This window comes from Squalius cephalus (genome assembly GCF_949319135.1).
Source record: "Squalius cephalus genome assembly, chromosome: 7".
In the NCBI taxonomy this organism is placed as follows: domain Eukaryota; kingdom Metazoa; phylum Chordata; class Actinopteri; order Cypriniformes; family Leuciscidae; genus Squalius; species Squalius cephalus.
In genome coordinates, this window is record NC_137128.1 from 23055588 (window position 1) to 23305487 (window position 249900).

At 38.3% G+C, this 249900-nt stretch overlaps 10 protein-coding genes and 2 long non-coding RNA genes across 33 annotated transcripts; 4 read left to right on the forward strand and 8 right to left on the reverse strand.

The window, feature by feature from the left end:
* The first annotated feature begins 5238 nt into the window (after positions 1-5238).
* LOC307161169 lies at positions 5239-16068 on the forward strand. Of its 2 annotated transcripts, XR_013821694.1 has the most exons (4): positions 5239-5344; positions 10539-10651; positions 14144-14196; positions 15938-16068. It is a non-coding gene; the product is annotated as an uncharacterized lncRNA (long non-coding RNA). The 2 variants fall into 2 exon arrangements; XR_013821695.1 differs by lacking the exon at positions 5239-5344 and having other exon boundaries at positions 10474-10651.
* A 267-nt stretch (positions 16069-16335) lies between these two features.
* Positions 16336-20526, reverse strand: tmem275a (transmembrane protein 275a). 2 transcript variants are annotated; one of them, XM_079875740.1, is made up of 2 exons: positions 20030-20526; positions 16336-17131 (listed from the first exon to the last, which is right to left on the reverse strand). In XM_079875740.1, the coding sequence occupies exon 2, from the start codon at positions 16999-17001 to the stop codon at positions 16357-16359; it is 645 nt and encodes a 214-aa protein (XP_079731866.1). In that variant the 5' UTR covers positions 17002-17131; positions 20030-20526; the 3' UTR covers positions 16336-16356. The 2 variants fall into 2 exon arrangements, with proteins under 2 accessions (XP_079731866.1, XP_079731867.1); XM_079875741.1 differs by lacking the exon at positions 20030-20526 and adding an exon at positions 17706-17766.
* Positions 20527-21615: 1089 nt separating this feature from the next.
* Positions 21616-38310, reverse strand: kncn (kinocilin). The gene is made up of 5 exons (XM_079875742.1): positions 38125-38310; positions 34273-34341; positions 33103-33180; positions 25018-25117; positions 21616-23405 (listed from the first exon to the last, which is right to left on the reverse strand). Exons 1-5 carry the CDS (start codon positions 38270-38272, stop codon positions 23333-23335), a joined length of 468 nt encoding a protein of 155 aa, XP_079731868.1. The 5' UTR covers positions 38273-38310; the 3' UTR covers positions 21616-23332.
* Positions 38311-44046: 5736 nt separating this feature from the next.
* Positions 44047-46747, reverse strand: LOC307161170. Its single transcript, XR_013821696.1, has 3 exons — positions 46718-46747; positions 44725-44876; positions 44047-44197 (listed from the first exon to the last, which is right to left on the reverse strand). It is a non-coding gene; the product is annotated as an uncharacterized lncRNA (long non-coding RNA).
* On the forward strand, positions 46512-60612 carry elovl1a (ELOVL fatty acid elongase 1a). Of its 2 annotated transcripts, none has more exons than XM_079875732.1 (8): positions 46512-46766; positions 56914-57005; positions 57210-57400; positions 57895-57975; positions 58475-58531; positions 58661-58766; positions 59383-59522; positions 59867-60612. In XM_079875732.1, exons 2-8 carry the CDS (start codon positions 56945-56947, stop codon positions 60176-60178), a joined length of 948 nt encoding a protein of 315 aa, XP_079731858.1. In that variant the 5' UTR covers positions 46512-46766; positions 56914-56944; the 3' UTR covers positions 60179-60612. The 2 variants fall into 2 exon arrangements, with proteins under 2 accessions (XP_079731858.1, XP_079731859.1); XM_079875733.1 differs by lacking the exon at positions 46512-46766 and adding an exon at positions 55009-55333.
* Positions 60613-62359: 1747 nt separating this feature from the next.
* On the reverse strand, positions 62360-71529 carry cdc20 (cell division cycle 20 homolog). Its single transcript, XM_079875726.1, has 11 exons — positions 71254-71529; positions 69068-69279; positions 66886-67025; positions 66676-66772; positions 65291-65416; positions 65013-65209; positions 63943-64037; positions 63643-63868; positions 63422-63547; positions 63216-63333; positions 62360-63094 (listed from the first exon to the last, which is right to left on the reverse strand). Exons 2-11 carry the CDS (start codon positions 69255-69257, stop codon positions 62934-62936), a joined length of 1476 nt encoding a protein of 491 aa, XP_079731852.1. The 5' UTR covers positions 69258-69279; positions 71254-71529; the 3' UTR covers positions 62360-62933.
* A 629-nt stretch (positions 71530-72158) lies between these two features.
* On the forward strand, positions 72159-93291 carry cc2d1b (coiled-coil and C2 domain containing 1B). 3 transcript variants are annotated; one of them, XM_079875721.1, is made up of 27 exons: positions 72159-72176; positions 72604-72716; positions 72928-73015; positions 73284-73425; positions 74863-74963; positions 75060-75173; positions 76626-76763; positions 76864-77167; positions 78243-78373; positions 78967-79045; positions 79169-79222; positions 79691-79833; positions 80045-80117; positions 81359-81486; positions 81576-81705; positions 83188-83360; positions 84194-84319; positions 85253-85311; positions 85402-85518; positions 85710-85783; positions 86033-86091; positions 86170-86221; positions 86891-86990; positions 87223-87313; positions 87493-87615; positions 89495-89533; positions 89618-93291. In XM_079875721.1, exons 3-26 carry the CDS (start codon positions 72953-72955, stop codon positions 89504-89506), a joined length of 2586 nt encoding a protein of 861 aa, XP_079731847.1. In that variant the 5' UTR covers positions 72159-72176; positions 72604-72716; positions 72928-72952; the 3' UTR covers positions 89507-89533; positions 89618-93291. The 3 variants fall into 3 exon arrangements, with proteins under 3 accessions (XP_079731847.1, XP_079731848.1, XP_079731846.1); XM_079875722.1 differs by lacking the exon at positions 72159-72176 and adding an exon at positions 72282-72384 and having other exon boundaries at positions 79169-79226; positions 79698-79833; XM_079875720.1 differs by lacking the exon at positions 72159-72176 and adding an exon at positions 72282-72384.
* Positions 91493-117810, reverse strand: zfyve9a (zinc finger, FYVE domain containing 9a). Of its 3 annotated transcripts, none has more exons than XM_079875710.1 (19): positions 117429-117810; positions 111414-111513; positions 109521-109628; positions 107085-108559; positions 105815-105914; positions 105281-105457; positions 104007-104170; positions 103737-103845; positions 103370-103492; positions 102923-103078; positions 100389-100613; positions 99733-99815; positions 99520-99624; positions 98917-99067; positions 98535-98615; positions 97667-97829; positions 96992-97097; positions 96563-96739; positions 91493-95326 (listed from the first exon to the last, which is right to left on the reverse strand). In XM_079875710.1, the coding sequence occupies exons 3-19, from the start codon at positions 109588-109590 to the stop codon at positions 95165-95167; spliced, it is 3627 nt and encodes a 1208-aa protein (XP_079731836.1). In that variant the 5' UTR covers positions 109591-109628; positions 111414-111513; positions 117429-117810; the 3' UTR covers positions 91493-95164. The 3 variants fall into 3 exon arrangements, with proteins under 3 accessions (XP_079731836.1, XP_079731834.1, XP_079731835.1); XM_079875708.1 differs by having other exon boundaries at positions 103716-103845; XM_079875709.1 differs by lacking the exon at positions 117429-117810 and adding an exon at positions 117179-117196 and having other exon boundaries at positions 103716-103845.
* A 1995-nt stretch (positions 117811-119805) lies between these two features.
* On the reverse strand, positions 119806-129666 carry thpo (thrombopoietin). 4 transcript variants are annotated; one of them, XM_079875735.1, is made up of 6 exons: positions 129426-129659; positions 125916-126046; positions 125217-125303; positions 124938-125102; positions 121959-122052; positions 119812-121858 (listed from the first exon to the last, which is right to left on the reverse strand). In XM_079875735.1, the coding sequence occupies exons 1-6, from the start codon at positions 129556-129558 to the stop codon at positions 121770-121772; spliced, it is 699 nt and encodes a 232-aa protein (XP_079731861.1). In that variant the 5' UTR covers positions 129559-129659; the 3' UTR covers positions 119812-121769. The 4 variants fall into 4 exon arrangements, with proteins under 4 accessions (XP_079731863.1, XP_079731861.1, XP_079731862.1 ...); XM_079875737.1 differs by having other exon boundaries at positions 119806-122052; positions 129426-129666; XM_079875736.1 differs by having other exon boundaries at positions 119812-122055.
* A 2468-nt stretch (positions 129667-132134) lies between these two features.
* On the forward strand, positions 132135-177484 carry clcn2a (chloride channel, voltage-sensitive 2a). 8 transcript variants are annotated; one of them, XM_079875716.1, is made up of 25 exons: positions 132137-132604; positions 149947-150100; positions 159319-159450; positions 161534-161662; positions 161770-161903; positions 161999-162074; positions 164270-164301; positions 164695-164773; positions 164908-165033; positions 165126-165210; positions 165489-165590; positions 165847-165931; positions 166109-166267; positions 166633-166702; positions 167371-167481; positions 167806-168016; positions 168113-168246; positions 169757-169935; positions 171248-171356; positions 171478-171521; positions 171938-172003; positions 172691-172729; positions 173711-173815; positions 174895-174981; positions 175061-177484. In XM_079875716.1, exons 2-25 carry the CDS (start codon positions 149947-149949, stop codon positions 175511-175513), a joined length of 2901 nt encoding a protein of 966 aa, XP_079731842.1. In that variant the 5' UTR covers positions 132137-132604; the 3' UTR covers positions 175514-177484. The 8 variants fall into 8 exon arrangements, with proteins under 8 accessions (XP_079731845.1, XP_079731842.1, XP_079731840.1 ...); XM_079875714.1 differs by lacking the exon at positions 132137-132604 and adding an exon at positions 135129-135457 and having other exon boundaries at positions 169757-169923; XM_079875713.1 differs by lacking the exon at positions 132137-132604 and adding an exon at positions 135130-135457 and having other exon boundaries at positions 161999-162076; positions 164278-164301.
* Positions 177485-180100: 2616 nt separating this feature from the next.
* On the reverse strand, positions 180101-189914 carry fam131aa (family with sequence similarity 131 member Aa). 2 transcript variants are annotated; one of them, XR_013821908.1, is made up of 6 exons: positions 189717-189904; positions 185529-185616; positions 185240-185425; positions 183465-183599; positions 181098-182572; positions 180101-180538 (listed from the first exon to the last, which is right to left on the reverse strand). XR_013821908.1 is itself a non-coding variant. In XM_079877594.1 (5 exons), exons 1-5 carry the CDS (start codon positions 189768-189770, stop codon positions 182091-182093), a joined length of 945 nt encoding a protein of 314 aa, XP_079733720.1. In that variant the 5' UTR covers positions 189771-189914; the 3' UTR covers positions 180101-182090. The 2 variants fall into 2 exon arrangements, 1 of the variants encoding a protein (XP_079733720.1); XM_079877594.1 differs by having other exon boundaries at positions 180101-182572; positions 189717-189914.
* Positions 189915-197099: 7185 nt separating this feature from the next.
* On the reverse strand, positions 197100-227811 carry eif4g1a (eukaryotic translation initiation factor 4 gamma, 1a). 4 transcript variants are annotated; one of them, XM_079875704.1, is made up of 33 exons: positions 227355-227811; positions 220761-220831; positions 219417-219535; positions 219238-219321; positions 219027-219059; positions 218323-218343; positions 216690-216863; positions 216508-216607; positions 211861-212012; positions 211694-211786; positions 211544-211616; positions 210076-210858; positions 209903-209991; positions 209596-209782; positions 208404-208537; positions 208188-208310; positions 207688-208092; positions 206474-206620; positions 206153-206389; positions 204319-204423; positions 203918-204187; positions 203661-203778; positions 202430-202541; positions 202038-202324; positions 201806-201930; positions 201415-201587; positions 200876-201001; positions 200701-200782; positions 200500-200598; positions 200117-200251; positions 199905-199986; positions 199667-199807; positions 197100-198207 (listed from the first exon to the last, which is right to left on the reverse strand). In XM_079875704.1, the coding sequence occupies exons 3-33, from the start codon at positions 219489-219491 to the stop codon at positions 198026-198028; spliced, it is 4947 nt and encodes a 1648-aa protein (XP_079731830.1). In that variant the 5' UTR covers positions 219492-219535; positions 220761-220831; positions 227355-227811; the 3' UTR covers positions 197100-198025. The 4 variants fall into 4 exon arrangements, with proteins under 4 accessions (XP_079731830.1, XP_079731831.1, XP_079731832.1 ...); XM_079875705.1 differs by lacking the exon at positions 218323-218343; XM_079875706.1 differs by lacking the exons at positions 218323-218343; positions 219027-219059.
* Positions 227812-249900: the final 22089 nt, after the last annotated feature.

Sequence of the window (249900 nt, forward strand, 5' to 3'; positions counted from 1 at the left end):
GCATTTGTGAAGCCACAACACGCACAACCTTGAGGCGGATGGGCTACAACAGCAGAAGACCCCACCGGGTACCACTCATCTCCACTACAAATAGGAAAAAGAGGCTACAATTTGCATGAGCTCACCAAAATTGGACAGTTGAAGACTGGAAAAATGTTGCCTGGTCTGATGAGTCTCGATTTCTGTTGAGACATTCAGATGGTAGAGTCAGAATTTGGCGTAAACAGAATGAGAACATGGATCCATCATGCCTTGTTACCACTGTGCAGGCTGGTGGTGGTGGTGTAATGGTTTGGGGGATGTTTTCTTGGCACACTTTAGACCCCTTAGTGCCAATTGGGCATCGTTTAAATGCCACGGCCTACCTGAGCATTGTTTCTGACCATGTCCATCCCTTTATGACCACCATGTACCCATCCTCTGATGGCTACTTCCAGCAGGATAATGCACCATGTCACAAACCTCGAATCATTTCAAATTGGTTTCTTAAACATGACAATGAGTTCACAGTCACCAGATCTCAACCCAATAGAGCATCTTTGGGATGTGGTGGAACGGGAGCTTCATGCCCTGGATGTGCATCCCACAAATCTCCATCAACTGCAAGATGCTATCCTATCAATATGGGCCAACATTTCTAAAGAATGCTTTCAGCACCTTGTTGAATCAATGCCACGTATAATTAAGGCAGTTCTGAAGGCGAAAGGGGGTCAAACACAGTATTAGTATGGTGTTCCTAATAATCCTTTAGGTGAGTGTATGCTTATATAACATATAAGTGTAATCTAGCATTTCTTTTTAAGATGAGTGGATTGAGCTATTATGAGTTTTAATTTCACAATATATATTCTAAAAATAAAAATTCCTTTGTGAGACTAAAAATATCTTTGTTAAACATAAATCTTTCATCTCTGGGTGCTTATTAAGTGAGCGATTGTGCGCTTCAGAGAGTTTCTTTGTTAATGATGGATTCTGACATCAGCCTCACACTGTTTGAATCACATGGCAGGGAAGATGTTTGGCACAGGGACACTGACACATCACCAGACACAACCACATTTGCAGAGGCTTTGCTTCTTTCACAATCAAACAAGCACTTGCTCTGATGCTCTGTAATACCAATGAGTAAAAAATGGTTGATTCTTACACTGTGGCCTCTGTATTGACTATACAAAATATCTCACCCAAATTATGACTTGATGGCATAACAATCTGCCTTTTATTTTGTAGGATCAATGATAAGATACTAGATAAAGGGCAATAACATGGCAGTACACCATCATTATTTTTCAGGGTTACAAATTATGTTTCTCATACACCAATCTGCTGACTGATATATAATGAGATCGGTGGTTCTTAACCTTTTTGACTTGAAGGTCCCCTGTGTTCCAGGCCCGGTGCCACGAGGCACGAGGGGGCAAAATATCTGATTTGTGCCCCCTCAGATCAGATAGGTGCCCTCCTACTGTAATCCTACTAGGCACAGTATTTCACAAATCCCAAAACCGAATTTACAAAATAACAAATCCAACTCCAATTTGTACCTTTAATGAGCCCTGCAACACATTTAAGCGTGAGCAGATTTGCGTTTCACAACTTTTCTCTCTTTTCTCAGTCCAACAGGAAGTCCAACTAAGCAGATCGGTGAACAGATTAGGAAGTCCTAGCGAGGGCTGAAAGAGACAGGACCAAGTGGGCCGTAACAGCCCAGGCCATCACTGAGGAAACATTATATGAAGGGCTATTGTGCGAGCTAAACACTGCTGCTTTATGGAACTGAACCTGTAAACTCTCAGTGGACTCTGTTGTTTTGTTGTATAAGAGACTGTTCTGTGAGTGCTAGAAATCTCACAGGAAATACTGAACCAGACCCCTGTATTATGTAGGCAGGGCTGACTCGGTCAACAAATCCAAAGTATTGTGTTTTGCGGCAGTGTAAACCTGGAGTTTTAGTTATCCATAGAAAGTAATTGAAAAGGGAGAACACTCCTGTCTGACCCGACGTTCAGTAACCACAATTCAAGTGTATGTCTGGGTACATTGTATTATGATCTGGACAAAAGTCTATTCATTAAATGTCAAACCTAAGTAGAGCTAGTGAACAACTGTTATGCAGCAGACTGGTTGAGTTACAATAAATTTCTCTTGCACACATCTCTCAACCATATTCACTAAGAGAAAGATAGGTTTCCATGGCAGTATGTCGGTGTAGGTGAGCTTTACAGAATGTGGTGCCAAGGATGTTCTGTCCATGTAATGATTCCAAATATATTGTTTCTCTGTGCCGTTGTCGTTATAGCTGTACTGAACTCTACTATATCTTTATCATTATCTGTTACCGTTCTTGGTGTGAAAGGGCTTTTTCCAGTGGGAGAGGGCCACTCTGGTGTCAATTTTTTGTGCTTTGAGCTTTAAATCAAAGTTTTAATGTCAGAGCTGATTGATTTGATCCATCGTTTTAAACTTTTTATTGAATAATTCTTGAAATCCCGATGGGGACTTCCAAACACTTCTACAGTCAAGTCCAGTGAGAAAATGTCCGGTCACTGCTCCATCATCATCATGAGCTTTATCCATTCCTGGAGCTTGTAGCAAACCCAGGCTTTCTTACTTTCACTCTCATACCCAAAAGTCAACCTCTGCCACGGGTTACATCTTTACAGTCGTCTAATTTTTGAAGGGGTCATTGAGTTGATCTTAATTTTGTAAATATTATGTGTTTACACTTTAAAAAAGATCTGTAGTACAATGCCTAGGTCTACATTAAACTGGGACATACTCTGTTGCTTAGCAACTGTAAGGTTATCCTTGTGGCAGTTTTGCTGGCTGTCTCTTGCTGTTATGAGCTACACACTGAGAGTTTCAGAAACACATTCTGTTCTGATTTCATTTCTGTAGACAGACTCCATTCACAGAACACGCACATGCCATCAAAAACAACAACAATGAAAACGAATGCAGTAATAGTGTCCAGTTTTGGTCAGCATAGTGTGTGAGGAATGCCAGCTGCACAAGACAATCATTATTGCGGAACATACAAAGAATTTTCATGTTATTCCAACTAAAATAGAACATAATCATCATGTAACATGCGCAACACATCACAAGTCACATTTGTAACATTTGTGTATTACACAGACATAAGACAACAGTTCATTGCATCGAAATTACAGTAAAAACAGTAATGTTATGAAATTTTAAAATAACTATTTTCTATTTTAATATTTTTAAAATGTAATTTTTTCCTGAGCTGAATTTTTGTATTAGTTCAGCTTCATTACTCCAGTCTTCAGTGTCACATGATCCTTCAGAAATCATTCTAATATGATGATTTGCAGCTAAAGAAACATTTCTTATTATTATCAATGTTGTGCTGCTATCAATTATCAACTGTCACAAACAGCTGTGCTTAAATATTTTTTGGAAACCGTGATACATTTTTTTATTCTTTAATGAATAGAAAGCTCAAAAGAACAGCATTTATTTATAAATCACTATTTCATTCTGTTTGGTAAAACAGTTTAGTTGACTTGAAGTTGTTTCATGCCTCAGTGAAACTTTGTGCATTGAATTATCTGAATGAAGCATTTTTTTTACATGTCAGCATCACTCCTGTGTCCGAGTCACAAGAAGGCGTCAATAGTGCAACTCTCAACAACTGTACACATAAATCACAGCTCTTAAAAGCAGGGCCTTCTCTCTTTTTGTGAAGGCCGGAAAAGGCCGAACCATCCCCAACTTGTGGTCTTGTTAAAAGATGCTTAGCTAAGAATTATGTGCCAAGTGAAAAGGGGGTGTTTGCACTGCCTGTTTCCCCCAAGTGCATTCTCTTGAACAATCTGCTGTCAGGGGGGATCCAGATCGGAACCAATGATTGGTGGACCAGAGTGGCTATTGCGGCATGGGGTGATGAAGGGGGGACGTAATGAGAAAGCTGTCCCCGGAGGTCCCTGTCCACATAAAGGCATGATTATTCCCCCTCTTGGCAAGGGCAGCTGATGGCAGGACTGGTCAGACACTGGACTCAGTATTCTTCGGTCTCATTAGACGAGCTCCTCCCGGTCACAGCATCGAGCTTGTTTGTTTTTTTGGGGAGCACTGTGGGAAAGTCATTAAAGTGTAAAGCATCCCCTTTTATTTCTCTCTGAGGGATCCTTTTAGAAAAGAGAGAGCGAGATGATGAGATCCTGCTGGTAATGAGCGGAGAACTGACCACACCAGCAAACCGACACAGTTCTCCATCAATGTGGCATCCATTCAGCCCATCTCCTGGGAAGAATAGACACACTACACTGTTTGATCTGTGCTCCTCGTCTGCTCTCAAACACCAGCTTTCACTGATATTTTATTACAGCACTGCTTCCTTCCAACAGAGCCCATCAAATCATCATTTATTTAAGTGGCTCCCCTACACACCTGTTGTATAATCAATCTTGATGAGCTAATGGAGGCTTGCCACCAGCTATTTAGCCAGTTTACTGCTCAGCAATTGAGAATGAAGTGCTTCAAACAGGTGAATCAGGGACCTTGACCTGCGCTCGTGCAAAGAAAGACGTCCCATCCGTTGTGGAGGAACATTAGACATCACATCGCAACATTTATTTCCATCAAGAGGTGCATCAATTTTTGGTCAATATCTTGTATTGACAATGTAAGAGTCAAGCACTCTGTAAAGTCTCCTCCAGCACATCCCAGACTTTCAATGAATTTAAGGCCTGGACTCAGAGGTGCCGATTCATGTGTGAAAATGATTCTTCATGCTCCCTCCTAACCATTCTTTCACAATTTGAGCCTGATGAATCTTGACATTGGCATTGGACATGATGTGTATTCCTACATGGTTGTTTAAGAAATGAAAACTACACACCCCATCAATTAGGGTTAGAATAACTGCTGCCAAACATATAACATAACAATCACTGCAGTAATGATCCAATCATAGAGTTTTAAGCATTTGCCTATTTAAATACAAACAGCAACAGCAACTTTTTTGGGCCATAATAGGCTAGACAATATACATAGGCTACCTTTAATAATATCTTAATATTATTTCATCATAATATACACATCTAAATGTGTTGGGATTTTGATTGCTGATTCAGATGACTGCATATTTCAGTCTAATAATAATAATGAAAAAGTATTTATGAGAAGAAAAGAGGCATCGTTTTAAAATACAGCTGTGAACCAGTTTGAAGCAGTTTGATTCATCACATCAGATCTGTGCTGTGGTGGAGGCCTCTACTGGTGAGCAGTGGTAGCGCAACTTGTTTACCAATCCCATCCATCATGATGCCATGCGGGTGAATCTCCTGCAGAATGGAGCGCCAGTTCTTCGCGTTTGGTGAGCTAAATATTAAGCAAAATGATCAATAATTCAATCCATGCTGTCATCCTGTTTCTAGTAAAGTCTTGTAAGTTAATATTAGATCACTGAACCAAGTATAGGCCTACAAAAGAAAGTACACAAGCATGTTAAGCAAATATGGACTTTATAAGATTCAAATAATTTAACTTGGCAATATGCCAAGTGTACTTTGTTCTTACCAAATCTATTTTGGGCTGCACGTTCTATTGATCTATTTGAATATGTATAGTCAAAGGGTCACAGTTAGATCAATCTCATGCATGCATGAAAGAGCCATTACCTCATCATATAGACAAAAATAAAACGTCATTGATCAGTTTCTCTTTGTAAAGGAAAGCCCATGTAAGATATTAATGGCCAGAGCAACACAGAATCTCTGCCAAGCATCTCGTCTCATAGTAAAGTACTTCTGTTTAAAAGCAGCAAGAGTGCAGTCAGTCACATCAATGGTATTTCTCAGGATGTGTTTTGATGATTCGCATTGAGGGGTCTGAAAAGAAGCTTACGCAACAGCAGTGGATCATTTGTATAACTTGTGCTTACTATAGGCTGGAGGGAGGTCAGAGTTGTAGGCTACTCTTTGTCTAGGGTCATTGGTATTCCTAATGGCTTTGATGAGCAAAAAAAAAAAAAAATTCCTTATTAAACAGTTTATATGAAACTCTCACACATTTTGTTTTTGTGCCAGGGTGCCCTTTAATTCCCATCACAGTGTTTCCCTGCAACAGAAGCCTGTGCACTGACATTCTTGGAAAATTCTGTGCAAATTAACCACACCTTAAATTACAGCATTGATGTTGCAATCTAAACAAACATCACCAATAAAAAAATGTTACGTTGTAAATATTATCTATATCAATTTTAAAGAAATTATTATTACTTCTTCTGCATAGCAGGGTTATTATCATTAGTTAAAACCATTTAAACCATTTTTGTTAATCGAAATAAAGCTGAAATAAAATAAAACAAAAATATCAGATGAAAAACTTAAAGTAAACAAAAATGAGAATTTTTTCCTCGGCTGCTAACTGAAATTACTAACTGAAAATACAAAACTAAAACTGAAACTAAAATAAATGAAACTAAATAGTAATATTAAACCCAAAACTAATCAAATGTGAAAGGACATAACAGAATTACTAAAAAAATAAACTATAATTAAAATAAAACAGAAAACCCTAGTTTAAAATATTACAAAAAACTATAATAATATTTAAATAATATTCAAAATAACACTGCTGCATAGGGACAGTCAAATAAAAATGTAAAGTCGAAAGAAAAAAATGATAACAATTACATGTTAAAAAAACTAGAAGGAAAATGCACTTAATAAATGTTAAAATATTGGAAGATCTATATTTTCAGTCCAAATTGCATAGCTTTGGTGTTGCAAAAAATGTGTCAGTTTCGTGTTGTGACCCAAATTTGCACATAAAGAACATGGACACATGATTTGCATAATATTTTTAATACAGTGCATATACACCTCTATCCAGACAGGAGAGATAATATATTGATATGTATGCACATTATGAATATTATCATATCCAATTTTACATCAGCAAGATGCCAGATGAACAAAGCAAAGACATACTTGTCTTCAAATAATGGTAAACTGATAAACAGCAGTGAGGCCATTCTCATGCGAGAGCTCCAGTCTCCACTGGTCTTTCCCAGTATACTCCGTATTAAAGAGCTGGGTTAGTTACATAACCGCTGTCTGCTTGCATTGAACTCTTGCGGCTCGTCTTTCCTTAATCTCTTCTGCTTGATTATTCTCTCTCTTTCTAAGCCCCTCCCTGACGCACTCAAGCTGGGGACACAGACGAGGTTTCTTACACACACACACACACACACACACACACTCTCTCCCGAGAAAAACCGCCACGGTCCAGTTCTGAGCGGATCGGGAAAGCTGAGGAACCCCGTCTGTCCCTCAGGGGAGCACAAGGGATTTCAGACAAGAGAATCACGCCATACTGTCACACAAACAGAGTCACACGCATCTGCAGACAGTGCAACTCTCCTACTCTACTTCGTTTGGTAGGTTTAGTCAAATCTGGGTTAAAAGAAGAGGTTAGTGAATAAAATATCTCATAGGTGTTGAGACTGTTCATTAGTGACACCTTATGCATATATTCCTGACTAAGCATAACAACTCTTTAGTCATTACTATTGCTGTTTTTGGGCCTATTCAAATTACAAACAAGTCTCTAACAAACAGTGTACATGACACTTACATTTGCATGTGGTTGCATGAAAGGGCCATCCAAGACTGGGTGCCAGTTATCATATTAGGCAATTGTGTATGAAAACGTGCTTCTGCAAGAATGCATATGCAGTGGTAATTAGTAACAGACTGTCCAAACATATTTTGACTCATTCATTCAATCCACTGCTCATTAGCATTCTGCACCTTCACTTCCCAGGCTGCCGCATCCCAAAAACCACACTAAAATTTGCCAGTTCTTCTGAGAGAATATTCACTTGGAAATACACAAGGCTGGAGCAGAAAAATAAGATTTCGAATCAAGTTTGTGCTTTTTGTTATGTTTAGGTCACATTAAACTGACTTGAAAACGTATCTTCATAAGCCTCTTATGTATATGTATAAATGTTATCGTATCTTCATATGCCTCTTATGCATATAGTGTGTGAATTTCCACAGACCCTCAATCTTAAAATAAGAGAATCATCATGGAAACAAATAATATGATTAAATAAATATGATTGAAATTTTTGAAAGCATTGAAATTATGATAAGATAATCTAATTAGTAATAGCCCATTTGTTGTATTAATATATGTTAATATGTGAATATATTTACATTTTATACAAACAACAGATTAAAAAAATAAAGAAATTATCATAAAATGAAAGAAAAAAAAACAAGGCTGAAAAAAACCCCATATATGAACACCATATCAACCATTTCTCAAAACAGTGTTATCTTAATATTATTTAAATACTGTTACATTTATAGATATTTTGAATCAGATTGAATTGTATATATCTTTTGTTTTATTTCTATTTAGTTTTTTAAAGTTACATTTTTTTAATTTTAATTAACAAAAACTTTTTAAATAGATTTAGTTAACAATAACAACACTATCTCAAAAGCAATATAATAGCATAAAAATATGGTTTTGCTCTTTCAATATATCGCTGGTTCAAATAAATTAATGAATTAATGAAAAAAATCATAGTCATCATTCAACACTGTTGTGATTGTTGTTTTTACTCACTTTTATGCATTTCAGTTGCTTATTCATTGTAGATCAGGAGGGCGACCTTCACTGTGACCTCTGCATTCCACATTACAACTACATTACATCGCTGCATTTCACCAGCACGGTTTGCCATCCTCACAGACTGTAAATCATTATACAGTCATGCTGGGTCATGTATGATGGGCAGGATTAGCATATGACTAATCATATTTACGCTTGTTGTAATAAAACAACACCTCCAACATGTTGCAAACATCTGGAACGACACATGAACACATTCTCAGAAGAGCTCATGCTGAGTAGTGTCAGCTATCCTTGTTCTTGTTTAAAGGAACATGAAGACAAATCTCAAAACAGGCTGTATTTTAGAGGTGCCGTCAGTCCAACTGACCCCGAGTGACTCTGTTGAGTAACTAAGAATGGTTTCCGAGGACAGCTGAATTAAGAGACAGTGCTGCTGATAAACACGTTTATTAAATCCAGCCAGAAGCTAGAGCATGGCCAGATAAACTCTTACACTAAAGTACTTCAAGAGAACTTTGCTCTTTGATCAAATCATCTTGACATTGAAACAGCTGTGGGTATGATAATGCGAGCAGTTTATTGCATCACAAAATGTAATTAAATGGTTCAGGTAAAAAGAGATAGCATTGTGAATGTGTTATGTGAATGTGTAATCACTAAATGAACCTAATGACATCTCTAGTATAAAGAGTACACTTCTGAAATATCAAAAGAGATAAAGGAATGTCTTGTCTTGTTTTCTCTGCTATTGTTCTACGACAAATTATTGTAAAATGTATGTTACAAATACAAATTTTATTATACAGGTAAAGTACAGATCAAGACAGGTTTGTCGTTATTAGCAGCAGATCAGCAGCTTTATTTTACATACTTAATTTATTTACCATGTTTAAGATGGCATGTGATTCAGATACATTAATGCATATGCAAAAATGTAATACACATGGTATTTGCACTTCTCCCAATGGAGAGAAAAGCTTAATATGGTTTAATGTGGTAATGAAGCAAATTTACTGTCAAATTTACTGTCATTCAGACTTATTGTGTTTTTCATACTTATTAGAACAATACATGCATCAGAGATTAGGAACTCGCTTTATTTGATCTATTCTAACAGACACAACTCAAAGGAACTGGTCGAGATATTGTGTAGTTTCAGATGAAGCTAAAATATTCTAGTGTTATAATAAATTTGTGACTAGTACCCTCTGGTGGAAAAAGGTTTCACTACTGAAACAAACGGAGAATGTTTTTGAACCAAAAAAGCTGAGCTTAGAGATGCCTAAGGAGTGTGGAAGTGCCAACTAAATATATATATTTTTTATATTAAATCTTTTTTTTTTTAATAATTTAGTAGGTAAGTATTTTTTAATAACCAGATTGTCATGAACCATATTTAAAGTCCTGAAATCAAAATTGACCCTATTTAATTAGTTAGCGCATATTACTAGTCTTATGGTGAAAAATTAATCCGTTCAAGTTAATACACAGAAAAAAAATTGTTTGCCGTCGTAATCTTTAATCAAAGTCTGAAAAGTTACTTCCGGTCTGGAATGGCGTTCCTTCTCTGATGATGTAGGTTTGACAGCTTGGGTTGGGAAACGCTTAACCACTCCCCTCAAACCGTTAGTCTGAGCAGAGATGGAGAGGAGGAGCGCTAGAGTAAACCCTGCTCTCTGTTCAATATTCCTTTTCACTGGGAAATACCTCACAACATTGGAGAAAAGTCGTTTGCAACTTCCGGTTCACGCGGACTTTAATTCTTTTTAAATTTAGTTGATGCTTCTGACCTGTAGTTTCATGAAAGACCGACTGAGGGCGCTGTCTGCCAGTAAAATCCGTTGGAGAACACAGTCACGTTTTATAAATTGACAATTAAGCACACACACATAACAAATTTTCTTTTTCTTTCTCAGCATTTCGGGCTGGATTGATTGGAACATTGCATTTATATGAGCTGAAGCGAATTTCCACAATACGGACAGCTTCACGAGCAACCATAAGAGTGTAGCCTAATGTTATCAGCATGGTAGGTGTATTAACTCTGCATCTCAAGTGTTGTCTTCAAAAAATTTACACAAATTGAAAACAGGTTGACGTGGTTTGGACGAACATAGCAGTGGATGAAACAAAAATGTTTTAAACTTGTAACAACATTTGATTAGGCCTATATAGCCTAGTTGTTCATATTATAGGCTAGTTGACTTGTCTGTTTTGCAGTGTGGTTGTATTGTGTTCCCCTTAGCAAAAATTTAGCTTGGAGCACAAAAGTTAGGCTACGTTAATTTAAGAGGGGGTTGAATGAGGTGTTTGAAACCATAACACACATTGGACGTTTTTATTTACCGAGATATAGCCATTGCTACAACTTCGCAGTGTCACAAACAACTAGCCACAGTCTCCTTTATATAGGCCTACTGCAGGGGTGCCCAAACTCGGTCCTGGAGGGCCACTGTCCTGCAGAGTTTAGCTCCAACTTGCTGCTGTGACTATTCTTTATTCGTTTTTTTTTTTCACAACCGCTACATCGCCTTGTCTCGTTGTTAAACTAGTGCATATTTACAAATATGAATAATCATTTGAAGCGTATTATTAGCCTATACACAGCAAAAATAGCTGGTGAATGTTTGCCATTGAATGGAAGGTTAAGTATCATTTTGGCTTTAATAAGATTTTACCAACAGGAAAGAATAAACCTGGTGTCCTCCATGGTTTCTGTTCTTTCCAAACAACACAGCACTTACATGCGAAGAACTTGTAATCACAACTTCAGAAGTAGGGAGTAGGAAATTTCCGTTAGCACGTGAAGGCAGCATAAGCTAATAATTCCCAAACTTCCTTACAAACAAGCGCATAATCAGTTCAACTCTTACAGTTATGTGACGCGGTTTTGGTCTTAAATTGTAGTTTTTTTTTTTTTTTTTTTTTTTTTTTACAATTTCGATTTTTTTTTTTTTTTTTTTTCTCCAGGGTAGGGTAAGACACCCCTGATATACTGGGATATTCAGCTGCAGGCAAGTGGTACTCTTTAAAGTCGGCATGAAGCGGAAGTTACAATAGTGTTTTCTTCCCTATTGTGACATACATCCAAGTGAAACAGCTTCTCAAACAAGAAAAAATGTAGGGCAGGACTTGATTTTGTTCATCAGGAATTGATTGGATTGTTGGATAGTTGTGGTTTGCTATTGCTGCACTGTAAAAAGTGAAAATGTGCAGTTGTTGCTTTGAGGTATTTCTACCCTGATTCTACCTAAATTCTAATTTTGTGGTTGTAACCTAATTCAATCAGGTTTATGCAGGCTAACATAAAACAAGGGTATGCTGTTTTAACTCAGTTGAGTTACATTGACCCCAATATACAATTTCCAATAAAGCTCAGGATGGACACATGCACGCTACGACTGCACCACACCTATAGAGGGCAGTATAGTCATAATTTGTGTCAGCTATACAGGAGATGCTCTGAAGGACAAAGAAGAAGAAAAGGTTTGTATTTGTCCACTTCTTACTGATTGGCAATTTTTGCTTCAATGAGAAATTGAATGATTTGGGGTTATTATACACATTATGTTGCATCAAAGTTCAAATCACAATTGACAGTGCTACTCCTAAGCACAATGGTAGCCACACAATTCAATAACAGAAACTCCTAAATGCCCAACAAAACTGAACATTAAACATTAACATAAACTAACATAAAATAACACTTACTTGTTTCCTAAATTTACTCTCCTAATGCAGTCCCTTGCAAAGCATGCTGGGAAGTACAGATCCACTGCCCAGGGCTGCATTTCTTAAAAGCATCGTGAGCTGTTGTTGATCGTAGAGACCATTGGTGGCAAACACTCTACAATCTACTAGGCTTACAATTATATACATTGTGCATAATGATGTGTATTTGTAATCAAGGTGGAAAACAAGTTATTTTAGATGTTACCACATGAAGTACATTTTCTGAGTTGAACTGACAACACATTTTTGTGTGATCTCATGTCCCCTTGCACCAGTGAACCCATCATCATGCTGAATTTTACATCATTTTAGAAAGAAAATAATGATGTGCACAGATAAATTATTAATAATGATTACATTACACAATGTGTTTATTTGTGCTATATAAATAATTGAATGAAATGATGAATGCAGTATTCCATAAAAAAGCAAGAATTGTGAATTTCTTGGGGGCTTTAAAGATGGTTAGTAAATCTATCGTGTGAACCTCTTATAAAGCCAACGCTCAACAATTTGTAACTATTTTATGTTTTGTTGAATTGATGGCTAATTCATATGAATTTGTACGATCTTATTTTTGTACGTTTTTGTACAATTTGCTTACACCCCACTGACAGTTACATTTAGGGGTGGACCTTCTTGCTTACTTTTTTCTTTATTAGGGGTTCAAGCATGAAATGCTGAAACCCTATTGTAATTGTAAGGATTCGTAAAACGCATCGTGCAGGCCAAACCGTAAGGCCTAGAGACGTGAAACCTGGCCAGATGGTAGGCCTCAATTTGGGGACAACCTATCAGAGTATGACCCCGATTGGCCCATAGGTGGCGCTACAGCAACCAAAAGTACAAAATCGCTCATAACTCTTAGGCCGTTTGACCTAGACTCAAGTTTTTGCGAATTAGTCCCTGGTTTTTCGCCCGATCGGAACCAGACCAGTCTAGGACAATTCTCTGGACTCTCTAGATCAATAATTATCGAAAAAAAGTTGAACTTTTGCATTTGGGTGCCTGCAACAGGGCCAGTTAGAAAAGGGGCGTGGCAAAATACACTCAAAAGCCTATAAATCCCAAATGAAAACTCAGAACTTCACCAAAATTGATGAGCATGTGTTGCATGTCATCATTAACAAGCATGCACAATTTTATGGAGATCGGACCATAGGTGGCGCTATAACTGTCAAAAAGCTTTGAAAACCATATATTTCCTATGGTAAATTGCCTGTATTGGCTGTAAATTCACTTTACCATCTATGATATCAGTGGTTAAAAGTTTGCTAAATAAAATTTTATGTCTTTTGATGCTTGTGTGCTTAAAGGCCTTAAATGCTTGAACCCCGATAAATGCTGCTTGCAGCTTTAATTTTTTTTTAAATTTGTATAAATCACATTGTACGAAATCACACTAAACCTTGTGAAATTCTTTTTATATTCATGATTTTTTTAGATTCTAGTGGCTGAATTTGGTTTTGAGACTAGAAAGTGAACATCCGAGTTAATAACAGTTTCAGCTATGAGCTTGCTTCTTCACATACTATTTTCTTAACAGGTAAGCATATGTGAAAAGTAATTGAACCTCTTGTTTGAGAGAGCTATCCATATAGCATGTCAGTCCAGTGAAGTAAATGGGATCAGCCTCGCAACCATTGTAGCCACACGTTACATCAAATGCAGTTTTATATTGCTTGAAATGACAAAATGTCAAACAGCATTTAAGAATCTTGCTTTTAATGTATATTCTGGCATGCCAATAGTGTTTTTTCATTATCTAATGTAACACTTTTTTTCACAGATATACTCAAAAGAACAAAGAGAAGGGTTCAGAAAAGACAGGAGTCAAAACAGGTGTGGACACAATTCTAATTGAATTATGCATGTGGGAGTTAAACAGTGTATAATTATGATGTGTACAACTTACAAAACACACAATTCAATTTTTCAGTGCCAACAATACTTAAAACATTTTACTCAACGTGGCCTTTTGCCAAATTAATAACAATAACGCAAATCGCCATTATCAAAACCTTTCAACCCGCATCTCATTGCACTTCCCTCCATTTAAATACCTGTTTGAAAACACACATGGTAGAAAGTAATGAACACCACATCTCTATAAACACAGCAATACCACATAAACAAATGTTCTCATTTGACATTTGAGTAGCCCTCGCTGGTTTGATCCTGAGATCACTGTCATTATTAAGGCAGCATTCAATTCATTCAGACTATAGCAGATGTGTAGATGGCAAATAGCAGCTTACAGACAAAGGTGGACGTACAGTAGTTTGTAGGGTCTGATATTATATAAGCATGCCAATGTTTCCACGGCTCCCTATCCAACTTCTTGTTTCCCTAAAACTACACGGAAAGCTCACAATCCTGTGACAAACAAGCGGATCAATGAGTTTAATGTTTCTCTTGAATTCATTGAGGATTTTTGATGCACTTTTTGTAAGCATGCAGTACATGTTGCACTTTCTTCAACACTCATCACCCATATGACTTATAATAAATATACAGCACTATATTACACAGCTGAAAGTACATGAACGGATGCAAATGAAAAGAAACACCAGTACAGAATTATTACATTAAAAATCAGCCCTTTTATCTGGTTGGAACTGATGAATATGACAACGAGAGAAAATCTAAAACCGTAGCTACTTTTAAAAACTTCATTAGATCGTATTCATTTTTTTAAAATTATAACTGGATAATGTCCTTTGCTTTTTCGGCGACCGAAAGCTGCTTTTAGCTGAACTCTCTGGTAGAATCAACATGAGGGAAATTATTTCGCTGTTTGGTTTGAACCATCAGTGTGGGTCAGTGATGGAGGGCATGTTTGAGAACAATTCTGGCTCTTGCTTTCAAATGGCAAAGGAAAACCAGGGGGCACAGAGACATTTTGTGGAGGTATACTGTGAGCAGATGTAGGCAGTATATTCAGATGTTACTGTGCTGTTGACGTTAGACAGGTATTGACAACAGAAGAGGGATACTAGGAGGAGAAAACAGCCTTTGGCAATCATAAGGGAAAGAAATATCGTTTTACTTGGCAGCATTATAAACCACAGTGTAAAATAAAGACTGAAGGCTTGCGGCTAGTTTCTTTTTCACAGAAAAATGGGCTGTTGGCTCATTAAATAATGTCACATCTCTCATGAACAAACAAATTGCAACAACAGAACGAGTACAAGCTGAATAACGTGGATACGCTTATAATTTTAATTTCTATAAAAGTGTTTATTCCGTCTGTCATTGAAGTCGAACTACCTGTCCAATTTGAACTCGAACTATGGCACTGCTTAGCAACCTCGTTTTCTCGTTTCACAAGAAAAAAACATCAGTACTTCCGCACAGTGTCGCGGTTTTTTTTAAGCATCCGATAAAGACAAAATCCAAAGTGTTCGGCCACAGAGTGTCATCGAAAAAAGACTGTTTACCCTTGAATGTATTTTAATGTTTAAAATGACAAAGACAAAATATTTAAGAGAAAATATACAACATCCAAAAACTCTGTTTTTTGGTCTGTGCACTGACATATGACAATGCGCAGTCTAATGTCTTTCTCCGTTCTGTTTCTTAGGCTCGTCTCCAAAGCCATCTTTACACAACAGCTGATTCTGTCTCTTCTGAGCGCAGTAACTGTGAATGCTCTGAGTAACAGTGGCACAGTATGAATATGTGAAGCACGCCACAGTGATTCACCTTTCAAGGCTCTCTCTCTTTGGATACGAGAGCATAAGAGAACACAAAAAGCTCTTCATATGCTTCTCACATACCTCTGTCATTTTTATTAGGGAACACATGGCTTGGGCCTCACGGACTCCAAAAAGCAACCTGCTGGATTTATGCGAACGTTTCAATTGTTATTGCACCTCGTGGCGCGAGCCAGCTGTGCTAATCAAATGAATTCTTCACACACAGTGCTTGTCTTCTCTTCTGAAAACTATTTACATAACGTAATACCAGCCCTTCTTCAGAGAGCGACTTAAATTGGTAGCTTTAAGTGGCGGTGCAGTCTGAGGGCAAAGTGAGCCGGACCGCCCCTCCACCCCCTGTAGAAGCAGAAAAGGCTGCTGAGCTGGGTCCGTTGGCCTCCATAGTGAAGAGCTTGCAGGCTCGTGGAGGGACGTATTCCGGGGCGGGGACGGTGGCATTGGCGGCAGTGGCGGGAGCCTCTCTTTCGGGGCTGGAGGCGTGAGAGGAGCAGGGGGAGTTGGTGGGGCTGAGCTGCACAGCTGTGGTGTCCTGCATTGTGTGCTCGCTGGTCTCGATCTCAAATGCTGCCCCTCCACCTAATCCCCCTCCGCCCCGACCCATAAAGCCCAGACCGCCACCTGCTTTGGACCGACGAGAGCTCTGAGGCGGAGGCAAGCGGCTGCAGATGCAACAAGCCCCAAAGAAGGAGAACGCCACCAGCAAGAGTATCGGTCCGATGATGATTGGGGGATTGCTAGAGGGTACAAGCGTGCTGAAGGCGAAGGCGCCCACTAAGGTGATGTTGATGCCCGCCAACATAATACACAATCCGCATGCACAGCAAAGGGCAGGAGAAGGTAGACCCTGAGGGCGGGATTTCCGCTTCTTGCGGGTCTGTGTTTCCTTTTTGGGCACTGATGTGCCAGAACTCTGTTCACTGCAAACCATATTGGCGAGGGTCACAGTTACAGCGTTGCTGCCACAACCCCACTCACAACCGCCAAGTCCTTATCAGCAAATTGTAGGAAAAGAGCATTGCTTCTTAATGGCTGCCTGCTTCATACGGCTGGGAAGCTACCTGTAGTGAAGAAACAGAATGAGTGGCATAATTTATTATAAACTGCAAGTGTTGTCAGAACTTTAATGTAACAAGCATTATGAGATGCCATTTATTGAGCTATTAGAATCTGTTTTTTATTGTTGAATGTAATTAAATTACTGGGAATAACACATGTGGTTCAATGGAAGGCCACATGATGACTTAAACTTCATCAAAGTTGACTTCTCCAGCAATTGTGGTCAATAATAATAAAGATAGAGCACATAAAGACAAACTACATTTGATGCCAAAATTTGTAACTTATCCCTAAAATCAAAGGGAAATAGATAGGTTAATAAGACTAATGTAGAAACACCTAACCCTGGTTGTAAGACTAAATTTGACATAAACTGTACATTTGACCCTCAAATCTGATTGGTTGAATGGAATATTGTTCCAGGATCAACAAAGATGTTGATCCAGGAACATGTACTTGGCGAAATCAGTTTCTGTGGTAACTGGTAAGTTTAATGTAAATTATAAAGTAATTCAGAATTTTGAAATTAAAGGGATAGTTCACCCAAAAATGAAAATTAGCCCATGATTTACTCACCCTGAAGTCATCCTAGGTGTATATGGCATTCTTCTTTCAGATGAATACAATCTGAGTTGTATTTAAAAAAAGTCCTGACTCTTCCAAGCTTGATAATGGGAGTGAATGGCTGTATGACTTTGGAAGTCCACCAAAGCGCATTTATTCATGATTAAAGTGCTCCATGGCTCTGGGGGGCTAATAAAGGCCTTCTGAAGCGAAGCGATGCGTTCGTGTAAGAAAAACATCCATATTCAAAACTTTATCGACTAAAATAACTAGCTTCCGGCAGACGGCCTACGCATCGATTTACACCAAACCCTTGAACCCTTGATAACCTTGATGAACGCTCATTATAACTCCGCTCATATAACTTCTGAAAGAAGAATGCCATATTCACCTAGGATGGCTTCAGGGTGAGTAAATGATGGGCTAATTTTCATTTTTGGGTGAACTATCCCTTTAAAGGGTTAGTTCAGCCAAAAATTCAATTATGTCATTAATTTCTCACCCTCATGTTGTTCCAGACCTGTAAGACTTTCATTCATCTTCGGAACACAAATGAAGATATTTTTAATTAAATCTAAGCCAGTTCTGTCCCTCCATTGACAGTTCACACAACTACCATTGATCCATTTAAATTGAGCGGTTTAGTCCAAATTTCTGAAGAGACACGATCGCTTTATATGATGAACAGATCAAATTTAGCCTTTTATTCACATATAAACTTAAGCAAACATAAACAGAAGCTCAACCGAACTTGTTTGATGCGCGAGAACAAACCTCACTGGTTCTTGCGGAAGCACAAACTGGCTGCGTAACACGAGAATTAACCTCATTGGTTCCTGCAGAAGCTCAAATGTGCTGCGTAACACGAGAATGAACCTCATTGGTTCTTGCGGAAGCTCAAACGTGCTCCGTAACACGAGCAGAAGCTCAAACTTGCACTGTAACATGAGAATGAACCTCATTGGTCCCTGCAGAAGCTCAAACGTGCTCCATAACACGAGAACAAACCTGATTGGTTCTTGCAGAAGCTCAAACTTGCTGCGTAACACAAGAATGAATCTCATTGGTTCTTGCAGAAGCTCAAACTAGTTCTGTAACACGAGAATGAACCTCATTGGTCCCTGCAGAAGCTCAAACGTGCTCCGTAACACGAGAACGAACCTCATTGGTTCTTGCAGAAGCTCAAACGTGCTGCGTAACACAAGAATGAACCTCATTGGTTCTTGCAGAAGCTCAAACTTGCTGCGTAACACAAGAATGAACCTCATTGGTTCTTGCGGAAGCTCAAACGTGCTCTGTAATACGAGAATGAACCTCATTGGTTCTTGCAGAAGCTCAAACGGGCTCTGTAATACGAGAATGAACCTCATTGGTTCTTGCAGAAGCTCAAACTTGCTGCGTAACATGAGAATGAACCTCATTGGTTCTTGCGGAAGCTCAAACGTGCTCCGTAACACGAGAATGAACCTCATTGTTTCTCACACATCAAGTGAACATGCATGAGCTTACGTTTACCACAACTGATGTGTGAGTTGATTAATGTTTATGTAAATAAAAGCTTAAATTAAATCTGTTTATCATATAATGTGATCTTGTCTCTTCAGAAAATTTTGACTAAACCGCTCTATTCATATTTAGTTTTACAATCTCTTTATGAACTTTTTGAAACATCAAAGTGTCAGTTGCGTAGCTGTCAGTGGAGTGACAGAAAGCTCTGACTGTATTAAAAAATATCTTCATTTGTGTTCCAAAGATGAACAAAAGACTTAGAGGTTTGGATGACACGAGGGTGAGTGAATGATGACAGAATTTTTGGGTGAACTAAGTTTTTGTAAAATTTTTGTTACAATATCTTAAACTAACTTACAGATAACTAATTAACAGGTTTTACTGTAATATTTTCCATTTACTTTATAATTTGACATTTTTGACACTGAGTGGTTCATTACTCAAGTCATGACACTGAAAAAAAATAATAATATTCACAGTCCCATTTTCCCTTATATGCAGCTGTACTGGAGCTTTTCACAACACCAAGGTCACATTTTACTTTCTGAAGGCTTAGGAAGCTACTCATTTCACACAATACCCGTTTAAATTACATTGTTTCATTAACTGTGTGATGAATCTGTTAAATGCGTAGGTACTAATAGGAGCGCAATGAGCAACCTCAATGCTGGTTTTACCCTACCGGATGTGATAAGCGCATGAGACGATTAAATGTGGTGAAAGACATCGTTAAAACAAATACACGCGAGCTTTTCATGCTTTATGAAGACTAGGCAGTGATTTAGAAATAGTATCAGCGTCTCTTCTTGAACAAGAAAATGTCTTACCGCTTAGTCGACGTCCAGAAGAATTATACAGGCTTGATGATGAATTTCTATGGGTAGGATATACGTGCGAAGCCTGTCGTTTAATTCCCGAAGTCGAAAACGCCGTCCTAAAAAATACGGCGTCTTTCACGCGGGTTCCGCTACCCAACTCATATTAAGATCAATACTCCTGTCACTCAATGCACGTCAGCCGCGCTCCATGCGCTGCATTCGAGTCTCGGCAGATTCTGACTGACAAGATTTCTCTCACTAAACGAATACAAAATGAAAAGATAATCATTCAGAGTTGTAATATTTTCCATTCATGTTGGCAGTAACAGGTTGCACAGGAGCCCATGTTGATCAGTGCATCAGTGGTGTGACTGAATGAGCGGGTGGGCATGTGTGCATGTGTTCAATGAGTGTTTAGGGGGGGAGGAACCCTCTCATCATCATCATCAGCTATATGTGCTCAGCTCCTACATCGCTTATGATAGTAGGCCAAACGAATCCGACACACAGAAATTGCTGGCCAAAATACCATAGGCCTACTACTTAAAGTAATGGAATAAAACAAAATAACAAAAAAAACATTTTTACATTGTTTGAAGGAGAACCCCCACATGCACCCGCAGCAGTTTAAGTAGCCCATTTCTGCGGGAAAACCGCAACACTGAAACTGAAACCATTAGGTGATGGTTTTAATGGTTAACACTTGATGGTTTGTAATGGTATTTTAAGAGGAAACCATTAGAAATTCTGTGATGGTTTCTATTGTTTGTTTGTTTTTCAGCAGGGTCTCCCCTTACAAAAAAAAATATAATTTACAGTGTAATAATTTCCAGCAAAATACAATATTAGGCCTAATTTATTGTTATTTCTGTAAAATAATAATAAATTCATGTGGGATGGTTACCGTGATATAAATATGATGTGAAGGTCAGCCTTACTTTGTAAAAGGAGCCTTATAGGACCAATCATATACACACACTGTGAACATGAGACTTATAATTGATGCCTGAATTGTCATCATACTTTGTCTGCAGCTATGGTTACCATGGTAAATTTGTGTAAGGTCGTCTATACAAAATACCTCATTATGAAACCCCATTATCCTTTAGTGTGCTTTGGATAGTTGTGTTGTCCATGAGGTCACTATATCACCATGAGCACTGTAATGGTCACACAGTTCATTTCTCATTTTATCAGTACAATTTATGGTGAATGACTTTCTGTAGTTATCATTTACTGCCTTTTGAATAAGCTGCGCTGTTTCTTCAGATCGTCATGAAGTTATTTTTTCCTAGTCGTCTGAAACTTCTCTCTAGTGCTGTTGTGTGAGACACCCGGTACAATGGTGTATAATTCAGTCATTAGCGTACGTCAGAGCTCTTAGCAACAGCAGGCAGTGTCCCTCTTCGTTGTCGCCATGCAAGGACAGATACTGCATATTCAGCCTTAGAGTGTCACTGATGGTCTGCGTGGGATGCACAATGATTCTGTGCCGCGCACGTTACATGTTCACACAGTACGTGAGCGTCTGAGTCACTTCTAGTGCTGCAAAAGAACTACAGTTAAGCTAAAAGTAATTCAGGGAGAAGGCAGATCAGGAAAACTGGTGTTTATAAGTGTGTGTTGACATGACACTATAACAGTTGGAATTGAAACAGTTTAATTGAATTTTATGTAATAATTGAGTTTTTTTACATTTTAATCACTGGGTCTCCACCAGAAAAGCATTTCAGTTTGTGCAATCCCAGATAGCACACATACATCTCCAAGATGTCTGTTAAAGAGCGCTTCATCTGGAAAGTGAGCACTTAACTGCATCCATACTGACTCTTAAAAAACTCTTCTTTTATGCTTTCGCTACTTTTTAATTCCATTCTAGCTTGTGCTGTTCTAGATGAAAGGATGTTTCAAACTTTGTATTGCTATCAATTTTCCTGTCATTGCCTCCTTAAGATGAATCACTTTTTGTATTCCTCATTTGTATTCGATTTGGATAAAGCATCTGCAAAACTAATAAATGTAAATGTCAAATATCTGATAAGCATCTTTTAAAAAGTTCTATATGCATTCTAAATCATTAACATCTTACAGACGCTTTCTAAATGTCTATTTAACATGTGACAGGAAACATTTTACAGATGTTTTTCAGTTGAGCAAATGCTCAAAAAATTGCATCTCCCAGATGAAAACATGCATATCAAAACAGTTGTCTCTGAGATGTATGTGTGCAATGAGGAACTCAGAACTCAATTCAAAACTAATAGAAAACTACAAATATTTAATCTTCAGTCATCCACTCATCATGTGGGTCCAAACCTGAATGACAGTCATTCTTCTGTGGAACACAAAAGAAGATATTTTGAGAAGTGTTTCAGTGCTCTTTGTTCCATACTATGCAAGTCAATGGGATCAATCTTGTTTTTTGGTTTCCAGTGTTCTTTAAAATATTTGTGTTCTGTTGAGGAAAGAAAGTAATACATTTTTGGAACGTCATGGGGGTCCATAAATGATGACAGAAGATGTTCTTGTAACCAGTCCTACTCAACCCGCTGTAAGCGGGATTCGAACCGCTTCGAAATCAGGCATGGGAGGCAGGCATGCTAACAAGGACGCAAAAGACCTCAGCCTCAAGTGTCAGTCGCTAGTGCGGTTCTTGAGACCAGGGGAGTGAGGTTTACTTACACAGCTCTTGCTTTCTTCTGTTACACTTACCCCTTTAAACCTCACTCCCATCCGGGTCACCGCACCAAATGTAACTGGTCCTACTCGACCCACTCCGAGTTGGATTCAAACCAGCATCTTGGGGATGGGAGACTGGCGCGCTAACAAGGATGGCAAAGACCGCTGCCTCTAGCATCAGTCGCTAGCGTGCCTCTTGAGGCAAGGGGATTGAGGTTTACACACACAGTGTAGCTTGCCTTCCTTTCATGCTAAAAACCCATCGACTTTCATTGTATGCACAAAACCAGATTAAACATTCTTCAAAATATCTTTTTTAATGTTCCACTGAATAAAGAAAGTCATACAGATTTGGAACGACATGAGGGTGAGAAAATGATGACAGTTGTTACATTTCTTAGGTAATCTATCACTTTAAGCAAATGGTTGTTCTTGACTTTATTGGTATTCATTTTGTCATTTTCAGCTTGCTCATTGATTTTTCCAAAGATTATTTTAGCATTCGAGCAGACATCTTGTTTGAATGAGTGAAATCAGATAGGAGATAGTAATGAGATTTATGCAGAGATCAGCCTTGCTTATTGTGAAATGAAAACTGTTTGCTGTTTAATGAGTCTCCGTCGGATCCAGCCATTATGAAGGGTCTTGATCAGATGGCGACTTAAACTTTCGCCTGCCCAAGATATCTGGAACATCTGCAGAAGGCCTAGGAGAAAAAAATACAACACTCAAAATGTCTAAATGTACACTGTAAAAAAATAAAATAAAAAATGTGCTGCCATAAATTAAGTACAATCAACTTGGTTATTTAAGTAATTTCAACTTTTTTTTAAATTTTACATTACATTAAACTGACTTAAAAAAGTGAGTTGAATCTTGTATAACTTATAGGCCCGGTTTCACAGACAGGGCTTAGACTAAGCCAGGATTAGACCATAGATCAATTAGGACATTTAAGTAATTTTTATAAACATGCTTAGAAAAAAAACATTACCGATGTGCATTTTAAAACTAAAAAGGCACTGATATATTTTTAAGATCAGTCAGTGCAAGTTTATTTCAGTGGAAACAGCTCAGACTTACATTTTAGTCTAGGACTAGTCTTAAGCCCTGTCTGTGAAACCAGGGGATAAAAAGTTGAAAATGGATTAACTTATTTTGATGAGTTAAAGCAATGTAAAAAAAACACATTGATCATTTCATTTTTTACAGTGTATGTGCGTGTTAATACAGCATAAGCTTGTATGCGTATTTTTCTAAGTTGAAGAGGCAGCGCCAAGTATGGGTCCTCATGAAACATAAATGTCATTATGAGTGAATGCAGTAGTGTAAGTCACCATGACAACCACATCCACAGGAACTTTTTGTTGTTGTTGTTTTGAGACCAATAAGCTCATAATGGGAAGTGGTTGACACCTTCCTTTTTCCATTTTTTAAGAGGGTGTATTCGATCAGAAAAGACTTTCGGGTTGTACAACTTCGAAGCCAACTCATGCAGGTGAAAGATTTGCAGAAAATAGGCCAATCTCGCTACTCTGTAGTGGTTCTTATATGACCGTAAAATCATGTCACAAAGAGGGTCAATCAAAATAATGTCCTGGAAGTGATTGGCTCCTGGCATAGAATATAATGTGTGAGCTCAATAGGGAGCAAAAAGCCTCTCTCAAAGCAAGCGCAATTCCCAATCACTCCGTTCCTCCAGTGAGCCACAAAGATGCATGCTGTTTGGCACCACTGCCTGCTAGAAGAATCAAATTACTCTCTGGCCCTAGAGAAAGACTGCCATATTGAGAGAGGGAATTCACTGTGTCGCAAATGTAATGAGGGGAGTATGCACTCGCGTGTGTGTGAGTTTAATTTGTATCTGGTATACCTCACTAATGTAAAGTTATGAATATGTGAGTGACAAAATGATTTACGCAGGTAAAAAGCTGTATAGATGAAATTGCTTTTTTAGGGGCCGTTTGCACGACACTGTTTTTAACTAAAAACGGGAAACTTTTTCAACTTGAAAATGGGTTTCAAAGTCCCCATGTAAACAACAAAAAAGCGATGTTGTCATACGCATGTGTATTGTGTTCAGTCTATAGGCGCAGAGTGTTTCTTTACAAAGTGATATCGCCAACTACTGGCCTGACATGCATAATACAGCTTTTTTAGTCGTTTTCGTGGATCTATCTGAACAGGATCGTTTTGACAACATTGCCATCTGTACGAGCAAAAAAGTGTACAATCTTTAGTACATCGTACCCTTAAGCTCTTGTGCTGCTCTTAAACACCAGTGTTGTTTTAGAGGAGGCTGTAAACGCTTGTCTCACCCATCATCCTGTGAGCCCTCGGCTGCTGTAGAAGTTGTTGTCTCCACAAATGTCCCCATCCGGCTCTTCGATCGTTCTATATTAAGCTGGCTTTGAGTCCCTAAGAATGAGACAGAAAAAGCAGGCATGTGGTTTTTCCATATTTACACAGATTTCAGTATTTTCCGACCTGAAGTATGACCTACGTCAATTGCGTATACCCACGCCAATCATCTTCCCAAATTTATGAGAAACATAAATCATGTGTTGTCAACAAAAGAGAAGCTTCAAGTTCCCCCAGCGGTTTTCCCTATAGTTTAACATTTAAAGCAAAATACAGCCATAAATATTAGTATTTTAATTTTACTGTTGTTCTGTAAAATAATAATATAAATATTAATTAAATTATGTTTTATACTGTACAATAGCATTATTGCAATAGTGTAGTATTATTGCTATTTATACAAAAAGGAATATGGCTTTTCCTATCACTGCTAAGCTGATGACACACAACTCTACCCCTCATTCCAGCCTGATGATCCGACGGTTGCTGCTTGCTTCTCAGCCTGCCTGACAGACATTTCTGGCTGGATGAAGGACCACCACCTTCAACTAAAGCTTGCGAAGACTTTTGCCTACAGACCAACCACTGGCTCTGCTCCCTCCTACTGAAACTCATTACTTCAGACCTATGTGCCATCCAGAAACTTGTGCTCTGCAAGTGAACGCCGTCTTGTGGTGCCATCTCAAAGAGGCACAAAATCTCTTTCTCTGACCTTTTTCTGTTCTGGTCCCTGGTGGTGGAATGACCTGCCCAACTCAACCAGGGCTGCTGAGTCCGTTTTTAAGAAACGACTGAAGACGCATCTTTTTCAGCAACACTTGATCCATTAATACTAACACTTTATCTTCTATTCTATATCTATTATCTTTATAAAAAAAAAATTTGATTCAATTGAAATAGAAAGTTAGATTCATTTGGGAAGGGTCATAGCACTATTGTTGTCCTATTGTTAGTTTAACTGCTTCTATTGTTCTCATTTGTAAGTTGCTTTGGATAAAAGCATCTGCTAAATGAATAAATGTAATGTAAATGTATTTGTATTTGCAATTAATTGAATTTTTATAATTTAATTATTAATAAAACAAAATAGTTTAGAAATAATAATAATGACATTTATTATTATTTTTGTTGTTATTATTATCATTGTCAGGGTCAGGTTGAGTTTCATTATGTTTTTGTTCATGTGCCTGTGTTAAGTTTCCTCCAGCTGTGCCTCAGCCCTCCACCCTGATCCTCCACCTTGGTCCTCACTCCCTCCGGCATCATCTCTGCCTCGATCCCTCAAGCCGACAGTGTTACCTCTGACTGCCTGGCCTACGATGTCACCCTGGGTTGTCGTCCTGACAATTTGGCTGGGGTTTTCAGGTTTTCTGGCTCCACCTCAGTCAGACAGCCCACAGACTCTGGTCCAGGAAACCAGTCAGGGCTCCACCTTGGCTTCTTCCTCCATCTCTGCCATGGTGTTCCCCTCAGCAAGCTTCTCCAGCCCCTCATCCACCTCCAAGACCCCTCACTCCCTCCACTTTTGGACTGTCATTTACGGCGCAGGGACCCGTTTGGTGGGAGGGGTGAGTAATGTCAGGGTCACGCTGAGTTTCATTGTGTTTTCGTTCATGTGCCTGTGTTTCCTTTGTTACCATTGTTACTGGTTAGTCTCACCTGACTATGTGCGTACTTAGACTTCCTATGTTGTTCAGTTCACTGTCGTTTATCGTCATAGTTTAATGATTTGTGTGAATTTGTACAACCCCATTTCCAGAAAGGTTTGGATGATTTGTAAAATGCAATAAAATCAAGAATCTGTGATCTGTTCATTCTCTTTAACCATAATTGAACTGTCAAAAGTGCAAAGAAAAGATTTCCAATGTGACCACCCATCCCATCCAACCCACCCATCCAATGTTCCACTGACCAACTTAATTGTGTTTTGTAAATATTAACACATTTTAATTTTGATGGCTGCAACACACTCCAGAAATTTGGGACAGAGCCATGTTTACCACTGTGTCTCATCACCTTTCCTATACACTTTTTAATCAATAGGAATAGAGGATACTAATTGTTGCAGGTTTGCACGTGGAATTTTTGCCCAATCTTGCCTGATACAAGACAGTCTGTGGTCATCGTTGTCTGATTCTGAGTCTGATGGAAAACTTTTCTTTGTCCTTTTGTCAGTTAAATAAAGGTCCATGGGAATCAACAAATCGCAGATTCTTGATTTTATTGCATTTTACACTACTGTCCCAACCTCTTTGAAGATTCTCCTGAGTACTAAAGGTTTCGTGGATTAAAGAATTTATATTGACATTCTGAGTCATTTGTGTTTGGATTGCACATAAATGTGACTATTATCATTATTATTATTAGTGGTAGTATTAGTTTTAGCATTAGTAATAATGTATAATCATATTGAATGGGGAAAAACAGTTTTATTGTTTTTTTGTTTTGTTTTTTGTCTGGCTGATCACATGCCTGAGAAAGACAGAGACCACAGTATGAGACTGCTGTTCATTTGCTCAACTCATCCCTGTTGCCTGTTTACATGATTCAGTGCATTACTGCTGTGTGCTCTGAGGGCATAATACAGGCCATGAAAATTTACTGCATAATCATTCTTTTTATAGCCTTTTGCTGCCAAGCCACATGCACGCAGTTTTAAAGAATACCTCAAATTCATATAAAGCCTTCATATAAAAACCAAGAAAATCAACTGCAGGAAATGAGGCATCATATCAAATTAGAATTTTTTTTCCAGATTATCAATCTATTCATCTGAGCACAAATCTCATAATGACTGTGCATTATGTATGGAGTAGAAACAGATGTGCGGACTGACGCAGGAAATGGCCAATAACAAGGACACACAGTAACTGCATGAGGGACCCTGGGCTGCTTGGATCGACACGTGTCAATGTAATTTCCACAGCAGGGAAAAGAGTGAGCTTTCTGATTAAATGAACATGGTTTTCTGGTTGCCCATCTCATGACTGCTGTCAGTTCATAACTTAAAGTGCCTAAAACACTGTTACAAAAGTTTCAAAGTACTGTTAAATAATGTTGCTCGTTCACTAATTCCTTCAGAGATCACAAGCGCTGTCGAATTATGGACCCTTTTCACAGACTGATGATGATACGTTTCCACAGTTATCAATGTTGAACATCTAAAGTTTTTCATATTTAAATTTTTAAAAAATGTACACATTTATAACGCTATATACACTCACCTAAAGGATTATTAGGAACACCTGTTCAATTTCTCATTAATGCAATTATCTAATCAACCAATCACATGGCAGTTGCTTCAATGCATTTAGGGGTGTGGTCCTGGTCAAGACAATCTCCTGAACTCCAAACTGAATGTCAGTATGGGAAAGAAAGGTGATTTAAGCAATTTTGAGCGTGGCATGGTTGTTGGTGCCAGACGGGCCGGTCTGAGTATTTCACAATCTGCTCAGTTACTGGGGTTTTCACGCACAACCATTTCTAGGGTTTACAAAGAATGGTGTGAAAAGGGAAAAACATCCAGTATGCGGCAGTCCTGTGGGCGAAAATGCCTTGTTGATGCTAGAGGTCAGAGGAGAATGGGCCGACTGATTCAAGCTGATAGAAGAGCAACTTTGACTGAAATAACCACTCGTTACAACCGAGGTATGCAGCAAAGCATTTGTGAAGCCACAACACGCACAACCTTGAGGCGGATGGGCTACAACAGCAGAAGACCCCACCGGGTACCACTCATCTCCACTACAAATCGGAAAAAGAGGCTACAATTTGCACGAGCTCACCAAAATTGGACAGTTGAAGACTGGAAAAATGTTGCTTGGTCTGATGAGTCTCGATTTCTGTTGAGACATTCAGATGATAGAGTCAGAATTTGGCGTAAACAGAATGAGAACATGGATCCATCATGCCTTGTTACCACTGTGCAGGCTGGTGGTGGTGGTGTAATGGTGTGGGGGGATGTTTTCTTGGCACACTTTAGGCCCCTTAGTGCCAATTGGGCATCGTTTAAATGCCACGGCCTACCTGAGCATTGTTTCTGACCATGTCCATCCCTTTATGACCACCATGTACCCATCCTCTGATGGCTACTTCCAGCAGGATAATGCACCATGTCACAAAGCTCGAATCATTTCAAATTGGTTTCTTGAACATGACAATGAGTTCACTGTACTAAAATGGCCCCCACAGTCACCAGATCTCAACCCAATAGAGCATCTTTGGGATGTGGTGGAACGGGAGCTTCGTGCCCTGGATGTGCATCCCACAAATCTCCATCAACTGCAAGATGCTATCCTATCAATATGGGCCAACATTTCTAAAGAATGCTTTCAGCACCTTGTTGAATCAATGCCACGTAGAATTAAGGCAGTTCTGAAGGTCAAAGGGGATCAAACATAGTATTAGTATGGTGTTCCTAATAATCCTTTAGGTGAGTGTATATATATATATTGTTATATAACCTTGATTAACAAAATTAATTAATGCTGCTGCGAGGGTGTTTCTAAAACAACGGCTGAGGTAGAGAAATTTACATATTTTTATTTTCTGAGCAACGTAATCAATCTCTCTATATTTTCCCCTCATTTGGAAAGTCGTGGAAACTGTATAACGGATATTTTATTTTGCTTTTGGAGCAAATGGAAAAACAAAAATGTATGCTATTGTCTCTCGTTCACCGCTATAGAAGTTTACCCATGATGACTTCCACTTCTGAGAATCCCAAAAATGAGAAAAGGGTCCATTGGTAACGGCACACACAACTAATATTAATGTGGGTACAAAACACACCTGTAATTTATAAAACCAATGGAAGGCAAAACTGTCCACAACAACTTTAAAAGCCCCCCTAGCTCTAGTTTTATTTCCAAAACTATGGGTCTATATCTTCATCTATGGATACTCTTTTTATTCGTTCGGGATTTTACTTTTTTTTTAACCACAATTTTTACCCGATAAAATATTTTAGAGCTTAATATAAATATATATTCATAAATATATCAAATATATCAAAATGCCCATGAGATTTTTGGAAATGTATTCATTTACATTACTTTTCCAGCTCTATAAATCATTAGGCTTTCTCATATCCAGGTTTTCCAAGACCGTGGGAGCCCAGGAAAGATATGTTTGAGGGAGTATATATTGATATTTAGTTGTTTTAGATCATTTTAATGTTGTTCTTATTTTAAAGCCTTTTGTCACGAATCGCTGGTTTACAGAAACAAAACAACGTATTTATTAGAAGATATTTTAAAGCTAAACAGGAGAAAATGTAAACCACATTATATGAAATGAGAAATGACAAAGGAATGAAAAAAACTGGGAGTACTTATACACAAGCTTAACAAGGAAACACAGTTGAAGAGAATCAGTAATCAAGGTGACAAACAAGGAAAACTTATAACTAAGGAAACTACTGCATAGGAAACACATGAACCTGAACAAAAACATCATGAAACGTAACATAACTCTGACACATTTTAAGTAATCTTAAAGGAGTGCTGAAGCCCCCTGTTTGAGAACCAGTGGAATAAGTTGACTAAAAGTACAATCCTGGACCTATGCAGGCCCGCACAGGTAATTCGCTATGAATTATATAATAAAAACAATTACTGTAAGTATATATTTTGATGGACAGTATTATGTAAAAAATAAAATAAAAAATATCATTTGTAATCATGACTGTTTAAGTTGTCAAAGATGAAACTTGTAAAAGATGAAACTTGTAATCAGAGACTTCAAGAAGTTCAAATATAGGTGATTCAAATGCAATTTTCAGTAAAGTTGAAGCGGCAATTTGATTGTGTTGATTTGATTATTTCAGTAACTTCATTAACTTGACCTGTATTGTCGGCCTCATGCAGGTGATGTCATGTACAGACTGATAAAAGGAAGAAGTAGGATTGGCATATCACAGGAAGCTGCTCGGAAATAGTTACCTGTTAAATCATCATTAATTTCCATTGAGCAGGAGGAGTGATTAGGCACAATCTTTTGAAACTGCCGTGGATGAACGATACTGAGGCTGCACCTAGAATCATAAAGGCCAGGATCCACCACTTTGGCTTTCATTGGTATACTGACAATATATTGTTCGCCCTTTACAAATTTATAGTTACATAAACAGTATTTGCAACTCCAGGACCTGAAATGTGGTATATAAAAATATAAATACAGCCTATTACTGTCATGGAGGTAGTCGCAAGATGCAGGTATTCCAAGATTAAAACTTAAAAAAGAACTGACAAAGGAATGAACAAAACAGGGAGTACTTATACACAGAGAACTTAACTAGATACAGGTGGGATTAACAGCAAACTAGGTGACAAACAGGGGGAATTTAGTAAAATGAGAACTGAACTGAAAAGAAACACATGAACAAAAACATGAAACATAACAACTCTGGCATTTACAGGAATGTTCCAAGTTAAATTTAAATTAAGATGTAAAAGCATCTTTGGCATCGCCTACTGTTGATTACCATATAAAACTCTTTTGACTTGAATTTTAGTTTGTAAAATCAAATCAAAAACATGTCGACTGAAATGCACCTAAAACCTAGGGTTGTGCATATAAGTGAATTAAGTAGGCTAATTATCAATATGACACATGCTGTCAAAGCTTGTGTTTCATTTCATGTGAACTGCTCACATTCGTAACACTGTATTTTTGACGATCCACTTTAGACATTCTACTAACTAGAAGTAACTTTGCAACATGTCAACTAGCAGTCAGTATAGAGTATTAGTAATGTCTGCTTAATATCTGATAACACTTTATTCTGATGGTCCCCAAACAGACATTCTACTGAGTATAAGTAATTTCGTAACCCCCGGTTCACAGACAAGGCTTAAATGGCTACTTAAACGTCCTAAGTGAACTAAGGCCTAATCCTGGCTTAATCTAAGCTCAGTCTGTGAAACCGGGCTTAAGTATGTCAACTTTTTCTACTAACCCCAAGCCTAACCTTACAGTCTACTAAAACTCTAATGAGAGTTAGTTGACATGTTGTTGCATATTAATGAGAGTTAAGCCGCGTTTCCACTGCAGGAACTTTCCCCAAGAACTAGGGACTTTGAGGTGGGACTCGGTGTGTTTCGGCCGCAGGGACTAGGGACTAAATGGAGTTCCGGATAAAAAATTCCCCCTCAGAAAGTCTCTGCTCACGAGATAGTACTTTTTCAGGAACTTTCGGAGGCGGGACTTGGGCGCTGAACATGCTGATTGGTTGAGTTCACGCAGCATTTTGATTGGTTGTCTCTACGCAGCATTTTATTTCAACCACCTTTTTTTTTTTTCCTGGGACAAATTGTTCCGGGTAATTTCGGTGGAAACGAGGCTTTAGTTGACAGTTGCTTATAGTTAGTAGAATGTCTAAAGTGGACTATCAAAATAAAGTGTAACCAAGACATTTGATTTAGCAAAAATAGGTTTACTTGTATGCTTTTAATTAGTGGCAAAGGTGTCTTTACATTTGCGTGTTATACTGATACTTTAAATTTAAGCATTTGGCAACACTTTTATCCAAACGGACTTACATTGCATTCAAACTACATGCTTTTTAGTTCATGCATTGCCTGGAAATCGAACCCATAACCATGCCAACACTGCGTTTAATATATTCTGTTTTATGGCAGTGGTTGTTTTTCCATTAGGGTATACTGACATTGCTGTTATCAGCTAATTTCAACAAGAGTTGCAGCAATTATCAAACAAAACGGTTAGGATGTAAAAATGTGTTTTAATTGGAATTAGAGTTTTAGCTATTACTCATTAAATCCATAATACCATTTCACATGAATAACCTACTGGCAAGGCTCTATATTAGCTTGGAACAGAGCTCAGGACTTTGTCACGGCCTCCTGCCTCAGATCCGGCAGGCCAGAGAGAGTGTAAATGAGAAGCAGTGGACAGCTCTACACTGACCCTGAGAAAATATAGTAACTCTAAATAGTCTTCAATTGTCAGACTGGAAGCAGAGAGATATGTCTGAACGGGTTTGTGTGTGCGTATCCACATGACATGGAACAGCCACTTACCCTCTCGTGTGAGTGTAGCCACAGGCTGTTCAGGGACTGGATTTGAATTTGTAGCCACTGGGTGCACTCTGAAGTTGCCTGAGAAAATTAGATTAGCCTGATTAGCCTAAATGTGTTGCAACATGGTCTCTCATCACAAAAGCAAACAAATCTCATGTTACACAACATAATCTTAATCAAGATCGCCACTTTTGTGAAATTCTTTATAGCTTTTAATTATAATTGATAGGCATCACGGTTGTGCACCATTCAGAATTGAATTTGGAAGAATTTTTAAGTATGGTAGCAAAAAGAATGCATTTGAATTTAAAGTCGGCGTGAAACGGATGTTGCAATGTTTTTTCTTCCCTATTATGATGTATATATGAGTAAAAAAAAATGTAGGGCAGGACTTGATTTTGTCCATTAGGAATTAATTGGATGGTTGTAGTTTTGCTATTGCTGTTGAGTGACAGCTTGTCCCGCCCTCGCATCAGCAAACACATCATCAGAGAAGAGAAGTGATGTCCTTGAAGGAGGGAGGGGAAGTTATTTTGATTAAAGATTATGGGGGCATATGATAGAATGTGCACAGATAAATTATTTATAATAAATACTGGAATATTCCATAAAAAAATAATTCAGTTGACTTAACTTTAAAAGTGAAGAAACCCGTTGCCTTACAAATTTTAAGTAAATAATCTTCATATAATTTAAACTTGACAATTCCAGATAACTAAGTTTATTCACTTAATTTTAAGGCAATGGGTTTCCTCACGTTTTTTAAGTCAGCTAATCACTTTTTACAGTGTAGAAATGGAATTTTAGGTTACAAATGTTTAAAAAGTTTTATCAGCCTTACAGACAGACAAATATAAATACATATATATACATTCACACCATTCAAAAGTTTGGGGTCAGTATTTTTTAAATAGTAATTAGTACCTGTATTATTATTAGAATAGAAAATAGAAATATATTTATATTAAATTGTAATAATATTTCACAATATTACTGTTTTTACTGTATTATTTAAGTTATATATTCACTATAACCAATTGACAAATTGACCTCATTTGTAAAAATGAATTACCTGCAGAATTTTTCTAAATAGCATTCTTAAAATCAGAATTTAGCACAGCTGTTTAAAGTGTTATGGGTGCTATAAAATATAATATCATGTAGTCTCACCTATATTGGGCAGTATGTGATGAAAGTTGAACCATGCTCTTATGAACGGGTAGATGGCAATGAGGAGACCTGCAGAACACACACAGAGAACAACAGATATGGACTGAATCGCTCACTCCGTGTTGTCATCGTCCTACATGTCCTGCTGACAAGACCTGCATGTTCCCACTTTGTTTTTGTTTTTTCGTCTTAATTGTCTTAACCAACCAGACAGCGTAGACATGCAAACCAGCACAGTACCATGGAACATTATATGGTCTTTTCAGAGTATAGCTCTAATATTACAGGATTTCTCTCTGTTCAATGGCTTCCTGAGCTAGAGCTGCACACTAAAGACGTCCCCCCATGCATATTGCATTACACTGCAAATTGATGAACCGAAATTTACACATTATTATAGGCAAGCAGAAAGAAACGAAGCACTTGTGAGTGGTGAATTGCCATAAAAAGGGTCCTGCTAATGTTTTATGCTAAGTTTATTCTAAGTCTCAAAAGTCATTTACTCTAATTTGACATGCCTTCCCTAAAACATCTTGTATCCTTGTGGCTATAATGAAATTGTGCAGTTGAGTTCTTTCTCTCCTGTCAGTCTCCATGTGTTTTCGAGAGGTCTGAGGCTGATTGCGAGACAGACTGCAGGGACTGTGCTGGATTTTGATTATGCAACTACTATTCAAGCTGTGAATCAATTCCTGTTTGAAAAGGATGAGGCACCTCTGCTGGCTTTGTGTTTTGGCCAATTTCTGTTATGAGAGGCCACTGGCAGGTATGATTGCGGCATGCTGAGGGGCTTCTTTACCACGTGTCTTACTTGCGTTTCCTCTCTCCTACAATTTTTCCTTTTTGTTCTTCTTTGTCATTTTTGTTCTCTAATCTCCTCCAGTCTTTGTCTCATAACTCACCCCAGACTTATGAATCAATCACGGTGGTTGATGCAGAGTGTGGCGCTGCAATTGATCTGTCCCGTTTGACAGGAGAGATGTTCACGCACCAATAAAGACCTCAGAGCCCATGTGTGCATCCATGCCAGCAATGAGACGGCTTCAAGAATAGGACTTTAGTCTGAGTAGATTTGACACGAATGAAGGAGGCTGCGATTCTACTGTTTAAAGGTTGTTGCTGACACGTTGGAATATTCAAACCATCAGCAAGATTGCAAGTGTGATGCTTTTATACAAGTTCAATTTAATAGTTACATTTAATAACTGAATACTGAACATGGTAATACTTTTCAATAAGGTACTAGTTAACATTAACTACCAATGAGCAATACATTTGTTAAAGTATTTATTAATCTTTGTTAATTTTAGTTCATGTTAGCTCAGGTCCATTTGTTTCTGTTTCCTGTGACCTAGTTTTCTAGTGTGTGTCATCCTCATTCAACCCCACTCCCTGTGTTCCCAGACTCCATCTCCCACCTCCTCTTCCCAGATCAGCCATTTCCTCAGCCCCACCTCCCCTGGTTCCCTTCAGGCCCTCTGCATCTCCTACACTTTTTTTGTGAGAAACTGCCTCAGAGCTTCAGTCCTCCAGCTCCGCCCAGTAGGGATGTTTCCCTGGCTATGCTTCCAGCCTATGAGCCTGTTACTCCACCTCAGCCTGTCAGCTCCACCTTGGCTCTTCCTTCCCTCGGCTCCACCATAAACCTTCGTCCTGATGGCTCCACCGTACTCCCTCGTCCCACCGGCTGCGCCTTGGTCAGACATCTTCCTGCCTGCAACTTCGGCACCATCTGGCTCCGTCTTCCCCACGGCTCTGCAACAGTCCTCAGGCTCCCTGGTTCCATCTCGGTTGTCCCCAGGGTGTCGTCTCCCAAGTCTCCACCATGGCTCCTCGCTCCCTCAACTCCACCCTGGGTCTTCATCCTGCTGGACTCTGGGCCACCATCTGGCTCCTCCTGTTCCTGCCTCCTACCACTTTCCACTCCCCCATGGACTGGTTTGTTTGCCCCAGACTTTTTTTTGTCCTTCTCCTCTTCCACGTCCTCCTCCAGAGCCCTTGCCCTCCCTCCTCAGTTGGACCATTGTCAGGAGTATACTTTGTGTTTGTTTGTTTGTTTCCTGTGACTAAGGGGCTGTTTACACTACACCGTTTCCAACTAAAAACATAAAACTTTTTATGCATTTTGGCCATTCGTTTAAATGACAACAGTATTTTGGGTGCCTGAAAACGCAAAGTTTTTAAAACGGGTTTCGAATTGCAAGCCTTTGAAAACGGTCTCCGTGTAAACAACAAAAACATGAATCTCTGAAGAATCTATGACGTCATGCACATGCGTATTACGTGTTCAGTCTATAGTGTTTCATCGCCATCTAATGGCCTGGCAGCAGAATACAGGGTTTTTAGTCATTTTCGTGGATCCGTGTGAATGGGGATCGTTTTGACAATGGTGTCGTCTGTACGCAGAAAACTCAAAGGAAAAACTTCTCCGTTATATATAAGTATATGGTTGTTGTGTAAACGTACCCTTAGTTTTCTAGTCTGCAATCGTCATTCAGTTCACCTGATGTTAATCAATTAGCTCATTAGTTCCCTCATTAGTTCTGGTATTTATCCAAATATGGACAAACCCAACCATTGGTTTAAATTTTTAAATAAAAATGTTAAACCCAATGGTTGGGTTTGTCCATATTTGACCAAAACATGGGTTGAAACAACCCAGCATTTTTTACAGTGATATAAATACTAATATTAAAAAAACAATGCCACATTCACATTCAATTAAATATGGCATCTACTCTGACTAAGGTTCATAGCTGCCAGTCAGCCTGATCATCTGACTTGACGGTTTAATGTTCCCTCAAGGGCCTATACAGGTAATGCTGACTTTTCTCCAGCAGTAAACAATAGATCAAAGGCTGCTGCTGTGTTGTGCAGCTCTATTGTGACAGGGTCCTGTGTAGATTACATACCCACCATCGTAAGCAGATGGCTTGGATTACAGACCTGGATCAAATGATGGATGAGGCTTTTTTTTTGTTTTTTTTTTACAAACCTCAACAGTGAGTGACTGCAGGAGGATAATACATTATACCTCTATAGTGCATTGAAAACATGCAGCCATTTACAACATCCCTCTTAATATAGGTTTATTTATTGTTGACAAATGGCAACAGATAATGGTGTGAGAAGGAAGTGTGCTGATATGGAGCAGAGATTAGATGTAGTGTTAAAAATGCATGATATGCAAAAGAGCCATGCACTGTGGAATAGTCAGTGAAGCAGCAGAGAACTAGCAGCAAAGCCCTAAAGATTCATGCAGCAAATTCAAAGGATAGTTCACCCAAAAAAGAAAATTATGTAACTCACTCTCATTTCATTCTAAACTTGTAAAATGTCAAAGCTGCTTTTTTTCCACACAGTGAAAGTGAATGTGAACCAGGGATTGTCAAGCATTAAAAAGGATGAAAAATTGCTTTTTAGAGCTAGACAAAAATTACTCCATATATCTCCAATGTTATTTTGAATCTTAATTTAAGCCATTATTAACAAACAAATCTATCTTGATAGCCATGTTCACCATTTACTCCCAATGAGTGGAAAAGAGTAGCTTGGACATTCTGACAAATATCTTCTTTTTGTGTTCAAAAGAAGAAAAAAAGTCACACATATTTGGAACGACATGAGGGTGAATAAAAGTTTCATTTTATGTTGAACAATGAACAGATTTATATTTGAGTGAATTTACCGTGCATTAAAGACAATTCAAGTTGAATGTACAGTATTCAGTGATTGAATCAATCATTGGAAAATCCATATCAGATCATCGCTAATCTAAATATTAGGGTGATGTATCCCCCTTAGATATCTATGGTGGATTTGGCCAGTCAGACAGAGAGAATTACTACTTACCAAGCCCCCCTGCCCCGAGGAAAATTCCCCCTACCGCATCTGCATCACAGTCCTTTGACACGCCAATGATGATACAACCTGCAACAATACTGAGCAGGGCCGAGCCCACCCGCAGGCCATGGTACTCCCCAATACTGACCGCGTTCATTCAGCAGGTGGAACCCCCCCACCTGCCCCGTCTGGCTGTCCCACACGCGCTTACAGAGGCAGATCACTGTATGGAAGTTTCACTGTTTGTGAAATGGGTTAACAGAGACTCTACTTTCTCCTCAAGGCTCTTCATACATCATACATCTTTAAACACTGGGCTCTGGTTACCTTGCCGGATTCATGCTTGGTCCCTTCAAACTAATTTATGTCTGATTGAAGGCGACTAATCATTTGAGTGGGAAAGCCAAGCCAGGCCTAACAGACTCATGATACTTGAGTGTTTACACTGAATGGACAAAAGGGCCATGCATTTGTAAGCAAATGAACTCAGTTAAATGTGTTGAACAATATAGTGTGCTTGATCCTTAAAAATCCAATGTTGCTTCTATGCATAATCGGGTGCGAGGTGTATTATTAACAACATGACCCAGAACATCTCATCTCCGCTGCTAATTCTTACCTAATAAACGTGCACAAAGAAAACTGTAGGCAAACACTTTTTAGTCACCCATTTAGAAATACATGTTTTCCCTCACTTTTAACTAATCCAAAGTGTCAAAGATGTGTGATTTTAAAATACTCATCTGCATAAAAGACTAAATTACCTGATGTTCCCGAACTCCAGCAGAGGATGTTTTCAAGTGCTGCCTACGTAGGAGTCAGAGTGTCACTGCTGGGGACAAAAGATATAATAAAACTAAAAACACATTACATAACATGGGTTGAGGTCACTGACAGACACTGTGCAACCAAAATGCTTTATGAATGAAGCTAGTTCTTTTATTTAGCATATATGCTATGTATGTAGAATCATCAGTCAAAACGTCAAATCATGCCAAGTCATATTTATGTATATAGTGCTTTATATAATACGTAGATTGTTTTCAAAGCTGCTTCACACTAATAAGAGTGTTAATGTTACAATCAATTATGAAACAAATTCAGTTTCAGCGGTAAAGCAACTACAAAAGATCCCGGCAAACAAGAATGTTTTGAATGTTCTCTGAACATTCCATGAATGATGTATAGATAAAGTTTTTAAGCTAATGTTTTGAGAACATTATTAAAGACCAGATAACTCGGAACGGACGTTCTATTAACGTTGTAGGGGAACGTTTGTTCATAACTTTGAGAGAACTTTGCCAGAATTTTGACCTGCTGCTTTGCTCTGCTAATTTAGAAGAGTTTCTGTTATGTTGGGGGTTTTTGGGGGGTTACCATCATGGTGACGAGTGGATCATGAGCTTGGTTTGAGAACAGATGTTAAATGTTCTATATTGTCGTGCTCATTCAGCTATTGTTATGCTATGCTAATGCCATCAAAGCATTGTGTTACCAATTAGCAAGTTAGAATTTCCTGAAATAGCTAGTTAAAGTTAGCCAAGTTTTCTCTACTAAAAATATTTAAGTTGAGATTACATGATAATTTTATATTAAATGAATGAATTGGCTTACTCAAATATTTACTCAAATAAGAGCAATTACAATATGCAAGTTCTGCTTACTTAAATTTTGAATTTCTCAACTTAAAATGTTGTATGTCACTGATTACCTTAAATAATCAAATAAAAGTTTTGCCAACTTATTCGGATTTCCAGTGTGTCATTATTCTGCTCAATTTAGTTCAATAACTATCAATCTGGCAAAGTCCATCAATTATGACACAAGTTCAGTTTAGCTATAAGCAGCTCTACAGAAGACAATAGTGAAATTATTAGCTCAAGTCAGTTCAGTGTTCATTCAGTTCAGTTAAATAACTATATCGCTGTTACAAAGTTTGTGCATTGTCCAGCTCAATTCAGTATAAATTTGTTCTCATTCGATGACCGTGCAGTTAAATCGATAATATTACTGAATATTAATTGTTACTTGCCATTCCTTTGTAATTAATTGTGAAATTTACTAGCAATTGTTTCTACACCAATTATTTTCAGTGTATAAAATGTTAACGCTGACTGTTCCTCTTTGTAAACAACTGTGTCATTTGGCTAATTCAAATTCAGCAGGGACATTAGCGGTGTTTGCTTTAGTACAGTTTTTTTTCAATCTCTTCCATATTAGGAATGGAAAGGTCATCTTCATTCGGTCTCTTTAAGGTAGATGCGCTTAAGACTGATGATCAAATCCACTAATGTGTTTGTGAAGCCGTGCTGTGGCACATTTTCACAGAGGTTCCTGTACTGTAGCAGGCAGATGAGCTCGCCCATTTTGACTGATTTGACTTGGAGCTGGAAGGGAATGTGTAATGAGTCTTCCGCCGTCAGGACCCAAGACCATCCACAAAGGCCCCGAGTTGCCATAGGGATGGCATATCCATGGCAACAGAAGGAGCCGGGGGTGAGCGGGATTAACACCAGAGAGTTGGGTAACAAATGACGTTAACGGGTGAAGAAGAAGAAGTGACACATTTCCTGTTTGTGTGCTGGGCCCTTCAATACGGCATAGTGTCTTTAAGCATAAAATTCAATTTAAAAAAGATATGCTCACTGGACAAAATAACACAGAGAGGAACTTATGTAACAAAAATTAAATTAAGTTAGGTAACTGATATGAATAACATCAATAGTGCTCTTTTTTTTGTCAGTTCTACAGGTGGTAATTCATCCCGAGACATAAACATCTCAAGTAGCATTAGAGAAGGTGCAAATACAATAGGCTAATTCAGTTACACCATTGAGAGCAAAATTAAATCAGAGCCATAGCTCAACAAATCAGATAAAAACATCTTTTAAAATAAAATAAAATAAATATTACAGCAGCATTGTAAACATCATGGCAGACGTCAATGCATAAAATTGACAGAATAAAGAAAAGTGATTCTGTTCTGTGCTGCTCTGGGCATTTCAGTGTGTGTGTGTGTGTGTGTGTGTGTGTGTGTGTGTGTGTGTGTGTGTGTGTGTGTGTGTGTGTGGTCATGGTAAACCCTACGTTACAGGGACAAAATGAAAGATGGCAATATCTGAAATCCCCATGGGAGGACATTTGTTTGAAAACAACTTATAAATCATATATATATATATATATATATATATATATATATATATATATATATATATATATATATATATATATATATATATATACAGTGAGGAAAATAAGTATTTGAACACCCTGCTATTTTGCAAGTTCTCCCACTTGGAAATCATGGAGGGGTCTGAAATTGTCATCGTGGGTGCATGTCCACTGTGAGTGACATAATCTAAAAAAAAAAAATCCAGAAATCACAATATGTGATTTTTTAACTATTTATTTGTATGATACAGCTGCAAATAAGTATTTGAACACCTGTCTATCAGCTAGAATTCGGACCCTCAAAGACCTGTTAGTCTGCCTTTAAAATGTCCACCTCCACTCCATTTATTATCCTAAATTAGATGCACCTGTTTGAGGTCGTTAGCTGCATAAAGACATCTGTCCACCCCATACAATCAGTACGAATCCAACTACTAACATGGCCAAGACCAAAGAGCTGTCCAAAGACACTAGAGACAAAATTGTACACCTCCACAAGGCTGGAAAGGGCTACGGGGAAATTGCCAAGCAGCTTGGTGAAAAAAGGTCCACTGTTGGAGCAATCATTAGAAAATGGAAGAAGCTAAACATGACTGTCAATCTCCCTCGGACTGGGGCGCCATGCAAGATCTCACCTCGTGGGGTCTCAATGATCCTAAGAAAGGTGAGAAATCAGCCCAGAACTACACGGGAGGAGCTGGTCAATGACCTGAAAAGAGCTGGGACCACCGTTTCCAAGGTTACTGTTGGTAATACACTAAGACGTCATGGTTTGAAATCATGCATGGCACGGAAGGTTCCCCTGCTTCAACCAGCACATGTCAAGGCCCGTCTTAAGTTTGCCAATGACCATTTGAATGATCCAGAGGAGTCATGGGAGAAAGTCATGTGGTCAGATGAGACCAAAATAGAACTTTTTGGTCATAATTCCACTAAACGTGTTTGGAGGAAGAAGAATGATGAGTACCATCCCAAGAACACCATCCCTACTGTGAAGCATGGGGGTGGTAGCATCATGCTTTGGGGGTGTTTTTCTGGGACAGGGTGACTGCACTGTATTAAGGAGAGGATGCCATTATTGCGAGATTTTGGGGAACAACCTCCTTCCCTCAGTTAGAGCATTGAAGATGGGTCGAGGCTGGGTCTTCCAACATGACAATGACCCGAAGCACACAGCCAGGATAACCAAGGAGTGGCTCTGTAAGAAGCATATCAAGGTTCTGGCGTGGCCTAGCCAGTCTCCAGACCTAAACCCAATAGAGAATCTTTGGAGGGAGCTCAAACTCCGTGTTTCTCAGCGACAGCCCAGAGACCTGACTGATCTAGAGAAGATCTGTGTGGAGGAGTGTGCCAAAATCCCTCCTGCAGTGTGTGCAAACCTGGTGAAAAACTACAGGAAACGTTTGACCTCTGTAATTGCAAACAAAGGCTACTGTACCAAATATTAACATTGATTTTCTCAGGTGTTCAAATACTTATTTGCAGCTGTATCATACAAATAAATAGTTAAAAAATCATACATTGTGATTTCTGGATTTTTTTTTTTTAAATTATGTCTCTCACAGTGGACATGCACCTACGATGACAATTTCAGACCCCTCCATGATTTCTAAGTGGGAGAACTTGCAAAATAGCAGGGTGTTCAAATACTTATTTTCCTCACTGTATATATATATATATATATATATATATTTATTACATGGCTTGGCTGAATTCCAATGTAGAATGCGGTCTGTTATTGCGGTCTCCGCTTCGCGTCGGGGTCCTGTTCAGCCTGTCGGGGTTGTTATTCGCTATAACGACCGCCTCTCTATACATTATCCCTTACATATATATATATATATATATATATATATATATATATATATATATATATATATATATATCTTTTTTTTTTATGGAAAATGTTTTGTGTCTGTAAGGCTAATAAAACCTTTAAATCCTGACTTTTTTTACATTTCTAAACTAAAATGTACTTTTCTAGCAAAACAACAAATTCACAGTTAAATGAATTGTGGTTTGTTTGAATTGCACTTTCTTAAATTCAAATGCATCCTACTCGCTACCGGTATTGTATTTAGTGTGTATATAGTGTATAATATAGTATAGTATATACATTGCATACTTGGTAATTAAATATCCATATTAATACTGATATGAAAGGTGGAAAGTTATCTATTCATTGTGAAAAGTAAAATGAAGCTGCTATAAATTACAAGTATGAACTGATTTGGTTTGTTTATGTGATCATAATTTTTTTGTTGCTAAATTGTAGTCTTAGTTTGGAGTATTGCTGCAGATAGAGATAATTGTTAAATAATTCAGTAATTCAATTCAGCACACATTACCATTTCATTATTTCACACGACGTGTGTCAATAATGAGTAAAGCAAAGCTGAATATAACAGTACACCTACATTTACCGGTTCAAAGTGTAAATTTGTGAACAAATAAAATACCAAGCGCAATTTTGGGCAAACAAAATGTATATTTGTATACGGAATTTTAACATAAAACTGTAGCCATACTGCACTATAACACTATTAGTGTGATGAACAATTCCATCAAAATGCGGTATGTGTAGTATGTACTCTCAGAAAAAAAGGTACAAAAGCTGTCACTAGGATGGAACCCATTAAAAAGGTTTTAATATTTACATTTAGGTACTAATATGTACACTTTTGGTACAAAGGTGTACCTTTTGAAAGGGTACAGCCCTAGTGACAGCTTTTGTAACCTTGTCTGATAGTGTACCTTTAATCAAGTTTTTCTTCTAGCTTCCTGACCCTGCATGTAAACCGTCTTGTTTTCATTCTGTTCAGACGTGGAGTTGTGCCCTTCTGCTCTACCCCCAACATCTTCATCCTCGACTCCAGCAATCCCCTCACATCATCCTTCTTGTCAGTCAGACCTGCATGAAGGAGTCCGCTATCACATATCTGGGCGTTTTGACGCAAATAGTCAAAGACTCCTCCACAGAAACATGTTCCTCAGTCTGACTCATTTCAAGGAAGTTATCTGCCTCAAAGAGATTTCTTATGATGACAAATTCTCCAAATTGCAAACAATTTTGTAATTACTAAAAGCAAACATTTTTTAATTGCCATTCCCAATTGAATATGATCTTATTCATGAAATATTTCATACCAGGCAGAATCATTAACGGCCCACATCTGTAAACAATATTACTGTCATGGAAGAAACGAGCATTGAAGGCTCTCAATGAGAGCGTGTAGATGATGATGCTCTGCGTTGAATGAACACTGCAGAAACAATTCCTATGCTCTGCTAACTGAGGAGGATGAGGTGGGTTAAATGAACAGTGTGGGCCGCCATCACTGAAGAGCTTACGGCCCCCGACAATAATTAGCCCGTTGGACCTGAGGCACGTAAATGTGACATCTATTTAAGTCTGTGCTATTGATGAGCCACTCTGACCTGCCGAGGAAGAGGATGGCCTTTGTTCCCTCTTGGGTGAGAAGTCCACTGAGGCAAAGCCACCAGCTGTGAACTCAATTACCAGAGAGGTGAGCTACCGGCTCTGTATCCATATCACAGGTCTGCAAGGCTGTTTCTCTGGGAGGCAGAAACTGCAAGAGACAATGAGATTGTGTGAAGCCTAGCAACAAACATTTTGAGAGATAGAACAGATCTGAATAGTCAGCGTCATTAACAAAATAAGGCCCTAAGTCTGAATCATTGACAGTTGGTACTTGCATTTATTGTTATGGTTAAAAAAACCCAAGTTATACCGCAAATTAACAAACCACAATAAGTAGAGGTAATGGCCAACTATATGATAAAAGTAGTAATTAACTGAAAGGCTGATTTGTTCAAAGGACAAGGATATTTTTCATGTCAGGCCAGGGTAGGTTATCACCAGTTTTGGGGGTAACGCATTACAAGTAATGCAAGCTATGTAATCAGAAGTAACTATTAAAGTAACACATTACTTATAAATTTACTACAAAATATCTGAGTTACTTTTCAAATAATTGGAATTTGTATTGACTGACAGGTCTCCTGTCTGCAGAAATCAGGAGTAAGTGCAGAGGAGTTGTGTGCGCTGTGTGAATATGATGTGGTTATCATAATTATAGACTAAATGTGAGCATTTACTCATCTTACTTGCACAAAAACAGATTCAGTATTAATCAAAATGAATAAAAATAGTGAAATGCAAACTCAGAATATTACACACACCTGCAATAATTATGCTAAATTACCGTACACAAATTTAATCTCACTTTATAAACCAAATCTTTGCTACTGACCTTCAATGATCCAATCATAAAACTAAACTTTAGATAAACATTACATTTGTTTATTTTCTTTCTTTTCCTGTGTCCTATTCTTCTGCAATTCAGAACAGCAGCACAGCTGAAAGGTTTGTTTGAGCTGCGCCCTCTACTGTACAGATGTGTATTTTGCATTTCCTTTTACATTTGCACTTTTGGTGTGGAAGGATCTTTAGATTTGCCAAAAATATAACTTTTTTTTTCATTAAAAAACAAACAAGCAAGCCCAGCCCAGGTTAGAAAAAGTAGCGCAAAAAAACAAACAAAAAAAAAAAAAAAAAAAACCTTACCCCTTCCCTTTCCATACAAAGTAACTAATATAATGCAATTTGTTACTTTTTTAGGAAGTAAAACAACATTGTAAGGCATTACTTTTAGAAGTAACTGCCCCCCAAACTGGTTATCACATGTTTTAGCATTTTAACACTAACTATAACTGCACTACCATTCAAAAGTTTGGGATCAGTAACACTTCTATTCAACAAGGACACATTAAATTGAACAAAAGTGACAGTAAAGACATTTAAAATGTTTCAAAGGGTTTCTATTTCAAATGAATGCTGTTCTATTGAACATTAATTCTATTCATCAAAGAATACTGAAAAAAAGGTATCACGGTTTCCATAAAAAATATTAAGCAGCACAACTGTTTTCAACATTGATGATAATAAGAAATGTTTCTTATCAAATCAAAATATTGGAATGATTTCTGAAGGATCATGAGACACTGAACAATAAAAAGTACTGATGCTCAAAATTCATACATAACTGTGTTTATATTATCCTATTTAGGCTTTTAATTGTATAGATTTTAACTACTTATAATTTAATAATACTTTTTAAGGCACTATGTTGTGTAGACTGTGGAAAGTTTCACTTGTAAATGTCCCTGTAGTACAGCGACGCCTACTGGGTGTCACTAACAACACAATACGGGAGTAGCAGCAGTTACGCAGAGATAATTTAGCTCATCAAAGTCATGTACATTGATTTTAATAACGCTTATCCGTATAAATCATGTTGAATGGCTCTCATCAGAAACAACTCTTTAAAGGTGTCCTGATACAAACTTATTGACATAATAAATTAAAATAAATGTCTCAGAAAATAATGGATACAAAAACAATCCAGACCTTCCGGACACCCAGACCGCTTCCTGCGTCATGACGCATGATTGATCAGGTGGGAATTTCGTGTATCTTTTCTACATGTAAACTTTTTCGTAATTTATTCTGTAAGGTGACATTTGTGGCTTTTACAATACTGTAACAGCAATGTAGTATATCACAAATTGGTTAAATATTCTCCCATGTAACTCGGTGAACTGTGGTGACCTGTGCATGAACGTGTAACCCACGATGCACTTTCCACAAAATGTTTTTCAGTCTATGAATTAATTTAAAATTCAAGAAAATTCGTGTTATTTTCCTCTCTCTGAATTTAGAATAGTCTTCTTACTATTCACTTCTTACTAAAATCACAGATAAAAGGCTAATTAACATTACCATGTGACACTTGTAACATGTAGTTTATTGAGTGGATTTTTGAGTGTGGCATTGCTGATGGATTTGGATTGAGTTTTAGGTGATGGAGGTGTAAAATTGTGCTTTGTTACGGACTTGAAGAGCTGCATCTTTAAAGTTCATTGAGTGTTCAGTTGCTTTTCAGACTTCAGGGTTTCTCAGATTCAGCAATTGTTAGTAGGCTATGTCTTTTCCAGTGGTGAAAATAAATTTGCCGTCGAAACTCACACATGTAGGCTATGATTAATGTTCTCCCTTCTGGAAAATCCAGCTTAAGCTGGCCTTTGTGTTCTAGAACGTTCTAGCTGGTCTAAGTAGCATCCCATGTCCTAAACTTGACCACTTAAAGATGCTGGTCTGTTGCAGCTCCAAGATGGTCTGTCAACTAGTATTTTAGTCAATATGCTCCAACAAGTATTTACTCAATATTTGTCAACACATGCATCTTTATTTGAAAAGGTCCAAACTTTTAAACCGGTTAAGGCATATTATTCTCTGTAAGCTACCAACCTTTCAACCTTCTCTAATATTAAGTGATTTGAATGGGTAACAACTGGACTGCAAAATAAATGTTTTGGTTCTGGTAACAGTACCACTGCCTTTCAGATTCATAAGAAAGGATAAGCAAGTTTAACTTCAATGCTTTAAAGTCACCATTTTGTTCTTATAAATGATTTATCTGTGCACATCATTTTTTTGAATACACGTTTATTAATCAAATAACTCTTCTCTGATGATGTGTTTACTGGCATGAGGGCAGGACAACCTGTCACTCACATGAGATCAACTAATTGCAAACCATAACCATCCAATCAATTCCTGATGGACAAAATCAGGTTTTGCCCTACATTTATTTGATTTTTTTCGAGAAGCTGTTTCACTCAGATTATGGAAGCTTGTTTCTGCCACTGAATAAAACATTTATTCAGTTACAAGGTAATTGCGACTTTTTATCTCTCAATTCTGACTTTTGTTTTCAGAGTTGCGTGATATAAGCTCAATTGCAAGTTACAGTCAGTATTGGGAGATATAAACTGTAATTTCTGACTTTCTTTTCTCGCTATTCTGACTTTATTCTGAGTTTATATTTATACTGAGTTTATACTCGCAATTCTGACAATTTTTAAGCTAATATCTCACAATTCTGAACAAATACGTCAAAATCGTGAGATATTAGCTTAAAAATTGTCAGAATTGCGAGTTTATGTCTCACAATTCTGACTTTATAACTCACAATTGCGAGGAAATATAACGTAATTCTGACTTTTTTTCTCAGAATTGCGAGTTTACATCTCCCAATTCTGAATTTATAACTTGCAATTGTGCTCATACCACACAATTCTGAAAAAAGTCAGAATTGAGAGATGTAAACTCGCAATTGCCTTTTTTAATGATTTATTCTGTGACGTAAACAAGCTTCCATGCTCGGAAATATGTCACAATAGGGAAAACAACTTCCGTTTCATGCTGACTTTAGCGATGCTTTAAGTGGTGGATATTTTTAGAAGACATTCTGTGAAGACAGAAGGCATTCCGTGTGTCCTATTGCATACCATCCAGCCTGAGTAGCATCCGTGATCAAGTAGGTGACATAATCGCTTTGGGTGGCTGATGACGTTGCATAAATTAGTGAGTGAGGTGTGGATCTCTCTGTTCTCTGTGGTTGAAGTCGTCAGACATCCTCTTTGCTCTTCTGACCAAGTTCATTATTCATTCATGGTGTTGTATTACTGAAGTTTCAGTTGGTGATGTTTTTAATGGTGGCTGTGTTTTTGTTGACATGGTTACTCCAATTTCTGTTGTTCACCCAGTGATTTACAAGATTTCAGATCAAGTGAGGTGTTGCAAAATCGAGGTTGTGCAATAGAATCTGTGAATTGCACAAGCGTCCTTTAGATGGCATCAATTCATTTGGCATAAATTAAAATTCCATAGAAATACCTAAATAATTAGATTAAACAAAAAATGCATAAACATATGTATAACTTTGACCTGCTATTCTTTATTTTAAATCTAATTTAAACAGCATGATTGCAGCTTTATGATTTTAAGAGACTGCATGGAATAAAAAAGATGATTTAGAAAAAGAAACCATGACCATTTACATAACTTACATATACACTACTGTTACGTTTTTAAAGAAATTAATACTTTTATTCAGCAAGGACACATTCAATTGATCAAAAGGGACAGTAAAGACATTTATAATATTACAGGGGATTTCTATTTCAAATAAATGTTGTTCATTTCTATTTCATGTTGTCTTACTATTCATCAAAGTATCCTGAAAAAAATTATCATGGTTTCCACAAAAATAAGCCTATTAAAATAAATTCTGAAGGTAATAAAATAAAATATTTTTGATTAAATAAATGCAGCCTTAATAAGCTTAATAAAAATGATGATGTGCATCAAAAACATAACCCTAAACCTAACCCCAAACTTTTGAATTATAGTGTATATTTATATTACCCCCCCCCCCCCCCAAAAACTCTAAAATCTTTGTTGATAGAAAAAAAGTCCATTGAAACGTAATGTGTCAAATACACAAATAAATACAAATTTAAATAGATAAAATAATTAAAATCTTAGTGTATAGAAGGAGTCTTAGTTCTCAATTTTTAACAAATATTTAAAGATAAATCTAATGTGTGATATCATGCCCTATTATTTACAATCCAACTTTTACTTTTAGTGGTTTATGAGCTCCTTAAATTTGCCCGAAAGAGAAAACTTGAAAGAAACAGTCCAGTTTCACTACTTTTAATAGTGGTTATTCCCTCTATACAATTATGGATGTCTTATTTTGAGCCAGTGTGAGACTGATACCGAAGGATACTGAATGGAATCCCTCATCATTTCTATTCAGAATCTGCTGATGTGTCTGTATTAGCACATGAATGCAGATCAGCACGCTCCTGTTTCTGAAAGTCTCTCGCCAGCATCATAGCAGTTCTTATGGATAGCTTCCATTCAGGTCTAGTCATCGGTTTGATTCCTGAAAACACACCCATTTAATGTAATTCGAAATTACATTAATTCACTTTTCAGTCACAAGGGCTGGAACGAGAAGCAAAGGTTTATTCAGTAGAGTAATGAGAGAAATGAGAGACGGCTGATTCTTTAAATTGAATCATGTATGACCAATTGTGCTCTCAGACTCTCCCAGGTCATTAGTGTATTAGGTTCCTTGTTCAGTTTGACTTACAATTTGAGTTTAGCTGTGGTTTATTGTGGTGATGTCCATTATTTTCTTGGTTTAGGTGTGTTGAGGACAGTTCTTCTAACACGCATGATTGGCTAAACGAAAGAGAACTTCTAAATATTTACCTATTCTGAGTATCTATATGATTGTAGTCATTTATCAATACATCTAACTGCATAATTATGCGTTATTAAACATTTGGTGTCTACCTGAGTCAAAGCTAAAACCAGCACTGCTGTGGCTGATGACACAGTTGATCAAATGTCAAATATGAAGAGTTCAGATGCAAAAGCCTCTAAGTGCCATCTGAAATCTTCTTCTAGAATGATCATTTTTATCAAGCTCGTATATTTAAGTTCAGTAATTTCACCTAAATGGCAATGAAAATTACCTATTAAATGTCATTTAAGTGAAATTACTGAAATTAAATATACAAGCTTGATAAAAATGATCATTCTAGAAGAAAATTTCAGATGGCACTTAGAGACTTTTGCATCTGAACTCTTCATATATATATATATATATATATATATATATACTGCCGTTCAAAAGTTTGGGGTCAGTAAGAATTTTAATGTTTTTAAAAGAAGTATCTTCTGCTCACCAAGGCTGCATTTATTTGATTAAAAAAAAAAAGAAGTAATAAAGTAATATTGTGAAATATTATTCCAATTTAAAACAGCTATTTTCTATGTGAATATACAGTAAAGTGTAATTTATTCCTGTGATCAAAGCTGAATTTACAGCATCATTACTCCAGTATTCAGTGTCACATGATCCTTCACAAATCATTCTAATATGATGATTTGATGCTCAAGAAACATTCATTATTATTATCAATGTTGAAAACAGTTGTGTACAATTTTTTTTCAAAATTCTTTGATGAATAGAAAGTTCAAAAGAACAGCATTTATCTGAAATCTAAAGCTTCTGTAACATTAAACACTACCGTTCAAAAGTTTGGGGTCAGTAAGAATTAAAATTTTATTTTTGGGGGAAAGAAATAAAAATAAATCAATACTTTTATTCATCAAGGATGAGTTAAACTGATCAAAAGTTACAGTAAAGACATTTATAATGTTAGAAAATATTCTATTTTAAATAAATGCTGTTCTTTTGAACTTTCTATTCATTTTTTTTTATAGTTTTGAAAATTTGTACACAACTGTTTTCAACATTGATAATAATAATGAATGTTTCTTGATCATCAAATCATATTAGAATGATTTCTGAAGGATCATGTGACACTGAAGACTGGAGTAATGATGCTGAAAATTCAGCTTTGATCACAGGAATAAATTACAGTTTAATATATATTAAAATAGAAAACAGTCATTTTAAATTGTCATAATATTTCACAATATTACTTTTTTTATTGTTTTTTATCAAATAAATGCAGCCTTGGTGAGCAGAAGAGACTTCTTTTAAAAACATTAACAATCTTACTGACCCCAAACTTTTGAACGGTAGTTTGTATATATTACAAACAGACTTCCAGCATTTCTTTTCTTTTATTCCATAGCTGGTGTGTGCAGTTTATTTAGCTTGCTTAAAATAATTTTCTCTTGTTTAGTACATTTTTTTTGATTGCGGTCTTTTTCTGATTCCATTGTTTCCTTGGATTTGCTTCTCAGTTCCATGCAATTTTAAGCTTTTCTTGATTCATTCCATGTTTTACAGGCAACCTCTATCATGCTAATTCAGATCAGCACAGTTGGTTTTAAATTAATCTGGTTTATTTTAGTTCAGGACTCCATAGTCCAGGTGTAACTAATCCGTACTTAATCTGTGTTACAGAAAGCCATTTTTTAAGACACGATTAACTATTCTTGATTAAGGCCTACTCCTGGCTTAATTTAAACCCTGTCCGGGAAACCGCCCCTTGGTGTCTACCTGTGTCAAAGCTAAAACCAGCACTGCTGTGGCTGATGACACAATTGATCAAATGTCCAATGAGATGTCCTGGTTCATAGAAGTTGCTTTAGTGTCTGCAGTTGAAGCATAAATAGTACTGGAAATGGAAACGATGGGGAAAAATAGGTCAGAGGTCACCATGCCAAAAAGACACGTTTATCTCGGTCAGTCAAGTGTTTGGTGAAAGTACAGTGAAGGGAATGTATACATATGATCCTCAGGTGTGAGGTGTTAAGAATAAGGTGATGATAGCCATCTGGAATGTAACACGAATTCCTGGGAGTGTGACTTATAATCGTCACACAAAGAAAATCACACCTCGACTTCTCGGTAGGCATATAAATCAAAAAGTTTATTGAGCATCAAATCAGCAAATTAGATTGATTTCTGAAGGATCATGTGAAAAGACTTGATGCTGAAAATTCAGCTTTGCCATCACAGGAATAAATTACATTTTAAAATTAGGGCTGTCAAATGATTAATCGCGATTAATCGCATCCAAAATAAAAGTTTGTTTTTACATAATATATGTGTGTGTACGGTGTATAATTATTTTCTATATATAAATACACACACATGCATGTATATATTTAAGAAATATTTGCATGTATATACTGTGTATATATATTTATATTATATATAATTTATATTATATATAAATATTTTAAATAACACATTTTTCTTAAATATATATGCATGTGTGTGTATTTATAGAAAATAATTATACTCCATACACACACATATATTATGTAAACAAACTTTTATTTTGGATGCGATTAATCGCGATTAATCGTTTGACAGCCCTATTTAAAATATATTATAATAGAAATGGTTATTTTAAATTGTAATAATATTCCACAGTATTACTCTTTTACTATTTTTTTTTTTTTTTTTATCATATAATTGCAACCTTGATGAGCAGCAAAACATTCAAAAATTCTTACCGACCCCAAGCTTTTAAATGGCAGTGCTGCATATATTACTTGAATTATGTAGTGTTGTATGTTGGATTACATAAATAGGTATAGAACACCAATCTCGGTTAAGTAATATCATAAAATATAAGATTATCAGGGGATGCCACCCCTGTCAGAAATCCGCCCCTTCAAGTTCTGTGGTTTTTAATATGGCTGAATCAAACTGGCTGCTATCTGCTTTTCTGTGGCGTCACCTGGTAGCAACAGTGGTCGAATGTTCTCGCAAGTACAATACTTGCGCATTTTGAGCTTGGCTGGCTCAATATGAACATATTATTCAGTCATTTAAGACATTTCTCCTTATTGGTTTAAAGGGCTCTTTAAAATGGAGTCAAGAACCCTAAGGTTCTATATAGAACCCCATTGAACCTTTTTTTCTAAGTGTATGTTTTGATATAAAAGAGAGGAATGGAGTTCTGGACAGGACTCTGTACATTATTTCCCAGATATGTGTGAAGGTTTATAATTGGATGCTTATCTGTGATTGTCTTTACTTATCTCTTGATTGGCTGATTTGATTGGTTGTTCAAACAACTGGTCATAACAATATCAGAGCTTTGCTTTCACTGTTGAAAGGGATATTTTAGTCATAAATGATGAATGATAAGATTACCCAGGTTAGAATGTGTATGTATGTAGACGTGAAATGCGATTGATTAAATGTAATTTTTTTAGCGGTTGTGGCATGACAGTCTGTTATCAAACTGCTTTTTGTGTCAGAGAAAATGGCTCGAGCGCAGAGACTCCCCACTCATGTCAGGATTTTTGTCATTCTTCACCTCCTCCCGGACTGCTACAAGAATGTGTCAGTTTGAGGATCCCACACCCTGTCCTCAACGTCTGAGGAACGGGTCAGACCAGTGCTACGGGAATCCATTGAAACTGACTGGTAGTGTCCCTGTGTAGAACAAGTGCCACATGGACTATGGTGTCTCGGAGCTGGAGGGTTCACTGACTCATAGACATATAGACATGTATCTGATGTGTTTGTCATTGTTGCGGTTATGATTTAAAACCTTATGGTACAACACATCTAGCTAGAGATTGAAATAGAGGCCCAGATTAGCCATTAGCATAACACCTTAACACGTGAAATTAAACTGAGTCAATTACACTAAATATCTTGGTTTTCTTAGAAAAGGGTCGCTACAATGTAACTTTTCCACATGATATTATGTGGCAAAAAAAAAAAAAAAAAAAAAAAATCTGCTTCAGTGTTGTTATTGTTAACTAAAACTAAAGCTATTAAAATATATTTTATGTTAATAGAAATAAAGCTGGAATAATATAAAATGTAAAAATTAGATGAAAAACTTACAAAACTGCAAAATTAGTTGAAGTACTAAATTTACTAAAACTAAATTTGAAATAAAAATGACTAAAACTGAAACTAAAAATATACAAATATTTAAATATAATAAATATTTATAAAAACTACAATATATAAATAATACGAAATAACACTAATCTGTACACTTATTCTACACACATTATGATTTATTTTATTTATTTAGTATACCTGTCATTTATTTAGTATACTATACATATATTTGGTATATAATTTTTTTTCATATGTTGCCTATATATTTCCATTTCTCTCTGGCTTTGGATATAGGCCCATATTTGTGACCCAGGGGAAACAAAAGACTTTTCATTGTTGAGCAGTCTCTGCTCAATTCTCGCCTACTTCCACTGCATAATAAAAACCTAACCAGTATTAGAGCCAATCACTGACCAGTTTCTCTCTAGAGAGAGCCAATCGTTGAGTTTTGAGGTGGGTTTCAGAGGGCGGTTCCTGTCAGTTGAATGCAGGCTACAGTCCCGAAACCAGGCGGGTGTTGTCTCTTTTGAATGAGCTGCTGCTCAGGTTTATATTAGGCACTGGGAGTGACTCCTCTGAGCGTGGCCTGTCTCTGCCTTGGCAAAACTCCCACGGGCCTGTCACTTATTCTATCACTGGGGAAAACGGCTGTGATTGAGGGCCACTGAAGGTTCAGAGACTGTTTACTTGGGTCTGTCATCCATTTATTTGCCCCTGTGGGGCAGTATTCTTTTTTTTTATATATATTTATTTATTTATTTATTTATTTATTTTTGGCTGGGTTGACTGTATCAACAGAAAGACAACAGGTAAGCTTAAAACATACTTTTGTATTTTTCGTAGGCTGTATTATGAACGGGAATCCCTCACTGTCTCATATCAAATTGTTTCTTGGGATAGTTTGTATATTTTCTCCTTATTTCGGTGACTGAGAAGTGTGATGAGACACTTGATCTGGTCAGCTTAGACCATCTTTGCATCTCTCAGGATTTAGTTTTTGTGTGTGTGCCTTTTGTTTATGATTGTGTTTTCTGTGTAGTATTGACTGTTTGTGACTCATTTTCGTGATGTTGTCATTAGCAGTTTCTGTCTAGTGAGTTAATCTGATTCTGACAGGATAGATATCTGTTTCTCCACCTCACCAGTTTGACTGGCTTTGCACTATTCATTGGAGTTCAGGTTGTACAGATGACATCAGCTTCGTTGATTCTAAGAGCGAAAGGACAGTAAAAGTTTTAATAGATTTTTTGATTACAACAATTGTGTGTCTCCCTCCTCTTGTGTTCCTATGATGGTTCTGTTCTCTTCTGATGAAACAGGTGGTGATGCATTAGATGTGTAGGCAGATGAGCAGTGAAGGGTCTGTTTAGTGTGATTTGTCATCCTATCCTATTGTTTCACAGACAAGGCTTAAGCTAGTCCCAGACTAAAATGCATGTTTGAGCTGTTTTAACTGAAAGCAACTTGAACTTTTGTTTTTAGGGCACGTTTATAAAAGCTACTTAAATGTCATAATTGAACTAAGGCCTAATCCTTGCTTTATCTAAGCCCTGCCTGCGAAACCAGGCCTAAGTCTTAGTAGTCCTGTTCGGTTTGTCTGGTCGGATCCCATGTGGGTTTTGAGCAGTAGAAACACACTAAATAGTCTGTTCATTCAATCTTCTCTGTGTTACTCAACATTGACATACAGAGCTAAAAAGGTGGTGGCTTTATGTTGTTTCCCAACATTTTTTGCATGGGCAACAGATGTGAAATACTTTTGGAAAGTTGATGTGCTACTAAACTATTTTAAATGACATTTTTCAAATTCTTATGCAATTATGCACGCAGAACTTCATATAGACTTTGTGGAATATTTGCAGGAAGTACCATATTTGGACATAGTACTACATGTTGTATGTGTGGCCTCTTATATTTGTACAATAAAAAAGTGTACCTATTGTTATGTATTATTATTTTATTAATTTAAAAAATAAAAAAAACATGACAGGATGACCATTTTGAATAAACTAGTGAAGGCAAAATGTTGACCACTGATCAGTCAGAGGACCAATTTCACTTATACATTCAAATCAAGATTTTGGGTTAAAATTTGAAATTTACAAAAAAAAAAAAACAATCTCAGCCAACTGCACATATTGTAGTACACTCAATAGTATAGCTGGTAATAATAATAGTTTGGCTTTGGTAATGTCATGAACCACTCAGGTTGGGCTTTGCATCCTGTTCACATGGCCAGCTGTTTCTTGTTTGCTTTTGCTGGGCTGCCATTGTTGACTCTGACTCCACTGTCCTCCTGATAATGGCATATTCGTCTGACCAGCCTTTTACTAGCTGGATTGTCATTGTTTGCTTGCCTAGTTTTAACACATTTACTTATGTCCTCCAGTTTATTGGTTGTCTGAAGAAATAAAGACAAGATGTTTGAAGAGGTGTTTTCGAGCGTCTTGAGTTTCTACGACTATCTTCTGAAAAGAACTGGTAAGAGCTCATTGCATTGTGCTTTTTAGATGAGCAAAAACCACCAATATCACTGGCTTATGTGTTATGCTATTAAAAACTATTAAAGCTTTCAAATTTGTTGCAAACAGCACTACAGTTTTGGCCACTAGTAGAATCTACTTTAGAAAGATGTAACACATGCTTGTTTCATGTGGCTGATCGGTTGATGTGTAATTTTCTCAGATGCCAGAGTGCGTGATTATCCGCTGATGCAGAGTCCCATTCAGATGACGGTCATCTTGCTGGGATACGTCTTCTTCGTTTTATATGTGGGACCACGATACATGGCCAATCGCAAACCTTTCAGCCTCAAAACAACTATGATTGTCTATAACTTCTCTATGGTGGCCTTCAACTCCTACATTGTTTATGAGGTAGGAAACCTTTTCATTTTTTCGTGTTTGGGAGAGTAACTAAACTTATTCATGTACCTGAACTGATGTCTAGAGAAAGATATTGTCGATTCAAAAGTGAAAATTTGCTCACCGTACAATAGCATTTCTTCTGTAGATCACAAAAGGACGTGTTTAGCAGAATCTTCAAGTTACTCTTTTTCATATAATGAAAGTGAATGGTGACCATAGCTGACAAGCTCCAAAAATGACAAATGGACACCATAAAAGTATCATAAAAGCAGACTTGACAACATTATGGTGCATTTTTATGATACTTTAAAATACCATTTTATCTATGGGCATCATTCACTTTCATTATATGAAAAAGAGCAGCGTGAGCATTCTTATAAACGTCTTGTGTTCCACAGAAGAAAGTAAATCAGATGTTTGGAACGACATGAGGGTGAGTAAATTATGATTGAAGGGAAAAGATGAACAAACCATAATTTTTTCGATCTGCCTGACGCTTACAGTTCTTGATGTCTGGCTGGGGAACAACGTACACATGGAGATGTGACCTCTGTGACACCTCCAACAGTCCTCAAGCTCTCAGAGTAAGTTTGTTTCATTCAAACATGTTCTTATGTTATTGAAAGGAATTAATACTTTTGTTCAGACGGAATGCATTCAATTGATCAAAAATTCTATTTCCAATAACTGCTTGTTCTTAAACTTTCTCTTCATCAAAGAATCCTAAATAAAAAGCCTCACATTTTCCACAAAAATAGTAAGCAGCACAACTGTTTTCAACTGTAATAAGGAATATTGTTTCTTGAGCATCAAATCAGCATATAAGAATGATTTCTGAAGGATCATGTGACACTGAAGACTGGAGTAATGATGCTGAAAATTCAGCTTTAACATCCCAATATGATCAAATAGAAAACAGTAATTTAAATGGTAATAATATTTTGCAATATTACTAGTTATGGTGTTTTTGATCAAATAAATGCAGACTTGGTGAACATTTAAAAATATTTGAAATATTTTACAAACTCGAAACCTTTGAATGGTAATGCGTATTGCTAATTGTGTTTCTCCTTATATCCCCAGATGGTTCGAGGAGCTTGGTTATTCTATTTCTCCAAATATGTTGAACTTCTAGATACGGTAAGAATAATTTGTCTTCATGCCTTAAATTTGTGTTTTAATGCTGTTTTTGGAATAGGAGATGCAAAGGCATCTGGCACAATATACAGTAGCTTCCAAGAGTTAACGAGAACTGTGTCTGTGATCCAGGTGTTTTTTGTGTTGAGAAAGAAGCACAGTCAGGTGACGTTCCTCCATATCTTCCATCATTCCATCTTGCCCTGGACCTGGTGGTGGGGCATCACTCTTACTCCTGGTGAGTCTATCAACACTGTAGTCACTGACCAGCAAGCAATAGCCATCTTTTCACTATCTAGGTTAACTATAGACCCGATATAGTAACCTTGAACTTGGTTTCATGTCGTTTTTGCCAAAATAACATGCAGGATGTATGATATTCCATCATGTAAGCAAAGTCAACCGTGATTACAAGGTGTTTGGTTTCATGTCTTGAACGTGTTTTATGCGTAGTCTGTGCGTCTATACTTGGGCTATGGTTAGACGTCTGTTAAATTTTCACTGACAACTCAAATTTTGCCTTGTTTCACCCTAGACGTCAGGGCTGTGTTTGGACGGCTATTAGACGTCTTTTAAATGCAAAATTGCTTGTTGGGTGGTTTAATAGATCAGTAGTTATTAACTGGTTTTGCTTCAAGAACCAGATTGTGCCTTTGGCCATGAAGTTGCGACCCAAATAAGATTTAATTTCCGAAGCCTGTGAAATTAGGTGGCATTTTTTGTTCCTATAAAAGACTTCTTTTTTTCCTGCATGTGGGCAAAGTATAAACAAGGGGATAAGGTTAGGGTGTATTAACTGGTGTAAAGATGTCTAATTTCAATTACTTCCATTTATTTTCATGTGAAAATGGCAGTCGGTGGAATGGGTTCTTTCCATGCTTTGGTGAACGCTTGTGTCCACGTCATCATGTACACCTACTACGGTCTAGCTGCTGCTGGCCCGCGCTTCCAGAAGTATCTGTGGTGGAAAAAGTACATGACAGCTATCCAACTGGTTAGTAGAAACTCATTTAAACTCTTAATCTTATGTGATTTAATGTGAAATGCATTTGCATCAATGTGTAACCAAAATGGCACGCATACATTGAGATTGAAGTAAAAATGATCATTTATACTTTTCTTACAATTGTCATTACATTCTATTTACATTCCATTCCTTTCCATCAATACGGAAGACAGTAACTCCACTCCATTTATCGTGCACACTGATCTTTGAAACTCTGCAGACCGTTTACATTCACAAACAGCTATGTTAAAGATAATATCCCAAAAAGCATAATAGGGGCACTTTAAAATGATGGAGCTATAATTCAATTTCTTTCCATGTATTTTCCACAGATTCAATTTGTACTGGTGACTGTCCATATCTCTCAGTATTACTTCATGGAAAAGTGTGAATTCCAAGTTCCCCTCTTCATTCATCTCATCTTGATCTACGGCATGTTTTTCTTCATCCTCTTCTCAAACTTCTGGATCCAGGCCTACGTAAAGGGCAAGCGACTACCTGTTTCTATTGAGGACAAACCCACACAGAATGGCATTACCACTGTGATTGAGCCTGTGGTAGTGGCCAATGGCAAACACTTAGAAAACGGCAATGTGCACTACACTAACGGATTTGCCCACAATGGTAAAGTGAAGGAGGTCTAAGTGGGCCATTCAAAACATCAGAGACATGATTGTTAGATTATTTTTGTCAATTGTTAATTTTTTATGATTGCACGGGAGATGAAGCGGCACATTGGATCTGGCGGTGGGTCCCCCTTTCTTTGTATTTATGGATGTTGGAGGCTGGGGAGCACTATACATGAAGAGAATTCGTCCACTGAAGTTGACTTCGTTGACGTCGCTCTGAAACCCGACAGCATGTCCTGTGGTTTAATCCGGTTGACCTTGGCTTTTTTTCCTGGCATATGAGTCTCCCTGTTGTTTGCACACTGTACAGTTCTCACAAACTCAAACTTGACTGTAAATAAATATTTCCTCAGTTTATTGGAAATGTATGAGCTGTCCATTTTTCTAGAGTTTGTTCGTAACTTATCATTTAATAAACACTTTTTTATAATAAATTGTATTTTTTTTATGCTCCATTTGTGAAGTTGATTTTTATTCAAAAATGAAATGAAACAAAATTGTTTACATGGTGTGTATATATTATAGACACTCCATGCAACTTGCATCCTTAAAAAAAAATCACACAAAGCCTTAAAATTATACCCTTTTTTTGTCCAGAAAACTTAGATCATTTCAGTTTTATAATATTTTATATACATTTTTTAATGCAAATATTTTTTTTGAGATTTTTTTATTTTGTTTACTTTTTTTCAAGTTCTAGATTTGTATCAATAAATAATATAATTTAAGGACATTCTTTCAACTTTGATTCAAAATAACTCTCAGGTTATAACCAGCTTAAATCAGCTCATAATATCTCACATTTGGGTCATATGAGTGTCTCTGCCGACCTCTTGTGGAAAACAAATAATATAACATGTTATTTCATGACTCTTGCCACTAGATGGTCTTATAGCTCTATATGGAGTAAATGAACAGAAATCTTCTCTTGGGTCCTGAAGTCAGTTCCTGAATGTATCTCTTCAGTATGCATTCAGATTCACATGTAGACATTATAAAATATTTTTTTGTTAATTTTTTTTATTTTATTTGGTTTTTCTATGTACTTAAGCATTCATTCCTAAGGGAGAGAAGGATTTGTTCCTTTTTGTATTACATCCACATAAACTCCTCGAATCCATTCTTTTTTCCCCCTTCTTTTTGTATATCACTCAATCGTGTATCACTCAATTTCTAAAAATAAAATAAAAAAATGAGTTTCGGGTCAAAATTACCCGAAGGAAGGATGAGAGTTGAAAGATCTTAAGTTCCCATAACAGAACCTCAAAGCATAAGACAGCTGTAAATCGCATGTAAAGGCCAACTCACACTGCACTGACAGGCGGACCATCACCAGATTACAGTAGGCCTACGTCACTTCTCAGACATTCCACGACCCGACAAGAAGTGGACAAAGTACACAACTTCTTTACTTGAGTGAAAGTACAGATACTACTGGTCAAATATTACTCCGTTACTTCAGTAAAAGTACATTACTTGTTTTTAAAAGTACTTAAGTGTAAAAAGTAAATGTCAATGCATTGTTTTATTGTTGTATGTAATACTTACAGTCTCTTAGGCTCTGAATGTATTCCTGCCTGCCCACCCTCATATCAATATCAAATTTATTTCTAGAACACAGCTCCAATAGTGGGGTTGAATGTGAGATTGAATAAATCCACTCAACGTCCACAATGATTTCGGACACCCAAATGGCTGTTCCCTCAAATAGTACCCTATTTAAAGTTTATTGGCTTTTAGTATGTTACCTTAGCCTACTGTTATCTATAAACTAGTGTGCTCCAAAACAATGGAAAAAATAAAATCACATTTAGAAGACCAAACCCAAAATTGAAAATGAAAATCAGGTTGTCAGAATCCAATGCCAGATTGACAATCTCCAACGCTGGACAGACGTTATATTGTGGACCACTATCTTAAATCGTTCTTACGTCAACCCGATATCTACGATATTGGAGTAGAGTACAATATTTGTCTTTAAAAATGTAGTGAAGTTAAAGTAAAAAGTTTCCAGAAAAAAAAAAAAAAACAAAAAAAAAAAACAAGTACAGATTCTTAAAACGTGTACTTAAGTATAGTACTCAAGTAAATGTACTGTTACCGTCCACCTCTGTCAATCTGCAAAAACAAGCTAAGACAGTAGTAACACTGATCCAAAACCAGTGTCCATTGCAGTCCGTCAGTGTAGTGTAAATTGGTCTCAACAGCAAATGTCAGTTTTGTTTAATTCCACCATTCTGCCAACATGGCAATACATTATTCACTTAATAGTGCTTTAAAACCATGCATTCAAATACAAAAATGTAACTACTAATTGAACACATGCAGTAGAGAGCACCTGTAAGGCAAAAAGCAGCATGTCAAAAGGGGAAAGAAATTCTTACAAAACTTTATTTGAAAATTTACATTTCTGTACATACTTTAGTGATTACTTTTAGAGTTAAATATGCACAAACTTGAGTAGGAAATATAAGTCACAAATCGTTATTCAAGGGTTTAACTTTCAAAGGAGGTGGTCTTCTGGGAATCTCATTTGTTCTAATTTTTAATTTAAAAACACATTGTGCCTCTGAAAACACAAGAATAAGGGAGTGTCTACCAAAACTTAGTGTAGAGCTTTTGGCAGGCATGACAGAACGTAACATTGGCTTGTTTGGCTTTCAAAGGGCTGGGCAATTCTATTCACAAAGGAAGTTTCTAATAAACAAACCGCTTCAGATCTTTAAACTTCCCATTTGTTGGATCCATTTAATAAATAAAAAAAACTACATTATCGAATGCGTTGTTGAATGATGCTGTTGGTGGGCTTGGGTTTCTTGATGGCATCCCTTTCAAAACCCTTCCAAAGTCGAATGGTTTCATCAGCAGCAACAGAAGCCACAGTTGAACCATCTGGACTCATAGCCAAGTTGAGGACTCGGTCTTCATGTCCTGAGATGAATAATTGGGAAGGACAGGAATTTAAATGTAAATTCACAATTTAGTGTGGTTGTAATGTTTAACTGAATGAAGGGTGACCACACAAATTTACAAAGTACAAACTCAAACTTGCCTTCAAGCTCTGCAACTTTAGTGAGTGAGGGGTATCTCCAGATGATAACCTTGTCGTGAGCAAAACCGTGGCCTGACACCAACTCTTTGTAGTTCGGTGCAAAAACAAGAGATGATACCTGGAGGGAAGCGAAAATGTAGTAATCGTATCACTCAAGATAACATTACCTGTACTATAACATGCAGGGATACAGTGGGTGAGCCTACCTGTGAACAAGTATCAAATGCACTGATGCAAGAGCCACTGTTGGCATTCCAGATGCGAATATGACGGTCACTGGTGCCCCCTCCTGACGCAAGGATGCTGGGCTGCCAAGGGCACCATGCCAAAGCCTTAAGGGTGCAAAAGGGACATAGATCTCAACTACAACCTCAGTGGAAAAATCAGAGAAGGAATAGAGGTTCACGTCCTTCTAAATTCAAGTTACCTTGACCGCTCCCTGGTGTTCACTTAGAGCATGGATGGCTTGATATTCCGAACCGGTCGTCATTGGCCAGATGTACACCATATTGTCATTGCCACCGCTAGCCAAATATTTCCCATCTGGAGACCAGGAAAGGCCACAGACTTCCTGAGTGTGCCCACCGAAGGTGAAGATGTGGTGGTCTGCTACTCGAACATCATGCTGATGAATCAAACCAGATCTGGAGCCACTGTGGGGAACAAACAAAGTGTTAAACCCCTCAAATGCATATAATCTGCAGAGTGCAAGGAGATGCGGTCTTACCTAGACAAAACATGATCATTCCAACTCAAGCAACCAACCCTTGCCGAATGGCCATCCATGCTGCGGAGACGCTTTTGGCACTGAACATCCCATAACTGCAAGAAATTGTATGATCCTTTGAGAAATTCAGCAAACAAGATGGCAATACCTTGATTTATGCACAATGATATAATAACATCATGAGAAAATGAACACCGACATGCAATCATCAAGGATCACAGTATAACAGTGTTCTCAACCAAAGGTCCAATGCTCACTAGGGGGCCTAAGAAAACTTCAAAATTGTATGTAACGGACTTAAAAACAGTGACTAACTTAAACTAGTCTTAGCAGTTTATGCAACCTGCCCCAGGCCTCAACTTAATACAAGAAAACAAATTAACTTGAAATTATGTAAGATGACATTGACTTCACTCCTGCACTCAACTGTCATTAAGAACCAAAATGCAAATATATTATATTTAAGGTCATTTTGACCTGGTAAAGTCAGGCATTTTTATAATGAATTTTTCTTAGTTATCTAAAGCTCTTAGGCCCCGATCACACCTAACGCATTTATTGCAGTGAGAGGTGCCTTTTTTCAATTGGTTTCCTATGGCAGTGAGCTTTCTGCACGCCTCGCGTTTTACCACCTGTTGCGCCTCGCGTTTTTGCAGTAAAAAAAAAAAAAAAAAAAGGCAACTTCGAGTGGAAAAAGCACCCGACGTCATCACCGTTTTTTTAAGAGTGCTCGCGATTAGACTGACAGGACCACTAACTCGGTGGTTGCTTAGCAACATAAACGTAGCGCACTGCCAGTTCGGTGTGATCAGGGCCGATTGGCAGTGCTGTGTGCCTCGCATTTTCGAACCTGAAAAGCACGTTCGGTGTGATCGGGGCCTTAGGGGTGTTTTTTTTAAATGAAAGAGTGAATAAATATCCCCATAAGTCACAAATATCTAGAAAAGTAATGTAATAAAGGTAATAAATTGGTAATGGTAATAAAGTACATTCAGGGGGACTTGAAGTCAAAAAGGCTGAGAACCATAGTATAATTATTCAACCACAGTATGAGAAAACAAGTCAATTACCTCGACTTTACAATCACTGGTCCCAACAGCCAAGAAATTGCCATCTTTGCTCCATGAGACAGAACAGATGTATTCATTATCATCCTCCATTTTCTTCAATAAAACAATGCTCCCCATGCCAGCATCCCACAAATACACTTGGTTGGCAAGGCCAACTGCCAAAACGTTCTGCCTTCCCCAATCCATCAGGTTCAGATCTGAACATAAATTGCAACATTAGTCTCACATAAATGTCTTCAAATTAGACTACATTATGTAATGCAAATCTGTCAGCTCACAGAAGTCGTTTTTGATATCAGGGGCATCTAGAATTCGCTCTGGAACGGAGGCAATGTACCGGCTCTTCTTGATCGAGACCGGTGTGGGAACCTGACTGTAGAGAACCTTCAGGTTGTTCTGATAACCTGTGGGAGATGTTTAGTTCATTTGAGATACCCATTTGTGGAAGGATGTTACCAGGCAAATTAAACTTAAGGGATGGTTCACCCAAAAATGAAAATTGTCATTACCAACTCACCCTCAAGTTGTTCCAAACCCAAGAGTTTATTTTCTTCTGTGTTGATAAGATGATATATTAAAGAATGTTGGTAACCAGACACCCATTGACTTCCCCAATAGAAAAAAAAAAAAAAAAAAAAAAACACTATGGAAGACAATGGGTGCCGTCAACTGTCTGGTTAACAACATTCTTTAAAGGAGAACTCCGGTCAATTTTAACATTGAGCTAATTTTTTTGTACATTTGGAGTGCTGTCAATACAGAGAACAACGACAAAAATCGGTGTTGCTTACACCGTGTTATCCTCTTTTTAAAATTTGCACCCTGTTGACTTCAATGGGGCAAGTTTTAAACCTGCTTTTAGCCTCTTAACATCCTTGATGTGCACAGGTCATGTGAGTGATTCCTTCGGAGTGAACGCGGGTCAATCTGACTGCAGTAGATGTGAAAGATATGAATAAAAATAATTCAGCCAGCGCTCATACCTGTATTTACATCCTGTTTTCGGTCAAAGTCCATAGTAATCGATTGTTGAGTTCACGCGCATTGGTTTAGTACCTATGATCATGTGCGTGAACTCGACAATTGATTACTATGGACTTCGACCGAAAACAGGATGTAAATACAGGCATGTGTGCTGGCTGAATAAACATCATTTTTATTCATATCTTTCACATCTTCTGCAGTCAGATTCACCCGTGTTAACTCTAAAGGAATCACTCACATGGCTGGGCACTTGTAATGACACATCAAGGATGTTAAGAGGCTAAAAGCAGGTTTAAAACTTGCCCCATTGAAGTACACAGGGTGCAAATTTTAAAAAGAGGATAGCACGGTGTAGGCAACACCGATTTTTGTCGTTGTTCTCTGTACTGACCAAATTTACAAAAAAATGAGCTCAATGTTAAAATTGACCGGAGTTCTCCTTTAAAATATCATCTCGTTAGAAAGAAAAAAAAAATGAGCTCAATGTTAAAATTGATCGGAGTTCTCCTTTAAAATATCATCTCGTTAGGAAAAAAAAAAAAAAAAAACCTTACACAGGTTTGGAACAACTTGAGTGTGATTAAATGACAATTTTCATTTTTGCCCAAACTATCCCTTTAAACCATTAAGCCAAAAACAATTCAATTTAATATTACTACTAAAAAAACAAAAACCATACCCTCAGGGGCGTTCAGTGGCTTTCCTCCTAAATGCAAGATCTTTGCTTCCTCAATATCATATCCATTTAGTGTCACAGACCAAGCTTTCTGATTTGGCTGCAAGGACATTAATTGACAGTCAGAAAACATCTAGAATCTGATGCATTTATAATAATGTTTTATTATAATAATTTATAATTACAACACTTTAGGAATTATTAGGAACTTACTGCTGTAGAGGAGTCTTCCACAGGCTCGTTTTCTTTGGAAATAAGAAAACTTGCTACATCCAACTGTTTGTTATTTCTTGTTGGGATGAATCGATCTCCTCCTGCCTTAGAGGGGGTGTTTTGGGTCTTGCCGTTCTTTCCTTTTAAGAGACATTGAATATTTAACACTGAAGACACTCCAACTAACTACAATGACCAGTGGCGGCTCAACAGGGGAGGCACAGCCTACCCAAAATTGTGAGTTGAATATGGGAGAAGGACGATTTAATGTTGATAAAATTCCCAGTTATTCATGTCATGTCTCAGAATGTGTACTTCTTGTTTGTAACTTCACCACTGGAAGTGTAACCACTGCAGGCCTCTTCCCCAAATGTGTTGAATCTGTGAAACGCGAGTCTGAGAGGATAAAGGGGGAGGCAAATCCATAGCCAGAGACTTGTGCCTCCATTAGTTAAAAAAAAAAAAAAAACCCTACCACAAGAGTATTTTACTTTTAGCGATTAGAAGTGTTGAGAAAAGAAACAGGGCAGAGGAGGTTAGCCTCCCTTGGTATATCAATCATCGACAAGGCGTAAATTACGTGGTAATAGTTTGAACTGCTACCGCTGAACTATCATTCGAACAACAGCTACAAATTAAAAATGAAGGAAGACCCCATGCCTAAGTAACGGCTGAACGTGCTCTTAACATGGACATTTAAAAGGACAGAAGGATGGATTTTTGCTTGAAGTGATGGTCTAGGACAAAAGTAATGCAGCAATATATTATTGTCCTCCATGCAATACAATAATAGATTCACTGACACCCAATATTGATATTTTAATTAATAAAATAAGGCGCTCTAAATGGATTTCCCTGCTCCCAGCGTCGCTACTTCATGGCTCCTCGAGGTGGTGCTCAACACATGAATGAGGGAACATGAACATAAGTTAACTAGCATAAGAAAAATATATGTATTTTTTTTTAAAGCAGGGCTCAGTAGTTTCGGGATTTCTTCGCTGTATTCTCGCTTTTTGCTCGCAGGTTTCTCTCTAGAGCTCCCCCCACAGCTTCGGAATAGATATTTGACAACACTGTTGTAAAAACTCGTTGGCAATTCTCAGACACCAGAGGCTAGTAGATCAACGACATCAAAGCAGATGGGACATTCTTTAAAACGTTTTCTTCATTCGGGTTCGAACAGCGTGAGGGAGCGCAATAATGACAGCATTTTAGCAGATTTCTTTTGGCCGTAAAGCAATTGTTTACATCACGAGACCTGATATCACGCGATACTTCCTGACGCGGCGGCCGGCGGCCCGCCGGCTCAAAGTTGCAAGTGCGGATTTTCCTCTCACGGGCACCAGGGGGGTGCGAAACGACCACCATTAAACCCGAATTAAGTAATATAACCATTCCAATGACTCCGAAGCTGTTCAGTTAAGGTAAAAAAGTTACTTAGTTCACCTTTAAACCAGGATGGCGTAGAACAGTGTGAGTAAAATAGATTCAGCAATGTTTAGGTCCAAAGTCTGAAAAAACCTGCACTTAACCTTTTCATGGGCATTTTGTTTTCATAGTTAGATCGATATCTTTATGCATCATTATTGGATGGTCTAGCAATATATTGATTTAATCGCAAAATTGGTGTATCGGGATATTATTGGTATCATGAGGTACCCTGCGATTCCCACCCCTAGGACAAGGTAAGTGAACGTATATTTATATTGTCTTGCTGTATACGTGTCGTTTTCTACAAATATTCTACAAGTATTCTGGTACAATAAGGTTCATTAGTTAACATGAACTAATAATGAACTGCACATATACAGCATTTATTAATCTTTGTTAAATGTTAATTTCAACATTTACTAACATTATTTATTAAATTCTTGTTAACATTAGTTAATGCACTATGAACAGCTGTATTTATTAATTAGCTAACGTTAACAAAGATTAACAAATACAGTAACAAGTGGATTGCTCATGGTTAGTTCATGTTAGTTAATACATTAAACAATGTTAACTAATCAACCTTAATGTAAAGTGTTACCAGTATTCTATAAGTGCCCAAAAAAGCCATTTTAAAGCAGTTAAATTCCTTGGGAGTGGATTCGACTGCTAAAATTGTGTGCCTCCTCCATTTTAAAACCCACCAGCCACCACTGACACTGACCAGAAACTGGACACATATGACTCTTACCTGGTGTTTTACTGGGGGTTTTGGAAAGGCTCACTGATCGGTTGACACTCTTGTTTGGTGAGAGGGATTTTGTGTTGGTGGAGCTGGATGTGCTGGCTTTCCTCTGCCACCTCGCCATCGGAGCGTTTGTGATAGGCATGTCCAGCCGGAGGACATTGTGGATGTCAGTCTCAAACCCAAACTGGGACATTACTGCTACAGAGATGGTCACTCTGTAGGAGAAAATAGACACGATACATACACATCAAAATAAGCAAACATAAATTTTTATAGGCTTTCCATAAGCTTTGACATAAGAATAACAACATCACATGTAGGGGTGTAACCAGATCCTCTGGTCACGATTCGATACATATCATGATACAATATTATTAGTCCAGTCATTTTATGAAAAAAGGTTGAACAAATATTGCAACAGAAGCAAACTCAACTGATTTTGTATCCTCAATATGTCCCGAGTAAGGAAAAAAAAGTCCCGAAGAATCCCATTAGGGGAAAGTTTTGAAAAAGACCCAAATATAGCCTATTCATACGCCTATTCATTCTTATTCTTACGTGAATAGGGCAAAAATTTTAACCTTTAGATATCACCATGAAAATTACTGAATTGATTACTTACATCAAGACAAACAAAAATTGTATTACAAGTTTTTTGAAATTGTTAACATGGACAAACGGTGCATAATCTAATTACGTATGTGCTAATTTGCATAAATGCCACAACAGATCTAAACATTGGGTATAGCCAGGTGAAAATGTCTTGTTGAATCTTGTTGACGTATAACAGTAAAATACTTAATATTAAGGTCTGAATGGAACCCATTTAGGCTACCCATGAGCATGAATACATAGAGGCAGGAAGTAGTACTTTAGAAACCAGCCTTTATTAATTATTATTGCAGAGATGGGGTTTGGGGCTGGGTCCGTGGGACTGTCTCTGGGGATTCACTTTTTTTTTTTACTTACCTTTTGTCTTCTGCATTCTCCTTACCATTGTCTCCTGTTCTTGCCTCAGACTCGTCACCCAGAAACAGTCCCACGGACCCAGACCCAAACTCTTAAAAATGAATAAAGGCTGGTTTCTAGAGTACTTCTTCCTGCCTCTATGTATTAATGCTCATGGGTAGCCTAAATGGGCTCCATTCAGACCTTAATATTAAGTATTTTACTGTTATACGTCAACAAGATCCAACAAGACATTTTCACCTGGCTATACCCAATGTTTAGACCTGGTGTGTTATTTGTGCAAATTAGCACATACGTAATTAGATTATGCACCGTTTGTCCATGTTAACAAACAATTTTTAAAAACTTGTAATACATTTTTGGTTTGTATTGATGTAAGTAATCAACTCAGTAATTTTCATGGTGATATCTAAAGGTTAAAAATTTTACCCTATTCACGTAAGAAAAAGAATGAATAGGCGTATGAATAGGCTATTTGGGTCTTTTTCGAAACTTTCCCCTAATGGGATTCTTCGGGACTTTTTTCCCCTTACTCAGGACATACTGAGGATACAAAAATCAGTTGAGTTTGATTCTGTTGCAATTTGTTCATGGTTGACCCCCATTTTGGCTTAAAATGACTGGACTATATTGCAATACGCCAAGACATATGATAACATTTTACCAATTTATTTATTTTTTACCGTTGATTAAAATGCTAAATTTGAAAATACATTGTGAGTGTAAATAAATGCCTTGGAGCTTGTAACCCAAATGCACAGGACAATAGTGAAACCAGAAAAAAAATATTCATGATTCTGAAGCTGAAAATACAGAATTATTTTAGACGAATATGCTTGCACCCTGTCAGTAACTAGATACATTTAAAATAAAGTATCACTTTTTACTGGTAACATAAGACATTAGGAATTATCAGGACCCACAGATCCCCCCACTGCATTATTATACATTAGTCAACTAACGTTATATAAAAGTTAGTTTAATGTAACTTACTGACACTAAATCTCTGAAAACGTGATTTTTTATTTTTTTTCCTCACATTAGTTTTTATTTTTGGTGAACTAACGTTACTACACATTGTTGCAATTGTATATAGCAATATATTATGAAACGATACATTGTCACACCCCTTGTAAATAGATATAAACGCAACAGATACAAAGCACCGCAGTAATGTCCATAACGAGCCTAATCATAAAAATATTTATACTTAATCTTACCACAAATCCAGCAACTTCGTTCCTCCGATGCACAACAAAATTGTCAATACAATTTAGCCGCTATTGTCTACTTGCAACTTTTGTTATTTCTTCGTCCTTCCACAAGCAGAGTCAAGACTTATCTGAGGTTGCGCAGGTGAAGACAGCTAACGGATGAACGCCAGTTTAAATGTCTTAAACGCGTGTCGTGATTGGACAATTCAAAAAACAAAGGTTTTCGCTGTTACCAAGGCAGCCAGGCAGAATGCTGCGCGCTGATTGGTGAATGGTATCATTGAATACTTCCTGACAGTATTACATATTAAGAGTCCTTTAGGATCGTTTCAGGTTATGTCGTTAATCTGTTTTGTCGCTCACTGCTGGTTTTACGAATTTGTATTTTGAGGAAAAAAATAAGGTATGACAGAATAATGTTTCTGAAACATGCATTCTGATTGAGTTGTTAACTGGAATGATATTCACTTTATTCTGTGCTGCTCACATCATATATACAAGGAATTTTAATTGGTAAGACTTTAATGTGCTCACAGAAATACAACAGATACACAGCTTGGCAGAATTACAAGAGAACAACATATTTAGAAAATAATAAGAACACATTACAAGTCATAATTACACATCGAAATGTGCAATAAATCAAGTAATATAAAAACAATGAACTAATATTGCACACATAGATTTGTAAAAGGAAACGTGTTTGAATGTGTAAATATATGTGAATTTATGTTTTGCACAATGTCCTGGCCTGGTATTCAGTGGAAATATTGAGATGGCATGAGAGGAATAATGATTCGCCATTCTCTTTCATTGCATCTTTTTCAATATAGTGAATCCTCCTGTTTCTTGACTGAGGCTGTCATTAGCGGAACATCTGAAGTCATACGTACATGTTAGAAATATTGAAACGATGACTTTTATTTTAGGTGAGATCATCCTTTTATTTTGAATAAGAGTGTCACTTAGAGGTTAGAACTTTTATTTTGAAAATGCTAAAAACCGATGTGGTCTGCCACTGTTGGGCGTGGCCTGTCTTCATGTTTTCGTTGCATTGGTTGCTGCAGTGGCAAAACAAATCCAATTTTACATGTACATCTATGTGCCGCGCGGCGTTTTCATTAGAAATTCACTGAGGTAAATAAATTGACGTTTATTTATTTTTTTACAGTCAGACGGTTATCATTTAATACGCCAGTATCATGATTTAGCGAATGGGATATTAATACATGTTTTTTTTCTGTTGACTTGAAGTATATGTAGCCTAGTTTTCTGTCTGTGGTGAGTTTGTGTTGTTTTGATGCTGTCACTAATTCCGCATGATGTTTTTGTTGTTTGCGTCACATAAACTGTCAGGTTTGTGAATCGCCTCGTACGGTCTGTAGGAAGGAAGGAGGAAGCGGAGTGGGTTTGCCGTTTGCGAGGAAAAGAAAGTAAACTCCTCCACATTTCTTTTCTGGATCATCGGGGTGAGTCAGCACAGCCCACGTGTTACCAAAACATGTGACTGTCGTTTGCTTTGATAAACTTCCTCTGAAGCTGCTGTCAGTCAACGATAAATCAACCTTCACGCTGTTATTTCGTACTCACATGAAAACTTAGTTCCAGACTAAAACCCTTTCTGACCCTCTCTATCACATTCTGACCTCAAGCATTCAGGTGTTTTTCTGTCCTGTAAAGGGTGGAGGAGTGGGAGAAGCTCGGGATGTTTGCCCGGAAAAACAAGCGAGCAGCGCCTAAAGGCCAAGGAGCAGCTGCAGCCAAACAGGTCAGTGTTCAGATGCTTTGCATATGATTGTCAGCTGTGAATGGTGTGAGGTAAAACATCTTAAAGAGACAGTTCACTTAAAAAAAGAAACCTGTCATTAATACTAAACTATACTAAATGACGACAAGTTTCATTTTTGGACCTTACCTGGTTGTTTACATTGGAAAGGGGCTGTGAGTTAGTTACCCTCAAATGAACTGTCCATCTCATGATCGTAATAGTGGGACTATTTGGGTGATGTGACATGTAAGCTTTTGTTTCTTTGTAGATGGGACTGTTGCTTGATTTCAAGCCTGATGATATGATGGGTATGGAGGAAAATCTGGATGATCCAGCATTAGAAGCTGAATTTGCTGCCATTGTTGGGAAGAAACCCAATGCGGCTGCCAAGGGGAAAAAGGCTGGCAAAGGTGGGCATCATGATTCCTGTTTCTTCATTCGAAATTCATATCATGACATGAATACAGACTGTATCTGTTGCAGCCAAACTGTAAAAGGTAGAATTTGAAATATTATCACCTAATGGATTCTATAATGTACTCTTAATACATGTTGTGGTAGTGCCAAGGTCTGTATTACCTGGAGAGAGATGTACATTAGCATTCCCATTCATCTCAGTGGCTGTTGCTCGGCTGATGCAGAATCCCCCAGAATGACATAATGACAGGAAAATTACATAATGACAAAGCTGATTGGCTGATGTTTACACACATTCCTGGACAAAAATGGCCTTAAACACCAAAAGTGCTAAGCTTTGGAAAAGCAAATGCTCTAATTAAAAGGTTAGTTCACCCAAAAATTAAAATTCTGTCATCATTTACCCTCATGTCGTTCCAAACCCGTAAGACTTTCGTTCATCTTCGAGAAAAAAAAAAAAAAAAGATATTTTTAATGAAATATCAGAGATTTCTGTCCCTCTATTGACAGCAATGCAACTACCACTTTGACGCTTCAAAAAGTTCATAAAGAGATTGTAAAACTAATCCATTTGAATTGAGCGATATAGTCACATTTTTTTTAAGAAGAGACACGATCGTTTTATATAATGAACAGATATACGGCGAATTCCAAACGGCTTTTTTGCTCCCTTGAAGGGCACTTTGGGAAGGGCCATCTGTAGGAGCCATCTGTAGGAGCGCTCCAAACGTAAGTGAACAACTGAATCACTTCACAAAGGCCATGTTCTGCCCTTCGGAGTGAGTAGGGTATAGGGATGTTCACTTCCGATTGGAACGTACCATTTATAAGTCTTTAGTGAAAAAAAACAGAAGCTCAACCGAACCTGCTTGACACATGAGAACAAACCTCATTGGTTCTTGCTGAAGCTTAAACGTGTTGCGTATTGTGCGTAACACACAAGAATCCAACCTCATTGGTTCTCGCACATCAAGCGAACATGCTTGAGGTTCCGTTTATCATAACTGATGTGTGATTTGATGAATGTTTGTAAGTTGTTGTTTTTTTCTAATCTAAAGTTGGGGAAGACTATTCCATGCTAAGTTACTTTATCTACAGTATATGTGCAATTCTTGCTAATTTCCTGACCAGTGATTTAGGATTTATTAAAATGGTGTATGTATATATACTGTAAATAACATTTGTGAACTGTACATGCCATGGCAAATTTTAGATGACCTTCCATTTTGGAAAGATGCTTTTTGCAGCCAAATGGTATAATTACAACATCTACTAGCAGGGACTAATTGTTTTATGGTAACCAGCCTTGACCCACCGGATAACGCTTCTGTTGGCTGCCTTAATTGTCTGACTGGATGTTAGGAGCCTGAAGGTCCTGGAAATGTTTTGTGAACGTTTAAATGAATCTAACTTGAATTTTTATGTTCAAGCTCCATTACCAATGGAGGATATTGAAAAAATGGCGGAGGCCTGCATGAAAGACATTGAAGATGATGACGATGACAGTCTGGAGGAGGATGAAGACCTCTTGGTAAATGAAACCTGTGATTTTTTCGCAGTTTCTAAGGTATCCCTCTCAGCACCTTCTGAATGTGTAACAATGAGTGTCTGTTGTGTCTCTCGCTAGGCCGAGCTGCAGGAAGTGGTTGATGAGGAGGAAACGGAAGACTCAGGTGCCGCAACCCCAACCTCCCCTGTTAGTGCGGAAACTCCTCCAGCAGAAACAACACCAGCAGCCCAGGTATCATCTCAGATTTATTTAGGAAGCTGTAATCATATTATCTTTGTACAGTTGTAATATCAAAGTTAGATTTAATCGTTTTTTTAAAGATACGTGTAGTTATTTTTGTGTGACATAAGTATGGTAATGGTAACCCATACTCAAAATTTGTGCTCTGCATTTAATTAATTAACCAACACACTTTAGGAGTAGTGAGTAGTGAACACACACACATTCAAACCGTGGAATCACACACCTGGAGCAGTGGGCAGCCATTTTTGCTGTGGCGCCCGGGGAGCGATTGGGGGTCAGGTGCCTTGCTCAAGGGCACCTCAGTCATTTCATTTCCTGCCGGTAATGAGAATCAAACCCGCAACCTTCAGTTTATCAGTCTGACACTCTAACCATTAGGCCACGACTGCTCCCTAATTTTTTTATCATGTTGGTAATTCTATACACTACCGTTCAAAAGTTTGGGGTCAAATTTTTTTTTTTGGTTAAAAAATGTATTTAACAAGGGTGCATTAAATTGATCAAAATTGACAGCAGTCCAGTTTTGAAGTTATTTACAATGTTACAAAAGATTTCTTTTTAAAATAAAATTAAAAACATCCTGACAAAAATAAATAAAACTGTTTTAAACATTGATAACAATGAGAAATATTTTGCCATCACAGTAAATATATTACATTTTAACATCTATTAAAACAGAAAAGTTACTGTATTTCAGTTATTAGTACAATTACATTAGTTATTGTAATATTTTACAATATTACTGTTTTTACTGTAGTTTTGATCAAATAAATGCAGCCTTGGTGAGCATAAGAGACTTCTGTAAAAAAAACATTAAACAAATATTTTCAATCCCAATTTTTTTAATGGTAATGTTTATGCAGTTATGCTATATTTATCAGCAATCATTTAAACTTTGGATGTAGAAAACTACATATTTTCATAACCAACTAGTAGGTGAAGAGTCTAAATGACTAGTTGGTCCTATGGAAGCCCTGTATAATATGGGTCTACCAAAGATAAGATGCATTGCATATTAATAGAAATATTAATTTCTCACAGAATCTTAGTTACAGCTTAGTTAAAGTCTCTCCAGTTGTGATGTGTAGATTTATTAATATCAATTTTATTTATTATTTAAACATCTCAATCAATATAAGCTGTGTTTTTAAAGGGTACAAGGTTTTTTTGAGGCTTTTTCACAACTTTTAATAATGACTTAAATGAGCTCATTGTTTCTGCCTTAAATTAATACATTGTTAGCTAACTGCGTGATTTGTATATGTACTTGGACACAGTCAGCTCTGATAACAGATCACTCTAAATTGTAAATGTAGACACATGCATTTTCTGTTAAGCTGCTTTTGAAATGTTATGTATTGTGAAAAGCGCTATACAAATAAATGTGAATTGAAGTGAATTGTAATATGCCACTACATATACTTTTTTTTTTTCTCACAGGACACTAAGGTTTCTTCAGTTCCTGGGAGCATTGAACACACCTTAGAGGAGAGAATAAACCTGTATAGGATGGCTGTTACCAATGCCAAATCTGCAGGGGAAACGTCTAAAGCTCGGAGATATGAGAGAGGCCTCAAGGTCAGCGTGGATATAGTGTCACTGCTAAAACAAACAAGCAAACTTTGGATACAAGAAAATAACTTTTCATGATAATTGACGCTCTCATATTCTTGTTTAGACACTACAGACTATGCTGGCATCAGTGCGAAAAGGGGGGAAAATAGACGAAACTGAGATTCCCCCTCCAGTTGCGTGTGGAGCATCTGATGGTCCCAGTCGGCCCCCTGTCCCTGCAGTGTCACCTGATCAGCACGGGGAGAGTGACAGCGCTGTAGAGATCTCTCCCGTCTCCTCGGAAGCCGCCCCTGTTGTCATGGATCCAGCATTAAACAGTAGAGACGAGTCTTCCGGTGTAACGTCTCCAGCTTCACCGTCATCTCCAGAAGGGGAACACGCAGGAACTGGCACTCAATTGCACTTAGGTCAGTCAAGTGCTTTTGTCATAACGCAAAAGGAGAACATACACAACCGTTTAAAAGTTTGGGGCCATTTAGATGCTTTTCTTTCCTTAAAGGAATTAATACTTTAGAAAGGACACATTACATTTATCAAAAGTTACAGTAAATACATTTATAATATGACAAAAGTTTCTATTTTAAATAAATGCTGTTCTTCAGAAAATTCTGAAAAAAGATTCTTGAGCACCAAATCAGCATATTAGAATGATTTCTAAAGGATCATGTGACCCTGAAGACTGGAGTAATGTTGCTGAAAATTCAGCATTGCCATCACAAAATATATGAACATGGAAAACAGTTATTTTAAATATATTCACAATATTACTGGTTTTACTGTATTTTTGATCAAATAGATGTAGCCTTGGTGAGCATTAGAGACTTTTTTTGAAAATTCTTACTGACCCTAAACGTTTGAATGTTAGTGTAAAATCTTCAGAAATTCACATAAAATGTTCAGTTACATAACTTAAATTGTTATGCTGATATTATAATTTGTAAAGAAACCTGTCTATTCAAATTGAAAATATTACAAAATAGGAGCATTTTCACTATTGGACTTGCATTTTTGGATGCGATTTTATCGTTTTATAAACGATCGTTTTATCGTTATGAGATCATACCAATTTTTTACCTTTTGATCAGTATTTTAATACAGACTTGTTCCCTACTTTTTTATTAATATTTAGCAATTATGTGTATTTACTAGTGGAGCTTATATTAGGCTTTTCTGGTTAATAAATGATTCCCTGCTGTCCAGTGTCCAACAACCCTACAAAAATTTGTTTATATTGATCATATCATTTGATTTGAATTTGTCAATTTCATTCACGGTAGTAGTCATAGTTCAATGTACAAATAAAAATGCAAAAAATAGAAAAAAGGTCATTGTTTTTGTTCATAGGGTCATCATGGCTGGACGTGGAAAGTAAACTGTTGAAAATAAGGGTTTTCCCCCTGACTTACTAATTTAACTTAAAGTTTGACATTCTGCATAGCTGTTCTTGTAAAGAGCGCATTGTGGTTTTCTCTGCTCCTAAAGCAATCTCTACAGTCGGACAGCCCACTAAAGGCGTTCTGCTGGAGCGACAGAAAGAGTACAGGATGGCAGCTCTCAAGGCAAAACAAGCAGGAGAGATCGACCAAGCCAAAATGCATATGAAGGCCAGTAAGGTAAGATGTGGTTTCTATTCAAATCTATACAGCCATGTATTGCTAGGTCTGTGCTGTTAATTTCAAATAGTGGCATATTTGTCAAAATTCAGCCTCCTCTCTCAGGGCTTGTCCTTAGTGTTCTTGTATTTTTGTTAATTGTACATTGTTGGAATTAGTTAATTAGTTTTACACAGTTGATATATGAAGAGATTTGCAAATGTAGTTGTTTCTTTGTCATGGAAACTCTTTTGGTTTAATGTTTTGCACACTCCTGTAACAGACGTTGCTTTATACATGTATCACACCCTGTTAATGTGTCTTTTTCCGTTTGCCTTCTGCTCTAATATGGAAATTTTGACTTAAACTTTCCAAAGACTTTGTAACTCAAAGACTTTACTGTTGTCAAGTACTGTTTCAATTCGTGGCATCAACCACTTCAACTATGTTGTCATGCAAGTTTGGATATTCTTCTTAACCAAGTGTCTTGTTCCCGTAAACCGTGATTTCTAATAACTCGCTTGTAACAAAAATGTGCTAAGTTATTTGGGGTATTCAAGACTTGTAGGAAGTAGACAAAGAAAAGCTCTATGTTGTTTGCTTGTTTGGCTCAGGGATTCGATGCAGCAATTGAGGCTTTGGAGAAAGGCCAGCCGGTGGATGTGAGCTCCCTTCCGCCCCCTCTTTCTCAAGGTAAGAACTGAATTGTCATCAGTCAAGAGAATGATACTATATAAGCCATGACGTGTCACATATTTGTTATAAATTTCCAAGGCATGTAGCATTATAGAGTAAAGGCTTAATTCTTTTCCACAGCATCCACTCAAGCCACACCTCAGACTGCAGTTAAAATCTCACCTTCAGCTCCTGGTTAGTACACCAAGACAAGTATTTTCAGAGACGGAGCATATTTATTTTTGTCTATGTTTTTGGATCGACAACCGCATTTACTTACAGGTGTCAGTCTCACTTGTCAACTTGTAGTAGCATCTCAAATATGAACGTGCAACGGGAGTCAAGCCAGAATTTTCTAACCAGTAACCATAGCGATCGTGACCAAAGTAATATCAAAGATGATAACGCCCATAAAACTGAGAAGTCTCATCACTTTTGACACTACAAAAGTCCAATCAAGCGGCGGCTTCATCGATTCACAATGAGAATGCAGTTGTGGATTTATGGGAGTTTGGTTCTAGAATGCGGTTGTCACTCCTGTAAATAACTGAACTGTGTGTGAACTTAACAGTATTAATGACTTACTAGTAGTTTGATTATCGTCAAACCTAAATTACTGTATTTGCTTTCTCCACGTCTCATTTTGAGTTTTTGTTATACCAGCAAATAGCGTTTCTGGCCCGGCTCAGCCCAAGACTGTTCTTGAAGCTCTGGAACAGAGGATGGCCAAGTACAAAGAGGCCTTCACACAAGCTAAGGCCAGCGGGGACGAGCGCAAAGCCCGCATGCATGACCGCATTGCAAAAGTTAGTAAAACTGTCAAAATGATGGTATATTGTCACCACTGAATGTCCTCAAAACGTTCAGTTTCTCTTGCGTTGTTTCCTTTTTAGAGTTTATCTGATTGTGTAAATCCATTCAAGTTCATGTTAACATGCCACACCACATTTATTCATAGCGAGGTGTTTGCGCAGACTTGTTGATTTCAGAGTATGTTCTTGTTTCTGTGACCCACAGCAATACCAGGCTGCCATACGTGCCCATAAAGCAGGTCGACCTGTCAGTTATGACGAACTTCCAGCCCCTCCAGGTCAGTTGAGTAGTCTGACTCTTTTGTAGTAAAAAAGACCTTAGACCTTAGATATCTTAGACATTTTGCTTACGTAGTTTTGTGTATATGTACACTACCGTTCAAAAGTTTTGGGTCAGAAAGAATGTTCAATGTTTTTGAAAGTCAATTTTGAAAAACTGTTTTCAATTTTAATATATCTTAAAATGTAACTTATTCCTGTGATGGCAGAGCTGAATTTCAGCATCATTACTCCAGTCGTCAGTGTCACATGATCCTTCAAAAATCATTATGATGATTAGCAGCTCAAGAAATATTACTTATTAATGTTAAAACAGTTGTGTTGCTTTAATATTTATTATATTCTCTGGTGAATATAAAGTTCAAAAGATCAGCATTTTTTAAAGGGGTGGTAAAATGCCCTTTTCACATGATGTAATCTCTGATGTTCCCAGAGTGTGTGTGTGAAGTTTTAGCTCAAAATACCCCACAGATATTTTTATATAGCATGTTAAAGTTGTCACTTTTTGAAGGTGAGCAAAAACGCCTCGTTTTGTGCCTGACACAGGGGGCGGAGCTACAACAGCTTGTGTCCTTTTACTTCACACAGACATGCACTGGAAATTTCAAAAACTTTTAGCCTTTTATGTTCAAAAGTCAGAAAGATGGAGAGAGTCAAGAAGTGACAACATGTAGACAACATTTCTGAATGGTTAGTTGGTGAATTTATGTAGCTTATGTGTAGTTATCTTCTAGTCATTGATTAGCATATTCTATCTAGATAATCTATAAATCGTGTTCCGGGGGCGGGGTTTATGTGAATTTTAGGGTTCGTGATGTCACTAACCCGGGAGGAAGCTCATGTAGTCCCTACCAGCCGTTTGTTGTAGTCCTTAAAAAGCGATTTCTTTAAAAGCAAATATCTCCATTTGCTTTGAACTTTGAGCGTTGTAACTTTGCAGATGTTGTTTATGCTCAAACAGCAACATTACACACTAACTAAAGTTAGAAAAGTGAAATCATTTTCAACCACCCCTTTAAGTTGGAATCTTTAATGCCAGACATTTAATTCATACAGTTGAATTCATACATTTATGAATGTCATTTAGTCATACATGCATAATTCATACATTTAGTTATGTTAACACATACAGGCTTGAAGAAAGTATGTTTCTTTAAAAAAAAAAAAAAAAAAAAAATCTTGAATGATATGCATGCTGAGAAAACTGAGGAAACATATTAAATTAAAGCGTTCCCTATAGGCTTTCCTCCAATCCCAGGCCAGAAGGCCGCTTCTCCAGACCAGGGATTGGCTGCTGTCCTGGAAACTGCCAATAAGCTGACATCTAATGAAGCTGATGATGGTGAAGAGGAAGATGAAGAGGAGAGGGTACTTTCCTAAATTCTGTAGCAATTCTTACAAGTTCCCTTTTTTCTTTCTTTTTTAAAGAAGTGACCATAATGTTATTTGATTTCTAGGTTAAGGCTCCAAAAGCAGTAGACCAGAAGAAGCCCACTCTTGCCGTACAGCCTACAGTACAGGAGCCCAAGAGGACGCCTTCACCTTCCCCAGACAGAACATCCAAAAGAGGAAGTGTGCCTGACACCGGTAGAGTTGTGATTTAAGATGGCCTGTTAATTGTGATGCTGTTGTATTCATAACTGATTAATGTGAGAAGTGTATGCAAAATCCCTGTCAAACGTATAGAGGTTACACGTTTACTTCATGATTTGACTCGATTACAATTCAGAGGGTAGCGATTATAAAGACGTAACTGACAATGTTTACATTGAAGCACAAAACGCCTCTAAAGAGAACTGAATTCTTGATCGCATGCTGTCTGAGAGGCGTCTTTCTGTGCGTTGCGCTTCGGGTGCGTGTCAGCCAGTGCGAGTAACGCAGATCTTTTCCGTGGCTTATTGCGCTCATATCGCAGTGTTACCTCTGTTCTACAGCAAGCACGTCCTGCACTTTATTTTCTCATTCATGTATATTCTTTTCGTAAAAACCGAAACATCAGATGCAAATGCTTTGCTGCCTAAGGACACATTCAACTTTTCTTTATTGATATATATAGGTGCTGGTCATAAAATTAGAATATCATCAAAAAGTTGATTTATTTCCAGAATTCAACTTAACAGGTGAAACTAATATATTATATAGACTCGTTACATGCAAAGTGAGATATTTCAAGCCTTTATTTGTTATAATTTTGATGATTATGGCTTATAGCTTATGAAACCCACGAAATCAAAATCCCAGAAAATTAGAATATTACATGAAATCACACAGTAATTACACAGTGATACCATGGTCATTGAACCAGGTTTTGGTTCTTTTGGCAGTGTGGGCAGGTGCAAATCCTGCTGGAAAATGAAGGAAGCATGAAGTGCTCTGGAAATGTCCTGGTAGACGGCTGAGTTGACTCTGGATTTAATAAAGCACAGTGGACCAAAGTCCTCTTTTCTGATGAGAGCAAATTTTGCATCTCATTTGGAAACCAAGGTCCCAGAGTCTGGAGGAAGAATGGAGAGGCACACAATCCAAGATGCTTGAAGTCCAGTGTGAAGTTTCCACAGTCTGTGTTGGTTTGGGGAGCCATGTCATCGGCTGGTGTTGGTCCACTGTGCTGTCCACTCAACACAGCCGTCTACCAGGACATTTCCAGAGCACTTCATGCTTCCTTCAGCAGACAAGCTTTATGGAGATGCTGACTTCATTTTCCAGCAGGATTTGCACCTGCCCACACTGCCAAAAGAACCAAAACCTGGTTCAATGACCATGGTATCACTGTGTAATTACTGTGTGATTTCATGTAATATTCTAATTTTCTGGGATTTTGATTTCGTGGGTTTCATAAGCTGTAAGCCATAATCATCAAAATTATAACAAATAAAGGCTTGAAATATCTCACTTTGCATGTAATGAGTCTATATAATATATTAGTTTCACCTGTTAACTTGAATTCTTGAAATAAATCAACTTTTTGATGATATTCTAATTTTATGACCAGCACCTATATATATATATATATAAAAATAAATAATCTATCTCTAAAAACGGGTTTAAATCTGGTTATTGTCTCCTCAGCTCAGCAGCAGCTGGAGTTTCTGGAGGGCCTCAGAAAGCAGTACATGAAAGCAGCGCTGCAGGCAAAGCAGAAGAACGACCTAGAGCAGGCCAAGACCCTCCTGCGCACAGCAAAGGGTTTGGACCCCATGATAGAAGCCGCCCGCAGTGGCAAGACTGTGGATGTAAGCAAGGTAACCACACTGTGTCCCTGTTTTTATAACAAATTCTTTAAATTGCCCCTATTGTGCTTTTTAAAGTTGCTGGTTTTTTCTCCTTCAATAAGTTTACATGCATCCAAGGTCAAAAAACACCTTTTTCCCTTTTTTTTCAATTTATAATAAATTGCAGCGTCACCTCTTTTCTCACTGTGTCTGAAACGGTTTGATAAAGAATTCAGTCTTCCTCAACCCCTTCTTTCCCAGAGTCTACTCTACTCTGATTGGTCAGATGGCCCAGTCTGTTGTGATTGGTCTACTGCTTACAGCGCGTGTCAGAAACCAAAGTCTGACATTTCAGCTCCTGGTCTTCCTCAGCACTTATATACACAGTGACAGTGAACAGTAACAATGGCTTCAGTTTTACCGTAATCGGTTTCAAGTCTTCTTCCTTCGGAAGTGGACTTGCTTTTGCAGCGCAGAAGACAGTGTCTTCTCAACATGTCGACAACATGAACTAAACTCTTCCAGGTCTCAGCTACAACTACAGTGTTTGAGGGCAAGTCGAAGTAGACTTTTGCAGGTAGCCATTATGCATGAAAACCATTATGCAAATTTGTTACAAACCTACTTCGTACAGGAAGTAAGACCGGAATTACTGACAACTCCGGTCAGAATCGGTTCTTTCTTTTGGGGGTCAATAACTCCATTTATCGTGCACACTTATCTTTGAAACTTTGCAGACCTTTTACATTCACAAACCGCTATATTACACACTACATGAAAGGTAATATCTGAAAAAGCATAGTAGGGGCACTTTAACAAATCAATAATGAAGTAATGATTAATAATCAGCTTTTATGCTTCAGTTGCCTTCACCGCCTGGAGATGAGGACGAGGACTTTATTCTAGTCCATCACAGTGATGTTCAGATCTCAGAGAAGGCTGAGGAGGTCTACACTCAACTCACCAAACTACTCAAAGAGCAACATGAGGTAACAGGAAGGTGGTGAAATTATTAAGTAACATAGAGAATGGATCTGTGCCAAAACCTAGTGAGCTGCCTTACTGTCTACTGCCTACATAGGCAACTACCTTTGAACTGGTTCTGAAATGAAAGTGAATGAATTTGAACATGTTGTATGTGCACGCCAATAGCTTCTCTTCTGATTGCAAAAGTTTGATATTAATTTGCCTTTCAACAGATTGATACTCTAATAAACATAAAAATACATAGTGGGTAAAACAGTCGAGTTATAATCAATAAAAGTATATTTATAGTCAATATTTCACAAATATCACTCACAAGAAACATGCTACACTTGATTCCAACATAATTTACTATTAGCATGTTGCTATGCAAACAACAATATATTAAACAAAAATAAACATCAGGTACAATATATTATTCAATATAAGTATATTTATAGTCCATATTTCACAGGTGACATTGTGCTCGCATGCTATACAGTTGATTTTAATAGAGTTTGATATTAGCAAGTTAACAACTATACTCGTAATAATCATAAAAATACATATTGGGTAAAACAGTCAATATATATATTCAGTTTAAGTATTTTTAAAGTAAATTTTCCACATCGTGCTCACAAGAAGCGCATGCTATTTTGTTGATTTTAGTAGAGTTTGATGTTAGCATGTTGCTAAGATAAAAACTATACTCTAATTTAGATAAAAATACATATTGGGTGTAATAGTAAAAAAATAAGTGTTTATAATCAATATCTTGCTTCGTCTAATGATTTTTTCCAGTGAGCTTGTAACAGAGCATTCTGGGATAGCATTTCAATTGGGAGCACACCTGTGATTCCCTTAAAATGTTGTCTGAGTAGGTTGCTCACTAGGTTTTGGGACAGGACCTTTAAGAGAATGTGGATATGTGAGTAGGACATGTTTCCTTTCTTCTTCAGAAATGTGTGACATACTCCAAGCAGTTCACACACATGGGGAATGTTGCAGAAACAACCAAGTATGTATCGCATCAATGCCCCAATTTCAGTAAATCAAATTCAAGCGATTTCAACTAGCGTTTCATTTATTCCCATTTTCCCTCTTTTAGATTTGAGAAGATGGGTGAACAGTGTAAAAAGAGCCTGGAGATTCTTAAACTGGCGCAGAACAGGGGGCTTCAGCCTCCTAAACATCACTTTGAGGAGAGAACATATCGCACTGTCAGGTCTGACACTCTTTCTGCAGATCTCACATTAATAAAAAAATAAAAGCCCTATACAGTTTTTTGATCTGAGGATCTTCTACAGGAAGCACCTCTGTTCACTACTGTTCAACACTACCATCAGGGGAAATGTATGAAGTTTCATCAAATATCATTTGTTTTCTTTTTCTTTTTCTTGACTTCTTTTCTTCTAGGATCTTTCCGGAGCTCAGTAGCACAGACATGGTTGTGGTCATTGTCAGAGGGATGAACCTTCCTGCTCCCTCTGGTAAGCTTTAAACATCTAGTCTTGAAAAATGAAACTAAACAAATGTATATTTATGCATATATTTTATCCAAAGTGACTGAGAGTGCATTTAAGGCATACGTTTTTTAGTATGAGTGTCGCCTGGGAACTTTCGGGTTGAGGAACAGGAACTTAAATAAAATTTCAAACAAATAATGCAATCTTTAATAACCTCATACTAGTAAGGAAGTATCTTGCTTTTAAAGTCTTCCCCTCTGCTTCTTTTGAAAGGTGTTGCAACAAATGACTTGGATGCCTACGTTAAGTTTGATTTCCCGTACCCCAGTACAGTGAGTATTAGTTCTCTAGGCTTCATTTTACCTTGTCATCCATTTGAGTTTATTTATGACTGTCTCTGTTCACTTTAGGATCAACCTCAGAAATATAAAACATCAGTCATCAAAAATACCAACAACCCAGGTAAAATGTTTAACTATTCATTTTTGTATCATTAAATAATTGGTATTATACAGTACCGTTTAAAAGTTACATTTTTTTTATATAATTATCTTAAGCTCACCAAGGCTGCATTAATTTAATTAGTTAAAACAGTAATATTGTTAAATATTATTACAATTAAAAAACCTTTCCATTTTAATTCCATATTTTTTTATTATCAATGTTAAGCTGTGCTGCTTATTTTGGTCAAAACCATGATAAAAATTACTGTCACTTTTGATCAGTTTAATGCATCCTTGCTGAATAAAAGTTATACAAGTATTTTTAAAAACTTACTGACCATAAGTTAACCATAACATAATCCATTAATATATATATATATATATAAGTTAATGGTTTATTATGCAATAATGACAATCTAACTATATTATCCTGCTTTATACGCAGATACTAAAACAAACTAACAAGTAAATAAACATGAATATATAAAAATTGAGATTTTATTATATGAGGAGACCACAGAGTGATAGGAGAGTGCAGGAAATCAGTTGGCTGGGAGTATACAGTTATACAGTTGTTTAGTGATCATTATACAAAAATGTTTGACCGCAGATCACCAAAATGAAGTATTATAGAAAGCCATGTAATTAATATTTGCTGCTGAAGTTGAATTATTTGTTGTCTTTGCAGAGTATAACCAGAGCTTCAAAATGAACATCAACCGTAACCACCGTGGCTTCAGGAGAGTGGTACAGTCTAAAGGCCTGAAGCTGGAAGTGCTGCACAAAGGGTGAGTGTTCCTCAGACAACAATTATCTCCAAATAATCCTAAATTTAGGATATTTACTAAAATTATAGTACTTAGTTTCTTTAAGTTTCACTTGTATTGGAGGGACCCACAGGTCTAGAGAAACATCTGACCTGTGCTGGCCTGATTGAACTCTGTGACTGCTGTGGTGCATGCTGGGTCAGTGTGAGTAGGTGGAGCTGAGCTTCACACTGACCTCTTTGTCTTGTGACAGTGGCTTCCTGAGGAGCGACAAGCCGGTAGGAACAGCCCACCTCAAACTGGAGAAACTGGAAGCTGAAAGTGAAGTGAGGGAAATAGTGGAGGTGAGCGGGGCTGTTTTTGAATAGCGTGTGCGTAGGAGCTGGAGACGAGAGTGCACACACCAGATGTGATGGCAAACGTGTGTTTAACAGATGAACTTGAACTAAAATGGGACATTCACTCACCATGAACACCCATCACCATGTTTACATTTGTGCATTGGCCTCATTTGTGTGTGCAGCTTATGGATGGGCGAAAGGCCACAGGCGGTCGTCTGGAGGTGAAGGTGCGTCTCAGAGAGCCACTGGGTGGGCAGGACCTTCAGACAGTCACAGAGAGATGGGTGGTGTTAGAGGAGCCACAGGTTAGTGCTACTGTCTGCTTAATGACTCATTTTTTCCTGTTCTCTTGCTATTAAAAATGGTTAGCGTCACACTTGCCAAAAATGTTAACATTAAAGGGGACCTATTATGCAAAATTCACTTTTATAGGAGTTTGAACACAGATGTGTGTCCACAGTATCTGTAAACAATCAGCCTATAATGCTAGAAATCCACCCACTCCAACAACAACAAAAGTTGTTTCTGAAAGATTTTTTAGATTAACACGACGGTAAATGCTAATCGATGAGTTGAATCAACTTAACTCCACAACAACTACATACATGTATCTACTAACCATTCAGAAACGCCCAGTTGCATTCTAAAAGTTGTAACTTCTTCTAGAGTCTCTCCATCAGTGTCCGACTCTGGTTCGACTATGTATATATATTTGAATATCTAAGGCTAAGCTACTGACAATTTCTGGCATTTTAGCTGTGTGAGATTCTCAAGTTTTGTTGTTGCCGGAGTATCTAAAGCATGAGCTGTAATGGCTTTGCCCTCTTCTGGAAAGGGGGCGGGGAGCAGCAGCTCATTTGCATTTAAAGGGACACACAAAAACGCTTGTGTTTTTGCTCACACCCAAATACGGGACAAATTTGACAAGCTATAATAAATGATCTGTGGGGTATTTTAAGCTGAAACTTCACAGACACATTCTGGGGACACCAGAGACTTATATTACATCTTGTGAAAAGGGGCATAAAAGGTCCGCTTTAAGATATGAGGTCAAGTTAATGACACAAAGGAAGAGATATATGAATATATATCTGTGTTATATGAAAATATTAGTGGAAAAAATAAAAACACTTGTCAGATTACACATAATAACTTTTTTTTTCTGGTGAAACAAAGTGTGTTTAATTGGACCACCTTATGAAAATAGGAAGAAAATAGGACAGAAATATATTGCTATTGCATATTAACATTATTACTTCTATTACTACTACTTATAGTAATTATTAAGAATATTATTATTATTATCACCAACAACAACAATAATATAATAATAGTAATTTAATAATTTATATATTACTATTATATAAAATTCCTGTTGGCCAAAAAGTGAACCAAGTGGACCAAAAACTTTTTAATATTAATTAATGAAAATTAATAAAAAATATTATTATTGTTCAGTGTGAATAAATGCTTGTTCTGTATGTATTAATCTTATACAAACTACAGTATGTTTCCATCCTCCTAATTCTATGTGAATTTTGGGATATCGAATAAAAAAACGCTAGGATACATAATTTCAAAAAATGTGCAAAAAGATCTGATAAGAAGTGCATAATCTAAGATGGAAATGCATTTACCAAATAAATCCTGGACACACAACAAAAAGCTTGCATGATTTTGCCTAAAAAACAGAGGATGTGATTGGATAGCTGGCCTAACCAGTGGACCAATTTCTTTGCACGGCATCTCAGATGTTGGTTTAGTCATTCTGAAATGCCATCAAAATGGTTGGGCATAATTAGCTCCCAGAAGTGTCTCACACGAGGACATTCCCAAACACCAGGCATCCGCCTCCAAGCGCAAGATAACACGACAGCTTTTATCGCGTTCCGTCTGCACGCTTTAAGGCTCAAGCCGTTTGTGATGTATTGAAAAAAGAGCCACAGTGACTTTCCTAATTGCCACAGTTTCTGAGTTTTCTTGAGGTCATGGGATGGAAACTGCTTTATTTGCAAATGTTTTATGCGATAAAGCAATTTTAAGCATGTTAAATTTGCAACTTTGGATGGAAACAGCTACTGTAAGTTACATAAAATAGTTAAATCTGTATGACAACTAATAGTCTGACAGTACTCCATGATTCTGAGTTATTTGGTTTTGACTGTCATCTGTTGTCTGTGTTAGGTACTGCTGTAACTGACACTGTGATTTCCTCTTCACTAAGTAAGAAAGTTTGCTCTGCTTCTAATGACAGATACATTCTCACATTCGTGCTCCACCTCACCTCACAGTGGATTTTTCTTTCAGGTCTCGGCGGGTTTATCAGAGCAGATGAAGGTATGGACGGTGAAAGCTCAACAGTGCTGCTAGCCTTGGGTACAAACCAAGCGATTGAGATCACGAGGAACTTTTCTCAAGCCGTTCACACAGACATGGTAACTGAAAGAGACCGTTAGCTTGTTTTGTTTTTTTATGAGGGTAAAGAGGTTGGACTGGGATGTAACAGTTGGGGTGGTTATTAAAAACACAGGAGATATTATTAAAAGGAGCGGGAAAATTTGCACAGACTTACGTGAGATTGATATGCCTTTTAAATGGGCCTTTTGAGATAGATTGCTCACCCCAACTGGTACATTTAGCCATTGAAGCTGAAGCCAACGAGAGCTAACTCTTCTTTCTTTTTTTTACTGCTCTGGGATGCACTTATGCACTAATGCCAAAGTAATCACTGCTGCTGCAGTAAGATGAATGACTTAATCTGTTCTCCCTTAAACCAGAACCTGTTCCTGTCGTATCTCCAATACTAATGTATGACTGCTATGCAAATGAGTTCTATGCGACCAGCTATGCAAAAAGGTTTGAGTTTGAATCCCAAACATTCTGTCAGACATTTCAAAACTTGTTTACACCCTATGTGAATACACAGCATTGTTTATACAGATAGGTCGTGCTAAAGTACTGCTGTTAAATATCATATTCCTTATGAATACCATTAAAGCCATAAACCAGCTATTACTAGATGAACCAGATGTAAATTATTCATCAGATGTTCTGAATAGTCTATTTTTTAATGTCTGCTTCAGTGGGTAAACGAGTGAGTGGTACCATGTTTGGAAATTGTTGATATATATTTCTTTTTCAGTAAATTTATGCTTAAACAAGCTTTTTTTCAGCACTTTGCTGATAATCACTCAGACTAGAACTGGTGCTGTAAGATTTGAGTACACACCCTCTGATCAGAAGAGCCAGTTTATTTAGCAATAAGTTAAGTTAGTAAAAGTTGATAAGTTAGCAAAGGTAGATTTTCGAGCGATTCTGCATTGTTTTATTTAAATATATATATATATAAAATGACCCTTACATAATTTATGAGAAAAATCGTTTAGTTACTCCTCTTCTTGCCATTTACGGTCTTGCTCTTTACTAGTCGCTCCTAGTAGGCACTTGATCCACGTTTAGTCAATGTTTACATTGTGGTCTAGTGCGCACTTAAAGGGACAGTTCACCCAAAATTAAATGATGATGTCGATGATGATGATGATAAAATGATGTCATTTACTCACCCTCAAGTTGTTCCAAACCTAAATGAATTTCTTTTTTTTCTGCTGAACACAAAATATATTTTAAAGATTGTCTATAACCAAACAGTTGATGACCCCATAGTATTTTTTTTTTTTTTATTGGGGCCCATCAAATGTTTGGTTACTCATACTCTTCAAAATATATTCTTTCGTGTTCAGCAGAAGAAAAATTCTACAGGTTTAGAACTTTAGGGTGAGTAAATGACAGAATTAAAATTTTTGGGTGAACTATCCCTATAAATTGTTATATTCAGACAGACACGATATCTTTTGATTTCACTTGCCAAAGCGATGATCTCAGAAACAGCTTAGCTTTGTAACATTTAGTTACAAGTTCAAAAATACCTCAGTTTTGGCCCATTTATATTGCGGTGTGTTGAACTGACTGACATTTGGCTATTAAGTGTGGACAATATGCGATCTAGAGCCATCAGACTAGTTCTTACTGTCCATTCATTTCAGTTACAGATGTTCCCATCTCATGTGAATTGTGTGGTTTAGCACATTTTCCAGTCTCAGACCGAGCTGGTTTAAATTGCACTGTCAGTGTCTATTCTTCATCAAGTGGTTATTTCATCCATCGCTAGGTTTATCTTCAAAAAAAAAAAAACCGGACTCAATCGTCTGGTCATGTTACACATGCCATAATGTTTCACTTTAGTCATGCTGTTCTCAATGCATCTTTCTACTCTTTCCCTGCAGAATCTGCCATGTAATGTATTTTCATTTCACACCAAGTTTGTGAATCTGTTAATGTTTTGTTATTAAACAAGAGAAACAAAGATCTGTAGCTCCTGATATTTCTTGATTGAAATGGATCATTTTATTTTACTTTTAATGGAAACTATTAATATAAAAAATTAGTTTTCAGTTTCATGTACAACGATGACGTTTTTGTATATTCAACAGGTTTGATAAAGAATGCTTTTATTGACATTTGTAGTGTACAATAAAGAAAGGTGGTATATTTTTCCTTTTCTTTTTTGGCTTTTCATACATTGCGAATTTATTTCCATTCCCCCCCCCCCATGTCAGTTTTTAACAGCGATTAATCACAGATCAAACCAATAGTATGTAAAACTGAGCATATCGTCCTTTGAAATGCTGTCAAAATGCAAAGATCTTCAGAGAATTACAAGTTCTCGTTTGTTTCAGCATGCATGCTGTTACTCTTTGGGCCGGCCAAAAAAAAAAAAAAAAACGGAAAACGGCTATGGTTAACAAAATATATAAATGTCAAAATATACAATACTACACATCTAGCAAAACAATGGCAAAGGTGGATACAGGTAGTAACAAAAGGCTGTTTTGAACAGTGTTTATGGAAAAACAATACAGACTTCATGTGATGCCATTTATTTTTCATGAACAGTCTGCTTCCAAAGCTGTCGGCACTCTTCACCAAAAGCCAGAAGCACATGCTTTGTCTCAACTGTTGACCTGCTAATAAAGGGCTGTGCTGTGGATCTTCATATCAGCTGCTGTCCTCATTCATGCGTGGGCCATCTGATGTAATCAACCATATCTGAGTGTCGTTATGCAAAACCATCCCACCTTTACTTTGAAGATGAACTACAGTTTGATTGTCATGTCAAAATACTACTTCAGCTGAAGTCTAGTTAGCTAAAGAGGGCTTGTTAAAACACTCTGAGGTCACAATGTCTACATCAGTTTAGATATGATTGACAATCTAGTTGACCTTTGGAATGTCTTGATGGACGTATCATGAAATTTTAAGGCAAAAGCCCTTTTCTTTTAAAATGTCATCCACAGTGATTTCCCAAATTCCAAGCGCTCCTTATATTGGTAGTTTTCCATTTTGGAAAAAATCCATAATTAGCTAGCTAACCGTTGTAGTAATCAATTTTCTCCATGTGAGTGAAAAATCAATACAAAAAGTTCATTAAAATAATAACTCCTGCTTATAAAGTAAAGGATTCTTCTATCTAATACCACATTACATCAGTCAAAAAAAATACGACAGGCTGAATTAGGGAATCTCCTGTTTATCTAAAGCAGGACTCCAGACTGACAAACGTGACTGGGAAGCTATTGGCTCCTAAAATGAAATTACTGAACCGATAAACAAACCGCTCGATAAAAATGGTTGTTTTGAAGCGCTTCAAGTTCATAATTGAGAACTGACTTGCAGTTAAGTAAAACCTTTGCTAACTCTGCAACAGCTCTGAATGATTCACTGATAGAATCTGATTAAACATGCTAACTCTCGATAAACTCGTTCTCAAGAATCATTTGTGCGCGAATCACGGATCGTGCTTAGCAAACTGACGTGCCCTCTAAAGTTGTAATTAACTAACGGCACCTCACAAAATTATATATAACGAAACAAAGCCCTAAAGGGACATGATGATGTGAAAAAACTTGAAATGGCAGGAAAAATTTTTTTTTTTTGTGCGTTCTCTTGCAAAAGTACTGCGCTCCCCAAGAAACTTTGCATTCGTGCGCAAAGTGCTTGCATTCTCTCGCAAAAAGTATTGTGTTCACCCGAAAATCTTTGCATTCACTCGCATCACAAAAGCATTGAAATATAGTTTATAGTATACAAAAGTTTTGAGAGCATTCTTGGGGGGAACAAAAAAGTTTTGCAAGAGAATGCATAAACATTTAAAGATCATTTTTTTCCTCCAACACATTTACGTTTAGGGGCTCCGTACGAAACTGAGATGCACAAAAACACTCATAAGAGTAGCAAATTTGTATTTTGTCACATTTGCGATTATCCTAGAATCAGTCTGGAGCCCTGCTTAAAGCACATTGATAATGGTCTATAGAAGGACATAAAACATGATTAAAAAGTGCGGTCACATTTACAGTTTCGCAAGCAAAATCCAGCCATTTCTATAGGATTTCCACGCAATCAGAATTTTGCGTGAGGGCGAAAGATTTCCCCACACGTTACTCACAGATTCAAGATAGTCAGACGGATTTGCCATGTTGACTAACAGCAAGTTGCTTGGTTTGAAAGTGACTTTTACGCGAGCTGTGCTTCATATAATACTACAATATTAAAAATAGACCTTATTTGCTTGCGAAATCCCTCTAATGTGACCAGACCTTAACACAGTGAAAAACTAACAGAGTTAATGGCCCCAACCCAACTAACAGCTGAATTAAGGGCTTCCAAACCACATACCAAAATCCAAACTTTCCTCATTAATGAATATAGCATTCATCTCTGAATAATACTTAAATATCAGTACTCTCCTTCTATTTCCTAATGATGGCTTTATATCCCGTGCACTGCATTGCTATTCCTTACACAATCCTTTATATAATAACATGTTAAAAACATTGGTGGAACACTAAATGAACATGGGCCACTAAAAAGGGTGAGAGAAGAGATGGGACAGGATGCTAAATGCAGCGGCCCAGAAAAATGGTTACATTTCATCCTCGATCACGGTCCAAACCAATGCAAAATAAAAGCTTTATTGGTCTGAGACCTTCAGTCACATCAAAACCTACCATTATGTGGAACTTGAAGTTGTAGTTGAATTCCTGAAGGCCGCTTGAAATTATTGTTCGATCGTATTGTCTCATAATAATAATAAAGTCAGTGACAGAGGTCCTTTCTTGATACTTGTAACAGCAACTTAATCGTCAACATTCCTAATACTGTTCCACAATCTTTCCGCTACCATGCCAAGCAGTCCGTCTCTGAGGAAGCTACATTGTTTTAGCTTTGGAGCAGTTTTATCTTACCAAAAAAAACAAAAACAAGGTCCATATTCATGAAATAAAGCATCTGGTGATTCATAAAGCTTAGAGGCGAAACCGAAGCTCATTCTTCGTTTCTTATTGAGGCCCAGGCACTGTGCACCAGAAACAATTTCATAGAACAAACGTTCCCTCTACAGTTCCTCTCTTGGACAACATCAACATCTGAACAGTCTCCATTAGGGCTGAGTGTGTAGAGCGCCCTCTTGTGTTTCAGGAGCTTAGTGTTGCTACAACGGTTCTGAAGAGATCGAATTCAGGGTCGCCACCCCTTTTGACTCAACAGGGCCAATGGTTTCCACAGTGGAGTTGAGAGGTGAGGAGAAAGGAAAGAGAGCACCACGTTCAGCGGGGCTGGGCAAAGGGCGTCCCAGTGGAGATGGTGCATAGGTGGTATGGAGGACGTGTTCCTACACAGCTTTCAGGCTCTTTGAAGTGCAAATGAGAGAGAGAGAGAGAAAGAGAGAGCGAGCGAGTGATGAGGGACTCGAGCTGGTGGGAGGCATGAGTCTGAGACTGGACGGATTCCTTCCTTTTAAGAGATGATCTCCAGGATGTAGAAGATGAGCTCCATCACCACAGGCCCCTCACTTAGCTGGCAGGCCCCACTGTGGATCACTGGGATGAGGGCGCTGTCTAGATCGCTCAGGTACTGGGGGAGCAGCGGCTGACCGTTACTGCCTGCTAGGTAGCCCACCTGTAAGACATTTCAGAGTAAGCCTGGAGGAGTCATCTTAACTTGACTGAGGCTACCTTTACATTAGTCTTTTGATGAAATCTGAGAGATTTCTGTCCCTCCATTGACAGCTACGCAACTACCATTTTGACGCTTCTAAAAGTTCATAAAGAGATTGTAAAACTAATCCATATGAATTGGTTTAGTCGAAATATTCTGAAGAGACACGATCACTTTATACGATGAACGTATGGAATTTAAGTTATTCACATTTAAACATTGATCAGCAAACAAAAACAGAAGCTTAACCGAACCTGCTTGATGCCTGAGAGCAAACCTCTTTCTGAAGCTCAAACGTGCTGCGTAACACGAGAATGAACCTCATTGGTTCTCGCACATCAAGCGAACATGCTTGAGCTTCTGTTTATCACAACTGATGTGTGCGTTAATGAATGTTTATATGTGAAAAAAGCCTAAATTAAATCTGTTCATCATATAAAGTGATCGTGTCTCTTCAGAAAATTTGGACTAAACCTCTCAAATCATATGGATTCGTTTTACGACCTCTTTATGAACTTTTTGAAGCGTCAAAGTGGTAGTTGCGTAGCTGTGAACAAGCATCTTACGAGTTTGGAACGACATGAAGGTGAGTAATTAATGACATAATTTACATTTTTGGGCGAACTATCACTTGAAATCCTAATAAAAAGTTTTTCTGAGATAATATCAAGAGACCAGACATAATAAAGTTATTATTTATTCACACTATTTTTCTGGTCCAATCATTTTATTAGCAAAATATTCCACCACTTCTGTCCAGGTCACACTCAAAAGCCATTTCATGTATGGTCTAAAACGCAAGTGCTCTCATGCTTTTTTGCAAGACTAAATTTTCTGTGATCTTTGCAGGAATGTAATATGAAGATTGTACAAAGTAACATTTATCTTTAGCAACACTGTGTAATAGCACATATATGTACAATATGCGTCACATGCTTCATCATTTTCAAATACCTCAGCTTTTACAGTCCACACACTATAACACGAAAACAATTTTTTTTTTTTTTTTATGTATCCACTTTGGAGAGTGTCTTAAAATTTTGCAGGACAAAACATGGTCTAAGTGTGGACAGAAGGCCAAAACAGAGAGAAAAAGATAAAAATGTATACAAATTAATATACCTCTAATTAATATACCTCTAATATACAAATTAATATAGCCAGAAAGCAACAATTAAATGGAGCTATCATTGTAACCTGATCAGAGTCCAATGTAACCCTCAGGCCCAGTTTGGCCATCCCATCCTCTTTGAGAAGTTTGAGGTGAGGGCACAGGGCCATGCAGAAAGCCCTTGCCACATTCTCTGTGAGTCTGCTGTGGTCTGCAGGATCGCTCAGGCCATTGGTCTGGTCCTCGCTCCGTAGGAAGAACACCTAAGCAAACAGCACAAATAATGTACAGTTATATCATTTGACAAAAAAAATAATTTTTGTCCATACTATGAGTTACTAGAGTCCAAAACAACATTGGAGCCCACTGACTTTCATTGTATGGTCAAAAATGATTTTTCAAAATATATCTTATTTTGTGTTTCAACAAAGAAAGCCTTACAAATTTGAAATGTCATTACAAAAGAATTCATAACATTAAATGAAGATAAATAATGACAAATGCTGAATAAATACCTCTGTCCAACGGATGACTTTCCCATTGGCTTTATACTCTGAGCCATGGAAGATCTTAATGCTGGTGACAGACTCCATGGATTTCCCATCAATGGGACTGATCACTCTTATAACAAGAAAAGTACATAGGTGGGATGAGAATGATTTTTGGGATTAAATATTTTCCTTTGTAAACAGGTTTTTTGATGGGATATCCACAAAAGCAGCTAATGCTATACACACACACACACACACACACACACACACACACACACACACACACACACACACGTACACTGATGAGCCAAAACATTATGACCAGTCACAGGGAAAGCGAATATTGTTAATCATCTACTGAAAAAGCCACATATCAAGGTCTGGGTAGATTAGATTAGATTAGAATCAATGTGTTGGATGCAGGAGAAATGGGCAGGAATAATGAACAAAGGCCAAATTGTTATGGCAAAGCAACTGGGTCAGTTGCTCCCGGTTAGCAGTGGTGAGAATTTACCAACAGTAGTCTGAGGAGGGACAAACCACAAACCGGCGACAGGTATTGGGACACATGACCATTACACAAACACATCGCATTCTAATTACATAGACATTAATATGGATTTTGTCCCCTCTTTGCAGATATGGAATGATATCAGTGAACTTGTCAAGTGAACGAGCCAGTTTTAGTTGTCTGCTCACCCCTTGTTGACGTTGTGGTCATCATCAACCCACTGGATATGGACGTGCTCCTGGTTCTCGTCTTGATCAGCTTTCCCACAGGCAATACTGAAATCTTTCATCTCTCTCAGGGCTTGCCGTAAGGCCTCCATCGTTTCAGCTGTTATCTGCACCATCACGCCATCTGGGGCACAAGCATTCAGCGTTACTACAGTGAGCACACAAATCTGCACTTTAAATTAGAATCAGGTGGTACAAAAAGTACAATTCAGCCTGACTCTGTTGACCGTCACTGTTAACCCCTTACACCCTGAAGGCATTTTTAATGATTTCACGTAATTTCAAGTGGCATAGTTAAAAGTAATGGTTTATAACTCTACAAAAAAACAAGGTATCATCAAGTACATGGTCTCATTTGATAGAAATCCTTTCAAATTTTGAAGAAAATTGATTTTGGCATGTTCTCCTGCAAATGTTCTTATGTTACAACACTGCTGAGAAAACTCCAGACAAAGTGATGCATTTATTTGATTTATTTTGTCATTCATGCTTGACATGATGATTATTAGATAGTATATATATGACAGGTCGTAAAATCAAGTTTGGCCAAATTTTGTGATGATATCTCAAAGCAATCAAAAGTTATGGGATTGGTTCCAGCATGGTAGCCTTTTTATCAAAAGTCCAAAAACCTCTCCAAACAAGTGATCTGAGTATTTTACTGCTAAGTAGAAAGCACTTTAAATTAGAATCAAGTGGTACAAAAAGTACAATGCAGCCTGACTGGGACTGGGTCAAAAACGTTAAAAGGGAGATTATGTCTAGTTTAGACATTGTCCAGGGGGATCAGATGTCCTACATTTACAGAAAGAGGCTGCAAATGTTGTACCTTCCACAATGCTGGTCTTAGCCAAGTAGCCCGATGAAGCTTTTAAAGCCCCGCTGAACACAAAGAAGGAGGCACCAGTCACTAAAAGAGGGATAAAAGGAAATAATCCATTAAAAACATACTTTCCTCATGCAATATTACTCATTCACTTTTAAAAGAAACAGAACTCTTTTTCAAAGTACTTTCATTAATCAACATATCATGATTAATTCGATGTCATCTTTTAAAAAAATAATCCATTACATTGCCGTACACTACCGTTCAAAAATATTATTTAGTAGTATTTTTTATTTTTGAAAGAAGTCTCTTATGCTCACAAAGGCTGCATTTATTTAAAATCTTTGGGTGTGGCTTTTTGCAAATGCAGGTAATCGTGCCGCACCTTTGCGAGGCTGGTGATGAATACTGATGGCCTGCGTCTGGTAGTTACCATCATCGTTCTGAACACAGACAAGATGGGAATCCGCCCGCTCGTTGAAGCATGCGCCCATTGCCAGCACATGCTCGTTGGACTTATTCATTGCCTTCATGAGCTGAGAAAAGAGAAAGCCGAAAGATAACTTGTCATGACTTTCCAAAGTTATGCATAATCCGAAAACTTAATTACGTTTTTAAGGGTTTATAAGTCCTAGATGAGTGAATGACAGCTTTTAAAGAAAGCAGAGAGTAAGACACAAGGCAACCAAGGCTTTAAATAATCCCTGCTATGTCAAAGGTCTGCCACTACAAGTTCTGCTCCGTAAAACGCTTTTCAAACACAAGCTAAATACCAAAAGTCTCCAACTTTTGGTATTTAGGTCACGGAGGACACAGAAGACAAGCTGTTGTCAATGCTTCAATTGTTTCATGGGACATTTGTCATGAATCTGCTACGCTCGCTGTTACTCATGCTGTTCCACATAAATTCCAAATACATTTTTCCATGAACTCTATTGGAAATTTGTTGCCATACAACAACCAAAAAGAAGTTTCTTTCTTTGTTCACCTCATTGTAACGGTTGCTCGGTATCTTGAGGCACGTCTTCCTCACTTCCATGTCCACCACCAGCCCCTTGACCACCGGCAATGTGTACTGGTAATTTCTGAAGTCCTGTAGATGTGGGAAAATTCAAACGCCATCAGATGACTTGACATGGGTTCATATTGACAGTAAGGCATGTGCTAAATGCAGAAGAAGAAGTTAAATAAGAATACTTACTGCCAGCAAGTTCATGATGGTATGACCAGTTTCTCCAAAAAGAGGTTTTCTAAAGCGAACACTAAACAGTGGGCAGGGGTAGACTGCAACACAAGTGCACGATAAGAACACGCCAGGCTACCACAACAAGTCACGCTATTCAAATCAGCAGCTCACAATAAGCTCCTTCACACTCCAAATGACTCAGAGGCCCCTTTTATGTAATTATGCAATTACTTTAATGTTAAATCGGGGGCCTGTGTGCTTACCAAGTCCTCACACACCCCGGTTAAACATGAGACTAGAACCGTACATGGTGCTTCTAAATGTGAGAATGCTTGCATGTCATGGATGAGGAATCATGAGTTGAGAAACACAATGATAATATATTCCATCTCCACAGGAGGCAGTGCTTACGAATTATTGCAGAGAAAACTCTGCGTGAGAAGAGAGCACAGAAAAAGACATTTTCTGCATTGTGGTTTCCTAAACAGCTCTTATACAGGCATCAGAAAGGGGCCTTGCATTCTCACGATTCTGTAAGTGTACACGTCTCCATGTCAAGAGGTCAAAGATACAATAAAAACGTCAGGAACAATCCGGATCTTTCAACGTCCGATAAGGCTAAACCATTAAACAAGGTTCAACTCAAATTCAACATCAAACCACAAACTCACATCGGTATTCCGCCCCTAGTCGGAGCATGAGTCGGATGGGAAAGACCTTGGCCCAGGGGGTCTCCCACTTCTGCACCAGGATGCCAAAGAGGTAGGGCGGGTTAGGCAACGGCAGGTCCTGCAGTGTCTGGAAGCTGGGGCTGATGTAAAGGAAGCCGCCGTGCTCCTTGCTGCCCAGGAAGCTCTGAGTGAAGAAGGAGTGGCCCAGGTGACTTAACACATTTCCTGCACAGAAGGAAGTGTGGGATTAGATCAGGCTCAACCACTTTATTTTCATGCTTAAGCAATTTCTACTTAGAAAAAAGGCAAAAATAAAACGTTTAGATCGCTAAACACGTTTGCAGAAATGTAAATACCATAAACAATAACACTAATGCTGGGTAATATTATATTTTACAGTGTCTTTGTTACAGGTGTTACATTTAGTTAGTTACTATAGTAATATAAATCATCCATAATTGTAATTAACCCAAAACCAAACCCTCATCCTAACCTTAACCATATAGTAAGTACATGAGGTTCATTATTATTACTCGGTACTTAAATGTATAATTACACCGTAACACGGACACCTTAAAACAGGGGTGCACAGTTCATCTCCAACCCTAATCAAACACACCTGACTTTAATTTTCAAGTGATCCTGAAGACCTTAATTGGTTGCTTCAGGTGTGTTTGATTAGGGTTGGAGATGAACTGTGCAGGACAGTCGATCGACAGGAGCAGGATTGGGCACCCCTGCCTTAAAATAAAGTGTAACCCAATGTTGTTAAAAAATTCATAAATTTAATATGTTCGAGCTGTTGTAGTCTAATGTTATTATATCAAAAAGTAGAAATAAAATATAATTAAAAATCAGTTTTGTATATATCATTTATCAGACAATAATATCTACCCAGAGAGCAGTGCAAAGAAAATGGGGAGAAAAACAAAACAAAAATACATTCAAGATGGTGGGCAAACTGTAATGAAATGTCAATTATTAATATATTTTATTCAATAAAAGAATAGTTGCACCTAATTACAAATAGGCAGTCAATATTTTTATGCTTATTAGTGTATCATGAACAATGTCATTAGCTTAGCAACATGTGCTAATCTAGTACTACATTTGTGTGGCATTCAGAACTGCTGCCTGTGTTAAGGTCTAGTCACATTAGAAAAACTTCTGAGAAATTTCGCAGGCAAAAATGCTCCATTGTCAATCGTGCAGCGATGTATGAAGCACAGCTCACACAAACATGTTTCAATTAGTCAAAGCTGCAAATTCACATGACCAATTTGAGCCTGATGCGGAATCAGTTTGGGAAACGAAATTTCTGATTGCATGGATTCCTGTTTAAAATGAAACCACGAAACCATGAAAATTTGCAGAACAATGGCATATAAGACTTCACATTTATGAAGCTTACTAGGTTTTAGAACAGTACTACTGACTACAGCTCATAATGTTTCACTTCAAAAGGACAAAAAAAGCTCACAAGACTTTCTCAAATTAGCCATTATAGGGGCTTTCGCACCGGAGGAACCTTTTCATAGTTCCTAGAACTATTGGTGGAAGTACCCGTTTTCTGGCATGTTCGCACCGCAGGAACTAAGAACATTTTTAGTTCTAGGAACTCCTTTTGGAGGAACTAATTTAGCTCCTACTTCAGAGTAGGGTCTAAACTAGCACTATAGGAACTACCAGTGACGTTAGTGTACGCTGATTGGCCGAACACACGCGAAACGACAAGCACCCGCCATTTTTAAAGCTGAGTAAACACACAGATTATAGCCTATATATTTACTCCACAAACTAACTCTGTGACCATGGAAAAAAGTGATAGATGGACCTCTTTGATGAACTAGATGAACCTTTATGCTGAGGAGAACATCCAATGCTACTTTGAAGGGACCAAGAGAAACATGAATATGCATTTCTGCTCAGCTAGCAACACTGGACATCAACCACACGGCATACGCTGACACCTTTTCATATACTGGCTACTTTCTATGTATAACAGTTATATCTAATAACGTTTTAGACAGGACTGTTAAGACAGATCGTTAAACTAATGAACATGGAGAATGCGAGCACTGTGTGGCTCTGGCTGGCATTCTCAGCGCCGTCAAAATAAAGGTGGCTAGTTCCTAGAATTACCCTGTGCGAAAGCCCCTTATGTACGTAAGCTGATGGACACTGAATCTGGCCAGTCAGATAACATTCTTTCACTGAACACGTCTGAATTGGTCACCACACTTCTGGCACACATCCTACATTAGGCTAACAAGGAATGCTTTCAGAGTAAGAAGACAAGGGAACTGTTTTGAGGCTGAACCTATTGACCTGAAGTATGACTGGGTGACAAGGATTGTGTCTGGAAAACAATTTCTGCTGAAGTGGATCCTCAATGCCATTGGGGCCAGCAGCCTAATTTTACCTTTAAGGGCCTCCTGGCAGAAAGGTCTAATTTTATCTATGTAGGCCGCGCTCTCATTTTGTCTGGATCAGTTTACCAGTACGGGCCCCCTGGTGGAGGCGTATCAGTTTACCTGCGAGAGCCTCCCGATACAGCTGGATGAAGTGGTTGAAGACGTCCTTGGGAATGGTTTTCTCATCAGGGAGGCACTGCAGAAGCAATACAACCTCTGCCTGGCCCACGGCATGCATACCCTTTGTTGTCATATACCAGCACTTCCTATTTACATCTTCACACAAAGATGGCACAAATGACTGTTATGGCTCATGGGAATCGACTTCTATTTCAAAAACATGCTGTTCTTTTGAACTTTCCTAAAAAAATTAACAAAAATATATCACGGTTTCCAAAAAAACATTAAGCAGGACAAGCGTTTTCAACATTGCTAATAATGAGAAATGTCTACTGGGCCAAACATGCCCATAGTTGATGAAACACACATGACTGAGAATCCCCCCCTCCCCATTTTAATACTAAATCTAAACCATAGTAAATATCTAGCGAGGAATAGCTCACTTACAATTGACCAGTTTGACCATGGCCAGTAGGTTGGCATTGAGGACAAACACAAGGGGATCAGGGCCGCCCTCCTCAAGCTGCTGCATCAGCACAATCTCAGCAGGTCTTTCCTCCACAGCATAGTCTGCAGACAAGGCAAACAATATCATTACTGTAACTAGCAACAGACTGATCCATGACAGACACTTTCCTCTCATGGTACAACCCAGATGAGGAACCAACCCAATGAAAGCCCTCCCTTAGCATGAGTGGTGGAGACAGAAGCAGAAACACAGATACATGCACACGGACATGCACAAACAAGCACCAATAGTGGAGACAACTGAATGGTGAGGATGGGCAAGCACCTGTGATGTGGCCTCCCGTACCTCCTTTAATGCCTGTGGAGATGAGGATGGGAGGAAGTCCGTCCTCTGGGATCAGACTGAGAGAGCTGCCCACAGGGCTGGCGGTCGGGGCTCCAGTGGCACGGGCCGTCTACAGCAGCGGAAAAAACACAAATTTATGACTGCAACATAACATGACTGTCTCAGGATAAGCACAATGATCGGAAATGAGCCTATGCCTGAAGAAAACTCCATATTAGAGATGCATTGAAACAGTTTATCGAACTTGAATGGAACAAAGTAAATTGTCACCTCAGAAGCATTGGCTCCTGAGGATTTGTTTGAGTATTGGGGCGCTGCCACAGGCTGTGAGGGGTTGGGGTTTGCCGGCGGCCCTTTAGAAGAGTCTGTAGCTTCCCCGTTGGGTAGAATACCGTCAGCAAACCAAACCCTTCTTTGCTCTCGAGGAAGAGAACCTGGAAGTACATGCACACGGTGAGGCTTAAGAACAGCTAACTCTGGACTTTAAATGATAAACAGCCTGAAAAGCAGTGTTCAAATCCAGAGTAGAGTTAAAGGGAAGTGTCACATATAAGAACAAACAAAAAATGGTCAAATTATTGCTCTGACATAATGTGATTTTTTTAAATCCAATTTTCAATAAATTATCTGAAATTGATTTGCTGTGACGGAAGGTTCTATGCACCTGTAAAGTGCTCAAGATAGTATGTTATCTCTGTGTTAATGGGAGAGTTCACATAAAAATTTAAATTCTGTCCTCATTTACTCACACTCATGTTGTTTCAAATCTGTTCTGTGAAACACAAAAGAAGATATTTGAAGAATATTGGTAACTAGGAGTGTCGCATTATACTGGTATTAACGATAACCATGATATTTTAAAAAAAAAATTAATTGCTAGGTGGCAATAGTGCACAATAAAACAAAAAAAGGAAGACAAGCACGCAATGTGAATTATTGTTACGCAAGATTATTGTTATTGTGAAATCCTTTGGCCACTATTTTCATGTAGTAAAAACCTGATATCGTGACAGCCCTAAAGAGTTTGGTGACCATTGCCTTCCATTGTATAGACACAAAATTCAGAGAGAGACATTTCTTAAAATATTTTCTTTTAAGTTCAACAAAATAAAGAAATTTATGCAGATTTGGGACAACATGAGGGTGAGTCAATGATGACAGAAGTTTAGGAAATGACAGCAGCACGATAAGGTTGGGGCAGTGATTCCTAATCCTGGTCCTGGAGTACCCAAACACTGCACATTTTAGATGTCTCCCTAATCAAACACACCTGATTCAACTCATCAGCTCCAAGACCTCAAATATGTGTGTTAGATAAGAGGGACATCAAAAATGTGCAGTGTTGGAGGCACTCCAGGAGCAGGGTTGGAAACCACTGGGTTAGTATAAGTGAAGCTCCCACCAAACAGACCTAGAATGAAGTTTAGGGGTTGGGGACCCCCAAAGAGCCCTGACACAATTTGAACACTGCTGAAAAGTTTTTAAAAAATCCGCAATCCACAAATTAACAACGTTTTACCTTGCCAATATCCTACAGACTTTACCTTCAGACCCTGGTTGTTTAAGGACACCAACAGGCACCATGACAGTTGGTGGTGGGGTGCTGAGTGCTCCTGATGCCTGGGCTTGCTGCAGAGGAGGAATTGTGGAGCAGTACTCAGCTGGGTTGTTGGGATTTGGGCTCTGGTTGCAACCACCTCCCATGTTCTCCCATGCTTGAGCTAATGAGTGAGTTCAAAGAATCTGGTTATACACATAGTAAAACCCTAATTTCAAGTGTTAACTGGTTAATTTCTGCATAAAGCTACTTGGAAACAATGTTATTCTGTTCTTTATAATCCTTAAAGACTCAGAAAATATCAAAACCCCTCTCCGACCTACGTAAAACAAAGGCTTCAATTGAACTCTGAAAAATTGACCATAAAGATTATGTATTAATGAAAACTACAGTACATTAGTACCATTTTTTTTAAAGGGTATAATTTAACCAGAACTCAAAATAGGAAAATTTGAGGTCAAAAACTCCCAGTCTATAGAGGGAAATTTATAACTTTTCCTACGAGTTTCATATCACTCACCATTCATGATTGCACGGTGGCAGGTAACACAAACCCTGGCTTCTTTCCTGTCCATGTACATCAGTCTGCTTTTCAGACTACAACAAGCAGCACAGAACACCTGGCCAGACACACATCACAAAAACATTTGCTTTGATAAAAAACAATCCATACTGAAAATGATACATAATAAATGAGACATAATAAAACAATGGAAAGAAACCATATGAACCAGACCAGCCATGACTCATGAACCAGTTCTCAGGATGAGGACATGGTCTAGAACACATCTCAGTTCTGTCAGATTAAACCATTTTGCACCACAGCTACATTTCATTTTCACTGAATTCTTTTCAGTTGTTCTTTCCAGCCCATATCTGTGAAAATGTCATCAACGATGCAGCAGTTTATCACCAAGGGAAATTAAGACATTATTCCAGCAGTCTTGCAGTTATTTATGAGTGCTGCATAGACAAACATTTCTCCCTGAAGGAATTTGACAGCTTCACAGGTTTAGAGCTGCCCGACAATTACCCATTCTTCCTTGAAATTCTGCTCTCTCATTGTAAGCCAGTATCCCTCTAGATGACTCAGAACAGCTTGATTCTGATCAAAGATGTCACACTTACCGACTACTTTTCCTGAAATCTCAAACTCTTCTTTCGAGGGTCTGTCGCATTTACTGATTAAGAATGGAAGAGGGGTGTGACAAATAAAACAAATGAAGCTTATAAATAAAAATTGCCTCAAACTCTAGTGGATGCCAGCCTTAGATTATTATGGCTATCAAAACATTATGTTAAATAGTTACAACATCATGAGACAAAGTAAAAACAGATTGGTCTGCAGGAGGTGAGACAAACTTGTATTCTCTGCCTGAGCTTCCAACTTGTTAGAAGCCAATATTAAATTGATTTTTAATTTCTGAAGAATGCTGCTTGCCCATGCAAAACTCACCTCCACAATGCAAGGATGTTGTGTCCTGTTGTCAGCGCTGTGCAATGCGGTTATTAAAGTGTAATGAGAGGTTTTTAAACATGTTGCTATGTGGTTGCTAGGGAATTTTTATTAGCAACCAAAAATTTAAACTGAAAAAGATCCAAGTTAAAAGAGCCAAAGTTTAACATAAACCTGATTGCTTAGAAAAGTAACATCACACCCATTCTCAAAAACCAGCATGATTTAATATACCACAAACAAGTTACAGCCTGTTAGTTAAATACTTGGATTAAGGATTTAAATAAAGTTAAAAAAAAAATACACCACTCAAGTAATGAACAAAAAGCTTTACCTTGCCACATGCCCGACAGTGATGTCTTCTTTTAGTGAAAGTGAACTTGACCTCGCACTTCATGCAAATGGGTGCTTGGGAGTCAGGAACCCAAACAGGAGCCACTTCCCCCAAGGAGCTAAAGGGTTTCTTAGAGAAGGCTCCCTGTTGGCCTGCCTGGAGATCATTGTCTGGACTCTCAGATGGGATGAGTAAGCCAGAAGAGCCATCTCCATGCTCTCCATTCATTCGAACAACCCCAGACTCGGTTACTCCACTCGACGTCTCAAGGCCTCCTGTCATACTCTGCGGCTCCAGGTTCTTGTTCTTGCCAGTAGAGCCAAATTCATTCTTAACTTGACTCGAGAGAGGCTGGGGAATCTGCAGCTTCAGACTGACAGGCTGTTTTGGGCGGGCACCACCGTAGGGAACGCTGACAGGTTGCAGCCGGCTGTTGTTGAGTTTGCCTGTTCTGCCAGATTCCAGTCCTCGAACTGGATCACAACACTCTTGTTTGCTCTCCTCCATTTCTTTTTCCTCCGTCACAGAGTCCTCCTTTGAAGGGACCGCTGGCTGGCTGTGTGCATCTCCATCAAAGTCTGCAATCAGACCATTGGACAGGGACTTCTCCGCCCCTGATGATTCAGAGTCTCTGTGAATCTCTTTGTGGTCATTCTCTATTGTTTTCACTCTCTCTTCCTGATTTAACACCAAAGTATCTTTCCCTGTACTTTCATTCTCAACCAGTCCACCATTCTGAAAAGCACCCTCATGATTCTCCTTCTCAAAATCCAGTTCTCCGCCACCATTCACCGAACTGTGCAATACTGCTTCCCCTTTCTGGGGATGACTTCCTTCTGGAAATACCAGATTACAGTCCCTCATTCTGACCTCAAGGACAGGTGAACCAGCTTCAGGTTTGATTGCCTCCATCTTAACACCATTCTTTAAAACAGGTGGTCTATTCCCAAGTTCATCAAGACCAGCACCACTTCCCTCATCGGTACCATTCTGCTCCGTCTTAAGCTCACAGGGACCAGTATCGTTAACACTTTGCTGATCTGTAACAGCTTGACTTGTCTCATCATCATTGGCCAGAAGGACGTCAGACCAGCCACTATGATCAGGACTAGCTGGAAAGCCGTTTTCCAGCACCATGCTGTTGGAGGCCGGCAAGTCTGCCAACTGCCCGTCAGTGCTCACCAGCTTGCCAATGTTGGGCTGGGGCAGAGGGGGACTATGAACATCTGCCGGCCGTTCTTCGCTCCTGCCCTCTGGCTGTTGCCCCAGCCCCTGTTTCCCCTCCAACCTGGTGACCTCAGCCAAAGAGGGGCCATCTGACATCTGGGCATCCAGAAGCGGCTTGAAGCCGATAGGGCTGTCCCTTGGGCTGAGGTCAGAGTGGGTCAGTGCTGGATTCAGGGAAAGGAGGTGTGATGGCGGAGCCAGAATCTGAGTCCACTTGGCATCAGAGAGAGTCGGCGTGTCCGTTTCATCTAAAAGGATGAAAAAAGAGCTCATTAGCTTCCTTTTTGAGAAGATTGAAACAAACAGATAAATTGAGAAATTAGGTCAGGCTAGATTGGAAAATGTTGAGGAAGTGGGCCAATCTGGTCATTGCCTTGGGATCCATCTGTCAAACTGACACATCAATGCTTTGGAATGTGGGCAGGCATTCCCTCTCTCTTACATACATCAAAGCGTGATCAAGCAGACACATACTCGCATTGCTCTCCTTCACTATTCAGCTTTGTTCTGGGGCCGTTTAATAGTTTAAAGTCTCCTTTCACCCCATTAATCTGTCAAGATTAGTGTCGGAGAGGGGATATACATTCATTCCACCGTTCAATGGCTTCACTGAGAGGGTGGCTCTGTGTGAGCCAAGTTTGTGTGGCTTTTAATGTTCTTTGTGACATACAGGACAAAGCAATCAATAAATTCCAATGTCAATTTTATTTGGCTGTGCACCAGGAGCTGTTGTTTCATGTTCCAGAACAGTGATCAAAATAATACTAATTGCAATTTCCTGCTATAACTCAAAACGCACATACAAGCTTAACCTTGTAAATTACATGTGCTTGACTGTGTGACACCAATTAAACAGTGTTCAGGAAAATCAGGGAGAGGCAGAAGTCCTGAGGGGAAATGCTAATTCAGTTGACCCCATTTACACCACAGACTGCTGCCACCAGCACAGTTACCTGCTTGTGCTAGCCATGCTGTGAGCAGCTCGACAGTGCCAAACATTTGTTCTATTTATATAAGCACCTGTGTTACTCTGCGTTCAGTTCACTGTGCTCTAATTCACCTGACGAAGTGGGTTATCTGAAGATAATGTAAACGTGCCGAGATGGAGAATTTCTTTTGTCCTGTTGTACGGCCTCAGAACATCTCAGAACGACTGTCAGAGCTCCTGCTTTATTCTTTCAAAGTTTTGTAAGTTAGCAGTTCTCTTACCTTCATTCTGTTCAAACTCATCCAGCACCTTGTCCAGGTTAAAGGCCTCAGCCTGGAAGTAATTCTCCATGGGTCAAGAAACTCCACCCTGCCAAGTGATGTGTGAACCTGAAAGGGAAGTTGCCTTTTTTGTAAGCACATAAATATAATATTTTCCACATGCACAGGAACACAGAATGCTAACAAATTAAAACCTTTTAAAAGTACAGTGAACTGTGAAAGTCTTCCAGAGTCTGGTTGTAGATCTGATTCATTAAAAAGTGATATTTTGTGATGCTCTATAAAATGTCATGAAAATGTCAATGATTCACAATATATAGGCACCATATAATTGAAAGGCTGAGGTAGATGATTTTATGTAACTGATGATTAATGTTTGGATTGGTGGTTGATACTGATAGGGGTGTGACGAGATCTTGTGCCACGAGATCTCGCAAGAATAAAATGTGACGATTTCTCATCGAGTGAAAAGCTGTCTCGTGATATCGCCTGGACGGGGTGTGAGGGTGAAATTAGCATAGAATATGCCACCATTCACATTTCATGCTTCCACTGTCGTTTTGCTGATTTTATAAATATAAAAACCATTGTAAACTATTATAAATGTCTACTCTGCTCATCCAGCACGAGTCACACAGTGCAGCAGGAATCACAGTTCACTGATTGCGTGACGATGGCGGATGATCCGATGCGCAGCAGAGCCTAAGCGTCTGATAAATGTCTTATCTTGTACAGAATTTGCGCTCAGCATTGCCGCTCCCTATACACAGAGTACGTGCGATCGCGAATTTGAAAGTGAAAGTAAAACATAAGCTCCCTGATGCGCACAAAATAGCCCGTCTCCCAATATCAAACCTATCTCTGGACTGTGTAGTTGTGGCTCTGGTGTCTGTTTTGGCCTCTGTTTGCTCTTCGAATACTGAGAGAGTACTTTGATTATGGTTGCACTTGTACTTATTGATTGCACTTAATAAGACTAAGACAAAACTGTTATTTATACTGTTTTTATTTCTATGTTAAATTTGTGGAAAGGAATTCAATTAGGAGGTGAAGAGGCAAGGGATTCCGACCCCAACCCTTCAGTGGTCACTTACACAACCTCAATCAGAAGTTCTGGAAGCTCATTGTTCATGTACAGTAAGGTCTGAAGAGACTCGTGTCAAACCATACAGGAGAGAAGCCAGTTTGTTTTCTCCTTCGGTTGAGTTTGTGGCAAAACCTTTTACAGTGCTTGTATATTGTTGTCTTTCAATGCATTTGATAATTCATACTCAAAGTAGAACTGATATGACATTCATTACAAGATTATTAGTTAAAACATTTCAAAATGCACCTGCAGACTATTTTTCCAGTCATGACTTGTCATTGAGGATTTCTATACAATATAGTGCAAAAATCTTGTCTCGTCTCGTTCTCGTGAACCCAATCTCATGTCTCATCTCGTGAGATAAGTGTCTCGTCACACCCCTAGTGGTTGATGTATTTTTTTCGCTATTTATTGGCTGATATTAAATATTTACTTAAATTTAAAATTAAATCTTCACCTATTTTAACACTTGGATTACCTTTGCCATCATCTTTTACTAACTTAGGGATAGCAACAGATCATGGCAAGTATTTACCCTTTAAAGATCACTCTCTCTTAAGAGATATTTTTTCCCCTCATTTAATTTAGCAGGCACTTTTGCCCAAAGCTACTTAGAAATGAGGAATACAACAAGCGATTCATCATAGAGTACAAGACCGAGTTAGTTGCTGTGCACATGAAATGATAGCAGAGTGGCGTGGGTGTATGAAAATAAGTTCATAAACTATAGCCTAAATGTAACTTCGAAACAATCAGTAAACTCAGATCACATTCAAGAAACGTACAAGAATAATAATAATTCGCACCTGCCCAGAGGTCCTCTTCAGTAACTGCAGGTCAATCTGCACAAAGGCTCCTGATAGAGCCTTTGTCTCATCCAGTCTCACACACATTGGACAGCCAAACCTGCAACAGAACAGAATGATAAGATTTCACTAATGACATAAAAACTCTACTGGTTTGAATTCTCCCTGTCGTGTCTGATTCAGCCATTTGCTAAATGGATGCCTTATGTTGATACCCTTAACCAGTTAACCTAATATTGTTAAAATTAGAGCATTTCAACTTCCAGTATAATTTGCTGAGCTTTGAAGATGGACAAAATCAGGAGCACAAAGTTGTGGCTGCCTCCGTTACATTGCAGTGGATAGGCCGTCTCTGTCATAGTGGGTAACGGTGAAGGCCGGTCTCACATTAGAATGAGTGTGCCGAGGATTACGACAGAGAAAAGATATTCCACCAAGCAGAGGACTCTGAAAGTAGCAGACTAGACACATTTTACACTTAGTTAAAGATGCATGCTTTGCCACACTGTCAGCACAAAGCTAAGATGACACGGAGGAGGGGAATAAGAAACACCAGTCACGCAAACTGCTTAAGTGAGGTTGGGGAACAAGACCCCTGATTATGCATTTGCTCTCTTTTCTGCTGTGTTAGAATTGCATATGATATTGCTTTAGACCAGAAAACATTACTAAATAAAATGGTAATAAAGAGGAAAGTAACTATAAAAGAAAGAAGTGTTGTCACAGTACCAAAATTTCAGTATTCGGTACCAATACCAGTGAAAATAGTAATGATGCTGAAAATTCAGTTTTACCAACACAGAAATAAATTGCATTTTAAAATGTATTCAAATAGAAAACAGTTATTTTAAATTGTAAAAATATTTCACAATATTACCGTTTTTGCTGTATTTTGGATCAAATAAATGAAGACTTGGTGAGCAGAAGAGTCTTCTTTTAAAACGTTAAAAAAATCTTACCGTTCTAAAAATTTTGGCCACCACTGTACAAACGTAGCCTACACGATATAATGCAATATTTTAAAGCCAGCCAAACAAACTCTTTGCATCAGGAGTAAAATCCCCAAAGCATCTACAACCGACTATATGGGTTGTGCTTGTACAAATGCAAGTCTTTAATTACAATCTGCAACCGTTGCTATAGATAACTGGCAGTGCAGAAACAAACCCTTTAGAAAACAAAGTTTCCATTAAACCGCACTGTGACTCCACCCCTGCTGAAATACAAAGAGCTTTGTTTTCACACTCACAGCTAATTGTCAAAGTTCAAGGAGCACTGCATAATCCACTATAGACTGAATGTATAGTGCACACAGTTAAACTTTGCATGTTTGAATTGCTTTTTAAAGCAACTATAAACATAAAAATGTATTTGGAGACAAGCTGGTTGCGACCAAGAAACCAGGGGCCATGCCTGATCAAGATTTACTTACTTGGTAGATTCTCTAAATAATACATGCACAGTCAGAGTCATCTAAGGTGTTGTATTTTTCACCTGTAAACTGAGTAATATGATATTAAACCCAGACATTTAAAGCAATTTGCAATCCTTTTGGAATTACCAAATATGGAATAACATTTAAGCAACATGTGGCTCCACTGATATAACTTTTTCATTTATACATTTAGTACATTTAGTATGCATTTAGTTTTTGAAAACAGAAATAGGTTCACATCAGAAATAAAGTGTTGTTACATAACTAAGCCGTTAGGAGAGAGATCCAACATATCCCACACTTTCTTACACAGTTTTGTAGGTCTTGCTCTTCATGCAGGCCTCGACATTAAGCCTTGTCATGTGCTTATCCTTCAGACAAGTAAATCAGTCATTCATTTGTCCGAAAACAAAAGTTACTTGCCCCTGGGGGGAAGAATTTTGGTGGTGTAAACAAATTATTCTGAAGCAATATTTTCATCAGTGTTCTATCAGCTTTACTTAAATCTGCGTATGTTTGACATTTACCCCTGGGCGTTATTTTCCTTTATAAAGGCCCATTTTTTAACCTTATTAAATGTATGTGCCATCTTTCATGTCAAATTCTTGCATTTGATCAATAAATTAAATTATAATAATAAGACACTATAGGGCTGTTACCAATCAAATGAAATAATCTACACTGCAAAATTACAACTGCAATAAATAATGTCATGTTTTAAATACATTTTTGAATAATCATAAGAAATGTTGGAAAAAATGCAATGAAACTTTTAAATATGAAACTAAACCACCAGTAGGTGGCGGCAAGTCATTTAATGAATTAGTCATTGAGTCATTCATTCAACCAATTCGTTCAAAATGCTAAATCCTTCAGTAACAAAACACCGCTGAGTGTTGCTTTGAGAATGCGCAATAGGCTAGTTCTGCTGTTTGTGATCTTTGTTTGGTGAAATAGAACAAAAATAGTCAACATTGTGTCTGAAATGTAAGTAACTAATATATATAAAATCATAGTAACATTTGCAATCATGATAATATTCTGCAAAATAGCTCCCTTGGTCGTGTTATACTCAACATATCGAAGTACTATTATAACCAGTAGATGATGACAGAGGATCACTTTATTAGCCATTTCAACTATATGGAAAAAGTAGGAAGTCACAAAGTCTCCTGAAAAACATAATTTGAACTATCCTTCAAATTGTGACTGAATTACAAAGAAAACAAGCAAAGACGCTTCTTTTATAATCACTGAAGCTGTCAGTCAGTTCAGTATGATAGCCTACTATAAGAGAATAATGGTACATTTAATAATAGTATAATATTTAAATTCTCCCTATAAAATGTAGTTTTTTGCACATTACTGTCGTTAATAAAGGTTAATTTTATCTGCATTCTCAATTCAAGCTCAGAGCTATTTAAATTACGTTTAGGCTAAGCTATCGTATTGTGCAATTGTATTTATTTATAGTAAAACAAAAAAATGTAGGCTACTGTTTTTCATAAGAAATAGACCTATAGCTTTACATTTTATCATGGTAGTGAGGTGCAATGTGTGTGTGTGGTTTTACCTGTGGTTATCCTGATATAAATAGCCTACATGATACTATAGACGGCCAATAGGCCTATATCACGAAAAAATTGAAGACCGGAAGTACGTCTTTTAGTAGGGATACGGCTCTTCCGGTTAGTTCTTTACAATGGCGGAGTCCGATAGATACAGCTGGACCAAATCTCTCCGCAACCTGCCTGAAGTCACATATGACGATGTGGTTCGGATGGTAAATGAAAACTCTCAAGTGGAAAAGCGTGAAAGCTGAGTTATGGCTGTCTACGTCCTGACGCAGAGCAACCCGGTGCACTACAACAACAGCTGCGGGCCGTTCGCCAGTTAGGTAAACGTTTCTATGGTAACAGCGAGTTGGGCCAATCAGCAGACGTTGCTGCTACGCTTAGGATTGTGGGTAGTGTAGTTTTTTTTCATAAGATCGCGGATAAAGCATGTTTTTCCTAAAACAAGGTTGATTTCATACGAACTTATAGCTTCTACAGGAGCAAAAACCTTCGTTTCACAACCTCATAGCTCCTGGTCAGTCTACTTCGGATGGTTTAGACATTATGGCTGATAATCTAAATCCTTATGGAGAAATACCGTTGACCGGAAGTTCTGAATCCCTACTCCGCGCTCCGGAAGCAGGAAGTGTGACATAGGCCTATGGTCAATTTTAATGAAAGTGGAATCAAAATCTGTAAAATTCAAACGATACTCAAACCTACTCGCGAGTGCCCCCTTTTGTGGTCAATGTGTGCACTGAAGCGAGCTCCGCAGCAGACTTCTACCAGACAGTCAAAGCAGCATTGCGTCGCAAAACTGCAGACTCATAGGAAGACCGAGATTGTTTAGGGTGCTATTTGGGAGTTGGGCCTAAAAGGTATTTTACTTGCTACAAAAGTATGAACCATCAATCAGAGGGCAAAAGGCACATAGAATATTGTTTTCAACAGGTTTTTCAGCAAAGTTTGGATCATGTTAATAATTTAGAGGCCTTAAAAATTCACATCACGATACTGAAGTAGCCTGGGTTTCCCCATGCTGCCTTGCACGCAGCGCGGACACCATGGACCAGATTTTCCCCTCAAAAAGGGAACCAATCACAGAACGGGGAGGGAGCAGCAAGACGATGATGACGTCTATGAGACACACCGAAGCAGTTTATTTATATCTATGGATCCAACATGGCATCAGACGCGAAGTTGCCTTTCGATGCAGCCTTAGATAGTGTTCTAAGTAGTTTAGAACGCAAGTTTATTTAGTCTTCTTCCTCGTCGAATTTCTGTCGCTCTACATACGTCATCTGGTATAATTGAAACGATTGGCTATGAGCTACGTACAGGCGCATTTGATAGACATTCGTAGCGCCCAATAAACGGCTCTGGGCATTCGTAAACCACGCCTCAAATACGAGAAAATGAACATGTGGTTCCCAGACCACGTCTCGATGAGACGAGGTCTGACGTTAAGCCAGGCTAATACTGAAGGCTTCTTGGGTTTAAACATGCAATATTACCACATTACACATCAGCACTCCCTGTATTCCCAGTAAAATCTATTTTGTGTCATGTGACTAGTTCAGTTTGGACTTGATCACTTTTTTGCAAGACTCTGGAATGTTGAGATATCTCACTGTAGTTTTTACTCACTTTCTTCCTGTTATTGTTCATTGTGCAAAGCATTTTTCTGCAGCACACTGTGCCGCTAAGACTGTTGACGTGAAGCTCAGTTTCATTGCTTCCACACTCCAGGCATGGTTTCGCTGTCACTTTCACCCATGCTTTGCTTATCAGTCATCCTGAACATAAAAGCTGCATGAAGTAAGGAAAATACAGCGATGCTCCAAAAGCTAGGGAAAACTAGAGCTCACAGCTGCCAGTGTCTCTCACAATTTGAACATCACAGTAGAGGTTTCTACTTTCTACTACAGGATTTTACTTTCATCTAGCTCTTAAAGAAGAAGAATGAAACAGCATTGGAACTAGCCTTTGTTCCCACGTCAGTGTCATATTTATAAGAAAGGGCATTAGAAGTAGCTCAGATGTCTAGGACAGCAGGGCCAACTACAGGACTATCTGTTGCTGAAGGAAGCAGGAGTCTGTCAACCTGTCACTGGATTTCAAAAGCTTCCACTGCATAATTTCCTCTCTTCCCAAGTGCATCTCAAAACAAGTGTTTAAGTCACACATTAGAAAGCTGAATGAGTAACTTTAACTTCTGCATTGCAAGTGTTGATTCACTGTGCAAAGCAAGAACCAAACCCTTAATGACTAACGTTATATACTCCCGCCCTACCACGAAAAAAAGTCAAATCTCCACATAAACGATTTTTAGTATGGGTTCTTGACAGTTGGCCATGCTAAACTATATTCCCAAAGCATCCCAAAACAGACACAAGCTCTCTATAAAACCTGTGGTTGATTACTACGAATAGTTAACACTTTATAAAAACTTTGAACTGCTTATCACTCAGTTAAGTGTCATATAATCTATATTAGAGAGGGTTAGAAGTGTTGATTCGTGTATTCGTTTTTGCAATACCACCTCAGTAGTTAAGCAGTATGTATAACTTATGTTAATGTTAATTGTTATAAAGTGTTACCTCATCAATAATTACTCGAAAGCTCCTCGCTACCGTAATATGATATTATTAAACCAAACAACAGTCGCATGTAGCCTATAACAGAGTACTGAAGTTCATTCTGCAGTCTCTAAAGACTCTATTATCTTTAGCTAACTAACATTAGCCTGTCAAATAATGCATGCGTTTACTTACCTGCTTACCAGCTATTTTTGCACGCTTCACAAGCAGTCAGAGGCTTTAAATGTGAACACAAGATAAAAATGCGCGAGTCTAAATTAATCTTTGGCACGAAACACGCGTTAAAGAGTCAGTTTACATCTCGCACATGATCCGTCTTCAATCTCCTAAGTAGTATTAAATGCTGCATTCGTTGGGTTTCTACAGTAAACACACCACAGATGTCATAAGCGAATAACAGTTTGTGGGTTAATCGTTTACTCACCGGTGGAATCCCCATCATCATCATCATCGTTATCATCATCTTCACGCACGATTCAGCCATGTAACTCCACGGGTACAATCCAACACACTTCGCGTCATATAAAGCCAGCGAAAACGTCTTTGACATCTGCAGGAAATCTCCAGGAACAGCTAGGCCATTTTCCTGTGCTCCACAGAAGTGTAGGAAGAAGTAGTTTGCGCGACAGCTCTCGTATATCCCTCCCCCAAAGGTTTAGTGGAGAAGGTTACTACGAACTGCAGCAAGGGTGTGACATTTTGGCTCAAGCTACGCTGAAGTGGCGTGAGATTCCCACGCTAGCAACTTACAGTTGAGCCAAGATGGCGTCTGTTTCGTAACCTTGTGTGCTAAGCGTTTCACAGCGGGTGACACCACCATGCCTCTGGATTCAGACTAGAGGGAACATTACCGCGGGGCGGCACCCGAGTCCGCGTGACGTCGTTACAACGCAACAATGTATCATATTTAGGGATCAAATTCTTCTTATGTAGGTACTGTATGCATTTTGTGAAACTGGGCAGTGTGCGTATTTAAGGACACATTTGTTTGATTGATTTTAGATTTCACTTTCATACATTTTAATCATACATTTAACTGAATCAGTAGTTGCTGCAAATGTGTCTTTGTAGTTAAAATTCCTGAATTAATATCTGAACATTTCTCCGTCATTTGCAGCTGTACGGTTTATTTTATTTTATTGTCCCACTTTGTTTTTATATTAGTATTTTAAGCTTCAAGAGCTGATTGAGTTGGTAATTTAAAATCCTGAAAATCCTGGAGAAAAATAAATAAATAAATTTCACTTGCTGCCATTTTGCTACTGGCATGCCACCAGTTTGTCAATATTCAAACATGTGGGCTCAAGCATTTAGTTCTCAAATAAAAACCTATTTAAAAAAAATAAAAAAATAAAAAAGTCTTAAAATAGGCATATAGAAAGGATAGTAGGCTACAAAGTGGTCTGAAATGCAGGGTTTATCAACAGCGTTATTTCCTTTATACAAAAGTGAAACAAGGCCTAATGCAAATATTAAACGTGACAGCAATGTCAAAAGAAAAACATTGTAGCCTATCTCTGTGGTGAAGAAAAACATCCCTACCCTTAGAGAATCCTACTGGAATGTGGAAGACTTGACTCAATGATATTATAATAGGCTATAATAATAATAATAATAATTAGATTCATTGATTGGACGCTCCAGAAAGGTTACCAAGCAACGTCAACTTAAAACAATTAATATTCATGAGTTATAAACATTCGTTTCATTTCCCCTGGTTTCACTCGCTGATTAAAGTGCGACACCAAGTGTTCATTGCGATAAGCTGCATGCTGCATACGATTTTCTCAGTCAAATGTATATTAAGCATATATTTATCCCTTTGTTAGCCTACTATCTATCATTTTTAAACCCATTAAACTCGTTTCAATGCCGTTTCCTTATGGAGTATGTGTGCAATGTAGTCACTTGGTGGCACTATAACCTATCAGACTGTTATATGGGATTGCCCTGCTCCTGCTGCAACAGCATTATAAATCCAGAATCTGAAAAGCCAGTACACAATCTTCTGGACAATTACCAGAATTTCAATGACCACTGAACTAAAATGTAATATAACTTCAGTATTAAACAAATAACTTGGTCCCACCCAAAAACAGCAATTAAAATGCTATTAATCTACATATTAATTCAGTTCCTTTTAAACTAATAAAAATGAATGCAAGCAAACAAAGTTCGCCATAGAAGCAGGCTTTCATGTTCGACACTGATTAAAGTGTTGGAGGTAAATGCCTATATATACTTGATGAAAAAGCCTTAGAGATGTAGCCCCAGCTGCTAGTGGGACAGAAGAAGAGGATGAGCAGAAGGAAAAGCAGCATGAACACAACACTGACAGATGCAGAGATGGCATTAATCAGATACGTCACTACATTAAAATCAGCACATAGATTTACAGTAACATTACCTTAGTAAAGCAAAATTTTGCTGGCCCTAAGACAGATTAAACCTTTTATATGTAGTTACGTAATTGGACGTAATTATACATTATATGGATATAATTGTATATGGATTACACATATCCTGATTACTTGCATAGTTAAAGTATTTATCTGACAAAATTATTTTGCACCAAAAAAGGCAGACTATCTACATATAGGTTTTATTATACCATGCAAAAACCAGACAGATCCAGAAAAAGCATTCATTGACTACATCATAATCAGTTATTATCATCATTTTGCTGGTTCTCTCTTAATTTTTATTATCAGTATTATTAATTCTTTCTATGACAGCCTGGACAAAAATGCATTCACACAGTCGCATTATCACAAATAAAACAATTGACTCCAAGCACAACTAAGCAATATTCTTACAAAATCTTTATTTATTTTTTTATTTTTTTATAATAATAATGTGTTTATTAAAGGTGAAAATTGCGATTTTTCTTGACCAGACATAACTTTTGGCCACTGCTGTAGATCATGAAATGCAATAAACATTACATTACACCAGGGTTTCCCAGTTTGTAAAAAAAAAAAAAAAAAAGACCTGGTGGTTTGTGAGTTAATGAAAACTTGTAACTAATGAAATCATACAAATTTGAAATTCAAATGAATAAATAATTTAAAATAAAAAACAGTCCAAATAAAAACATGTGAACAGTAAAAATAGAGATACATAATTTGTTTACCTACATGTCAATGTGACCATTAACTGGCATCAGAGAACCGTGAACATGCAAATGTGTTATTAAATTATTGAAATATCAACTTCAAATATCAGGGGGACTTCAACTGAAAAATGTAGGTCAAAGGGGGCTTGGCTGACAGAAAAGGACCTGCGTTGCATGAACAAACTTTAATAAACATGAAATCAGCAATGACATTACATGACCAAAGTCTTCCAGGTTTGAAATATTTTGTTCAGACTTCCAGATTAGTGAAGATCACTGGTTATGATGAAGACATTCAAAGCTATACATTGGCAGTGTTTAATAACTTACATGATTATTCGTCCCATACATGGTGTAATTGATTGCTTTTCTCCACAAGAATTCAGTCTGATTTAAAAAGGCTCAAAGACAACACATGATTCTTTTAGCATTTTTATATTCGTATTCAAGGTTCCTATAACAATCTGTCAGCTATATCGTATGGCACAATCAATCACAAGCTTTCCCTGATGTTCCCTCAACAGCTCATTTTATGTCTGAGACTGGAATTTTTTACATAAATTACTCATTAGGGACTCCACTTTAAACTTCTCTTGCACATCATTCGCTTTCTCATAGAATCATTGTCATCTCTAGAAGCATCTGAACCTGACCAGGGCTGCTAAATGCACATTCAACAAAATTAGCAAAAGCAGAACTTGATCCCATAATGCTACAAAAAACAAAGGCAAAGAGATTTGTTTTTCCAATCTTTTGTGTGCTGCTACTGTCCAGATGTTGAGAGGGGAAAAAACAACTGTTTTCTATTTTAATATGTAATATATTCCTGTGGTGTTAAAGCTGAATTTTGAGCATCATTACTCCAGTCTTCAGTGTCACATGATCCTTCAGAAATCATTCTAATATGCCTATTTGATAAAAACAGTTGTGCTGCTTAATATTTTTGTATAAACATGTGGTACATTTTTCAGGATTCTTTGATGAATAGTTCAAGTTCAAAAGAACAGCATTTATTTGTAATAGAAATATTTTGCAGCATTCTAATATAATATCTTTATAAAGACTTTAGATTAAATCCACTTTAGTTAACATTGCCTGCATACGTTATATAATATATAATACGTAGATATGTTCATTTAACAACTATTACATTTCAAGAGAGAAGGACATTACATATTAAAAAAAGAATATATTTAGTGCTTTAAATATGACATATTTTCACATTGTTCACTGTGTTTATTTACACTGTTTTGAGTAAATGCATCAGTGTTTCAACTGAATAAAATATTGAAATAATGGTTTGTTTGTTCACTATTTTTATACCAAATATGTTATATGCACAAATATCCCATAATTATAACTTGGAGTGTATAGATTAAGTGACCTTTCTTGTGTGTGAACTGCATTGTGTCACACATGCACTTCTTATTGACTTCAGGTTGTCTTCCATGTGCCATCACACCCTGTAGAGTCAGTTCAACTTTCATGCAGCCTATAAAATAAATAAATATAATCTGTGGTATAAAACAAAATTTAGGACTCACCAGTTTTCACTTCAGAACAGTTTGTCTGTTTTAAAAGTTCTAGTGGTTGAGCGTCAACAGGTGAGTCAGTTCAGCTATGATCCAGTAGATGGCAGAGTCTTGTAGTTTAGACGTCATGTAAATCTGTGGTCTCGGCAAAGTGCATGGCGCCCCATTGTCTTGAAGGTGGACCATTGTTAAATTGATTGGGCCTGTCTGGTCCAATTACACAAGGTTGAAAAGAGGCAGAGTTTAGACGTTAGTTTTTCAGTCTAGCACCCGTCTTCCATCTCTGAAATGAGCCACTCCAGCTTGCCTGTGAGAAGAAGCCCAAAGTTCTTCAACACCAAACCCAAATCCGTAGAGCGCTGACCCTGGCATCCCTCTACCTGGGGCCCTACTTGCTCTCCCTGCTGGATGAGACGAAGATGGACAGAAAAAGAAAATAGCGTTCAAGCTAAAAATAGTCATAGTATGTGTACAAGGGAAGAAAAGAAATGACTTTTACTGTGTGATAGAAATGAATGAGCTATACTTTGAAAGATGGTGGGTCATCATTGAGATCAATGAAAACACCCACTTTGATTCTCATAATTATGTTTTGCAAAAACATCAGAAATCAGCAAAACTGCATAGTCCCCACGGTATGTGCTTAGGAGTGGCGGTATGTATATTTTAATAGCAGGGCATGGCTGTAATGCACTTCAGAGAGCACCATGTTCCCATCCTTCTCACGGGTCAAGTATGTGTTGCTATCTCCCCTTCTTTCCTGGGGAAGGAAGGCAGAGATCACCCAGAGTCAAAGTCACCAAGATGACGTGACGGATCAACAAAGATTCCGGGAAGGCAGGATATTTTCCTTGAGAACTACATAGTCCCAGCCACATTCAAATATGGGAAAACTTCCGGTCACGTCTTTTTTAAAGGTTTTTTTTTTTTAAACAAAATGAAAGTACATCTAACAAATGTTGTAAAATTAGATTATTATTGCTATTATTAAATTATTAATTTTGAATCAGTGTCAGTCAAGTTTTAAAATGTAATATATTTTGACATTTTCACTATCATTTAACCAATATTACTGTTCTATGTTTACTGTATACAGTGCCCTCCAGAATTATTGAACCCCCTGGTAAATATGATCAAAATTGGCTGTAAAAAATAAATCTGCATCGATTATCCTTGTGATCTTTCATTCAAAAAATGTGCAAAATTCTAACCTTTCATTGAAGTAAAAGAATTGAAAGTGGGGGGAAAATCACATTATGAAATAAATGTTTTTCTCCAAAACACATTGGCCAAAATTATTGAAACCCGTTCATTAAATACTTTTTGCAATCTCCTTTTGCCAAGATACCAGCTCTGAGTCTTCTCCTATAATGCCTGATGAGTTTGGAGAATAACTGACAAGAGATCAGAGACCATTCCTCCATACAGAATCTCTCCAGATCCTTCAGATTCACAAGTTCATGTTGGTGCTTCTTCTCTTCAGTTCACTCCACTCATCAGGTCAGGGGACTGGGACGGTCATGGCAGAAGCTTCATTTTGTGCTCCACAACAAATTTTTGTTTTGATTTTGATGTTTGTTTTGGATCGTTGTCCTGATGGAAGATCCAACCACGGCCCATTATAAGATTTCTAGCAGAAGGCGTCAGGTTTTGATTTTTTATCTGTTGATATTTGATAGAATCCACAATGCCATGAATCTGAACAAGAAGTCCAGGACCTCCAGCAGAAAAATATGCCCACAACATTAAAGATCCAATGGTATATTAAATTGTACACATGGGGTACTTTTTATCCTTGTGTTCACCAAACCCATCTAGTGTGTTTGCTGCCAAAAAGCTCTGTTTTAGTCTCATCTGACCACAGAACCCTGTGTTGTTTGAAGATCCAGTCGTGTCTGACAATTAAATTTGCTGGAATTTGTTTTTGGAGGAGCGAGGAGGTTTTTTTTTAAACCCTCCCAAACAACATGTGGGGATGTAGGGGTTGTTTGATAATTTTTTTTTTAGGCTTTCTGACCCAAGACTCAACTAATCTCTGCAATTCTCCATCTGTGATCCTTGGAGAGTCTTTGGCCACTCAAACTTTCATCCTCACCGTCCATTAAGACAGTATAGACACACGTCCTTTTCCTGGCAGATTCATAACATCTTTAGTTGGTTATAACTTCTTAATTATTGCCCTGATGGTCAAAATGGGGATTTTCAATTCTTTAGCTATTGTCTTACAGCCACTTTCTAGTTTGTGATGCTCAACAATCTTTTGCTGCGCATCAGAACTGTATTCTGTGGTTTTACTCATTGTGATGGATGATTAAGGGGATTTGGCCTTTGTGTTTCCTCATATTTAAACTCCTGTGAAACAAGAAGTCATAGCTGGACAGTTTCATGTTCCTAGTCACCCTGGTGTACTAAAAAAGGTAAATATTAATGGGAATATACTTCAGAGATATTTTACTCGTAAAAAATTCTAGGGGTTTCAATAATTGTGGCCAACATGTTTTGGAGAAAAACATTTATTTCATAATGTGATTTCCCCCCACTTTCAATTCTTTTACTTCAATGAAAGGTTAGAATTTTGCACATTTTTTGAATGAAAGATCACAAGGATAATCGATGCAGATTTATTTTTTACAGCCAATTTTGATCATATTTACCAGGGGGTTCAATAATTGTGGAGGGCACTGTATATATATATATATATAACTGTATATATATATATATATATATATATTGTCAGAGTTATTGTCTTTATTAGATTGTAGAATATTTATCTTTATTTCACTTTCAATTAAATTATGTGATTTACTATATATTTTGCTGAACTTCTGTAATATTATAGCTGAACATTATATTACTAATTAATATTACTATATGAAATAATACTATATATATATATATATATATATATTACAAAAGTTTAGCATGCAGGCAAAAAAAGTAATTCACAATTAAAAAAATAGCAAATAATAGCAAAATATTATATAAAATATATTATATTATATATATATATATATATATATATGCTATTATTTAATATGTGAATTACTTTTTTTTGCTTGCATGCTGAACTTTTGTAATATTTAAATAAAAAACACATAATGATATACAGTAGGCTATATTTTTATATTTATTTATTTTTTGTAGGGTCAGATGTTGTAGTCTTGTAGTCAAAATCCCATGTGAGTGAGTTCCTCATGAGGCACACAATCTGTCTGCATGCCATTCGTCTCTGTGCCAATATCTATCTGAGCTGCAGCACAAGGTTGAACTGCAGGTCTATCCTCACCTCAATGCGGAGTAGTTTGACTACAAGCAGGTAGTTGTTGATATTGTGTTCCAAGCGCTCCAGCAGAGTGAGTCTACAGCCAGGTTGGCTGAGTGTCCTGGCAGACTGCATATCCTGCGCTAGAGTCTCCAAAGACAGCAGGATCTCAGCCCTCCACTCAAGCACCTGGAACACACACATGCAGGTGTCTCAAAGAGTGTGTGAGCGAGAGCAGCATGAGTGGGTTGATGCTGTATTGGAGGGAGTGTGTGGGAGTGGGAGCTGCATTGAACGACTCACTGATTTTCTCTCCCAGGTTGCTTTGTGAATGCCGACGCATGGTAATTGAATAGAAAAGGGTAGAGCATCTACAGCACTGCAGCTTTTCTGTAAAGGGAGTGAAAATCACAGCCTATAAAATGTCTCACCGGTGGATAGACAAGCAGAGATGTAGACGCTGAGCAGTCAGAGTGGCAAACTGTCAAACAAACAGAGTCAATAAGATAAGATAACGGATGACGCCAAGACAGAGGATGACAGCAGAGAATCATGCAAATAGGTAAACTGACAGATACCAGTCAAGTGAAGTGTAGCAAGCAAACATCTAATAAGGCTGAGCTATTAAAGCTAAAAGATATATGAATGGTAATTTGGTATTGATTCCAGCAGTTCTCTACCAACATAAAAAAACACAAATAAATGGTGGTGGCTTGAGGAATTCAATTGAATTTATATAACCTGATTCAATTGAAGGTTATTTGGGTAAAATTTGATTTTAGCGCACAACTCATTTTGGATTGGAAAGTCAGTCCAAGTCCGTTCACCAATGAATATCTTCTCACTCCTTGTGCCTAAATTTGAATGGTTCCACTGTCCTTGTAACATTATCTCTTACCTATGAGTTACTATGGTGTAAGATTGTCAACAGATAAACATCCTAAGAAACACAAATTGAAGTGAAAGAACGATTTAAATATGGAGTACATGCCACAGTCTTACCATTTCCTCTTGGAAGTCCGTCACCTTGTTCAACATTCTTCTGGCATCGCTGTCACACACAAAGTCAATTGGTCTAGTGTGAACGTGAGACAGTTCAGAGGCAACCATGCTGAAGACCACTACCAGAACTCCTACAAGACAACCAATCCAATGAGAAAGCATCTGTTTGTATTATGTAACTCTTGGGACTATAACATTGAATTACATTAGTACATCCATTAAGTCACAAATTTGCAATATTCAATGTTACTTTACATTAATAAACATTATTACATTATAAATGTCTTAAATCAGAAGGTAATAGTAACATGAAACAACTCTCTGGAATACTCAATTCTGATCAAATAGTTTTTATAACAACAGTGCATGCCAACTTTTTTACCGGCCTTGGATTTGTAAGTATTTTTGCCTATAAGGATTTTTAAGATTTATTAAGCCATGAGCCAAAGCAACCCTCAACAAGTTGAATCATAACATTACAAACTTTGATTAAAGCAAAAAAGTTATTGAGAATCAGACAAAAAGACAAAAAGGGTAAAAATGTGTTCTTAACGGCTTTAATGAGGAAAAGAACTACAATCTCATGAAGCATTGCAAATAAAATAGAATTAAAAAAATCAACAATAGAACTATTGTTTTAAAGAAGTTGATTTTATAGGCTAGCTTATATAGAAAATATGCAGAATACGCATACTAATAATTAAGTAGTTTGAGAGCATAGGGAAACAAACAATCATACTAATCTTACCATATATTTCTATAACCGGAATTATAAGAGTAGTATGGCAATATGGTTCTGAATTAATCTACGTTGCAGAGCTTTAGCGGTTCTGTTGGCGGAATTTCCTTGTTCAATTATCTAATTGGTCAAGATTTTTATTCAGAAACATGGGTAATGTATTTTTCACTAGGAATTTTGTTGTTAAACAGAATTATTTAAAAATAAAAATTAAGTATGCGGGCTGATAGCCTCAACAAAAGCATATAGCATAAATTAACAACCTCATAGCTTAGTAAGCCCTTTAAAGGCCCCCTAAAATCAAAATTGTAGTTTTTTAGCTTTTAGTATGAATTTGTATGTATTTGTATGAATATGTTAGGCTTACGGTTATGAATAAGCTGGTGTGTTCCAAACCAATGACAAAATTTGCATTTAGGAGATATAAGCATTCAAAACGTACAGTCCCTCACTTCTGCTAAAATGGGTCACGGATTGTTATGACGTCATCACATCTTCTGTCCAATCAAATGCTCTCTAGGATGTAAAGTGTCCCGCCCCTATGCTATAAACACCACCTGGCCAAAGCGACCATCGTTGATAAATAATTGTTAAATGACATGAACTTCACTCCAGTAGGCTACAGTAGGTGGCGGTATGCAATCTAAAAGTTGTTTGCAATCCGCCATTAAATAAGAGAAGAAGAAGAAGAAAACCATATTATCAGATAGTAAGTGTGAGCTTAGTCATCAAGTGTCATGCCATTTAAATGAATGGAACTTTTTTTTATGTAAGCAAACGTCAAGAATAATTTGTAACCTTTGTCCAATTTCGATCTCGTCACAGCTCCCTGAAAACTATCAACAAAACGGATAACATCTGCTTTTCTTACTTTTGTCAGATATATTAATGACAGAGAAAACAAGCTGTTCACAGTCCATTTTGAGAATGAATAGCGATAGTAGCGGGCGGCGGCGCGACCGGAAGTATCACTACCCTACTTCCGGTCTCGGTCGCCATTTTGTGAAATAGGCCTATCACGCCGAGGTTGCTGTCTTCTCACTGCAAGATAGAATAGTCAATTGGCGCCATTTTGCGATTCAATACGGCCGACAAGAAAAAAAGTCCTCGAGGGAGAGGACATTATTTATTTTATGTATGGGATAATAAACCCTTAAACAGATTGCTATGAAGCCTGAAAAAAAAAGAGTCGAAAACGAAAACATCGGAGATGGTAAGAGATGAATGACAGAACATAAAATAGAGAAGTTACGCTGTAGCTAAATATGCTACAATAAATAAAGTGTTCATCTTGTTGCAACATTTTCTCTATAATGGACTATTTTAGTGCAGCTTTTAAGATAATCTACAAATAAGATAAATCAAATTGGCTATTTTATGACCATGTATATTTGCCTAGCCATGCAAGATAATTCAAACAGCTGGTCATTTAAGTAAAATAACGCCCATTTGTATGCACATTGTCCTTTACACACACACACACACACACACACACACACACACACACACACACACACACACACACACACACACACACACACACACACACACACACACGCATATATATATATATATATATATATATATATATACATGCGTGTGTGTGTGTGTGTGTGTGTGTATATATATATATATATATATATATATGTATATATATATATATACAGCTCACCAAGGCTGCATTTATTTGATAAAAAACAATAAAAAATAAAAAATAGACTGTTTTCTATTTTAATATATTTTATACTGTAATTTATTCCTGTGTTGTCAAAGCTGTATTTTCAGCAACATTACTCCAGTCTTCAGTGTCACATGATCCTTCAGAAATCATTCTAATATGATGATTTGATGCTCAAGAAACATTCATTATTATTATCAATGTTGAAAACAGTTCACAAAACAGTGTACAATTTTTTTTCAAAATTCCTTGATGAATAGAAAGTTCAAAAGAACAGCATTTATTTAAAATAGAATATTTTCTAACATTATAAATGTCTTTACTGTAACTTTTGATCAGTTTAACTCATCCTTGATGAATAAAAGTATTGATTTATTTTATTTATTTCCCCCAAAAATAAAATTAAAATTCTTACTGACCCCAAACTTGTGAACGGTAGTGTTTAATGTTACAGAAGCTTTAGATTTCAGATAAATGCTGTTCTTTTGAACTTTCTATTCATCATAGCATCATAAAATAAAAATGTAAATAACTGTTTTCAACATTGATAATAATCATAAATGTTTCTTGAGCATCAAATCATCATATTAGAATGATTTCTGAAGGATCATGTGACACTGAAGACTGGAGTAATGAAGCTGTAAATTCAGCTTTGATCACAGGAATAAATTACACTTTACTGTATATTCACATAGAAAACAGCTGTTTTAAATTGGAATAATATTTCACAATATTACTGTTTTTGTTTGTAATTTTAATCAAATAAATGCAGCCTTGGTGAGCAGAAGATACTTCTTTTAAAAACATTAAAAATCTTACTGACCCCAAACTTTTGAACGGTAGTGTATATAGCCTACTGCACATGAACTGCCAATCAGTTAGGCTAGCTATATAAAGTTTTTATTAATGACTTTACTCAAAACTAAATAAAATAAAATTACTCAAAACTAAATTAAAAAAAAGATCAGCATTTTCAAAATAACTTCGAAAAGGTTAGTAGGCTACATGTTTTACAGAGAGAGTGACTTTAGAAGTGTTAGCACAGCACTGCATTGATCAGTCCGGTACAATGAAGACATTCATGCAAACTTACTACTTAAATCCATGCCCTGCGACCACATCTTCAGTCGCGTTGCTTTCCATTGGAGAGTGTCTTTTCTGAAGAAGTAATGCAAAAACGTCCACCGAGATATGTGTGTCTCCACTACCTTCCCAATCATGTGCATCGCCCCCACACTTTCTGACTTTTTCTAAATATTCCTTTCCCGGCTGGGACGCTTTTTATCTTGTCTTTGAACATGCCCTGATGTCCTTTCAGTGAGTCACAGTACACTGAAGCCAAGATAAAAGTGAGGCTAACCCTGAGTTTGTAGGGGATACTTATGCAATTCTAAATAAATAAACAAGTAACAAGGGTTTTAGAGAGAGAGAGAAAAGGTAGGCTGAACAAACATAAAGAGCCCACATATTTTAGTTCAGGTTAATATTTTATTATGTGATCAACCAACCTGCTTTTAGTGGATTGCCATATTCAGTAGACATACTTTTGTATGTATTCTTCCGATTAGTTATTCTCTTTTTTTATTGAAGATCACAGGGGATACATGTATCACAAAAAGACAGGATAAGAAACTACTTATTTATTCTTACATATGCAGACTTCATATTTTACTCAATATATTTGTATTTATTCTTCATTTCTTGTTCTATCAAATATTTCTATTTTATTGAATGTAAAATCCATTGTACTTGTGCATATGGCAGGAAAGTAGTCTACTTCCTGTATGAACATAAGCCATATACGCCGGCCATACATTCAAAAATTCAACCCACAAAACTGAAAATTAAGTATAAGTCTGCCTTTTTGTAAGTAAAATTTTGTAAGCTACCAAAGTCACAACCCATATTGATATACCACATTTAATGTGCTACTGATATCAGGTAATACAATAAAAATATACTAATCAAGAGTATTTTATGTAATCAATTACAGTTTTTCCTCAATTCTCAAATTAAACTTTTTTTTCTCAAAACAATAAGTTCAGATCTCTGAACAAATTAGTTTCTTGTTCACATCAGATTTAAAGTTCTCATTGATTTGAGCAACTGAGAATTTTCAGTTTACAATGTAACAATGTTTTTTTTTTTGCAAAAACTACAGTATTGACTGTATTGACACATATTTTTGTGTGTACTACAGTATTGACTTTTCCCAGTCAATTTTTACCTACTGTCTGAATCTGTATTTAAAATCCTCAGTGTGATATACAGACAAAACGGACATTCTTGTATAGTATAGAAATCAGTTGGTGTCAACAAAAAAAGTAGGCTATAGAAAAAACATGAAATTTATATAGCAAATATTTCCATGCTAAAAATACATTTTATTGACACAATAAGGTTTTGAAGCATGGATTCAATGTTTCGGGTGAGTACCGGGTAACTACATTTTGCAGACATGCAAGAGTTCTAATGTCCCAGCAAACAGTTGAGACATTTACACTTACAGTTGAATGAATGTTAAGACCGTTTCGAAAAATGTGCCCCAAAGCGATTGAGAAAAACTGTATATAAAATATTGATATGTAGTCAGTCTCCCTATTTGGATGGTAACAGCCTATAATGATACAAATATGTTTAAGGATCTCTGTATTTTTAATTGTCCAGGGCTAAAAGAAAGCAGGTGTGTGTATGAATCAGCAGAGCTGAATGAGTGTGCTCAGACGGCCTACTTTCACGACCAGCCTGCTGGTGTCTCTGTCCCTTTGCGAGTTATCATAAATATTTGTTTTATTCAGCTCCAAACCTCCAACATAGCCTATCTCTTTGCCAGATTAAACACATACACACACACACACACACACACACACACACACACACACACACACACACACACACACACACACACACACACACACACACACACACACACACACACACACACAACACTTAAGACAAGCTTCAGCTGTAATTTCAATTCACATTTTTCAGTCTAGGCACATCACCTGTTTGCCTGATGTTCAAATGCATGCACAGTGCCGAAAAATAAAGCAGGTATATCTTCCTAGCAACACACCTGTTGTCTTTGGATTTGGCAAATTGTTGTAAACATGAGGAGATCATTCACTCTTTCTTCGCTGCAAATGAGAACGCTGAGCCAGAATGGAGATAGTTATGTATAAATAGGCTATGGGAGAGTGTTTGTTCTGAACATTACCACACACTGAAATTAAAGGATCTCACCACTCTCTCTCTCTTTCTCAGTGGCGAAACAGTCTTACGCTCAGTCACCCTGCAGCAGCCCACAAGTCACAGCTGTGAAAAATCAGGATAGGGCTAAAAGCCCTGGAGTTGCTGTGATCACGACAAGCTCTGAACAGCATCGGTAATGATTACAACACCACACATAGGCCTATATGTGGAAAATGTCTGACAGACAGACAGATAGATAGATAGATAGATAGATAGATAGATAGATAGATAGATAGATAGACAGACAGACAGACAGACAGACAGACAGACAGACAGACAGACAGACAGATAGATAGATAGATAGATAGATAGATAGATAGATAGATAGATAGATAGATAGATAGATAGATAGATAGATAGATAGATAGATAGATAGATGGATAGATAGATAGATAAGTTAGTGAATGATCAAAAGTATTTACTCAAAAACGATACATTCTGTCAATCAGCACAATATGAAGATGCGCCATCAAATGCCATTAATGACGGGAAATAGGAACAGAAGTGGAGTCAAACCCGCTATAACTAAACCAGTGACGGAACCCGCATTGCATCACAGAATCAATTCCTGGCCAGTGCACGCGCCCCAGGCTCTGCCGGCTTAATTACTCCTTTACCTTTCAGCGCGTGCAGTGCACACTAATCCGAACCGTTTAAGTGATGCATTAACACCGTCAAGCATGTGTTAAGGAAAGCGCTCGCCTTTCTTTTTTTTTTTCTTTTTTTTTGTTGAAGTTTAGCTTCCAGTCTGAGGCGAATTCAAAGACGAGCGAGAGGCATCAGCAACAGGGCACTGCCAATTCACCGGTGTGGACAATTATACAGAAAGTATCTCGATCATCAATCGAGCAATCGGTAGCGAACATCACTGACGTCATTACTGGATATTGATTGCGTTGCTATAATTGTGTGGGGATTTCTTAACATTTTTGCGTCATTAATGGAGCGGCGTAGGTGACGTTTGGACTGTTGCGTTCGAGAGGAGCTCTTACTCAAGACTAAAAGCCGGCGCGGAAAAATGTAAGTAGCCGCCACAGACGAAATAGCAACCTGTTAAGGTGTCCAATATTGCTGCTGTTAAAGCGCGTCAGAAGTCACACAACTGCCATCAAAACAATCCGTTTAAAGCTTTTGCGTGTCATTCTTATTCCGAAGGGCATTTAATCGACTTGGTTATCTTGTGGGGCTCAAGGGCACAGTGTTATTCGTGCAGGGAGTTGAATAGCCTACGTCTGATTTTCTTGTCTAGATCCTCTAACGAGGACAAATAGGCTCAATGTAAGATGATGTCCTAATATCTCTTTCAAGAAACCCTGTGGATTCAGTCGTTTATGCTTCTAGATCCAATGTCCCTTCAAGGTCCTTTCTTATGTTGGAGGAATCTGAAGAGCAAAGGGAAAAAAATGTAATTGATATTGCATCCACATAATTCAAAACAGAAATCAATACCATCACCTCTGCATTCATCTTAAAGGACAAATTCACTTCACAGTTTAGAAGTGGGCAAAATCACATAACTTGGAGAGAAACTTTATCTTCTTAACTTGTTTGATTTGGCATCATTTAGAGTTGATAAATCAATCAGTCATTTTGATTAAAAAATGCTGCAAATGTATATGGTAAAAATGGCAGCTGTGTTTAGTAGAACATTACCATAAAAATACTCTTGATGATATTACAAGCATTAGGCTACATGATGGCATTTTGGTGACCATATTTCACAATTCTTAAATGTGTGTCATTAAATGTTATAATGTTATTATACCACCCTATTTGAGCTGTTAAAATCGTTTTGTTACAGTTATTAGTCAAAATGTACTATCAATTTATAGCATTTCTCCATTCTTTTTTTTCTGTTCAAATTACAAAAAACAAACACAGTGTGTTTTTTTATTTCCATGCTGAATGTTTTCACACTCATAGAACTTTGAATGAGCTTAAACCACTTTGTTGCAGGCCAGTATTGAGCAGAAGACAGCCACATGCTATTGAGTTGAATGCGCACCGGGTCTTATTCCCTGTCTGGGATGGTAATGTACATGCATGTAATCTAACATTGACCCTTGTTTCACACCCCCACTACGGATCGATGTCTCATTTTCTCTCCCAGACCCGTATTCAAATAGTCAATGAGGAAGATGTTCTTTTTAACTCTACTGAGCTTCCACAATTCATTAAAGGAACATTACTGAAAGTTTTGTGGAAGATGCATCGAATTGGGTCAGTGTGTTAGCGCTGAGGGCGTTGGAACACCCAATTCAAAGAAATGTGCAGTGGGTGAGGATGCTCACCTGTCCAAATCATCTTTGTATGATGTTTGTAGCCAATTGAAGATGGTTTGCACAACGCAGTCTGATGTACAGGTATAAAGAAAGAAATAACGTCTCATGTTTATTTACTTGAAAAAGATATTATGGTCATCCAAAAATTGATTTCCAAACCTTTCTTTCTTCTGTGGAACACATAGCCTACACAATATATATATATATATATATATATATAAGAACGATGTGGTTCAAACAACATTGACTTTCATTTATTGATATGAAAAAAAAAAACTTTTTTTTCTCAAAATATCTTCTTTTATGTTCCACAGAAGAGAGAATGTCATACAGGCTTAAAAAGGACATGAGGGTGAGTAAATTATTACAGAATTTTTATTTTTGGGTGAACTGTCCCTTTAAAAAGAAATAGCTTATATCTGTGAAGAACTGTTAAGCAGTGACTGCCAGATATGACCGTGTTTGCAATCATCTTTTTGATGACCGGTGCACAAACAAAGACATGTTGTTTCTATCAGCAGAGACAGGGTTGTGTTATGTACGAGTATGTATGCATGGAAGAGAGAGAAAGAGCTTGAACACATACACAAAAACACTGCAGTGTTGCAAGAAAACTGTCAGAATTCACAGTGATGCATTCATATTTCATCCCAGCCTGTGCTCCTGCTGTTCCCTGAGCTGGCAGCGGACCTGTTACTGAGCCCAAAAGCAGCCTACCAGTTTCTATCTCTGTAGGGAAATCTGTTTAACAACCCATTGGTTTCTTTCCCTCTCTCCAAGGAATTCTGTCTTTCATCCCGTGAAGACTTTGAGCTGCTTGTGGGCCGAGCTTGAAATGCAGCCTATGCATCTATATTTAGTATTTACTGTAAGCACAAGTAATGTTAATGAGCAGTGTAATGAACTGCCCACCGGCTCTCCACTGGTTTTTAAAGAGAGGATGTTCTGTGTTATTACAGATCAGTTCATTTCTCCTTATAGGCAAAAGGAAGGGTAACAGGTGCATCACAGTTTTTCAACTGAATCCATTTAGTAGGCTATTTTCTTTCATTGAAATAACAAATTTTAGTATGAACTTTCTATGAACTGAAAACAGGCTACCTCTCTCTCTGCCTTACAGGATTGCATGGTTCGTTTAAAACTTAGTCATAAAGCCATAAAATAGCCTGGTATACGTAATCTACGCGTTAAGTGCTTGAGTTCACGGTAGTGCAAAATAGCGATTAGTCACACAGCGGGAGAAAATACATCTATTGATTTTTGACAGTCGAGTCAACACAGGTATGGAGTGTAGTAACCCCTGTCTTCCCACACAAAGTGGGGTTTCAGCGCGTTATGGCATTTATTGCTGCGCGCGCACGGGCACATGGAAGAGTTCATTCGACAGCTGGATGAGCTGCTGGGCTGTTTTCTGCGGAGAAAGACCTGTTACTCGGTTCATACAGCTTGTTGAATAGCGTCCCAGTGATGCGGAGGTGATCTTGTGGCGTTTGGGAATACCGTTTCGCCTTTAAATTAAATTCCCGCTATAGCCTACGTTATGGCGCGAGACCGAGCCCAACAGCGCGTGCTTCAGTACCAGCAAACTCTGGTGAGTATTGCTGGTCAACGTGATTGTTTTTATTATCGCGAAACGACCTGTTTTATCCTCAGAGGTTCGTACAAGTATGATTGAGTAAATGTAAAACTGTGGATTTATTTAAGTTCTGAATGAAATTTCCCTTTGAATTGCTTAAGTAGAGGATAATACATATAGGCTAAGTTGGAGAGAATGTAATTGTAGGCCAGGAGTGTAAAAGACGGTTGATATTTAATTTGTGTGTTGCTCGACATTTGTATCAAACGTATATGTTTCCAGCTAATTAAGTGAACTCTATATTGATATAGGTGGTAGCCTAATGCTGTGGAGTCCATAATAACATTTTAAGCAACTAATGGCATCATTTGCATTGAGTTCTAACAGATTTCAAGTTTAAGGGCATCATCAAAGTCCTCCCTTCATTTAGCTTCATCCCCTTAGTGCCCCTCCTACTCCTGCTCTTGCACTTGTGGACTAAATGTAGATCCACTCTGCATATTAATTGACTCATGCACCAGTTCCCCCCCCCCCCCCCCCCCCCCCCCCCATCTCTGTCACATGATGATTGACAGCTGTACCCCGGAGCACTTGACAGGGATGTCTCTATATTCAGGCAGATGTGAAGAGGAGGAGAACTGTAGAAGGACATGTTCAAACGGTTGGTATGGGGTAGTCTTCTCATTCTGCACCAAAATCCCCTGCTTCACCCCTCCCACTAACATCCATCTATCTGAGTAAGTTTTTTTGCACTGTTATGACAAATGTGTTTGCATAATGATGGTAGGCGTGAAGTGGCCGCACTCGGATCCATGTGTTGCATTCGTGTCTTGTCTTTTTGAGTTCAGGCTATTTCTGAGCAGCCTTTCTCCCTGCAGGGCCAGACGATGTGTTCCACAGCGTCTATGTGTGTGATGAATGAAACTGGGACATTTTTTTTCTGGCCCTGCTTTCCTTATCGGCGAGAGGATCAATACAGCGCTATACAAAATGGTGGCTGGAGACTCACGGTTTCATTGCCTCTCTCAACACCTTTCCTTTTTGACCAGGGGTTGGACCTCGTTCTGATTGATGTCTTTATCATTGACTGTCCTCACATTCACAATGTGCTTTCCTGCATTGCCAGACACTTGGCCAAAGGAGGATTAGTCTGTGATGTGTGTTTTTCCATTCCATGTTTGTTTTTCTTTCAGTATATGCACAAGCTCACTCTGTATTTTATTCTTTATTGTCTAAATGCTCAAATGTGGCAGATACTGTCAGTTTTAAGAAATCTTGCACAGTGATTCATGTTTCCACTGAAACTCATGATTGCACTGGCGATATTAACTCCTCAAAAGGCTTTTGAAATGGTCTTGCAGGTAAGGGCATCACAAGTGCAGTAAGTCTGCTCTTAGTGGCCTTTTGTATCTTGCAGCTCTCGATTGCACATACCCACACTATTTGTGATTTTCTTCCCCTCAGCGCAAAAAATCTATTTCTCTCAAAACCTTCTCATCTGCACTGGCAGTACCTTTGAAAGATTTTGCTGTATTGTTTAGATAGAAGAAGGGAATGAACCATACAGCTCACATTTCTGCTTCCTCACGAGAGCCAGGGTCAAATGTGCTTTCCCCAAGCTCTCAGCAAAAATAGCATGCCTGGGGAAACTTTCTTCCTGGCTTTAGCACACATCACTCCTCTGTGTCACTGGCACTTCTGCATGGACTGGTGGAGAGTCTCTGCTATCACCCTCTCTGATCATTGGCAGCATTCAATCCATCAAAAATCCGTTCAGCATTTCTGGCTGAAATGCTGCAGCCCTAGCAGAGCTGATATGAGATGAGAGCTGAATAAGAGCTGAGTAAAGATTACAGACAGGTGTCAGTCTGGAGGCAAGCAGTGGCAGAAACCAGGTGCACCTTATTTCCATTTAAAAATCATAAGAGTGACTGTTTACTTGGCTGAGAGGATGGAAAAGTGATAGTACTGCTGAAAGATTGGTTGAGTAAAATAGGGATTGAGTGTTCTGGTGAAACTGGTTGAGTCATAGAAGACATTAGTCAGGACTACAAGAGCAGTGGCAGTTAAAGGAATAGTGCACCCAAAAATGACAAATGCATTTTGTCATTATTTACTCGTCGTCATGTCATTCCATTTTTTTTCTTGAGATGTTGTTTTTTTTTTTTTCATAAAAAGAAAGTGGTTGGTGACTGCCAAATGACAAAATGGCACATACAAATGTGTTAAATATGTTTTGTTACACTTACATTCAAAAGTTTGCAGTCTGTAAGATTTTACTTTAAATACATCCTTTTATTCTGCAAGGATGCATTAAATTGGTGAAAAGCGGTAGTGAAGACATTTATAATGTTACAAAAGTTTCAAATAAACGCTAATAAAATTTTAATAAAATAATTAATTAAAGAATAGCCTACTGAAAAAATGTATCATGATTTCCTATATGAATATGCTATCATATGGCTTCAGAACACATGGAGTATAATGCAAAAGCCACATGGAGTATATTATGGATAATGTACATCCAGCTGCTCTGCTTTATTCTGAGATAACAACCGGCTGGATGTACATTATCTTGCTTATTACATGGCTACTTGCCACATAAGTAAATAATTAGACACGAAATATTGATCTGAGTCAAATTATTTTATTATGTCTTTAAGCTTCCACTGAGCAGTTGTTAGTGCAGCAAGTTCAAACTAGACGGACATTTAAGGGATACGGTACAGTCAGACCACTTATTACACAGCATTTCACCGCATAAATAATTATGGGGATAAGAGATGCTGATTTGAGATGAAACTTTTAAAATCGTACCTGTTTGTTATCTTATAATTCAATGTACAAAACAATAGTCACAAAATGGCATCAGTTGTGTTTGAATGAAATGAGAGAGCGAGTCCACGATACTGGATGACATAGTTAAAAATCTGTACACAAAATATTGATTTGATGGAGTTTTTATAGTTTAATATCTCACCAAACGCAAAACTTCCACGAAGAAAAAACGCTCCTAGCAACTGCTGACTTAAGTAACCCATATGAGCCTGTTACCTGTTTTCAGTGGTTGTTATCGAGGAATAACATACTGCTGGATGGCGCGATTGACCAATCAGAATCAAGTATTCCACAGCCATGTAATAATTTGAACCCTTTCACAGGTAAGTTGAAAAATAATATTCTAGCTGCACCCCCCAACCCCGCCCCCCGAGAGAGTTTTTTAAGGCAAACGTTGTTTTAGAACGTATCACCTTATTATTATAAGCCTTTTTAATTATTATGTTAGCTGATCTATAATGTGCAAAGGGCGTCGCCATGTTAGTTTGCACCGCAATTCAGAGATTCGTATCTGTCGGATTTACAACACATCAATTCATCCATCCCAGCAAGCAATAGCTGTCATTTCACCGACTAGGTTAACTATAGACCCGAAATAGTCCGGCTATGAGTAACCCACTTCTAGCCAAAATAACCTTGAATTTGGTTGCATGTCATTTTTTCATTTCTTTGACATGTTCTATGCATAGTCTGTGCATCTATTCATGGGCTATTGTTTGACGTCTATTCAATTTTCACTGACAACCCAAATTTTGCCTTGTTTTAGCCTAGACGTCAGGGCTGTGTTTGGACGGCTATTAGACGTCTTTTAAAGCAAAATTGCTTGTTAGGATGTCTCCTGAAATACATGAATTTAGGTGGCCTGTGAAGTGGGAGAAGAATAGAGTAAGTTTTATAGTTCCCTAATACCTACAAAATGTGTATCTGACATGAATAAAACACATTGTCAATTTATATAGTCTGTATGATGCACTGAACATTCTAATCACACCGGTGTGATTGTACGCGTCAAAGGGTTTAAGCTTGAAAATTCTGCCTAACATCTCCTTTTGTGTTTCATGGAATGAAATGAGTTGGTATGATAAGGATATAAGACAAGTAAAGGATGATTTTAATTTTTGTGTGAACTGTCTCTTAAAACTCTGCCTCAGATTGAGTAGAGAAGGTGTTGTGACCCATGGTTTTGACCTTTCAGGGTGTGTTTCAAGATAGCTTGCCAGTTTCCTCAACCAGGGGAGGAGGATTTCGGCCACCGATGAGATCAAAGAGTGTAGATGTGCTGAGGACACAAGTCCTACAGTGTGACATCAGCCTCACCACACATAACCAGCATGGTGCTCGCAGTCACAGACATGTGATTATGCTTTTAGCACCGCTAGAGGATCTTTACAGTGTACTAAAGCAGGAAGATGGTAGTGACCTCACACTTTACCCACAAACCATGGCAAGAGAGAGATGTATGGGGCGGGATGTCTTTAATAGCCAGTGGTACTGCCTGCGGTTTAGTCATGCATGCATGTAAATTGATCTGCAGTGTTCATACGCTCTTAGATGAATGATTTGCTGAAGAGATATGCTATTCATCACTCTCCAAGATGATTTGACTAGCCCATTTATGATTTTTTTCTACAAATGAAGCGATGAATAACCTTAAGCAGGCAAGGCACCAGCTCTAATGACAGCCATACCTACTTGATTGCAAAATGGATTAAAGAAGGCAGTTTAATCCCACATCAGCTTTTAGTCGCATGCTCGCCATCCAAGCATCTGAAACACCATTTGGCCCTGAACCACTATAATTTAATAGAACACCTCAAGTAAAGATATTACACATTTCTTTAATATTCTTCATTCTGGCTCAATGTCAAACCGTCCCACACCAGGTTGGGTGGAGTCATTAGTCTAATGGGATCAATGCCTTAATGCTTTTTTTTTTTCTTGCAAGGGATGTTTTGGGGAAACAGGAAAAGTTATGGTTGCTGACAGAGGTTGGTTTCGTGAATCTGTTAAATGCTAATCCAATACATCCTTTGCCTTACTTTTTCCATTATATAAATTAAAGAAGGTCTGACATGGCGGATCTAAAACTTATCTTGATGTTGATAAGGGAAGGAATTTGCACAAAAAGGCATGATATCATCCTATCAAGAATGTCGGCAAAAATATATTTTAAAGCCAATAGGTAAGATGTTGTTTATGATCTTGAGAGAAGTTTCTGCCTTGTTTTCACCACAAAATAAAACTAGAGCGGCGTATACACTACCTTTCAAAAATTTGGGGTCAGTAAGATGTTTAGTCTTTCAGCAAGGACACATTAAACTGATCAAAAGTGACAGTACATTATTTGTAATTTTGCTAAAGATTGTTGCTTCAGGTAGGCTGTTGTTTGAACTTTCCAAAGAATTCTGAAATATATTATGCAGACAGATTTTTTTCAACATGGATACACTGGCAGAGCTTTGTCTAAGCTTGGCCACCCCTTTGGCCACCCCTCTCACAACTGCTGTTTCTGTCTCTTTTTTTATTTACAAAAATTGCGTTTATTAAAACACTAAACCGTCTCTTTAAGACCACAAAAAACGTGAGACTTTTCAGACGCACACTCCAACTTCACCTCAGCGCCAGGCGCAAGTCAAACGAGTGCGGAAATATGCAAGTGCCGAATGAGCTTCAGCAGAACATCAGACAGTATGCACATAGTAAATATAGATTCAATCTTTCTCAACTGGTGGTTTGCAAGACCGTTTTGAGTAAGTCGAGTAGTGTGCAGTCAACAACAAACATAATTCTCTTTTTTTCTGATGCTACTTTTATTTTAGAAAATGTGTGTGAAAGCTTGTGACACTTCTGTCAGATGCTGAGAAAAGGGCGTTGTCCTCATTCAGTTGGCTATCTTCGGTAAGATGAGATGTTGTCAGGCCAAATGTCAGTAAAACTAACTAACTTTTCTGTCATACGGCTGACAACCGTTGTACTGTGCTTGCGGTATGCACATCACGCGCAAATGCGGCGTGCTGTAGCCCTAGTTCTGTCGTCAATTAACTCATGTAAGAATCAAAAAGGCGATTAAGCTGTCAAAACTGCATGCATGTATTTGTTATATATGCGTCACATGTGTCTGGATTAAAATATTCTGCTATGTGAGATCACAATTTAAGGCACAAACTGATATGTAATGTTTTAATATCCAAATAAATGTGAGCACTGTGCATTTGTACTAGAAGATAGGCATTAATTTTGCGTTAATTTGTAAAGGACAAACAAAAATGGATAATTTTTAAATCCATAAAATAACTAATTTTACATTCTGGCAACATCACATTAAAGCTACACTGTGTGATTTTTACCCCCATCTAGCGGTGAAATTGTATATGACTACCCAGTGAATATTAGTTTCTGTTCCTCTCAATTCCGAGGGCGTTTTAACTCCTACGGTGGCCGTATTATTCCAAGATTAACATGGCTTCAAGTTATCGACTTCGTCCATGACAATAATAAACAATACGTCTAAAATGAATAAAACTACAGGACAGATGTCAGGAGGTAAACGTCACCCTTGGAATCGGCTATCCCAGCATAATCAGATTAGGCTAACGTTACAATGTGTACAAAGTAAAAGCAATTAAAAATAACTAAAATTTACAGTGTCCTTTTTTTTATATAGCTTAAAAAATTGCGCCTTTAAAACTATTCATCACCTGTGATCCGTCGCAGCACAGATTTATGTTACAAGGTAAACAATACTTTTTCACCATTGACGCGAGGATGAAGTTATACTAGAGGTCGTTCTGGCGTTATGCACAACCATGCTATGGTTAGACAAGCAACTATAAAACTTCGAATTTACACAAATGAATTACAACAGGCTGAATTACCTGTCGAGAAGAAAGCAGGCAACCTCGGCGTCCGTTTTAAAATCTTTTCTCCTCATGAGCTCTTTCCATCTGGGAAAAGTTACTCCAATATTGACTATGGTCTTGCTGATTTGTCTGTCGCGTTGACGTTTTAATTCTCTCTTTCAAATGTGAGTACACACACACACCACACTATCTTTCAAATCTGCCGGCACTCGCGAGCTCGCGAGTAATCTCCCCCTCGCATTCGTCTCTGTGTCACTGAGTGAAAAACGCAAAAGGCGAAGCTTGAATTTACAGGCATGTCCCTCTTTGGCTAATGTAGTTTCAAGATGGAGGGGCAACATGGCGACCGGCATTCTAACCCCTCACCCGTATGTACTTTCAATGGTAGATTATAAACTTAAGAGAATACTTTATTACTTGAAAGAAGTAAATATACATTAATGAGCACATATATTTTTGAAAGAACTAAGTGTTTTTTGCTAAGAATCAACTAAAAAAGTTACACAGTGTAGCTTTAAGAAAAACATAACATTTTACATTATGTGCTGTTGACTTCCGCCTTGTTCACATTCTTGCACATGGCGATTCAAAAGATAACTTTTGTTTTCCTTTTGAATTTAGGTATGATAGAACTGTTGCAATTATTTATTTTGACAACTAATATTGAAAGTTAAACATATATTTAGAGTTCATTGATTATATAAAACGCATTGAAGGTTGAATAATCTTTGGACTACAGTATTTATCTGCATGTTATCTCATCCATGAAGATGCAACAATGTAAAACAAGCTATTGGAGATTTTGAGAACCAGAACCAAGCTAACTGAGCAAGTTGAACTTTAGCTATAGTGTGTGCCCTTATTACTATTTAATTAATTTTAATATGAGGTGGTGGGTAATATTAAAAAAATATATAAAATTCACTCAGTATTCCATGATTCCTAATTCACTATCTCAATTACAATTAAGTACAAATTAACTTTATTCAGTTGTGTAGGCACTAAAACAGTCCAATACATTATAGTCAAATTATTTTTTATGATAAAATAATTAAGATTTCTGTGCCACCCTAGACTGGTTGCTGGCCCTTGCCTGCCACCCCTATGAAAATCCTGTCCTGGCTCCGCCACTGCATGGATAATAATAAGAAATGTTTCTTGAGCAGCACCAAATCAGGATATTAGAATGATTTCTGAAGGATCATGTGACACTGAAGACTGGAAATTCAGCTTTCCCATCATAGGAATAAATTACATTTTTAAGAAAAAGATTTTTACAGTGTATGCATGCTTTTAATTCTTTATGTGCTTGTTATTGGTTTCCCATGTTCATTGTACATTTAGCTAAGCTGAAGACACTTTCTAGGATTTCTATGTTTTTTTTTTTTTTGCAGTCTTAAAGGGATAGTTCACCCAAAAATGAAAATTAACCTATGATTTACTCACCCTCAAGCCATCCTATGTGTATATGACATTCTTCTTTCAGACGAATACAATCGGAGTTATATTAAAAAATGTCCTGGCTCTTCCAAGCTTTATAATGGGAGTCAATGGGTATATTTTTTTGGAAGTCCATCAAAGCGCTAGCCTGACTACGTCAGACTTCTTACTTCCGCTCAATTTCATTTCGCTTCTGTACTCAGTCTGAGACAGCGTAATAGCTTTCCGTTTTCCTCTGGCCAGAAAACAGCCGGCCAATCAACGAACAGAGGGCGGGCTGAGAGCCGTGACGTAGACACTGATTGTACCGTGGATGCGTAGATTTACTTCACATAATCTGCAAAAGTCGTTCACAGCCATGTTCACTCCGGTATTTCGCTCGATGGTTTTGTTTTCGCATACATGTGTTTACAGTGGAAGTTAGATGTGGCTGAGCATGCGCATAACACATGCCATAACCAAATGTTATGTGATTGGCTTACGGGTAACCAATGATTTTAAACTTTAGACAAGCGCCCCCGCGAGAAAGAAAACGCTTTTCAATTATGCCATGCCAGACTCTGTCTACGAAGCAAAGCGAAGTAGCAGAGTTTGGTATTACCAGGCTATCAAAGCGCATCTATCCCTAAAACTATCCCTTTAATGTGACATGCTCAGTCATAGCCTTTGCGATTAATCTTCTCTGGATGAGTTCTGGTAATGTCAAAATATGTGGGCCACATTTCTCTGGTTTGACTTCCTTTATGACACCCATCTAGTAACGAACCAATTGGAGTATAGCAATTGATGGCGTTATCTGCGCGCGTGTGTGTGTACCACTATATACTTAAAGAGACAGAGAGAAGAATAGAGATGTTTGGTTGAAAATATTTATTTACATGAAAGGGTTAACACAAATATATTTTTGCCTTCAAGTTATCTTCTATCAAAATTATCTTGTGTCTGCTTTGAAAACACCATCATATTTAGCCTAGCCACAGACTCCAGACACTTGAAAGAAAAAAGATCTTGCTTTGGCTTGAGCAGCCCATTTCAATTTTGCATGTCAATAAGGATGTCAGAATGTGATAGGGACTGTAAAACGCCCAGTCATGCCTGTCAATCATGACCAAAGTCTAAGCTAAGATGCACATTGTACAGTTGACATAAAAAAAGATCGCACAGTCTACTGTGGACATCGTGGAAGATCTCTTGGGGTCATATTGCACAGTCTGACAAGCAGCAATCAAAATGGACAGCAAATATTTCACAGTATACAGCAATATTTAATTGCGGTGGCTATTACATCCCACTCAGCCTGTAGTGGAGTGGTGCACCTGCCTTAGCGACACAGGACAGGGCACTTGATGCTCTTAGACGGCTGGCGAAAGGCTCTGAGGCAGAACTGGTAAAAGGTTCCATTTACACTCCAAAACCCTTCAGAGAGATCTTTGCCAGAGGCCACTCATATCCACTGAAATATTCCTTGAGCTTGTGTGCCTGTGAGTCTATTTGATTAGCATACTTGCTAGCTGTGTACCAATAAATGTAGGCCTACAGGTCAATGACATATAAGAGTGTACTTGATAAAGAGGACAAATTAAAATACGTTAGAAACTCACTTTTTGTATTCATGTAGGTTTCATATGGTATTAAAAACACATTTATACCATTTTCAAGAAAATAAATTATGTTATTAAAGGGCACTATTATGACCTTTTTGGGTCTACTAAAGGTTTTCATGCTTGAATGTTCAAAAAACACCTTATTTTTCACATATTTAACACTATTGCAGCACCCCTCTTCCTAGTCTGTCAGTAACACTATTTAGTTTCAGTCTCTATGAAGCCCCTTCTTCTGAAAAATGCATTGTGCTCTGATTGGTTGGCTGGACCAGTGTTTTGTGATTGGTCAACGACTTCAAGCGTGTTTTGGAAATGTCAGGTCCCTTATAATCGTGAGTTTTAACACACTACTAACACATCTCAACCAGGCCTCACCCTCTTTTTTGTGTATGACTTATTTATTTAAAATTATTTAAATTAAAAATGTATTTAGTGCTTACTGATAAAGAGAATAAGTCCCTTTGGAATGGACTTTGTGCTTTGTAACATTGCAGACCTTTTTCATGATCAAACAGCAACATTATACACTAATTAAAGTAGAAAATGTAAAAAAGCATAATAGGACCTATGCATTGTGCTGTAACCATCAAGTATATAGCATATTTTATATATATTTTTTTAAAGTTTGAAAAATATTTTTAAAGCCAATTTTTTATTTTTATTTTATAAATATCATTAATTATCAAGCCGAAAGTATACTTCCTGTACACTAGTTCTACTCTGGCTCACCAACAGACCCTGTGGCGTCATTTTTTGTCATCAACACAGTGCACATAAAAACATGTTGTCAAATTATGTTTGAAATGATTATTGCCACTTCCATCGACATTAGTGTGTATTTTACAAACTATAAATGTTGTTATGCTAGTACTTCTGTGTATTTAAATGTCTGAAATCTAAAATAAATATTGTGTGATAAACACTACACAGTCGTGATATATGAGAAACGCTCAGTGTCTCTGGCTCAGCTTCAGTCAAAGCGGGAAAGCAGATTTGAATTTAGCAGTTCATCACGTGATGCACAGAATGTTCTTCTAATCACACTGGTGTTTGTACACAAGAGCTTCACGTCTTACAACAGTTACTGAACTGGGGATTTTGCATGTGAAAGCAGCACTGTCAGACCTGACTTCTTGTACCAGTTGTGTGAAAGAATAGAAAAAAAACGTGCCCCGTTTGCCCAGTAACTTCTGCAGAGCCCTTCCTGGTCATAATGCCGCAGGTCTGTTTGACTGCTAGGATACTGAAGGGAAACACTTTAAAGGCTTATTGTATCGAGTAAGTGTGCTCTGAAGTGTTGACGGGGTTGAGCATGATGTGATGAGGCAGCATCTGTTGGGTAAACCTTGTTTTTCACAGCTTGTCGCCTAAACCCTTTTCCTATTTTCTAGGAGAGGTCAGGAGCTCACCTGTGATAGGAGCGTCGCACTTCGGACGTGCCATTTGATTGGTCGCAGCAGGTCATTGAATGTGACAGCTTGTGTTGCTAAGGTTAAATGTCACTGTTTGGAAATGGTGGGAGAGTTTAATTGGGCCAGACTAATATATCAAGCTGTCCAGGATGGACGGGTGCCAAGCTGATGAAGACGATGACTTGGTGCGATTAGGCGACGGCTTCAGGTGGGTAGATGTTTAGAATGAGTGACAAAGGGGTGCAAAGGTTGTGTGAAACGAGGCAGACGGAGCAGAGGAGGAAGAGGAGGGTATGGATCAATCTGTGCATGGGCTGCTTTGCTTTCTCTCTATGAGCTGCACCTGCTCATGCGAGCGAAGAGAGAGTCTGCTGGAATCGTGATGCTCATCTCAATGTGCCGCTGGCGGCAGAGCTCCTCAGATCAGAGTGCCGTGTGTTTATAGAACAGAGAGAGAGGGAGAAACAGGAGGATGGAGTGGGAGAGAGGGATTGTGGCGCTACACAACGGACCTGCCAATATTCCCGTCTCTCCATCTTTAGCACCGTGGGCATGTGCCTGTGTGGGAGCAGCTGACTGTAAGAACGAGGGATGGGAGAAGAAAGGAATTGGGAAAGGCAGAGGACAATGGGTGGGAAGGGCTCAAAATACCCCCTTACGTCACCCACACAATATCGGAGGACAAAATCATGTCAGGATGATACAATATGAATTCAGCTGAAGGATACAAAATTGTTGAAAGCATTATTGTAAGTTTGCAGTGGTTTGGCTGAAAGGACAGACTCCCCAATTTCTGGTGAAAATTGATTTACACTTTAATTAGATCTCTAGTCAGGGTCCAAGATGAACCCAATGCAAGCTAAAATTGGGTTTGGCAAGTAAATAAAACGGTTAATAAAAAATCAAGTCTCTGAACATCACTGATGTGTGATATGCGTTATTCAAACCATAGTGATTCAAATCAAACAATTCTAACAATTTTAAAATATTTTACAGATGGTAAAAATTCACTCGTCATTGGCAGTTTTAGTTTTTCAAGAACAACCTGTGTGTGATCTTCATCTGTTATAATTCATGTTCCTTGTTATTTATATACGTAGAATCTCAGACAGAAATCATAATGCAATGATCTATGGCTAAAAACTTAAATTACAGGTACTTCTGTAGATCAGTAACAACCCTTTTGTAAATTAGTATCTGAATATTTTTGCAATGCCCTCAATATGTCTCCCATGGTGTCCCTGAAAGCCCTGTATATTGAACAGAACTTATAACTTTAAAGCTATTATCCAGACTGATAGATTGTGGATTTTGGAGAAGCAACACAAAACAACAAACATCATCTTTATCAAATAACAAGCAATAATTTGTGTTTAGAGGCGAAGAACAGTTTCACTTCCCATTTAAATCACATTCTCCTCGATATCACCTGAGAAAAATTGTGCTGGGCAGTCCGAGGATTAAAGTATAGATTTCGGTAAAAAGAAATTAAAGTCATTCACAGAACAAACCATACTGTTTTAAAGTATTTGATTTGCTCAGGCGAATTGTCACAGTTTGACATTACCACATATCACAGCTCAATGCAGCAAAATGTGAAAGTAGTTTAAATTCTGATGGTGTATTGTTCCTATATCTCTGTGAAACAGCCAACCAGCACTGTTTCTGACACTGTTAGCTTTAATGTGTAAAGCCCCAGGAGATTAGAAATACACATCCTATTCAGCTGCTTAGAAAAAGCTTATATTTCATCTATTCTTCTTTTTCTACTTAAAAATTACAGACACAGTGTAGCAGTTAGTTTGTATAAGAGATATTTACATGCATTTGACTTTTTTCACATTTTTATTACACCATTGAACTCAATCTTTTTTTATTTGTAAGCACAAATATTTAGATTTATATTATACTTAAATTAACAGAAAATCATGTAACTCAAAAATAAGGAGAGTGAGCTTGCTGAAATCTGTCAAAATTATAAACATTCCAATCAAATTGTCAAGCAAAAAAAAAAAAAAAAAAAAAAAAAAATTCAGGACATTGCAAATAAAAGCCCCAAACACTAAATGCACCTTTTGTCTTACATTAGGGAATTAATTTCTCATCCCTGAAGCACTGCAAATAACATTATTGACTATTAGTATGTCTATAATTAGGAATGTCACACGTGCCGAAATAACCGTTGAGCATATACGAGCAACACACAGTAGTGGTGTTTCATTCCTAAACGAATCAGTGTTTTTGAACTAAGTGGTTAAGTAAACGATTCAATGACCCACTAACACAACTTGTTTGTTCTTCAATATATCCAGTTCCACAAGTAATGTAAATTAACCATTACTTTGGAATATAATGGTTACTTTTCTGAAATGAAGCAGCCTCAATAATGAATGTGGCTGACAAATGAAACCTCTGGAGGACGCAGCCTTTGAAATGAGACTGTTAGTGTCTTTAAAAAAAATCCTACTTGCATGACAAAATGTAAAATGCAGAAAAAGTCACAACAAAATGTGTCTGGAATGTGCTAACTTTTAGTCTAATTTCTGATTTGATATTTGAATAAATAAGCTTTTAGTGCCTTGCCTTTAACGGGTAATTATCATTAATCTAACCAGTGCAACAAGCCAGAAATTGCACATTAACTTAACTGGAATCTGTGTGTCTGCATCTGAGGTATGAGGTACGTGAATCAAAATAAAACGCACCTGGGTGTGTTTGGGAACATATCGTTCCCAAACACTAAAGAAAGCATATCGGCATCAGGGCACGGTACTTTCAAAGCAGAACTGCGCCTAGGTCCGTATAAAATAGCAGTCGGGGCAAGTAAAATAGCAAGTACGTAGGACATTTCCAAAGCATTGAACATACCTTGAAGAAAAGTAAACTGTATTTTTTTTAATGTGTAACAGCTGTGAATCTGTTAAGGAAACCACTAAATGCTCACAGTAACTATAGAAGAGTTATAGCCCTCCATGAAAGATTGAAGAACATGTGCATGAGACAACAACAACATGAACAATTCATAACTCTTGTAGTCTTGTAAGTCAGGTGGACTTTTCCCCTAAAGGAATATGAAGTGAATCAACAGTCACAAGGATGTTTCTATGGCCCAATTAGGCCAAATGTGGATGCTTAAGTTTAAATCTCACAAATAGCACCATTTCATTGAAGCAGGGATGTTTCAGGGATGGTGCTCAGGGACAGGAAACTGACAGACTACCTCAATTTATTTAAAGGGTTTTTGAACAGCCTGTTAAGTCTGACATTATTTCAGTGAAGCACTTCTCGGCTTGGTTTCCCTTCATTTCCTTCCCAGGTAACATCTTCATTCACTCCTGTCTCACTTTCAGATGTATGGACGCTATACACAGGAGTTGGGGGCCTATGCCAAAGAAGAGGCAGCTCGTCTGCGTGAGGATGGAGCGCTGCGAAGGACCACCAGTGTGCGCGGCCAGGCTCCAGAACTGCTGGAGTATGAGAAGAATCCATGTGCCAAGTGTCAAGGTGGGTGTGTTGTATACATACGTGTGTGCCAACGGCTCGCTGGCTTTTCTGCTAACGTCATAGCTTGCTATTTGCAGTGGTGGCTACAGAGCAAAGCTAGGAAAGCAGAGCCAGCAAATTCACAATGATGAAGGGCAGCAGGGATTGAAAGAGGAGAAGGGTCACAAAGGGCAGCAGGCGAAAGAGTTAGTTAGAATGTGCTGGAATTGGGGATTAGGTGAGGCCATTGCCGGAGATAAATTTGAGGGAATGGACTGAAGATCAGAGCTTTACTCTGGCTGCTGTGATGCATCTACACTCTTGTTCAGGCCCTCATGGGATCGGGATCAGCGGCAGAAGAACTTTGCATGAAGATTCACATTTTTCCTGCAGAATTGGAACAGCCATATTTTCCTCTCCTTATAACACAGTGGTTCTCAACCTTCTTGACTCCAAGGCCAATATTCAGAGGCTCTCCTATCTAAGCTGATATATACCTCTAGTACTTCTGTAACCCAAAAGTATGATGGCAGTTTTATGTTTTACATCTTCATTTTTTAGTGTTTTTAGCATTTTAATTATGATTATGGTATTATGATTAAGGCCACTTTCACACAGCAGCAGAATACGGTTGTCAGGCCTGTACTTGAGTCCTTAATGAAGTTGCATTCACACACAGCTCAGTTATTTATGGAATGACAACCGCATTCTATTACCTGTAAATTTTCCAATATTTCCATTTTCCAAAATCCAATCACTGTTCTCCACCGGAGCTGTTCTCATCAGTTTTGTGTTCTACACGCGACTCAAATGCTCCGCTCTCCACCCAGATATAAACACCGCAGTCGGTTGATGAAGATTTGACGAATGAACTCGATTAGACTCTTGTCGTGTCAAAAGTGATGAGACTTTTCAGTTTTATGGATGCTGCCATAAAAGCAGCAGTTTAATATCTTTGATATTACTTTGGTCACGATCGCTTTGGTTACTGTTAAGAGAATTCGGGCTTGACTCCCATTGCACGTTCATACATACAGCATTCGAGACAATACTGTAAGTTGCTGTGTGAACAGGACATTTTGAGACTCACACACCTATAAGTAAATGCGGTTGTCATTCCAAAAAAACTGATAGTGTGAATGTAGCCTAAATTTGAATCATTTTAAGACTTATTGGGGCTCCTCTGGAAGTTTTCCAGGTGCCCTAGTTGGCCCTAGTCCCCCGATTGAGAACCACTGATCTAGCATATCCCAGCATCATTGATCATATGTTACAGCATTATGTTGTGCTTTGGATGCTGGTGTCAGTGTGAGAATTACTCAATGATTTTTAATGGGTCGGCATTTTTATGGAACTTCTGACAGTACATTTCTGGTTTTCCGGCTTTGTTGAAGTTTGTCGTGCTAAACCAAATTTTGGCACCTGCAGTTGCTAAATGGAAACTTAAACACATTTTAAAGTTACCATTAAAACGGAAGTTGCGACCATCTCGTGGCGTATATCTAAGTGAAACGGCTTCTCGAACAAGAAAAATTTTTGGTTTGTCTGACTTGCTTGTCTGTGTGTGGGGGTGATGAATATGGATATGGTTGTTTATGTTTGTTAACTTTTGTTGTTATAAAAACTAATAAAAATAATATTGAGAAGAAAAAATGTTGGCCAGGATTTGATTTTGTCCATCAGGAATTGACTGGATTGTTGTCGTTTGCTATTGCTGTGATCTCATGTGAGTGACAGGTTGCTAGAAGAGAGGGGTTATTCGGAGTTCGTTGCGAAGGGGCAGTAGCAACCTTTTCTATGTTTCACCCATTTCACTTGAAACGGGCCTCGCAACAGAAGGGGCTTGCGCTCGAAAAAGATCCCCGCCATCACGCCACGCACACACCATGCTTAGAAATTATCGAGGCTTGGGGCAAAAATGCCAACAAAATTAACAAAAAAAATGCTCCCAAATTTAAAGCTATATATGGCAAACATTTCCCTGTATGAGTTCTTGTTTTTAATATTTATAACAGAAAATAAAGTGCTGTTATTTCCGAACATCAGCACTATTGCAAACAAGATAGCCTATTGATTTGATACAACATTTACATTTTTCCCCATTATTTCATATTTCCCCATAATTTTTATATCTCGCGCCTGCAGCTGTTGAAATCATACCCGTGTTCAACCAAGCTGCAAGCTGCATGTCCGCACTTGCCCAGATGTCAATTGAACACAACGTTATGCGATCGCTGGATAATAAGGATAGAGATTTTTGCAGCAATCTGTCCTCAGAAAGCTAAACATCAAAATCAGAGGTTAAAAAATACTGGAGTGTAAAATATTTCCTCTTTTTTTTTTTAATACATGCGCCGATAAATTATTTATAATAAACGCAATATTCCATAAAAACAGTAAGAATTGTAAAATTTTATTGAATTTTGTGTTAAAAATTGTTATGTTTTGTCAATATAGTACAGACAGCGATCGAGCAGCTGTTGCTATGGTTACACCCCTCCGACAAACACGACTTCTGTTTGTGCTCTGATTAATCTAACTTTTGTGGTTAATGAAACAGCATTTGAATTTTTCTTTTATATGTAAAAGGAATACATACTTGAGATCCACCAACCTTTTGTGTGGGTTTAGGGAGGCAGAACCCACGATTGGCAACACAATTCAAACTGCTGCTGTTCCAACAAGCCTTATACCAGCTTAACCAACAAGACTTCCTCAGTCAACCAGAATTACTTTCCAGTTAACATGCTGGTCAACCAGCTTCATCAGTTTTTCCTAGTGAACAGTATAGCTAGATCAGCACTAGTCTCAGCCTTAGACGTCACACCCACGGACCGTTGGCTGAACGTCTGATGCATATGGCACACTTAACTGGAAACACTTTAGGAGTTTCGAAGTCGTCATCTGATTGGCTGAATTCTACAGGATGACCAGGAGACCTGTGTCTCGCCATTTTTTAATGGTTCCATTGTTGCAGTAAAGTTGCACAACGTTCTTGAATGAATAATTTATTAGATGCATGCCGGTCTGTCATCGTAGGGGCATCGACTTTACATTTTCACGCTCCTAAACATGACGCAGAACAAAACGAACTGTGATTGGTTGAACTGTGATTGAAAGTTGCGATGTCCAGACCTTCTGCTGTCAGTCTGAAGATCTGGCTACGCAAGACTAGATCAGCACCTACCTAAAAAAAGCATAGATTTGATCATATTCAGATCCATATTTAAATCGATTCCACATTTTTTTCCCATCAGTATGAAAAAAAAGTGAAAATATAATGTGAAAGGTCCATCTGGCTCTGCTCATGTATTTGAAGCAGTTCAGTGAGACAGGATATGGTCATGTTTGATGCCTGCAGATGTGGTGGTTTACCTCCTGCTTTCTAGATTGCCGTCTACTGGTGATTAATTGTCACTGGTTTGTGTAGCTGCCGTTGTTTATCGGCCATCACCTGAATCTTAAAAGCTTCTTGATGGTCTTCACATTTATGGCAGAGATATTTCCCCCAATCATTTTTCAAGCATTGACACTGAACGTTAGCTGTTGTCTAGCCTGTAAACTACAACTTGCAGCATTTATCAGCCTGTTCAATTCCCTCTGCACCTCAATGCAGTGCTCGCCATTCACCAGCAGGGAGCATAATCAGTCTGCGCTGTTTAGGGGTGATAGATGAGACACATAGACGTGCAGTGTATCTGTAATGAGTCACTGTCTTTGTGTGTGCCTGTGCATCTGTATCTAGAAATACATCACTGTTCACCAAAGGATGTCTTAAATGGACCGTTACATTTGAGTTTAGGGGAAAAATATATTCGCCCAGTGACAATTTATTTTTCCATTTAATGGTACGATAAGATTATTGGCTGGAAAAAAGCGAGCTTTGAACAAAAGCAGTGGCCGTTCATAGAAATTCTGTGATAAACTATTAAAAGAAGTTGGAATAGGCAATCCTCATTAAATAGGCAACAGTGTCTCACAGTCCAATGTTTTTAGTGCTAATGAGGTATCTCATTGGTTTCTTGTCATATAAATAGACTGCTCTTTTGGCCTTGTGTAATCTCCAAAGACACACAGCATCTGTCTCTATATCATCCTTCCCGCCTCCCTGTTGAGTGTGAAAAGCATGAGAAATCTATCAGCACAGCGTGCAGCGGAGGTCTTCTGATCCTCCTTGACTGAGTTTGAGGGGTTTGGAGGCTTGTCAGCTCACTACCTACACACCGGTCTACAGAGCTGGCATCATATGTCTCTCTCTCTCTCTCTCTCTCTCTCTCTCTCTCTCTCTCTCTCTGTGTGTGTCTCTGTCTCATTTCTGTTTTATTCCTCCATCTAGTACCGTTCCAAAACCTAACGAGCTGCCACGCACATTCTGCCTGCATAGGCTGCGGTTTTCTAAAGCTGCATCATACCAACCATCATGAAACCTCATAAGTGACTGATCTGAAATGCTCTGCATATGTAGCGCTGGCTCTCTGCATTGAACTTGACTTCCTACTCCATAAGAGTTTGCTGTTAGCTTGTTGCTAAGCTAACCACATGATACTCTAATAAGCATTATAGAGATGCACCGATCGACCGGCCAGCATTATCGGCCCGGAACGGTGTTGTGCCGAATACTGAGCCCGCCAAATTATTACCCCCCTAGTATTGGTAGGTTTAGGATTAGTTGTGGGGGAGGGGTTAGGATTAGGGGTGGGGGTAGGATTAGGCAATCAGGTACTGACTTCAACAAGGGGGGTAATAATTTGGCAGGGAGTCGAAATTCGGCACAACACCGGTAACTGGCTGGTCAGTCTCACGTCTTTCAGATTCCGAGCTGGTCCGTTTTGTTGCCAGCGGCACAGGCAATAATGTCAGCTGTGCGTTCTCGCTCAAAGTGACACACACCCACCTCTCTCGTCTCATTTGCTTTGATTAAATAGTGCTTGTATTGCGCATCATTTTACTAATTCCCACAGGTTTTGCACTTACACCAAAAGCGTGTGCACCACTGATCTATATAAGTGGTGCGCACAAGCGACCTCTCAGTCCTTAAGCAGCTTGTGAATCGCAAGTACCAAAATGAGTGGCTTAAACTGTCAAATACACACTAAATTATGTCAAAATGCCCGCCTTGGTGAGTATTCAGGTAAATAAAGTCAGTTTTAGAACCTAATTATTTAAGAAAGATAACACAAGTTGTGTAGCAGTATATTGGATCCATGCATATAAACACTTAAAGTGACAGCAGCCTAATATTCCTGCTGCTGTCTGTCATTTTAAAGGGTTAGTTCACCCAAAAATGAAATTTCTGTCAATTACTCACCCTCATGTCGTTCCAAACCCGTATGAAGAAATTGTTGAATAAAGCTGTTATTTTTGTTTGTTTGGAAGATAATTATAATATCTTCATTTGTGTTTTCGAAGATGAACAAAGGTCTTACGGGTTTGGAACGACATGAGGGTGAGTAATTAATGACAGAAATTTCATTTTTGGGTGAACTAACCCTTTAATACAAGAAGAAAAGACAAAGAAAATCACTCTCTGCTCTTGACTGAATTACTTTGGTAACAAATTGTAAGCATTAATCTGTATTTATTTTTACAATGAAGACTATCCAGTTGTTATTTTACATTTGATTACTTTAATTTCTGTAGTATTTCTGAATATGCTTAGCCTGGCAAGCCAGACCTTCATCAAGATGTTGGGTCTGGCAACTCACCATAGACACGGCTCAATCCGAGGGGCGGGATAAACGGCTGTCTTTCAAATTCACTCTGCACGCAATAGGACAGCGCTTCAACCAACCAGAGCGTTTTCCCAACAGCGGAGCTAACGTTAGTTATAGATTCAACTTTTGAATCTGGCTTTTGAAAACTACTAACATATCCTCCAGTCCTCCAGAGTCGCGGCCAAAGCCGATTTGAAAGACTGTTCGCCAGCAGCCGCCATTCTTTGTTTTCAAGTAGCAGGGAACCGTCGCAACTCTGCCGTCATTATGTTAAGCCCGCCCCGCCTACTCTATACACGATGTGATTGGCCTGACCCAATTTAGGTTTTTACAGCTCCGAAAGTCAACGGAGAGTTGCTAGACTACCCTGGCTGCAAAATACATTTTTGCTGCCGCTAGGGTGCGTCTAGATTTCTAGGCTAGAATATACTATATACCCACCTGAAAAACTTAAAGCCGTGTTTATTTCATATCTCCCTTTATTCTATGGCATTCATTTGTGCTGCTGTTTGAAATTTGTTTATTTGTTCTTATTTTATTACTGTCTTATTTTATTATTGTCTTTTTACTTGTTTTTTATGAAAACATTTTGCATTGAAAAAAAGTAGATTTTTGTTTGTATATGCTGTCAATTATAGTTCTTTAAAGGTAAATGGTATGGCAAAAAATTGGTATCTGCAGGTCACACTTACAAAAAAATGTGAAATCGAAATCAGCCAAGAAAATTGCAATCGGTGCATCTCTATTAAAATACATAGCACACAGAAATAGATAATACATTTTTATTCACACTAAATGATTTTTTTCAACACTTTTACGTATTGAGAAAGGTAGATACAGTGTATTATTTCACTCACCTTGTCCACCATGTTGGAATTTTCTTTTTCTTTTTTTTTGCACTGAGCTTGTCACAGTGCTTTTTGTCATTTGTCTTTTCTGTGAAGGATAAATACGATGTTTTGTCCAAAAGAAGAAGGGATGTTGACTGGGAGCATAGATGCCTTCTCTTTTGTCAGGATTGTGATATTATGATATTTTAAAAATGCTGTGTAGGTAGTGTTGTTATGCCCACTTATCATAAAATACTTTTAAAATAAATTTACTTGTGGTTGTGTTTTCTGGGCCTATTTACAGAATACAATCACATATTTGGGTTTGCTAGTGTTTGACCTGCATATCAATAGGGTATGACGGGTCACTAATAGCAGTTGTCAAATTTCTCCACCTGCAGTCTACAAAAAAATTCACTTTCCTCCAGTGTTTCTGTCTGTCCCAGCTCTTTGTAAATGCAAAAGAGAGAAATGTATTGATTGATTTAGGTGGTCAGTTTTTCTTTTATAAAAGCAGGGTTTGGCACAGTGATGATATTTTTCAAATTGCCTGGTTAGATTTTTAATTTCCCTGACAACTTTTTCAGCGGCCTCCTCCGCACATAAAAAGACACACAGTTTTTAGTAATGCACATATGTGGCAGAAATAATATTTATATTTTTCATTGAATGTGGTTTCTCTTAAAGACAGCTCTATAAAACAACACTTTATAAACACACTTTTGCTTGAAAATGATGGCATACAGTGCTAAATAGTTTGTCATTTTTATGCCTTTATGCTACAATAAATCACATAATGAAATCAGCTTATTTTGAGTTGGCGTATTTTTGGGCTTGTTTTGTCTTGTGAGATCTGGCATCAGAGTCTATATGCCCATACCGAATAGAGTATATAAACACATATACTGCTCTCCCTGGTGTAATTAGACTTTATTTGTGAATTTTAAGATGACAGAGGGGGGTAGATTTGCGACAAGCTGTCAGCATCCTGCAGTTTGTTCTTTCTGCAACTTTAGAGTGAAGTCCTACCTCCATAGCTGACATGATCCGTCTTTTTCAGTGCTAATTATTTTGGATCTGTGGATGAAAACAGAGAACTGGCAGCAGTCCACCAGCTCGCCCTCGTGGGAAATTGTGAGTACTGCTCGGAGACTCAGTGTAGAAAATCCCGCACAAGTTGTCATATCAGGCAGAGTGAGGGCAGATACTATTGCCTCTCACCAAACCTCCTACACCTTTCTACTCGCTCTGGGAATATAAATAGATCTTGGAAATATAATACATTGGTATATTATGCATTCATTCCACATAAGGATGTCACTTCCACTGCTGGTCTGTGACTCACTTGTCAAAGACACTAAAACCTGTGTGGGGAAGCATGGGCTCTGCATATTTATACGGTTATTCCTCAAACTCCAATTAAGTGTCAAAATATGCTGCATCTCAGCACTTCTGTCTGGCGCAGTTTGGAGATAAGCACTGCAGGTTTGCATGTCCAAAATGCATCTTGAAGTGCGATAAATTTGGTTCGGCTTATTGCTTTCTCGGTTGTGGATTGTTAAGGGGTTTATTTTGAGAGCAAAGACATCTGTTGTGCCACTTCAGAGGACAAATCAGCCTACGTGCCAACTCCCGCACAGAGGAACCGGGCGAAGAGCCACTTAGCAGGTACTGAGGCTGGCGTGGCAGCGACTCTGTCACGTTCACAGAGGCGTCCCATCACCTGCCGTGACCCTTCCCTTTCCGCTGTCTTTCAGATGCGTCTTATCTTCACACACACAAGCCATTTCCTGTCTGGGTCTCCGCAACCCTGTCCACCTATGCAACAGCGCAATTGTTCACACTCTCATGAGTCTGGAAATTTGGGAATTCAGGAAAACAAGCTCTTTTATGAGCAATTGTTCACTTCATTAAAGCATACTGTGCACCTACTGCTGGGTTCAGGTAATTTCTCTGGGTTGTTCATACATCTCTATGTTGTGAACACAGACTGACCTATAAAGAAAAGGAAAAACGGTGGATGTTATAGGTGCTTAATGGATTAGATCACTCCAAAAATAGACAATTCTGTCTACATTTACTCAATCTCACGAAACCAAAGAATGTTTCTGCTTGCTCTTGCAATTACCATAAATGCATCATAAAAGTAGCCCATATGTGACCCTGGATGACAAAACCAGTCAAATCTGAAAGCTAAATAAATAAGCTTTCCATTGATTTATGGTCATATATCATATCATATCATATCATATCCTATTGATTTTTGGCATAAAAGAAAAATCGATAATTTTGACCCATACAATGTATTGTTGGCTATTGCCACAAATATACCCGTGCGACTTATGACTGGTTTTGTGATCCAGGGTCACATATACAGGCTGGTGGGCGCAAAGCACGAAACCCACAGCACACTTTCATGTTTCAAGCCTTTTTTCTACTGTATTTTTGTCAAATAAATGCAGCCTTGGTGAGCATTTTTTAAACAAAAAATCTTACAACTTTTGAACGATAGTGTATACAGTATAGCATATAAACTGTTTTTTATGTTTCATTACTTAGACAAGATCAAACAGCATACTATTATAAATGTACCTTTTGTGCTCCTCAAAAGAAAGTCTGGAATGACACAAAAATGAGTAAATGATGACAGAATTGTCATTTTCGGGTGAACTATCCCTTTAATGTCTGTCTGCAGTCTGTACGTCACGGTGTAAGAAGTTCCTGATTTCCCGTGTGGGTGAAGACTGGATCTTCCTCATCCTCCTGGGGCTTCTCATGGCATTGGTCAGCTGGGCTATGGACTACACTATTGCCTTCTGCCAGCAAGGTGAGAGAGAGAAAAGAATGAAAAGAAAGTAAATGACAATTTTCTGCTTGACAGGGTTCCATGAAAGTACAGATGGTGTCATTTAATCAGTCAAGTATTGTTTTTTTTCAGTGAGGTATTGTCATCATGTGCATTCTGGGATGGAAGGTGCATTAATGCCTGAATGAATTGGTGCCAACTCACTGACCTCTTTTTGCAAAAGAATGAGTTTAGTTACAAGGACTGGGGTGTGGCAGTTCAGTCAATTAACAAAAAGGCACATATCAAGGTCGACTTTTTTTATGTTGCAGCATTAGCTAAAGGTGCATGAAGTGAAGGGTCAAGAAATATACAAATATGACAACTAGTACTTTTGACAGATGTTTAAAATGATTTACACTTACATGAAATGAAGACCCCAGTGATGGCCTATTTTATTTTATATAGGGTCTGTTTCTCCTCTGAGTCTACACTTTGGTGTTGTGGAGGAAGAGAACATTGAGGGTGCATAACAAGCACACTTCCAACTCATAAATTGACGAATGGCAAACAACGACCATTGCAAATCTGCTAGAGCACTAGTACACATCAAGTGCGCCGTACAAGACAGGGCCATATAGTAGGTCGCCCACCTTATGGTGGTTCCCTCATGGGTGTTAATTATGGGGGGAAAACACTAGAGGGATTGCTGAGATCATATTCAACTGAAAAAAGATCTCAGTGATCACTCAATTAATGCGCACTTTTGATTCCATCCCTTTTGTTGGGAAAACCAGGTTGCTGCTGGAAGAGGTGTTAGTGAGGCCAGCAGGGGGTGCTCACCCTGTGGTCTGTGTGTGTCTTAACGCACCAGTATAGTGATGGAGACACTATACTGTCAAAAAGCACCGTACTTTGGATGAGGCGTTAAACCGAGATCCTGACTCTCTGTGTTCATTAAAAATTCCAGAATGTCCTTAAAAAAAAAAGAGAGATGTAACCCCAGCATTCTTGCTAAATTTGCCTATTGGCTTCTGTCCATCATCATGGCTATCTAATCATACCCATAATATATAAACTGATTGGCGTCATCACTCTCTCCTCTCCACCTATAAGCTGGCATGTGGTGGGCGTTCTGTCGCAATATGGCTGCCGTATCATCATCCAGGTGGTGGTTGAGGAGATTCCCCCTTCCATGTAAAGTGATTTAAGTGCTGAGAAAAACGCTGTATAATTTTAATGTATTATTATTATTATTATTATTATTATTTTAATTATTTCGTTTTTGTGCATTTCTTCAATTAAAATAAAATAACCTTTGCTTTTTCATCCACACCAGTAGGTGTCGGTATAAATTCCAAGACATCTGTCGAATCGGGCAGGAAAATGAATTGAAATAATTTAACAACAAAATAACAGAGCACATGTAAATGTAGATAGATGTATAGTCTATATCGATATAGTCTATATGTATAATCTTTATAGTCTATTATCAAAGTTGATGCGGTCAACTTTCGGTCAACGTACAAAACTCTCAAATGCTATCCTTATATTGTAATCATTATGAGCACAAGCTTGTGAAATTCTTTTAATGGGGAAAGATCATTACTATCGTTACCTCAAATCCACACGTAGAAATTTGATCGTGGAATACATCAAAATACACTGTGTTTGAAAAAAGGACTATTTTGTCCTCTGTTTTTACTGCAGTGCATTTAACGCAAAGTTTTTAGCCTGCCAAGAAATGAAAATGACAACGAATAAGAGAACGAACAAAACAACACTGAAACTCACCCTTGATTGGCTGAATGTTACAACACCAGAGAACGTGGCCGGGAATGGTGGCATGTGTCAGAATCACCTTTAAATAGAAGCCCCTGCTACGCCCCTGCTATGTGCTGTACCATCTAGTGTACGAATTTTAGACCGTTGAGTGCATGTTGAGTGTATGAAGTGTCCAATATTCCACACTTTTTGGTTAACTAAGTGCATTATCCAGGTCGTTTTGTAATTTTCTATGTGAACACCCTATTTGTACTAAGAATAGTCCATAAGTATGCAATTTTTGGACCCACCTTATGCGTCTACAGAGATGTAATTATGTGGTGTGTGTCGGTGTCTGCAGCACAGAAGTGGATGTATGGTGGTCTGCACAGTAACATTCTGCTGCAATACCTGGCCTGGGTCACCTATCCAGTAGTTCTCATCACCTTCTCTGCCGGCTTCACACAGATACTGGCGCCACAGGCAGTGGGTGAGATACGCACACACTGACCCATGCTCACGTAATCAACTTAAGCCAAATGGCCTTTACGTGTTCCCAGATCTCTTTGTAACCCCTTTCCTCTTTTCTTCCTCTAGGCTCTGGGATCCCAGAGATGAAGACCATCCTCCGAGGTGTTGTGCTGAAAGAGTACCTCACTTTCAAAACCTTCGTTGCCAAAGTGATTGGCTTAACTTGTGCCCTTGGAAGTGGCATGCCTCTGGGCAAAGAGGTGCATGAGAGGGGATACTTGATCCTAGATAAGCCTTCTAATGCTTAAATACTGTGATCACATCTGTTATTTCTATCTCCTCTTGCATCCTCTAGGGACCATTTGTTCATGTTGCCAGTCTGTGTGCTGCTCTGTTGAGCAAATTCATGGCCTTGTTTGGAGGAATCTACATGGTGAGAGGCTTTTTAGTGATGCTGTCTCGTGTCAATAACTTTCTGACATTTCAAATTTTGGTAACACTTTATAATAACCTGCATTAAGAACGTTAACAAACATTATTACAACATATTATGCTTTAGATAAAATCATTTATAATCAAATAATTGGAAATTTCATATACAGTGGTCAACACACAACACTTTTGTACACCGTCACATTCAAAAATGTATGAATTTCATTGCATTAGATAACAAAGTTTGAAGCTGATATTTTCAGACTTCCCCTTTGATAAAATGACTTTACTTTAACTATTGATCTATAAACATCATATAATGATTGTTAAAGACCTCTTAATGAAATGTCCTATTAATAATGACCTATTAATGAGAGATATTATAAAGCGTTACCAATGACTTGTGTTTGTATTATCACTTTACATGTCACTGCACTTGAAACGTCATGGCCTTGTTCTTCTAGTCTCATCTGCGTGTATCATACAAACAAGCAGCTGAGGGTTCTCTAGGGTTTTTTTGCTAGGCTGTGATTAGTCAGAGTGCATAAGGTATCGGTTCTCTTGGGAATTGCAACCACAATAAATGGAACTGTTTGCAAATCGTGCTAAAAATGAGTCAAACGGCCTTTGTGCGATTCCATATCAACGCTCTGGACTTTGCCCACAAAGAAAACTGAGAAATCACAGCATGCTGGGGAATGGATCAATAACATGTTGTTAGCGCAGAGTGAACCTGACAGAAAATCGGAGGCCATAAACATTCTGACATATTTAACTGTTCCTCTGTAATTTAATGCGCTTTAATTGGGCAAATGTCAATGGCGTGTTTACACAGTCAGTCAGGCAGGGGGTTCTGGGGTAACGGGCCGTGCCGATAATTATTTGTCTGACACTTTATACCTGTGGGTGTCACTTTTGATAGTGGGATATGAATGATGAGCTCCAATTAGGGCCTGGGTAAAAGAAAAAAAGTCTAGTACCAATATAAAGGGGATCTTTTTTCTAGATAGAAAGATAGATAAGATAGATAATGTCACGGCCAGCTCATTTTTGACCATCACACGCACAAACAAACTGTTTGGATTATAAGGTTGTTTATTTATACAGAAACGATTTATTATAAAAGTAACATAAAGTCTAGGGGTTTAAACAATAAAGGGAAAAATAATCCATTTGTGTGACACATATCGGTGAGTATTAAACAAAAGGAAAAGAAGCAAGTTACTTCTCTGGAAAAGCTCAGTACTTCTTTCTCCAGAGGAAGTACTGTTGAGAAGGACACCACAAACTTTTATACCCTGCATCCCAATGTCCATACTATCCATCCTAAATAGTATGTGAGATTCGAATAAATGTGTCCCAAAGCAGTATGTTGAAAAGAGTATGCCAGAAGTTCCCGGATGTTCTATTTACAGTAGGTTTTCGAAGTGTGGATCCGTGCACACTCTAAAGGCTAATATTGCCCACAACCCATTGCGCTTTGGAGGAGGAACTACAAACACGAGTAAAAAGTGGTAAATAAACTACAAAACATGGCGGATATGCGTGAAATGTGGAGGATTTTAACTGTGACAAGATGATCGACAGGCCAATTTACTGTGACAGGACGCGACAGAGAGCAACCATTAAAGACGCATATGACGTGGTATGTCCCAAAGCTTGTGTACTCTTTTGAAACACACTCAAAAGTATCTACTTTTTCTTCACAAAAAGAGTACATAGGCTACTTTTTGAGCGTTGTATAAGTAGGTGAATTGAGAAACAGCAAGACTTTCCACCCACAAATCAATCAATTAATGAAGTCTCTCGCCAATCACATTTCAACACCATACTGCCCCCAGGAGGCAGAGTGTGGAAGATAGATAGATAGATAGATAGATAGATAGATAGATAGATAGATAGATAGATAGATAGATAGATAGATAGATAGATAGATAGATAGATAGATAGATAGATAGATAGATAGATAGATAGATAGATAGATAGATAGATAGATAGATAGATAGATAGATAGATAGATAGGTCAAACATAGTCAACACACTATAGTTCTCATTACAATAAATGTGAATAAATTTCAATTATTTTTTATAGATACAGACATGAAACAAGTAAACAACACTGTAAGTACTTAAAGTATTGATAGCCTTTGAACGAGTTCAGATATTCACATGTATATGTGTTATTTTGATTTACTGCTGAAGGAAGAGCCCTTTGAGGGAAACAAGGTAAGATGCAAGGTATTATTATGTTTGGGTGTGTCCATGTGATCAGATTGATTAAAAGTGTTAAAATAACTGAAAAAGCCAGTTTTATTTTCTTCTCCCATTTTGTGAATTTTTATTTCTCAAGTTTACCATTTTTCCATTGCAATCTAGAGTCCACTGGACTTCATCCTCCCTGGCCGTAGCAAAAACCGTTCCCAAAGATAGCGTATAGTGAATGAAAGAGCAGTGTTTGTCCATTTTTTAATTGTGCTCATAGCAATACCTTGTTCCGCATGTCGTTGCCATGTATCCGTCAGTGTAATTACCCTGTTTCTTGGCTGCCTGCAAAATGCCACCGCGACAGTCGTTTGAAACAGGATTTGCATGTATTCGGTTTTCTCGTTAATCTGACAGAATGAGCTGAGAAACACAGAGATGCTGTCAGCCGCCTGTGCCGTGGGGGTGGGCTGTTGCTTTGCGGCCCCTATTGGAGGTAAGTCCAGACACATTGTGATCATAGCTGGCCACTGGAGATAACGCCATATCACATCCACGACAGTAACGTTTCCCTGTATACCTCCAGCTTTGAGCAAAGTTGTTTGTTGACGATCTGCTGTGTTGTGGCAGGAGTGCTGTTTAGTATTGAGGTCACATCTACGTTCTTTGCCGTGAGGAACTACTGGAGAGGATTCTTCGCTGCAACCTTCAGTGCCTTTATCTTCAGGGTGCTGGCAGTGTGGAATAACGATGAGGGTGAGGGAGGAACCCGTTATGATAGCCAACACTGTCAGATGATTCATTCGCCATACATTTCTAACTGTCAATCTCTCTTCGCCATATTGCAGAGACGATCACAGCTCTCTTTAAAACACGCTTTCGTCTGGACTTTCCCTTTGACCTACAAGAGCTTCCAGCCTTTGCTGTGCTCGGGTTTGTGTCTCACCTTTACCAAAAACGAATTATTTGAATTATGGAAGTAAGATTTTATGCAAACTACCTTCCTTGTCAAGGAACATTTGTGTTAAAATGCCTAAGCTCATTAGCACTGTTTATATGCAAAGCTTATGCTTTCGAACACTTGTGTGTTCAGTTCACATGTCTAATCTTTAAATCCAACTAGTTTGTGATTCTTAGTTCTTGGCTGTAAAATAGAAATGTGCAATGGTCATAGTTTTGCTTAATGTTTCAGTTGTTCATGTTTTTCTCAGAATTGCCAGTGGTTTTGGAGGGGCGTTGTTTGTGTACCTGAACAGGATCATAGTGGAGTCTATGAGAAAACAGAAAACCATCAACAAGTTTCTGCTAAAAAAGTTAGTTTTTAGTGCTTCTTTTACAATGTTAACAGCAATTCTTATTCTACCATGTATTTTAGTTAGGAACTAGCTCAGAATTTGTTTATTTCATTGTTAAAGAAGTTAAATATATTTTCTGTTTTCAATGCTGGATTAATAATGAAACTTTTTCAAATTATTAATTAAATGATTAATGTTATATTAAATAGAAAAATGTTTATTTATTATATTCAAATTTTTTCTCTTTTTCTCTCTCATGTTTGGCTTCCCATAGAAGACTAGTGTATCCGGCAGTGGTCACTCTTCTGATCTCTACACTCACCTTTCCTCCAGGGTTTGGACAGTTCATGGCAGGCCAGGTCTGATGTTTCAGATGTATTGTGTGTCTCATCAAAATGGTTTCCTTCTCTATACCTTTCTTTTTTCCTATACAACCAAACTTTTTCAGTCTTTCACGTGTGCTTCATGCTGAGATTAATTTGTTCCGGATCAGTAATCATGCATTCAGTAACAAACTGCATTGCCTCCTCATTTAGCTTACTCAACATGAGTCTCTAGTGGCACTGTTTGACAACCTGACCTGGTACAAGCAAGGTGTTGCAGAGGAGTTTGCGTACTCAAGTCACGTACCTCAGGCCTGGAAGCACCCACAAGTCAGTGTGTTCATCACACTCCTCCTTTTCATTGTCATGAAGGTGGGTCTCACCATGTTTTGTAAATTATAAAGACCATGAATGTTAACAGCAATGGGCAATATGTGAATGTAACATGTTATTATACAGCTGTTATTTGATTGGCTTCATTCTCGTTGCAAAAATAAATCAAATATCTGGTCATATTGAAATGTCAGTTACTCAATATACTTCTTGTTATTGAACTGTCTTGTATAAAAAAGTTTCTGTCATGTTGTTGTGCTGAAAATCATCACAGGCTGCAAGTAAATCACAGCCGTTCTGATTTTCAGCACAGCATCACAATTGCGTGTGTGATGGTGCTTAATTATTAAAGGGTGTCTTTGTTCATGTGTGTGACCTTGTGGCTCTTGAATGTTTCTCTTCAGTTCTGGATGTCAGCTGTGGCCACAACAATGCCTGTGCCTTGTGGGGCTTTCATGCCGGTTTTCCTCATTGGTATGTGATTTATAGTGTGCGTGTGTTGTTTTTAAAAGTCAACACTGTGGGAAACGGTTTTTGTTTGTTTGTTTGTTTGTTTGTTTTCATTTCAAGCTATTTTTGTGGTCTACCAGTCAAAAGTTTGATTTAATTATAGTTTTTGAAATGAGACTCTTTTATGCTCACCAAGCTTGCATTTATTTAATCGAAAATACAATAAAGCAATAACATTTAACTGTTTATTTTAATATATTTTAAAATGCAATTTATTTCTGTGAAGTCAAAGCTGAATTTTCAGCATCTTTACATCTTTCAGAAATCATTCTAATATGCTATTCTAACATAAGAGACTTATTTCAAAATTCTTAATTATTCCAAACTTTTGTCCGGCAGTGTATGAGCGAGCACGTTTGAACGTTATTTTGCTCTTGTGTTCATACCAGCCATCATATTTTAGTTTGTCCTTAATGGTTGTTTTCCTTTTCCCGCAATCATGTTCTCCATTTCCATCCCTCATCACTGTCTGAGTCACTAAAGCCTGTGTGTGTAAACTCGTGAAATCACTGCAGCTTTATTCTGGAATCAATGTGTGTGGCCTCATGTAAGTATACGTCAACCAGGTGTTACAAATTTGACGTTTTTTTTTTGTCATCAAAACAAAAATGTGAATTCTGTGTATCACACAGGGGCTGCATTCGGTCGACTGGTCGGCGAGAGTATGGCCGCTGTCTTCCCCGAAGGGATACACGCCGACAACACTGTATATCCCATAGTTCCCGGCGGATACGCAGTTGTTGGTGAGAGTAACCATTGTGCATGCCTTCTCGTGGATGTCCATTTGTTTTCTTTCAAAAGCCATCAGTTTCAACCCGTCGTGGCTATATCTTATTCACACACGTAATTGAACCTGCAGGGTGTTGTATGCAAGAGTCATACATTTTTCATTAACCCACACAAACCAACAGCCAAATTAGATATTGCCTTTGGAAATGGCTTCAGCGGTAGCGCTGCATTGTGCAGCGAAGCAGAAAGCTTGTCAGGAGCACAATAGGAAATCAGATGGCTTGAGGCGGGTGACTGCTACTGTAATTTGATGCTGGACGAAATGGTGATTCCCACAGGGGCGGCGGCTCTTTCTGGCGCAGTCACTCACACCGTGTCCACCGCTGTCATTGTGTTCGAGCTGACCGGTCAAATCTCGCACATCCTGCCCGTGATGATCGCCGTGATATTGGCCAATGCCGTGGCTCAGAGTCTACAGCCTTCCCTCTATGATTCCATCATCCGGATCCAGAAACTTCCCTACCTGCCAGAGCTGGGCTGGGGACAGGAGTGAGCGCTATTACGTTCCTTCCCCAAATTATCACTCTCATATTATTCCCCTGGCTTTTTGAATGCTCACTCCCATCTTGTTTTTTTTGCCTGTAGAAAATATAATATCCGCGTGGAGGACATAATGGTGAGAGACGTGCGGTATATCACGCTCTCCTCCTCTTACCGGGACCTGCAGGAAGCTCTCGTAACAGGCCAGCTTAAAACCCTGGCCCTGGTGGAGTCCAAAGGTGAGACATGCATAAAATACCTAAATATTTTCGGCCTGTTAGTCCACCTTCTGCACATCCTTCTTACCACTATCACAATCTCACATTGGGAATTTTTAGACAGACTTTTAGGCAGTCTTTATCCCAAAGTGCCTTTTTTCCCCATTTCTCTCAAAATGGAAGAGCAATTCTGCTGAAATGTCTCTGCAATATCTGTCTTTGATTGCTGAATCATTTTTGCCAAGAAATGAGGTTTTCATCAAAATGGGTTTTCAATGGCTGATACCAATATCCAGAGAGCGAAGCTAGGAGTAGGCCTTAATCTAGAATAGTTAATCATGGCTTAAAAAATGTCTTTCTCAAACACAGATTAAGGAAAGATTACTAACACTTGGACTATGAAGTTTTGAACTGAAAAATAAAAAAGATTCATTTAAAACCAACTGTGCTAATCTGAATTAGCATGACCAAGGTTGCCTAGAAAACATGGAACGAACCAAGAAAAGCTTAAAATTGTATGGAACTGAGAAGCAAATCCAAGGGAAACAATGACAACAGAAAAAAAAAATACTCTTTTAAAGCAAATAGCAAAGAAAAATTGAACACATCTACGAAGCCCCTAAAGGGTCTTGGTAATGGAAAATTGTCAATGCTTTTGCATTCTCTCGCAAATGCTTTGCGTTCCCCCGATAAACTTTTGAAACTTTCCGAGCAGGATTCGAACCAGGGTCTCCAGCATGGAAGACAGACTCGCTAACAAGGCCGCTAGTCTCCAGCGTCAGTCACTAGTGCAACTCTTGAGGCCAGGGAAGTGAAGTTTACACACACAACTCTTACTAGCTTGCCTCAAAAAAAAAAAAAAAAAGATGCACTGTTTTAAACATTTATAATAATACTGGAGTATGATTTGAGATTATCCAAAGAGCACATTGAGCCACAATAGAAGAGCATCTGATCATCTGGGCAAAGAGTCACATGATCATTTGATTAGTTTCACGTTTTTCAATATCGTAAAAAATGATGTGTATTTTAAGGTTTACGTTTAGATTTTCAATGTGTAAAATTATATATATATATATATATAATATTAACCCAGAATTCTGGGTTAGTATATTGGTCTACAACTAGAAGTGTACAGTTGTAGATGCCTGGGAAGAAAATGGGCCTCTGGATGAATATGAAAAAATGGTTTATTAGATGTTTGCATGAAGCTTAAGAAAAATACAAATAAATAAGTGTTTAAAAATTAAGCTGTAAATACTTTTTGATGTTTGATTTCAGTACAGTTTCCTTTCCAGAAGTTTCCTTTCCATTTTCTTGAAGTTCCCAAATGAAAGCTCACAGTTGGAAATGTTATCCCACAATTCCACCTCATTCCCTGTGACAGACACATTCTTTACCTTCTCCATCTCCTTTCCCACCTTTTGCTATCCCCCATTCCTCCAGCTATCCCGCTGTGTCTCTCTCACTTCTCTCTTTCTCTCTTTCCCTCTCTACTGTCTCCCTTGCCCGTGTCCCCACCTGGCTCCAGAGTCCATGATCCTGCTGGGTTCTATAGAGCGCTCCCAGCTACAGTCGCTGCTCTCGCTGCAGCTCGGCCGAACTCGCAGGCTGGACTACTTGAGAGAACGTGCTCAGGACAATGGCACCCATGTGCCCACCTTCCCCCAAGACTCTCCCCCCAAGACTGGGCATGCCGTACGTTTCCTGGTATGAACCTCAGAGAGATAATGCTAGTGTTAATTACAAGACAGGAATCTGAAGCAGCAACTAACATTAGATTAGATGTCATTTTCCCCCATATAATTTTACATGATAATTTTAGAGATAGACGTATATTTAAACATAGACTTGTGAAAAACAACACCAGGTTATAGGATTAGTTCAACCATTATTGTTATTATTTACTCGCCCGCATGATGTTCTGAGCCTGAATGCTATTTTTCTGTGCAGCTAAATCATTTTCTTAGCAATAATAATAATACACTTAGCAATAATTTTTAGATTGCGCCAGGTTTAACATTATTGGTGGCAAAAAAACATAAAGGGTGCACTGCTATTAACATTATGGTCAATAACAATAAGCTGATAATAATTTTTATATTATGGCCAATAAATTCTTATTAAGATCTGTGCTATTTATTCTATACTATATTCATCTAAATAAATAAAAAGTAAAAAACTAAAATAATTCTAATTATTAAATTAATCATTTTAAATGCTACAAGTGAATTTAAGCATTATAATATACAATTTGAACATTTTATTTTCTATTTATTATTTAATTATTTTCAATTTTCTTGTGATTAAGTGTAATTAAATTAGGTTTTTTTTTTACAGATTAACTTTAAGTGAGCATACAACAAATGAAGGGAAATGATTACAATTAATAATGCAATTTTTGACCTATATCGATAAATCAAAAAATCTAACCGATATGGTACAGATTGATCCTGTGCTTCTAAAAGTGGTTCTCACATGGTAAGTGAATACTGTTATTAAGAATGTGGGATGAAGAAGATGATTTGTGGAGAATAAGATTGTTATTGATGCTCAGTCTGTTTAGTACGGCTTTAGAAGACTCAAAATGCACTGAATGAGTCTCATGGTCTCCATTAATGGCTCTTTTTTATTGTATTTTTAGTCACAATGAGCTATACTGGTAACTATAAAGATTTCAAGTGAAAACAGCATTATAGGCTTGGAACGACACATGGAGCGTAATAAATAATTTTCAATTCCGAGTGAAGTATTTCTTTAATTATGTTCAATGTTAGTATGCCATTGTTTTTGGAGTCTGCGATTCCCAGCTTGTCTGTATTTCTCAAGAAGAACAAAGGATTGTCAGATCACCATCAGGTGTTTTTTTTTTTTCTTCTTCATGCTTTCTGTTTTATCCTAAAGAACTCCTTCCCGACAAGCTGTCATCTCTGTGCTTGTTAATACATCTGGGAGTATGTGGAGTCTGTTTTAGTAATCAACCTTACTGATAAATCTATCTAATAGACAGTTTTTTTTCCAGATCTCCACTGAAGAGTCTTCATACAGCCCCACGCTGACTAACTCCCAGATCCCCCTCAAGTCTGCTCTGAAGACGGTGTCTGCAATCAGCAACACAGAGTCACTGAACAGTGTGTATATAACACTTACTCACACATTTCAACTCCTACTCATGTATGTCGTGTTGCTAACTGTCTGCGACCCCCTGGTACGCACCAATCTTGTGCTAATCTAATCACTCCTCTTCTGCAGGCTCTCCAAATCTCTCTGGGGAACCTGTGAAGGAGCTAATAGAGGTATGATGGCTCTCTAGGGGGATTGTGGGTGATACGCAGCACTTATGTAGCTGTAGATTTTACAGGTGCCCAGAAGTTGAATATGGGACAACAGAGCGTCTGGTTTGACTTTTTTTTTTTATGTTTCAATGTTTGTCTTAGGCTTTGTTCAGACAGGCTGTATTCTGCTTTGTTGTCTGTTTGAATTTTTTTTTAATTCAAAGCTCAAATATGTTAATTCAAATCAGATTTTTTTGGATTTCATCCTGAATATACTGTTATACACCCCTTTCTGCCTTTCTCTTTGGAGGACCGATGGCTCTAACAGTGTCCCTTGATAATAGTCAATGTTGAAGGTGCATCTGTTGAGGGAGACTTGCGTTAGATTTGCATTAACGCTTTATGCTCCTCCCTTTTCTATCTGTTATGTCTGGAAGAGCAATGCTGGCCCCAAGGCTCCTAAGAGGAGCAGGAGGCCCAAGCGTGTGAAGATACCCATGGTGGTAAGAACGCTGCCGCAGGGATTCGTTCCCCTCGCCCACAAACACGCATCATCGGGGGTGGCAGTGGCACAGCCAATAGGGCCTTGGCATCTCAGAGGCCTTATTGCGTTCTGCCTGTGTGCTGTATTGATACACTCCTCCAGCTTAGTACTTCCCCTCTAGGGAACGGGGAACAAGCTGACTCACGAGATGAATCATGCCATTTTATGAAGCATATATTTGTCTCTCACGGGATGAGTGCGTTTGTGTGACGCATGGTTTGGATTTGAGGTTCAGATTCAGAACGGGCTCAGGAGCCCCGAATGCTCGTAAACCAATGGAGGGACATCAGGGGATGTTGTAATTGGACCCGTTTCTTTTGAACAAAGCTTCACAAAGTTGATTCAAGTCCAATTTTCAACTGGAGCCTTAAACTCTCCAATCAAATTAAGAACCTTTCGAAAAGCTATTCCCTGTCTTAGTTCTTTATTGCCTTCGTAATGGCATCCAGTCTAACTCACTCTCCCCTGGGCTGCGTTTAATGTATTGCTTAAGCTTGCTGATGTTTAGTAAAGCTTGAGTAGATTGCATTAGTATGTGTAGCTTGTCTTGTGAACTGAATGAAATGCATGAAGTTTGTGAGGACAAGAACGTATGAAAGGGACATCTGTGCATTTCTGTGTCTAATTCTTGACTTGATGTTTTCAGGATACACCCGATGTGGAAGATGACATGTCAACAGCAGAGGTATAAATACTGTAGTTACCCATAATTATGTTGTGATTGTATTATGATTCTTGCGGTGAGTCACACATTCAGAGTTTTTTTTTTTCTCCATTTCATTGTGTTCTAGAATATACAGTGGGGTCCAACAGTCTGATTCTGGCATTCAAAATATTATTTAAACTTGGAAATGAATCATTTTAGAATGTTGAAATATGCAAAACAGTGAAGGTTCTGCTCTATTTCTAGGTCTTTAATCAAATAAGTCAATGTGTGACTGATCATGTGACTCTCTGTACAGACAGTCAGATATATTTGCTTTCATATTTTTTGCTTCTCTCTTATGCTTCCATGGTGACATGCAACAAGTAGTCAGTTCAAAATAATCTTTCAACCAAAAAAAAAAAAAAAAGTCAGTCAATCAGAAAAATAAATATTTGATGTTTAATATACAGTTATGTGGAGCAGGATTTTAGTCCATTGAGATTTCACTGTGAGCGGGGCCACAGAAATAGACACCAAATCACTGCCAAATTGTAATGTTGCTTATTCTTGTACATGGAAGAATTTTTTTTTTAGATTTAACTGTGTTTCTCCTGGTTTGGACAATGTGTAATAAAGCTAATTTTGTAGCTTCTTAAGAAAAACATTCTGTCATGGAACACAGGAACACAAAAGGAGAAGTTTTGAAGAATGTTCACACGGTTCTCTTCCAAACAATTGCAGTTTTTATGAGGAACAGACTGAAATTTAAGATATTATTCACTGAAAAGCTGACCTTGAAAATCACCCTTGAAAGCTGTGGTCACCTCTCATTGTCATTGCATGAAAAAGAGCATAAAAGTGAACATGCATGAAAAAGAGCATAAAAGTGAACATTCTCAAATCATATTATAGTATAAAACCTTGGATAATTCCCCATGTCAGTTTAAATTATATGTGTTCTCTGAACTTTAGTACTTTCATTTTGCCCTTTTTTAAAAAATTTTTTTTTTTTTTTTCCAGATAACAGAGTGGGAGGAGCAACAGTTGGATGAGGCTGTTAATTTCAACAACTGTAAAATAGACCCCGCCCCCTTTCAGCTTGTGGAACGGACATCTTTGCATAAGGTAAAATCTGCATCTGCTGTATCTGCCAATAGGATTTTTCCATTTGGCTTTTGGATTATTGAAGAAAATGGCTTTGAGACCAGCAAAAGTTTGATTCTATTTATCATGAAAATCTTTAATGAACTCAAGAGCCGTAGTTCACTGACAAGCTGAGCCATATCGCATTAATTATCACAGATGTATCGCCTGCGATAATTAATGCGATATGGCTCAGCTTGTCAGTGAACTACGGCTCTTTGTAGTGAATGCCGCTCCATCTGAAAGCAGGTGATGGCGATTTACTACTAATCAAGGAACCGGCTTTACTGACGAGATGCGCATAACAATGTCATGCGATATATCGCCCAGCCCTAATTTTGAAGCCTAAATACAATAGCCAGAAGTAAAAAGCTATAAACAAACTACACAACGGTCGCATAACTTCAACATCACCACCATTAAGCTTTTGACACTTGCCATTTTTATAAAAAATAAAAAACATTTTTCCTGAAAGTTTGCAAGGGCATAATTATGAACACAACAAAGCTGTAAAAGCAACTAGATGCTTGACTAGCAACTAGTGAGTAGATGAGTTTTCCTGCTCTAAATGATGACTTTAATGTTCCAGACAACCTCTGTAGTCTCATTTAGCCAATGCTTCACCACAAATAAAAGCTTTAAAAAAATCACAAGGGGGGTATTACTGGTTTATATGTCTTAGAATAAACCGTGAAAATACCTTGAGCTGGTGTTAACCACAGATATTCATTTCAGGCATTTAACCAAAAACCCATTGAAATAAACCCATTGACTTGAGAACGGTGGAATCGAAAGCTTGAAAATGCCAACTTGTTTCTGGGTTTTGACCTACAAAAATATGTCCTCCCTGCAGTGCTCTTTTATTTGGCCTTTAACACGTTTATCCTATAAACTACCAAAAAAAAGAAGTGTAAATTATTTGTACAATATATTCCAAATGTTCTGAAGCCACACAAGGAATATAACACACACATGAAGTCACATGAAAAACAAACAGGCCGGTTTTATCATCATAGTTGCCTGAACATCAGTCCTTTTCTCTGTCCCTTTGTGCATTACAGACACACACCATTTTCTCACTTCTTGGCCTGGATCATGCCTATGTCACCAGCACCGGACGTCTAGTAGGCGTCGTCTCTTTGAAGGAGGTGTGTGATTGTATATCTCTTCTCTTTATATCCTGTTAAAATGCTTACATTTAAAAAAGAAAATGGTGTCTGTCTGCAGCTGCGGAAGGCCATCGAAGGCTCTGTAACTGTGACCGGAGTGAAAGTCCGTCCCCCGTTGGCCAGCTTTCGGGACAGCGGCAACAGCAGCAGCGTCTCGGAGGTCACAGAGCTCCACAAGTTCTGGAGTCGTCACAAGAGCCTGTCATTGCCACGGGAACCCAACCTCCCCGACCTGGAAGACCAAACGGAGCAGCCGTCTGAGGCCAGCCTTGTGAATGAGACGGAGTGCACAGAGCTGTCCAGTCAGAACAGCCCCTCACACACAGACCAATCAGAGCTGCCCTACACCGATGCTACGCCCCAAGAGGAGCAGCTTCCGCAGCTCCCCTGTGACTGTACCCTCCCGATGGAGGACACAGACTCGGAGGCGGTCGGCGAGCAGTGCCCAGCTCCCAGTGAGGAAGCGGTGAAAGAGGGAGACCCCTTGCCGTCAGCCGGTCAGCCGGAATGACAGCTGCTTGCGGTTGGTAACGCACGCTCCATTTACACCATAAGCGGGATTGTGAAGTCAGGTTGAGGAGAACCTGGAGGGAGTCTTTAAGCAGTGAAGCACACTCTCTGCTCCGTACCAATCAAACCAACCCCAATCGCTGGTCCTGCCTTCACACGAAACACGCCGTGTGTGTTTGTATGTGTGGGATGCCATAGATACGCGCTGCAGTTTGAGTGCCGTGTGGCTTTGGATATGTTCGGGACTCATGAGCGATTGTCTGTTCGTACGTGTGTGTTCGTCATAATTTTGCGTGTTTGTTCGTTTATGGCTTCGTGGGACATTTCTGTTTGTGTCTGTGAGTTGATTTAATTTGGTGAGATTAATTTAAATCAGTTTATGTTCGATGATGTCACGCTTTTTTTGTGCGTGCGGGTTTTCATCATAAGCGTGTTTGTTCGTTGATTTGTGGCTTCATGCCGCATTTGTCTGTGTGTTTTTTTTTTCCCCTTCTTTGCGCAAGCGACAGTGTGCATAAGAAAAGCTGAGTGTGTGTGCAAGAGTGACTCAGCTGCACCTAGCCAACGCACCCATCTGGTGCCGACACTTTAAATCCAAATAAAATTGTCTCCGAGAGCCAAACTACAATTTTGCTCTAAATATAGCCCTTAATAACCCACACTGCAAGGAAACACGGAGGGAGAGAGTGGGGGAAAAGAAAGGGAGCTGGTGGGCAAGAGAGGACACAGAAGACACGGAGAGAACAAGAACATGATGCAAAATGAGAGAAAGAAAGAAAGAACGAACGAACAAACACCGGAAAGAGAGTCGTGGAAAGGCAGGAGAACGATGGGAGAGTGGGGTAAAACTGTGATGCTTTTTACTTGCCGGTAGTTTGTCAGCTAGGCAAGAAGAAACAAGTAATCAGGCAAATGAATATGCCTGATTATATTTCAGAATACATACAGTAGGGGCACAGAAATTTGACTTCTCATAAAAAAAAGGTCCATTGGCACAACTTACCCCACAATAGGGGTAATCACGTTTGAACTATATTCATTATATTTTGAAAATTGTATATAATTTCATTCAAATTTTTATTTTGCTGCATGGGATTCACATTTTCATATATAACTAGAAAAAATGTGTATTTGCATGTAGTGGAACAATATTCAGAATTTTATCATACTATTTGTTTTTTCATGCTTTGGATGCAAAACTCATCCTCAATATTAGCCACTGTCACCTTTTACCATGAAGCACCTGACACACTTTACCCCAAAGCTAAATTTTGGGGGGAAACAAAATAAAAAACATTTTTCATGACATGATTTAATAATTCATTAAATCTTTTGTTTTATACATTCCAATTCATCAAAATGTGTGATGTACAGTACTGTGCAATTAGTCTTGGGCATGTTAGGATTTTCACCAGAAAACTATTTTAAGCCAGTTATTTAGATCTTTTGCTGTAGTGTGTCAGTAGGAAATATCAGTTCGTTTTACATTTCTAAACATTCTATTTGCCGTTAATTGTAATAATTTTTGTATGCACAAGGAGTCTGACAACAGCCGATATGATCTGATCTCGCCATCATCGAGTCCGTCTGTGATGAAGAAATAGAATAAACTGAGGTAGGTTTCTTGGAGATGTTGCCACAGTTTTTCTGGATTTAGTCTGTCGTTTTTTTTCTTTTTCTTCAAGTGATCACAGACGGACTCGATGATGGTGAGATCAGATCATACCGGCTGTTGTCAGACTCCTTGTGCATACAAAAATCTCACTGGATTATTACAATTAATGGCAAAATGAATGTTAGAAATGTAAACTGATATCTCCTACTGACACACTACAGCAAAAGACATAAATAACTGCCTTAAAACAGTTTTGGGGGGTGAAAATACTAACGTGCCTAAGACTTTGGCACAGTTCTATATAGTTTTGCTTTGACGTCAACATTTTACCTGCCATGTGGGAAATTTACTTTAACATGCAAAAAAGTGTTTTAACACAGCTTGTGTATAACATGCAGCTGTACACCTTTTCAAAATATACGGTCATTTGACGAAAAATGTTCACAGTTTGCTACACTATGGGGGCGGCACATCTTACGCCACTCTCCCATACAAACCCAACAGTGATTCACAGTCTCACAGTGGAGTTTCCAACCAGGGTAGTTTTGAAGCACATTGTAATTATCATTCAAACAAAACACTTGAGTTTTCCATACTGACAGCACACGGTTTGGATAGTGTTGCCTGTAATTACGAGTAATGATATCCCACGATATGTAGGCACGCACGTTAAGCATGCACAAATCTGCATCAGGACCAGTTTGCAGCATAGCTACCTGGCCATTTAAAATGTATCTTCCTAGAAACTCGAAATACCCTGAGAGGCTCGGAGCCTCTTAAATTCTTAATTGTATGCATGTAGCCTACCCCGACGCAATCAGTTGCATGCTCACACTCGCATAAACAATACGATTTGTATTGCTTTCCAGCCAGCTTAAATACAGCCATTTAAAAAGACTGCATACGCCTGTTTCAACTATGTTTCTTCATCAGGTTTACTTACAAGGCCTTTTGCTTTTTCAAATCCAGAGCGCAATACTTTTTTTGCACGTGCTCACAAGGTGTAACACGTCGCAGACTACGACACCAGTGTAGATTGAATGATAACGTTTTCAACTGTGTTAGAAGAATCAGCCTTTGTATAAATACCATTGCAGGGAGTTTGTAGCCAAGTGTGCAGATCTCATCCAGTAATGTTCAAATTTGAATCATCAAAGTATTAAAATGTAAATCATTACAATGATGGATATTCTGTGTCATATCTGAATTGTTTTATAGGCTGTAGGCTATATATATATATATGTGTCTGTGAAGCTTGATTTTGAGCTGTCAACTGTGCAATATTATTAGAATTACTGCTTGCCGAATAGAGTTATTTTACTAAACACTGGCTCTGTTTCTACAGTGCATATTATTTTGAAACTGTTTGCACATCATGAATGGGACATGTACTGAAACAAACGGACAAGTCCGAGCGGGAGTTCATATTTTTAATGCCTTTAAATTTCGCTTTCACAACCTGCAAAGTGTTTACTGGACCTCAGCGGTGGACTTTTCACTAGTTGCAGCCTGAGAATGATGTTTTAATGTTCTGTTTGCATCAAAACTGTGGCTGAACGACGCTATGCAGTATATGGTCAAGAACAGCACAACTACCCCAGACACAGCCTATAAGCAGATCAACAGAGAATGAGTTTATTTTATTTTTCTTGTGCACTGCAGAAATGGGAGGCTACGGGTTTGATTTAAACGGATCAAGGAGAGTGGACCAAAACCATAACCATGACACTGACTTCCTGACACAGCCTTTTCTCATTCTCTCAGAAACGCCTGCTATGGGTTCTGCCATCCGCAAGAGCAGAATGTTTTCCTCGCCATTCATCAGCTGTTTTATTAACGAATCCTGTTGTGGGACAGGAATAACTTAAGCTAATTATGATCTTTAGATATGTTGTGTCACGTTCTGTCTCTGTTTGCCTCTTGTGCAGTTTAGGTCAAGCCCACGATGTGTAAAGTGTCTGCTAATATGCCGCACATTCAGTGTAGAGTTAAGCAATAAGTAGTAGGCCTATGCTCCCATCCGTAAATGGTTTTTATAAATCGTTTGCTTGTACAGAATACAGGGTAAAGCGGTATGTATATGAACTCTACTCACATACCCTGTACATATAGAGATAAGCATACTGAATCAGCTGTTACCATTATTTTTCAGAAAACATGGAATTGTTTTGTACATCAATAAATATTTCAACTTTAAAGCTTTGTTTTATGCTTCTCATTTGTGTGGGAAATACTTTGTTGTATGGTTAAGCTGGAATTTTTATTTTTTTTATATTTTTGTCTTGTTTTCCGGTAAAATGTTGAATACCTAGCAAAATTAGGTATTTTTTATTTTGAATTATTTTTTTAAACTTTGTTCGATTTATGCCACTCGCGTCTCTGTCAGGTCGAAGTTAGTCGCGGACGTGGAGCTCTCGGCATCTCGAAAACGCCACGCTGATATTGATCAACGTTTTAGATCTCCTTTTGTCCCAAAGTCTGCTTGCCATGGAACATAATGTTTGAACAAAATAACAACAGTGAGCGTGCCGCTAGGCGTAACGCAGTTGTCCACGTCTGTCGCCATGGTTACTATGGCAGTACGAGCGGAAACTGAGGGTAACGCGGATATGACGCCATTGACTGGCGACTCCCTCACACCTGCTCACACGTCCCGGTTCCTTGGTTAAAATCGCAATTTTCTAACAATAGTTGGAAACATTTGGGATATTGAAAGTAATCAACTAAACAAAATATATATAACACTGGCCTAGTGGTTTTTGGATGTTTTACTGCAAAAATCTTACATAGTTCACCTTTAATAAATACTGAAGTAAAATATTCAAGATATAGCCTACAGCGCTCCCTTAATATGTAATTTTTGCTGCTTTTTTAGAAAACATGACAAAAATATATATATTTTTTTTTTTTAGTTTTAAGGTTTGCAGCAGACATAGCCGCTGAAATATGTAATGATTAAGCAGTGAAAGGTATGAATATACACATAACTTTAATGCAATCATAATTCTCACATTTGACCTCTGACATTTTCTGTACAAACAATAAAAAAAAAAACCTTTTTGGGGAGATTCACACATTCACATCAATGAACATCATGACATTACCGGTCCATATATGGGATAAAGATGACAAAAACGTGGTTGGTTATGAATTTACACTGCCCTTCCACATGCTTCTGCAATGAACGAATGCAGTTCGGAAAGGCAACATATTCTTTCGGTCTACTGTTTTACTGTAGCTGCATGTCAAGGTTAAACTAGTATCTTCAACAAAAAAAAAACCTGTTCATTTAGCAGCCAATCACAAATCAAACATCTAATGAAGTGCAGATAGGGAGGAAAAGGGTGGCAAAAAAGGAAAGAAAGAAATATGGTTGAGGATTCTCACTCAGTTTGGTATGGAAGGCCATTTCTGCCACATAAGAAAAGAATAATGCTTTGGCAAATCAATTGCGACATAAAAAAGATATAATTATAAAATGAGTTGAAATTACAAGATACTAAGGCATTATTATGAGATAAAATGTCAAAATTATGACCGGTCAAAATGAGAATAATGATGACAAAAATTAAAATTGTCAAAAATATGACAATGTCATAATGACGTGTCAATTTTCTTTATGAGTTTCGTCTTATAATTGACTTTTTATCTCATAATTAAGATTTTTGTCATAATTTTGACTTTTCATCTCATAAATGATGTGATTGATTCCGATTCAATTTCAACTTAGCATGTCAATTTTGACATAATTGACTTTTTATGTCATAATTCTGACTTATATGTCTAACACTTATATGTGTAATAATTTAAACTTTTCATTTCATAAATATGACTTAGTCTGTCATAATGTCATAATTTCAACTTCTAATGGCATGGTTTACCAAAGCATGTCTTTTTTTTCCGTATGTGGCAGAAATGGCCTTCCATAGTTTGGTAATATACATCACACAGTGATCATAATAACAGGCACATTCTATTCATAGTTACAACGCTGTATCAAAGCAGAAACCTTCCTGCACCTCAACCGTTCTGGAGCAATAAGCCGAGACACACGAGCAGTTGCAGCGTGACATCTAAACCCCCCCCCCAAAAAAAATAAATAAAGAAGTGGGCTTTGTATGTCCCTTAGGAAACCTGCGGCCCTGGAGTTTTAACGACATCTTACTATGAGCATTATGTCAGTTTTGAATGGTCACGGAAGAAAAACGTTTAAAACCATGTTCCTCACAGAGATATTCCAGTCTCTTGATGTGTCGTCACAGATATGCGACAAACGGCGAAGCTGCTGAATACACCAAGAGCACAGGTAATGAGCGTTTCACTGGAAACTGTCATCATAATGTCACTATCATAATGTCACACGGAAGATTTCTTGAACGCTCATTTCAAATGAAGAAGCAGGGAAAGAGAGGAACAGATTAAAGGGGTAGTTCTCTCTAAAATGGAAATTCTGTCCTCAGTTACTCGCGGTTTTTATCCTCAGTGGAACACAAAAGACGACGTTTTGACAAATGTTCACGCTGCTCTTTTCTATACAATGAAAGCCAACGGTGACCTTCAAATAAGCACCATAAAAGTATCATAAGTGGTCCAATGGAACTTTATGTGACAAACAGCCTCAAATTTAAGTCATTGTTTGCTGAAATTCTTGCTTGACAGCCATAGTCACCATCACTTTCAGCAGCTTGAACCAGAGTTATTATCATTAAAAATAAAACCATAAACACATTTTAATTGCTTGAAATTATATATGATTAAAGGCAGAATTTTTCAGTTTTGTTTAAGTGGACATGAGGGAGAGTAAATGGTGACTGAATTCTCATTTTTAGATAAACTATCCCTTTAAATGTATGGAGAAGAAAAACAAGCCATCGTGTCTGAATGCATAACAGACTGGACAAACACTTCACAGAAGGGTTACTACAAAGGGACCGAGACAAAAGGGCGAGCGAGAGCACAAGCGTCACTGCTTGGGACCTTCTTCCTGTTCTTCCTCCTCCTCCTCCTCCTCCTCCTCCTCTTCCTCATCGAAAGACACGGCTCCAGAGGTATCAGAGATGCTTCGGCAGTGTCTGTACCAGCGGATGACTTCCTGAAAGACGTTGTCCTCCCCTTCCTCCACATCTCTTCCATCCTCCTCCTCGGGTGAGAGGCCAGACTCGGAGTAGGAGGTGGAGTAGTAGCAGGAGTCTCCCTTGCTCCACAAAGGCCTGCGGTCTGGTTTGTGAACCGCACACGTCGCCCTGTCGCCCTCCCCTTCTGAAAGCAGGAGTTCTCGGGCATGTGGTGGCACTTCTTCTGAGATGAGCAGGTCGTCGGTGTCTGTTTGTGCGTAGCAGGGTCCCTGCACACTCCGCTCGGTGTCCGACTGACTGAGCGGGATTTCGGCGACGTCTGTCTCAGCCTGATTTGGCACTGGGCAGCTTTGATTGGATAATACAGCATCTGAGGGAGGAGCAAAGCGTGAGAATTCCCTATAGATACAGCTCGGAGAGGACAGAAGTGGAAAAGAAGACTTCTCATAACTAACTTCACTTTTCTGAGACACGTTTTCAATTATTTTAACTGATATGGAAATCTTTTTTTTTTTTTTTGTGGAATTATGAAGTCAACTTTGCGTAGTTCATTATTTTACATGTTACACATAGTTTGACAACCAGAAATTGTCCAAGACTTTTTGCCTTAATTTCGAACAATATATTTGAGGCTTCATATTTTGAAACCCAACAAACTTCCTTTTGTTTAATGTTTTGATTGAAAAGTGTGCTTGAGCTTTTTACCTTTCAAATATACACTACTGATCAAAATTTGGGGTTGTTGATTTGTTTTATGTTTTTGAAGGAAGTCTCTCATGCTCAGCAATACTGCATTTATTTGTTCATATATTGTAAATAATCTTGCAATTTAAAATATAATATATATACACTATCAATATATTTTAAAATGTAATTTATTCCTGTGATGGAAAAGAAGATTTTTTAGCATCATTACTCCAGTTTTCAGTGTCACATGATCCTTCAGAGATCATTAAAATATGATGATTTGCTGCTCAAGAAACACTTCTTAGTATCATCAATGTTGAAGAAGGTTGTGCTACTTAATATTTTTGAGGAAACCAGGATACATTTTTTTCATAATTCTTGAATAGAAAGTTCAAAAGAACAGCCTTTATTTGAATCAGAAATTTTGTAAGATTATTAATGTCTTAACTTTCACTTTTGATTCATTTAATACATTACAGAATGAACATTCGCTTTGATATAGCAAACAAACAAATTAGCACATTTGTTCATAGATTTTTATTTGTGGCTAGGGCCACTTTGAGGGTGACGCTCACCTGAGTTCAGAGTTGTGATTGGCTGGTCATATAGAGGAGGATCTTCTTCATATGACTCTTCGTCCATCTCCTCCTCATCTACAGAGGTCCAGGCGCGGAGCTTCGCCTCTGCAATGGCAAACTGCTCAGCCACACCTAAAGAAAAGAAGAAGAATCGTATCGAATGACATTGGACTTTACAAAAAGGCGCTAATTAAACAGACGACAGTGCAACAAAATCTCTTTTGACACAGCGATGACGTATTTTGATGCAGTTTTCTGGTGAGGCTTTTTGTTCTTACTAAACAAACTCTGCTGCTGAGACTCGAGTTTTGCTGTGCTAAATGCAAGTTAAATGCCATCCTATCTGAGCAGCTCAGGAAACTGATGACAGCCAAACATGTAGCAGAGTGTAAAAGCTGCGGGGAAAAGTAAAGTAAAAGGAGGAGAGCTAGAAGACAGGAATGAAGTAAACTGACATGCAGGATCAGCAGCAGGTGTGACTGTGTGACTGTGTAATCTAATTTAACACCATCTGCTGAGTCTAAAAGCCTTTAGCTGGCACATGATGGAGGGGCCAAAGTTGACTGACACCTGATCAAATTCCTGCTGCATTAAATATATTCATGTGATAATAATAATAATACAATAAAATATACTATTATAAAAATAAAAAAATTCTGTTTTATGCCTACTATATATATATTTGCACTTATTAATTTTATAATTGTTAATATTAATTATTATGAATATATAATATATATAATAATTGCATGAATAATATCAGTCACACACACACACACACACACACACACACACACACACACACACACATATATATATATATATATATATACACATGCACTATTCACAGACTTTTATTATACAATTAATAAAACTATTTTATTTACCAAACTTTTAAAATTATGGAAGAGAATGTAGAATATTATGTTGTAGTCATTATTACAATTATTGCAATAATTACATGAATTAATAATAATAATAAAAATAATAACATTAACTGTTTGTCATAATTAATAATGTAGACTTAGATTATTATTATATATATATATGCAGTTTTTTAATACAATATAATATTCTACAATCTCTTCCATCATTTTAGAAGTTTGGTAAATCAAATAGTTGTATTAGTTTTATTTATATTATAACTATTTTCAAAATCTTTTATAATTAAGCAAAAGAATGTATTATATTATAATATTTGTAATCGTTATTATTATTATGAGTGCAGTTTTTGACCTTATTTTAATTTGAGTAATAAAGATCACGTCCAAAATTCAGCTTTGCATCACAGGAATAAATTACATTTTAAAATATATTAAAATAGAATTGTAATAATATTTCACAATATTAATGTAAATAAATATAACTGTTAATAAATTATTAATACATAATTATTAATGATTAATACATTTCTAATAACATTTAATCTTTTATAATTATGGAAAATAATGTATAATATTATTATATTTGTAATTGTTGTTATTATTATGAATGTAGTTTTTGACCTCACATTAGCTGATAATTATTGTTATCAATTATAATAATAAAACCGTTCAACCTTAAAAAATGGTAGCAGCACCTAAATATACGGTTTACCTTATACATTCATGCAAATGTGAAAATACTGATGTTGAGTAATAAATGTAACATCCACATTATTTGGCAACAGCCCATGTATAAACACCCAGGCAGCAATATATTTGTACATTTAGGGTTATCAAATAAAAACCACTTCATCAGCAGTGAGAGATGCACAGCTGTAAAACACGCACCTGCTGCAAACCGGGCCTCCTGTTCGCCCTCGCTGAGATGGGAGTAGGAGTTAAAGTGGGACTGCAGTGTGGCAGATGGAGGGTCTAAGGGCCTAGACCAGCCCTTCCACTCGATCAGATGAGCCACCCGACCCTGAGCCATGGCCGTGGGTTTGGTCACGTGATCCTTCACCACCTGTGAGATGCCTGGTAGGGAAGACACAGGGGATTGGTGGTAAAGACTGATTAACTCAGTGTTTCATGCATAAAGGCTTATGAAGAATGAAGCTACAGGTATTTAAATCCTTACCATTAAATGATGATCTGGCCAGAGCTGCAATTTCCTGGATGCTAAGAGCTTTTCTTGACTTGGGGAGCATATCAATAGGGTCATCAACCTGAGAAAAGCAAGTTCAAAGACAAAATGGAAGAAGCGATTAAAATGTTTTAGTCATGTTTGAAGGATCATGTGACACTGATGTATATATATTATATATACAGTCTATTTAAAAACAATCAATACAGTGGTGGGTGAATAAACAAACTCACTACATTGCATATATCCGGCTACAAATGTCAAACACAAAATTACTTTCCAAGTGTCCCCACTGGGGTACAGTATGTGCGCCCCTGGTTGGGAATTATTGTCAACATAGCAAATACCACATAAACGATTGGTTCCAATACCTCCACCAATTGGTTCTCTTACCCTTTGACATCTCCTGACATGTCTCTCTCGCTGTATGAATGCACACATTAAGAAGGCTACATTTTCCAGTCAAGACACAAATACCAAACTACAAGAGCTCCGCATGAATGTAAAGGCTCTAAAGTCAGCGCCGACTCAAGCTCCGCCTCAGAAACAGATGCCTAATCCACAATTAACCCTTTGACAATTCACTTGCACTCATTCAAGCTGAAGCATATAGGTGCGTGGGCTGTTCAAGTGGTTCTGTGAGAGATCCGCCACACTGTGGCATTAATAATCGAAGCAGCTGATGGCTCAGACATATTTGCCCGATCAAGCCTCTTTTGTGGCTTGTTAATTTGCAAACAACAGCATTCGCTGCCATGTCAGATAATATTAGCCTGCAGCCCCTCAAGATGATAAAAAAAAAAATCTGGCCACAGCTGGGGGCTTATGACCTCTGGCATTTGACTTTAATGGTTTACATGATGGAAATCTGAATTGACAAGTGACATCTATTGGTTTAAAAAGAGAACTGATGTGTCTGATGAGAGATGAGGCGGCTATTTGTAGTCCTTGTACTGCAAACCTTTCAGCAACACAGATCCAGTTTCCATTTTCAAATAATCAGGTGAGGTAAAGGATTCGCAAACCACCAACACAAAAGTAGGCCACTGTGTCACACAGCATTTAAGCTATGTCCACCCTAAAATGAAGCACACAGGTGGTTCTGAGTCTAGGACGAATGTAGATATGATTAAGACAGATTGTCCGCTAAAGCTCATAAGAAAAGCTGCCACTGAAGAAGATTTGCAGAGGCACCAACTGCCTGCCATGTTTCAGTGCCGTATGTGGGTCAAATATCTCTGCGTGATTTGGGGTTAGCAGTCACAGCAGAGAGAGACAGAAACGGGCCACGGATATCATAATGAGGTCAATTAAGCTTAAACCACAAGATTTGGGCTCATTTTACTTCATTACACTGGTATCTGCTAATACCATGGTACTTTGATATGGTAATGATTCAGTATGATGGTACTGAGTAACACTCACCATGCTCATCATGTCATTCAGCCTTCCAAGAAGAGCTGCAGGACAATTAAAAATAAAATATCCAGACACACTTTCAGAATGTTTGCATGGCATTTTACCATGGTACTTTGTCCAAAAAGTGTAGTATTACCACAAAACATACAAAAAAAGAAGAACCAAACATGGTATTACCATGACACTGTCCAGAAACATAGTATTAGAATGGTACATACAGTACCGAAAAAACATGGTGTGACAATAGTACATGTCCTACAAAAATAACATGGTATTACCATGGCACTACATCCAGAAACACAGTTTTAGCATGATACATGCCCAAAAACATGGTAAGCAGGGCTGCCAGAGCCAACTCACGCAATTGGCACTGTTCTCACGCTTTCACGCAACAAAGTCTCAGCTTTTACGTTTTGTACGTTTTATTACGAAATTCAAACGATAAATTAAGCGTAGTGTCAGTTCTGGCAGGTCACGTTAGTCAAGCTCGCATCAGCTGACTCTCAGCTAATCCACGTCTACCTATAGGAATACGACGCCTATCACTGTATTCATATATAAATTCCTTCAGTATTATCAGCACCGTTTCTCAGGAGCTAATTACCCTCCTCCATCCCCAGCACCTCCTCTCGTCAGTCAGTATATGGCATTCTGATTCCCCTTGAATCAGAATAAACTCTCGAATTGTTGTACTTTAAAATCTTGATTAATGATATCTGCAATACATTCATGTTGGTTCTGTTCTGTTTACCATAAGAGGCGTTATTGCTGCTTTCCCTGCTCTTATCCATGATAGGCTGCATGGATGTGCATGTAGTTCTTGCCCAGAACAGAACCATAACACCAATCCAAACTAATTGTCAATCGAATTTGACGATAGTGGTCCTGACAGAAATACAGTTTTAGTAATACAAATTTAAATACAGCTCTTTAATGTGGCGCGAACGATTGCTGTAGCGCCTCAGTTCAAGCGAAGCAGGAGCGTGTGTGAACTGATCATCTCTTCCTCTTTATTACTAGTTGTTATAGCACGAAATAAACATGACTGAACATCCGAGGGTGTTCATGTTGAACATGTTGAAAAAATAAAAGAAGGAGTAAAATATTTTTACTCTTATTTAAAGAGTTATTGTTAGCTATAATGTAATTATAAAAACAGTATGTATGCAATTGTATACAAATCAGTTGTTAATTTTCACATTTAATAACAGGGTTCCCTGTATAGTTTATAAGATTTGTTGAGAAAGTTTTTTTTTCTTGAGAAAAATGAACAGGTAGCCTACTATATATCCATGTACAAGTCCTAATGAATCGATATGAAATCCCAATCTCATGCATAATTATTCTCCAGCAGGAACTCAAAAGTTGGAAGCCCTGTGGTAAGAATAATACATGGTTCTACTTTCAAAAACGAAAGCAACATACCATGATAGCCTACATGTCCAATAATACTGTATAGAGCTCTATCCTAATATTATTAAGAATGTGCTTATTCAGTTACGTTATGCCAGTTTACCATGATGCTGTCCAAAAACCGAGGTAAGCCTATCATACCAAGGTCCATGTCCAATACAAAAAACACGGCATGGCACAATGTCTAGAAACATAGTATTAGTATGGTACATGCCCCAAAAATACGACATTATAGTGCATTTCCTAAAAATATACCTTAAAGTATGGTACTTCTTTCATAAAAGAAAACAACCATGATACCTGTCCAAAACAAACAAAAAACATGGTATATCTTGGTAGGCTACTGTCAAAATTATATTAAAATCAGTACCATAATAATTAGTCTGAATTGGCTATACAGGACATAAGCAGGTAAAAATAACACCGATATTGTCATGGAGGGAACGAGCTCATGCAATGACGAGATTTGTTTAATCTAAAAATGAGCTGCAGCATCTCGAGCGAGCAGTAGCCTATCTGTAAATGAAATAAATATGTTGCCTAAACATAATTAGCCTTGTAAGGTCAAATGTATAACAGCAATTGCAACAGAAATGTAGTTGCAGTGAAGGAGAACGCATAAAATGGGCCACCTGAGCTCAATTCATGGAAAGCAACACAATGCAGTTAACGCAATATAATAAGGGCCGGTCGTTATAGCAACAGGTAACCCGTGAACCATCTGTCCCTGAGCATCATTAATTCCCATTGACCATGCACAACACGCAGGCACAGCTCTGTGAAATGTGCCGCTGTATCCGATTTATTGTGATTTGGTTGGTTGGTTCGATTTGATTTTTTTCCTCAAATCTTTTTCCCCTCCCCAAACTGTTACATTCGGCATAATACATAACTGGCATCATTCTATACAAATGCAGTGATCTGAAATTACCATCTGTGTCTATGAAGCCCGTGCACGACAATTATGACACAAATAACGTGTTAGTTATTTTGCGGAAAATTAAACGCTTTAAGGTGATGGATCAGGCCCTAATAAATAAATCCCATCACAGAAGTGAGGGAGACACGGCAGGACACAAGACCCGAAGTCCATCAGCGGCCGGAGAATTGACTGACTGATTAACGAGCAGATCATTTTCATAAACAACAGTAAAGCAACAGAACTCAACGCGTTTGTTTCCTGGCAACAGGCGAGCAGTGATATTATTCACGCATTGTAACGTTACGTGACGGCCTATTGCGATCTCAGCAATACCAGCGCAACAACACATGCATTGCAGTTACCAAAACCATAAACATTGATGGTGCGAGCGATAATCGATGAGCATTTGACTTGGGATCCACACGTACCTTTAGATTTAGTTGGGGTAAAGCTGTCAAAAGCATTGCACATGGATACAGCATTAGCGTTGGGTCTGAAGAGAAGAATCGCGGAGCCGTCTTCGGCAGTGAATAATAGACACCACCTTTTCTTGAGCATCAGAGACAGGGGCAAAAATGAGTGCTGCTGTTAACCCACGAAACACATCGTCCCCAGCACACTGAGTCTCTCAGACAGCGTCATCCCACCTGTAATGCGGCTCTCTTAAAGACACAGTCTCTTTCACACGTACGGAGCCTGAGCGATGAGTGCAACTTATATGGCAAGCCGTTTTAACATTTATACCCAGTAGCAGCACCTGACTGTAAATTTAGGAAGGGCAGATTCTTGGTCTTAGTGCTAGTTTATGATAAACATTTTCTAAGCTTTATATTCTAATAGTTGAAGACATGCAGAACACTTCTGGCAGAGGTTGCGTTGTTCAGCCTGAGGGTGGCGCTCTAATGTGGATTAACAGGCTTTAAGTACACATGACACAAGCTGACGCAAGCATAGGCCCTGTCCCAAATAGCATCTTATGCACTCGCAGTCTTCCTAAAGGTCCTTGCACACTGAGTCAGAAATTTTTGTATGCGTTTTTTTTTTTTTTTGTATTCGTCATTCGGTGGCTCTGAATTGTTAAAACACCTCTCAAAGTGCTTGCTACGGATGCGAAAAACGCAGAAAATCGAACCCGATCTGAATTTTTTTATGACGGACGAAAGTTTCGGAGGCAGTGTGCAAACGTGATTGACACAACGTGAGGTCATATTTATTTTTTAACGTGCGAAAATTTCAGATGAAAAATTCGGACTCAGTGTGCAAGGACTTTAAGAGTCCGTAATTTCGTAACGTAACACCGCTTTGACTGCCGCTCTGCAAAAGTGCGCATCAAGGGTTGCATATCGACCGCAAAGAGGGCGCTCGCGAGCACCCTTCTGATACCTAAAATGACAAATGGGACTCCCATAAGGTCTCACACGGCAGCCACAAATCTACAAAATCATAAGTGCATATGAAGTGTGTCATTTGGGACAGAGCCATAGACTGCTATCTTAGAATTACCTTTATGTCGTTTTTATTGCCTCCGAATATTGTTATACATGTTGTGCAGAAATTCCAGTGAGGAAAAGAAAGTCATGTCTATTCTCATAAACATAAAACAAACACAACAGAAATATATAAAGGCTGTTCACGTTTAAACAAAAGGATTTATAATTTAATTAATTTGATAGGCTACAACACATGAGAACAGATATGCCAAAGTTACTGACCTGATGCAGACTAAGGGGCCATTTACATGACACCGACACAGAAAACTTTTTATATGTTTTAGCTGTTCATTTACATGACAACGGCGTTTTGGGGGCAAATTTTGGGATTGACATCTGCATTTAAGGTGTGAGTCTCGAAATGTCCCGTTCACACAGCAACTAACAGCAGTGTCTTGAATTCTGTCTGTATGAATGTGCAACTGGAGTCAATCCAGTATTCTCTTACCCGGAAAGCGTACCATCCCCGGGGGCCGCCATTGGCTAACAAGCCATCACCTGCTGTTAGCATTCCATTGACTCCCATTCATTTTGGCGTCACTTTGACAGTGAATAACTTAACATCTGAGGCCTTTAAAGACTCTATTTGTCCATTGTTTATTTCTAAAGAAACACGACAATGTATAAAAGGCTCCATTACCTTGTATCTTACGTTATGGCCCCGTAGAAGCAGTTTTTGTAAAAATAGGCTAACGATTGCGTCATAACCACGCGACTCTCTTGAAATTACCGTATAGACAGGAGGAGAAGCTCGCAGTCAATCGTGGAGGCATAAAGTCCGATAAAGTCAAGGGAGAAGCCCATAGAGAGTAATAAAGTTGCTCCTGCTCCTAGCTCATGGACAGCTCCTACTCACGCTCTCCGTCTCTGCAAGATTCGGAAGGGAATGATTCAGATTTCTCTTGGCACAGCTACTAGAAGACTTACAACTGTCAGACAGGTTGCTCACGTCACATCTACGTCATCAAGCTCAGTTTGAGTCTGCGCAGTACGCTCAGCCATCAGGAAGAGAGTGCTTCTAATTTGCTTCACTTTTCTCCGTTGAAGTCTATGGGGTCGCTGTGTCCATTTCTTTTACTGTCTATGATAGCGACAATGACCGAAGTAATATCAAAGATGGCTATGTCCATAGTACTAAAAAGTCTCATCACTTGACACGGCAAGAGTGCAACTGAGCCACAAGTTTATCCGTCAAATCTTCATTAACCGACAGAAGCTTCAATGTAAACGCACTAGTCGTCTATAAGGGCAGCATGTTTAAACGGTCACTTTTTGGGGCTCAGAAAAACATGCCGTTTAAGGCCCGATAACACCTAACGCATTTTTCAGGTTCGAAAACGCGAGGTGCACAGCACTGCCCCATCACACAGAACGAGTAGTGCGCTGCGTTTTTTTAATGTTGCTAGGCAACCACTGAAACAGCTGTCCTGTCAGTCAAGTAAACGTCAAATCAGACTTTTATTAACTTTATTTACTTTCTGTTAACATGTGGTAGTTACGGTTCGTGAAGTCGTAAAGCTCCTGGTAACCCGAGAGAGAACCACAAGTTTATCCTCCATCATCGCACTCTGGGCGTTTAAGCAACTGTAGCTTTCATCACTAAAACGGAAGGCCTGCCTCTCCATTCATTCGATTGGACAGTGGAAAAAAAACGCGATGATGTCGGGCGCTTTTTCCACTCGGAGTTACTTTTTTTTCAACTGCAAAAACGCGAGGCGCAGCAGGCGCATAAACAGCGCGCAGAACACTCACTGCCATAGGAAACCAATTGAAAAAAGGCGCCTCTCACTGCAAAAAACACGTCAGGTGTGATCGGGGCCTAAATGTGTGTCCCTTTAAATGCAAATGAGCTGCTGCTCCCGCACAGAGGGCGGAGCCTCACGAACTCGCACTCAGTGTCAGGAACAATAATATCAGAACAGAAACTCTCAGTAGCGGTGTTCATTTCGACCCGGAGTCAGACAATAATGCCCACAGAGCCAGAGAATATATGCTGTATTGAAATAGAACAGGTATAATTTAGTTTAATTACGGTTATAACATATTTGTCATCTATTAATACAAGCCTGCTGTAGCGGACCCCGTCCGAATGATGGCCAAAAATATACTGATGAGTTCAATGAAGTTTATTGTACATCACACAAAATATGAGCGTTAGTTTTACTCCAGAAAATCACTGTAAAAGCTGAATAAATACTGTATAAGTGTGCATTAAAGTCTTATCCATAAACTCTCTCTCTCTCTCTCCCTTTCATTATCATCAACATACACAGCGACTTACACAAAACACTCCTTACAACTAAAAGTAAACAAATATATACACAACTTTACAGAGGGGGCTTAATAAACTGGTAAACTTTATATCCGTAAAACGACTCGATGAGCTGTCATAAACTGCACGTCTCACTTTCATTTCTGCCGTGATCACTGATCAGTAACGTTAGGCCTATCGGGACACGGTAAGCTTGATCACGAACAGTACAGATCCATCCTCGAGTAAATGAGGACTGCTATGTTCATTCTTACATCCAACAACAAAACACCCCAATCGCTTAGGAGACATTCTTGCCTACAGCTGCTCCGGCGTCGAAACACTGGCGGATTGTGTTTAGCTCACTCAGGGCGGTTCTATGCTAAAACTGCAGTGTCAATCAACAGTTGTGAGAGGGGCCTGTGCAAAAGTACGTCACATTGCCCCGAATCTGAGAACGGCTTGTTCTGAGACAGTGCTTATGATTTATGGAGATTTTAAAAAAAGCATGTGGATTTTTATCATTATAGGGTGGTTGTTGCTGCCTTCACGTGCTATGGAAAAGATGATATTTTCCACTTGTTAACTGGTATTTACCAGTGTGTTGTGTTCAAGTGCTTTTGTTGTCGTAATGTAGTACCCGCAAGGTCTGTGTCAGTAGAGTATCTTTTTTATCTTTACAAAAAAAACAAACAAACAAAAAAAACTTAAATGTGGTGCTTTCTGATGATTAAAACATAATTAATAATTAAAAAAAATAAAACATGACATAAAATGATTAAATATGAACCAAGGAAATTGCGGCGAAGTTGAAAATTGAGTGTTAACGCATTATATTACAAATGTTAATGACACAACATTGTATAGGCTAGACAAACTATCCGCTAACAGTATTAACGACTCTTGCGTTGCTTTCCACCATTTTTAAAAGGTCAAAGGTTATCTCATCTCGGCAACTCGTGCATCAAAATATTCTACGAGTTGCCCAGTGGAAAATACCACATGAGGGGGTGTTCATGTGCATTTTCCATGTCGGCTTTTGGTATTTACCATAATTACCATAGCACGTGAAGGCACCATGTGTACACACATTTATGTTCAAATGCCATGTAAAAGTGAATTTTGCATAATAGGTGCCCTTTAAGTCGTAGCCCTTCCCAGCTCTACAGCGCCTCACAAATTTCCAATGTAAATCTCTGGTGAAAAATGGAACCGCAGCTTGCTCTCATAGACAGCTTAAGTGGAGCCGACTGGCCGACGAGCCAAGGTGGAGTGACCGGTCGCCGGCTGGAGGCTGTGCCAGGGGATCTTCTTGACAAGGCGGAGCTGGAAACCAGAGGCTCAAGGCAGATTCACACAGCATAGTGGAGTCAGAGGAGGAACCGAGGGACTGAAGGGAAACAGTGGAGGCAGGGCCGAGAAACTGGCTGTTATAGGCAGAGGAGGTGGGAGAGGGAGACTGGCTAGGATCTCTGGAGACAGAGGAGACTTGGAGCTGGGCGGGCCCACCAAAGACACATGGAGACTTGGCGCTGGGCGCCATACATTTATACAAACTTCCTATCTTAATTTTTTATTTAGATTTGAAAAATGTATATTTCCTATATGAAATTACCATGGTTACGTTATAGATAAGTGACTAGCTTTACAGATACTATAATTGTTATTGAGACTTAATAAAACACTTGTCACCTTTGGATTACCTAATAATACAATATTTTTTAAGAAATAAATGTTTAAATGGACTGCCATACCTACAGCATGCCGATGTTTCCATACATCTTCATTCTCTGGGTTAAGAACTTATCATCTTCTCACTTATAATACAGTCAGTAGCACCTGAGATAACATAAAGGAAATCATGTTATTCACCCCACAGACTGTTAGATGTTTAATAATAAGCTTATATGGCTTCCAAAACCTATAAGATTAGGAAAGCACATTCTGAATAAATGGTTGCCTTTATATTGAGCATATTACTGAACAGTACATGGATTTGTCATCTCAGACAATGACACATCAAGTTATCTGTGCTTTAAGCGCATTAAAATCTCAACATTTCAAGGTTGAGAAGCTACGACCACAATGTGTTGCTCCTTTTAGCACAGTTGGAGGAAGAGACAATCTTTAATTCAGCAGCAGTCAGAAGCCACAACTGCAGCTGTGCATGTGATACATGGAAAAAGTGTAATAAGCTAGTCTTGTCTCAAGGGTAGGCTGTGGTTTAAAATAACTTGTTAGAGGATCTGTACCTTCTGTGGCAGGTTGTCTCTACTGACAATTTGTCTTTAAGCACAAGTTGAAATATTAATCAAAAAAGAAAAATTATATATTGTGTATATATATATATATATTTTTTAGTTATATTTTAACTTGTGCTTAAAGACAAATTGTGTGTATATAGTCAGCAACAATACTGGGGCTGTGGGATTTAAACAATGCTCCATTGGTACTAAGGGCCCCAAAGTGTGCCAAGAAAATATCCACCACACCATTACACCACAACCACCGTTGATACAAGGCAGGATGGATCCATGTTTTCATGCTGTTTACATCGAATTCTGTCCCTACCATCCAAATGTTGCGGCAGAAATCGAGACTCATCAGACCAGGCAACATTTTTCCAATCTTCTTTTGGCCAATTTTGGTGAATTGTAGCCTCAGTTCTGTTCTTAGCTGACAGGAGCAGCACCCGGTGTGTCTTCTGCTGCTGTAGCCCATCTTCAAGTTTCGACGTGTTGTGTGTTCACCTTGGTTGTAACGAGAGGCAATACGAGCAACTGTTGCCTTCCTATCAGATCAAACCAGTCCGGCCATTCTCCTCTGACACCAACAAGGCATTTTCACCCACAGAACTGCCGCTCGCTGAACCTTTCCTCTTTTTCTGACAATTTCAGACAAACTGTAGAAATTCTTGCACATGAAAATCCCAGTATGTCAGCAGTTTCTGAAATACTCAGATCAGCCTGTCTGGCACCAACAACCATGCCTCATTCAAAGTCACTTAAATCACCTTTCTTCCCCATTCTGATGCTGTTTGAACCTCAGTAAATGGTCTGCTGCCATGCAATTTGATGGATTCTAATCATCTATAACCAACTTTTGCTTACTCTATTAGCTAATATTCACATTTTTTGCTATATATTATGCTACAAAGAAGTTTTGTTAATATTTGACAATTTAGATAACGAATTGCCCTAATTTTTGCACAGTAAACAGCTGATAAAATTTTAGCATGGGAAATGCTAATATGGAAATAAAATAAATCAGCCCTACTTTAAGCATGTGTTTCCCAACACTGATAGATTTCTTGAAATCTTAACTTAAGAGCACCTTTTCAAAAGGCACTCATTTTATGGAATGACCCATAACATTAGCAGCATAGACCTAGCACCAGGACAGAAGTGAGGGACAGAGCTTATAGTTAATCATGAAAACGACTCATTTAATAAAACAATACGTGTACGATCGCGCAATCAGAGATGGGTGAATCCGTTAACTGCATAAGCTCCTCCCCTCACTTCCACCCTGACTGCATCTCTAGCCCTAACCTTCATTTGAACAAATTCTGTAAAGCACACCCCCTCCTGGCACAAAGACTCATTACAGATTGAAAGCACCAAAGTTGCATTTCTCCAAAAGGGAACCAAACCAAAAATACCACACATTGCAAAAAAAAAAGTGTAACAAAAACATTCCTTCACCCAGATTCCACTTTCCTCAAACACACTCTACTAAGCAACTTGATAATCTTTTATTATTTGCAATGTTTCATCTCTCCAACGTTTCCAGTTTGATGTGAAAGCATTTAATTCCTTAAATAATAAAGAGAGCAAAAAAATATTTACACATTTTTTTCAATAAAACTAATCAATGGATCATTGTAAGCACCTCTTACCATCTGGAAGAAAACAAATCTTAAATACAGGGAAACAGCCATTGTTTTTGGAAAAAATAAATGGCATTACATCAGATTTTTAAACTTTTAATTTCTGGAAAAAAAAAACAAACCAAAAAAAAAAACGAAAAAAAAAAAAAAAAAACATTTCCATATGTATAGAACGCTCCTGAAATGTATTTCCACTTTGCAAGTAGAAAAGGCTTTAGGATCATTACTGTCATTTCATCAAGTTGATTTTTCTATATGCTTCAAGTTTTAATGATTTCTCTTAAAATTCCACTGCAGGCTTGCTTAAGTAGGGCTTCCATGAAAGACCCCATCAGTTCTTCAAGAGAGGTAAGACGCAAAAGTGTGGGGTAGGAAGCAGGACATGGATGGCTTAATAGGAAGCATTTTGGACCCCCCTCCTCATCCAGCAGCACTAAGGTCAAAAAGGTCAAAGTCCATCCAAGACCGTCGTCCTGAAGTTCAACAGGTCCACCCCTTACTAAAGGATACAGGAAGCAAAAAAGGGCGAAATACAAACGCTACGCAAATTTCATCCGTCACTTAGAGAATTCAAATACTAAGCTCATATACCTTTGTCTTTGCAGATTTAAAAACATGAATCCTCTCGCACACACGAAAGAAAAACTTCTGTAAGAGCTCCGTGTTTGATCTGAAATTACAAACCTAAAGGACATGATCGCCATCAAGCCCTCCATACAATATATGACATCCTGTCTGGTCCGTCATATACCACGTTGCATATAAATCTATATTAACATGTAAGAGCAGCGTTGGTTTGTACTTTTCCCCCCAAGATTTCTCATAAAAAATAAATGACGATGAATTGTTAACACGTTTAAGCAGTCTGCAGATTTTTTTTTTTTTTTTTTTTAATTTTATGGTTTTTGGTGGACATCAGCCACAAGAGATATAGAGAGCAAAAGAAATGACTGAGAAATGATTGTAGTTTGTATCTGTCAAGAGCCACCCTGAACAGATAAGATTGGCTTCATGAGGACCAAGTTCAACTTTGTTGTCAGATATCCTCCTCCTCGGTCCCTGGCAGCGGTTTCTCTCCAGTGCTACCTGGGCTAGCAAAGTTCAGGATTAGCTGTTGTCAGATTCGGACTCAGCCTCCCGTAACCAAGTGAAGAAGGCAGTGACTGACTTCAGCGCCACACCCTTTCCCAGCTGCTCCGCCGGGTCTTTGCTGGACTCCCATTTGTAGAAGGCATCCTCTTTGATCACGTCCTCATCGTACAGCGCGTCGAAAAACATGCGCAGTAAATCTGGGTAAAACAGAGACAATGCTAGTCAACTAAACTTAACAAAAGGAGTTTAAAAAGCCAGCAGTAGCAAGAGAAAAACAAACAAACAAAAACTTTAATTAGTTTAAGTCGTACACTAACATTTTAAAAAGTTAAAACTCAGTAAGATAAAGAAATTAACATTCAGCAAGAACGCATTAAATCAGTGGTCGCCAACCTGTCGATCGCTGTATTTAGTTTAATTTTGGGTTCTCTCTATTCCAGACACCGCATTGCAATCGTTTCACGAAACGTAATTTGTGTGAAAATATCACGACGTCTGTTAATGGGACTTTAACACAGGCAAGAGATATGGGACACGCTGAAGATGGACAGCAAAAAAAAAAAAAAAAACAGCAAGATCACGGTTTGTGATGCTCGATATATAGGGAGAAAAATATCCATATTGAATTGGGGTGGGGATTTATATGAATGCATCTCTGAAGGAAACTTCAGAATAGTTTCGATGGCATTTTCTTGTATAATAAAGTCGTGTTTATAACCACAGCTGCTTTTTTACAGCAGTGCCCAAAAAACACTTTTTTCCCCATAAGTGCCACCTGCTGTCCGAGAGTGCATGAAACAAAAACAGACGGACTGAATGAAAATGCAATGTAACAATTTCACAAAGCTTAAGTCAGACCATTCTGTATTTGCTCCAAGTCTTGAAATTATGCAGTCTAATTTAAATCAAAACTGCTCATGCTACATTTGTGTGTAGCATCTTTGTTTGGATTGTGATTAAAATACAGTGGTTGCCTCCAATTTCAAACGGCTGCAGTTTTTTTAAAGGATAGTTTGGAATGTTCTAGAGCAAATTAACAACAAATACATTTGGTATCGGAATTGGCCAATTTGCTTGTAAAGAAAAAAAAAATGGAATCAGCAATGACAAATCTATAGGTAGATCTTGCCTCTTCATCCAGAAAAGTTGTGACCACTGCATTAAATTAATCAAGTGACAGATTTAAATTAATTTCCATTTTAAATTAAAGCTGTTCTTTTGAACTATAAAAAAAAAAAAAAAAAGACAAAAAAAATTTAAGTTTACACAAAATATTAAGCAATTGTCTTCAACATTGATTCAGCACAAATTCAGCATATTAGAATGATTTCTGAAGAATCATGTGACCCTTATGTTGAAAATTCAGCATGGCAATCACAGAAATATATTACATTTGAAAATATATTAAAATAGAAAACTTTTTAAATTGTAATATTTCACAATATTAATGGTTTTAATGTATTCTTGATCATATAAAAGCAGCCTTAGGGCTTTTCAAAAACATTAAAATAAATCTTACTGACCCCAAACTTTTGAAAAGCAGTGTATATCCAAAAAAGGTAAATAAATTACTTTTTTATTTACAATAGTTTAACAATACAAAATCATTAAAGCTGAACCCCCCAGAAAAAAAAAAAGAAAGAAAACGCCACTCACTGGCCGGCTGCTCCATCTGCACCATGAGAGCCTGGAGAGCGTAGAGTGCCTGCAGCTCCTTCGTTTCATCAGAGAGGTACTTGTGCAGCAGCTTGGCCCTTTGGGTAATCTGCTCCCCATCCACCTTGTAGGGGTTCTCACCTACAACAGTTCATTTATGCACAATTAACATCAAGTACAGGCCAGTGAAATTTAACTAAAGTGAGGGAAGTGGATTGCATTTGATGGATTCACTCACATATGATGGCAGACTGACACACAGACGTCATCAGGGCCCGCAAAAACTGATTGGAGCTCATCTTCTGCTCATCCAGGTTGGCCTTTAAAGGAGAGAAACACCAGTCAGTACACATCCCATGCAGACAGTCTTATACCCATAATGCAGATTGCTGCAATACCTTAATGTTTGATTAAAGGGCCTTGAACCACAGCCAAAGCACACAAGCTCACCTCGACCCAGTCATAGATCCTCTGGTTGTTGGCTTTTTCCTGTAACAACCTGTCCAAATGTTTACTCAGCTCCTCAGCAGTCAGTTCTTTCTTACTGGGCTTCTCGGACTCCTCACCCAGAGTAAACTCCATTTTCTGTAAATATGACATTTTAATAACCATCAGGCTCATGAAGACATGCAGCATAAATATATATGGTGTGTGGGGGTGCATAAGCAAGCATTTACAATATACATATATATTACTGCAAGAAAAATTAAAACCAAGATTAGGAAAAATAAATTTCTAGCAAACGTGCAGTGAAGATGTTTGACCACAACAGCTACCACCATTATTAATCTTTTTTTTTTTTTTTTACTTTTAGTATGTTCAGCTTTCAGTACCTGCTCTGTAACAAACTTATTGACATCCTCATCTTCAAGTAGAAAGTCTTTCCAGCTGAGTCCTGCCTCAAACCACATTGCTCCAGCCTTTTTGTGACTCTGAGAATATTTCAGGAAAAAATAAAATAAAAATCAAATTCTGAAATTGCAGTGTATGCAAGTATCGTATTCGTAAAGCGTTTGCCACAGCATGATGCTCACCAATCCTTTGCAGAGAAGGTTAAGTATGTCAACAAGCAAGATTGCTGCTTTGCCAATAGGCAGAAGAGGTTTGGACACTTCCCTGCGGACGGTATGATTTAAAAAGGTCAGATGGTGTGTACATACTTTGATGGTTTATAGTCTTTGCATACATGTATCTGATTCAGTGCCTAACCTGAAGAGCTGACCCATGGGGATGCCACCCTCTTGCAACATGGGTGTGATGATCTCAGCCAAGTAGAGCCAAATGTGAGGAATGTCAATCGCCATATCATCTGCTATCTCCAGAATGTCCTGAAGTCTACAGTGGGTAAAATTAGACATTCAAATAATGAGTGCAGAGCCGAATAGAAATATTCTTTGTAAAAATCATGAAGCCTCAAGCTAACCGAAATAAAATAAGTATAAAAATTACTAAAACCAAATAAAAAATAAAATCTAAATGTATAAAAAAAATACTTAAGACTACAGCTTAAACTATTTGTACATTTTCAGCTTTCTTTTCATTTTCAAGTACTATAATAGTATATACATCCTAAAATAATGGTTTCGAGTTTTGATAGATCTGGAAGCATTAGCTGTTATATTGTTTATTTATAGAATTTATTTAAACATGCTACATTAGAGCAAAGAAAAAACATTTTTGCTGTTATCGTCATGTGACATTGTTAAACCCTATTATTGTTCTGAATAATGAACCGGGTATGAACTTACCCCTTGTAGTACTGCTCAGGAAGTAGTATTGAAGCACTAACAAGCTTCTGAAACAGCAGGCCCACATGCTCTCTAGCGATGGTGCTGCGCTCCAGTGTGGACTCTACACCGTTCCGTACAAACACGAAGAGCAGAGAGGCGCTGTTCAGCTCCTGCACACACTGCACTGCCTCCTACAGACAAGTAAAGAGAATAACATCAGGGGAACAGGCCAGGGTAAATTTACAGGTATATGATAAAGATGACACATTTCAGATTTGTATGCAATGGCTCCTCAGTTCCTCAATCCCATCAGTGTAGATCAGTGGCCCATCAGAAACGTGGCACAAAATGAGGGTAATCAGCAGAGCACACTTTCACTTTAGGACAAAGTGCATCTGGATTTACATACCTTCAGGTCATTGATGTGGAGATACTCTTCAATGATGGCTTTGGACTTCTTGTCCAGCTCTTCCTCACTCAGGGCAGGTTTGGTTGGAGCAGGAGGTGGTGGAGCAGGAGCTGACATTGGCTTCACTAGGAAACCCAAGCAGGTAAAGAGGCCATCAATTTATGAATCATAAACTCAAACATTTGTATTGCTGGTGCAGCTCAGGACAGTTCTTCACAGGCTGTTGACTCACCTGCGTCTTTGCTTCTATCGCGCTCCCGACTGCCTCGGTCGCGGTTGTCCGTCATGCTGGAGACGCGGCGTACAGAATCTGGTGGTCCGCGGCTGTCGCCTCCTCTGCGCTCTTCATTTTCACGGCTGAAGCTGCGTTTGGTGATGGGCTGACGGGGTCTGTCCATGCCACGGTCCCGGTCTTCCCGCCTACTATCAAATCGGTCAAAGCGATCTCTGTCTCGGTCATTGCGTTCTCGGTCGCGGTCACTGCGATCTCTGTCGCTACGGTCCCTACTAGAACTGTTTCTACACAGGAGATGGGCATTAAAAAAAAAAAGTATTAGATCACCATGTAACACTGAAGTTAGCACTCATTTGTCTCACAAAACAAAAAGCTCTTCAAAACTGTACCTTTGAGGCACTCTACGATCAGAGTCAAGTGAGGATGAGGATGATGAAGCTTGTCCAGACTGCTGCAATGCAGAGAAGCGGTTGAGTGTGCTAGTGGCAGGTCTCCCCTGGTCTGCATCATATAGAAAGGACATCATTAGAGTTGCATTTACAATGAAACAAACAGACAACTAGATTTTTATATTTTCTGAAGAAAATGAGTGATGGTTGTCCATGCAAAAGTTATGCTTGTGGGGTGGACAACTAGCTCAAGTAAAAAGAGACCAAGTCTCCAAGACATTTTGGTTTCTAGATAAAACTCGTGCCACTTTGTCACAGTGTAAAGCAGTGCTTGTAAAGCAAAGCTTCTCAAACTTCCAAGAGGGCCTTAAAATGGCTTCAAATGGTTTACAATATGCCAAAAACAAATATTTAAATAAGCCAACACAACCTTAAAAAAAAAGGGGGTAAAAAAAATTCTTATTTTAATGTCACAAGATTTTAGTTATCACTCATGTCCATTGCCTTGGTATGCAGCACCAATCAAAACCAACAACCCATCTATGATATGAATAAAGAGCTGTGTGAGGTTCAAGTTAAATAAAGGTGCAGTACGACATCTGGGAAAATGTTAACTTTAGCCTGATAGCGCTAAAAGCGTACGTCCCACCCTCCCTGCAAATTGCCGTCCAAAACCACGCCTCCTGAAAGCATGAACGTGCACAGCCAAGAAGACCAGAGACAACGTTACTGCAATACATCATGTGTCATTCACCAGTGAGAAAACTTTACAGTACAGTGAGTAACAGTAATACAATACCAAAATTAAACAAAATTATTAAAAACGGAATTAGATGCAAGTTTTCGGTTTGTTTAGCTAGCAAAACTCGTCAGTGTGTAATATTTCTTGCATGCCAGGGGTTCCACAATGAGTCTGCTTGCCTGCCATTTTCACTCTGTCTGCACAGCGTATGTGAACGCGCTGATGACTTATGCCTGCGTGAACAGCCTGCGCAGTGGTATGCAAACACACACTGACCGACAGGGGACACATGCAATAGGACCGTTCAGACCGGACGCAACGATTGAACGAACATTCTATGGTCCTACACCTTCCACAGACGACATACATTTAGACCACTTAACAGTGATTGCAATCAGGATATGAGACGACTTTCAACCAGCATAAAAAAAAAAAAAATTCTGCAGAGAATCACCTACGGCACCTTTAAATAAGACTGGACAAACTCACCTTGATCTCCAGTGGCCTTGGGTCCTGTGCCTCCAGTGCCTCCACTGCTCCCTTTGCCCCAGCTACCCCATGAGCCCTTTCCTCCTGGGGCCAACAGCTGGTTACTGAAATCACCAGGCTGAAGACAGAAAAGACAGGACAAATGACACATCAATCAAACAACTGAAAATATTATGCCATGAAGAAACATCACTTTCAACAGCTAAATTAGTCTGATGTTATCAAAATTGAAAGAAAAAAAAAAGTCAAAGATTCACCTTAGTAATTTTACTGAGGCGACTGGTGTCAATCGGTCTGTTCTTAGTGGAAATAGGCACTATGTTCCAGCCCTCATCCTGGGTCTGGCTACCGCGGCCCCCAGAGGAGTGCTGCCCACCACGGCCCCCTCGACCCTGATTAGAGTCTTTCTTGGAAAGCAGCTGTTGCTGGACTTTGATTTGCTCTCTGTGTTCTTCCAACTCAGCCTCTTTGTGGATCTGATCAATGGTCTTGGGACCAAGATCTCCTCTCCTGGGCACCCAGTTGTTCTGTGACAGAACATACGCACAGTTAAAAGAGTGAGGAAATGACAGCGCAAGAAAAACTAAAAACATGGTAGTTGTTTTGTTGAAAAAGTTGTTGAAACGAAAATGATTTGCTAAACCAAATATGATGTTACCTTTCGGAGGTCTAATACATCCTGTAGCATGAAGCGGATTCTAGAAGATGTCTTCTTTTCTTTAATGATCTTTTCCATCTGGTGGAAGTACTGATCCATACGAGGCTGCACACAAAAGACCAACATTATATAATGACAAAGTAAACAAGTGAAGACTGTCAAAACTTAAACGCTACACAAGAAAATGCACTTACTATTTAGTATTGCTATTTAAAATCTTGCAAATTCCTTCTTGCCCGCTGTTCCTATATGCAATAAACCATTTGTGTGCGATGCATTTCGCAATCCAGAAGAGAGATCTCTCTCACAGAGCTACGGCACGCACAACACTGCTCAATTAGTGACGATGGCCGAGATAACTTACTAAAAGTTTAGTCTGGTTACACTCTAGGGCGGAGGTAAAACTATTAAAAACTAGCCACGTTCCGTCTAGCTCAACTTAGATCCACATTCGGTCTTAAACTAGTTGTTTTTTTCTATAGTTTTAAACCACAGGCAAACGTTCCTTGCGTAAGTGTTTTTTAACCTGTTGATTTTTGTTCATGATATTCAGCTACAATTAAATATTTTGCAATAATACTAAATGGGAATGATATCTAACTGTGTGTTCACACAGGACGCGAATAGCGCGTCAAATTCACGCCTGCCGCGTCTAGTTATACGCTTGACCACTTTGTGTTAATTCGCGCGTCAAGAGCGAAATTGATGCGCGTAAAATCAAAAGTTTGAAGCGAAATTTACACGCGTCACGCGAAAGTTTCGAAACCTGTTGGCGGCCATCTTTTTTTTAGATGTTTATCGAGCATTAGCCATCCTATATGGTTTATTGCATATAGGAACAGCAGGTTCACCCTCGCCCGCACCCACCTAATCTGTCATTTTATTTTTGTTTTGATAATAAATGGAGCCAGCCTTCAAAAGTGAAACCTGTCCTGTGATTTTTTGTTTTTGTTTTTATACACTAAATTGTGTTTGTTGTCTTTACATTAGATTAATAATGTTTCATATAATCTAGAATAGATATGGAATAAATAGCATTCAATACAAAATGAGTATCTCTCATATATTGAAATCGAGTTTTGTTTTTATTTGCTTTGTTGTGCATTTTAGTCATATTACAAAATTTATTGAGGTCAAACATAAAATAACATTATAAACTGTCACTTCACCACGTGACAGCAGCATGCCAGCAGGCTCCTGATTGGTTAATGCGGCGCGAATTGACGCAGAAGTTCAGATTTTTCAACTCGGACGGCAGACGCGAATTCACGCACAAATAGCACTAATAAAATCATTTGCGCTTAACGCGCCAGACGCTCAATTCGCGCCATTCGCGCGAACTTGACGCGCGAATGAGGTGTATTCGCGTCTACCGCGCCGCGCTCTACGCCCCATTCGCGCCGCAGGAAATTTTTACGCGCGTAACGCGTCATTGCATTGACTTAACATTGAAATCACTCGCGCCTGACACGCTATTCGTAAGGCTTTTTTTTTTTTTTACCTTATTGGAATCGAAATTAGGAATCGATAAGAATCGGATTTGATAAGCAGAATCGAAAACGTTAAAATTAGAACGATATCCAACCCTATATTTTACATTTCAGATTATAAAGCAATGTTAATATGTTCTTAATTTGTTTTGTTTTTATAAATGAATAAAAAGAACGGATAAGAATACCGTTAAAGTATAGGACCGATAAGCAGTATCGGTTAGAGGAGTAATACCGTTAAAAGCTTATGAAGCTCATAACTCAAACTCCTCAGAGATCTAATGAATATTTAATTCTGATTAGTCAAATCGCAGCATTTTGCAAAAGTACAAACTGTGCTGTACCTTGGCCTTCTCAAAGTCTAAGTCTTTGCCAATGGTGGACAGCAGCCGGCAAAGGCACTCTAAGCTCTCCTCATCATGGTTCTTCAAGAGCTTAACAATGCAGTCGTGCATGATGGGCTCTGTCAGCATTTTCAGTTTGAACAGCTCTCCGATGAACTTGATGTTTCCGAGCGACCGTCTACGTGCCTTGTCCTTGGCATCCACCAGCTCCTCATTCAGGCGCTGCCGCTCCTCTTCCTATGGGAAAAAACAAAAAACAAATTGTTTTAATTTTAACAGAACTATTTGATACACCTCTAGTTAAATGTGGCGAGACGTCACCTCAGTGGAAGCATCCAGCTCTTTCTGTTTCTGCTCAAAGATCTCGTCATCATCCTTGTCCTTTTCAAACTCTTTTTGACAGCGATTGAGCAGTAGTTTACGGAAATTCACAGTGACTCCCGGTTTGTCCGAAGTGGGCACTTTAAGCTGGAAAACAGATAATTCAAAATACACTTAGATATTTCAATCATTTCCTTTTCTTGCTCAGAAACAAGTTTCTAAAACATTTCAGAAACTTCTCTTAAAGAGTAATCATGTCATCAGTTACTCAAATATGGCTTAAACATGCTTGCTTGATGCACAAGAACCAATGATTTTTTTTTTTATCATCATTATTGTTTACCATATTTGACGTGCTCTGTGTGCGCGTTGATTGTTTATATGTGAATAAAAGGCTACATTAAATCTGTTCATATTCAGAATGTCTCATCAAAAGACTGGATTAAACCACTTGATTCACATGAATTTCTTTTAAGATGACTTTATGAACTTCATGAAGCATAAAGTTTCGGTAAAATGCACTTCCGTTAAAAACATTGTCATTTGTGTGTTTCGAAGATGAACAAAATGTCTTATGGGTTTGGAACTAGGGCTGTAACTAACGTTTATTTTGATGATCGATTAACGATTAATCCTTTTGTTAACCTACCAAACTTAAACGCAACTGCTGTCATTAATCTTTCAGCGTTTTACTCAAATTCTCAAAATACTTACTTTACAAATAAAAAAATCCTAACATGACAAAATAAAGTGCCAAGAATTAAAAGGCATCTGTCAGTAATACAAATGATCATGATGGCTGATGGGTTTAACGAGAATGAGTTGAGTCCTGAAAATGTTCAGGTGTCAGTTTGGTAATAAAATACGGGTAAAAACAAAACTCTGTAAGAACGCAACCGTATTAAAAGGCGGTGCCATACTAGCCATTAGCATCTGCTTTAGAGTCTTGTTTGGTGTGAAACATGATGGGGGATTAAGGATGAATAAAAAGTGACATGTCGACGCATTCCTTGCAAATTGACATTTTCAGCTAGTCATTACAGCCCTATTTGGATGTAATGACTAGATGAAATTTGGATGAAATTCTAAATCTATGACAAACAGTAAAAAAACTCTTCAGTTCCTCAATACCATCAGAGAATTTCAGTGGCCCAGACACATGGCACAAAACAGGACATCAACGGAGCCAACACACCAAAGCAAACATTACTCACCCCCATAAGGCAGCGGCACATGTTGGCATAAGCTACAGAGAAGTTGGGTTCGGAGATGGCTTTCTCGAAGATGAGGTCAATGACACCCTTGAGCCTCTCTTCTGTGTCTATGCTGAGCTCTGTCACCTGCTTCATCAGTTGCTGGAACATCTGTGGCGTGAGCTTGTTAAGGACGCTGCGTACGCGGCGGAACAACTCCTTTGTTTTTGCGGCCTCTGTATCATCTTCCTCCTCCTCTGCTCCACGGCTTCGGACTTGCTTCTTCACTGAAGGCGTCCAAGCGTTCTCAGCCTGGTTGAGTTCCACATTGTCTTTAAGAGACACGCTGGTGATGATCTTGGGGTTGCGATTCATTTGGTCTTTGCCTCGACCCGGCTGAGGGCGCCGTGCAGACTGAGAAGAGTGCTTAAAAAAAAAAAAAAAAAAGATCCGATCTGAACATACAGCCACATTACTTATGACTGACTTTTGAATCATAAGAATAAAGAAAGTCAACTGACCGGTCCACGCCCCCCTCCTCCTCCAGATGACGGCCTACCCAAGTTAGCATATGAAGGTGTGAAATCAGGCCCACAGTTCATCAGACTCCTGGGATCCAATGGCCGTAAGGGGGTTTTATTTGCCTGTTATGGAAACAGCAAAGAGCAAGAGGGTGTTATAATTATCAGCAAGACATAGCTCAGTTTAAACCTGTTAGGTCCAGAAAGATGATTCACCTTGTCCAAGACAACATCACTGATGTGCGGCAAACCCTCTGGCTTGTGCATGCTTGCACTAATGAACTGGAAGCCAAGCAGGAACTCTCGATCATATTGTTTCTTCTCTTCTGGGTTGATGGGCTTCCATTGCTCTGTAAGAGAGACAATGGAAAAAATAAATAAAGCAGCAGGACAGCCCCACAAACATTTAAAGACATTTAGACATGGTGAATTAGCCTTGTACAAGACCACCTAATCAGGAAAGTCTTTGTGTGTGATATATTGGTTTTTATTTTGTGGGCATGCAAAAACTAGCCAACAAACATATAATCCATAGCCTTAAATATGTTCATTTTATTCACTGTTAAATACACAATTAAATAAATGTAAAAATTTTTTTTTTCCACTTTATTGATGGAAAATTTATGTACTAATGCATGCATGTTTTTACTGTATTTTTGATCAAATTGTTTATCATTTAACACTAAACCAACATCTCAAAGTGTAATAATTTATAATATCTATAATACAAATAAGTAATTCAATTAGTTGTATACAATCATTTAACAAATTTTAAAGAACAGCAATAATACCAATTATATAAAAATACTAATTATATAAAATTTGATATTCAATAAAAAAATTCTAACAGTTTCCCAGGAAAAACCTTTTTAAAATGTCCATTAATGTTCTTTGATTTCGACATATACATTTTAAGAAGATTTCATTTGCAAAAACCGATAAACTGCACCTTTAAAAAATAAAATAAAAATTAACTGACTGCCGTGTGTTATTCTCCACATATAGCACGTTCTGAACCCTGAAGACATCTGGTCACAAAAGCCGGTATTGTCCACTGACAAGGCTTCGTAAGTTCATGTTTTACAGGAGAAACCAACAAGCACCCTTGTTGTTTGTGAACAACCCAATAAGTTTGTTTTAGCGAATCTGCACGCAGTATTCAGGTCAAGTGGCAAGGCTGCTAGTCACTTTGAAAAGATTATTTTATTTTATTTTATTTTATTTTATTTTATTTTATTTTATTTTATTTTATATGTAACCTTGCTAAAGCAGCATGTTCGATTGATGAGCATAAAAGTTTTCAAAACATACAAAAAAAGTTGTGTACATACAGTAAAACAAACACATAATGCTGTAATCTGTAAAACAGGATGAATATTCTTAAGTGAGACTCAATCTGACTTCTAACCTTCTTTATATTGATACTTCTGTTCCACAGGTTTAGATGCCTCAGGTTCAATATTTTCTGTGTCAAGCTTGTCCTCCTTTTCCTCCCATGTTTCTTCCAACTCTTCAGCTGGTGGGGAAGGGGTTGGCGCAGGGGAGGGTTCTTTCTGAGCAACCTCTGGCTCAGGAGCAGGTTTTTCCTCCTCTGGCTGAAATCGGTAATGAGGATTCATAAATGCACGTTTACTCTTCACAAGTCACAGAATGTACCAAAACGTCTACTGTTGTAACGAAAAAATGTGTCTATTAATATTATAATTACTACGAACCTCTTTGAAGGCATCTAGGACATCTCCAAAACCTTTGTTATTCAGATCCTTGATCTTCTTTTTCTTCTTTGGCACTATTGTTGCGGCAGCTAAGAAGAGGACGAGAGAAAGTAAAGTCAAACTTCATCTCGAAAAAGAGAAACCAACAAGTGTTGCTCAACTTATTTTCCCACCTTGCATAGTTGTTTCCTCAACAGGGCAGACTGCTACAGGGGCAGGCATCTCCTCTACTTTTTCCTTTTCTGCTTCCTCCACAGGTGCTTTCACAGCCGTAAGGCAGCTCTGCTGGACCTGAGGAACTGCTTGTTCAGCAACTGGATTAGTGGAGCTCTCTGGCTTCACATCTGGAGCCTCATCAGAATCCTGAGGCAAACCGTTAAGCAAAGGCTGTTCCTTTGGCTCATCAACGACCGGTTCTGGAACGGGTGTCGCCTTGGTTACAGGGGTGGGGTCCTCACAAGCATCATCACCGTCTTCATCTACAGCAGGAGAAGGCTCCATGGCGATGGAGGCGACAGCAGCCGGGCTAGAGTTAGATACGGCCTCTGTTTCAGCCACAGGTTCGAACTCTTTCTCCTTGGCTACCTCTGGCTCGTCTTTAGAAACCTCAGTAGAAGTTGGCTCTTCAAGAGGGGAAGCGTCTTCTGGCTCCTCCTGTTGAGTAGGGGGGGCATCAGGGAGCACTGGAGCATCCACACTGTCACCAGTTTGAGGCTCTGAAGGTTGGGGATTGTTTGAGGGAGGAGGAGGAGAAGAAGGAGAAGGAGGGAGTGCGGGGGATAGCGCAGGTTCCTCTGCTGGAGGAATGGGAATCTTGCTCAAAGGTGAAACAGGTCTGACCTCCGACACAGGTTTACAGTCGGCGGCTGAAGGTGCAGCAGGGACTTGCTCCGGCGTCTTTGATGGAGGAGGGGTGGACACAGCTGCAGGAGGAGCCATGGACTTCACTTGATCATCTAAGGATCGGCAGTAAACAGTATAAAATCAGTATAAGCAGGAAGAAACTCAAGCTGCTGTTTTAACATTCCTAGGGCCGGATTCACAAAATATTCCTAATAAAACTCTTCTTAACTGCTATTTTCTTATTTTCTAACTTAAAGGGATTGTTCACTCAAAAATTATTATTTAAATCGCCCTCAAGTATTTCTTCTGCTAAACAAATATTTTTAAGAATGCTGGTAACCAGACTTGACTTCCACAGTAGGAAAAATAAATAAATAAATACTACGGAAGTTAATGGCTAGTCAACTGTCTGGTTACCAACATTCTTCAATATCTTTTGTGTTTAGCAGAAGAAATAAACCCATACAGGTTTGGAACATGAGGGAACAATGACAATGAAAATTTGTGGGTGAAATATTTTGTTTTCCCAAAAACATCTTAGAATAAGCTTATCTGTTTTATAAACATTGTTATAAAAGACAAAACTTGATTTGAATGTTCTGAAAAGAATGTTCCTATAAATCATAACCTCGGAAAAAGGTATGACAACCTCAAAAAGGGTCTTTAAAAATGATTTAAAATGCACAACGATTAGATGAGATGAGATTAGATAATGATTTTAAAACTCCCTGATTTTTTTTCATTTTCCAACTTTAAAGACGAAAACCTGGTTGGGTGTTTTCAAAAACAACAACTCACCGGCTCTGATCACAACAGGTGGAACACTTTCACCATTGGTCTGGACAGGACCTCCCGCCTCTGGTCCAATAGTCTGAGAAACAAACCAACCGTTGAAAGAATTGCCCTTTTTGCCCTGCTCATGTCAAACAGATGAAGACATCAACAAACCTGCGGAGGAGTGGGTGTGGAGGTCGTTCTCCCTCCAGACATAATCTCCTCTGTGATGTCACGTCCTCCCTGGTTAGGGTCACATATTCTGATCTGTGGAGAAATAACTGGTAAGTCACAGACAAATGGATCAAAACAAAAACACACCAAATGTTGTTGCCACACACCTGTTTGCGTTCTCTCGGTTTGACTGGTGCCGACTGTGGAGGCGGAGCTTGCTGTGGAGGTGGAGCCGGTTGCTGCTGAGCGGGATTCATCATGACAGGTGTGTTGGAGACTGACGTTGGGTACTGCTGTGTCGCAGGGTAATAGGCAGCCGCTAGACCAAAAAAAAGAGAGACATGATTAAACACTAAAATAAGAGACAGTCAGCTGTATTGGGAGGGGGACCCACATGCAAAGTATTCTCACACCCAAAAACACTTCCCCTGGGGAAAACGGTGTCTAACAACTCAATACTTTATTCATATGATTCTTGTCATAAACTGCTTAAATCACAAATTATAAAGTGTTCTGGTTTAAATCCCAGAAAGTTTGCAGTTGTTTTTCTGTCTAGAACATGGAGTCAAAGGTCAAAGCAAGCACTACATCAAAGGGCACATGCTTTTTGCAGTGTTAAAACATGACCAGCCAGACTGAGACAGGGACAAGAGGTGTGACACAAACAGCACTGCGCTTCAGACTCACCAGGATAGCGCTGGGAGGTGAGAGGAGCTCCGTGCAGCGAGAGACGTCCGTTCTCTCTGCCCGCACCTCTCCCCCCACCCCCCCGCCTCTCCCTCCCTGCCAGAGAGGGATCTGAACTCAGCCAAAAGGAGAGGGGAAGAGAGGAAAGCGAGAACAAGAGAGAGAAAGAGACAAAGGTTGCAAGTGAGTAAGAGGAAACAAGCAGCAGATATAAGTGCTGAACAGGGTTAGTGAGCCAGTAATCTAAGCAGACATGAAGGGTAGAACTAGGCGTTTAGTGGTTAGTTATGACAGGGATGTTATCTAATGTAGATGACTGATCTAATGTTGACTTCCAAACACAGATTCATCTTATCTTGGTCAACATAAACCCATATGTTGTGAATTATTCTAACTTTTCAAAACCTTTTCCATAGTTACCTATTCTTAAAGGGATACTTCACCTCTGGGAAGATGAATGTCTATTTAAAATAGGTCATTTAAGTAGAAGAAATGTGAAGAAATTTTTGAATTTGGAGCTTTCTAGACTGAGAAAAGCCAGAAAATGTATTTTTGGCTTATGTGGATGAAAGACAACAACTCCCAGAATGCACTTGCTTCGCTGCCTTAGGAGGCCACGCCTACCGGTAAGAGTGCGCAGATGAAAACAACAAAGCTAGCCTACGTGATGAGTTTGCGAGGGATTTAGAGAGCGTCCAAAATGTCCGGGATTCGGCTTTTGCGTTCTACAGTCGCCATTCATCATGTTTACTGTGGCGAGCAGGACGAGGCTGACGGCCGCGGGAGAACAGCGCGAGGCCGGTGGCGTGATTACTGAGACGCGCCGGGTCTCGCATCTCTCACGGAGGAGCGTGAATTTTTCTTAGCAATGGTAAAACGCACATCAACCGATCACTTGTTTAGCGTTCATGTAAACACTACATTCAAATTCACCAATCGGAATGAATTCAGTTAGATTGAAATGTGTGCATGTAAACAATGAATGGCGACCGCAGAAAGCAAAAGCTGAATCCCGGACATTTTGAACGATCTCGCCCGCCGGACAAGTCCGGGAAAAGGAGGATGGTTACTTACTCAGCTTTCTCCTACTATTCAGCTTTCTCCACAGAACAAGAGCCTTGCTAGCTTAGCTTCCAAAGAAAGACGGCTGACACTGTGTACGTTCTGAGTGAGATCCCACCCTGTATGGGCGGGCTGAAAACATGCGGAACAACACCATCTACTGCCTGTAGTCTTTAGCCTCTGTCCAGAAAATCCTCCGATGACGCAAAATGACGATTTTTGCGTCATCGGAGGATTTTTTCCAGACAAAAAATACATAAATCTCTCCTCTCAGGGGGATATGAGGGTGGAAAGCATGGTAATTCGAAAATACTACAGGTTTTCTACTAATACAAAGTTTAATGCTAAATCCTGAAGTAACCCTTTAATCTATCATAACATCAAATGCATGTTTAGTTTGCATGCTAACTAGTGTTGTCTAAAAAAAACTAATTCACAACATATGGGTTCAAGTTCACTAATTCACAACATATGGGTTCAAGTTCACTAAACAAACATAAGCGTCAAATCGGTCATCAAAACGTACAGCCGAATGTTATAAATGATCTTATCCCGTGCTGTGCCATCCTCCGACGAATTGTTCTCTCACACACTCCATATAAATTAGCTATATCTCCAGCAGTGTCCTAAAAGGAGGTGCGACTCGATTACATGCGAAAGTAAAAGGTATGGTGAACGTCCCATGTTTGTCTGTTTCTGAGCGCATGTGAATCTGGCCTGTTGCGTCTAGAAGATCAAGGTCTACATCCATATCAGCACTGAGCTGAACTAAATCGACTACACGCTCCAAACGAATCAGAAGGTAGTCGCTTGGTGCATGATCTATATCATTTGCTAAACTCAAATCATTAGCAATGGTACTTAAACCCGCCACAAGTATCCATCCTGCATTGAGAGGTTAGGATCGCCTACCTAAACAAATAAATGTAGAAATACATAAATGTAGAAAAAAAAAGTATAACAAATGGTACAAAAATAGCACAATTAAAAATTATACTTGACAAATTTTTTTATTCATGCATATCTGCATTTATTTATTTATTTAATAATTTATTCATTCATGTATTTCTGCTTTTATTTTTTACTTATTTCAGCATTTATTTATTTATTTATTCATTTATGTATTTCTATATTTATTTCTACATTTATTTATTTAATTCTGCATTTATTTATACTCAAGTCATTTCTCATCCTCCATAGCAAGCAGGGCGCGATTGCTAATGAGTCGAGTCTCAGAGGATAAAAGGAGGAATAACGACAGAGGAGAATGAGAGAGGACCAGGACAGAGGCCGGTTGCATGAAGTTGAGTTTCAGAGAGGTTTGGAGTTGACAAACCCACATAAATCCAACCTAGTTTAGATCGGGTTCAATGAGCTCACAACGCTCGGTACAAATGTTCCGTCAACTCAGGTTTAATCCAGGTTTTGTGATTAACTCTGAAGCACGTGCACCTGAAAGAGTGTCACATGCAGCAAATAGATTTATATATATTATACTTTCTATATTAATGCATGCATTTTTTTAATTTTAATTTAAAAGCAAAGTTTTATGTTGTCAATTAATAGAATAATTATACATAATTATAATTCAGATAATATAAACAAATAATTAGCTGCAAAGCAATTTTGTCTCTAAAATGTTAACCCCATAAACAGCTTTAATTTAAAGTGAGAGATACAGGGGGAGTGGCTTTATTGCATCAGATGCATGTAATTTTGCTCACAGCTGATTGGTTGAGTTTTGGCCTGTGATTTTAACCCAGAATAAAACTTGCGCCTGAGCAGGATAGCAGTGTAGTGTATCGCAAGTTACCAAAGCAAAGAAACCAGCTAAAAACCAATCCATCTTCTTGAGCCCAACAAACCCCCGAGTTTGCGCAAACTAATCTTGAACTTACCTGGGTAGAAACAAACCGGCTTTGTGCAACAGATCACTGGACTTTACGTTGTGTTTTGTTTATGTTTGTGTCGCAGTCATCTGTGGTGAACTGCCGCTTCACTTTTGTTTTGTTTATTTTATGATTAAAACTTTACGTTGAACATTCGTTGGTAGAATTGCAAAAATGTTTTCAAACATGTTTCTTGAACATTTAAGTGATAGTTCACCCAAAAATTTAAATTGTCATTAACTGACCTGACCCTCATGTGAAAAAAAAAAGAAAAAAAAAAAAGAGATTGACGAATATTAGCAACCAGAAAGTTTGTAACCATTGTCTTCCATTGTATTCACAAATAAAATAAAATGATTCTTCAAAATATCTTTTATATTTTACAGAAAAGGTTTGGAACAACATGAATGTTTGGGTTAACTGTCCCTTTAAAGAGGCTATATGCAACTTTTTTCCCAAAATAAACGTAACAATAGCCTTTTTATTTGACCATTTATGACTCAAACATCTCCTGATGAGCATACTGACACCTTGTCAGCTCACAGCGGGTGCACCTATAAGCCTGTATCCTATTTTTCCTATTTTCTGTCGGGTCGGATTTTTCGCGCGCTGTCTGCGGATGTGACGTCAAGCGTGTTCATGTTGTGTCATATATATTGCAAACAAACTTAGTTTCTCAAACAATATATGTATTTGACTGTTCTTACCTCTGTAAACATAATGTTGACTTCTTTGCAGCGGATGACTTGTGAAGTGTGCACGTACGAGCGCGCTGCGAGAGCGAGCATAAAGGAAGAGCAGTTCCGTTTTTTGGCCACAGGTGTCAGTCACGAGTTTAAATTTCAGAAAATTGCATGTAGCCTCTTTAAATTGAGAGCATTTGCCTCTAATTTATACTGATTTGGCTTATGTTTTTCTTTTGATTCTGGGATGAAATGAACATGTTTAAGTGAGATTCACCCAACACAAATGTTTGTTTCAGAGAACCTCTACAGGTCTAAATATTTATCCAGGAATCTGATGTATGTAATATTACTGGTGCAAGACTGGTGCAAGACCACTTGAGCAAACGGAGCAAGTTACATAAGCAAGAAAGAACAGGTTACTGGCACATGGCACAGTAAAGAGAGGGTTGGTTCAAACAAGCAGGGGGAGGCCCAGAGCAGAGTCACTTACCATATGTATTAAATTCAGCTGAACTGCTTCCAGCGTAGAAGCCTGCATTTCCGCTGGATACGGTGTATTGCTGGGTCGGGGGCATGTAGGGGGGGCGGTACTACAATAGAAAACGAAAGGCTATTAGACAATTGAACAATCATACAAAAAGAGATAGATGTTAAGAGAATGATAGAGTTTACCTGCCCATGTAGAAAAAAATGGCCCTGAGAGTTGGCGAACTGCAACTGTTGCTGGGGAATCATCATAACCTGTGAGGTAGGTTGGTAGACATGAGTGGGTGGAACAGACCGGGGGGTGCTGCTTTGTGGGACCCGAGGGGCACTGCCTTGCATGTTGGGCCGGTTGTAGTACGGCTTTTGAGGAAATGAGAGTGTCAGAAAACAAGCTGCACATGACCAAACCTCACATTTTGTGTTTCTTTAAGCTTTAAGGTGCTGTCACACTGTATTCACATCTATTCATATACATGCATACTCAGGACCAAATTTTCATCAGCCATTAATCCTTTCTTCAGTGTCATATGATCCTTCATTCAAATATGCAGATTTGGTGCTCAAGAAACATTTCTTATTATGAATGCTGAAAAACAGTTGGGCTGCCTAATTTCTTTTTAGCTGTGATCATCTTTTTAGCTGTGATCATTTTTCTTCAGGATTCATTGATTCCCGTCAAAAATTCCTGATATTTCAATCTTTTCTAACATTACAAAATGAATCCTTGCTGAATAAAAAAAGTATTAATTTCTCAAAAAACATTAACCCTCTACATTGCAAGTAAAGTAAATCACTCGGATATGCGACTATCACGCTGGGTATCCCATAATTTACTCACCCTCAAGCCATCCTTCATGGGTGTATGACTTTCTTCTTTCAGCCAATCACAATCAGAGTTATACTAAATCACTTTGCTTCAGAAGGCCTTTATTAACACCATGTGTAACCACCAGTATGGATAACTTTTATGATGGATGGGCTTCAAAATCTAAGGTACCATTCAGTCCCATTATAAAGCTTGGAAGAGCCAGGATATTTTTTAATACAACTCCGAACATGTTTGGCTGAAAGAAGTCAGACAGAAGAAGGCTCGTTTTATATTAGTGTTTAATAATATTGTATTAGTATTGTTAGTCTTTTTTTGTTGCAGAAACATTGAATGACCAATAATGTCTCAAACACCCCCAGCAGCTCAGCACACAAGTTCTATTCAATGTGAAAATTTGCATTCATACGTTCATTCATACATGGTTGCCACTTTTAGTTCTAATTACTAAAGTTCTAGGCTATCATAAAAAAAAAATTAAAAAAAAGTTTGATTGACTGATGTTTCTTAAGTTTTGTTTTGCTTTCAAATGACAATCACATATAAGTGTATCTTCATATAAAGCATCTAAAGACTGGAGAGTAATTTATTTATTTTTAAATACTAGCCAATGGCTATTCTATTGCATTGTGCATAGAGCACTGTACATTTTTTTACAAATGGAAGAGCTCAAGTATGAAATTCTGTTGCCCGCATTCATTCCAGGGTCTGTAGTTATCTTGAACGTTTAAAGCCTTGTGAGACCGTACCTTTTCTCAACATGACACCAGCTCACACCAAGAATTAATGAATTTTACTTTATGGTCCATCTTGACATGAAATCAAAATGACAAACACAAATTTCCAGTCTTAATGTGCACGATTCATCAGTGTAACTAGCTCTTCCTTTGAACATTCTTTATGTACACTTTAACATGTTCATATACAACAAAAACTCTGGACAGCCTGATTAAAATGGCTGTGAACAGAGCGAGAGAAGAGAGGGCTAGTTACCTGCAGTGACCTGAATCCACCCTTCAGCCACACAAAATAGAAGAAGAAATAGAGTGGAGAGGAGGCGTGAGAGAGAAACAGACAACAAGCAGCAATAAATGTTAGCCATCAGCAGTGAAAGCAAGATTCCCACATGCACCATTAAGAAGAGCCTGAGAAATATAGTGCAAGCACAACAGAGGTCAGTGGCACACAGAGAACAAGGTGTTAATGGTGAACGGCTGAGACTCAAAAACAACCATTAAAACACATGCAGTCTCTAACAATTAGGGTTGGGAATCAAGAAAAACTGTTCTTATTCAGAATTGCTTTAACATTACGGGTTTGATCATGTCATTAGTTTAGTCCAACTCAAAACAACAAGATAACTTGGAGACTCGAGTGGAATGGAAGACTCAATGGAGACTTAAATGGAAGACACAGAACAGGTTTGTTGCAATAGTAGTATACAACTATTCAAAATAAATATCTTTAGTGCTTTGAGTGAGGCAGGTATGGGTGCTTCTTCAAACACACTAAAAAAATGATCAGAACAAGATTCATGAAACATTTGATCCCCAATGAATACATGGAAAAACCAGCAAGAGGAGCATCGAGATGCAAGAAAACCTGTAGTGAATTAGACTAGTTTTGAGGGTTTTTTTTGTACAGACAGAAAATTTCTTAAAATCAAGCAGACTCCAGTTTATGAAAATTTGTAGTACCTGTTGGTGTAAAGCACGAGGCCCTGGTGCAAACTGGGAGGAAAGTAAAGAGTAAAAGGTCAAAGTTGAGATGTAAAAAGGAGACAGACTCTGCCACACATGCACAGTTTTTTCTCCAACACAAGCAGGAATTAGGACACCTAGCTAAGCCACAAAACATAGTGAAGGCTTTGTCAGCAGTCAAGAATTTCAAGGCTTGAAGATGGTGTACCTGTCTGGGTTGCGGTGCAGTGTTCATTTGTGGAGATGGTCCGGGAAAGACAACCGAGGGAGGCTGGCCTGGGGTATAGGCACCCTGTAATAGAAAAAGAAATAAAAACAAATGACAATGTTGAAGATGTCCCAATTCATCCTCATCATATATGTAAGATTCTACGAATTCACTTTCACCTGTGTCAGTCCTGGTGATTGGGAAGGGTGGGGAACGGCAGGGGGTCCTGTTATAGGCTGAGGTGGTTTATTCATTTCCTGTGGTTCTGCATGAGGGGGCCTCACACTTGCCTGCCAAACTGGTGAGTCAACAAATCATAATTTTATGAGGAATAAAGGGATACAATAAAAAAAATGTATATGAACTCTTTCCCCCGCCATTGACGGAAATTTCCAGCTTTCTGTGTTTTCACTGTCATAAGGTAGGGGGCGCTATTATGCATCTACAGAAAGAGAACTGAATCTCCTGATCAAAACACAAGCAAAGATGCAGCAGAAACAAGCGAATGATTACAAATGTTATGCAAGCATTCGCATATTAGGGATGGGCGATATCTTATCGTTTGCGATATACCGGTAAAAGTTATCCTCACGATAAGAATTAGTCTTCCCGCAATAACAATAAAAACGCATTTCTGTTTGGTACCAATTCATAGCTCACATGCGCAAAAACAACTGGAAGGCGGACGTGAAGCTGAGGCGGAGTTTATCGCTAAACGAGGAGCTACCTCTACAATCTGGAACTGGCACACAGATATATTTTCACTCGCTGAACACTTACTCTCCATCAAGTGCACTATTTCAGTTCATCCCAATGAATGTGAGTGTATTTGACACACAGTAAACCCTAGTGTGAGGCGCACAACTCGCGCACTCAGTGTTTCACACACAGAGAGAGCCTTACATACGCAAAATCGACATGCTACATGTAAACGATATTTGTTGCATTTTCCTGTAAAAAAATAATGGAGTTAATTTGTACTTATTCAGCCTTTATGAGCAAGCAGAAACTAATCCACAAACAGCTCATTGGCTGCTATATGATGATGAGTACTTGTTACTTTAGATTAATGTTTGTGTTTCTGAGGCTCTCAAGAATGCATGTAGCCATAACTTGTAGCCAAACAGTGGTGAATGTTACTTTATTTATATTGTCATTGATATTATTGTCGCAATCATCAAAATGTAGCTTCTTTTTTTTAAAAAAAGATGCATTAAGCTAGAATAAAAACCGTTGTTTAAAATCAGAGGCTCTGTTCTTTCTTTTGATATATTGCATGTTAAGATATTCATACAACAAAATATTCTGGGGGCCATGAAAATTGTGTGAAAATGATCAAAAATGCTGGCGGTTGCTGGCAACTTTTTTCTTTTCTTTCTTTTTTTTTTTAAAAACACTGGCGGGGAAAGAGTTAAAACATTATGAGATTTCCATTTCCAACTTATAAAAATTAACTTCAACAGTGAAATATAATCATGTGCATTTCAAATAATAATTTGAAAAAAAAAAAAAAAAAATCATACCTCTAAATTAGTATTCTGAATCTCTGGGGTATTGACAAGTTCTTGTGTAGTGTGTCCTTTAGCAATTCACCCTAGAGAGGAACAAGAGGCAATTAGTTTGCTATTAAAGTTTTACACAGAAAAATAAAATAAAAATCAGTCAACAGGTTAGGGATGATCATGTCACCAACAAAACCAGGTCTCAGTCAATTCAAGTTATGTATTGTAATTGTTCAGGTACATTCAAGACAACGATCTATCCTGTTAATAAGTGCATTTAAATGCAATTTAAAAACCTGATTTCAGTCAGATAGAGCTAGACGTTTCAGGATAAATTGAGAATCACATTATTTTATTTTTCAAATGGAGATCACAATTCTCCCACGATTCTGAACAGACAACCTAAACAAAACAACATGTAACTTACTAGGTCTACTTAAAGGGGACCCATTATGCCCGTTTTCACAAGAAAAAAATAAGTCTCTGATGTCCCCAGAGTGTGTATGTGAAGTTTTAGCTAAAAATACCTAACAAATCATTTTTTTACAGCATGTTTAAATTGTCACTTTTTTGGGGCTGAGAAAAACATGCCGATTTAGTGTGTGCCCTTTAAAATGCAAATGAGCTGCTGCTGCACGGCACATGGGGCGGAGCCTCACGAGTGTGTGTACACACACTGCCAACACACATTTATGTCCAAACACCATGCAAAAGTGAATTTTGCATAATGGGTTTAATTAATCTGAAAAGCATCTAAAAGCCAGAGGGCGCTCTTGCGCAAACACTCCAAATATGCCCCGCAGAAGTACGATTGACGTTCCAGGAAATCCCTATGGGCATCATACTAATCTCTGTAGGTGAATAAACAGATTGAAACGCTTTGATTAAACATGACTAATAAACACACGACAATATATGGTTCATCTAAGTTCGTCCTGCCTTCTCTGGTATTTTCATCATAATAAAGTATATTTATACTTTAATGCTAATCGACATAGCCTTTATCACTGTATAGAACACTATGAAATATGTTGTGTGCCTTATTCTGTGCAAAAAGCCACATCTCACAGAAGAGTGTTTTCAAACACTCAACTGATGTTATGAAGTGAGTTGAGTCAAAAACTATTAAATGTTGGACAAGAGGTTCATAAATGCTTCTCATGTTTGGAAAGATGTTTGACGCGCATTGCTTTTTCAAATGCACGTTATAAGCAACTCACTCGCAATGCTTTCAGATGGAGCAGCATTTACTACTGTTCAGAGTCGTGCTTCACTGACAAGCTGTGCATAAAAAAAAAAATTCTCAGCCTTTGCACTTTCATAATTGCACTAAGCCACACCGGTTTAAGCATGATTTCGGGTTAATTGCGATTAATCGTGTGGCTCTAATCCCAGGTCTTCTGTGATACAACAGTATTGTTATTTGTTACAAATATTCATGATATAATATACATACACTGTTACAGCGATCAGTGAGTGCACATACACGGTTTGTTTGCAATAACAGACTAGCGCATGCCTATAATGTACAACTCTTTTATGTCACTATAATCGTCTTTACCTTCATTACAATCATCACCCATCAAAACTTTAGTAACGACACTGGTTTTCTTCATCCAACTGAGAGTAGTTTGCGTATCCGAGTATCTTCATTTTGAGCCGCCGCTCAGTGTATTTCAAAGCGTGATGAGAATCGGCTTGGGTTGGTCGGAAACAATCACAGAATACTTACGAGAGAGGTGGTGCTTTATTGTTTGTTTATTTAACAAATATAAAAATTACTGAATTATATTAACACATTTAAATTAATTTTAGGTTATCTCGAGGCCCCCCTGGAGGATCACTGAGGGCCCCCCGGTTGAGAACCACTCGTTTAATAGACCGCCAAATCACTTTCATTTAGGAATGAGATAACATGGGTGTTTAAATCGAGATCGCCATCTTTTAACGATTAATCGTGCAGCTCTATAGTCGGACTAAAACATTTAAAATGTTGATTTGCTGCTCAAGAAACATTTCTTATTATCAATGTTTAAACGGTTGTGCTGAAGACATTTGTAGAAAATCTGTTTGATGAACAAAGTTCAAAAGAACAGCATTTATAAAAAAAAAAAAAAAAAAAAGTAAACATTATAAATGCATTTACTGTCACTTTAGATCAGTTGAATACCTCCTTGCTGAATAAAAATACTGATTTTTTCAATCGTACTGACCCCAAACTTTTGAATGGTAGAGAATACTTGGAAAAGTAGCTTGACGACAGGAAAAACTGCTGATTTTAAAAGCACACAGGTTGGAAACTTTCCACAGGCATTATTATTCACCTTAAAACAATTTAAAGAACATTCGTTTAATAAAGCTTCACCTGCATCAATAAGGTACCAAGTCAATGACAGACATGACTAAAGCATTTGAATGTCAAACATGACTGCAAAGATGAGAACTATAGGACACAGCAGTATAAGGTTACTGCTGTAATGATGTACACTGTGTACCTGATTAGACTCCAAGAAAGCCTGAATGAATGATCTCTGCGAGCAAGTAAAGAATGGGTGGGGGTCTACTAGTGTCAATTGAGATAAGACCACACCCCTAAGATCTCAAACACACAGAGACAGAATGCGCATTTAACACAATCTCCCAGCTCAGCTGAGAAAAGAAGGGAAACGCACAGGAGAGCAGCTGGAGAGCTCAGGCCAGGGGTTATAGAGATGCAGGCTCTTCATTCTGGGAGTGTCTGCCCCCTGTGACCCGCAAACAATAGAGCGGGACTTACCATCCGACTCTGTGTTTTTGATCCCGACAGATGGCAACCAATAAACACCCTCAGACCCTCTCAAACAGACCTGACTTTCTGGGAGACGGCAGACGGGGGAGGACGAGCGATGCTAGGGACCTGAAGCACGTGGGGAATGTGCTTCCTTCAGAGGAAACATGAGAGCCTCCGACAGATCACCAAGGCCCAACTCCATTTATGAATTTCTTACTCTCAAAAGGAAATAAAAGGAAAAAGAGCAGGAGAACAGATCAAATAGGCACTGGTCACAGGGCAAGCCAAAAAGCGACAGAGAACATCGAAATAAACACGCTAAACATGGGATGTGTATGGCACGCGGGGGGAAGGGCAGGCCACACGCGTGTTCAATATAGCCCGATGCCCAGCCATCCATGACATCCAGATGAAGTGTTTGTGGGGTGGTGGGGGGGAGGGAATGCCAGGCTCAGAGTTATGATCAATGCATTTGGGAGAATAGACAAGATACCAATCATGAACTTTCACAAAAGCCATTGGCTTGTATGGCATAAAACTGTGAAGTGCATCCCTAAATATACACATTTGCTCTCAAATAGGGCTGTGCAATATGGACAAAAATGCCATCACGATTTTGATTATTGCAATTGATTAATTTGGGAAACAATATTTTCTTACACATCCTTGTCTTAATGACATTTGCAGGCACCATATCTTTGCAAAAACAACATGTTGGCACTGGTAATTTCTTTATACCTTTTTTATTTGTTGAGCAGTTCAAAAATGCCTGTATTATAAATGTATTCACTTGGTTCGTAATGTGCCATTGTTCTATGTAAACGTGCTAGACGGACAACTTTGAAGGGTTAGTTCACCCATAAAATTTCAATTGAATTTACTGTACTCGCTTGACACGCAAGAACACGTTCTGTGTAAATGTTTTGCCACAACCATAGTTGGACAGTTCTTGCAAATTACCTGGCTCTATGATGCATCTCTCCTGTATCCAAAATATTCCCAAACCACAATATAGATTTTCTTTTGTCCATGTCTCTATCCTGCTCTGAATTCACCTTCCCTGTTTCTGTGCCTTCTTCCATGTCGTAACGATAAACCCACTCTGTTCTGTTCTCACGCTAGATTTAGGCACGCTGTATTTAGATTGCACACTTAAAGTTAGGCCTAAATCATGCTTTCTGCGGTTTAGAAATCATGCATGCTCACATTGTGATTTTATTGATTTTGTGCGAGCTGCACATATACAGATTGTACCAACATATTGCCATGCCCGATTTATATCGGCCGATATTTAGCATTTTTAAATACCGCCTGAGCACACAGCGCTCCCATTCTCCGTATCAATTAATTTACAGTCTCGGTTTATCAGTCCTATCGAATCTATTATTAGATAGAATTGTTAATCAAACAATGAAGACAGTATTATGGCATTTGCTTTTATATTAGCGGCGATAAAAAGGCAAACACTATATTCTCATCTATCATCAGCATTCAGCAATAGAGAATACATGTATCATTCAAATAAAATTGAATATCTAATATACATTTCATTTCTCAAACACCTTGCAGACTTTGTCAAATCCAGCTGTTAGATCTTCTGAAGAGTGCATTTGTAGCCTGAATAAACACGTGTGTATTTTGTGCATGACGGTCGGTCCGTGCAAACTGAATGTGGACAGGAGGAGAGTTCAGCTTCACTGGAGACACACGATCGGCAAACCTTAAACCCTTGATTTCAAACTATGATGAGCTATATCCAGTTGTCAACTAGATCATATTCGTTTCATATGTCGTTTTCACTGTGTGCTGTATGTAAAATGAGTGTTTCTTTGTCTTTATTTATAAAAGAAAATAGAAGAAAACATTCCCAATGTGCACAAACTTAACTACTTACTAACTGTCCTGTTGGTTACAGCGTTTACTTCCTTTAATTCATATTTTTTTAAACAATTTCTTTGTGAAAATACTGCAATAGGATTGCATAATTAAGAAGTTGCTGTCTAAAGTACAAGTGTATATTTTACAAATGTATTTGAATAATTTATTTATAATTTATTAAATATTAAGTTAAATATATATGCTTTAAATCGGCCATCAGCCACCCTGCTCTCTTGAATAATACTTAAACCTTGACTGACTTTAGACTTTCTTTTATCTGTTGCCAATTGCATAAACATAGCTACTAGTATGTACTAAGTAACTAGTAGTTCGTCAGAGCAATAAGTCTTAGTTTTTGGAATCAAATTATACCAATCTACTTTTTCATGTAAATGAACTTATGACCAGTCCTAAAAAAATTTGAAGACTAGTTTGAAAGACTAGCCTAGTCTAAGAACTTTATGCAACTGGCCAAAAAACAAAAACCTTGAGAAACATAAAACCAGAGAAACACTTGACTCAAAGGCTCTCTGAGACAACTATTACCTTTAATGGTTGACGCAGAGAACCATATTTTGCAGATATTTCATTAAAGAAAATTAAGCTGTCATCATTTACACGTTGTTCCAAGCATAAATAAATTTCTTCTTGCATAACAGTACATGTATTACAGATTCACTTTAATTACATCTTTTACCACACAATGAATGGTAACTGAGGCTGTCATTCTGCATAACATTATGTTTTCCACAGGAAAAAAAGAGGGTGTATGCGCATTAAAAAAAAAGAAAGAAAAAAAAATCAAAGATTTTAGGGTTAATTAACCCTTTAAGGAACTAATCCCACTATGGTGATTCATATGACAGAGCCACGAGGAAATAAATTAATCAAACAGGCCGATTCAATTATGAAATCCTCAAGATACTAAAACACTAAGTGAATCTCAAACATCCAAAAAAACGCTTTAAACCGTTTTAAAACAAGAGGTTCGCATACTCATTAAACTTGAAAAATCGCTAGGGTAACAATTTCCCAAATTTTCTGCACGTTGCGCTCCCTGAAGAGTGAGGCACGCATCGAGCTGCTCCAACAGAGACGTGTCACACCGCAGCCATGATGCGCTGCCGGTGCGGCTAGCAGTGCTAGCCTCCATATGGCACTGACACGTTCACATCCACTCAACTATATATATACCGTAACAAGCGTTTCATAAACCAAGCCGAGATTTAACCACCTCAACACCATCCACGAAAAAAAAACACCTCGATAACCATCTGAGAAAACTCTCACATCAACCAGGGCCTACAGTAAATGTGAGGGGAAGTGTCCATTCCACGGCACTAGCTTATTAGCTACCCCCCCCCTCCCCTCCTAAATCAATGACATGGTGAAGCCGACGGTCGGTCGGTGAGATCGTCTCTCCGGTCCGTTTAACTGTATCGTATTGAAGACTTCGGTAAAGTTGCGGTCGTTGAGGAAAAACGGTAACGTGCCGCACAAACTTATTCTAACGTCCGCGTGCCGACATTCCTTCTGTACGTCACACGAGACATTTAACGGTCACAAACGCTCTTAAAATACCAGCGATCGAGCCATCCACATCCAGATAGGCCATGTAAACACAAATGGGACGGTACAAAACCGTCCCGAGTTGGTATGTTCCCCAAATTAAAGTGGACTGAATCCCAGAAATGTGAGCAATATGAATGTGTGAACCTGGAAAAAGCGAAATCCTATGAAATAAAGCACAGAGAATACATAACTGGCTTATCAAGGAGGGAAATTGGGAAAATGACTAGTGAGAAGTAAAAGGACACGCGTTTAAAGAAGAAAATGTTTGATACGTGACCACACATCATCAATATTAAACCCGTCGTGAGAATCAATCTAGGCCCGCTTGGCCCCCTACGATTATCGGTTTAGACGCGGCTATCAGAGTTAGCATAGAGGCAATAGGATTTACTCACCCGGCACCGCAGACAAACGGGGAAACTTGAGGGCAAGACTTCGTCAACGTGTTTCTTGAAAGTTTGTTTTTTTATTTTTCGTTACTAGCACAGGGCGTCTTGGTTTCCACAGGGATATTTAGGTTAATCAAGTGACAAGTGTCGGCTAGCGGCTGACACTTTAGGTTTAAATCCCATGTAGCGTGCAAAGCAAGAAAAAGTGACAGTATGGGGGAAAAGATAAATAAATACAGTTTCCAGATGTTACTACTGACAAAGTTGATGCCCCCAGGACAAGCCTCTTGACTGGAGGTCCATGTTTAAGGCGCGGATGGTGACGGATTGCCGGTAAGTTGATCACACTTCTCTTAATAAACGCGATTAGAACGGAGCCATGGTGCTTCGGCGCTTCTCCCCTTGAGCCCGCAGAACCGGACGGAGTGCTCAGCGAGCCGCGTGGGTACTTCCGGGTTAATCAACCCGAGCGCTGCGGGGTCATTCGCCAAGGGTACAAATAAGGTGCTATAATAAAAGTCTCCGGCACACATAAAACCTTACGATTGTGTTAGTTTATTTATATAGAAAAATAATTAAACACTCACGTATTGAAATAGCTATAAAACGAACCGTGAGTGTAAATCAGTAAGGTAGGGACTGTGTGTATTTATTCATAACACGAAATGGAAACAAAACATGAAAACCGACATTCAGTATGCAATTAAATGTGTGAAATTAATTTATGTAAAATATAAAAATAACATGTTGCCATCAATAAAATTAAATACAATGAATTGAGCATAAATAAAGCACGAAATGTATGTTTTTGTAAATATAAAAGCGTCATGAAACTTGAAATTACTGAAATAAGACACGACACGAAATACCTGCCACAAGTAAATGGTTACTTTCACCTATTAAAGTTGTGAGGGATCAATATCTTGCCGAATATTCATCAGAAATGACGTGTTGTGTTGCTATACCTTGTGGTGGAGAAATCGTTTTGCCATTATAACTTTAAAATTATATTATACATTAAATTATTATCTCTAAGTGTTAAGACTGTGAGAATTCAATAATATTTTTCTTCATTCTGCAAAACAGCATAATGACTGAACAGTAGGCTAATTTATCTGAAAAATAAAGGGTATTTCCTACATTCATTTGATTAATAAAGAATAAAGATTAAAATAAAGATTAAAATAATAGAATAAAATATTATAACAACTTAAACCCCTACATCACATCCACCAGCTGGAGTGCCCTTGATCTCCACCAGAGGGCACTCTCCCTAGTCCATTGGCTCCACTTCATGAACTACATTTCCCATAACCCATTGCCTGGCCCTGGACTCATATTCTGATTACTACAACCTGTTTATCATTATCTCCTTTATGTTTGCCTGTTTTCTGTTTTATTTTCTAGATATTCTGTCTTTCTGGATTTGCCTGTGCCTTGGACTTTTGTTATCCTCATGGTTTGCTCTGTGGTTTTGATCTATTGCCTGTTTTGGATTACCCTTTAATAAACTGCTTTTGGATCCTTAGCCTTTGCGTCTCAGAGCAATTCGAAACCGTGACAAAATAGAAAGTATGAACATTTGAAACCATGACAAAATCGAAAGTATGTAAAATTACCCCATGATTTACTCACCCTCAAACCTAGGTGTAATTGGCTTTCTTCTTTCAGACCAATACAATCGGAGTTATATTAAAAAATATCCTGGCTCTTTCAAGCTTGATAATGGCAGTGAATTGCAACCAACAAATTGAAGCTCAAAAAAGTGCATCCATCCATCATAAACGAACTCCACACGGCTACGGGGGGTTAATAAAGGCCTTCTGAAGCAAAGCGATGAGTTTGTGTAAGAAAAATATTCATATCTTCATCCTGTTCAAAGGTTTTCACCCCCCAGCTCTTAAAGCATTGTGTTTGAGTCCATCAATTGTCCTCAGTGTGAAGGTGGATCTCAAAATCATCCAGTCACTGCTGGAAAGCGTTAAAATATGCAAAATATGCTGGAAAATTTTCTGGACCTGGAGTATGTTTCTATAGAACATTGGCTCAGGACAAATAAGGGACTCAATAACAACCATCACACACACACAAAAAAAAAAAAAACAGTCGTGGATCATCCAGGTAACAACACACAGTATTAAGAATCAAGGGTAGCCTACATAAACTTGAATGGGGGAACTTTTAGAGATTAATTTTTAGAATTGTTTGTCTTGTGGACTATATGTAAACAGCTTTTGATGTAAAATATCTTATTCAGGACAGTACTAAATAAAATAAAAACAATTACAAAAATTGCACACACACAAAAAAATTGTATGATCCCTCTTATTTTGTTAAAATTATTCACATTTTCACAGATTCTGCAAGGGGTTCACAAACCTTCAAACAGCACTGTATAATATACTTCAAATATCAAACTATTTACTCCACTACATGTCAAGGTCCTTGAGTAGAAAGTACATAAGTCAGGGGATGATTTTGGTTGCAGGGGTTGTATTTTGGTTGGAAATGAAAGTCGGGTTGACGTCAGAACCCGACTGATGTTGGTTTCTGACGTCAACACGATTTTAATTTTCAACCACAATACAACGTCTGTCCAACGTTGGGGATTAATGTCAATCTGATGTTGGATTCTGACATCAACCTGATTTTCATTTTCACCATTGGGTTTGGTCTTCTAAATGCAAATGTTGTCTTTGTTTTGGAGCACAGTAAGTTAGCTTATAGATAACAGTAGGCTAAGGTGACATACTAAAAGCCAAAAAACTTTAAATAGGGCACTATTTGAGGGAATAGCCAATTGGGTGTCCGAAACCATTGTGGACGTTATTGAGTGCACTCAATATTATCAAGGAATCCATCGGTTCCTTTTACTGTAAGCCGTTGTCATTCAATCCTACTGGAACTCTGTTCTAGAAATAAATTTAATATTGATATGAGGGTAGGCAGGCAGGCATAGATTCAGCTCTTTAAAATACTTACAATCCAACAGAAGACTTCTTCATGGTCTGTTCTAGCTCATAAATCAATGATTATAAAAGAATTTATTATAAAAATAGAAGTCAATTCACTGATTACAGTTAGTATGTAGCAATAAATCTATTCTTCAAATACTCTATTACATTATTTCAATCAAGGCAATATCTTCAGGTGGTTACGAAGCAGCATATGAGTTTCACTGTTGTCGTCATGGATATTTAAAGATAAATGAGTGACCTTTCCATATGAGGTCATCTGGGAACACCCCCTATAAAAAGGCCTGTTTTATATATTCTTGTTAAATAAATACAAACTCTACATTTCAAAATGCTAAAAACCTTGTTCTACATACACCATCAAAACACAGCAAACCCAATTCAAAATCAAATGCTATGCTAATGCTAAACCACTAAGCTTATGCTAAACCACTAAACCCCATTCTCTGAACCAAATTCTCAATAGCCTAAACAAATGTGTCGAATAAATCACTCTTTCTGTAAAACATTAAACAAGTTCAGGCAGTTTAAACACTGTTTGCAAATCTCATGCACCCTTTTTTCAAAACTCTAAACACATTCTCACTCACTAAAACACATTTTGCACTGTGATGCACTTTGTTTCAAAATGCTAAACACAAGGCAGGCAAAAGTTAAACACAACTACAACACAGTTGTCATCGTTTACACACAACGACTCAAAATTGTTCACACTTGTTTCTAATGATGTGGCCAAACCAACTGTACATAATACAAGTCAGTTCAGAGTCCCAAAATTTACTCAAAATGTTGCACTGAATGTTGATGCAAAACAATGGAAACAATATAAGAGGGAGAGGAGGAAGAGGATGAGTAAGAGGAGGTGAACACGCATGAAGAGGATGAGGATGAGGAAGAGCAAGGTGTGGACAGTGTTGTCGAGGCTGGATCTGGCTTTAGGGTTTTTCCCTTTGCCTGAGATGACATTGTCTGAGATGTGGAGAAACTCCTCCGGCCGGACCAACATGAAGACATGATGCTGAAGCAGAATCAATCTCTCTCACTGACCTTAGTGTACTGTAACATGCTTTTCATTTAGAGATTTTTACTGTAACCTTTTTGGCTTTTACAGTTGGGTCACTGTATTTTTACAGTATGCAAGTGCTGAATATACAGACATTCAATACTATTCAATATTCATTACAATACTATACTTGTAGTGCATACAGTATACAATTTATTCACCTTACTACTGTAAGTTGTCATTACTAAACTTTTTTACGTAATTGCAAAATTTGTTTACTTAGTTACAATGTACTTTTTTTCTGTAACTGCATGCTTTGGATTCTGTGTTCTCCAGTTTTTTGATGTAGTTTTAGTGTTTATAATATTGATTCGCTGTGTGTTTGATCTGAAAGCATTGTTTGATTTTGAGCACAGGTAAAATGGTTTTGGGGCAATTGTTTGATTTTGCCAGAAGAGTCAGATGTTCTCTGAATGTAATTTTTTTTTTTTTTAATTGGTTTTGTTTAAGGTTTTGAGAAATGTGTTTTAGCAATAAAAAAAAAAAAAAAAAAACTGTTATCTGTCAAAACACTAGCATGAATATAGTTAATATTAATATAGTTAATCATTGTGCAATGACTGTCAAAATACTAACAGTTCATGGCGTTATGAAAACTGCATTTCTTTTCATGTTTCAGTTCTACCTGCAGACAATATGAAATACATAGTTTTATAATTCAATTTCCTTTTACTGTAAGCCATTCTACATTTTTGGTTTTGTGTTGAATGTGTGCATTCTTGGAAACATGCTATCTAAAAGTGAATGACATACTTTATAGAATGTACAGTAAAAAGAAAAAGAAACAGAATGGCTCTGGGCAGTCAGTGATCAAATGGGTCCCCGACCCAGAACTTGAATTGCCTCCTTGGTTGAAATTGCTTTCCAGGGGTGGGTGTGTGGTGACAGATACCCAGATATCATCATATTATAGACACTGTGTCTGTTCCCTGAACTAGGAAATACAAACTCCCAAACCCATAAAGGGTAAAAATCTGATTGATGTTCAACAAATAAAAAACAAATATAATGCAGATGAACAAACGATAAAGCTCGGGTTGCTGAATATTTGACCCCTTTCTTTAAAAGCACTTTTTGTTAATGATATGATTACAGACCATAACCTAGATGTGCTGTGTTTGACAGAAACTTGGGTAAAACCATAGCCTGGTTAAAACCAGACCATTCTCAGTAGTAAGTGAGTTATGGTCTGGCAAAGCTTCATAATTAACTCATTTCCAAAGGGGCGTCACCAACGGACGTCGCTCAAATGCCTCTGGGCGCAATTTGATAGACCTAAAACCAATCAGAGCGATCGTCATCGTGTAAAGCCATATGCTGCGTCCCAATTTGCCTAAGTTACACTACGCCATAAAAGTATGTACTCTTTTTGTGAAGAAAAGGTATTTACTTTTGAATGTGTAGCAAAAAAGTAGGCAAGCTTTGGGACATACTACTTCGTCATCTTTATCGGACAGATCTGTCGCGTGCATCCTGTCACGTAAACTTTTCATGGGCGTCAGACAGGGGGTAATAGTGGAACTGAGTAACAGGGGCCCTTGGCGAAGGGGGGGCCCACAAAGATATATTGATATTGGTGTTGTGAGGGGCCCACCCCTTGGTTCTGTAACTGGGGCCCAACATTTGGTGCAACGCTCCTGATGATTTTACCCCAAAATTCAAAATATTGACACAAAATGATAGCCTATGCAAATCCACGTTTTGCTGCCTGGTTGTTGTTTCTGTGAATATCAGCTAAATAGCATTCAGTTGTCAAATCTGTTTTATACAGTCAATCTCAAAGCTCGTTCCCGTTTTATTCACACTGAGTATTTCATACTCTAAACGTGTCTCTATTGCATCTAGCTGATACGTTCTGCGGTAACATTTGTTTTTTGACAAGCAAAAATAATAATACAGCTATAGCCTGTATATATACATTCCCTTTTTCAAAAAGAAGTATTGAGTAAACCACATGTCATTTCCTATTGGTCAATGTTTATTGGAACTATTAATTGGAGTAAGGTATGGCTGTTACCTAATAAATATATTATTACAAATGAGGTCAAGAAAATTTCATTTAAGATATTGCACAAATTTTACCCCGCTAAACATTTTCTATCCAAGTTTAACAAAGACATAGATGTAAATTGTTCATTTTGTTTCTTGCAACCACAAACTGTACCTCATATTTTTTGGCACTGTCAATATACAAAGAGGTTATGGTGGGAAGTTTCTAAATTTATAAATGACAAATTGGAATGCAACTTTCTTTTGTTATAGACCTTATGCGCCAGAGAAACGCAGCCATCTCTAGAATACTGTCTTTGAACTTCCGTTTTTGCGGTCTCTCTGTATATTTCTATGGCACTGCTGTCCAGACCAGGAGTAATTTGCTTTTGAAGTGGATTTACTTAAAGTAAAGTTAATGAAAGTTATAATGAGGATTGTACTGTTTAAAGCAGATGTTGATTATTATTTTTAAAGAAAAAAACTAAATTAGGCTACTCCAAAAGTGGCTCACTTTACCTGAATTCACCATATGTTACCCTGGTAATCCAGAGTTCTCGCGAGAGCACAAGTTGAATTTGCTCAGCAAGTTACTCTGTTGTCGAGCAATGGAGCTCATTAAATATGCCCCTCGATCTGAGCTGCACCAATCACATCGGGTTATGGATGAATACCAGTTGTTTGAAACGGCTTTGGCCGCTACAATGAACGAGTTAGACTTGGCTTTTTATCTAAAACAGGAACAGAAGACGGCGCTCGAATCGTTCCTTTGCAAGAAGTTTTTGCTGTTTTGCCGACCGGATACGGTAAGAGTATAATCTACCAGTTAGCTCCACTGGTAGCTGGGGTTTATTGTTGTGATTGGTCGTAGTGTTATCCAATTGACCCTTCGCAAAGACCCGCCCCCCTTAGTTACTGTCGCTATGCCCGACAAGCTACACTGCTCTCACGCCACACACCATGTTCTCACGCAGTGAAAAATACATCGCGGAGCAGAGAGGAGACTGACAACACGCTGACAGACAGGACAGACCAGGTTACTTTTCGGTTACTTTTGATATTAGACATATTAAACAAAGTCTCACCTTTCAAATTTTTTAAAAGAAATTTAAACGATACATACCGTTTTGTGGCTCTTAAATGTGTCTGACAGATCGCTGTAGAGCATCAGTTAAAGCTGCCCGTGAACCGATCATCTCTTCCTTCTAGTTAATTTATAGCATCAAATAAACATGAATGAACATAAGAAGGAATGTTGTTTTAACCGCGGAAAGGCGTCAGTACATTCCGTTTTTCAAGTTTAAATTATCCCATGTTAATCTGCTATCTCTCCTGACTGCTTTGTCGGACAAAATGGCGGATGGTGGATTATGATTGGTTAGATCGCCTGTCAATCAAGCTCCCTGCGAAGGGTCAATTGCGTGCAGTGAGATTTTCAAATGCACGCTTGGTGCCGCCCCTCGAGCGGGCTGATTTTCATTAGTCAACGCCAGACCATTAATCTTTAAGATTTAGGTCTGGATTTCCAGGCTACCTATGTCACAAATAGAAGGAAAAGACAATCCGTTTTATCCCGACTTTAACCAAGTATGAAATAAATCAATTTCTGAAAAAGTAAAAACATTTCATTTCCTGTACTGTTGCTAATGGTGCCTTCACGTGCTATGGTAATTATGGTAAATACCAAAAGCCGACATGGAAAATGCACATGAACGCCCCCTCATGTGGTATTTTCCACTGGGCAACTCATAGAATATTTTGATGCACGAGTTGCCGAGATGAGATAACCTTTGACCTTTTCAAAATGGCGGAGAGCAACGCAAGAGTCATGAATACTGTTAGCAGAGAATAGCTGTGTCCCAATGTGAAGGCTGCATCCTTCGAAGGACTGAAGACTTCAAGGATGCAGCCTATTCGTCCTCCGAAGGACGCACCATGTAGCCTCCGTAGGATTTCCTAATTGCGCAGCCAGTGTTCCCGATTACCGCTCCAGGCGCCAAGCAACGGTGCGAGAGTATGCTGCCATCCTGACAATTCATTTGATATGCTATGGAGCCAGAACTGGCTATTGTCATTTTTATGTTTTATATTTTACTGGAGGACATGGTATTAAAGGGGGGGTGAAATGCTATTTCATGCATACTGAGTTTTTTACACTGGTAAAGAGTTGGATTCCCATGCTAAACATGGACAAAGTTTCAAAAACTAAGTTGTACGTTTGAAGGAGTATTTTTGTTCCAAAAATACTCCTTCCGGGTTGTCACAAGTTTCGGAAAGTTTTTTTCGAGTATGGCTCTGTCTTACGTAAGATAGGGCGGAATTTCCTTATATGGGTCCTAAGGGCACTTCTCCGGTAAGATCGAAAACTAAGTTGTACGTTTGAAGGAGTATTTTTGTTCCAAAAATACTCCTTCCGGGTTGTCACAAGTTTCGGAAAGTTTTTTTCGAGTATGGCTCTGTCTTACGTAAGATAGGGCGGAATTTCCTTATATGGGTCCTAAGGGCACTTCTCCGGTAAGATCGCGGCCGCGCGCGCACTCGTAGACTAGAGCAAGAGAGTGAAAGCAGTTCGCCATCAAAGCGCCCTGCCCGGCTTTTGGGAAGTCAATGTCACCAAAGAAGTGTGTTTTTGGTTGCCAGGGCAAGACAACCCTGCACAGATTCCCAAAGAACCCAGCGTTAAGGAACCCGTGGATGGAGTTTGTTTTCCTGAGCATAAACGGAGTTGTGTAACTGTTAGACTGTTTGTTCCCTGCATTTCGACGATGATTGTTTTATAAACAAAGCCCATATCGACGGATTTGCAGATCGTCTAATGCTTAAGGATCGAGCAGTCACAATGATAAAGGTTCGCGGTCGTGCGTTGGAACCGGACGGTGAGTAAAACTGTTGAACTGAATAAATGGACCATGGTAAATATATTTACACATATTTTTAACCCCATTTGAATATAAAACCCATTTGAATATAAAACCCATTTGAATATAAACAGTCGAGTGCGGATGTTACTCCCGCTCGTCCTCGGCAGCTGTCAGTCACTGTTGCTAGGCGACAAGAACAATCCTCCGTAGGCTAGACCGGTCCGAGCGCTTCAGGTGCGCCCTTTGAAATGGGACGGAACTGTAGTTAGCAACAATTTGTTAATATTGTGACAATAGGCCTACATTTTGTTACTTTAATTTTCAAAATAACCAGTGGTGGTATGTAAGGAACTACATACTTCGTTAATACTCGAAGTAATTTTCCCACACGGGACAGCAACACTATAAAACTGTTATTTTACAATATGATGCATTGTTTTACATTAAACTACACAAAAGTATATAGTTTAAATGTATCAACCTTGAAAATATTCTGAAGTAAAATGCAACATGCAGTAATAGAAATGCAGAATTCCTTTACTTTTACTCTTGATGCCTTAAGTTACATTAGAGTATGCAAGATAATGAAAAAATATTGCTTAACTAAGGTTTAAAATATATGACTAGTAGTTTTTCGCCAATTTGGTATTAGTGGTTATTAAAAGTACTTTAGTGTAATAAAGTATCTCAATATTTATTCCATGAGTCAGCCCAGCAAACCTGTTGGTAGACAACTTAGTGGATAGTGAAAATATGCAGTCAAACACTCTGGAGATCATCCCAGGTGATGTCCCACCAGCAGGAGGCCTTACCAGGGTCTCTATTGTGGAGCCATCCCGGTCCAGCAGCACACCAGGGTCTCCCACTCAGCTGAATAAAAGTCTACATCATTTTTCTTATTTTATGTACTGTAAATTGAAATGTTTATGTTGAATTTGATGTGTTTAACGTATGTTGTAAATAGTTGGGGGAAAAAAGGTATAGAAGAATTTGTTTCATGTAGAAATTATGACTATCATTACAAAAATAAACAATGTCCAGAGCAATGAATTCTCTTTTATTTACACATTTAAAGTTGCATAAAAAGAAATGTACAGATTTTTTTTTCCTTTTAAAAAATATAGGTGAAAAAAAAGTTAAACAAGAATATATATATATATATATATATATATATATATATATTTCTCAATCATTCTTTCAAGAAGAGAAAACAGCCTGTCCATCCTCTCCCTACTCTCCTGTGCTCTCCTCGCCTCTGCAGTCCCATGTCTTCTCTAATCAAGTCCAAAAACTCGTCCTCTCTGTCTCGCCTTCTTCATGGTGCTGGTGCTGGTGCTGGTGCTGCTGGTGCTGCCCCTGGCTCCTCCTCTTCTTGGTCACACACTACTGAACTCGGCCTTGGTGTGTCCTCCGTCCCAACACCTCATCCATGAGGACAAACCAGGGCCAAGTTTCAGCAGTGGGTTTCCCACTCACACCCTCTCCTGTCCCAGGACACGTGCAATCTAAGGCAGAGCAAATTAACCACGGCTTGTTAACAACAACAGCACAATACAACAGCACAATACATTTCAGCAAAGATGTGTGTATTAATTTTCTTATATATATAAAACTATATACCCATATAAAAATGGGTCTGGGGAATGTAACTCCCATACAGGCACAAAATAATATATATATATTATGTTGTGCCTGTATGGGAGTCCCCAGACCCATTTTTCACTGAACTGTTCTAAAAAAGCAGAAAAGGGTACTTAACACAGGGGTGCAATCTTAAGTGCATTGTTAACACTGCAAAATATGACACATCAATACCAATTTAGACCAACATTAAAAAACAAATTTGGGGGTTGGTTGTATAGGGTGAGTGATATTTCTTATAATACACAAGTGAGATAGACTACACCTACTACTACTACGACCTTCAAATGCGACCTTCCAAGGATGCAGCCTTTGAATTGGGACCAGAGAATAGCCGTTTCTCAATACCAAGTACGCAAAGTTCGGACTTGAGTCCTTGGTAGTTCGGACTGACAAGTTCGACTCAGGAGAACGAACTCCCGAGGACGGGAGGACGCGAATCCGATAATCTGCAAATGGAACAGCGGCGTACTTGATAGTGTCACTCAGCTTGCTCTGGCTACTCCGGTTATCTCTTTAGGCTACAAATAAAACAAAATATGTTATAAACCACCACTTTGCCTCTTTTCATTTTCATTTAAAAAAGATCTTTAACATAATGGCCACACAAATGAGGTTCAGGCAACGCAATTGATTATCTTCACTGCATATTTACAACAACACGAAATATAAAGCACAACCCTGACTCTTTTTGTTTTCATTTTAAAAATATGATGAATAAAAAACATTATAATATTGATCATTAAAACGAACATTTAGCAAAAAGAGACAGGGTTGTGTCATATATGTATATACAGTGAAGAGAATGTAGGCAACATGTAGGCTATTATAATAAAATATTTTATGTTTTAAATATATAAAATAAAATGACATAACCTTTTTTGCTAAATGTCAGTTTTAATGATCAATAATAGCCATTCTAAAAGTATAAGTAGCCTAAAAGGTATAAGCCAACGATTCAGTCAAACATAAGTCAGCTCTCTAGGCTACATAGTTAAATAGACTAACGTTAAATAAAGCTATAACTTCACTTTGCCCTCAGCTAAAACGTTTTGCCAGGGAACAAATAATACATTAATGAGACAAATAAAATAAATAAATCGCCTGTTGGATATACACAAGACGATTTAAATCTTATGTTATACCCATAGACTGTAAAAGGTTATACCACTAGACTAGAGACATCCGAGCCAACGGCAAGTCAGCAGCACTAGCCGAGGAAAGGCTGTTCTCGGCGGGGTACGAGCGCCGAGCGTCCGATTTCCTGGTTCTCACAACTCCGAAAACGTCAGATCAAATTTTCAAATAGGCGCTATCTTTATAAATAAACCAAAGATTTGAGCTTTAAACAACTACATTCTCGCCTGAAATACTCTTAAAACTACATTTCGTGACACATTTATAGCAGTATTTTTAAATTACGCGGGGGGTTCTCCTCTGCTATTGACGCTTGCTGGTTGGTGGTGTGAGATGCATTCTGGGATACCTGGCTTGTCAAGTCCGCACAAGTCACCTCTTGATGCATCCTCGGTAAAAGGGGCGGATCAAGAACACATCCGGGGATTTGAACTGGACTTGGCTAGATGTGAACTTTGAATTGGAACAGTACTAGGGCAGCGACTGATGACGTTTCACAAGTCCACAAGAACACAAGTACAGACAAGAACGCATATTGAGAAACGGCTAATGTCTAATATGGCGAGAAGTTTCACTCTCAGTACACTTCCGGCTTCTGAACTGGTTGCAGTTCCTCTCTGATTCCATATGAGGGCGCTCACAGGACGAGTGCAGAATGAATGGAGGTCTATGGCGCTATACCAATAAAAATCCACTTTTCTCAGGATATAATTTTTTGTCTAGTAATTTGAATGTAGTATTCGAAAGGAGATGCAAATAAATTACACATTGCTGGGTGTTAGATTTTTTTGAGTCACTTATTTGCTTTAAAAAGTCTTTTAAAGTGTCAATGACGTCATATACATGTACGACCAGAGATACTGCTTCACGGCAATCCTTAAGTCACTTTGGTGCGTTCGCGCTCTGCACTTTCTTTTCACTCGAGGCATCGACAACACAGCTGACACAGGTAAACACACTTGCTAGAAGAGTTTTTGTTTTGTTTGTTTCTGGTCCCGCTGCGGATGACACGATGCCATCAAGCGGTTTCTCTGGTCGTAATCAGTCCTTCACTGACCAATCAGCATTCATTAGCAGAATGCTAGCGTGTTATGGGCAACAACAACTCAACCTGTAAGAAATCGAAAGGACATAAGTACTCGTTCATTCAACTTTCGACCTAAAACCCATGTTGAACTTGCAAAATCTACAATCAGATTTGACATTTTTCAACGGCAATCGGGTGAAAGAAATACATTTAGCCGTCTAGCCCCATAGACTCCCATTCATTTTGCACTCATGGCGATCGCCCCCAGTGGAACTCTGCTGGTACTACAACCAAAATTCGGTACAATAGAGCTTAATAGGGAGTGGGCAGGCTCTCCGTAGACGGGCTCTGCTCACAGGACGAGTGCAGAATGAATGGAGGTCTATGGCGCTATACCAATAAAAATCCACTTTTCTCAGGATATAATTTTTTGTCTAGTAATTTGAATGTTGTATTCGAAAGGAGATGCAAATAAATTACACATTGCTGGGTGTTAGAGTTTTTTGAGTCACTTATTTGCTTTAAAAAGTATTTTAAAGTGTCAATGACGTCATACACATGTACGACCAGAGATACTGCTTTACGGCAATCCTTCAGTCACTTTGGTGCGTTCGCGGTCTGCAGTTTCTTTTCTCTCGAGGCATCGACAACACAACTGACACAGGTAAACACACTTGTTAGAAGAGTTTTTGTTTTGTTTGTTTCTGGTCCCGCTGCGGATGACACGATGCCATCAAGCGGTATCTCTGGTCGTAATCAGTCCTTCACTGACCAATCAGCGTTCATTAGCAGAATGCTAGCGTGTAGACCAACGCTACTTTTGCGTCATCGAAGGGTAACGCCCCTTTTTGGGGGAAGACAAACGGATTCCCCTGAGAACAGCACTCGCTCACTCTAGACCTGCAAAGTTTCTTGATAGCAAAAATCGCACAAACATACACTCTCTTTGGACTATTCAGACATCTACCACTATCTCGTGGAATCACCAAGTAAGTAGCCTATTTTTTTTTGTCATTAACACACTCACAGTATGACAAACTAGACGACGAGGCCATGTCAAGAGGAGTCGGTGGTTTACTTGGATCATATTTCACTTGATTTAAGCTATTGACATAGTTTTGTTGTCGACTAGCTATAACTTACTAGTTAGAAAGACGAAGCTGCTAGCAGCTACGCGATTAACATTAGCTCTCACTAGGCACGCTACCTTGGCTGTTAACTGATTTTACTGTTGAAATAGTGGCAGGCTAGGACTAAAGTGGACTTGGCTGGTTTCTGCTTGTGTCTAGAAAGTGCTAGGACTTTGAAAGTTGGAAAAAGGTTTACAGTGTACGGCAAAATATGTATGGGGCATGTTTTTCATTGTCTCTACCCCACTTAAGGTACGGACTATTTATGTTTTTAGCCTCTGACATGATTGTTCTGATTACAGTGTTTGAGGGTTTCTTACTAGTATAGCTAGTCGACAACAAAACTGTCAATAGCTTAAATCAAGTGAAATATGATCCAAGTAAACCACCGACTCCTCTTGACATGGCCTCATCGTCTAGTTTGTAATACTGTGAGTGTGTTAATGACAAAAAAATAGGTCAACTTTACTTACTTGGTGATTCCACGAGATAGTGCTAACTTAGATGTCTGAATAGTCCATATTTGGCCACTGCGTGGGGTCATTAATCCAGTTTTCCAGACCATTTCAAAGGGACACCTCTGTAACTCCCTATCCAGTAGCTTCTTTAAATACCGCTCACGGTCCTCGGCCGGCAAAGAGAGTGTATGTTTGTGCCATTTTTGCTATCAAGAAACTTTGCAGGTCTAGAGTGAGCGAGTGCTGTTCTCAGGGGAATCCGTTTGTCTTCCCCCAAAAAGGGGCGTTGCCCTTCGATGACGCAAAAGTAGCGTTGGCAACAACAACTCAACCTGTAAGAAATCGAAAGGACATAAGTACTCGTTCATTCAACTTTCGACCTAAAACCCATGTTGAACTTGCAAAATCTACAATCAGATTTGAGATTTATCAACGGCAATTGGGTGAAAGAGACACATTTAGCCGTCTAGTCCCATTGACTCCCATTAATTTTGCACTCATGGCGATCGCCCCCGGTGGAACTCTGGTGATACTACAACCAAAATTCGGTACAATAGGACTTAATAGGGAGTGGGCAGGCTCTCCGTAGACGGGCTCTGCTGTTAGCGGATAGTTTTTGTAGCCTATACCAGAGAATGTCTAATACGCTGATTTCACGCAGCCGCCATTTTGAAATCGAAAGCGAGGCTCCGGTGGGAAAAACCCCGGAAGTAAAGATAAACAACAATGCCTTTGGACTACCAACCTGAAGCTGCTGCCGCGATTTACACTTTTGGATGTTAATATCCAATATAGGATATGTATATAGTTCATTCCTGCTTCTTTTTTTACTTTCTGAATTATATAAAAAAAATATATATTTATAAATGAATTTCACTGTATATAGTCTAAAGTATGAAAGAAATGTATGTACAGTTTTAGAATTGACATAACATCATTAAACACAACAATACGCCATCGCATTCACGACTCTCCTGTGATTAAAGGCGACACTTCCGGTTTTCTTCCCACCGGAGCCTCGCTTTCGATTTGAAAATGGCGGCTGCGTGAAATCAGCGTATAGGAAGAGAATTGGCACTCTCTGCTTACTTCCGGTTTCTGGACTGGCTGCAGTAACACGTCTCTGTCCATGCGGGGGCGCTCGCAGGCGAGTGCAGATTGAATGGAGGTCTATGGAGCTATACTCCTCAAAATCCACTTTTCTCAGGATATAATTTTTTTGTCTAGTAATTTGAATGTTGTATTCGAAAGGAGATGCAAAGAAATTACACATTGCTGGGTGTTAGATTTTTTAGAGTCACTTATTTGCTTTAAAAAGTCTTTTAAATTGTCAGAATGCTGACGTCATTAGCAGAATGCTAGCGTGTTATGGGCAACAACAACTCAACCTGTAAGAAATCGAAAGGACATAAGTACTCGTTCATTCAACTTTCGACCTATAACCCATGTTGAACTTGCAAAACCTACAATACAATCTGAGATTTCTCAACGGCAATCGGGTGAAAGAGACTAATTTAGCCGTCTAGCCCCATAGACTCCCATTCATTCTGCACTCGCCCGCGATCACCTCCAGTGGAATTCTAATGGAACTGCAACCAAGATCGATACAATGGGGCTAATAGGAAGTGCCAAGGCTCTCCGTAGACGGGCTCTGCCTATACAATGTTGTGTCATTAAAGGGGGGGTACAATGGTGTTTCATGTATTCAGAGTTGTTTACAGTGTTAAAGAGATAGATTCTCATGCTAAACATGGGCAAAGTTTTAAAAAAATATTTTGGACGAATAACGGAGAATTTCTATGCTGAAAATCTTACTTCCGGGTTGGTACAAGTTTCGGCTGGTTTTTTTTAGATCGTGGATCTAATGACGTAGATCAGAGTGGAACTCCTTATATGAGCATTTCTCTCGGAAAAGCTCGCCCGCGCACACGTCGACCAGAGGAGAGCGAGACCGCGCACATCAACGCGCTTCAACAGGAAATCATCGGCAGCGCTGCATAGGATTTGTTCAAATGTCTTCAAAAAAGTGTGTATTTGGATGTGAGGGAAAGCTTACCGTGTTCAGTTTTCCAAAGAACCCAGTGTTACAGGAACAGTGGATGCAGTTTGTTTTTCCGGGGCAGCAACGGAGTGTAGGAAGTGCGGTTGTGTGTTCTGGTCGTTTCAATTGATTTCTTTTGCTGGAAATCAAGAACTACCGCTTGACTCTATAGCTCCGCCTCCAGGACCTCGGCTTTTTCCGGAGAGAATCGGAAAGCTGTATTTTTCTTTTCTAAATATAATAAAAAACTAAACACTTTTTTGAGATATTAAGGATGCACTACTACTCTATAGGTACTCAAGATTAACATGAGATTAGGTGAAACTGTGCATGTTATGTACCCTTTAACGATTGTAATATAATGCTGTAAGACTGAAAATACTGGTTGAGGCCCTGGTCTGAGACAAAGGGCTAATTACCATTTGACCTCCCCCATACGACCTCACTTCCGCAAACTACTAAGAACTCACACAAGAATATGGTTTAATGTGAATGCTTATCATTGACTGTTATGTTTTTGGTGTCATTTGAAATGTCTCAAAGTGAGTGGTACAGATATCTCATATCCAGATAGATAAAATAAAAGGTAATTAGGTTTTAAGAGTTTATGGATAACTGAGTTACAAAGGAAGGTGGTCTCTCAAGCAAATGGTCACCCACCCCCATGAAGGTGTGACCACTGCATGCAAATTTCTTTTGTTAGCACATGTTTTCATGTGAAAGAGGTCTGACTATTTAATGAGATGCAGCAGAGAGTTCGGGGCCTTTTTCTGTACTTCAGATGGCCCGTGAGGCTGAGAGACCGAGATCTCTCAGCCTCATGTATTTCTTAAAGTTGGGTTTGCATCTTTTCTTTATTCCGGAGAATTTGATGTTTTGTATCGATTATCTTTGAATTGATTATGAAATTGGCATGATACATTTACCTGACATAATAAATTGTTACGTGATTATTCCAACTGATTTTGACATTGTTCATTTAATGGTTAAAAGGAATAGTCAAACATTCACTCATGATTAATGATCCACAGATATCATTAAAACCCTTTCATTTATGGAGTCAGATGAATTAAACGAGAGAATACATAATTAAATGTATTGTAAATTTAACCAACCAATACGTTGCATGAGTGAGGACAGAGCACGTGATAACCTTCCCCGTGTATTGGCGAACCGGAGATTGGACCAATATATAACGGGCCTTACAAATGCGTTAACACTCAATTTTCAACTTCGCCGCAATTTCCTTGGTTCATATTTAATAATTTTATGTCATGTTTTTTTATTTATTTTATTATTAATTATGTTTTAATCATCAGAAAGCACCACATTTACGTTTTTTTTTTTTTGTTTTTTTTTTTTGTAAAGATAAAAAAGATACTCTACTGACACAGACCTTGCGGGTACTACATTACGACAACAAAAGCACTTGAACACAACACACTGGTAAATACCACTTCACAAGTGGAAAATATCATCTTTTCCATAGCACGTGAAGGCAGCATAAGTTCTCTGTCCGTCTGAGAAGAAGATGTTTTGTTAATTTTCATGTGTTTCTCTGTCAAAGTTCTTGCCACCATTTTAATGTTTCTTACCAGTTCATAATGATTATGGAATAATGTCAGTTATCCACTAGAGGGCAGTGTCACTTGTGGCATGATGCTGTATAAGACATTGGGACTGATGGTTCTGATTTGACTTTTAGCATGAAGTCTAAGTGGACTGTAGCCTCCTCATTTTAAACATCTAGAAGCCAAATTTGTTGTCTGTCTACTGACACAAAAAAGGACTAATTGGTATAGTAGACATGCAGTGGACACAGTAAATGTGCTGTTCTTGATATATTTTGTCTGTTGTGGTGAAAATAAACATTTCAATATATAGCCTATGGTTAATAGCCATTAGCCAATGAGATATAGCAGGTATTTAAATTGACTGTTGTATCTTGCCGTTTGTGAGTGACCCGTTGATCTGCTCAGTAGCTACTTGTCTATGGGCTAAAAGCTTACTGTCTATGGCTAAAAGCTATGGAGGGGGATTGTTAGTCTGTTCTCTCCCTCCACCAGTAATCCTCTCTTGTAAGAGAAGGCGATCTCCAGGTGAGACAAGGCGATTCTACTGCCATGAAGGACAGAGGTGACTGCCTAGCTGTGTCAAATCTAAAGAGCGAATATGTGCAGAGTTACCATTTGACCATGGGTATAGGCTACTACTCGTCCTTTACCTGCTTCTTCATAACTTTTATGTTTGTGCAGTATGCATAATATAATATGTAGGTGTACCTTGTTTTTCCTGTGGTTTCTCAGACTGTAACATGACAGCCTAAAAGAAAAAGAATGTTTTATTTTCCCACACTGATTTTGAAGCCTTTTCAGCCACATATCTTCCGCATAGACAGTAAAAGAAATGGACACAGCGACCCCATTGGATTCAACGGAGAAAAGTGTAGTCAATTAGAAGCTCTTACTTCCTGATGGCTGACCGTACTGCGCAGACTCAAATTGAGCTTGACGGTGTAGATGTGACGTGAGCAACCTGTCTGTATTCTAGTAGCTGTGCCAAGAGAAATCTGAATCATTCCCTTCCGAAACTTGCAGAGACGGAGAGCGTGAGTAGGAGGTGTCCATGAGCTAGGTGCAGGAGAAACTTTTGCTAAGTATTCTGATTAATTATTTTGTCATTTTGCCTCCACGTCCCCCCGATTGCCCGCGAGCTTCTCCAACTGTCCATACGGTAATCTCTCTACTGTGCGACAGAGAGTCGCGTGGTTATGACACAATCGTTAGCCTATTTTTACAAAAACTGCTTCTACGGGGCCATAACGTAAGATACAAGGTAATGGAGCCTTTTATACATTTTCGTGTTTCTTTAGAAATAAATAATGGACAAATGGAGTCTTTAAACGCCTCAGATGTAAAGTTATTCACTGTCAAAGTGACGCCAAAATGAATGGGAGTCAATGGAATGCTAACAGCAGGTGAGGGTCTGCTAATCAATGGCGGCCCCCGGGGAAGCTTCAGTTTTTTCTGAAACATTACCCCCTTGGATCTTCCGTCCTCTTAAAGGGAAGTGTAGAACATAGTGCTCTGTAGCTTTAAATCGTCATTCAACAGGACGGAAATTAAAAATGAAAATTCTGCCATCATCTGCAAAACTTGACAAAAAAACTTATATTTTTGGGTGAACTAACCCTTTAACTTGGCTGATCATGTTCAACATGACCTAGAAAGTTTGATTGAGGAGCTTTAACGTCTCAGTGGCGCAAAAAAGGGGTATGCAGTGTATGCAGAGCATAGGGGCACCTTGTGGCAAAATAATTCTTTGAAAATCTCCTTTAATAAAACTTTAAATAATTTTTATAAAATATATAAACTTTATAAAATATAAATAATAAATTGTGAAAGGAAACGTTTTTATTTAACTTTTGTTTAGCATTTTAACTGATTATTTTATTATATCAATCAATATCCTATATCCACCTCTCAACTTCCGATATATATCCACCTCTCAACTCTACTTGTCTGTCCCATGACCAAAAATGGATAGATGTGGGAAGCGTTATGGGGTGCAGGAAAAGCTAAACTGATAAGCTTAACCTATTATTTGTTTATTTACTTATCAATTTAAGTCTTTAAATTGATAAACATTTAACATTTACAACGGTTAACTTTGGTTCGACTTGGCTCGACAATAGCGCTTGTTTGCTTGTCCGGCACAAGTTTTTTTGTTTTTTTTAAGGGGCAAGTGAAAGAGAATTGTACTTGCCCGAATGCTCGGCCAGACAAATAGCTTAAAAATATCCAGGGAACCATCGTAACGAGAGAATGATTCCGGTATTAGCTAGTCTAAATTCAGTGTAAGGCTTATTTCTGGTAACAACTCATGCTGCCTCATGCTGATTTCAGGAGGCAAATTTTCTAATCTCACGAGATCTCATGCCAGGAGATTTCGTCACACCCCTCTTTAATACTGTCATAATTTAAACTCTAATATCATAATCTGCTATCTGCAGCTTTGTGACAAATAATTGGAATGGCACATGCTTATTTAGCCATTAACCACACAGATCCATCTAATCAAATATGGAAAATATTAATAACTAGGCCTACCACTAATAATTTTTATAGTTCATTTAGGCTATGTGGCCCGTACATTTAGGCCCGTAACTACAGAATGTAGGGTTTATTTCTGGTGGGACACTTATTAGTGGAGCAGCTCGATTATGTGTTCCTACGCTACATTATGTGTTCCTACGCTAATGCTGGGATTTTAATAATGCTGATTGCTTTGGTAAATCGAATTAATAATTAAATATGTTTGCATGTATGTTGTATTGGGATTTTTCAGGAGGTTATGTACAGTATTTAACTGTATTTTTTTGTTGTTTTTAAGTGCTTATTAGCATTAGCTTATGGACACGCCCTATTCTACATGCATGTTAAACGTGCCTTATGTTTGGGCTTTCTTTTAAGTCCATAAATGTTTAATTGAAGCAAGGTCCAACCACCACAGTTTCACAAAATCCTGTGGGAAACACATGATAGTGTCCTCAAAATAACAATCTCATTACCTTATTGTTAAAATACCGCAAATGTGTGCTTGGAAAAAGTGTTTTCTTCAGCCATGATCAGGTTTTTACTACCTCTGCCTCGTTTTGAGCCAGGAAAAACCCTGGTTTACTACTTCCCAAATTCAGTTAATGATTTATCATAAACTTACTATCAAATACACGTGTACTAGTAGTATTAAGTCTAGTTAAGTGATGTCGAATGGCTTTTCAAAAAAGTACAGAGAACGGAGGAACAGTCTCATCACAACATGTCTGGATGGAGAGTGAACTACTGATGTTTCCTGTTTGGCTATTTTTTGGGGAACCGATTCCTCTGGAACTTTTTAAAGTCTCAGTAGGTTGAGTTTGATGGGAAAGATAATATCACAAAACAGATTACAGTTTTTTTCAATCGCTAACAAGCACTTACCCATACTTCAGATACTTTTTCTAAACTCTTAACACAGACTCACACCTACAAAACACAATTGGCCAAATGGTTAATTGTCTTCTCAAAAACACATTTTGTTAAATATATACTAACTCTTCATTTCAAAACAGAACACATGTTTCTCTGCGCACACACTAACTTTACCAAAACACTGGAAATCTGACTCAAAATGAAATTATTCTGTCAAAGAATAACACTTGTTTTCACTTCACAAGGTACATGCACTCAATCAAAGTACACCAGGTTTCAAAATACTGTCTATTGTTGACATTACTAAAACGGCATAGACTTTTATGTTTCAGTTTTACAGGTATTTGCATGCAAAACGTGCAATTCACCGTTTTACACTAAATTTCTTGGTTGGGAACTGTATGTCCACATGTACAGTACAGTCACATTCATAAGCATTCCAGTAAAAAGCAAATCAGTTTTTATTCCTTTACTGTTTACTCCAGGAGGTACAGTAGAAACACGGTTTGATAGAACAGAAAAAGTTTTACAGTATTGCTTACAGTGGACAAAATATCCATTAAACACACAAGAGCATTGTGAACAAAAAAACAACAGCAAAAAAAAAAGGGGGGGGGGGGGGGGGGGGGGGACGACAAAAAAACATCAAATTACTGTATCTACTGTAATCTCTGCGATCTTCAGGGTTAGGCCTCATGTTTTCATCAAGATCACATCTGATATCATCCAAGGCGATGCACCTGGGATAAAACTGCTTGGTATGTCGGATCCACCCTTGGAGCCAGCATCCATGGCTTCAAGGAGGGACATCTGCTCATGTGGCTGATGGTCATAAACCTTCCACCTCCACATTACATTTCGTCCAGGTCGACGCCTTTTGGCCAGATTGAATCCTGCCTCATCTATGCATATGAATTCATGAGGGGCCTGGTTGGCCTCCAATTCCATAACTCTCAAAACAAAGTTTATGTAAATCATGTCATTACTGTATACTATACTGTACTGTGGTTACCTACTTGCAAAGTGCAAAGCTTATAGAACTGGGCATTGAATTGAATATACAGTACACTATACATGGGCATATTGTCGTTGTAGCTCCTTGACTCTCTCACTGATATATTGTTTTTGAACTGATATCATTGCAGAAGCAGAGGTTTTTATAAACTTTCATATTGTAAAATATTAGTACAATTTGAAATAACTGATTTCTTTAAAAATATGTATGTCATGTAATAAATTGTGTAAAATGTAATTTATTCC

Coding starts and splice junctions, on each gene's coding strand:
- cc2d1b (XM_079875721.1), top strand. CDS start 72,953: ATGTTTGCCCGGAAAAACAAGCGAGCAGCGCCTAAAGGCCAAGGAGCA. Junction 73,426..74,862: donor GGGGAAAAAGGCTGGCAAAG/GTGGGCATCATG, acceptor TTTATGTTCAAG/CTCCATTACCAATGGAGGAT. Junction 78,374..78,966: donor TGCATATGAAGGCCAGTAAG/GTAAGATGTGGT, acceptor TGTTTGGCTCAG/GGATTCGATGCAGCAATTGA.
- zfyve9a (XM_079875708.1), bottom strand. CDS start 109,590: ATGGAGAATTACTTCCAGGCTGAGGCCTTTAACCTGGACAAGGTGCTG. Junction 103,846..104,006: donor CAGGAGCCAATGCTTCTGAG/GTGACAATTTAC, acceptor CCGCTGCTGTAG/ACGGCCCGTGCCACTGGAGC. Junction 97,830..98,534: donor TAAGACCAGCATTGTGGAAG/GTACAACATTTG, acceptor CTTGTGCCCCAG/ATGGCGTGATGGTGCAGATA.
- eif4g1a (XM_079875704.1), bottom strand. CDS start 219,491: ATGAATAAACCACCTCAGCCTATAACAGGACCCCCTGCCGTTCCCCAC. Junction 218,344..219,026: donor CTCGTGCTTTACACCAACAG/GTACTACAAATT, acceptor GTGTGGCTGAAG/GGTGGATTCAGGTCACTGCA. Junction 204,424..206,152: donor TAGACTTTGAGAAGGCCAAG/GTACAGCACAGT, acceptor TTTTGTGTGCAG/CCTCGTATGGATCAGTACTT.
- elovl1a (XM_079875732.1), top strand. CDS start 56,945: ATGTTTGAAGAGGTGTTTTCGAGCGTCTTGAGTTTCTACGACTATCTT. Junction 58,767..59,382: donor GGGCATCACTCTTACTCCTG/GTGAGTCTATCA, acceptor TGAAAATGGCAG/TCGGTGGAATGGGTTCTTTC. Junction 59,523..59,866: donor ACATGACAGCTATCCAACTG/GTTAGTAGAAAC, acceptor TATTTTCCACAG/ATTCAATTTGTACTGGTGAC.
- thpo (XM_079875735.1), bottom strand. CDS start 129,558: ATGCACATGATTGGGAAGGTAGTGGAGACACACATATCTCGGTGGACG. Junction 125,103..125,216: donor CAACCTGGGAGAGAAAATCA/GTGAGTCGTTCA, acceptor TGTGTGTTCCAG/GTGCTTGAGTGGAGGGCTGA. Junction 122,053..124,937: donor TCAAACTACTCCGCATTGAG/GTGAGGATAGAC, acceptor CTCATCCAGCAG/GGAGAGCAAGTAGGGCCCCA.
- fam131aa (XM_079877594.1), bottom strand. CDS start 189,770: ATGCTGTATCCATGTGCAATGCTTTTGACAGCTTTACCCCAACTAAAT. Junction 185,617..189,716: donor TACCCCAACTAAATCTAAAG/GTACGTGTGGAT, acceptor TGCTTTTCTCAG/GTTGATGACCCTATTGATAT. Junction 185,426..185,528: donor GGCCAGATCATCATTTAATG/GTAAGGATTTAA, acceptor CTTCCCTACCAG/GCATCTCACAGGTGGTGAAG.
- clcn2a (XM_079875712.1), top strand. CDS start 135,407: ATGGCGCGAGACCGAGCCCAACAGCGCGTGCTTCAGTACCAGCAAACT. Junction 172,004..172,690: donor GTGTGAAGATACCCATGGTG/GTAAGAACGCTG, acceptor TGATGTTTTCAG/GATACACCCGATGTGGAAGA. Junction 174,982..175,060: donor GCGTCGTCTCTTTGAAGGAG/GTGTGTGATTGT, acceptor GTCTGTCTGCAG/CTGCGGAAGGCCATCGAAGG.
- kncn (XM_079875742.1), bottom strand. CDS start 38,272: ATGAACGCGGTCAGTATTGGGGAGTACCATGGCCTGCGGGTGGGCTCG. Junction 34,342..38,124: donor CCTCGGGGCAGGGGGGCTTG/GTAAGTAGTAAT, acceptor TGTGTTCTGCAG/GTCTCCTCATTGCCATCTAC. Junction 33,181..34,272: donor TCACATACTGCCCAATATAG/GTGAGACTACAT, acceptor TAATTTTCTCAG/GCAACTTCAGAGTGCACCCA.
- tmem275a (XM_079875740.1), bottom strand. CDS start 17,001: ATGGTTTGCAGTGAACAGAGTTCTGGCACATCAGTGCCCAAAAAGGAA.
- cdc20 (XM_079875726.1), bottom strand. CDS start 69,257: ATGTCCCAGTTTGGGTTTGAGACTGACATCCACAATGTCCTCCGGCTG. Junction 65,417..66,675: donor GCCACTGAACGCCCCTGAGG/GTATGGTTTTTG, acceptor CATCTCCCACAG/GTTATCAGAACAACCTGAAG. Junction 63,869..63,942: donor AATGATCATGTTTTGTCTAG/GTAAGACCGCAT, acceptor TGTTCCCCACAG/TGGCTCCAGATCTGGTTTGA.